Genomic DNA, 288,358 nt, shown 5'->3' on the forward strand with positions numbered 1-288,358 from the left:
AGGCGAGGGGGCCGGTAGAGGCGTCGGTGCCGGAAGCTGTTCGGGTCCAGGAGACTGCACCGAAGTGCTGGCACCCTGACGTAGCGGTACCTCTACTACAGAGGGGGACCTCTCCTCTCGACGCTGCCGCTTCCTCGGCGTCGACTCATCTCCGGCGCCGGGAGCCAGATGCATCGTGGGCGACCGATGACGGTGCTTCTTCGCCTTTTTGCGGTGCCCGTCATCGGCGCTTGGTGGAATTGAGGAGGAGGAGGTCGATCCCCCTCGGCCTCGTGGGACCAGGTCCGACAGGGTTCGGTCCCGAGGGACCTAGGTAGAGGGAGTGACCGGGGCCGATTGCCCATGCGGCCTCTCACCCCTGCTACACCCCCGCTAAGAGACGAGGGAAAAACAAAGTGCAGCGTTTTTTTTTTTTACTAAGTAGAAAAAAACGGAGAACAACAAGAAAGAAAAAGAGAAAATTCGCGGCGAAAGCGCGATCCGGTTTCCGGGGCTGACAGAGAGAGAGAGACGAACATGGCTCTCTCCAGCGCGGAAAAGAAAAGGCTGAGCGGGAACGGTCACGCACGGGCGGGAAGACGGCCGCGCATGCGCGGTGGGCGTGCCCTGCGTGCGGGACTGCCCGCAAAGTTTTGTTCCGGTTGGTGGGGGCTGCCGTGGACGTCAACCCAGTCGTGAGAACAAGCAGCCTGCTTGTCCTCGGAGAATGGTAGATACTAGATTGGAAGATAACAATTAGTATTGCATAGAGAACATGGATGACATAATAGAGATAACCAATTGAATTAAACAGGAATTTAAATAGCAGATATAAGAGAAAAACAGTTCTGATTGTAGGTAAAGTGGAGATGTGTTGTATTTGCGTTTTCTAATCTTTGTGGTATGCCTTGTTGAAGAGGTGGGTCTTCAGCGATTTCCGAAAGTTGGTTAGTTCATAAATAGTTTTTAAGTTGAGCGGCAGTGCGTTCCATAACTGTGTGCTCAGGTAAGAAAAGTTTGATGCATGCATTAATTTGTATTTTAGACCTTTACAGCTGGGGAAGTGGAGGTTCAGGAATGTGCGGGATGATCTTTTAGCGTTCCTGGGTGGCAAGTCTACCAGGTCTGACATGTAGGCTGGGGCATCTCCATGGATGATTTTGTGAACTAGAGAACATACCTTGAACGCTATGCGCTCTTTAAGTGGGAGCCAGTGTAACTTTTCTCTTAGGGGTTTAGCGCTTTCATATTTTGTTTTTCCAAATATGAGTCTGGCTGCAGTGTTCTGGGCAGTTTGAAGTTTCTTGATGATTTGCTCTTTACAGCCAGCGTAGAGTGCACTGAAGTAATCTAGGTGACTGAACACTATTGATTGTACCAGGTTGCGAAAGATGGTCCTTGGGAAGAAAGGTCTTACTCTTTTTAGTTTCCACATCGAATGGAACATCTTCTTGGTTGTGTTTTTCGCATGACTTTCGAGTGTACGATTTCGGTCCATGGTAACTCCAAGGATTTTCAGGGTTCTGAAACTGGAAGGGACAAGTTATTAGATATTCCATCGCTATTATGCTTATATCGTATTATATCTCTGTTATTTAAATTTCAGTACTGTTAAATGTATATATTTTTGATCATGTTTCATGGTAGTCCTATTATTAGGTCTCAATATGCTGCTTTCAAGTTTTCCTCTGTCATTCTGTCTATGTCTACATTTGTTCATTTTACTATTGTAATGCTGTTAAAAAAAAAACCTGTAAGTTTGATATTAAACTGCAACTACTGTACACCACCTTGGGTGAATCTCTTCATAAAGGCAGTTAATAAATCCCAATAAATAAAAAGTCCTCAGACTAATTTAATCCCTGTGAGTTAAACACCCGCCTATCTGCTTGGCATGAGGGCCACAGCATGCCTATTTGTATCCTGTTCTATAAAGAAAATGTGCATATTTTTCTTTATAGAATGCAAGTATAACAGGTTTTATACGTGCATATATTGTTAGGCATAAGCAGTTACACCAGCCATAGAATTAGTGTAAATTATCACCTTACATTACAAAAGACTATATGTAGATTTTAGTATTCTATAATATATGTGCATAAATATGCCTTCCACCCAAACTCTGCCCATCTGCAAACTATCAGCCATCACCTTAGATGCAATTTTATAGAATGGTGCATAGGTGGGTTGGTTCTCATGCCTAAACTAAACTAAAACTAAACTAAAAAGTACTTCTATACCACAACTAGCCATTTCAGTTCTATGTAGTTTACACATGAGAGAAAAAAACCGCAGGCATATCTGGGAAGAATAGAAACAGATTAATCACACACACATACACACTAAAACACTATAACTATGATTCAAAGACCCAGTACAGAAAATTATACAGTATCATATTATTAGAGCTTCCTAACAGCCTTAATAAAACCACTAAAGTGGAAAAGGACTACTAAAAAAATATACCAAGAAAGATTCTAATTTAATCTATTCTAATTCACAGCTTATATACCACACCTATCCCAACAGTAGATTCCAGGCGGTTTACAATACAAGAAGTCACACAAAGTGAGGAATAACAAAATACATAAAATAAAATGAAAATGTAAAATTATCCATAACGTTTATCAAATAAAAAAGTTTCCAGCTTCCTCAGCAGACACATGTATGAATTAAACCAGGAAATCAAAAGAAAAAAAGCAGATCAAAAAAGACAAAAAAATAGAACAGGAGGGTAACAGAAGAAGTGGTTTATTACAAGTTATCCGACATGGCCACGTTTCGCCCTCAGGCTGTGTCAGGGGTAAAAAAAACTACAAAATAAAAATGCATAATGAGTAAAACATAAACATCACATTGTATATTTGATAATAAAACATATCTAAAAACACTATCACATCATATAAAATAAAAACAGATCAAATCTAAAAACATAATACAGATTAAATATGCATGCAATAAAATAATAATTTTAATACAAGACATGATATCAACAAAAAATAATAATATCAACACTAAATGTATATCAACAGAACTGCATAGGACAGATAGGTGTATGGAGTATCTTATATCCTACCTTACATATGTGCTCCATATGGAATTTAGATGCTGGTGTGTACTGTTTAAACAGCTTGACTTGCTTTAAATATGTTTTGTCAGTGCAAATTCTAAATCAGTTATTTTTTCTAAGCCAGTTGCTTGATGCTCCATGTCTGTTTGATTGAAGTTTGTGTAATCTGATCAGCTTAGTGTTGTTAGCTTTAATACTTAAAGGGGGTTTGGGATGTTGCCACAGTTATGATTGAAACAGATGATTGTATATCTACCTATTCAAGTATCAGTAAAGAGCACTGCATTACATGCCAGTTGTGCTGAGTGGGATTGCTAAATTCTTTCTAATGATAAAATCATTAGGGTTTATATATGGATATCCACCCATTCAAATAGCAGCATAAAGCACTGGATTGCCTGTGAGTTTGGCTGAGCGCCTCTGAATCAGTATTGCTACATCCATTACAAAGTTTTTTCTAATGACACAAGTATCAGGGTAAGCACGTTTGGTGCATTGCAACAGCACAATTTCAATTGATGTTTGTACATTCAAACAACAGTAATGAGTGCTGGATTGCCTGTGAGTTGTAATCAGTTTTTTTCATGGCCACTGTGGAGTTCTTTTTAATGATATCATCATCAGGATATATGTGATTGTCATAGAACAGTATGATGTTTTTAGGTACTTTCTATTGATTTCTATTGATTTGAGTTGCTATCTATTAGAACATGGAAACCCACTGATTCTTACTTTTTAACAAAGTGAATATTAATTTCAATATTTTTAGATCATTGAATGTGTATAAAAGATGGCATTTGAGGCCAAGCATTGTGAGATTTTATTTATTTTATTTTGTATTTTTTAGGTGGTTGTATGACTACTTTTAGGGGTTCACTTTGCTTTTTACCCCTACTAGGTAGGTGATATTTAGTATGTACGGTCATCCAGTTATTTTAGTGTTGTAATTCTCCACCTATCTGTCCTATGCAGTTCTGTTGATATACATTTAGTGTTGATATTATTATTTTTTGTTGATATCATGTCTTGTATTAAAATTATTTTATTGCATGCATATTTAATCTCAATGTTTTTAACTGATATTGATTTGATATTATATTTTATTGTATTATGTTTTTAGATTTGATCTGTTTTTATTTTATATGATGTGATAGTGCTTTTAGATATGTTTTATTATCAAACTAGTAAAAAAGGCCCGTTTCCGAAACCAATGAAACGGGCGCTAGCATGTGGTTTTTTTTTGTGTGTGTGTGTATGTGTCACAGAGTTATTTTGTGTGTGTGTGTGTGTGTGTGAGGGTGTGAGGGTGGGGTGTGTGTGCAGGTTGTTGATGTGTGTCTTTTTTTTTTTGTTTTGTTTTTTTGCTTGGGGGGTTGGGAGATGTGCTGTGCTATGCTGGCAAAGTGGGATGGATTGGTGTGTGGCTTTGAGGGTGTGTGTCTGTTGTATTGTGTGTGTGTGGTTTTGTCTGTCAAGGAGGTTTGTGGAGGGGGGTCTTTCTGTTGGTGAAATGTAAATGTGGTTGTAGGGGGGTCAGCCTTTGCTGAGTGGTGGATTGTTTTTTTCCGGGTTTTTTTTTGTGTTGTGCTGAGGCAGCAGTGTTGTTTTAGATGGGCGGAAGGTAGAGGAGCACGTTCTTGGTCTGTTGGTATTTTTTGGCCGTTTCAGGGCTGCTGTAGGGGAACACTGGAAGAGAAATGTGCTGTGGGAAGCAGCGCTGTCTTTTTCCGTTGGGCTGGGGTTCTGGGCATCCTGGAGGTGGGAGACGGCTTGCCTGAGGACGGGGATGGTTGTTTTAAGTTGGCGGAAGGAAGAGGAGCACGGTCTTGGGCCATCGGGTGGTGATCCAGTATGTTCGGTCCATTCAGGCCGGCTGCAGGGGAATGCTGGAACATGCGCTGCGGGAAGCTGCGCCGTCTTTTTCCGGGTGCTCGGGGAATCCCCGAGGTGGGAGACGGCTTGCCTGAGGCTGGGGATGGTTGGGCAAGGCCGCTTTGGCAAAAGGGGAAGAGGAAGGGGGTGGGGAGTTACTTGTAGCTGCGTGAAAAAACGGGTATTCTTTGTTTTGAATTATTAGTTTGCATTTCTGTTGAAGAAAAAGTGGATGCCTTTTGAATGATGGAGGTGGTGCGTCGGTGTGCGGTTGTTTCGTTAGTTTGGCAGCCAGTCTCCAGCGATTCCTAGGCAGGGAAGGAGTAGGGAAACACGCGGAGCGTGTTTCCCTACTCCTCCCCCTTCCTTGGTTGCTGTTTGCTGCTGGCTGGGTCGCGGGTAATCCTTCCAGCTGGGCCGCAGCTTGTCCTGTTCGCCCACGTCCCAGATGGTGACGGGCACGTTGTTTTCCGGCTCCTCTGACTCCATGTCAAGCGATCCCAAATATAGTCTTTGCTATGGGCTCTCTGGCACTCTTCAGTACTGGCATTAGGCATTTAAAATTTTCTCTCCCCCCCCCCCCCGATCTATTTTTGCACATACCCACAGCAGGAATATTCTTCTCTCGTTCCAGCGGTGGTTCTGTGCTCTCCGTGCTGCACAGATAATGAGCCATTCTGCTGGGGAATGCTCCTCCCTTATTATCACGTAGTTTCCTCTGATTGGTCTGTCTTACGTTGCCTAGTGTTGCCTGGGAACGGTGTTGTGATGGTCCTTTGTGTTTCAGAATGTTGAGGGTGTTTTTTTCTGATTGGTCCGTCATGCGAGGGCGGGGCAGAGACACATGGTCAGTGTTGTGGCTTCACCACCATGAATCCATGAACCCTTCAGGGAGTGACTGAGTGACTTCAGAACGTTGTCTTCAGAACGTTGAGGGTGAGTTTTATTATAGTAGATATACAATGTGATGTTTATGTTTTACTCATTATTTATTTTTATTTTGTAGTTTTTTTTACCCCTGATGCAGCCTGAGGGCGAAACGTGGCCACGTCGGGTAACTTGTAATAAACCACTTCTTCTGTTACCCTCCTGTTGTATGTTTTTGTCTTTTTTGATCTGCTTTTTTTCTTTTGATTTGCTATTTCTGTGGCAGATCTTTGCCTTTTTTTGTTTTTGTCTGAATTAAACCAGGTAAATTGTTCCACTCAGAGATAGCCTGAAAAGGAAACAGAACCAAGCTGATGCTTGAATCATATATTCTTAATAACCAGAAATTGTAATAGTAAACTATTGCGAATTCAAACTGAATTTAAAAAAGCAGTAAGAAAAAAATTAAATTATCTCAACAATACAGAAACTTCTCATGTTCCTGGTGCCTAAGTCTTGGTGCCTTCTTTATAGAATTATTGATAAGGGGGTGAATTTTTATAAAGTAGGGATTAACATTTATGAACCAATTATGCAGGTAAAAGATTAAAATGCTGGCGTATAAGCACATATGTGTGCATACATGCATGCAAATGCCAAAAAAGCTTCCCATGTGTATGCCCATCTGTCAAATACGCATATCATGCACAACGCGCATTTGATAGATGGACATACACATGGTGGAGTGTGAGCAGAGTGCTCATTACAAGTGTAAATTCAATAAAATCAATATAAAGACATAATCACTTATAGAAAAATCAAACAAAAACATTTCTGGACCAGTGACGATTTGGGAATAGAACTGTGATGGCGGAAAGTGGAGGAGTAGCCTAGTGGTTAGTGCAGTGGACTTTGATCCTGGGGAACTGAGTTAAATTCCCACTGCAGCTCCTTGTGACTCTGGGCAAGCCACTTAACCCTCCATTGCCCCTGGTACAAAATAAGTACCTGAATATATGTAAACCACTTTGAATGTAGTTGCAAAAACCTCAGAAAGGCGGTATATCAAGTCCCATTTTTTTTTTTTTTTTTTGTTACATTTGTACCCCGTGCTTTCCCACTCATGGCAGGCTCTATGCGGCGGGCAATGGAGGGTTAAGTGACTTGCCCAGAGTCACAAGGAGCAGCCTGTGCCGGGAATCGAACTCGAACTCCCACCCCACCCATTTCCCTTCCCTTCCTCCTTCAATCCCACTACTGAGGTCCTATAACTACTACTACTACTTATCATTTCTAAAACGCTACTAGACGTACACAGCACTGTACACTTGAACATGAAGAGACAGTCCCTGCTCGACAGAGCTTACAATCTAATTAGGACTGACAAACAAGAGATAAGGGAATATTGAAGTGAGGATGATAAAATAAGGGTTCTGAACAAGTGAATAAGGGTTAGGAGTTAAAAGCTACATCAAAAAGGTGGGCTTTTAGCTTAGATTTGAAGACGGCCTTAAGGGAGAGGAAGGACAACAAAACAGGGGCGTAGCCACGGGTGGGCCTGGGTGGGCCCAGGCCCACCCACTTAAGCCCAAGGCCCACCCAGGAATGGTGCACCCCGACCACCCATGATCCCTTCCCTCTACTCCCACCCCATCCCACAGATGCGTCACTTCTCTTTTTTTCCTCCTCCTGTCACGGCACGGTGCTTCCAAGCACAGTAGCGAGTCACAAACACACAGGCCGGCTCCGCCTCTGACGTTCGCTCTGCCGCGTCACGCCCTCACTGACGCAACTTCCTATTTAGGACGGGACGATGACGGGACGTGCAAAGGGAACGCCGGAGCTACAGTGGGAGCCTGTGTGAGTGAATCGCTGCTGGGTACAGAGGTGCCAGACCGGGGACTGGAGGCGGGGAAGGGAGAAAAGTGCTGGACCGGGGGGAGGGGGGGGGCACTAGAGGGAAGGGAGAAAAGTGCTGGGACGGGAGAAAAGCGTTGGATGGACTGAGAGGGGTACAAGAAATAGAAATGTTGCACATATGGGTGAGGGAGAGGTGGTGCATGGGGAAATAGGGAGAAACATTGGACATGACAGTGGAAGGGAGAGATGCTACATTGGGGGGGGGGGGGGGTGGATGAGAGAAATGTTGGACCTGGGGCCAGTGGCGTACCTAGGGTAGTTGACACCCGGGGCCGGTCATTTTTTAACACCCCCCCCCCCCCCCCCCCCCACACCAAATCCAGTACTAGGCATACCGAGAATACAAAACACTCAGGACCTATAGAGCAATTCTACCATACCATAAGCAGTAATTTGTACGAGTCACACAAGGAAAAGGGAAGCATCTTAAACACTACAGTGAGCACTAGAACATCAATTCACCTATTGTAAAACGAAAACAGACAGATTAGTACAGATCGTCGATCCTGCACAGTGAACGCCAACCGAAAGCCATGTCTTTTTCACAAACACAGATATACCACAATCCACTATAGAATAAGTAATCATAAACTTTCTATTTAGACAAAAATTAAACTGAACCCCCGATTCCAGACTCTGCATACAATGCAACACCACAGAAACAGAAAATGTCCCCTAGTACTGTGCAAAATATAAAGACAGCAGATGTAAATTTGAAAAAACTAACAAATACCAATCACCACTTTACAAATTAACAAATAGAAATAAAACAAATACAGAAAATAAAATAATACCATTTTACTGGACTAATACATTTAGCTTCCAGAGGCCAAAATCTCCTTCCTCAGGTCAGTACAGTATAGTGCTGTTACAGTATCTTATCCTGACCTGAGGAAGGGGGTTTTGTTCTCTGAAAGTTAAGTCAAAATGTATTAAAATTAGTCCAATAAAAAGATTACCTTATTTACATGTTCTATTTATAAACAACACAGCTACAATACTATATCCTAAAGCAAAATAATAAAAATATATATTTACAGTTTGTTGTCTCTGGTTTCTGCTTTCCTCATCTTCTTTTCACTGTCTTCCTTCCATCCAGGATCTGTCTTTGCTCTCTCTCTCTGCCATCCAGTGTCTGCCCTCTCTCTCTCTGCCCCTTCCATCCACTGTCTGCCCTCTCTCTCCCTTCCATCCACCATTTGCCCCAGTCTGCCCTCTTTCTCTCTCCCCCTTCCACCCACTATCTGACCTTTCTCTCTGCCCCTTCAATCCGTCTGCCCTCCCTCACGCTCCCCACTTCCATCCAGGGTCTGTTGTCCCCTCTCTCTCTGCCCCCCTTTTCAGCCCCCAGTTTCACCTGCCCCTAGTTCCAGCCCCAGCCCACATCTCCCACCTGCCCCCCTTTTCAGCCCCACTATCCCACCAGTCCCCAGCCCTTTTCTCCCACCAGTCCTGAGCTTCAGCCCCCAGCCACTTCTCCCTGTCCCCTTTTCAGCCCCTAGTTTCAACCCCAGCCCTTTTCTCTCACCAGTCCTGAGCTTCAGCCCCAGCCAGTTCTCCCTGTCCCCTTTAAAGCCCCCAGTTTCAGCCCCTGCCCCGTTTCAGCCCACAGTTCCAGCACTAGCCCCCTTATCCCAAATACCCTCCTTTTCAGCCCCCAGTTCCAGCCCCCTGCATCCACCACATGCTTTGCATCCCCCCTTTTCAGCCCCAGACCCATTCTCCCACCTGCCCCAGGCATGGACCCATTCTCCCTCCTGCCCCCTTGTCAGACCCCAGTTCCAGCTTCAGACCCCTTCTCCCCTCTGAGCACCCCCACCCCTCCCCAATCCATTTCTCCCCTGTGAGCACCCCTCTCAGCTCCCCCACCCCTCCCCAATTCCCTTCTCCCCTCTGAGAACCCCTCTGAGCTCCCCCACTCCTCCCCAGTTCCCTTCTCCCCTCTGAGAACCCCCACCCCTCCCCAGTTCCCTTCTCCCTCTGCGAACCCCTCTGAGCTCCCCCTACCCCTCCCCAATTCCCTTCTCCCCTCTGAGAACCCCTCTGAGCTCCCCCCACCCCTCCCAATCCCCTTCTCCCCTCTGGAGCTCCCCCACCTCCTTTCTCCCATCTGAGCCCCCCCCCCCTCTCTGTGGAGAGCGACACAGCCCTCTTCTCCTGCCACCCCCCTGCGTTTTTTTTTAAATCCATGCAGCGATGCAGGCAGCGCCTCGTGTCTGCCCTGCTGTGCTGTGTGCTGTGAAAAAAGAAAATTGCTTCGCTGGCGTCGGGCCTTCTCTCGCTATGTCCCGCCCTTGAGGAAATAGGAAGTTACCTCAAAAGTGGGCGGGACATAGCGAGAGAAGGCCCGACGCCGAGTGAAGTGGTTTTCTTTTTTCACAGCACACAGCAGCGCACACATGAGGGGCTGCCTGCGTTGCTCGCTGGATTAAAAAAAACGCAGGGTGGTGGCAGGAGACGACGGAGCACCCCCCCACCCGCCGACACCCGGGGCGGACCGCCCCCCCCTTGGTACGCCACTGCCTGGGGCACAAAGGGGGAGGGGAGAGAGAGAAATGGTGGACAGTGGGAGCGAGGCAGAAATGTTGGACATGGCAGAGGAAGGGCATAAATACTGCATGGGAGGGAGGGAGGGAGGGGAAGAGAGAAGTTGGCTCTGGGGTACAAGGGAGGGGGATAGAGAGATGTAGGACATGGGATTGGATGAGAGGCAGGAAGAGATGCACAGGTGGAGAGGGGGAGAGAAGAAGATGGATCCAGGAACAGATGAAAATGATGGAGAGATGCCAGACAATGGGATTGAGGGAAGAGAGAAGGAGCTTTGCTGGACCATGGGGAACAGGACAGGAGGGAAGAGAGAACGGACAGGATATATCAGGCTACAAAGGTGGGGATGGAAGAAAGAGAGAGTGAGGCAGCGGGCAAAGAAAGTGTTAACTCTTGAGAAATGATATTAAAAGCTTGAAGTTAGAATTCTAACTTTTTACTTTGCAACTAAAGTGAAGGTATGCCAGATGGTTCATATTATTTCAATGTCTAGCTTGGCCGAGCTAAGGTTAGGAAAGGTCAGTGAGAAATGAAACTCTGTCCCTTGTGAATTGCCAATGCTAGCTGGCACAGCTGTAAACTATTATGAATGAATAAAGGAATGAGCCAGACATATGATTAATTGTAGTTTAAAATGCTTAGATAGAAAATACTATTTAAAGAGAGAGGCAATAGATTAGTATTTACAAGTTTTTGATATTTAGAATATGTCTTATAAGAAATACTGATTCTGTGTAGTTAAATGTAGAATACCTTTTTAAATTCTGTATTACTCTTTGTCTGCTGTTTAAGAGGTCAAGCAAGGACTGCATTGAGGAGATCAACATGTGGTTTGACTTAGCCATAGTTCTGGCTGGTTCAATGTATAAGCTGATAGGTGAAGAGGTCAGAACTAGTCAGCTCTCTTCTCCTTGATTAATTATAGCTAAGTGTAGGACTGGCCTCCTGGAAGTAATAACCTGATATGTATGCTATTAAGTAAGATTGGCTTTTGACCCCTTTAATGAATGCCAGAGTTTAGTTAGCAGTTAGTACTAGGAATATGAGAAATCAATCATAATAACATGTAAGAGACTGGAGACCAAATGTCTGGCTTAAGGGGCCCCAGGTCAGAGGTCAGTTTAGGATGTCTGGAACCTATGTAACTGATATTTCAAAAGTAATGATTGGTTGAGGCAAGGTAGCCAATCAATTTCTTAACCAATTGGGAGTAAAGGGGGCTAGGCTAGGAGGAGGGCTTAGGACCCTATTTAAGTAGGAGCAGAAGCAGTTTACGTCAGAAGGAGCTCAGAAGAAAGAGAAGGACAGAAGGAACAGACAGAAGAAGGAGAAGACAGCATAAGAAGAGAAGCAGCTGAGACAAAGACACAGAGAGCTGAGAGAAAGAGAAGAGAGCTAGAACTGATGTCTTGCTTTGTTTGCTGGCAAATAAAGAAGATTTTTCTCTCATACTGGTGTGTGCTGTCTGACTCCTGAAGCATCACAAATTCATGCCTCCATTCCTGCAACAATTCTTGGTGGCAGCGGTGGGATGAATCCTGCATTAATCCCAGCACCCAACTGACTGGAGAACATTCGCCGGGTATGTATTCTGTATTTTGTATTGTAATTCTAGCTAGAAAATTGTAAATCAGCCCCTCAAACAAATTGAGGAAGGAGAGCCTGATCAACTCTCAGCGAAGGCCCTAGTACCTTCTAATCTAGAGGAGATTAGAAGCGAAAACGCTTGAGCTTATCTGTATCTGAGAAATCTGAAATTGTTGGGTGGGATTTTCTGTACTGAATGAATGTGTGATGCCTGAATGTTAATGAGTGCGGACTTCTTATAGCTGCATTTCCAATTAACGCGAGTTCAATTGGTCAGCAACGGAAGGAAGCGATTGTTGTCTGTCTACCTAGTGTCTCGAGAGTGCAGACCCCTTACTGCATTCTCAAAAATTCCCCCCCTCTTTGTGTGTTGTAACTGTAAGCATTATGGGTGGGACATCATCTAGACAAATTGCTACCCCCCTAGATTGTATGCTTAAAAACTTTAAAAAAGGCTTTTTAATTAATGACTATGGACAGACTTTAAGCTCAAGTACTTTAAGAACCTTGTGTGAAGTTGAGTGGCCATCTATGGGAGTGGGGTGGCCCCCTAGTGGCAGCTTAGATATTGAAGTAATCCGGAAGGTCTACAGCATAGTTGTAGGAGAACCAGAATATTCTGAACAACTCCCTTATATAGATTCCTGGGACAGCCTTGTGACTGACCCTCCCTCCTGGTTGAAAACTTATATGGGATCCCCAGTAAAATTCATGTTAGGCCGTGTTCAAAGAAAGATTAGAAAATCTAAACTAGAAGAGGGAAAGAGCCCTAGGAAGCTTACCACCCAATCGGTGGCTTCCGCCCCTACCCTGTCTGAGAAACCCATACTCTCTGATGACCCCTCAGATCTTGAGCCACCACCTTATGGCCCATTGTTGGGGTTCCGTGCTACCCCCAGAGATCCACGCCGCCCAGCTCAAGCCTCTCCAGTACAGGCTTCTCCGGATAGTTCCTCTTCTGTGCGAACCCCACCACATCCTAGGTTGGACTTTTCACCTGGCCTCTACCCTTCTGTGCCAAATCCTCTCCTGTTAACCTCTGAAGACCCGTTTTGGGTTCCACTCCCTGACTCCTCAACTCCTGACAGCCCAGCCTCTCCCTCTAATACCCCTACCCACTCATCAGGGGCCCGGCATCCCTTTCAATGGACTGACTCACCTGTGACCACCTCTCAGTCTATGAGTACCCCTCCCCATCCCTCAGGGGTTCAACATACCTCCACTGAATGGGTTAGACCTGCTGCAATCACCTTTGAGCATGATAGGAGGGTAGCTCCTAGCTCTACCTCAGGTTCCATTCCCACCTCCTCGAGAGTTCTGCCACTTCGTCAGGTAACTACCACTCGACCGGATCCTAATAATCAGGGTCAGGTTATACAGGCACAGGCCTATCAGTATGTACCCTTCACAACCACCGATCTCCTGAATTGGAAGACGCATTACCCCTCTTATACTGAAAAGCCTCAGGCAGTGGTGGACCTAGTGGCTAGCATTATGGCCACCCATAACTCAACCTGGACTGATTGTCAACAACTTCTCCTGACCCTCTTCACAACTGAGGAGAGGCGGAAGATTTTGCAAAATGCTGAGGCCATCACGCGAGAGCGTGTCCCCGGGGGGACACAGGACCCAGAGGGATGGGTTAGAGCTCGGTTTCCTCGCGCAGCTCCAGATTGGGATCCAAATGATGGGCAGCACTATGAACTGTTGTCTGGCTATTGCCGGGACTTGCTGGAAGGTATGAGGAAAGGCATAAAGAGGCCCATTAATCTGGCAAAGGTCTCTGAAATTCTCCAAGGGGCAACTGAATCCCCTGGGGCCTTTTTAGAGCGACTAATTGAAGCCTACAGAACATACACCCCATTTGACCCTGAAGCCCAAGAAAATCAGAGAATGGTGAATAGTGCATTGGTGGCCCAGAGTATGCCAGATATCCGGAAGAAGTTGCAGCGTCAGGAGGGATTCGCAGGGATGAATACCACCCAGCTAATTGAGATCGCAACCAAGGTTTTCATTAATAGAGATCAGGAGGTGCGCCGAGAGGCTGACCGGAAGATGCAGAAGAAGGCCGACCTTTTAGCGGCAGCCATTACTAATTCCACCCTTAACCGAGGTCGACCTCTAGCTAATGGGAAGCCAAAGTGGGACCCCGGACCACCAGTCAGGCCCCGAGATTCCTTCAATCAATCCCGGCCAAGGGGGGAGAATCCCAGACCAAGATTGGAGAGGGACCAGTGTGCCTATTGTAAGGAAAGAGGGCACTGGAAAGATGAATGCCCCCAGAAGCGCCAGGGACTGAGAAGGGGACCAGGAGATCGAGGAAGCCGAGGCCGAGTTCGAGAGGGAAGATATGAGCCTCCTGAATCTGACATCATCGGGATAGCCGAGATGGTAGAATGGGACGAATAGGACAGACCGGGTTCCTACAAACTGGGCTCCCAGGAACCTATGGTCAAGCTAACTATAGGGAGCCGCTCAATTCCATTTATGATTGATACAGGAGCTGAACATTCTGTTGTGACGGAGCGATTAGCGCCTGTGTCTGGAAAAACTGTCCGAGTGGTGGGAGCCACGGGGGTGCAGAACCGGAGGCCTTTCCTGACAACCCGTAGATGCCAATTAGGCTCACACATAGTCACTCATGAATTCCTGTATATGCCAGACTGTCCAATCCCTTTGTTAGGCCGAGACCTGCTGTCCAAGCTTAGGGCCCAAATTTCCTTTGACTCTGATGGCCAGACTTCAGTCTCCTTTCGGCCCCCGATATCCAGCCCTAAGGGTATATTGAGTTTCTGCTGCCCTCTTGAAGAAGAATGGCGGCTGCATCAGTCACATAGCCAAGTTGACCTACCCCTGGCAGACAGCTTTCAGGTCAGTGGGGTATGGGCAGAAGATAATCCCCCAGGGTTGGCCCGAAATATTCCTCCTGTACATGTAGATTTACTTCCAAGTGCCCGGCCAATCCATCTTCGTCAATACCCAATTCCCAGAAAGGCTCTGGAAGGGATTCAAGCACATTTGAATCGTCTGTTATCCCATGGAATTATTCGTCCTTGCCAGTCTCCATGGAATACGCCACTATTGCCAGTTCAGAAGCCAGGGACTGAGGACTACCGGCCAGTCCAAGACTTACGAGTGGTTAACAAATCCACTATTTCATTACACCCTGTAGTGCCTAATCCATATGTCCTGTTAGGATTGATACCTTCTGGAGCTACCCATTTCACAACACTAGACCTAAAAGATGCCTTCTTTTGTATTCGGGTGGCCCCAGCCAGTCAGTTGCTTTTTGCCTTTCAATGGGAAAACCCAGTAACAGGAAGTAAGCTTCAGTATACATGGACCCGCCTGCCACAGGGGTTCAAGAATTCCCCCACCATTTTTGGGACAGCCCTAGGGCAAGACCTTAAGACTTTTAAATCTGAGCCTTCCAGGCGAGTTTTACTCCAGTATGTAGATGACCTCCTGATTGCAGCAGTGACCCAGGAAGAGTGTTTTGAGGCTACTAGAGAATTGCTGGAGCTACTCTTGGATGCAGGCTATAAGGTCTCACGCTCAAAGGCCCAACTTTGTCAGTCAGAAGTGAAGTATCTGGGCTTTTGCATTTCCCAGGGAAGTCGGAGACTGGATGCTAGTAGGAAGCAAGCGGTAGCTGCAATTCCCCAACCCAAGTCCAGAAGAGAAGTTAGGGAATTCCTGGGAGCAGCTGGATTCTGCAGAATTTGGATTCCAAATTTTGCATTGATGGCGAAACCCCTTTACCAAGCCACAAAGGGGGGTGAAAAGGAACCATTTGAATGGGGACCTACTGCTCAACAATCCTTCATTGCCATAAAGAAAGCCCTACTCCAAGCCCCTGCGTTAGGCCTTCCTGATGTGGAGAAACCTTTCTCATTGTATGTCCACGAGCGACAGGGGGTTGCTCTGGGTGTGCTGACCCAGATGATGGGATCCTGGCAGAGGCCTGTTGCATACCTGTCTAAACAGCTGGATGGAGTGGCTAAAGGATGGCCAGCCTGTATGAGGGCCATTGCAGCAACAGCCTTACTGGTCCAGGAAGCTGATAAGTTGACCTTGGGGCAAGAACTGGTTGTTAAAGTCCCCCATGCAGTTCTCACCCTCATGGAGTATAAGGGCAACCACTGGTTTACAAATAACCGCATGGTTAAGTACCAAGCCAGCTTGTATGAGAATCCACGGATACACCTGGAAACAGTGGCTACATTCAATCCTGCTACTCTTTTGCCAGCATCTGAGGGACCACCAGATCATGACTGTATCCAAACTATGGATGAAGTGTACTCCAGTCGACCAGATCTTAAAGATGTTCCGTGGAGGGACCCAGATGTAATTTATTTCACAGATGGAAGCAGTTATGTGGAGAACTCCAAGCGACTGGCAGGCTATGCTGTGGTGACAGAGGACAAGGTGATAGAAGCGAGAGCCCTGCCCCAAGGAACTTCAGCCCAGAAAGCAGAACTTGTGGCCCTCATACGAGCTCTGGAGTTAGCAGCAGGACTGGTAACCAACATTTATACTGATTCCAAATATGCCTTCACAACTCTACATGCTCATGGAGCTTTGTATAAGGAAAAGGGACTCATAAATGCTGCAGGCCAACCTGTTAAGTATGGACCTGAAATACTTCAGCTGCTAGAGGCTGTGTGGGCCCCTAAGAAGGTAGCTGTTATTCACTGCAGGGGACACCAAAGAATAGATACTCCAGTGGCCCGAGGGAACCGCCATGCTGATCGGGTGGCCAAGGAAGCTGCTCGAGGACCCCCAGCAAGTACTGTGACCCCCCTGTTCCAAATCCGACTGCAAGAATGGACACCTATATATACCCAAGTGGAAGAGAAATGGGCTCAAGAAGAAGGTGCAGTAAGGAGACCTGATGGCTGGTTACATCTCCCTGATACCAGAGTTCTGGTGCCACGCCACCTAGCTTGGCCTGTAGTGTCTCAAGCTCATGACCTATCACACTTAGGGAAAACAGCACTAGCCCGCCTACTCAATCGAGTAGTGGTGCTGGAAGGATTGGATAGTCTGGTTGCCACTGCCTCTGCCCGATGTACTCTCTGTGCCCAGAATAATGCTCGTCAGGGACCCCGTATTCCACCAGGAGTTCAGTCTAGAGGACTAACACCCTTTGAGTCCCTAGTTATAGACTTCACAGAAATGCCCAGGAGTGGTAGGTTCCGATACCTCTTAGTCATGGTCTGTACCTTTTCTGGGTGGGTGGAAGCATATCCTACAGTCACTGAGAAAGCCACAGAAGTAGCTCGAGCCCTCCTTAGGGATGTCATCCCCAGGTATGGACTGCCCCTTGCCATAGGTTCAGATAATGGTCCCGCCTTTGTTGAAGCTACACTTCAGGCCCTGTCCCGCGCATTGCGCATTACCTGGAAATTGCATTGTGCCTATCGTCCCCAGAGTTCAGGGCAGGTTGAGCGGGCAAACAGAACCTTGAAAAATAGCCTAGCAAAGATTTGTCAGGAAACCCAATTGAAATGGCCACAGGCATTGCCACTAGCCCTCTTCCGCCTCCGATGCACTCCAACTAAAGGAACAGCCCTTTCTCCCTTTGAAATTGTGTATGGGAAGCCCCCAGCCATTTTACAGGGAATTAAGGGAGACATAGGGATTATAGGGTCTGCCCAGGTGCAGGAGCAGGTAGCCCTCCTGGGTAAGATAATTTCTGAGCTTCAGTCTTATGTGAGAGAAATAAACCCTGTCCCCTTCCAGGCTCAGGTACATTCCTTCCTGCCAGGGGATAGAGTTTGGGTGAAAGACTGGAAGCTCCAGCCTTTGGGGCCCCGATGGAAAGGACCTTTTACTGTTTTGCTTTCTACTCCTACAGCTGTGAAGGTCGCAGGGATAACTCCATGGGTCCATTGGTCTCGAATTAAGTCTGCTGACCAGACTGAGCCCAGCACGGATCAGACGGAGCCTAGACAGTGGAGAGCAGAAAGAGATCCAGCGGAGCCATTGAAGTTGCGCTTGACCCGAACCAAAGAATCTACTAGCTGAAAAGAAGGGTCAACTGCATACTGCAGGAGCGGCTGAACTTCGGCTTCACACTGAGACTCTTTCTTGCTCTGATTCTGGCTTTCTTGGAATTTGAAAGCTTGATCCTTATCAGTTGAGGGTCTATCCCAACTGGTATAAGAACTCAAAGACTGAGAACACTATATGAGAGTAATCTGTGATTAGCACAGACTGTTGAAATATTATTGCTTAATTAGTTTGCTGTATTTGTTTTAGATTAGGAAGAAAGAAAATGTTAGTAGTTTGGATGCTTTTGTTGTTTTCTACTCCTTGCCTCCTTGTTCCTAATACCCCAACTCGCTCCAACCTTTGGTTACACTCTGTCCAGGAACTAATTAGCCAGGCAAAGATTACTTCCCCTTGTATTGTGTGTTCCCGATTTTCTCCTTATACCACAGATGTCCCAGCTGTACCTGTCCCTGTGCAACTCCCAGCTCTTATACCTCCCTATTTTTCGAGTTCAGGCCCTTGGAGCCAGGATTATACTTGGTGGTCCTTTTATAATGCTAATTCCCCCTCTGAATCTTCTCTAAGGCCAGTTTTTACGTCTCCCTATCCAGCCTCTGGAGTGTTTTGTTTAACAAGAAGCATCTCAACTGTTCTTCCCATTCCTTGTAATTATACTAATGTTCTTCCAGAAAAAGGAGAATCTGTGTGGGTAGTTTCTCCAGGTACTCCTATGTGCCCTGCTACCATACCTGTAGATTATGACCCAGGTGATTATCTGGCTCCTAAGCGTACCACTGAGAAGACTATAGTGTCCAAGCTTATTTTCTACTTTCATAAGTCCCCGGGGTATGAAGAGTTACTAACAAATGAGCAGCCTGTCACAATTGGGGATTGGCGCCTATGGTGTGCAAAGTCTCCATTTCGTCTTCGTTCCCCCTGGGATAGGGGCTCGCATTATGGGCACCCTAAGTACCCTGTCCAGCCTGAGCCAACATTTATTGGGAACTTTCCTCACCCTCTTCTTGGTCATTACTGGCTCTGTGATAATGTCCTCCACATGATTCTTCCCGCCACATATGATTTTTGTGTATTGGTAACCTTGAATTATTTTCCTAAAGTTATTCCTCTTAAGCCACCATCCCCGCACCGCTCTAAGCGAGAGGCTTTGTCCTTACCCTCCTCCGTTGCCACAGAGGATGAGGCGATTGAATTAGCCCTCCAGTATATTAATTCTACTTATCCTCTGACTAAAAAGAGACTTGTAGCCCTTTCTGCCACGGCCTGGATTCCAATTGGAGGCCCGGTAGCGGGTATTACTGAACTAGGTATGGCTACCCGGAGACTTCAGTCCCTACTCCATGTTTTAGTTCATGAGCTGAACGTGGTAGTCAATGCATTGCAGGATCAAATTAATGAATTAAGTATAGTTTCTCGGTATAATCGTATGGGCCTTGACTATCTCTTTGCAGCTCAGGGTGGCCTCTGCACAGTGCTAAATTCTTCAGAGTGCTGTACTATTGTCATAAATAGGACGCATGTAGTTAGGCATGCTATGGATAAAGTCCTACAGTTGGCCAGCCTTAATGTGGAGGATTACCGAGGAGGATTAGATCTTACCTCCTGGTGGTGGTCATTGACCTCCTGGATACGTCCTTTGTTCATTTCCCTAATAGTCTTAGTTTTAGCAGGGTTTTTGTTTTGTTTCCTGGCCTCATGTGCTTCGGCAGTATGCCGTCGAACCTTAACAAGTAGGGTAATGGTGATTCACAAGTCTATTCCTAATTAGGATCACTATAATCTCCAGAGTTTGAGTTGTGAGACTTATCTCTGCATAAGCTGATTTTAGTCTCAAAGGGGGGAATGAGGCAGCGGGCAAAGAAAGTGTTAACTCTGAGAAATGATATTAAAAGCTTGAAGTTAGAATTCTAACTTTTTACTTTGCAACTAAAGTGAAGGTATGCCAGATGGTTCATATTATTTCAATGTCTAGCTTGGCCGAGCTAAGGTTAGGAAAGGTCAGTGAGAAATGAAACTCTGTCCCTTGTGAATTGCCAATGCTAGCTGGCACAGCTGTAAACTATTATGAATGAATAAAGGAATGAGCCAGACATATGATTAATTGTAGTTTAAAATGCTTAGATAGAAAATACTATTTAAAGAGAGAGGCAATAGATTAGTATTTACAAGTTTTTGATATTTAGAATATGTCTTATAAGAAATACTGATTCTGTGTAGTTAAATGTAGAATACCTTTTTAAATTCTGTATTACTCTTTGTCTGCTGTTTAAGAGGTCAAGCAAGGACTGCATTGAGGAGATCAACATGTGGTTTGACTTAGCCATAGTTCTGGCTGGTTCAATGTATAAGCTGATAGGTGAAGAGGTCAGAACTAGTCAGCTCTCTTCTCCTTGATTAATTATAGCTAAGTGTAGGACTGGCCTCCTGGAAGTAATAACCTGATATGTATGCTATTAAGTAAGATTGGCTTTTGACCCCTTTAATGAATGCCAGAGTTTAGTTAGCAGTTAGTACTAGGAATATGAGAAATCAATCATAATAACATGTAAGAGACTGGAGACCAAATGTCTGGCTTAAGGGGCCCCAGGTCAGAGGTCAGTTTAGGATGTCTGGAACCTATGTAACTGATATTTCAAAAGTAATGATTGGTTGAGGCAAGGTAGCCAATCAATTTCTTAACCAATTGGGAGTAAAGGGGGCTAGGCTAGGAGGAGGGCTTAGGACCCTATTTAAGTAGGAGCAGAAGCAGTTTACGTCAGAAGGAGCTCAGAAGAAAGAGAAGGACAGAAGGAACAGACAGAAGAAGGAGAAGACAGCATAAGAAGAGAAGCAGCTGAGACAAAGACACAGAGAGCTGAGAGAAAGAGAAGAGAGCTAGAACTGATGTCTTGCTTTGTTTGCTGGCAAATAAAGAAGATTTTTCTCTCATACTGGTGTGTGCTGTCTGACTCCTGAAGCATCACAAATTCATGCCTCCATTCCTGCAACAAGAGCAGATGCTGGGCTAGAAAGGTGGAGGCAGGAAGGTGCTGGGAATGGTGGAACCATGGGGGAGAGGAGAAGGGTGGCAAGAAAATGGATGAAAGGATAGTGATTACAGAGGGTAGAAATATGGTCATGGAGAATAGATTAAAGATGGAAGGGAATGGAAGCCTGGGGAAGGAGTGAGATGGGGAATGAGAGAGCTAGTGGGTGAAAGAAGAAGATAGAAATCTGATAGGTAGCTGAAAAGTAAAAAGGAGGAGAAGGATGAGGAAGAGGGTGAAATTTGAGTTGACAGAGGCGGAAAAGAAAAAAAAAATGAGAGGACAGAACTAAAAAGCAATGATCATTATATCAGAGGTAGGTGTAGTGAGGAAATAGACAGCAGCGAGAAGACAAATGTACAGCAGCCGCTTGAAGCAGAATTAGTAGATGACAGACAGGAAATTGGAACTAACATAATGGAAAAATAAAATATCCAGACAACAAAAGGTAGAAAAAAAGCATTTTATTTTGAATGTTTTAAATGGACTATATTAGCTTTCGGAAATGTGCATAGCAATTGTCTTTGCATTGTGTTCAGTAGAAAGGAAATGCATTTCTGTTGTTATTTCTCCAGTGTTGTTGTATATGTTAAGTTTAACTTCTTGGGGTTCTCAATTCAATTTTTGTGTAAATACTTTAATTTCTAATTTATGATCCCTTGGTCTGTATTTGGTGAAGGTCTTTCGGTGTGATTAGTATTGGCAGGTGGGGAAATTGGAGGGGAGGCAGGGAGGAGAGGGGATCAGACAAAGTGCCCTCCTTTATTTTCTGGCCTGGGCCATAGCATGTCTAACACTGGCCCTGACCCTTGCTTTATAACTGGTGGGGAACCCCAAGCATCCCCAGCTGAGAACCTTCTCCAAAGGCAGCCAGAATTCCCTTCTACCAAACTCTCCAGTCAGTGAGCATCCTTGAGCCACCGACTACTAAGCTCGCATGTGGTGCTGGCATTAGTGGCTTAGGGTCATTGCTGCTGCCTGCCAAGCTTGGTAAAAGGGAGTTCTGGCTGCCTTCAGAGAACGTCTTCAGGTAACAGAGCTTGAGGATCCTCATTAGCTAAAGTATTTATATTTTGAGGTGGAGGTATGGCGGGGCAGAGATAATTTTTTGCCCACCCACTTTAGGCTCAGGCCCGCCCAAAATTGGCTGTCTGGCTACGCCACTGCAACAAAATACTGAGAGCTTCAAGAAGTGGCTCAAAGCTTGGGGTTACCAAGAAAGTTTTAGGTACATAGGAGGATGGGCAATAAATGGAAAAACAAAAGACTATATTGTAAGGATCAGCTGCATCTCTCTGTGGCAGGAAAAAAGAATCATTGGTGAGAGACTCACACAATATGTATCTAGGCATTTAAATTAGAAGCAGGGGGTGGCAGTTGGAAGCAGGTCAATTTATGTAGTCACCCCCCAGCAAAAGACAAGCTGCAACAGTAGTAAAGAAAACAATGAAAACAATGATCTTAGCAATTCACTTCTTAGCAATACCACAGTAGGTGAGTCTAAATAAAAAACAACACAGAAGATAAGACTGCCACTGAAATGTAGCTGGAAAGCGATGACCACAAATGCTTGCAGTCTAAGCAACAAAGTTCATGATCTGCAAGCCCTGATGATAGAGGCAGATTTAGACGTTGTCGCTATCACAGAATCATGGTTCAATGACTCCTATGAATGGGACGCAAACACATTGCAAGGCCACAGCTTGAAGTCTCGGCAGCCATTTTAAAGAAGTGATGCGGCAGCAAGAGAGTCAGCAGCAGTGGATGGGAAAGACTGGGGATCTTTCCTGCCATGAAGAAGCCACTAGACCACTAGGGTGGCTTGAGATGTGCTGGGAGGGCACACAGGGCTGGAGGGGAGGTCTGGGATCATATGTGGGTGGGTGAGAGGGAACCATAAAAAAAACAAGGTTATGTGTTTCCCCTTCCTTGTGCAGCCAGATCCCCCTGTGCACTCAAAATAAAGCAAGCAAACTTATGAGCTGCTGAATCCACATTGTTGTTCTTTATTGTTGGAGGAATTTTTTATTTAATCTCACTTATATTTTCAAACATGCCGGCTTGTGCATAGGGAGGAACACAGAAGAAGTATGATACTTGCTTCGTTGCTGATCTAACACAGAATTTAAATATCATGCTGGGAAACGGATTCTTCCCTGGGACCATTTTGAAAAATTCACACCTTCAACTCAATTTCAGCATACAATGAGCACTCCGTTCCTGATGAAGCCATGGTCTTAGGTGAAACGGTGATCTCCGTAGAACGGACAATGAAGAGTGCTTGAACTCAATCCAAGCTAAGTGCTTTTTTCGTTTTTCATGCTGAATTGATTCAGGCCATAAGTTGAGCCTGTCATTTAAATCTATTGCTGCCAGTGAATATATTTTCTTGTTTGAGGCTTTTTAAAAAAATTTTGCCCGAGGTTTACAGAGTTTTTCGCCTAGTGATAGAAACGCTGCGTGAGTTATAATTTGAGCAACATATAACCACGCACAAAACCGGTGGTATTTTACCAGCGGTTTCTGAGGGCTTTTCTCTGTTATACCAATTCAACACAAACGATTTTACGTTGGACCCATGGAAACATATTACTCACCCCAATTCCAAAAGATGGTACTGATCTAACTAACTATCGCCCAATTGCATCAATACCACTATTTGTAAAGTTAATGGAGAGCATGGTGAAGAAACAGCTCACTGAGTATCTGGATAGGTTCTCCATATTCCACGAATCGCAGTCGGGATTTCGTACCCTTCACAGCACTGAAACTGTGCTCGTCACACTTCTATCAAACTTCAAGCAAGAAATAGCATTAGGGAAAAGCATTCTTCTACTACAATTTGACTTGTCAAGTGCTTTTGACATGATGGACCACACCATCCTGTTAAGACTCCTCGACTACTTCGGTGTTTGCAGACATGTTCTAGCATGGCTGACAGGTTTTTTAACCACCAGGACCTACCAAGTAAAGTCCAACTCACGGTTATGCCCTCCATGGCACCCAGTCTGTGGTGTGCCTCAAGGCTCGCCGCTTTCCCCTACTCTTTTCAACGTAATGATGATTCCCCTGGCCGCAGCCTTTTCAAAGCTTGTTCTTCACCCATTTATCTATGCAGATGACGTCACTATTTACATCCCTTTTCGGACAAACTTCACCCAAAATAGCTAATGAAATCAGCCATGGGATAAACACCATGCTCACTTGGGCTACCTCCTTCAAATTAAAGCTTAATACACAAAAAACTCATTGCCTTATTCTTACCTCTCCCTTTAACAAATTCAGACCCACTACCTTAAATGTGCCAGGCCTTACCTTGCCCATCTCTGAGAGTCTGCGAATACTAGGAGTCATTGTGGACCGGAACTTAACACTGTTGGATCATACCGCCTCTACCACCAAGAAAATATTCTTCTCTCTCTGGAAGCTAAAACAATTAAAGCCTTATTTCCCAAGAGGAGTATTTTGCAATTTAGTCAGATTGCTAGTCTTAAGCCAACTCGATTACTGCAATGGCATATATGCAGGGTGCACAGGCCTGCTTCTCAAAAAACTACAAACTGCCCAAAACACAGCAGGTCGACTTATCTATGGAGCATCAAAGTTCACCAGTTCCAGACCACTTCATGAGAAGCTACACTGGCTTCCTGTACAGGAGCGAATAACTTTTAAAATTTGTACCCTAGTCCATAAGATCCTCTATGGAGCAGCTCCAGCATATATGGATGCCCTTGTCAACTTACCACCAAGGAATTCGCTTAGAACTGCTCGTTCTTACTTAAACCTCCATTACCCTGTGTGTTCTGGTCTCAAGTGTAAAACCACATATGCTTCCACCTTTTCCTATATCAGTACTCATTTGTGGAATGCACTACCTACATCTGTAAAAATGGTTCCAGATCATCTGACTTTCAGGAAGTCTCTCAAGACCTACTTATTTGGGCAAGCTTACTCTAAAGATCCCGTCTTGCCTCTATGATTTCTGGCCTCCGACCCCTCTATAGATCTTGTGGACTTACCTACTTTCTCCTATCCCTGTACCTTTCTGCCCCACGTATCCCTTTCCATTTATTGTACTTGCCTGTTTGTTACTGAACTGTTGTAAGCCACATTGAGCCTGCCAGCGGTGGGAAATTGTGGGGTATAAATGATATAAATAAAATACATTATGTCGCCATGACGATCATCAATAACAGAATAAGTAGTTCGGCATATTATTACAATTAAGGTGCGAAGAATATCAGGAAAAATTAGGGTAAATAAGTAAATAATACATAACATATACAGTGGTGGAAATAAGTATTTGATCCCTTGCTGATTTTGTAAGTTTGCCCACTGACAAAGACATGAGCAGCCCATAATTGAAGGGTAGGTTATTGGTAACAGTGAGAGATAGCACATCACAAATTAAATCCGGAAAATCACATTGTGGAAAGTATATGAATTTATTTGCATTCTGCAGAGGGAAATAAGTATTTAATCCCTCTGGCAAACAAGACCTAATACTTGGTGGCAAAACCCTTGTTGGCAAGCACAGCGGTCAGACGTGTTCTGTAGTTGATGATGAGGTTTGCACACATGTCAGGAGGAATTTTGGTCCACTCCTCTTTGCAGATCATCTCTAAATCATTAAGAGTTCTGGGCTGTCGCTTGGCAACTCGCAGCTTCAGCTCCCTCCATAAGTTTTCAATGGGATTAAGGTCTGGTGACTGGCTAGGCCACTCCATGACCCTAATGTGCTTCTTCCTGAGCCACTCCTTTGTTGCCTTGGCTGTATGTTTTGGGTCATTGTCGTGCTGGAACCCAGCCACGACCCATTTTTAAGGCCCTGGCGGAGGGAAGGAGGTTGTCACTCAGAATTGTACGGTACATGGCCCCATCCATTCTCCCATTGATGCGGTGAAGTAGTCCTGTGCCCTTAGCAGAGAAACACCCCCAAAACATAACATTTCCACCTCCATGCTTGACAGTGGGGACGGTGTTCTTTGGGTCATAGGCAGCATTTCTCTTCCTCCAAACACGGCGAGTTGAGTTCATGCCAAAGAGCTCAATTTTTGTCTCATCTGACCACAGCACCTTCTCCCAATCACTCTCGGCATCATCCAGGTGTTCACTGGCAAACTTCAGACGGGCCGTCACATGTGCCTTCCGGAGCAGGGGGACCTTGCGGGCACTGCAGGATTGCAATCCGTTATGTCGTAATGTGTTACCAATGGTTTTCGTGGTGACAGTGGTCCCAGCTGCCTTGAGATCATTGACAAGTTCCCCCCTTGTAGTTGTAGGCTGATTTCTAACCTTCCTCATGATCAAGGATACCCCACGAAGTGAGATTTTGCGTGGAGCCCCAGATCTTTGTCGATTGACAGTCATTTTGTACTTCTTCCATTTTCTTACTATGGCACCAACAGTTGTCTCCTTACTGATGGTTTTGTAGCCCATTCCAGCCTTGTGCAGGTGTATGATCTTGTCCCTGACATCCTTAGACAGCTCCTTGCTCTTGGCCATTTTGTAGAGGTTAGAGTCTGACTGATTCACTGAGTCTGTGGACAGGTGTCTTTCATACAGGTGACCATTGCCGACAGCTGTCTGTCATGCAGGTAACGAGTTGATTTGGAGCATCTACCTGGTCTGTAGGGGCCAGATCTCTTACTGGTTGGTGGGGGATCAAATACTTATTTCCCTCTGCAGAATGCAAATAAATTCATATACTTTCCACAATGTGATTTTCCGGATTTAATTTGTGATGTGCTATCTCTCACTGTTACCAATAACCTACCCTTCAATTATGGGCTGCTCATGTCTTTGTCAGTGGGCAAACTTACAAAATCAGCAAGGGATCAAATACTTATTTCCACCACTGTAAGTGAGAACAGGATAAGATATGATGCTCAATATTGTAATGTGATTAAGGTAATCAAATTAAAAGATGTCACATCTATGGCCGTGACCCTTCTCCGAGACTCACCGTTTTTCCGGCGGTCAGCTTCTGAGCTGGCTCCTGTCTGTTCTTCCTGTGTTAGTTCTGTCTCTGTGTGCTGGCTGCATTGGATTGTCTGTGTGCTGTTTCCAGTTCCAGACTTCAGCCCAGTCCAGTCCGGATCTTCCGGCCTGCCAGACTTGCTTGTTTTGTTTGTACCTGCTCAGCACCCTTAGTTGCCTGGTGATTGCAGCAGCTGAGCCTCAGCTGCTGCTGGGCTTATTAGCCATTTTGAAACTCTCTGCTTGGCCTTTGCATCGTCTAAGGTCCCTGGTATGTTGGTGCGCTGTGCACTTCTGCCTAGACTAGTTTCTTGTTTTAGTTTCTTGCCTGATTCTGCTGTCTGCCCAGACCCAGCTTGTTTCCTGGTTTTCTCTACTGCCTGCCCTGACTTGGCTTGCTTTCTGGTTTTCTCTTGTGTCTGCTGCCTGTCCCTGACCCGGCTTGTACCTTGGGTTATTCTCCTGTTCTGTGTCTAGTTCTTGGTTGTCTGTTTGTGTCTTGTTGTCAGTGTCTTGTTCCCTGTTTTAGTGGCTGCTTGCAGCTTTCAGTCCTGCCCGTGAGCTTTCCCTTCCTTTCCGTGCTGCCCCTGTATGTTCCTTTCCCCTCTGACCCTCAGTCCTGGTTCAGCCTAGTCCAGTCCTGCCTTGCCCAGTAAGTCCTGCCGGCCACTCGTAGTCAGGAGCTCAACTCCTGGTGAAAGGTGGCCAAGTGCAGGTGAAGTTTAAGTGTGCCTGCTCTGCTTTCCTTCTTGTTTGCCTCTGCTGCTACTCCAGTCCGGGGGTCCAGTCCTGTTCTGCCTAGTCGCCGGTGTGGGGTGGTTTTGCCTGCCACTGCCGCTCCTCGGCAGTGGCCCAAGGGCTCACAATCCGAGTTCCTGCGTTTTTGGGAAAACGTGACAGAATGCAAAGGCCAGGAGCTCGGCAAAATCATCCTTCCAGCTGGGCCTCCAGCCTAGAACTTCTGCTCCTGTTTCCTATGTGAAGTTCGGTTCTGGCGGTATAATTGTTCTTGATCTTTTTATGACACTAGAGGAATATCGTAGAAAACTCGTCTGACCCACTCTTGAAGAAGCGGCCTGAAGCTTCAGCGGAGAGGAAGCGTATCCGGCAGCTTGGGCTCACTGAAACCCCATTGATCCTAGGACCCCGCTCTGGGAATACCGCCGCCTACTTGTCTCCAACCCAGCCCTGCGGGATACTTGGGAAGCTGCTGTTGAAAGAAAGCGTGCTATGAATTCCGAGGTCTGTGCTTATCAGCAGTCCATCCTGAGGGGTGCTCTCAGCCGAAATGCTCCGGAGTCCAAGCCGAGTTCCAGTTCCAGCCAAGCTCGGAGGCCTGTCCGAGCCGCGCTTCTAACCGAGCCTCCTATCCCAGTTCAAGTGGCGCTTCCACTCATGCCTCGCAGTCCAGTCCGAGTGACGCTGCTAACCGAGCCTCCGATTCCAGTTCGGGTGGCACTTTGAACCGAGCCTCCGATGCCAGTCCAAGTGACGCTTCCAGTCAAGCCTCTGAGGAGTCCAGTTCGTGTGGCGCTTCTAACTGAGCCTTTGATTCCTGTTCAAGTGGCACTTGTAGCCAAGCCTTTGCCGAGTTTGAGTTCCAGCCAAGATGATGCTGAGTCCACTCCAAGTTTGAGTTCCAGCCAAGCTGCTGAGTCCAAGTCAAGTTTTAGTTCCAGCCAAGTTGCTCAGTCCCAGTCGAGTTCAAGTTCCAGTCCAGCTAACCATGGTCCTGTGTTGAAGCTCCTCCGTAGGTTTCACCATTGTTACCCATGGAAACCTAAAAGCTCCCATGGGGACACGGGAGCCTTGAGGGGGAGGTACTGTCACGTCTGTGGCTGTGACCCCTCTCCGACTCACCGTTTTTCTGGCGGTCAGCTTCTGAGCTGGCTCCTGTCTGTTCTTCCTGTGTTAGTTCTGTCTCTGTGTGCTGGCTGCATTGGATTGTCTGTGTGCTATTTCCCGTTCCAGACTTCAGCCCAGTCCAGTCCGGATCTTCTGGCCTGCCAGACTTGCTTGTTTTGTTTGTACCTGCTCAGCACCCTGCTGGGCTTATTAGCCATTTTGAAACTCTCTGCTTGGCCTTTGCATCGTTTAAGGTCCCTGGTATGTTGGTGCGCTGTGCACTTCTGCCTAGACTAGTTTCTTGTTTTAGGTTCTTGCCTGATTCTGCTGTCTGCCCTGACCCAGCTTGTTTCCTGGTTTTCTCTGCTGCCTGCCCTGACTTGGCTTGTTTTCTGGTTTTCTCTTGTGCCTGCTGCCTGTCCCTGACCTGGCCTGTACCTTGGGTTATTCTCCTGTTCTGTGTCTAGTTCTTGTGTCTTGTTGTCAGTGTCTTGTTCCCTGTTTTAGTGGCTGCTTGCAGCTTTCAGTTCTGCCCGTGAGCTTTCCCTTCCTTGCCCTGCTGCCCCTGTATGTTCCTTTCCCTTCTGACCCTCAGTCCTGGTTCAGCCTAATGGGTATCCAGTCCTGCCTTGCCCAGTAAGTCCTGCCGGCCACTCGCAGTCAGGAGCTCAACTCCTGGTGAAAGGTGGCCAAGTGCAGGTGAAGTTTAAGTGTGCCTGCTCTGCTTTCCTGCTTGTTTGCCTCTGCTGCTACTCCAGTCTGGGGTCCAGTCCTGTTCTGCCTAGTCACCGGTGTGGGGTGGTTTTGCCTGCCCCTGCCGTTCCTCGGCAGTGGCCCAAGGGCTCACAATCCAAGTTCCTGCATTTTTGGAAAATGTGACAAAAGAGATCAACATTAGTTGATTCTGGTGTAGTTTAAGAGTCAAGTCATTATGGAGGATTCTTTTTGTAGGTCTCTTTGAACAGGTTCATCTTCAGTAGCTTCCGGAAGGTTGTCAAGTCATGCGTTGTTTTTATGGTATTCGGTAGATCATTCCATAGTTGCGTGCATAGGAGAAGCTAGATGCTTGTATTGATTTGTATTTAAGTCCTTTACAATTGGGGTAGTGGAGGTTTAAGAAAGTACGTGAAGAACTTTTTGTATTTCTTGCTGGTAAGTCTATTAGATCAGACATGTATGATGGGGCCTTTCCATGAATGATTTTATGCGCCAAGGTGCAAATTTTGAATGCAATTCGATCTTTCAATGGGAGCCAATGTAATTTTTCTCTAAGGGGTTATATTTTCAAATAAAAGCTACATTGAATACAAGTTTTCTTGGGATAATATGTGATATAAATGTAAAAAAAGATCCCTTATTTATGATTTTATTTTTGCTATTGTTTTCAATAGCGCTTACTATTGGTTTGGGTGAACTTGTGTGGTGGCAATCTTAACCTACTGGCTTCAGCCCATATAACGGGCTAGATAGGCTCACCCTGTCTCCTGTTTTATCTAACCTCCTTGGTAAAAAGTATGGAGGGAGTGTCGGTGGGTGCAAGGAAAAGGGAAAAACGATTGGTAGATGAGACATACATGGAGGAGTGGGGAAGGGAAAAGGGGATATAGAGCACATGGCAGTATATACTGATACTGACAATCAGAAAATCTTACTGATGTTTCTAGTATTTGGAATTCCAAATGTACAACGCATACTCAGTGAAGAAATGAACTCTAAATGAGTCCTTTCAGATTTGTTCTTTTATTTTAAACAAATGTATACATATGGTTTCAAGTAGTCAAGTTATTACAATTCAGTAAATGAGCATTTAAATACATTTTATTTGAGGCATGATTCATTTGACATTCAGTTCATGAAAACAAACCTAACCATTACAGGACTGAAAGTAACTTCAAGAACAAAGGAAAAAGAGGACACGATCATTGCATAATCAGATGGTAACACACAACTACCACCAAATAATTAAGAGGCGTATTTTCAAAGCACTTAGACTTACAAAGTAACATGGAGGGGGATAATCGAACGGGGGCGCCCATCTCTAAGGATGGCCCTGTAAAGGGACGGGGCAACCCGTATTATCGAAACAAGATGGACGTACATCTTTCATTTCGATAATACGGTCGGGGACGCCCAAATCATGAAATTTAGGTCGACTTTAGAGATGGTCGTCCCCGGTTTTCGGTGATAATGGAAAGCGAGGACACCCATCTCAGAAACAACCAAATCCAAGCCATTTGGTCGTGGGAGGAGCCAGCATTCGTAGTGCACTGGTCCCACTAAATGAATGGAAAAACCCCTTCCCTTACTGATCTGGAAAGGAACGGGCATGCATGAAGGAAATTGCATGCAAATGAGCTGCTCGCTGTTAGCTCATTTGCACATGATTTCCTTCCTAAGGAGGGGAAGTGACGGCAGTTGAGGATGTCCTTCCCTGCAAGAGCAGTTGAGGATGTCCAAAATGTGGATGTTGTGAGAAGGATGTCCATGCCTTTGCTATGCCTCTGACACCCTCTTTATTTATTTGGATTTTGGATCACAAGTAGCAGCAGTGGGATTTCAACTGGCCCAAATCATGAAATTTAGGTCGACTTTAGAGATGGTCGTCCCCGGTTTTCGGCGATAATGGAAAGCGAGGACACCCATCTCAGAAACAACCAAATCCAAGCCATTTGGTCGTGGGAGGAGCCAGCATTCGTAGTGCACTGGTCCCACTAAATGAATGGAAAAACCCCTTCCCTTACTGATCTGGAAAGGAACGGGCATGCATGAAGGAAATTGCATGCAAATGAGCTGCTCGCTGTTAGCTCATTTGCACATGATTTCCTTCCTAAGGAGGGGAAGTGATGGCAGTTGAGGATGTCCTTTCCTGCAAGAGCAGTTGAGGATGTCCAAAATGTGGATGTTGTGAGAAGGATGTCCATGCCTTTGCTATGCCTCTGACACCCTCTTTATTTATTTGTATTTTGGATCACAAGTAGCAGCAGTGGGATTTGAACTGGCCACCTCTAGATTACAAGACCAGTGCTCTAACCACTAGGCCACTCTGCCACTCCTCCACTCTACTCCACTCCCTTGAAATTTGGTCATCCCTGTGTGGGGCAGTTGAGGACGTCCAAAATGTTTGAAAGAAGGACGTCCACACCTTCGTTATGCCTCTGCTGACACACACATACCTCCCCCCCAGGGACCTGCATACTGTCCCCCCCGCAGGGATGGCCAAATTTCAAGAGATTGGAGTAGAGTGGCGGAGTGGCCTAGTGGTTAGAGCACTGGTCGCGCAATCCAGTAGTGGCCGGTTCAAATTCCACTGCTGCTACTTGTGATCCAAAATACAAATAAATAAATAAATAAATAAAGAGGGTGTCGGGAGGCATAGCAAAGGCATGGATGTCCTTCTCACAGAAACATCCACATTTTGGATGTCCTCAACTGCCATCGCAGGGACGGAGGCATAGCGAAGGACATACTATAAAAAAAAAAGACAAAAGTTTTTGAAGTTTTTTTTCGGGGTGTGAGGTGGTTAGTGACCACTGAGGAAGTCAGGGGAGGTCATCTCCGATTCCCTCTGGTGGTCATCTGGTCAGTTCGGGCACCTTTTGATGCTTGGTCGTGAAAAAAAATGGACCAAGTAAAGTTGGCCAAATGCTCGTCAGGGACGCCCTTCTTTTTTCCATTATCGGCCAAGGACGCCCATATGTTAATCACGCCCCCATCCCACCTTCGGTACACTGCCGACATGCCCCCTTGACCTTTGGTCGTCCCCGTGATGGAAAGCAGTTGAGGACGCCCAAAATCGGCTTTCAATTATGCCAATTTGGCCGACCTTAGGAGAAAAACGCCCATCTCCCGATTTGTGTCGGAAGATGGGTGCCCTTCTCCTTTGAAAATAAGCAGGATAGTAACCTATAAAAATTTGTAAGTCTAACTGCTTTGAAAATGAGCCCCTATATACTGTATGTGCAGTATCAAGCAAAGCTGAATATACTCATGAGATGCACAGACAGAAGTGTGTAACCTGTGTTAGAAAATTAGATGTGAATTCTTCCTTCTCAGACCTAGTCAGATATATATCAAAATGCATGTTTTTGATGTGGACAGAAAGAAGGGGATTAGGCAAACTTCATTAATTTGCTAAAAACTCTCTCATGATTCACTCTCAGGTTATTCAAAGGTAGAAAGATTACTTCAGTTTTGGGGTAAAGAAAGTAATCTTACTACTTTGGTGGCATCCAGGATATGACCACTTAAAACACTTGAGGAAACAGATACTTGCCTTCCACCAAATTTAAGAATGCCTATATCTGTAGTTTGCAGGGGTTCTAAACAAAAAGAAACTATGAATCACCTTCCCCAACATGCAGCCTAAATAATACAAGAGTGACATCTGAATAATGCCAGGTTCGGTGAGCTGATTCTATAAACAATCAAGGTGTTAAAACATTACCTAGCATATCTATATAAAACAGAAAAAAGTCTCAAATATCTTCCCAGTATTGATCCATGGACTTTGACATTAGTTGGTGACTGCTGAATTACTAAATTGACTGGTGCAGCTTGCGATTGTTATATAGGCTGGTGGACAGCTACTTCAGTGGAGAAAATGGTGCAGGAATCAGGAGCACATTCTGTTGTGATTCCAGAAATTTTACACTCTCCCTCACTAAAATCAAAACACAAAAAACAAAATTACAGGCAGTAGTCCTAACCTATTTTTAAAAAAATCTAAACAAACACTGGTTATACTGGTAGGAAATTGTTGTAAGAATAGGTAAATTAAAAAATGAATTAAACAAAGCAAGTAAGAGACTGACAGGAAAACTGACCAGGGTATGGTTTTAAAATCTATAAAACTTAAGGTATGGAGTAGAAAATTCTCGGGTAACATGTCATCCAGTCAACATGTCATCCAGTCAAAGTGAAGCCCCCATGCTCCATCAGGCTGGAAAAAAGCAGAACCAGGCAGAGAGGCCAAACCCCTGACTGCTGAACTGCTCCTTGCACCACGGAAAAGAGGTGGTGGAAGTTAGGCATGGGAAGGGATGACAGTGGAAAGAGGGACTGCAAGAAAGGGAAATAAATAAAAAGGAAAACAAAACAATGAAAATAAAATAGATACATCAAAAACAAACAAAAAAAATTATTAAAATGTACCCACATATTTCTGTTCCTAATTGTGAACCACCTAGATGGGAGGTATATAGCAAGTGTACAATACACTTGGAAACTTTTGTTAAATTGTTATTTACAATAAATGTTCATAAACAAGGTGCAACAAAAGTAATTATTTCAGTTTGTATCTCACTCTCCAAGAGTGGGTTGTTGTGGTCAGGGCCGGTCTTAGCAAGTGCGGGGCCCTATGCAGACCAATTTGATGGGGCCCCACCCTAGCCCCGCCCCCTCCCTAGCTCCAGGGCCGGCCACCCCTCCCTCCAAGCTCCCAGACCGCTCCCTCCGAGCTCCAAGGCCCCCAGCTCCAGGGCTTCCCCCCCTCCCTCCCTCCCAGTCATTTTTTAACATCCCCCTCCAAAATCCAGTACTAGGTATGCCGAGAATACAAAACACTCAGGACCTATAGAGCAATTCTACCATACCATACCATAAGCAGCCATTTCTACTAAATCACACAAAGAAAAGGAAAACATCTTAAAACACTACAGTGAGCACTACAGCATCAATTCACCTATTGTAAAATGAAACCAGACAGAATAGTACAGATCGTCGTCGATCCTGCACAGTCAATGCCAAGTGAAAGCCATGTCTTTGTCATAAACACAGATACACCCTAATCCACTATATAATAAGTAGTAATATTAAAACTTTCTATTTAGACAAAAATTAAACTGAACCCCCAAGATGCCAGACTCTGCATACAATGCAACACCACAGAAACAGAAAATGTCCCCTAGTACTGTGCAAAATATAAAGACAGCAGATGTAAATTTGAAAAAAAAAACTAACAAATACCAATCACCACTTTTTCAAATTAACAAATAGAAATAAAACAAATATAGAAAATAAAATAATACCATTTTATTGGACTAATAGATTTAGCTTTCAGAGGCCAAAACATCCTTCCTCAGGTCAATATAGTATAGTACTGTTACAGTATCCTATCCTGACCTGAGGAAGGGGGTTTTGTTCTCCGAAAGTTAGACAAAATGTATTAAAAATGTATTAAAATTAGTCCAATCAAAAGATTACCTTGTTTACATGTTCTATATTATAAACATTTATTAACACATCTACAATACTACTTTATCCTAAAGCAAAAAAATAAAAATATATATTTTATTTACAGTTTGTTGTCTCAGGTTTCTCCTTTCCTCATCTTCTTTTCACTGTCTTCCTTACATCCAGCATCTGTCTTCGGTCTCTCTCTGCCATCCAGTGTCTCCCCTCTCTGCTGTCCCCTCCATCCAATGTCTGCCTTCTCTCCCTGCTCCTTCCATCCACATCTGCCCTCTATCTCTGCCCCTTCCATGATCCATCCACCATCTGCCCCTGTCTGCCCTCTTTCTCCCCCCCATCCATTCACTGTCTGCCCTTTCTATCCCTTCTGTCCACTGTCAGCCCTCTCTCTCTCTCTGCCCCTTCAATCCACCATTTGCCCTCCCTCTGTCATCCATCCAGGGTTTGCCCTCCCTCTCGCTCCCCCATCCAGGATCTGCCCCTCTCTCCGCCCCTTTTTTTCAGCCCCCAGTTCCAGCCCCACTATCCCACCAGTCCCGAGCTTCAGCCCCCCCAGCCACTTCTCCCTGTCCCCTTTTCAGCCCCCAGTCCCCAGTTTCAGCCTCCAGTCCCAGTACTAGCCCCCTTATCCCACCTACCCTCCTTTTCAGCCCCCAGTTCCAGCCCCCTTCATCCATATGCCTTGTATTAGGGCCCCCTTTTCAGAACCATTCTCCCACCTGACCCACGCATGCCCCATTTTCTCACCAGCCCCAGGCCCCATATGGCTCCTTCTCAGACCCCAGTGACAGTCCCCTTCTCACATCCAAGAACCCCAGTCCCCTCCCCACCCGTCCCCTTCAACCATCCAAGAACCCCCTTTCCGCCCCTTCTCCCATCCGTGATCCCCTCCCCAACCCCAGTCCCCTTCAACCATACAAGAACCCCCTCCCCCTCCCCTTCTCCCATCCGTGAATACCCCTCCCACCTCAGTCCCCTTATCCCATCCAAGAACCCGTCCCCTCCCCACCCATCCCCTTCTCCCATCCGTGACCTCCTCCCCAACCCCAGTCCCCTTCAACCATCCAAGAACCCCCACCCCACCCCTTCTCCCATCCGTGAATACCCCTCCCACTTCAGTCCCCTTATCCCATTCAAGAACCCCAGTCCCCTCCCCTCTTCTCCCATTCGTGACCCCCTCCCCAACCCCAGTCCCCTTCTACCATCCAATAACCCCCTCCCCACCCCCTTCAACCATCCCCCTCCCCACCTCCCCATTTGAGAACCCCCACCCTACCCTTCCCCCACCTGAGAACCCCCACCCTTTTCCCATCTGAGAACCCCCACCCTTCTCCTATCTGAGTCCCTCCCCCCCTCCCCGACCCACCTACCAGCTGAGCTCCATTCTGCCGCCCACCACCCTCACTGCCTTTAAAAAAACAATTTGGAAGCGTCGGAGAGACAGTGACAGGCAGCGCCTTGCGTCTGCCCTGCTACTAAAAATCTCTTCGATGTCGTTCGGGCCTTCCCCACATTGAGTCCCGCCCGCCCTCGCGGTAATTGGAAGTTACCTCAGAGGAGGGCGGGACTCAATGTGGGAAGGCCCAATGACGTCGAACAGATTTTAGTAGCAGGGCGGGCAGACGCGAGGCGCTGCCTGTTACTTTCGGCGCTTCCAAATTGCGTTTTTAAAGACAGGAGAGCAGCAACTCGGAGCACCCCCCCCCACCCCCACCCGCTGGCATCAGGGGGGGCGGACCGCCCCCTCCACGCCGCCGCCGTCGTGCATCGGATTCGTTGGGTGGGAGGGAGGACGGAAGGACGGACGGACTGGAGCTCGGGCAGGCGGGGCGACCTGAGGCGCGCACGGGGCCCCTCTGAGCGCGGGGCCCTATGCGGCCGCCTCGGTCGCCTCGCCTTAAGACCTGCCCTGGTTGTGGTTAACAAACAAAACACAAAGTAATACAAAACACAGTCAATAAAAGCTACCTCCTTACCCACCATTAATCAGACCCCTGTACCTATCAATAACCTATCCCAAAAATGGCAGGTTCAAAACTGACCTATTAGCAACCTCTTTTGGGTAGAATGACTGCTTTAAAATAAAAAATAAAATGGCCAGATAATTGCTCTTTTCACTACAGATGGAAAAGCCCATGTCTTCCTCATAGCCTCATCTTTAAATCCTCTTGAGCAGTACATATCAGAGCAGATAGGCAAAGATCCCCAATATAAAGTCTAGGAGTAATTATTAGTAAGGTGGCAAGGAAAAGAATCACAAGAAATAAGTGAAACACAAGTCTCCAGATTCTCCAATGCCCAACCGGCAGATCTTCAACTCCTCCATGACTAACACTCAATGCCTAGCCTAAATCAGAAGTACCACTGGCAGGCAGATTGCAGATGCTCAAAAATTTGGCGCTCTCCTGAACAGCGCAGGAGAAACAGTGCACCAGCACAACTCCCTAATGTTCAACTCAATGAGATGCAAATATAGACTTGCTCATAGCATTGAGTATTAGGGAGTTCGGCGGGAGGATAGTATCTGGCGCACACACTGAAGGAGTTGTACATTAAGCACAGCTCTTGACTGCATGCCCAGAATGCCAGATGGGAGGAAAAGAGGAGGAGGAGGAACAGGTGCTGGTTGTCCAGCTCCGGATAGCGAAGAGGTTTGTTGAGTCCAGTTGGGCATCAGGCCTCTGAACCTCAGGTAAAAAGAAAAATGCACCCACGGCAAAAACAACCCTTACAGTTAGGGAAATAAAGGTTGCCAGTCAAAACTCATACTACTCTCGCGCAAGCTTCACCAAGGGGAGCCTGTCGCTGATGAGCTCTCACGTCCCATCATGGAAACCCACCCCGGTTAGTCAGGGGAACACTAGCGTTTCTAGCATAGGTTTTTCAGCAGCAACAGTGCCCTTGATTCAAGCTGTCCTCTGAGCATTGGGGAGCAGTTCATCAGCATGCATTTGCATGCTCATTATGGTGGAAGCCGACAAGATCGTCAGCTCTCAGCATTCTGCGTTAGCAAACAGCGCTAATGGCCTCTAGCAGCCGCATTTGCTTCTGAGCATTGGGGCACAAGAAAGCGAATGATACATACCTGTAGCAGGTGTTCTCCGAGGACAGCAGGCTGATTGTTCTCACGACTGGGTTGACGTCCATGGCAGCCCCTCGAACCGGAAGAAAAAATCTTGCGGGAGGACCCGCACGCGGGGTACGCCCACCGCACATGCGCGGCCATCTTCCCGCCCGTGCGCAACCGCTCCCGCTCAGTTAAATGACAAGCAAAGAAATGAGGAAAAAACGCAACTTCAAAGGGGAGGAGGGAGGGAAGGTGAGAACAATCAGCCTGCTGTCCTCGGAGAACACCTGCTACAGGTATGTATCATTCGCTTTGTCCGAGGACAAGCAGGCTGCTTGTTCTCACGACTGGGGTATCCCTAGCTCCCAGGTTCACTCAAAACAACAAACAGGGTCAATTGGGCCTCGCAACGGTGAGGACATAACAGAAATTGACCTACGAAGAACAACTAACTGGGAGTGCAGCCTGAACAGAATAAAACCGGGCCCAGGAGGGTGGAGTTGGATTCAAACCCCAAACAGATTCTGCAGCACCAACTGCCCGAACCGACTGTCGCGTCGGGTATCTTGCTGGAGGCAGTAATGAGATGTGAATGTGTGGACTGATGACCACGTCGCAGCCTTGCAAATCTCTTCAATAGTGGCTTTCAAGTGGGCCACTGACGCTGCCATGGCTCTAACACTATGAGCTGTGACATGACCCCCAAGAGCCAGCCCAGCCTGGGCGTAAGTGAAGGAAATGCAATCTGCTAGCCAATTGGAGATGGTGCATTTCCCGACAGCGACCCCCTTCCTATTGGGGTCGAAAGAAACAAACAATTAGGCAGACTGTCTGTGGGGCTGTGTCCGCTCCAGATAGAAGGCCAATGTTCGTTTGCAGTCCAACGTTTGCAAATGACGTTCAGCAGGGCGGGTATGCAGTCTGGGAAAGAATGTTGGCAAGACAATTGACTGGTTAAGATGGAACTCCGACACCACCTTTGGCAGGAACTTAGGGTGAGTGCGGAGGACTACTCTGTTATGATGGAATTTTGTATAAGGAGCATGAGCTACCAGGGCTTGAAGCTCACTGACCCTACGAGCTGAAGTGACTGCCACCAAGAAAATGACCTTCCAGGTCAAGTACTTCAGATGGCAGGAGTTCAGAGGCTCAAAAGGAGGTATCATCAGCTGGATGAGGACGACGTTGAGATCCCATGACACTGCAGGAGGCTTGACAGGGGGCTTTGATAAAAGCAAACCTCTCATGAATCGAACGACTAAACGCTGTCCAGAGATGGCTTTACTCTCTACACGATGATGGTAAGCACTAATTGCACTAAGGTGATTCCTTACTGAGTTGGTCTTGAGACCCGACTCTGATAAGTGTAGAAGGTATTCAAGAAGGGTCTGTGCAGTACAAGAGCGAGGTTCTAGGGCCTTGCTCTCACATCAAACGGTAAACCTCCTCCACTTGAAAAAGTAACTCTTCTTAGTGGAATCCTTCCTAGAAGCAAGCAAGACATGGGAGACACCTTCAGACAGACCCAAGGCAGCAAAATCTACGCCCTCAACATCCAGGCCATGAGAGCCAGAGACTGAAGGTTGGGGTGCAGAAGCGCTCTGTCGTTCTGTGGAATGAGGGTTGGAAAACACTCCAATCTCCACGGTTCTTCAGAAGACAACTCCAGAAAAAGAGGGAACCAGATCTGACGGGGCCAAAAGGGCACGATCAGAATCATGGTGCCACGGTCTTGCTTGAGCTTCAGTAAGGTCTTCCCCACCAAAGGTATGGGAGGATACGCATACAGGAGGCCCTTCCCCCAATGGAGGAGAAAGGCATCCGACGCTAGTCTGCCGTGTGCCTGAAGTCTGGAACAGAACTGAGGCAGCTTGTCATTGGTCTGGGAGGCGAAAAGGTCCACCGAGGGAGTGCCCCACTCTCGGAAGAGCTTGCGTACCACTCTGGAATGGAGCGACCACTCGTGCGGTTGCATGAGTCTGCTCAATCTGTCGGCCAGACTGTTGTTTACGCCTGCCAGGTACGTGGCTTGGAGAAGCATGCCGTGCTGGCATGCCCAGCGCCACATCCTGACGGCCTCCTGACACAGGGGGCGAGATCCAGTGCCCCCCTGCTTGTTGATGTAGTACATTGCAACCTGATTGTCTGTCCGAATTTGGAAGGGCAGCTGATCTTTGAAAGCCTTCAGCGCGTTCCAGACCGCTCGGAGCTCCAGGAGATTGATCTGAAGACCTGCTTCCTGGTGGGACCATACCCCTTGGGTGTGGAGCCCATCGACATGAGTTCCCCACCCTAGGAGAGATGCATCTGTCGTCAGCACTTTTTGCGGCTGAGGAATTTGGAACGGGCATCCCAAGGTCAAATTGGTCCGAATCGTCCACCAGCGCAGCAAATTGCGACAACTGATGGGCAGGCGGATAGCATCCTCTAGATTCCCGGTGGCCTGGCACTACTGGGAAGCTAGGGTCCATTGAACAGATCTCATGTGAAGATGAGCCATGGGAGTCACATGGACTGTAGAGGCCACATGGCCCAGGAGTCTCAACATCTGCCGAGCTGTGATCTGCTGGGATGTTCTGGCCTGGGAGGCGAGGGTCAGAAGGTTCTGAGCCCTCGCCTCGGGAAGGTAGGCATGAGCCGTCTGTGAATTCAGCAGAGCTCCTATGAATTCTAGAGATTGGACTGGCTGGAGATGGGACTCCGGGTAATTTATTACAAACCCCAGCAGCTCCAGGAGTTGAATAATGCACTGCATGGACCAAAGAGCTCCCGCTTCTGAGGTGCTCTTCACCAGCCAATTGTCGAGATACGTGAACACGTGCACCCCCAGCTTGCGAAGGTACGCCGCAACCACTACGAGGCACTTCGTGAAGACTCGTGGCGCAGAGGCGAGCCCAAAGGGCAGCACACAGTACTGGAAGTGACGTGTCCCCAGACAGAATCGCAGATACTGTCTGTGAGCTGGCAGTATCGGGATGTGGGTATAAGCATCCTTTAAATCCAGGGAACATAGCCAATTGTCTTTCTGAATCATGGGGAGAAGGGTGCCCAAGGAAAGCATCCTGAACTTTTCTCGCACCAGATATTTGTTCAGGCCTCTCAGGTCTAGGATGGGGCGCATCCCCCCTGTTTTTTTTTCCACAAGGAAGTACCTGGAATAGAATCCCTGCCCTTCCTGCCTGGGTGGCATGGGCTCGACTGTATTGGCGCTGAGAAGGGCGGAGAGTTCCTCTGCAAGTACCTGCCTGTGGTGGGAGTTGAAGGATTGAACCCCTGGAGGGCAATTTGGTGGGGTGGAGGTCAAATTCAGGGTGTATCGGAGGGGGAAGTGACGTCACGCAACGCAATGGAGGTCTAGAAGCGGAGCTCCTGAACACCAGCCGGGAAAAACGAAATATACAGCGATAATCTGAACCCCCGAGCAATCTGAAAAAGCGCATTAGAATGGCGATAAGCTAGTGCCCAAGGAGATGTCGAGTGCTAAAGCGAAAACGCCAGATTTAAACACGTTTGCCTAGCGCCAGCGGGACTCGGCGCCCACAATGCAGGCCGCAGGCCCAGGCACGAGCGAGGACGACACCACGCGATCACGGTCCCTGCCTCTAAGGAACGAACGAGAGGAAGAGGGAAATAGCGATATCCCCCCAGATAAGTGGGAACAACTGAAAACCTGGTTCCAAGACATCAATCAGAGATGAAAGAGATGCGCAAGGAATTTGCGCAACTCGGCGCGGAGCTTCGAGGAGAAATTACCGAGTTGGGAAATAGAGTCGCCGAGACTGAAGCAGGACTGGAGGAACACGCAGACTCCCTAAATAGCATTGAAAACAGCATGCTGGAACAGCAATCGGACATACATTTTCTCACTGACAAAGTAGAAGATTTGGAGAACAGGAGTCGAAGGTCTAATATCAGAATACGGGGACTACCGGAACTTCCAGAGCATAACAATTGCGAACAGGTGGTAAAGGCCCTGGCGGCTCAGATCTTAACCACATCGGATCGAACAGTGTCACCCAACGATATAGAAATAGAGCGAGCGCACCGGATGCTGGGGCCACGCCTGACCAATGTGCCTAAGGACATCATAGCATGTTTCTCTGATTTCAAAATAAAGAAAGACCTGATGCATAAAGCAAGGATGAATGGTCCGATTATATGGAACACTTACCCGCTAGACCTGTTCCAAGACATATCAACTACAACCCTAAAACGTAGAAGAGCGCTAATACCACTCAAGTATAAATGGCAGCACCCCTTTGCCCTGATGTTCTACAAAGCAGGCAAACAATGCAGAATAACTTCAATGGAAGAGGCGCGAGAACATATGGAGCAAGGAACATCGACAGAAGCAACACGCCCAAACAACCCACCAAACACTCCAAAGGCCAACAAAACGAAATGGCAATGGGTTTCACAGGGGCGAGGGCGCCTAAGAAGACAGCAATCAGGGCACGCAGGGGCTGACCCCCGCTGATGAATTATAAAAGAGGGAGTTCACATAATGATGTGAGCGCCAACATTTGACTCGGCTGCCATATTCTAGGACAGAGGGACAGACGAAAACAACTGGCTGGTAATGTTCATGGGTTATACATCACTTCCCTGCCAGACATGCCACATGTGGTGAGAGGGGCATGTCTAACATGGTTATTGGGGAGGAGGGGAGGGGGAAGGGCAGTAGGGGAAAGAGAAGGGAATATCAGAGGTGTCAATGCATGCAGAGACATAATTGATCATGGCCGTTAAAGAACTGAACTGTGTCACACTGAATGTAAGAGGGCTTAATTCACCCATAAAGCGAAAACTTATGTTTAAAGATATGCTACGCTTAAATGCTGACGTGATTTGCATACAAGAAACTCATTTGAAAAAATGTCATGAGAAACTAGTTTGCCATGGACGATACCCCATCATAAAATTTTCCTCTTGCATAGAAACACCTAAGAAGAGGGGGGTATTGATTGCGCTTTCGGCATCATGTCCCTGGCAAGTCATAAAAACCATAAGTGATAAAGAAGGTAGATTTGTGTTGATGGTGGTCTCTCTCTGTAACTGTCAATACACCATTCTAAACATATATGCTCCTAATCAGGGACAGGGGCCATTCTGGGAAAGGATAGAGCAGCTACTGCAACAACATCAACAGGGGCACTTACTCGTGGGGGGTGACTTCAATCCACCCATAGACAACTCGACAGGCTCAGCGGTATATGCAAAAGCAGACAGGAAACTGCTGAAAATGTTCATAGCCCGATGGGGACTGATAGCTATCTGGAGGGAAAAACATGGAACTGAGAAAGACTACACGTACTATTCCACCAAATTTAAGTCATACTCCAGAATAGATGGATGGTTGGGAGATGTCAATATAGCGAATAAGACGCAGGAAGCACATATAGAACCACGTACATGGGCCGACCATTCCCCAGTAGTGTTGGTAATTAAAGTGGGGCCCATATTTATAGGCCCGAGATACTGGCGTCTGGATGAAGCCCTATATTCTAGAGATAGAAAAATATATCACCGAATATCTTAAGTTTAATGATGTAGGGGGGATCCGGGCAGCAAGCCTATGGGAAGGTCTCAAAGTAGTGGTTAGAGGACAGCTAATAGCACTACGCACCCATGTACAAAAAACTCGCACAGAACGGGAAACTAATATCAGAAAAGAACTCAAAAGGCTATAACAAAGCCATAAAGAACGTCCATCAGATACTAAGGCGGCAGAGCAGACACACCAATTGAGATTACAACTAAATGAGCTTCAATTAGAAAGTCTAGCCGCACAACTGCAACAGGCCCAGCAAGAACATTTTGAATTTGGGGACAAGGCAGGTAGACTATTGGCCAATAAACTCAAAAAACAAGCCCAACGAAACCTTGTAGGGGGGATACAGAACACAGCTGGAGAATATGTCACACAGATAGAACAAATACAGAACGCCTTCTTAGATTACTATACGTCACTATATGAGAAAGAACCAACATTAGAGCCAGTAAGAATAGAACAATACCTACAAGATAGCAGCATTACACAACTGAGAGAGGGGGAGAGAGAGACCCTGTCAGCCCCTATAACAACTGAAGAAATCAATTAGGCAATAAGGGATAGCGCACATGGTAAAGCCCCGGGGCCTGATGGGTACTCTATACGGTTCTACAAACTATTTGCGAAAAACCTAGCGCCAATCCTACTGAGGTTATTCAATGAACTAGGAGAGGCTCAAGAGCTCCCGCAGTCGTGGAGACTGGCAACAATCACTCTACTCTTAAAACCAGGAAAAGACCCCAAACAATGCAGTTCCTACCGCCAGATATCTCTACTTAATGTAGATTACAAACTTTTCACAAAAATACTGGCCCATAGACTACAAAAGCAGATACCCTACTTAGTACATGAAGACCAAGCAGGTTTCATAACAGGGCGACAAACGTTTGACAACATTCAAACTCTTATCCATGCTATCCAACATGCGCGGGATGACCAAATACCAGCACTGCTGCTTTCCATCGATGCAGAAAAAGCATTTGACCGAGTCAACTGGTCATTCCTGTTTGCAGTATTGCGGCAGGTGGGGATATCGGGATGATATATGTTATGGCTACAGCTAATATACAAAAGCCCACTAGCGACGTTAAAAATCAATGGGTCATATACAAATACATTTCCACTAGGGCGGGGAACTCGACAGGGGTGTGCCCTCTCCCCGCTCCTCTTTGCCCTATCTCTTGAGCCTCTAGCATGCATACTGAGGAGCGATGAGGAAGTACAGGGAATAGTGAGGGGACGAAAAGAACAAAAACGAATGCTATTCGCAGATGACATACTGCTAACCCTTACACAGCCCGCTATATCGGTGCAAAAGGTGATAGACCACATGACGTATTATGGGGTGATGTCAGGATTCAAACTCAATCTAACCAAGTCTGTTCTGCTAAATATTACCGTGCCTGATACAGAGTTACCAAGCCTACGGGCAGCGTTCCCTTTATATGGGCACAAAAATCCATCAAATACTTGGGAATACAGATAACCCCTGAGGTGGAAGGACTCTTTCAGGCTAACTTTCCCCAAAAGATAGATGAACTCTTTCAAGATCTGGATAGGCCTTAACACGTCATGGAAAGGTCGCATACATGCCATTAAGATGCCATTAAGATGCTGCTGCTCACCAAGCTACTATACTTGTTCCTGGCCTTACCTATCCCAATTCCTAGCTCTTTCTTCGCATGAATACATAAAAAGATGTTTCGATATATATGGAGGAGACGCCCACCACGAGTGCGAAGGGGCATGATGTACCAGACAATTGAGCGGGGAGGTATGGGAATGCCCAATTTCTACCTTTATTACCAAGCAGCACAATTAAGAAACTTGGCAGAGTGGGGCCCCCGGGGCAATGAAGAAATGGATACATTGGGAGAGAGCATGGGTAGGCAGATATGCACTAGAAGACATTTTATGGATACCAGGAAGGGAGCTGACACACATACTACAGAGATTACCTGTAGCCCTAAAGCACCCACTCCAGACATGGCTGCAAATTAGAAGGCGCATGTTTCCAGAAAGGACACATTACCGACAAACGGCAATAAGATGGGCGGAGGGCTTCCCATTAGGGAGATCAGAAAAGGTATTTGACCATTGGGCTAAAGCAGGCTTACTTACGCTAGGCCAAGTCTGGGCGGAGGGGGCTATGATCAGCTTCTCCGAACTCCAAGAAGAATATGGGCTAACAGAGAGAGACCTTGTATATTACTGTTGTTTGTGCAGCTTCATTAGAAGGCGCGCACAAGATGAATTAGATCTAGAAGAAACAACCCTAGAATTGGCAATGTGGAGGGGAGGGGGCAGAGGGTGCATATCCCGGATAAATCTAGCACTGTTAGGAAGGACGGATCCACAGGTGACCTACCATACGAAATGGGAGAAGGTGGCACAAACCACATATCCTAGATCAACATGGATGGGTAACTATAAATATCTATTTAAAGCCTCCCCAGCGCAATCGATAAACGAAAATGGGTTCAAAATATTTTACTGGTGGTATTATACCCCAGACAGGCTACAAAGGATATATCCGGGATCCTCGGGGCAATGCTGGAGAGAGTGTGGCCATAGGGGCACATTCTACCATATATGGTGGGAGTGTGAGAAGGTGAAAATATTCTGGGATGGGGTGGTGGAGCTGGTAAATACTGTGTTGCGACAACCATACCCAAAAGGAGCAGAGCACTGCCTACTCCACTTCAGACCTCGGACAATACCCAGTGGACAGCACAGACTGGCTACCCAATACTTAGCAGCAGCTAAAATAGCGTTGGCACGAGCCTGGAAACAAGCAAAAGCACCAGCACTACACACAGTGACTCAAAAAGTAGACTTTTTATATCAGATGTCGAAACTGACGGCCAAGCGGAAAGGCTCCATAACGACCTTTACAAAAATATGGTCATTGTATGAACAATATAAAGAACAAGAGTCAATACCTCTGCACTGAGGGGGGGGAGGGAGGGAGGATGGGACTAGGGTTCAAAGGGAAGAAGCATTTAACAGGCATATGTAACTGGTTTGATAAGTATGTACAATGTTATACTTTCAATAAAACATATAAAAAAAAAATTCAGGGTGTATCCGCACCGCACTATTTGGAGAACCCACTGGTCGGAGGTTATGAGAGGCCACCTTTGGTGAAAAACTGTCAACCTCCCCCCCAACCGGCAGGCCGTCCGGAACGGCTACTTTTATGGCGGCTATATTCCCATGGATCCAGTCAAAAGCCCGTCCCCTGCTTTTGCTGTGGAGCTGCAGGGGCCTGCTTAGTCACACACTGTTGATGGGAACGAGCGCGCTGGGACTGTCCTTGTGCCTGAGGAGGCCTTTGGGCCGGCTGGTTGTACCTACGCTTGCTGTAAGCGTAGGGTGCAGCCTGCTGAGCCCAGGAAAAATGTCCACCTGTGGAGGTGGATGCTGAAGGCGCCCGGTGGGAGAGTTTGTCGAGAGCGGTTTCTCGCTGGTGCAGTTGGTCCACCAACTGTTCGACCTTCCGCCAGCCGTTGTTGAGTCTGGTTATCCAGGTCAGAGGCACGCAGCCATGAGAGCCTGCGCATCACTATACCCTGGGCTGCGGCTCTGGATGCCACATCACAGGTGTCATAAATACCCCTGGACAGGAACTTTCTGCACGCCTTCAGCTGCCTGACCACGTCCTGAAAAGGCGTGGACTGCTCCGGCGGGAGCTTGTCAACCAGGTCCGCCAGTTGCCGCACATTGTTCCGCATGTGGATGCTCGAATAGAGCTGGTATGACTGGATTCTGGTCACGAGCATGGAAGAATGATAGGCCTTCCTCCCAAATGAGTCCAGAGTGCAAGACTCCCGCCCCAGGGGCGCCGAGGCGGTATCCCTCAAACTCTTGGCTCTCTTGAGAGCAGAGTCCACGACCGCTGAGTCATGTGGCAGCTGAGTCCACATCAACTCCGGATCTGTGTGGACTCTATACTGGGACTCTGCTTTCTTGAGGATGGTGGGGTTAGACAGGGGCTTCAACCAGTTCCGAAGCCGTGTCTCCTTCAGGACATTGTGCAACGGTACCGTGGAAGACTCTCTAGGTGGTGATGGATAGTCGAGGACTTCGAGCATCTCAGCCCTCGGCTCATCCACGGTGACCACTGGGAAGGGAATGCTAATAGACATGTCCCAGACAAAGGAGGCAAAGGAGAGGCTCTCTGGAGGCGAGAGCTTCCTCTCCGGTGAAGGTGTGGGGTCGGAGGGAAGACCCGCAGACTCCTCAGAGGAGAAATATCTGGGATCTTCCTCCTCCCCCCACGAGGCCTCCTCTTCGGTGTCGGACATGAGCTCTCTGAGCTCAGACCGCAATCGGGCCCATCTCGATCCCGAGGAACCGCGTCCTCGATGATGGTGCTGAGAGGTGGACTCCTGTGCCAGCGGGGACAAAGCTCCCTCCATCGACGGGGATTCCACCTGAGTGGAGATCAAGACCGGTGCTGTCGACGGGCTGGCGCAAGTTCCGAAAAGACGGTCCCAAAGAACTTGCCTCGCCACCTGCGTCCGCTTTTTCAAGCCGAGACACAAGGTGCACGCCTTGGAATTATGCTCCGGAACCGAGGCACTGGAGACACCAAGCTTGAGGATCGGTCTGCGAGATCTGCCGGCCGCACCAACCACAGTTCTTGAAGCCACTCAGGACCTTCGAGGACATCGACGGCGAAGTCAAAACCGTTGATGGTGGCGGAAAAAGAACAACACGACAACAAAAGAAAGAAATCAGACGCGCCGAAGTGAAAGAAAAGGAAAAACACTCGACGACAAGGAGATTTTTTTTTAAATGAAAAAAGAAAAGGGGGCGCGCGAACGCGCGTAGAAGTAAAAGAAACCGCGGACTAGGCCACAAAACGGTTTTCCGGGGCTGACACGGACAGGAACGAAACTGCGTCTCTCTGCAGCGAGGAAAAATAGAAAACTGAGCGGGAGCGGTCGTGCACAGGCGGGAAGACGGCCGCGCATGCGCGGTGGGCGTACCCTGTATGCGGGACCTCCCGGAAGATTTTTTCTTCCGGTTCGAGGGGCTGCCGTGGACGTCAACCCAGTTGTGAGAACAAGCAGCCTCCTTGTCCTCGGAGAATACTTTTTGAACTTACTATACTGTCAGCAGCTGAGTAGATGGACCCAATCTTTCCGCTGAAATGCTCTGAGGCAGAAATATCCAGCCTTCATCCTGGAGCGATGGCCAAACTCATTAGGGCTTGAATGAACCCCTCTATTACATGATGAGCTAATAACCTTGGAAAAATATGTTTTTCTTTTTCTTTTTTGCACCTCTCATCTACATACAAGTGAGGAAAGCAGACACAGCATGGCTCATGGAATTCTTCCCAACTCTTCTGCATGTACTGTAAATACATATATGAGTAGGTTGGGGCAGGGAGGGGTTGGTAGGTGGGTGTGATATTTATGTGTATCTGTGCATGTGTGTGTACATACTTGCATGTGAGGAGTGTGTACCTTTTGGTGTGTATCAATATAAGTGTGTTTTGCTTTCTGTGTTTCTGTGATCAGGAGATGAGAAAAGAAGCTAGTGCAATTCCTTAACCACAATGTTATACTGAGCCAGTGTATGTAAACTACAGCTGTTTGATCTGCTTCTCCCATAGAAATTTATTGTTTCATTCTTTGGTGAGAATTAATTAATTTTCCCACCAAATAAACTTAATTTGTACAGCACAGAAACTATCTCCAGATCACCTCTTCCCTTTCTGTGACTACAGTTGTCCCCCATCCCTCTGTCCTAACTGCCTGAATCCTATATTTCCTATCGCTGCTACTGGTTACAATGGAAGCAGGCTGGGCAGGTTCATTCACACGGGAGGTGGGGTGGGGGCAGTAGCTGCAAATAACAGATTTTAAACAAAAAATTGGCAAATTACCCACCCCCTACCTTCTAGACAGTAATGCAAAATTCTGTTGACTTCTGAAAAAAGAGATGACTGGCAATGCTTACTTCCTGAGTTCTAAGCATATCTTACAGGGCCCCTACACGTAGGAACAAAGTATGTGCTTGAAGTCTCGGCAGCCATTCTGAAGAAGCGGTGGCAGCAGGCAGGAAAGAGTGTGGTTCTTTTCTGCCCTGAAGAGGCCACTAGACCACCAGGGCACATTATGGTATGTTCAGGGAGGGCACCCTGAAGCTTGGGGGGAGAAGGTGAGCCCGCCCATCTGCCAGCCAACCTGGACAAACGGGCTGGCTGGAAAAAAACACCTGGACCCCCGACAGTCCCCTAAAAGGGAGGACATGTCCGGGGAAATCTGGACTTATGTTAACCCTAAAGGGGAAGAGTGACATTTGCAGGGGGTAGTTTTGAGGGTTAGAGACAGTTTGTGGGGTGTTATGTCAATTGAAGGTAGGGTATTTTTTGGTTTGGGGCAGCTGTGAGGGGAATAGTTTTTATGGTGGGGCAGTTTACAGGATGATGGGACAGTTTAGGCACTTTTTTTTGGTGTGGGTCTATTGTAGGAAGTAGTGTTAAGGGCTAGGGGTGGTTTACTTTTTGGATATGAGTCTGTGTTTGGAGATAGAGAAGTTTGCAGTCTGGTGGGCCAGTTACAGGGGGACAGATTTTGGAGATGGGACAGTTTGCACGATAGTGTGGCACATAAAGGGGTAGTTTTGGGGCTGTGAGGATAGATTCAGGGTTTGGAAGAGTAGGGAATTCCGCCTTTCAACCTGCCTTTACAGCTACATTTCACTCTAAGTTTCAATGCTAATGAAGCTGCAACTCCTTTTCCCACAGAAATGTATAGAGCAGTGGTCTTGTTTAATTTTTAACTCAGGGCCAATTTGAATCTAAATGAGCTGAAGGAGAGCCACCAAATATTTTCCTATATTGGGCTGTGACACTGCTGACCAGTATGTGCTAATGACATCCATCACTTGTAGACCATCTTAAAACTTTTCATTAGTGGTATCCTCAAGAAGGTCTGCCATTTCCAAATGCATTTTCTTGTCCTTCAAGCATGTGGCTCTTCCTATCACCCACTTCCTCCTTTCTGTCCTGCATTTGGATAGAGAGGCAGAGAGTAGCAGAAAAAAAACCCCAGAATGAAGATGGGGCAGCCCAAGATGTCTCCAGGGGCTGCCACTGGTCCCCAGGCCTTACTATGAAGAACACTGGCTTAGGGTCCTATTTCTTTCTTTTTTTTTTTTTGGATGGGGTGGGGGGCTCATTTCTCTTGAATCCTTGGTCTGATTTGGTCCATTTCCAAACAAAGGGTATCTTTTTACTGTCTTTTCCAGCATGCCAAGTTTCATCCCATTCCATTAATTATTCTCTGCTATGGAAGCTGCAACTTCTTCCCCACTTTCTCCTATCATTCTCTTCCCCAGTCATCTGATACTGCTTTCCCTCTCACCTTTCATTTTTCTCCTCCCTCACTGTTACTATAAGGGCAAGCAATTTCCTCTGCTGGCTCAGTCTCAGGTTGTTTATCCATGTTGCATTTGTAGCCTCCTGCCATGCTATCATTCACATTACAAGTGCAGCCCAATCTACAAGTCCTGGCCATGCAACTGTCATCACTGGCTAACACAGTCTCTGTGCTCTTAAACCAATGCCCATGGCTCGGATGCAACTGAACTATGGCACGCATGTGTGGACTGCGTCATCTCCATTTTTCTACTATTATGCTCAGTTCTCTTCTGCCCTGCCAGTCCTACTGCTGCCCAAATATGACATTCCCACCACAAATACAGTTCTGCATTTATAGGGTCTCACAATGATCAATGTACCAATCTCAGTGGAATGTTGCTTCTACAATTAAATCTAAGATTTGAAAACTAGGGCAAAGCACTACAGCCTGGGAAATGCAGCAAGAACCAACTTTCTTGAACGGGCAACCCAATGATATAACACTACTCTTAGGGCTGATATGTAATCAGGTGAATTATTTGTTCTACCTTTAACCAGATAGTTGAAAAAGAAAGCTATCCAGTTAAATCAACCTGTTTGAATAAAATAGTTATAAGCACATAAGCACCGCCATACTGGGAAAAGACCAAGGGTCCATCAAGCCCAGCATCCTGTCTCTGACAGCGGCCAATCCAGGCTTCAAGAACTCGGCAACCCCCCCCCCCCCCCCAAAAAAAAAAAAAAAAAAAAAAATTTAATAATGTTCAATGGACTTTTCCTTCAGGAATCTGTCCAAACCCCCCTTAAACTCCGTAAGGCCAGCTGCTGTCACTACATTCTCCGGCAATGAGTTCCAGAGTCCAACTACATGCTGTGTAAAGAAACATTTCTCCTATTTGTTTTAAATCTACCACATTCTAGCTTCATCTTGTGTCCCCTGGTTCTATTATTGTTTGAAAGCGTAAACAAATGCTTCACATCTGTCCGCTCTACTTCGCTCATTATCTTGTAGACTTCTATCATATCACCCCTCAGCCACCTTTTTCTCCAAGCTGAAGAGCCCTAACCTTCTCAGCCTTTCCTCACAGGGAAGTCGTTCCATCCCTTTTATCATTTTCATCGCCCTTCTCTGCACCTTCTCTAATTCCTTTATATCTTTTTTGAGATGCGGCAACCAGAATTGGACACAATATTCAAGGTGCGGTCGCACCATGGAATGATACAACGGCATTATAATCCTTGTGTTTGTTTTCCATCCCTTTCCTAATAATACTCAACATTCTGTGCACTTTCTTAGCTGCCACAGCACACTGAGCAGAAGTTTTCAACGTCTTATCAACGATAACTCCCAGATCCCTTTCTAGGTCTGTGACTCCTAACGCGGAACTTTGCCTGACATAGCTGTAATTCGGGTTCCTCTTACCCACATGCATCACTTTGCACTTGCCAACATTGAACTTCATCTGCCACTTGGACGCTCAATCCCCCAGTCTCGCGAGGTCCTCCTGTAATCTTTCACACTCCTCCTAAGACTTGACAACCCTGAATAACTTTGTGTCATCTGCGAATTTAATTACCTCACTAGTTACTCCCATCTCTAGGTCATTTATAAATATGTTAAAAAGCAGCGGTCCCAGCACAGACTCCTGAGGGACCTCACTAACTACCCTTCTCCATTGAGAATACTGACCATTCCATCCTACTCTCTGCTTCCTATGTTTCAACCAGCTCTTAAATCCATAGTAATACCCTACCTCCGATCCCATGACTCTCCAGTTTCCTCTGGAGTCTTTCATGAGGCACTTTGTCAAACGCCTTCTGAAAATCCAGATACACAATATCCACCAGCTCCCCATTGTCCATATGTTTGTTCACTCCCTCAAAATGCTGTAGATTGGTGAGACAAGACTTCCCTTCACTAAATCCGTGCTGACTGGATCTTATATCTTGGGTTTGTTGTGTTGGCAGTCAGCTGAATAGTGTTGAATAATGGCTGTATCACCTAATGTTTGTGACATCCCTATCATGTCTTCATGCCCTCTCGCTTTTTAAACTGGTTAAATTTTGTCTGGACAAAATTAAATCAGTCGTGGGGTGGGGTGGGGTGGGGGGGACAGATGGCATTAGGTGGTTAACCAGTTACATACTTTTGAATAAATCCCTTTAGGGTCCTTTAACTGATCTTTGGTAAGCACTAGCATGTGCTTACCACTGCTTAAAAGGGTTTACCACGGTACACACTGAGGGGTCCCACGGTAACCTTGCAATGTGTGTGCAATAAATAAATAAGGGGATAAACAGTCAGCCAGTGGCAGTAAGCATTTTTGCTAACTGCTGCTGGTTATTCCCGGATATTACTACTACTACTACTCAACATTTCTAAAGCGCTACCAGACTTACGCAGCGCTGTACAGTCAAACATGAAAATAGACAGTCCCTGCTCAAAAGAGCTTACAATCTAAAGGACATAACAACAGAGACAATCAAATTAGGACAGCATAGTACAGGGTATGATACATACCTGTAGCAGTTGTTCTCCGAGGACAGCAGGCTGATTGTTCTCACGACTGGGTGACGTCCGCGGCAGCCCCCACCAACCGGAAATAAGCTTCGCGGGACGGTCGACACGCAGGGCACGCCCACCGCGCATGCGCGGCCGTCTTCCCGCCCGTGCGCGACCGCTCCCGCCAGTTGAATGACTAGCAAAAAATATGAAATACACAACTCCAAAGGGGAGGAGGGAGGGAAGGTGAGAACAATCAGCCTGCTGTCCTCGGAGAACAACTGCTACAGGTATGTATCATACCCTTTCTCCGAGGACAAGCAGGCTGCTTGTTCTCACGACTGGGGTATCCCTAGCTCTCAGGCTCACTCAAAACAAGAACCCAGGTCAATTGAACCTCGCAACGGCGAGGAAACAACAGAAATTGACCTACGAAGAACAACTAACTGAGAGTGCAGCCTGACCAGAATAAATTCGGGTCCTGGAGGGTGGAGTTGGATTTACACCCCAAACAGATTCTGCAGCACCGACTGCCCGAACCGGCTGTCGCGTCGGGTATCCTGCTGGAGGCAGTAATGTGATGTGAATGTGTGGACAGATGACCACGTCGCAGCCTTGCAAATCTCTTCAATAGTGGCTGACTTCAAGTGGGCCACTGACGCTGCCATGGCTCTAACACTATGAGCCGTGACATGACCCTCAAGAGTCAGCCCAGCCTGGGCGTAAGTGAAGGAAATGCAATCTGCTAGCCAATTGGAGATGGTGCGTTTCCCGACAGCGACCCCTAGCCTGTTAGGGTCGAAAGAAACAAACAATTGGGCGGACTGTCTGTGGGGCTGTGTCCGCTCCAAGTAGAAGGCCAATGCTCTCTTGCAGTCCAATGTGTGCAACTGACGTTCAGCAGGGCGGGTATGCGGCCTGGGGAAGAATGTTGGCAAGACAATTGACTGGTTAAGATGGAACTCCGACACCACCTTCGGCAGGAACTTTGGGTGGGTGCGGAGCACTACTCTGTTGTGATGAAATTTGGTATATGGAGCATGAGCTACTAGGGCTTGAAGCTCACTGACCCTACGAGCTGAAGTAACTGCCACCAAGAAAATGACCTTCCAGGTCAAGTACTTCAGATGGCAGGTATTCAGTGGCTCAAAAGGAGGTTTCATCAGCTGGGTGAGGACGACGTTGAGATCCCATGACACAACAGGAGGCTTGATAGGGGGCTTTGACAAAAGCAAGCCTCTCATGAATCGAACGACTAAAGGCTCTCCAGAGATGGCTTTTCCTTCCACACGATAATGGTAAGCACTAATCGCACTAAGGTGATTCCTTACTGAGTTGGTCTTGAGGCCAGACTCTGATAAGTGCAGAAGGTATTCAAGCAGGTTCTGTGCAGGGCAAGAACGAGGTTCTAGGGCCATGCTCTCACACCACACGACAAACCTCCTCCACTTGAAAAAGTAACTCTTTTTAGTGGAATCCTTCCTAGAGGCAAGCAAGACCCGGGAGACACCCTCAGACAGACCCAACGCAGTGAAGTCTACGCCCTCAACATCCAGGCCGTGAGAGCCAGAGACTGGAGGTTGGGGTGCAGCAACGCTCCGTCGTTCTGCGAAATGAGAGTCGGAAAACACTCCAATCTCCACGGTTCTTCGGAGGACAACTCCAGAAGAAGAGGGAACCAGATCTGGCGGGGCCAAAAGGGCGCGATCAGAATCATGGTGCCGCGGTCTTGCTTGAGCTTCAGTAAGGTCTTCCCCACCAAAGGTATGGGAGGATAAGCATACAGGAGGCCGGTCCCCCAATGGAGGAGAAAGGCATCCGACGCTAGCCTGCCGTGTGCCTGAAGTCTGGAACAGAACAGAGGCAGCTTGTGGTTGGTCTGAGAGGCGAAAAGGTCCACCGAGGGGGTGCCCCACGCTCGGAAGATCTTGCGTACCACTCTGGCATGGAGCGACCACTCGTGCGGTTGCATGACTCTGCTCAGTCTGTCGGCCAGACTGTTGTTTACGCCTGCCAGGTACGTGGCTTGGAGGAGCATGCCGAACCGACACGCCCAACGCCACATCCCGACGGCCTCCTGGCACAGGGGGCGAGATCCGGTGCCCCCCTGCTTGTTGACGTAATACATTGCAACCTGATTGTCTGTCCGAATTTGGATAATTTGACAGGACAGCCGATCTCTGAAAGCCTTCAGTGCGTTCCAGATCGCTCGGAGCTCCAGGAGGTTGATCTGTAGATCCTTTTCCTGGAGGGACCACAGACCCTGAGTGTGGAGCCCATCGACATGGGCTCCCCACCCCAGGCGAGATGCATCCGTCGTCAGCACTTTCGTGGGCTGCGGAATTTGGAATGGACGTCCCAGGGTCAAATTGGTCCGGATGGTCCACCAGAGCAGTGAAGTGCGGCAACTGGTGGAGAGGCGGATGACATCTTCTAGATTCCCGGTGGCTTGAAACCACTGGGAAGCTAGGGTCCATTGAGCAGATCTCATGTGAAGACGAGCCATGGGAGTCACATGAACTGTGGAGGCCATATGACCCAGAAGTCTCAACATCTGCCGAGCTGTGACCTGCTGAGACGCTCTGGTCTGCGAAGCCAGGGCCAAGAGATTGGTAGCCCTCGCTTCGGGAAGGTAGGCCTGAGCCGTCTGGGTATTCAGCAGCGCTCCTATGAATTCCAGAGACTGAGTAGGCTGGAGATGGGACTTTGGGTAATTTATCACAAACCCCAGCAGCTCCAGAAGTTGAATAGTGCACTGCATGGACCGGAGGGCTCCTGCCTCCGAGGTGCTCTTGACCAGCCAATCGTCGAGATATGGGAACACGTGCACTCCCAGCTTGCGTAGATACGCCGCCACCACCACGAGGCACTTTGTAAACACTCGTGGGGCAGAGGCGAGCCCAAAGGGCAGCACACAATACTGAAAGTGCCGTGCGCCCAGGCGGAATCTGAGATACTGTCTGTGAGCTGGCAGTATCGGGATGTGAGTGTATGCGTCCTTTAAATCCAGGGAACATAGCCAATCGTTTTTCTGAATCATTGGCAGAAGGGTGCCCAAGGAAAGCATCCTGAACTTTTCTTTGACCAGGAATTTGTTCAGGTCTCTCAGGTCTAGGATGGGACGCATCCCCCCTGTTTTCTTTTCCACAAGGAAGTACCTGGAATAGAATCCCTGCCCTTCCTGCCCGGGTGGTACGGGCTCGACCGCATTGGCGCTGAGAAGGGCGGAGAGTTCCTCTGCAAGTACCTGCTTGTGAAGGGAGCTGAAAGACTGAGCTCCCGAAGGACAAATTGGAGGCAGGGAGGCCAAATTCAGGGCGTATCCGCACCGCACTATTTGGAGAACCCACTGGTCGGAGGTTATGAGAGGCCACCTTTGGTGAAAAAATTTTAACCTCCCTCCGACCGGCAGATCGTCCGGTACGGACACTTGTAGGGCGGCTATGTTCCCGTGGATCCAGTCAAAAGCCCGTCCCCGGCTTTTGCTGTGGAGGCGCAGGGGGCTGCTTAGGCGCACGCTGTTGACGAGAACGAGCGCGCTGGGGCTGTCCCTGTGCCTGGCGAGGCCTTCGGGCCGGCTGGTTGTACCTACGCTTTGCAAAAGAATAGGGTGCAGCCTGCCGTGCCCGGGAAAAAACGCCCACCCGTGGGGGCGGGTGCTGAAGGCGCCCGGTGGGAGAGCTTGTCGAGAGCGGTTTCCCGCTGATGCAGTTGGTCCACCATCTGCTCGACCTTCTCACCGAAAATGTTATCCCCCCGGCAAGGGACGTCAGCCAGTCTCTGCTGGGTGCGGTTGTCCAGGTCAGAGGCACGCAGCCATGAGAGCCTGCGCATCACTATACCTTGGGCCGCAGCACGAGATGCCACGTCACAGGTGTCAAAAATCCCCCTGGACAGGAACTTTCTGCACGCCTTCAGCTGCCTGACCACCTCCTGATAAGGCCTGGACTGCTCCGGCGGGAGCTTATCGACCAGGTCCGCCAGCTGTTGCACATTGGTCCGCATGTGGATGCTCATATAGAGCAGGTAAGATTGGATGCGGGTCACGAGCATGGAGGATTGGTAGGCCTTCCTCCCAAATGAGTCCAGAGTGCGAGACTCCCGCCCCGGGGGCGCCGAGGCGGTATCCCTCGAACTCCGTGCCCTCTTGAGAGCAGAATCCACGACCGCTGAGTCATGGGGCAACTGGGGCCGCATGAGCTCTGGGTCAGAGTGGATCCTGTACTGGGACTCTGCTTTCTTGGGAATGGTGGGATTAGTTAGTGGTCGCACCCAGTTCCGGAGCAGCGTCTCCTTCAGGACATTGTGCAGCGGTACCGTGGAGGACTCTCTAGGTGGTGATGGATAGTCGAGGACCTCGAGCATCTCGGCCCTCGGCTCTTCCACAGAGACCACGGGAAAGGGAATGCTTATAGACATATCCCGCACAAAGGAGGCAAAGGAGAGACTCTCAGGAGGTGAGAGCTTCCTCTCCGGTGACGGCGTGGGGTCCGAGGGAAGGCCCGTAGACTCCTCTGAGGAGAAATATCTCGGGTCCTCCTCTTCCCCCCACGAGTCCTCATCCTCGGTATCGGACATTAGCTCATGTAGCTGCGTCCGGTACCGGGCCCGGCTCGACGTCGAGGCACCGAGGTCTCGGTGTCGTCGAGCGGTGGACTCCCGCGCCGGCGGGGACGGAGCTCCCTCCATCGACGTCGACGGGGACTCCACCTGCGTGGCTGTCGAGACCGGCACCGCAAGCGGCGGCGGTGTCGACTGCCCCGGCGCCGGGCTAGAGCTCGCCGGCGCCACAGTCATCGGCGCCGAGGGCGCAAGCACCCCCGGCGCCGGCACAGCCTGGCGCATCAGCCCTTCCAGGATCCCCGGAAGGATGGCTCTGAGGCACTCGTCCAGGCCCGCTGCCGGGAAAGGCGGTGGGGCCGGTAAGGGTGTCGGTGCCGGAAGCTGCTGGGGGCCAGGAGACGGCACCGAGGTGCCGGAACCCCGACGCGTCGGTACCTCCACCACCGACGGAGATCTCTCCTCTCTGCGATGACGCTTCGGCGTCGACTCCTCTTCAGGGTGCACCGAGGGCTCCCGGTGACGGCGCTTCTTGTCTTTTTTCCGGTGCACGTCACCGGTGCCGGAGGGCATGGAGGAGGAGGAGGTCGATCCCCCTCGGTCTCGGGGTACCGGGTCCGACAGGGTTCGGTCCCGTGGCTCACGAGTTGAGGGAGTGACCGGGGCCGACTGCCCACGCGGTCTCTCTACCCCACTCTCGCCGGCGGACCGGCGGGCCGACGGGACCTGTTCTCCTGGGGTCGCTGCCATCGGTGCCGATGTCTCGGGCATCGATACCGGTACCGAAGAACCGGTCTTCGATACCGATGCCGTCGAGGTCGACGTCGAGGGGCCGGCGCAAGTTCCAAAAAGACGGTCCCGCAGAACTTGCCTCGCAACCTGAGTCCGTTTCCGGAGACCGAGACACAAAACGCACGACTTGAGATTGTGCTCCGGCCCGAGGCACTGGAGGCACCAAGCGTGGGTGTCGGTCTGCGAGATCGGCCGGCCGCAGCGACCACACTTTTTAAATCCACTCGGGACCTTCGAGGACATCGACGGAAAAAATCGCGTCGGCGAAGTCAAAGTCGGCAATGGTGGCTAAAATCACACCACGAAAACTGAAACCGACCGAGCGGCCACTAGGCCGCAACGAGGCGTCCCCGCTAGAAAGCGAGGGAAAAGAAGGAGCGCGTGCTCCACACGCGCAAAATTCTTTTTTTTTTTTTTTTTTTTTTTAATAAAAGAGAAAGAAGAAGAAGAAGAGGCCGAACAGGCCAAAAGCGACGATCCGCGTAAACGCGGTCGAAAAAATCCGGCGGCTGAAACGAGAGAGAGGGGAAAACACAACTCTCTCAGTCGCGGAAAAAAAGTAACTGGCGGGAGCGGTCGCGCACGGGCGGGAAGACGGCCGCGCATGCGCGGTGGGCGTGCCCTGCGTGTCGACCGTCCCGCGAAGCTTATTTCCGGTTGGTGGGGGCTGCCGCGGACGTCACCCAGTCGTGAGAACAAGCAGCCTGCTTGTCCTCGGAGAAATATGATTACACAATAGTTCATAGGGACAGACTAATAGATCTAAACAGCTAAAGACAATTAAGGTATGCAAATGCATAATACAGACAGATTGGTAGTGGTAATGAATAGAGGAGTAATGGTTAGGTTAAGTGCCAAAGGCAGAGTCAAAAAGATGGGCTTTGAGCAAGGATTTGAAGATGGGTAGGGATGGGGCCTGACGTATCAGTTCAGGAAGTCTATTCCAGGCAAAGGGTGAAGCGAGGCAGACAGGGCGGAGTCTGGAGTTAGCAGAGGTGGAGAAGGGAGCAGAAAGGAGGGATTTGTCCAATGAGCGGAGGTTCCGGGTAGGAATGTAGGGGGAGATGAGGGTGGAGAGGGTAAGGAGGGGCAGCAGAGTGAGAGCATTTCTAGGTTAGTAGGAGAAGCTTGAATTGTATGTGGTAACGGATCGGAAGCCAGTGAAGTGACTTCAGGAGAGGGCTGATGTGAACATATCAGCTCTGGCGGAAAATAAGACGTACCGCGGAATTCTGAACAGATTGAAGGGGGGATAGATGGCTAAGTGGGAGGCCAGTGAGGAGCAGGTTGCAGTAATCTAGGCGAGAGGTAATAAGAGTGTGGATGAGGGTGCATGTGGTGTGCTCAGAGAGGAAAGGTCGAATTTTGTTGATGTTAAAGAGAACGAAGCAACAGGTATTGGCCGTCTGCTGGATATGAGCGGAGAAGGAGAGGGAGGAATAAAATATGACTCCTAGGTTGCGAGCAGATGAGAAAGGGAGGATGAGGGTGCCATCTACTGAAATAGAGAATGGAGGGAGAGGCGAGGTGGGTTTGGGGGGAAGACAATAAGCTCAGTTTTGGCCATGTTCAGTTTCAGGTGGCGGTGTGACATCCAGGCAGCTATGTCGGTCAAGCAGGCTGAAACTTTGGCTTGGGTTTCAGCAGTAATGTCAGATGTGGAGAGGTAGAGCTGGGTGTCGTCAGCATAAAGATGGTATTGGAAACCGTGAGATGAGATCAGAGAACCCAGGGAAGAAGTGTAAATGGAAAAAAGAAGAGGTCCAAGGACAGATCCCTGAGGTACTCCAACTGAAAGTGGGATAGGGGTGGAGGATGATCCACCAGAATATACTCTGAAGGTACGGTGGGAGAGATAAGAGAAGAACCAGGAAAGAACAGAGCCATGAAATCCAAATGAGGACAGTGTGGCAAGAAGAAGACTATGATTGACTGTGTCAAAAGCAGCGGATAGATCTAGGAGGATAAGGATGGAGTAATGGCCTTTGGATTTGGTGAGGAACAGATCATTACAGACTTTAGTGAGCGCTGCTTCAGTCAAATGTAGAGGGCGAAAGCTGGACTGAAGCGGATCAAGGATGGCATGAGAGGAGAGAAAATCAAGGCAGCGGCTGTGAACGGCACACTCGAGAAACTCGGAGAGGTAGGGTAAGAGGGAGATGGGACGGTAGTTGGATTGACAAGAAGAGTCTAATGACGGTTTTTTGAGGAGCAGTGTGACTACAGCATGTTTGAAGGGGTCAGGGACAGTTGCGGTGGAAAAAGAGAGGTTGAGGATGTGACAGATAGAGGGGGTGATGGTGGGAGAGATGGAGTTAAGTTGGTGGGAATGGGATAAGAGGGACAGGTAGTGCATTTCGAAGAGGAAAGAAAGTGGGCGGTTTCCTCTTCAGTGATATCAGGAAAGGAAGTGAAGGAGGCATGGGTTGGGTGATTGAGGGAGTGGGTTAAGGGAAGAAGAGGAGGAGGCGACTTGGCAGAGAATCCAAGGCTGATCTTCTGGACTTTGTCATGAAAGTAATCAGCCAGTGATTGAGGAGAGAGGGGGGGGGTAGGAGCTGAGGGTACTTTGAGGAGGGAGTTCAAGGTAGCGAAGAGACGACGAGGGGTTAGAGCCAAGAGAATTAGTCAGATGGGTGTAATAGTCTTGCTTGGCGAGGAATAGGGAGGACTGGAAGGAGGTCAGCATAAATCTGAAGTGGATGAAGTCAGCATGGGTGTGAGACTTCAGCCAGAGGCGTTCAGCAGAGCGGGCACAGGACCGTAGGTATACTAGGACCGTAGGGATACTAGGGGTCAGCCAGGGTTGAGGGTTGGTACGCCTTATGGTATGGGTGGTGAAGGGTGCAAGGGTGTCCAGAGCAAAGGAAAGAGTGGCATTGTAGGAGAAGACAGCCTTGTCGCAGACTTGAAGGAGAAGATGGAAGAGAGGAGATTAGAGACGCATGAGGAAAGGGAAGGAGGGGGTGATGAAGTGTGAAGGTGATCAGATGGTGGTCGGAGAGAGGAAGAGCTGAGGCGCAGAAGCTGGAGGGTGAGCAGATAGAGGAGAGGACAAGATCAAGACAGTGACCATTCTGGTGAGTAGGGGTGGTGGAGCTCAGCTGGAGATTGAAGGAGGATGTTAGAGTGAGGAATTGAGAAGCGTAAGAGTCGGATGGGTCATTAGCATGGATGTTGAAGTCACCAAGAATGAGGGACGGAGATGAAGGTTCAAGAAAAACGGAGAGCCAGGCATCAAAGTCAGTGAGGAAAGAAGAAAGGGACTTATCGGGGGGTCGGTAAATGACTGCGACTTGGAGTGGCAGCGGGTTGAATAAGCGGATGGAATGGACTTCAAAGGATGAGAAGGAGTGAGACTGAGGTATGAGAAGGGGCTAAAATCTGCAAGAGGGTGAAAGTAGAAACCCGACGCCGCCTCAGCGGCCAACTGGGCGAGGAGTGTGGTAAAAGAGGTAGCCTCCATGGCATAGGGCAGTGACTGAGGCAGTCGTCAGGTGGGAGCCAGGTTTCAGTTAGGGTGAGGAGTTGGAGAGAACGGGAGATGAAGAGGCGGGCATTCCATAGGGCGCACGAGAAGGGGAAGGAAGAGTGGGAGAGGAGGGGAATAGAAATGAGGTTGGAGACATTCCGGAGTGGTCTGTATAGATAGGATGAGGATTGGTGTGGGGGACCCGGATTCATGTCCCCTGCAGATAACAGGAGAAGGAGTAAGAGAATACAAAGAAGGGTAGGGGAGGTAGGGCGATGAAGGCGGGATGTGCATAGGAGGAATGGAGATGGGTCAACAGCAGGAAGGAAATGTTGAAGGTTGAGGGCTAAGGAGAAGGAAGGGGAAAGGAGAGAAAGTGAGGTGATGAGGGTAAGGGGAGGGTAAAGTGTAGCAGCAGTGTAAAGTGTTTTTGGGCTAAGAAGTAGGTTGGGAAGAGACAGCATCAGGAACAGAGTGTGCACAGGGGCCATGGTCATGGTCAGCAGAATTGGAATGCTGGAACGCTGGAATGTTGGAATGGGTGAATCTGGTACGCTGGGCTACCGGGGGAAGGTGACGAATCAGGAACGCACTAAGGTTACTTGCTCTAATGGAATCATGAGTAGTAGCTGGGATAAACTATGATAAAGAATAGATTGATTCAGAAATAGATGTAATTGGATGAGGTCAGTAGTGATAATTTGGGCTGTTAGGAAGGCTATTTAAGAAATGTCACTCTAGGGGTGGGAGGGACTAAGCCCAAATCAGGAGGACAGTGTTGTCTGCAGCCTATCTCCAAAAGGGTAGATTCTCTCTAAAGCTGCTTGCTCTAAGGCTGTTAGCTTTCCCCCCAGCAGAAACACTAGCCACACCCACGAAGTTTGAAACTGTTAGTAGGGGATGGGAGGAAATAGCAATGTTTGATGGAAGAGAGAGAAATCTGATAGCAGATAAGCTATTAAATGTAATGCTGAGAACAACAGATACCAATGAGCAATTCAATAAACAGGCACAACAGATAGGCAAAGCCTAAATCAGGAGGACAGTGTTGTCTGCAGCCTATCTCCAAAAGGGTGCCTTTGGCACTGAATATCCAGTTTATGCGGCACTGACTATTCAGAACTTAACCGGCCATGGGTTGCTCCATAAAGACAGGACTGTGTTTTATGCAGTCCCACTTATGTTGTTAACCTGGTCAGTTACGTGCTGAATATTGGAACTTCATTGGCCAAGTGCCAACTCTGCCCCTGGAACGCTGCCCCAAATAGCCAGCTTTCACTTAGGCACTAACTGCTAATTTTCAGCGGCAATAACTGGTTAAGTGCTGCTGAAAGTTAGCAACAGCCCAAAACAAGCAATTTAATCAGTCAGCAGCCATTTTTGGCTGTTTAAATAGCTTTTATAGACCAGTTAATTTTTTTGTACAGTGAAAAAAATTTATGTGCACTTAACCTGCCAAAACGGAAGCAATAGATGGACCCTGTCTATTGCTTTCATTGTGGCAAGTTAAGTGCATAAGAATTTTTTCACAATTTAAGTTTGGTACTTTGGGCTATTGGTTGAAGAATCGTGTTATGATTATAAGCCCGGACACAGAAAAAGACCGTTCGTCTATGGTTGTGTGTGTGTGTGTGTGTGTGTGTGTGTGTGTGTGTGTGTATATATATATATATATATATATATATATTTATATTTTATTTTTTATATTTATTGCATTTGTATCCCACCTTTTCCCACCTATTTGTAGGCTCAAAGTGGCTTACAGATTGTGGTTATGACATAATCATTTCGTGTTAACAGGTACATTTCTTATAGTTTGAATGTTGGTAAGAGAAGATAAGCTTAGTCGTTTCATTATGACAATTACAATTCTTGCTGTTTAAAGATTGGGTAAGGGAGGATAGACAGGGAAGTGTTAGGTAAGTTAGAGGTGAGCTGTGGTAATTGTGTGATTTGTTGAAGTAGTTTATAGGCTATGTATTTTCCTTGTAGGCCTTTTGGAACAGATGAGTTTTCAGAGATTTGCGGAAGTTTAGTTACTTCGTTAATAGCTTTCAGGTCTGTAGGTAGATCATTCCACATCTTCTAAAAATTATAGTGTGTTTTGAATAAGCTTAAAATTTTTGCAACTTTATGGATAAAGGTTGGGAATAGTTTTGTGTGTATAGCATTAGCACATGAGCACTAATTCAGAAAATGGAAAATTGTTTATTTTCCGACTGCACTAAAAATGGCCTTAGCGCACAGGAAAGACCCGTATAAGGGCGCATTAAGGCGCAGCTTACTAAAAGGAACCCTTTGTCTTGATATTACAACAGAATACTGCAATCTTGTGACAATCCTTGAGTGAACCTCTATAGACAGAATAGCATGAAGATATAAGGGTAATGCATATAATTAGCTGTGCTAAAACTGTCTGCTAACTTACCAGCTGCTACCACTCTGGCATCCTCGTGGGCCAGGTGTCTTCCAGTAGCACGACTGTCTGAATTTTCATTCCACCACAGCACATAAACTATAATGAAAAAACCACCCCAAACACAAAATATTAATATTCTAGCTAAACTTTCATGGCCAATGTCACAGGCATGCTTTACTTATTTTTTCCCCCCAAAATGATATACCATGGGGTCAGTTTAGTGCCTTATTGTTTAGTGCGAGTCAAAAGAATATCCAATAGTTATGAGAGCTTTGTCAAAGGCACTATCAAAATACTGTTACTATATTATAAAGTGTCTAATATGCATTTACATGGACCATCATAACAGAGAGAGAGAGAGCTTATGTCGTTCATAAGAGAGATCACAGTCTCTGAAATCTAATCATCAGTTTGTTTTCTCATCCTTGAAAAAATGAAGATACATACCTGTAGCAGGTATTCTCCGAGGACAGCAGGCTGATTGTTCTCACGACTGGGTCGGCGTCCACGGCGGCCCGAAGAATGGAAATCTTCCCTAGCAACAAAAGTTTGCTACAGCCTTCGAGCGCCCGGGGCGCGCGCATGCGCAGCCATCTTCCCGCCTGTTGCGCGAGAGCCCTGATCAGTTCCATAACAAAGCAATAAGAAGGAGAAAGACAACTCCAAAGGGGAGGTGGGCGGGTATGTGAGAACAATCAGACTGCTGTCCTTGGAGAATACCTGCTACAGGTATGTATCTTCATTTTCTCCGAGGACAAGCAGACTGCTTGTTCTCACGACTGGGGTATCCCTAGCCCCCAGGCTCACTCAAAACAACAAAGAAAGGTCAATTGGGCCTCGCAACGGCGAGGACAGCACAAGGATTGACCTACGAACTAGAACATCTAACTGAGAGTGCAGCCTGGAACAGAATAAAAATGGGCCTAGGGGGATGGAGTTGGATTCTAAACCCCGAACAGATTCTGCAGCACCAACTTCCCGTAAGGACTATGTCATAACAAAACTCTGTAAGCCACATTGAGCCTGCAAATAGGTGGGAAAATGTGGGATACAAATGCAATAAATAAATAAACCGACTGTTGCGTCGGGTATCCTGCTGAAGGCAGTAGTGAGATGTGAATGTGTGGATTGAAGACTACGTCGCAGTCTTGCAAATCTCTTCTATAGTGGCTTACGTCAAGTGGGCCACTGACGCTGCAATGGCACTAACACTAGGAGCCGTGACATGACCCTCAAGAGTCAGCCCAGCTTGGGCATAAGTGAAGGAAATGCAATCTGCTAGCCAATTGGAAAAGGTGCGTTTCCCGACTGCGACTCCCCTTCTGTTGGGATCAAAAGAAACAAACATTTGGGCGGACTGTCTGAAGGGGTTTGTCCGCTCCAAGTAAAAGGCCAATGCTCTCTTGCAGTCCAAGGTGTGCAACTGACGTTCAGCAGGGCGGGTATGAGGACAGAGAAAAAATGTTGGCAAGACAATTGACTGGTTCAGATGGAACTCCGACACCACCTACAGCAAGAACTTAGGGTGAGTGTGGAGGACTACTCTGTTATGATGAAACTTGAGATAAGGAGCATGCACTACCAGGGCTTGAAGCTCACTGACCCTACGAGCTGAAGTAACAGCCACCAAGAAAATGACCTTCCAGGTCAAATACTTCAGATGGCAGGAATTCAGTGGCTCAAACGGAGGCTTCATCAGCTGGGTGAGAACGACGTTGAGATCCCATGACACTGGTGGAGGTTTGATGGGGGGCTTTGAAAAAAGCAAACCTCTCATGAAGCGAGCAACTAAAAGCTGTGCAGAGATCGGCTTACCTTCCACACGACAATGAAAAGCACTAATTGTGCTAAGGTGAACTCTTACTGAGTTGGTCTTGAGACCAGACTCCAACAAGTGTAGAAGGTATTCAAGCACGGTCTGTGTAGGACAAGAGCGAGGATCTAGAGCCTTGCTGTCACACCAGACGGCAAACCTCCTCCATTTGAAAAAGTAACACTTCTTCGTGGAATCTTTCCTGGAAGCAAGCAAAACTTGGGAGACACCCTCAGAGAGACCCAAGGAAGCGAATTCTACGCTCTCAACATCCAGGCCGTGAGAGCCAGAGACTGGAGGTTGGGATGCAGAAGCGCCCCCTAGTTCTGAGTTATGAGGGTTGGAAAACACTCCAATCTCCACGGTTCTTCGGAGGACAACTCCAGAAGAAGAGGAAACCAAATCTGACGCGGCCAGAAAGGAGCAATCAGAATCACGGTTCCGCAGTCTTGCCTGAGTTTCAGCAAAGTCTTCCCTACTAGAGGTATGGGAGGATAAGCATACAGAAGGCCTGTTCCCCAATGTAGGAGAAAGGCATCTGACGCTAGTCTGTCGTGGGCCTGAAACCTGGAACAGAACTGAGGGACCTTGTGATTGATCTGAGTGGCAAAAAGATCCACTGAGGGGGTGCCCCACTCTCAGAAGATCTTGCACACAACGCCCATGTTGAGTGACCACTCATGAGGTTGCATTATCCTGCTCAATCTGTCGGCCAGACTGTTGTTTACGCCTGCCAGATAGGTGGCTTGAAGTAGCATGCCGTGACGGCGAGCCCAAAGCCACATTTGGATGGCTTCCCAACACAGGGGGCGAGATCTGGTGCCCCCCTGCTTGTTGATGTAATACATCGCAACCTGATTGTCTGTCTGAATTTGGATGATTTGATAGGACAGCCGATCTCTGAAAGCCTTTAGAGCATTCCAGACCGCTCGCAACTCCAGAAAATTGATCTGAAGATCTTTTTCCTGGAGGGACCAAAGTCCTTGAGTGTGAAGCCCATTGACATGGGCTCCCCACCCCAGGAGGGATGCATCCGTTGGCAGCACTTTTTGTGGCTGAGGAATGTGAAAAGGACGTCCCAAGGTCAAATTGGATCGAATTGTCCACCATAGCAGGGAATTGTGAAAATCGGTGGAGAGCTGGATTGCATCCTCTAGATCCCCAGCAGCTTGATACCACTGGGAAGCTAGGGTCCATTGAGCTGATCTCATGTGCAGACGGGCCATGGGTGTCACATGAACTGTGGAGGCCATATGGCCTAGAAGTCTCAACATCTGCCGAGCTGTGATCTGCTGAGATGCTCTGGCCAGAGAAACCAGAGACAGAAGATTGTCTGCTCTCGCCTCGGAAAGATAGGCATGAGCCGTCTATGAGTTCAGCAGAGCTCCTATAAATTCTAGTTTTTGAACCGGAAGAAGATGGGACTTTGGGTAATTTATAACAAATCCGAGCAGCTCCAGCAGTTGTATAATCATCTGCATGGACTGTAGAGCCCTTGCCTCTGAGATGTTCTTCACCAGCCAATCGTCGAGACAAGGGAAAACATGTACTCCCAGTCTGCATAGCGACGTTGCAACTACCGCCAGGCATTTTGTAAAGACCCAGGGCGTAGACGCCAGACCAAAGGGCAGCACACAATACTGGAAGTGCTGCGTTCCCAGACAGAATCAAAGATACTTCCTGTGAGCTGGAAGTATCGGGATGTGAGTATAAGCATAAGTCCAGAGAGCATAGCCAATCGTTCTCCTGAATCATGGGAAGAAGGGTGCCCAGGGAAAGCATTCTGAACTTCTCTCGGACCAGAAATTTGTTCAGGGCCTTTAGGTCTGGGATGGGATGCACCCCCGTATTTTCTTTTGTACAAGGAAGTACCTGGAATAGAATCCCAGCCCTTCTTGCCCTGGTGGAACGGGCTCGACCGCATTGGCGCTGAGAAAGGCGGAGAGTTCCTCTGCAAGTACCTGCCTGTGCTGGAAACTGAAGGACTGAGCTCCCGGTGGGCAATTTGGAGGTGTGGAGATCAAATTGAGGGAGTATCCTGACCGGACTATTTGAAGAACCCACTGATCGGAGGTTATGAGAGGCCACCTTGGGTGAAAAAATTTTAGCCTCCCTCCAACCGGCAGATCGTCCAGCACACACACTTTTATGGCAGCTATGCTCAACTGGAGCCGGTCAAAAGCCCGTCCCTTGCTTTTGCTGGGGAGCCACAGGGGCCTGCTTTGGCGCACGCTGTTGATATGAACGAGCGCACTGGGGCTGAGCCTGAGAAGGCTGTCGAGAAGGAGGATTGTACCAACGCCTATTATATGCATAGGGAGCATTCCTTCAGTCGAGGTAGAAGCAGAAGGCGCCCGGCGGGAGCGATTGTCCATAGCGGTTACCCGCTGCGTGATCTGATCGACCACCTGCTCGACTTTCTCGCCAAAAATGTTATCCCCCCGGCAAGGAGCATCCGCAATCCACTGCTGGACTCGATTGTCCAGGTCAGAGGCATGCAGCCATGAGAGTCCGCGCATCACTATACCCTGGGCAGTGGTTCTGGATACAACATCAAAAGAATTGTAAGCACCCTGGACAGGAATTTACGACACGCCTTCTGCTGCCTGACCACCTCCTGAAAAGGCCTGGCCTGCTCCGGAGGGAGCTTATCGACCAAGTCCGCCAGTTGCTTCACCTTGTTCCTCAAGTGAATGCTGGTGTAGAGCATTTTTTGAAGCAGGGAGACACACCCTGACTTGGATAGAAATCCCGATGATATCAGGTGCTAGTTCCTCCTGATGAAGGACACTTCCGAAATGTGGACTTGCATATTTAAATGCGGTCTCGCATAGAGAAACGAGAAACTGGAGAAAAGGAGAATATCAGCTGGCTTTAAGACTTTGAAAAGGTCTTTTCAATGAGGAGTGAATGTTGGTGATTAGCGTCCCTCACTAGCCTTTCTCACCCAGCGGGGTTCCTCATGGATCACAGGTTTAATTGCGTTCCAGCATAGCCATTTGGAAATACAAAGACACTTGGGCTTTGCATTTAAGGAATTGAATGGAGTAAATCAGTATAAACATTGATAGACATTTGAACTGGGACTTAAGAAGAATATCAGAAGTACATCGGAAGACATTGATTTGAAAATGTTCTGACATAAGGCAGAGAAACTGCTGTATAGTAAATGTATTGTATTGAAAAGTGAATATAGAACTTAAATGGTTAATTAATTAACAAGGGAACATGTAAAGACACTGTGAGATATGTGTGAAGGTAAAATTATGTATCATACCTGATAATTTTCTTTCCATTAATCATAGCTGATCAATCCACTGGTGGGTTGTGTCCATCTACCAGCAGGTGGAGATAGAGAACAATCCTTTTGCCTCCCTATATGTGGTCATGTGCTGCCGGAAACTCCTCAGTATGTCGATATCCAAGGTCCATCCGCAGGACTCAGCACAGAGAATTACACCCACAAAGGGACACTCTGCCCAGCTCACCACCGCCGAAACGGGGGAGGGGAATTAACCCAGCTCATCCCCACACAAGTGGGGGAGGGGAATCCGTCCAGCTCATCCCCGCGGAGCGGGGGAGGGACACCACACCCGCCGATGCGGGGGGATCTGGCTTATCCTGCAACCGCAACCGCGGGAGGAGCTGACTGACCCTAACACCGCCGAAGCGGGAGGGGTAAAAAGCTGCCTTACTGCCGCACGAAGCGGGAGGGAGCGCCGGCAGAATTTAAGTCTCAATCCAGCCCCGTAAAACGGAGGGGAGAGGAATGCAGCAGCTCACTGTAACACAAATTCGTCTCAACTCTTGAAGAATCCATTGAAAAACTTGAACACGAAGTCCTCCTGAACAGGAACTGAAGACTAAACTTGAACCTGAAATGCAACCAGAATATAAACAATACAGATATCTGGGAGGGGCTATGGATTGATCAGCTATGATTAATGGAAAGAAAATTATCAGGTATGATACATAATTTTACCTTCCATATCATCATGCTGATCAATCCATAGACTGGTGGGATGTACCGAAGCAGTACTCACCCAGGGCGGGACATAGAAATCCCTGACCGCAACACTGAAGCTCCAAACCGGGCCTCCGCCCGAGCAGCCACAGTCAAGCGGTAATGCCTGGAGAAGGTATGGGCCGATGCCCAAGTTGCCGCCTTGCAAATCTCTTCCAAGGAGACGGACCCGGCCTCTGCCAACGAGGCCGCCTGAGCTCTAGTGGAGTGAGCCTTCAGCTGGATAGGCGGCACCTTCCCCGCGGCCACATAAGCCGCTGCAATGGCTTCCTTGACCCATCTTGCCACTGTAGGCTTAGCAGCCTGCAGACCCTTACGAGGACCTGCAAACAGGACATGCAGATGATCCGACTTCCGGAAATCATTGGTCACTTCCAAGTATCTGATGATGACTCGTCTCACATCCAGATATTTGAGAGCAAAGTATTCCTCTGGGTAGTCCTCCCTACGAAAGGAAGGGAGACAGAGCTGCTGATTCACATGGAAGCGAGAAACAACCTTGGGCAGGAAGGAAGGCACTGTGCGAATAGACACTCCTGCCTCAGTGAACTGCAGAAAGGGCTCTCGACATGAGAGTGCCTGGAGCTCGGAAACTCTTCTGGCTGAAGTGATAGCCACCAAAAAGACTGCTTTCAACGTCAGGTCTTTCAGAGATGCCCTTGACAAGGGTTCAAAAGGCGGCTTCTGCAAGGCTCTTAGCACCAGGTTGAGATTCCACGCAGGCACCACTGAGTGCAGAGGAGGGCGCAGGTGATTAACTCCCTTGAGAAAGCGCACCACATCTGGCTGCGAAGCCAGGGAAGCACCCTTCAGGCGGCCCCTGAGGCAAGCCAGAGCCGCTACCTGGACTTTAAGGGAACTGAGCGACAGGCCTTTCCCCAGACCTTCTTGCAGGAACGCCAACACTGAAGAAATTGGAGCAGTGAAGGGAGAAAGTGAGCCTGCTTCACACCATGCTGCAAAGGTACGCCAAACCCTGGCGTAAGCAGTAGAAGTAGAGCGCTTCCTCGCTCTTAGCATAGTGGCGATGACCTTGTCTGAGAAGCCCTTCTTTCTCAGACGCTGCCGCTCAATAGCCAGGCCGTAAGACCAAATGGGGAGGGATCCTCCATCACCACGGGACCCTGATGCAACAGGCCCTGCTCCACTGGCAGCCGCAGAGGATCGTCCACTGAGAGCCTGATCAAGTCCGCATACCAGGGACGTCTGGGCCAGTCCGGACCCACCAGGATTATCCGGCCCGGATGCTTTGCCACCCGGTCTAGCACCCTGCCCAACATGGGCCAGGGCGGGAACACATAGAGAAGCTCCTGTGTCGGCCACTGTTGGAGAAGAGCATCTACTCCCAGGGATCGAGGGTCCCGTCCTCTGCTGAAAAAGCGCGGCACTTGGCAATTGGCCGATGACGCCATCTGATCTAGGCTCGGCTGGCCCCAGCGCTTCGTGATGTCCAAGAACGCCTGAGCAGATAGCTGCCACTCTCCGGGATCCAAGGTATGGCGACTGAGAAAGTCCGCCTTGACATTCATGACTCCGGAAATGTGGGCCGCTGACAGCTGTTCCAGGTTCGCTTCCGCCCACTGGCATAGATTCATGGCCTCCTTGGCTAGAAGGGCGCTCTTGGTACCTCCCTGGCGGTTGACATAGGCCACAGCCGTGGCATTGTCCGACAGGACCCGTACTGGTTTCAACGCCAGTACCGGGAGGAACTCCAAAAGCGCCAACCGAATGGCTCTGAGTTCCAGGAGGTTGATAGACCACTTTGCCTCTGCAGGAGACCAGAGACCCTGCGCTGTCCTTCCTAAGCAGTGGGCTCCCCAGCCCGTCAAAGAGGCGTCCGTCGTGACGACAATCCACTCCGGGGTCACAAGAGGCATCCCTGCAGACAACTTGTCTGTCTGCAGCCACCAGCTCAGCGCCTTGCGCACTGCTGGGTCCAAGGGAAGGCGCACAGCATAATCCTCCGACACCGGAGTCCAGCGCTGCAGCAGAGAGTGTTGTAGTGGTCTCATATGAGCCCTGGCCCAGGGCACTACTTCCATCGTGGCAGTCATAGAGCCCAACAGCTACACATAGTCCCAAGCCCGAAGAGGAGAGGCTACTAGGAACTGGTTCACCTGAGCCTGAAGTTTGACAATCCGATTGTCCGGCAGGAACACTCTGCCTAATTGGGTGTCGAATCGAACTCCCAGATACTCCAGGGACTGAGTCGGGCGCAGCTGGCTTTTCTCCCAGTTGATGATCCACCCCAGGGAGCTCAAAAGAGCAATCACCCGGTCCACAGCTTTGCCGCACTCTGCATAAGAGGGGGCTCGGATCAACCAGTCGTCCAGATAAGGATGGACTTGTACTCCTTCCTTTCTCAGGAAGGCCGCGATGACCACCATTACTTTGGAGAAGGTCCGCGGAGCAGTAGCCAACCCGAACGGGAGGGCTCTGAACTGGAAGTGTCGGCCCAGGACTGCAAAACGCAGAAAGCGTTGATGAGGAGGCCAGATGGGAATATGCAAGTACGCTTCCTTGACGTCCAAGGATGCCAGGAACTCCCCTGCCTTCACTGCCGCTATAACAGAGCAGAGGGTCTCCATGCGAAAGTGCCGAACTTTCAAGGCCCGATTGACCCCGTTGAGGTCGAGGATAGGCCGTACAGAACCTCCTTTCTTTGGTACCACAAAGTAAATGGAGTAACGTCCCTTGCCAAGCTGATTTTCTGGCACCGGAACGACCGCACCCAGGCGGATCAGATTGTCCAAGGTCTGCTGCACTGCCACAGCTTTGACCGGAGACTTGCAGGGAGAGAGTACAAACCCATCTCTTAAGGGTCGGCAGAACTCTAGCTTGTAGCCGTCTCTGATGACTTCCAGCACCCAAGCGTCTGAAGTTACCCTGGTCCACTCGCCCAGAAACGAGGACAGGCGTCCTCCAATTTGCACTGGGCCATGGACCAGGACCCTGTCATTGGGTACGAGACCCTGGGGGAGGACCGGAGGGCGCACCTCCGGGACGGCGGTCTCTGCGAAAGGAATGCTGCTTGGGGGAGAAGTTCCTCTTGAAGGAAGAGGGGGCAGAGGAGCCCGACTTGCCCGGGCGGTACCGACGGGCTTCCTGAAACCGTCCTCTGGAGATACCGGGGCGAGCACTGGCCCGAGCCCTGACCTCTGGTAACCTCTTGCCCTTAGACGTGCCGAGATCGGTCACAATTTTGTTCAGCTTGACCCCAAAGAGCAGCTTGCCTTTAAAAGGCAACTTAGCCAGGCGGGACTTAGAGGCGTGGTCCGCAGACCAATGTTTCAGCCAAAGCCACCGCCGCGCAGAGACTGTCTGAGCCATACCTTTAGCCGAGGCTCTCAAGACATCATACAGCAAGTCTGCCAAATAAGCCAAGCCCGATTCCAGGGCCGGCCAATCAGCCCTCAAGGAAGGATCCGAGGGGGAAGCCCGCTGCACAATCGTCAGGCACGCCCTGGCCACGTAGGAGCCACAAACTGAGGCCTGCAAACTTAAGGCAGCCGCCTCGAAGGACGACCTTAAGGCCGCCTCCAATCTTCTGTCTTGGGCGTCCTTAGGGCCGTGCCACCTTCCACCGGCAACGCCGTTTTCTTAGTCACCGCAGTGATTAAAGAATCCACGGTAGGCCAAAGAAAGGCCTCACGTTCACTTTCAGGCAAAGGATAGAGGCGGGACATAGCCCTAGCCACTTTGAGGCTCGCTTCCGGGACATCCCATTGAGCCAAAATTAAGGTGTGCATGGCATCATGCACGTGGAAGGTTCTAGGCGGGCGCTTCGTCCCCAGCATAATGGCGGAGCCAACAGGGGCTGAGGGAGAGACGTCCTCCGGAAAGGAAATCTTTAAAATGCTCATGGCCTGCATTAACAGGTTGGGCAAATCCTCTGAGCGAAAGATCCGTGCTGCAGAGGGGTCATCCGCTCCATCCGAGCGGGAATCCGTCTCCTCCAAGGAATCCCCAAAGGACCGTTGGGAGAACTCAGATACGCTGCCCTCATCTACATCAGAGGAAACAGCGTCCTCTAAGGCCTGGGAATCCACCCGAGGGCGTTTACTTCCGGGGGCCTCAACCCCTTTATCGGACAAGGGGCAGCGTTCTGCATAAGGAAGGCCTGATGCAGCAGCAGAATAAACTCGGGGGAGAAACCCCCCAGACTGTACACTTCAGCAGCCTGGGCCACAGCCCTAGACGCACCCTCAACCGGCGCTTGTAAGAGCGGGGGAGAAACATGCTGCGCATCCAAGATGGCGTCCGGCGCGACACTCCGCGAAGGAGCCGTGCGGGAAGAACGGCGCTTAACTTTAGCCGTTTTTTTGCCGTCGCCCAAATCAAGGGCGGCCATGGCATGAACGTCTCCCAGCTCAAGGGCGGCCCAAGAAGAAGCCGTCCGAGCAGAGTGGCCGGCCAAGATGGCGGAGGCGAGCAGCGGGGGATGGGCATTTATGGCGGGAAAAACCGCCGCACCGGAGGAAGACCCGGGACACTGACCGGCCTCCGAACTGACACCCAACAAGGGCGAATCAGACTTTAATACCCCCGCATCCCCGCTAGGAGCGCACACGCGGTCCGGGGAGCGATTCTTCGCGCCCTCGCCCTCCGATGCCATAGGCCACGTGGAGATCAATCGGGGAACCCCCTGCCCGCTATAAAAAAGGTAAAAATTACCTGCTTCTCGCTCCGAGCTGTAACGACCTGGTGTCCCAGTGAGTAGCTGCAATAAACGTTTAAATAAACGTCGAAATAAACGCCTTTAAGGACGTCCAAAATTTTTTTTTTTTTTAACGGAGCCAGCGGGAGGGGGGAGAAAAGGAGGGACCTGGCGCCACCAGGTTTGCACTTGCTCAAGAAGAGCCCTCAACCCCAGGCACGCAACAAAACCTAAAAATTAGGCTTGGAGGCCTAGCCAGAGCTGCTGCTGTGTGTGACCACCACCTGCTGAGATAGAGAACATACTGGGGAGTTTCCGACAGCACATGACCACATATAGGGAGGCAAAAGGATTGCTCTCTATCTCCACCTGCTGGTAGATGGACACAACCCACCAGTCTATGGATTGATCAGCATGATGATATGGAATGCAATGTGAGAATGTGAGTTTTGAGGATAGAGGTATTAGGCACAAGTAATAAAATAAAAAACAAGTTTAAGATATTAAAGGTGTAAGGAGTACTTTATATAAGTAGTTCTAGAGCGTGTACTCTGGTAATAAACTAGGAACTTCAGAAGGACTGAATTTTGGCCACGAGCATAGAGGACTGATAGGCCTTTCTCCCAAAAGAGTCCAGGGTTCTAGATTCCCTCCCTGGGGGCACTGAGGCGAAATCTCTAGAACTCTTGGCTCTCTTGAGAGCGGAATCCACAACCATGGAGTCGTGAGGTAACTGCAACTTCATCAACTCAGGTTCTCTGTGAATCCGATATTGGGACTCAGCTTTTTTGGGGCTGGTGGGATTACTTAACGGTTTCATCCAGTTCCTCAGCAATGTCTCCTTAAGGACATTATGCAAAGGGACCGTGGATGACTCCTTAGGTGGCGAAGGATAGTCAAGGACCTCGAGCATCTCAGTCCTGGGCTCATCCTCAGATACCACAGGGAAGGGAATAGCCACAGACATTTCCCGGACAAATGAAAAGAAACTCTCCGGGGGAGAAAGCTTTCTTTCTGGTGAAGGCGTAGGATCAGAGGGAAGACCACAAGACTCCTCAGAAGAGAAATATCTGGGATCCTCCTCTTCATCCCACGAGGCATCCTCATTGGTGTCGGACAAGAGTTCCTTAACTGCAGTCCGAAATTGGGCCCATCTTGACGCCGAGGAGCCACATGGCGATGTCGAGAAGTCGACTCCCGTGCCGGCGGCGATGAAGCTCCCTCCAGCGATGTCGACGGGGAGTCGACCTGGGTGGCAGCCGAGGCCGATGCCGCAAGCAGCACCGGCGTCGGAGACCTCACCACAGGTGAAGAGCCAGATGCCGCTTCCTTCGACGGTACAGAGGGCGCAAGCACCCCAAGTACCAGAGCAGACTGACGCAGCAGCCCTTCCAGAAGACCTGGAAGAATGGCTCGGATGCGCTCGTCCAGAGACGCTATCGGGAAAGGCTGTGGGGTCGATGCAGGAGTCAGTGTCAGAACCTGTGGAGGGTGAGGAGGCGATACCCGGCTGTCAAGAGACTGACACACCGACACCTCTTGAATAGAGGGTGAGCGGTCCTCCCAGCGTCGACGCTTCATGGGTGCCGAATCCTTCGATGCCCTGGATCTCCCGGTTCCATGCTTAGCAGGAGACCGATGACGATGCTTCTTAGCCTTCGCTCAATGTACATCATCGGTACTCCTCGGTACCGACGAGGAGGACGTGGAATCCACACGCCTCCTCGGGGTCGGGTCCGAAAGTGGTCGGTCCCGGTGGGCCTGCACAGCAGGAGTCTTTGAGGCAGGTGGAGACCCACTCAACGGTTCACTGCTCCCAGCGTGTGGTGGTCTCTGGACAGCCATTACCTGTGCTCCCGAAGTCGATGCCATCTCCGGTGCCACCGACCTTGGTACCGATGTTGACGTCGACGCCGAAGGACCAGGCGAAGCTCCAAACAGATGATCCCGAAGAGCTTTTCTCGACGCCTGTGTCCGCTTTTTAAGGCTAAGACACAACTTACATGCATCTGGGCGATGGTCGGGCCCAAGACACTGAAGACACCATGTGTGGGGGTCGGTACCCGAGATTGCCCAGTTGCACCGAATACACTTCTTGAAGCCACTGGGAATTCTCGATGTCATGGACGGAAAAATAGCGGCGGCGAAGTCAAAATTAGCGATTGTGCCAAAAGTAAGGGCACAAAAAATGGAAAAACACGTACGCGTGGCCTAAGAGGGCCGCCACGGAAGCGAAACGAAACTTAAAGGACAAACACTAGAAATAAAGGTTTAAAAAAAATTTTTTTTTATTTTTCCAAAAGGGAACACTGTTTAAGAAAGAAAAAAGAAAAAATAGATGAAAAATCGCCAAAAAACGAAGGCTCTTTTTGGGCCGAACGGAGAGTAACCGCAAGCAGTCACTCTCTAACCATGGAAAGAAAAGAACTGATCGGGGCTCTCGCGCAATGGGCGGGAAGATGGCCGTGCATGCGCAGTGCGTGCGCCCCGCGCGCTTGAAGGCTGTAGCAAACTTTTGTTGCTATGGAAGATTTCCGTTCCTCGGGCCGCCGTGGACGCCGACCCAGTCGTGAGAACAAGCAGCCTGCTTGTCCTCGGAGAATGAAAAATTAGATCTCATTTGCTATTTTTCTCTTCTTTAGTCCCATCAGACCAGTCCAGAATCTGTGGGTTTATTTATTTATTTACTACATTTATATCCCGCCTTTATCCAAGGCGGGTAACAATAGTCACATACATGGTCCTAGACATGCAACAATTGCTAAGTATATGATGATGAAACATAATCCATAAAATTATGTCTGAACAAGAGGGAAACACAGCAATAAAATAATTCTGTGTGACTCACCCCTTAAAGACAACATGCCAAATCAACGTGAGCAAAATGTTTTCTTTGCTAGTCAACTTTTCAATTACATTACCCTTTGAACACTTCTTGCAGATATAACCACAGATGTGTGGATCGGGGCAGACTGACAGTGATCTGGGCCCCCAGGCAATAAGGGTCATGCCCCCCCCCCCCCCCCCCCACTTCCAATGTGACAGAAATTACTGGCTCTACATCTATCGTACTATTTCTTTTCTTTTATTGTAATTGCTCTAGTGCAGTGGTTCTGAACCTTTTTTCAGCTGGGACACACCAAACAGACATTGCTCGCTGATGTGATATACTGCATACATGACTTTCACAGACCTTTGGTCTGACACAGTATATAGCAATTCTTATGAATTAAATGTAAACATTTCTCCTGCTCCCCCCCCCCCCCCCCCCCCCACAACAGGCACAGATCAGATGTAGGCCATCCTAATGGCATCATACAAAAAATATTCTGATTCTTGCGTCATCTGCGCAATGGCAACATAAATCTCTCCACTACCAAGAACATTGTGAAATAATACAAAACCAGGAAAAAAAGCCCCTAGAATACATGTACAAACATGTCATAGAACAGCAGCACTAATCCAATGATTCAAACAGCAAGAATCCTACTTATGAATAGGCAGCACTACAAATCTTACAATGGGCCTCAGAACACCAATATATCTCCTACTACTAGTAAAACAGAACAAGTGGGATTGCTACAGATCTCTACACAGAACCTACACGCCCACAGAATACAGTACCTGTGTCACACACAAAACAAAGACAGACCACCTCCAAATACAGAATAGGGGATCATAAATTAGAAATAGAGATATAAAGATAAAAATTGAACTGGGAACCCCAAGAAGTCAAACTAAGCATGTACTATAAAACTCAGAGAAATAAAAACAGAAATGCAATGATGTACATTTCCCAAACTAACATAATCTAGTTAATAAATTCAAAACACTTTTTTCTACCTTTGTTGTCTGGACATTTTATTTTTCCATTGTGATGGTCCTAGCTTTTCTTTTCTTCTTTTCTGTCTTTTGCTAACTCTTTTTTTCTAGGACTGCTATCCATTTGTCATTTTTCTTCTCTCCTCCTGTCTCGTTCCTTTCCCTTATTACCTCTGTCGCTAACATATTGATCTTTCCTATTAGCTCTTTTCTTCCTTTCTTTTTTTTATGCATGTCAACTCAAATTTCACCCGCTTCTCATCCTATAGTCCTCCTCCATCTTTTTACTTTTCAATTGCCTATTAACTTTTCATCTCCTCCTCTCACACCCTAGCTTTCCCAATTCCTGTCTCACTCCTTCCCTGGCCTACTAATACCTTCTATCTTTCCTCTACTTCCCATTACTGCAATTTTATCCTTTGTACGTACTATCCTCCTTGCAATCATCTCCTTGACAACCTCTGCGTGACCTCTTCCACATTGTTCCCCATTCCTAGTTTCTCCTTCCCTCTCTCCATCCACTCTTTTAGACCAGTATCTCCTTCCTCCCTCTACCCCAACCCTTGTAGCCTGACATCTGCCTGTTTCTTTCTTCCACCCTCTAGCATCTCCCTGCACCATCTCTCTCATCCAGAGGCGTCACTAGGTTTTGATGTCTGGGGGAGCACACTTTTGTAAAATAGGCGCCAGACATGGGCATAGTTTGACTGTTTCATTTGGGGGGGGGGGGGGGGCAAAGGGTGTGGCTTGGACATTTGCATATTATTTGCATATGTACATCTCATACATATTCATTATGGCTATTTAAAAAAAACAACAACAAACACACACGCGCAGCAGACTAAAATGTTGAATATGAAGCCAACATATCAAAAATAATAGGGCCAGACACTTTATGAAATAACACAAAACCCTACAAAAAGACACTCAAAACTTATACAGAAAACTTAACACACAAGAGCCCTAACCCACCTATGAAAAGACACTGGACCCTAGAGCACCAATATACCTGCTACTGGAAAATGGATCAAGCTGGACTCTTACACATTCTTACACAAAACACTACATGCTAGCAGAATCCGTCACCTCAGTCACATATGCAGAACACGGACGGACCCTCATGTGAAACAAAATAGGGAACCACAAAAAACATGCCCACCAAAACTGAAATATAGATCTCTTCAAGAAAGTCAGACTCTGTACGCAGTGTAAATACTGGTAAAAGAGAAACAGAAATGTATTTTCTCCTGTACTCTTCAAAATACAATACAAAAAAAATGTACATTTTACAAAGCAGGCACATCTTAGTCCTTAAAAAGCATTAAATAAAAATAATGTTTTGTTTTCTACCTTTGTTGTCTGAGCATTCTATTTTTCTAGTTGGGCTGGTCCCAGTCTCTTTTCCACTTTCCACGTGTCAGTCTTCTCTTAAATTTTTTTCCAGGTTGGCTTTTCCATTTCTTTGCTCTTCTCATATCTTCTTCCTGTCCTTCTCTGCATCTGTCTGACACTGATCTTTCATTTTATGTTTTTTTCCCCCACTTTTCTCTCACTCTTTAGTCCATCTACCTACTGGCTTAGACCATTTCCCTCTCATTCCCTTTCCAGCACTCTATCTCTCCCTTACCTAGTCTCCTAAATTCCTCTCCCACCTTTCACCCACTTCATTAGTCCCCAATTCCCATCCTCTGTACTTACACTCTGCATCTCATCACCCTATCGGTCCCAGCTCCATCCATGTCTCTCCTTCCTTCTCTTGCCTCCAAGGGCACTCCTGTCTGTTACCCTATACCCCATGCCTAACAGCTTCTCTTTCACCATCTTTTTAACCCTTTTCTACCCTAACTCAACTCCCTTCAGAGACTCATTCCCTTCTCCTATACCCCTCACTAGTACCCCAATCCCTTTTCAATGCCTCTTATTCGCTCTCCAGTCTTCCAGGTTATTTATTTATTTATTTTGTGCATTTTTACCCCACATTTTCCCACATAAGCAGGCGCAATGTGGCTTACATTAAGTCAAAAGGATACAATGCAACACAGAGATGGCACAGAAACAGAATGTGACAGGAGGGGAAGGAACACGGAATGACACGGGTAAATGACAGATGTGAAGAGCCAACATGTGAGAGAGGTTAAACAATGGAGGAGCCAGGGAATAAGCCTTGGCAAATAGAAGGTTTTTAAGGACTTCTTGAACTGTTGATGGTCGATGAGCTCCTTAAGCTGTCGTGGCAGAACATTCCAGGATTGTGGACTGATGTAAAGGAAGGAGGAAGCATAAAGAGTCTTGTATTTTACGTGCCTGCAGGTGGGGTAATGAAGATTGAGGTAGGTCCTTGCAGATCTCAGGTCATTTCTAGATGGCAGATCGATTAGGTTAAGCATGTATTCATGGGCTTCACCATGTAATACGGTCTTTGACAGGCAACCAGTGTAACTGAAAACGGAGTGGCTGAGCAGGAACAAAGCGAGATTTCCCCAGGATAAGTCTTGCAGCTGTGTTTTGAGCCGTCTGAAGCCTTTTCAGAATATAGTCCCGGCAACCGGCATAGATCCCATTGCAATAGTCTATATGGGATAGGACCAGCCAGTGAACAAGGGTACGGAAAAGATCCCATGGTAGCAAATGCCTGATACGCTTCAGCCTCCACATTGCATAGAACATTCTATTTGTGATGATATGCACTTGATTGTCTAGGCGTAAATGGTTATCCAACACAACTCCAAGGATTCTCAGGCTATCTGAGACTGAAAGTTTGCAATCCTTAATGGTGAGTGTGTTGTGAACAACTTTAGGGTACTGGGACAAAAGGATGAGACGTTGTGTCTTGTCTGTATTAAGCTTATACAGAAACGCCTTTGCCCAGGAATCCATGATGAAAAAACTGGCATCTATTTTATCAGAGATTTCGGCTAGCGTTGACTGGAACACTATTCACATTATTTCTCAACCTTTCCCCACATCATCCCCTTTTCTTGCCCTTCTTCTCTATTTTCACATCCTGCTTCTTCCCCTCTCCCACCCCCAGGTCCCATCCATCTCCTGCTCCTTCCCTCTGCCCAGCGTTTCCCAGTCCCATCCATCTTCTGCTCCTTCCCTTTGCTCACCACCCCTCCCAGTCCCATCCATCTCCTGCTCCTTCCCTCTACCCCAACCTCTCCCAGTCCCATCCATATTCTGCTCCTTCCCTCTGCTCACTACCCCTCCCAGTCCAATCCATCTCTTGCTCCTTCCCTCTGCCCCAACCTCTCCCAGTCCCATCCATCTTCTGCTCCTTCCTTCTGGCCAGATCCGGTATCTCCTCATTCCTCCCCTTGCCTCCCCCAACAAATGTCTGGTATCTTCTCCTTGTTTCCCTTGCCTCCTCCTATCCCATTAAGTCCGACATCAAGAAGGTTGAAGAAAACAGAAGATGGGATGATGACATCAAAAAGTTGAAGCCAATTAAGTTTGTCTATGTTTCCCTCTTACCCGCGCAGCCATCAATCTAGTACATTCAAAACAAAGCAAGCAAACCTATGAGTTGCTACATCCTTTTTGTCTTTATTGTTGGTAGCATTTTTATTTAATCTCACTTATTTTCAAACATGTTGGCTTCTGCAGCATACAGGAGGAAGTATTGGTTTCATTGATTAGAGTACTAATTTGTTCTACATTTTAAATCAGAGTCATTTGGAGGGGCTGGCTATAGGGACTCCCCCTGTATTCATGCAGAGATGTTAGTAAAGAGCCACCAAGTGACCAAAACAGACATCAGATGCAGATGTGATTCCATGTGCCCAATGAAAGGAAAGTTTAATTCTACTCCCATTTAATTTCAATATATTCCATCTTTATAACACCAGGCTTCCCAAATGTAGATTAGAGAAACAGAAGAACAGTTAAGATCAAGAAACAGATGAACAGTTAAAATCAAGAAATAGGACATTCTCACTGAAATTTCTCTGTGTTGAACAGCGTAGAAAAATGAGCACAAAATAAAGAGATTATAACTGCTGTTTCTACCAGCTATAATAATTTTTAAGCTGCTTTAGTGATGTTCAATTTTTACTTTATGATATTTAAATCTAGATATGGGAAGCTTTCAAATAAATTAAAAAGCTGTCAAATAAGTAAAAAAGAAAACAAAATCTTTTGTCCTCCACCTTTGAAGGCACTGCCTAATGCTTATCCAACTCGAACAGCTTTAGACTTTTTACAGATGGACCATGCATTTATTTTTAATAATCTTTTGCTATTGCTTTAAGCACACACACAGCACGGAATGGTCCCTGGACCCTTCTTACCTTACCCCTACAGCCAAGCTAGCAGTCAAAGAAGGAGAAAGAAGAACAACTCACATCCATCACAGCCTTACATAGCCAAGGCCAAGTGCCGCCGCAGAATAGCTGGTGCCCTGCACCGACCACATAAGGGTGATGCGGACCTTTCACTGAGGAGGACCCTGGCTTGTGCCCTGCACGCCCCCACATTGCTGCCTGCCTGCACTGCTTGAAGCCAGGAGAAGGAAGAGAAGAACTTCGTCGAGAGAGATCATCTCAGCTGAACCGCAGCGCCCTTGTGGTAACACTGATTAAGTTACTATCACAACGGCCGCTGCGGCTCCAGCTGAGCAGCTCTCTGGACGACATTCTCCTTCTCCTGGCTTCTGCAAGCAGCACAGTGTGGGGACAGGAGACGGGGAGTGTGTGGACACCGGGCGGCTCACAGCAGCAGTCTGTCCTTCACTTTTGGTGCACTGGAAGGCAGGCGACGCGACGATGATCATCTCCACTCCTCTTCTGGCACTGGCACCGCGTGCGGGAAGTAGGCAGCACCACATGCATGCGGGAAAGTGGCAGCGCATGCATATAGGTGGCACTGCCACGGCGCCACCACATGCAAGAGGGAAGGTGGGGCGCATGCATGAGCTTAGGTGCCATTGTTTTGAGAAATTGATTTGGGGGAGGCCCACCTAGCTACACCACTGCTCTTATCTCTCCCTCCCTTCCTGCCCCTGTGGGCCACATCTCTTCCTCCCTCTTCCCTCCCTGCCTTATGGGCCAACATCTTTTCTTCCCTTCATCCCCAGCTCTATCATTTCTCGCTTTCTTCCCTTCCTCTCCCCTCAGGTTCAACATTTCTTCTCCCCTTCCATGCATGTCTACCCCCTTCCCCCCTCGGGTCCTTCCCATCACTTCTCTTTCTTTCCTGCCTCCTCAATCCATTTTTTCTCTCTTTATTCTCCCTCCCCATCATTTTTCTTCCCTTCATGCCATCCCCACTCACCAGGATCCATCATTTCTCTTTTTCCTCTCCCGCCCCCCCAGGGTTAATCGCATCTCTCATTCTTCTCTCCGCCCTTAAATAAAGTAGGTACAATAAGGACACTTTTGAACACAGCAGGGAAGGACTCCTTCATTGTCTACAAGCTGCCTCCCCTAGTATTTCTGTTACTGACAGCATTATGCACACTGTATACACTCCAGGGACTTAGGTACCAAAAAAAAAATCAAAATGTTGCTCGCCAACATAATTCAACATATTAAACAGAATAGTATTTTCAGTATTATGGAAATACATGCAGGTACTTTAATATTTCCAGCTAGCCCTAGCTCTCTAGTCTGGCATCTTCCTGCTGGCCAGGTGAACAGTGAAGCTCAACAAAACTGTAATAGAAAGCCTGAGGTTACTGGCAACCATAAAATGATTTAACTATCAATGTTTTTGGTAGGTTACCAAACAGCCACCAAGCTTTAGCTCTGTAAGCCTTTAGTTTACTGTTGAGTTACCCAACCCTAGGTACAGCTAACACAGATATTTATTATAATAACTAGTAAAAAATGCCCGTTTCAAAAGGGAAGGCAATGGGCGCTAGCAAGGCCATCCCCCACCCTCCCTCGCTGTTCCAGACTCTGCCGTCCCTCCGTTTTCACGCCCCCTTCCGCGACCCAGTCGACCCCCCTTCTCAGCGAAAACCGTCCCCCTACTCCTCCCCATGCTTTGGTATCAGCTGTCACTGACGACAGTGCATGCCTGCCTAGCAGACCACCTCCAAGGGAGGCACGGTCCCAGGCACATTCGAACGTTGGAGGTGAGAATTATTATATAGGATACTTATGTAATCTAATGGTTAGAGCGCCAGGCTGAGAACCATGGAAGCCAGGATTCAAATTCCACTATTGCTCCTTGAGATCTTGGACAAGTCACTTAACCCTTAACCCAGGTACAAAACTTAGATTGTCTTTACCTGCATTTACTAACCCCCCCCCCCTAATATTCAGCTGTTGGCAGAAGCAGGTTTTTTTGTAATGCTTACCGTTGTTAGCTAGATTAGCACTATAAATTCAATGCTGGGCCATGTTATAGGCACCGACACTTAACATCCAGTGCTAATTTTATGTGGCGCTCCTCCGGGGGTTATGTGGGTCCCAGCTGATATTCAGCTAGGGACAGCATAAGACAGTTATGCAGGCCCCAGCTGAATACTGACCAGAACCTGCATAACTTTTCTGTAGCTAGAAAGATCCCCCAATCCCCTCCTGGAATCGGAAGCAAAGCCCCTCCCCCTCCCTCTGGAATGAGCCCCCCCCAAGGTCTAGGTAAGCCCCACCGGGCCTACCTCTATTCTCTTGGTGGTTCTAGTGGGGTTGTTGGGGACAGGAAAGAAGTGCCCTTGCCCTGCACCTTGCAGCTGCCTGTGTGAAATGGCTGCCGTGATCTCTTGTGGCAACTTGTGGTACTACACGAAGTACCGCAAGCTGCCATGAGCCATTTTACACAGGCAGCCGCAACAGGCAAGAGCACTTCACTTCTGCTCCCAACGACCCCACTAGGACCACCAAGAAGACAGAGGCAGGTCCAGAGATGGGCCTACCTAAATCTTGGGGGTGGGGGTTTGTTACAGGGGAAGGGGCTGTGCTTCCTGAGAGCTGAGGGGAAGGGGTAGGAGGGAGGGGGATCGAGAGGGTCTTTTTAGCCACAAAATATTAATGTGGGTCCCAGTCGTTATTCAGTGCCAGGGCCCACATAGCTAGATGGGTGAAGTTTACAGCTTTTGAACTGTCCTAAATTCACCTGCTTAGCTATGTGGGTGCTGGCACTGAATGTCGGCTGGGACCTGCATAACCCCCAGCACCTCCCCAATGCCGCCCTTGACCTGCCCACTCTTATATTAGGCGGTCTGTGGGGTTATTCAGTGGCACTGTCTAGTTAAGTACCGCTAAATAACCCCACTTAGGCGGTAGTAAGCGATTTAAGCGGGCAGGAAAGGCTCTACGATTCCTAGTGTGGCTTCTGCCACATGAACTATCTTACCACAAATCACATTGTATTTGTTCACAGTGGAGTCGGCTAACACCTCTCCGGTACTATGTAAGCCACACTGAGCCTGCAAATAGGTGGGAAAATTTGGGATACAAATGTAACAAATAAAATAAACAAATAAATAAATCACCTTGAATATAAACCATTTGAAAACTAAACTAGCCAGAAGAATACAGATCCATAATCCATAATGCTAACAAAAAACTAGGTCTCAGTATAGAGTAACCACAAACTAAAAATAGAAATATGTAGGCAAAATTTAGACTGAACCCCCAAGAAGCCAGACTCTCATTTAGCAAACACAATAGAAACAGTGATGCATGTCCCCCTGTAGTGTGCAAAATATAAAGATAGCAAATGTATACTTCAAAAAACTAGCAAATATATATTCCAATCACTATGTTACAAATTAACAAATACAAACAAAACAAAAAATGGAAAATAAGATACCACCATTTTATTGGACTGACTTAATACATTATTCAATTAGCTTTCAGAGGCCAAAACCTCTTTCTTTAGGTCACGACAGTAAGCTGCTGTTATGGTATCCTGTTCTGACCTGAGGAAGGAGATTAGCCAAAAATGTATTAAAATTAGTCCAATATGAAGATATTTCAATTTTCTATTTATTAACTTGGCTACCAAACTACTTTATCTTAAACTAAAAAAAAAAAATTTTCTAACTTTGTTGACTGGTCATTTACATTTTCTAATCATGTTGGTTTTTCTAATCATGTTGGTCTCAGTCTCTGGTTTCTGCTTTCCTCCATCTTCTCTTAACTCTCTTGTCCATTTGTCATTTTTCCTCCCCTCCTTTTCCATTCAGTCTTTTCAATTTATTTTTCTGCCTCTCCATCCAGATTTGATTCATTCTTACTATTCAGTCTTCAATTTCCCTGTTTTTACTGTGCCTCCCTACTTCTTCCATATCTTTCCCTCAGCTTAGCTTATTCCCAGTCACTCACTAGTGCTATCTTCTTTTTCTCTTCCCCCACTTTCCATCCAGCATCTGCCCTCGATCCTTTTTCTCCCCCCTCAGTGGAGTAGCCAGACAGCCAATTTTGGGTGGGCCTGAGCCCAAACATTTTAGCTAATGGGGAATCCCAAGCTCCATCAGCTGAAGACTTCCTCCGAAGGTGACCAGACTTCTTTTTTACCAAGCTTGGTGGGCAGCAGCAACATCCCTAAGCCACCAATGCCTGCACTCCACTTATGCTTAGTTGTCAGTGGCTCGAATGCTGTCGCTGACTGCAGAGCTTGGTAGAAGTGAATTCTGGCCTCCATTAGAGGCAGTCCTCAGCTGGAAATGCTTGGGGATACCAGTACAGCAAGGGTCAGGGACGGTGTTAGATATGCTAGGGCCCATAGGCGGTCGGTGGCCCAACTGTTTGGGGAGGCTAAAGGGGGTGGAGTTAGGGATGGGGCCAGGGGTGGAGCTTAAATCCATAATCGTCTGATAACACACAGAAAAAATAAAATAAAAATAAAAGTCACAATACTTTTATTAAATTTAGATATTAAATATGTATCATATGTCAAAGAATAAAGTGATTGCTCAAAGCATATACTAACCATAATCGCTCAACTGCAAAACACTATGCACATCTTTGTGGAAAAACACACTCAGAACTTTACTGTACCAAAAATATTACACTGGGCAGAACCTAATACACCATTAGGGGCTTATAGCCCATTTAGTTATGTTTAAACAAAAGAGATCTGCAAAAGAGATCTGCATTAAAAAAATATTTTTATTTTGACCTATAAAACCACTTGTCCCTGAAACATGCCGAAAAACAGAATAATCCAGTTGTGTATCTAAAATGCTAATTCCTACAAATGAGATGACATTAAAATGTGATTCCATGTGCCCCAGCTTTAGCCTTGTTACGATCAACAATCAAGAACAACCTGGATGCAGCAGCTCAAAAGTTTGTTTGTTTTGTTTGGGCTGAAGGCAGTGAGGATGTCATGCTGGGGAAACACATTAACCAAATTGGCTTCCTCGTTTACTTACTGGGCTACAAAGGCTCACTTCCACTCGTTTTGGGAGTCTTGCATCTTTCTCCCTGTTTCTTCTGCTGCCTGCTGTCTCCCTGGTCGTCATTTTTACTGCACTGAAGAGTTCTGCCTCGGCACCGGCAATTCAGAGACTCAGAGGCAGCCTTCTGCCAACGTCGGGGCTTCTCCTCAGGGGCGTCCAGGAGCCTCCCCAAGCCTCTTATACGGGGCGCCTATGCTAGGGCCCAAGTCAGAAAATAAAGGAGGGCCCCCCTCTCTGATTCCATCTCCTCCCTGCCTCCCAATTTCCCCACCTGCCATTACTATAACACCGACAGACTTGCCAAATACAGAACGAGGGATCACAAATTACAAAATAAAAATATTTAGACAAAAATTGAAGTGGGAACCTCAATTAGTTGCTTAGCATGTACACTGAAGAAATAAAAATACAAATGGATTTCCTTTTCTACTAAACATAATACAAACAAATTTGCCATGCACATTTCCCAAAGCTAACATATTCCATTTAAAACATTCAAAATAAAATGCTTTTTTCTACCTTTGTTGTCTGAATGTTTTATTTTTCCATTATGTTGGTTCCAGTTTCTCTTTTCTGATTTCCTGTCTGCAGTCTGCTAATTCTTCTTCAAGTGGTTGCTATTTGTATTTTCTCCTCTCTCCAGTGGCATTCCTAGTGGGGGGGTGGTAGGTGCGGTCCGCCCCGGGTGCACGTCGCTGGGGGGGGTGCCGCGCACGCCTGTCCTCCGTTGTTCCATGCTTCTTCTCTGCCCCGGAACCTGAACGGAGGACAAGCGCGCGCGGCACCCCCCACCCCCAGCAGCGTGCACCCAGGGGGGGGGGGGGGTTCCTTCGCGGGGGTGTCCTTTCGCCGGGGGGGCGGGGCGCATCGGCGATCCGCCCCGGGTGTCAGCCCCCCTAGGAACGCCACTGCCTCTCTCCTGCCTATTCCCTCATAACACCTACCTCTGACATACTGATTTGTTCCTTTTTAGCTCCTTTCTCTCTTTTTCTTTTCTGCCTGTCAACTCAAAGTTCACCCTTTTCTCACTCTTCTCCTTTTTTACTTTTCAACTATCTTTCCATCTTCTTCTCTCACCCAGTAGCTCTCCAATTCCCCATCTCACTCTTTTCTCTTTTTCTTCTTTTCTGCCTGTCAACTCAAATTTCACCCTCTTTCTCACTCTTCTCCTTGTTACTTTTCAGCTATCAAATTTCCATCTTCTTCTCTCACTCAGTAGCTCTCCAATTCCCATCTCACTCCTTCCCCAGCCTTTCATGCCTTTCCATCTTTAATCTATTCCCCATTTCTATCCTCAGTAATCATTATCCTCTCATTCATTTCTTTGTCACTCCCTCCTGGTCTCTCCCAGCATTTTCCCCTCCTTCTCCCCTCCCCACCCTCGTAGCCTGACATCTCTCTGTCCCTCCTCTCCTGTCCTCTCCCTCATGGTCCAGCATTTCTCTCACTCCCATTGTCCGGCATCTCTCTATCACTCCCTTCTGCTCCAACACCTCCCTCTTTCTTCCCTCCGTGTCATTCAGCCTATTTCAACATCTCTCTTTCTCTCCTATTGTTCACCATCTCTCTCCCCCCTCCCTTGTGCCCCGGGAACAACATCTCTCTCCCTTCCTCCCTCATGTCTAACATTTCTGCCTCTCGTCTCATATCCACCATCTCTCTCTCTCTCCCTTCCCTTGTGCCCCGGGTCTAACATTTCTCCCTTCCTCTCCTACACCATCATGTCAAACATCTCTCCCTCTCTCCTCCATCCCTATATCCAACATTTCTACCTCTCACGCCCCTCACCTCTCCCCATGCAGCATCTATCCCCCCTTCTCCACCCCTTTGTCACATCTCTCCCTTTCCCCTCCGCCCCCATGTCCAACAATTCTCATTCCTCACCTTTCTCTTCCCTGTGCATATCTCCTTCCCTCCTCCACCCCACCCAAAACTTTCCCTCTCTCATCCTCCACCCCCTACAGCATCTCTCTCCCTCCAATCTCCAAAAATTATTCTTCTTTCATTCCGCCACATGGATCATCTCTTTCCTTCCCTCCCCTCTACCTCCATGTCCAACAATTCTCCCTCTATCTTCCCTTTCGTTGTCCAGCACTTCTCTGGATCTTCCCCCATCTCCCTTAAGAAGCGTCTTTCTCTTCAACGAGTCCCTAGCAGTGGCAGCAATTCCCACATGCTGCCTGTCGCTAACCTGGAAGCCTCCCCTCTGCTGCAACTTCCTGTTTCTGCCTGGGCGGGATGCAGCAGACGAGAGACTTCCGTGTTAGTGGCAGGCAGCATGTGGGAATTGCTGCTACTGCTGGGGACCTGCTGAAGAGAGTGATGCGTGTTAAGAGAGGGAGGTGCACGAACGCAGGAGATTCCATATCCATGGAGCCCAGCCTGCTCCCCCCAATGCTGGCACTGTCAAGGGTGCAACACTGCTGGGTCAGGCCTGAGCCCAACTGGGTGGGGCCAGGCCCACCTGTGGCTATGCCCTTGACCCCCTTTCCATCCAGCATCTGCCCTCTTTATCACACCTTTGTATCCAGCATTTGCCTTCTCTCTTCCCCCTTCCATCCAGCATCTGCCCTCTCTCTCCCCTTGCATCCAGCATCTGCCCTTTCACTCCCCTTTTTCTATATAGCATTTGAGAAAGGTGGGTAAGGGCTTGCAATGAATGGGCTAATTTCACACTGCTACTAATGGAAAAGAAGACCTAAGCTATTAAAGGATTCTTTGCTGTAGTGAGGCAGTGGGCAAAGAATAATTCTAAGAAATCAAATACTATTTTAACTTTCACTCTGCAAGTGAAGGAATGCCAGATGGTTCAGATTATTTTGAAAGTCTAGCTTGCCGAGCTAAAGGTTAGAAAGGTCAGTGAGAAATGAAACTCTGTCCCTTGTGATTGATGGATTGCTAATGCAAACACATATGTATCCTATTATGAACAAGGTATATTGCAGGCAATTTAAAAGGATTAGGCTGAAATGCTGTTTAGTTAGATTCTAAATAATTCTAGATATAAATGAGTTAGATTTTAGAAGTTCTTAATATGTAGATATGGCTTATAAGGAATACTGATTCTGCTTACTTTAGAATATGCTGTATTCTGTGTAAATTAATAAGTTTTGTTTCTGTGTAGAATGTCTGTTAAATTCTGTATTACTCTTTGTCTGCTGTTTAAGAGGTCAAGCATGTGGTTTGAATTATCTGCAGTCCTGGCTGGTTTGATGTATGGAGCTAATAGGTGAAAAGAGGTCAGGACTAGTCAGCTCTCTTCTCCTTGATTAATTATAGGTAAAATGTAGGAATGGTCCTGGAAGTAATAACAAGCTATGCCATTAAGTAAGACTGGCCCTTGACCCCTTTAATGAATGCCAGAGTTTAGTTAGTAGTTAGTATGAACCAGACTAGGAATATGAGAATAATAAATGTCAGATTGGCCCCTTCGCCCCTCAATGAACCTAAGTTAATCATAATAAAATGTAAGAGACTGGAGCCCAAATGTCTGGTGTGAGGAGCCCCAGGTCACAGGTCAGTTTGAGAAATATTAAACCTATGTAACTGATATTTGTATAGAGCTGATTGGTTGAGGCAAGGTAATCAATCTATTCCTTAACCAATTGGAGAGTAAGGGGGGCTAGGCTAGGCTAGGCTAGATAGAACTGTATTTAAGTAAGAGCAGAAGCAGCTTACGTCAGAAGGAACAGACAAAAGAAAGACAGAAGAAGGAGAAGACAGCATAAGGAGAGAAGCAGCTGAGACAGAAGCCACAAAGACACAGAGAGCTGAGAAAGAGAAGAAGAGACTTAATGCTGATGTTCTACTTTGTTTGCTGGCAAATAAAGAAGATTTCTCTCTCATTCTGGTGTGCTGTTTGACTCCTGAAGTACCACAAATTCATGCATCCATTCCTGCAACAGTAGAAAGGTTATGATGGTAACAAAGGATGTAGCAAGGGAGAGGAACCACCTCTGTGTGGTATGGCTGTACACTAGGTCCATGGGTACATAGCTTCTGACCTGAAGCCAGAACACGGACCTCCTATTCCTAAATTCTGGCTTCTGAAGGGAAACTCACCAGATCTAAACTGCAAAGGAAAACAAGTTTCATACTGTTAAGAACTGAAACCTGGGAGAATTTCTCTTTCTGGGAAGTTGAAGTAACTGATACATTCTGAGACAGAAGAGAATATGAAATGAAGCAGATGTAGTCTAGTTGAACTGCAGAAAACTACCAGGCCAGTATGAGCTACAACCTGTTGTTACTCAGAGAACATTGGTAAACCAGCATAGAGCATACATGCACCTAACTCCACATCTGACTTACTTATGCCACCAAGATGGCTGTCATTTCCAAGAAAAGAAATTAACTGTTTTAACAATCTGAAAGGATGAATAGCTATGAGAGACAGAGAGATAGCGAGAGAGACTCCAGCTTGTGGTTCCAAATATGCAAGAGAAAAATACTTGGCATTCTACAAAGGGGTTGACATCCTAGATAGCAGTATTGAAATAACAACCCTATCATTGTCAGACCATTTTCTAATTAAATTATCCCTAAGTGACTACCTGAAACAAATGGCACCTCCCGGAGTTTGGAAAGAAAAAGCTGACTACTAAGAATTTCCTAGAGGCCTTGAACTATCCACATGTGGATGAAAAGACAACCACATTGTCAGAATAGGTTGATATTTGGAATATACACTTAGCTAAGACTTTAGAGAAAATGACACCACTTAAACACTCTTATGCACCACTCACACACGCTCACCTTGGTTTTCTCTAGAACTTTGGACCCTTAGGCACAAAGGATGGAAACTGGAAAGGAGATGGCATACATTTTGCCTGGATAAGGACAGGCTAGACAGTAGGAAACACATGACAAAGTACTGCCAAGCCTTAACAGCAGCCAAAAAATTATATTTCTATCGATGTATTGAACAGACTATCAATTCAACCAAACATCTGTCCAGCATAGTAAACAGCCTACTGCAACCCCAACAACAGAACCAGCTTGCCCAATCAAAACTGAACTGCAATAATTTTGCTGCATATGTTGCCAACCAAACTAAGGCCAAGATGCACTAAAAAATCGTTAAAGCCCTTCCCTTGCCAATTCCCTTAGCGAATCGGTAAGGAACAGGCATGCATCAAGAAACAGGAATGCAAATGAGCTGCTCGTTGTAGCTCACTTGCATTCTCTATTCCATCATTAAACAGTCGGCCAGTCGAGCTCTGCGCATGCCAAGGACGTCCTTCACTATATATAAAAAAAGACGAGCTGTGCCTATGGACGTCCTTTGCCTCCCCACTGCATTGAAATGACAGCTTCCTGCAGCCCCGGCCTCCCCGCCATCCTCCGCACCCTGGCCCCCGCTGCCCCCCCGAGGTCGTCGCCTCCGCCGCTCCCCCCTCCCCCTGCAACCGGGCCGGGCCCTCACAGTGCCTCTCACCTCCGTGTGAAGGCGCTGCAGCAAGCAACAGCTGATCGCTTCCGTTCGGACTTCCCTCCTTTCCTCCCTGGCCTGCCCTCGAAGTTACTTACGTCAGATGAGGGCGGGCCAGGGAGAAAAGGAGGGAAGTCCGAAGGGAGGCGATCAGCTGTTGCCTGCTGCAGCGCCTTCACACGGAGGTGAAAGGCGCTGTGAGGGCCTGGCCCGGTGGCAGACGGAGAGGGGCAGGTGGGGGGGAGCAGCGGCGGCGACAACCTCAGGGGGGGCGGTGGGGCCATGGGGGTGTGGAGGATGGGGGGGAGGCTTGGGCTGCGGGAATCTGTCATTTCAATGAAGGGGGGAAGGGGGAGCGGCGGCGTCGACCTCGGGGGATGCATCGGCGGAAGGGGAAAAAAAAGCCAAGTGCACGTCAGGGATGTCCTTGAAGGACGTCCATGATAGGCACTTTAGAAGGATGTCCCTGACGAGCACTTGGGACATGCAGCTTGTTCTTTTTTTTTTTTTTTACATGGATGTTAGGCGCTTTCCCACTGGTCTCCATGGGTCCATTCATAGCAGCCCCAGCCTAACGAGAGGTGCAGACCTCACGTTAGGTTTTCCACGGTAAGGGGAATTGGTAAACACTAGTGCATCTCATTATAATAGCCTTGCAACGGTAGTGCAGCTCCTTTGGATCATTTGCATTCTGTTTTCGTTAGCTGCTACCGTGATCGGAAAATGGCCTTTAGTGCATTTCAGGGTTTACTACTTGCTCGTTAATGGCTCGTTAAGTTTAGTGCATCTGGCCCTAAGTCACCACCAGGATTTACAGGCAGTCCCACCCAGTCACTAATCAGCTAACCAGACGTGCACAAACTTGCCCCCTCAGGACACAGACATATGGGACCTCTTTTAACCCAATAACAGGGGATGACCTTGACAAAATCCTAACAGACCTACAACCAACGTCCTGCTTCCTCGACCCCTGCCCATCACAGATAATGCAGCAGGCAAGCAGGGGCCTCATAGAAGGCACCACACAAAAATGAACTCTTCTCTTTCTAATGGGCAACTACCAACAGCATTAAAAAGAGCAGGGTACATGCTTTGCTAAAGGAGGACAACCTTGACCAGGACAAACTTGAAAGTTACCGGCTAGTAGCTAATATCCCATTTCTAGGAAAACTTATAGAACAAACAGGATAGAAGAGAGAAACTGGCCAGATCCATGTCAATTTGGATTCAGACCTGGTTATGGAACAGAAATGGTCTTTGTATCCCTACTAGATGACCTTCACAGAAAGCAAGACAGATGATTTGCTTTGGTGTTGGCACTGCTACATTTCTCAGCAGCTTTTCACACACTGGATCACAATCAGGCTCATTTTCAAAGCACTTAGCCTCCCAAAGTTCCATAGAAACCTATGGAACTTAGCCTCCCAAAGTGCTTTGAAAATATGCCTCAATGTCATGCAAGCACAACTGGCAGAAACAGACATCACTGAACAGTAATTGCTTGGTTCAGATCTATCATATCAGAAAGGCAACAGTTCATACGGTAGCATCTCTTTGCCACTATAAGCTCTGAACTGTGGGTACCACAAGGATTGATACAGTCACCTATTCAATATTTACTTCAAGCCACTAGCCAAGCTGATTTGGTCAATGGACACTCAGTTCTACATCTATGCGGATGATGTGCAGCTACTCATACCCATTGAACCTGATTTACCCACAGCACTGAATAAACTGACTAAACTGTCTATCATCAGTACAAGAATGGGCTAAAAATAAGTAACTTTGCCTGAACCCAAGTAAAACAGAGCTTCTATGGATCACTAACACAAGTGGGCACACACTTGACATTAAAATCTCTTTTGGGAAATTGAACCCCTGGAATCACAAGTCAGGAACCTTGGAATACAGTTAAACACTTACTCTAATCCTCCAAATACAAGCAACCTTCAAGAGCTGCTTCTATTATTTCCGAAAACTACACTACCTTTTTCCTTACATTGAGAAGGAAAGTCTTGTCTCAGTTGATAACTGTAATGCATTCTACACTGATCCAGCTACAAAGGGTCTGTACCAGTTCCAACTGATTCAGATTGCTGCAGCAATGCAGCAAAACTAATGGAAGGTGGTAAGCGATGTGCCCACATCACACCATTTTTGCAAAAACTCCACTGGCTACCAATGTAATACAGGGCTAAATTTAAAACTCCATGTTTGATCTTCAAGGTTCTTAAAGGAAATGGCCCAGAGTACTTGAAGAACAGGATCTCCCTCTACACACTTCCAATGTAACTAAGGAGTATCCCTAACCACACCCTTTCCAAAGGACATCATGTGTTACCCGCTAGTGAGTCTTCTCTGGAGTAGCCCCAACATGCTGGAAAACACTCCCTGAAAGGCATTGCTTAACACAAGCCTCTCTACTTCAGGAAGGAGGTAAAAGCTCTGCTCTTCAACCAGGCCTTTAATGGAAGAAGTAACTAACCTACTAGTCACACTCAGATACATACACAAGGAGTGACACCAGCTGACCAACCTACTGCAGGACATATTTATCCACTCCTACCCTAGCTAAGATAATACTCAAGCACCTTTCTGACATCATATGCAACTTTCGTTAAATTAGTCCCTTTATTTTCTAACTCCTGTTACTCTATCTTATCTATCTTATCTACTAGTAAAAAAGGCCTGTTTCTGACACAAATGTAACGGGCACTAGCAAGGTTTTCCTCGGAGTGTGTATGTTTGAGAGTGTGTGTGTGAGAGTGACTCTGTGAGAGAGTGAATGTGTGTGTGTGTGAGAGTGACTCTGTGAGAGAGTGAATGTGTAAGTGTGTGTGTGTGACAGAGTGAGACTGGGTGCGAGTGTGTCTGTGAGAGAGAGAGTGTGTGTGTGAGAATGAGAGTGTGTGCCAGGGCCCCCCTCCCTCCCAGTTCCAGGGTCCCCCCTCCCTCCCTCTCTTCGAGTGCTAGGGTCATCCCCTCTCTCCGAGTTTCAGGGTTGTCGTCCCCTCCCTCCCTCCCTCCGAGTTTCTGGGTCCCCCCCTCCCTCTGAGTTTCAGGGTCCCTCCTCCCTCCCTCCAAGGTTCAGGGTCTCCCTCCCTCCGAGGTTCAGGGTCCCTCCCTCCGCGTTTCAGGGTCCTCCCCTCCCTCTTCCCCATCCCAATTCAGCATTTCCCTTCTGTCACCCTACTCCCACCATGTCTACTACCCTTCTCTCCCTGAGCAAGCATATTTCCTTTCTTTCCATCCTTCCTTGATCCAGTATCTCCTGTCTTCCCTATCCTCTCTACTTCTCTATCCAGCATCTTCCCCTTGACCAGTGGTGCAGCAAGGGCGGGGCAGTGGAGGCGGTCCGCCCCGGGTGCATGCCACTGGGGGGGTGTCAGCTCCGCTGGTTCCCTGCTCCCTCTGCCCCAGAACAGGTTACTTCCTGTTCAGGGGCAGAGGGAGCAGGGAACCAGCGAAACCGACACCCTCCCCAGTGGCGTGCACACGGCAGGCAAGAATGCACTCGGGGGGGGGGGGGGGGGGGGGGCTGGGGTGATGCGCCGAGGGGGGGGGGTTGATGCACCGAGGGGAGGCTTAGGTGATGCACCGAGGGGGGAGGGATTTGATGCGCCGAGGGGTGGTGTCAAGCTGCACCCCCCCACGTGTTTTGGGAGGTCGGCTGTTGAGCGCATCAGTGGCGTCAGGCAGGCTCGAGCCTTTTTTTTGTTTGTGGTGCTGTCAAGCTGTATGGGAGTTTGGGGGGGGGGGGGGGTTGGATCAGCTGTGAGGCATGTTTTTTTTTTACCCTGGGTTCTGATGTGGACATCACAATGCGTTTGCTGACATCAGCCTGTGCTACGGAGCCCAGCAGACCAACTCCAAAGAAGTCACGAACACAGGCAGCAAGACCAATAGAATGTTGGAGGTGAGAATTATATAGGACTAGTAAAAAAGGCCCGTTTCTGTGAGAAATGAAACGGGCGCTAGCAAGGTTTTCCTCGGAGTGTGTATGTTTGAGAGAGTGTGTGTGAGAGTGAGTGCGTGAGAGAGAGTGAATGTGTGTGGCTGCGAGTGTGTCAGAGAGTGTGTGTGTGAGATTGAGAGTGTGTGCGAGTGCGTATGTGAGCCACAGTGAGTGTGAGAGAGTGTTTCACACAGATACAGTGTATGTGTGAGAGTGTGTGTGAAACAGAGTGTGAGAGAGTATGTGTGCGATACACAGACTCTCTGTGAGATCGAGAGTGTATGAGATTGAGAGAGTGTGGAGGGCTGTACAGTTTGTGTATGATGTGGGGCGGGGAGAGGGTAGAGGCATCTGCGCTTGACAGTGTTTGGGAGGGGGGAAGACAATTGCATTTGTTCCCTTTCTTTTGCCCCGTTTTGGAAGTTGGGGGGGAGGAGGGGTTTGCCTTGTTTTTTTTTGGATTGTTTGATTTGCATGACTAATCTGCATACCCATTCTTGGAGGGGGGAAGCATAGTGTTGTCCTGCATCAGTGTATGTGTTTGTTTTGGTGGGGGGGGGGGCTGTGGGTGTGTGTGTGTGAGTGAGATAGTTAGATGTTGAATGTCCTTGTTACAGTTTGTGTATGAAGGGGGGTGGGATTGTGTGTGTGTGTGTGAAAGAGAGATGCTGTCTCTCTATGGCAGAGTGTGTGTATGTTGTTGTGTGGGTTGGGAGGTGGAGTTTGGTTGTGTTTGTGGGTTTGAATGAGAGATGCTGGTTTTCCAGGGTAGAGCTTGTGTATGTATTTTTTTTTTTTTGGGGGGGGGGGGGGGGAGTGTGTGGGTGTAAGTGAGAGACACCGTGACAGAGTTTGTGTCTGCTGTTGTGGGGGTGGTTGGGGGTAGTGTGTGTGTGATTCACCCCACCTCGTCAGAGAAATATCTGATGTCCTCCTCCTCCCACGAGGCCTCACCATCGGTATCAGACACAAGTTCACGAACCTGCGTCTGAAACCGTGCCCGACTCGACTCCGTGGAAACACGGCCATGGTAGGAGCGTCGAGAGGTGGACTCCCTCGCCAGCACCGGCGAAGCTCCCTCCGCCGACGTCGTCGGGGAGTCTGCCTGGGAGGCAGCCGTAGCCGGTACTGCAAGCGGTACCGATACCGGAGACCTCACCTCGGGCAAAGGGCCAGCCGTCGCCTCACCAGATGGTACCGGTGGCGCAAGCACCCCCGGTACCGGAGGAGAAGGGCGCAACAGCTCTCCCAGAATCTCTGGAAGAACGGCCCGGAGACTCTTGTGCAGAGCGGCTGTGGAGAAAGGCTGAGAAGCCGATGCAGGCGTCGAGGTCAGTCTGTTCCGGGCGTGGAGGCGGTTCCGGGCTGTCCAAGGGGGAGCGCATCGACACCTCCTGAATAGAGGGTGAGCGGTCCTCCCAGTGCCGATGCCTACTGGGTGCCGACTCCCTCGGCGACCCAGAGCTCTCAGTACCGAGACAGGAAGGAGACCGGTGTTGATGCTTCTTCGACTTCTTCAAGCGAAGCATGTCACCGGAGCTTCCCGGTACCGACGAGGAGGACGTAGAATCCAACCGTCGCTTCAGGCTCACCGCCACCAGCAGGGGAATGGACAGCCCTCACCTGCATTCCAGACGAAGCACCACCGTCCGACGACATCAGCAATAGCGGAGGTCCCGGTACCACCGACGTCGACGCAGCCTTCCGATGTCTCGGTACCGACGATGCAGGAGGTAGAAGCCTCGATGCAGTCGATGCCGATGCAGAGGTCGAAGACTTCGATGCTGTCGACGTCGATGCACTCGACGAGTCCCGTGCTGTTGTCGTCGAAGAGCCCGAGAACAACACGTTCCACTGGGCCAATCTCGCTACCTGAGTCCTCTTTTTCAAAAGAGCACAAAGACTACAGGCCTGCGGGCGGTGCCCAGCCCCCAGACACTGAAGACACGAAGCGTGCCTATCAGTGAGCGAGATTACCCGGGCGCACTGGGTGCACTTCTTGAAGCCGCTGGAAGATTTCGATGACATGGGCGGAAAAATCACGCCGGCGAAATCAAAATTCGCGATGATGACGAAAGGCACCAAAAGGAAGGGAGAAAAAAACCCGTACCGAGGCCAAATAGGACGGTCCCGAAAGCGAAAGGAGACTTACGCGGGGAAAAAGCTGGAAACAAGGGAAAGGGGTAAAGACCTGAACGGTCTCTTTTTTTTTTTTTTTAAGCGAAAATCGCAAAGATGCGCGAGATCAACTTGAGGGGCACGAAACGGCGAAAAACACGACCGTCCCGAGCGCGGACAAAAGAAGACTGACAAACACGAGCCGGTTCGGGTGGGAAGACGGTCGCGCATAGCTTCCTAATCCAAAACCTACCTGAGCCCTCATGCTATGCTGAAGTGTCCTGGATCCCCTCCTGACGCAGGAGCCCATGAACAATCCGCTCTAGGGGGGTTAGGTTAGCAGTGTCATCCTCTGGCAGGTTGGCACCAGCCTTGTGCCTGATGTCGCGTTTGAGCTGCCACTACTTCCGCTTGCAGTCTTCAACATCACGGTTGCAGTGGAAGACTGCGTTGAGGTGGTCCCTTACTGCCTCCCATCCATTCTCTCCCCTTAGTAGAAGCAGCCAGCTTCTGGCCTCTGGGAGCAAACAGATTAGTGTGGCGTCTGGCTATTTCTTGCACCTTAAATTCAATCTCAGCCTCTGAGCAATTGCCCTTGCGAGTAGGTGCCTGCTTAGGTGCCATTCTGAAAATTGTATTAGAAGATTTGAAAATACAGAGAAGAATGTTTAAATACAGCCCCAAAAACGTCCTAGGGAGGTGCCACTAGACGTCTAATTTTGATTATGAGAGGCAATTATAAACGTCTGCAGCTGTGCTGCAGATCTAGACGTTTTCACTTCCATTATGGGTGCTTCTTTAAAACGTCTTTCGCTGTGCTCACGCTTTAGACGTTTTTCTTTAGATTATGGGATGGCATTTCTAAAAATCTTATGTTCAGTTATTGATGTGGACACTTGTGTACACTGTACAGTAAATCTCTTTTTTCACATTATGCTACATATGTGTACACATTTGGGGAATCCTTGAGGAATAATTGGTGTGTGGGCTGTCTACCTTTCTTTTGAAAACGTTTGAGACTAGGTATTAGCTGTTAGCTTATCATATACTCTGATTTTCCAAATCTAACTGACTCTCCATTCTCTCCCCTCCAGGATCAGCCACCTGCACCTAGGAATCTTTCAGCCAGATGGCCTCTGCCTCTTTCACATCTTTTGCAGGAAAGCACAAACCTCTCAGCCACCCCTTCCCTTTCTGCTATGTAGGCGCTAACCAAGCACTTATTGTATCTTGCAGAACAGCTGGTCAGCAGGACTGGAAGGGACAGCAGTGGACTCTAATACAGTGGACTATGATAGTGATAATTGTTTCTACCCTATGTACAGATGTCTTGTCTCAATTGGACACACTCAGTTATGGCTGCCTGTGGAGGGGGGGGGGGGGGGGGGGAGGGAAGAGGCCATGAGAATGGATGTGTGCATCCTCTTCTCTCATTGTCAAGGGCTCCCCATTCTGTGCCTTCTCAGGAATAAAATCTCGTTCACTGGTATCCACATCTGGTGCTTATTCTCCCGCTTTGCACCTCATGTGTCTCCCCAGTAGGTTCCATCTCTATTTATGTGGTGAACCCCAGTCCCCTTTTATTAAGTGCCCACTCATTCTCAGGGTTCTGTGGGGAAGCATATATGTACTGAATGTCTTTTCCACATTACTGAACACACTCATACAATCCTCCATAGTTAGGGAAATGCAAAACTTTTCTATTCAATCCTGCAAACCATTTTCTATGTGGCCACAGGTGTGTGCCTACCACAGGCTTAGGCCCATAAGTCATGGTGAGGGGGAGGGCTTCTAGTTACTGGTCCTTTTCTAAATCCTCTGCAGATGGCTACAGCCTGATGCCTACATAATTCCCCTAGCCTGTGCCCTTCAGTACCTGATTGATTGTATTGCAATTGTGATGAACTAAACATGTATCTAATGCTTTCATGAACTCCTGACTACTGTCAGTATCTCCCATAGTTGTACACTGTTTTCCCTTTCCTCCTCACCAATTTATACCATTGCTTATACCTTCTCAATGTGAAAATACAGTGGTGGAAATAAGTATTTGATCCCTTGCTGATTTTGTAAGTTTGCCCACTGACAAAGACATGAGCAGCCCATAATTGAAGGGTAGGTTATTGGTAACAGTGAGAGATAGCACATCACAAATTAAATCCGGAAAATCACATTGTGGAAAGTATATGAATTTATTTGCATTCTGCAGAGGGAAATAAGTATTTGATCCCCCACCAACCAGTAAGAGATCTGGCCCCTACAGACCAGGTAGATGCTCCAAATCAACTCGTTACCTGCATGACAGACAGCTGTCGGCAATGGTCACCTGTATGAAAGACACCTGTCCACAGACTCAGTGAATCAGTCAGACTCTAACCTCTACAAAATGGCCAAGAGCAAGGAGCTGTCTAAGGATGTCAGGGACAAGATCATACACCTGCACAAGGCTGGAATGGGCTACAAAACCATCAGTAAGACGCTGGGCGAGAAGGAGACAACTGTTGGTGCCATAGTAAGAAAATGGAAGAAGTACAAAATGACTGTCAATCGACAAAGATCTGGGGCTCCACGCAAAATCTCACCTCGTGGGGTATCCTTGATCATGAGGAAGGTTAGAAATCAGCCTACAACTACAAGGGGGGAACTTGTCAATGATCTCAAGGCAGCTGGGACCACTGTCACCACGAAAACCATTGGTAACACATTACGACATAACGGATTGCAATCCTGCAGTGCCCGCAAGGTCCCCCTGCTCCGGAAGGCACATGTGACGGCCCGTCTGAAGTTTGCCAGTGAACACCTGGATGATGCCGAGAGTGATTGGGAGAAGGTGCTGTGGTCAGATGAGACAAAAATTGAGCTCTTTGGCATGAACTCAACTCGCCGTGTTTGGAGGAAGAGAAATGCTGCCTATGACCCAAAGAACACCGTCCCCACTGTCAAGCATGGAGGTGGAAATGTTATGTTTTGGGGGTGTTTCTCTGCTAAGGGCACAGGACTACTTCACCGCATCAATGGGAGAATGGATGGGGCCATGTACCGTACAATTCTGAGTGACAACCTCCTTCCCTCCGCCAGGGCCTTAAAAATGGGTCGTGGCTGGGTCTTCCAGCACGACAATGACCCAAAACATACAGCCAAGGCAACAAAGGAGTGGCTCAGGAAGAAGCACATTAGGGTCATGGAGTGGCCTAGCCAGTCACCAGACCTTAATCCCATTGAAAACTTATGGAGGGAGCTGAAGCTGCGAGTTGCCAAGCGACAGCCCAGAACTCTTAATGATTTAGAGATGATCTGCAAAGAGGAGTGGACCAAAATTCCTCCTGACATGTGTGCAAACCTCATCATCAACTACAGAAGACGTCTGACCGCTGTGCTTGCCAACAAGGGTTTCGCCACCAAGTATTAGGTCTTGTTTGCCAGAGGGATTAAATACTTATTTCCCTCTGCAGAATGCAAATAAATTCATATACTTTCCACAATGTGATTTTCCGGATTTAATTTGTGATGTGCTATCTCTCACTGTTACCAATAACCTACCCTTCAATTATGGGCTGCTCATGTCTTTGTCAGTGGGCAAACTTACAAAATCAGCAAGGGATCAAATACTTATTTCCACCACTGTATGACCCAGCAGTTTATAGAACCTTCCTGGCCCTCAGCCATTTTGGTAGTGGGTAAGGTAGCCTGCTGATCAGAGAGCAAACAATAGTCTAGGCATTGCCTATGCTTACCTGCAGATTTGTACTTGGCTGATTGCCAGTGCAAGACCACGTACCTATTGTTTAGGCAGCTCTGTGCTTTATGTCCAAAGGGTGTGGGGCTGTATGGTAAGGGGGGGGGGGGGGGGTAATGGGGCAGTTCTGTTGATGCAGGTTCAAAGGAACACATTGTAATAAAAGTGAATTTTAAAGATTGTTTTTCAACTCTGTCTTGACCGACCAGTGCACTCGGGGTCTGTATTGTTGATTAGAAGTAATTCTGTTTAAAAATGATTGTTTAACTTTGATTGTGTGAAAATAAGTTGGAATGCAGAAGATAAGACACAGCTCTAATTAATTTGGCATGTGAAGAGGATGGTGCTTGTTTTCGGAGTTCAGCCTGGCCACCTGGACTTGGAAAACATGTGACCACGTTCCCACAGTATGGCTTGTTTACCTAAACAGAAAAGCATTCTGTAATTTTCCTTAGCTCTGAATATTTTATATTTATTTAGATTTTGCTCACACCTTTTTCAGTAGTAGCTCAAGGTGAGTTACATTCAGGTACACTGGATATTTCTCTGTCCCAGGAGGGCTCACAATCTAAGTTTGTACCTGAGGCAATGAAGGGTTAAGTGACTTGCCCAAGATCACAAGGAGCAGCAGTGGGATTTAAACTGGCCACCTCTGGCTTGCAAGACTGGTGCTCTAACCACTAGGCCATTCCTTCAAGCCTTATAAAAAGGGGAGTTTCTTCAGTGAAATTGGGAGCTCATCTGTGAGTAACGTACGAACTGCACAGAAAACCTTGTTCCTGGTCAAAAAGCTCCTGGCTCTCGCTGTGAACCGGGCCCCCCCAGCTGATGTTAAGAGCCTGGATGATGTAAGGACCAGTGATGTTGTATGTATAGTGTATTATTGCTTCATTTCCTGGTCTAAGATTGCTCATTGCTTAGATGTAGAGACCAGTGATGTAATGATTGTTTATATAGCTAATCATTGTATATATCTTAATCATTGTAGATTTTATTGTATATATCTTAATCATTGTAGATTTTGGCACCTCTAATAAAGGTCTCATTTACCTAATACGAATCCAAAAGAATCCACAGTAATTATTGAGTAGTCTGTGTCAGTGATACAGGCTGTAAATCCATAGCAGTTGTTTATAAACACAGTATACATGTGGCCACACTTATGGCATTATATACCTAAGTTTCTGTGTCATGGTAAACCTGTTATGCAACCCAGATTGCAGCCTCCTGTCACATCAGCCCCAGCATTTGATAATACCATATATGTAGTGCACAAAATAGAGAGGCAGACCCTGGTATGCAAAAATTGTAAACATTGTATTATATTTTAAACAATAAGCTATTTACAACAAAAGTTAATTGCCCTCACTGGGGGTTGTCTCTTCTCTCCATGGCCCTCTGCTGCAGCTCTACAAGCAGCAGCAGGAGCTGCCTCTGTGCCCCCAACTGCTGCTCTACGGAGTGCCGCAGTGCAGCCACCTCCTGCAGCAACTTGTTTTGTGTAGCAATTAGTTGCTGCAGGAGGTGCAGTACTGCTGCAATGTTGTCCACTGGTGGTGGTGGTAGTGGGGGGTGATGGTGGTGTGTCTCCCCCTCCTCTTTCTCCCCCTCAAGAGGAGGCATATCCTCCCAGGGGTCCTGCATATTGGGCACCTCCCATTGTCCAGGTTCCACCACCACAGCCTGCTCCCCTGCCACCGCCTCCTCCGCCAGGGTCTGCTGCTGCTGCTGCTCCCTTGGCACCACCTCCTCCTCTTCCAGGGTCTGTTGCTCTGCAGCCTCCTCCTCCCTAGCTGCTGCTGCTGCCGCTACCACCTCCTCTTCCACCAGGGCCTGCTGCTGCTCCTGCTGCCCTGTGTGTGTAAAAGATTTGTCCTTGAGATCAGCACATCCAACATGACTTGTATAGAGCAGAAGCTGAGTGGCATGAGGCAGGGATGGGGAAAGGTGTGGTCAGTGGTGAGCCCTGGGGTATACGCCTGGGGAGATGACATGACAGGGAACCCTGGAAGCTGGTCTGACAAGCAGTACACAGGATGTGTTAGCAGGGCCCAGTTATCCCTCAGCAGCATGTTTGGATTTGAGTTGTGACTATGGTTGGATTCTCAGTATAGCTGTTTGTGGTGATGAGTTTGGTTTTTTTTTGGAAGGGGAACTATTTATTTTAATTACTTTAAATTTATGCTATCACATCCACTAATAGCAGGACCTCAGGCAGGAATACCATGAAACATTATCCTCCCCAGAAAGAGGGATACAGAAATGAGGCACCCTGATCCCCTAAAATTGGGGATATGGATTTGTGAAGGGGTAATGCCAGAAATGGTGAACTTAGGTGGTAACAGTTTGATGTCTCCTGCCGTAGCAGTTGCAATCTAACCCATTCCTTTCCATGTCATCTAATAGGTGGTTAGTTGGAATTTGCAGCCACACTCTAGGGAGGGTAGCTGCAACCTCAGGCCTTGATCGGGACAGAGGTGTTATGACTTCTTTTTAGCTTATTAGCCACACTGAATGTGAAATTGTACAGGAAAATGTCATAATTACATAAATACATAAACAAATAAATATGAGTGCACTGTTTGTAATATTTACCTCGAGCCATGAGGCTCCATCACACACGCTGGCTCATGTCTTGGTTTTCCTTCCAGATGCGCTGGAACCAGCGCCTCAGGGATTCAAGCTCCCTTCTTATGCCAAAACACCTGCAAGATACAAGTTTGTACACCAGGATTCAGGGGATGGGCTTTCTTGCCTTCAAAGAAAAAAATTCCTTTGGAAGCCAAATTGGATAGACAGATAACACTGATTTTATTTATTTATTACATTTGTATCCCACATTTTCCCACCTATTTGCAGGCTCAATGTGGCTTACATAGTATCGGAGAGGCGTTTGCAGACTCCGGTGAACAAATACAAAGTGATGTTGTGGTAAGATAAAGTTCATGTAGCACTGCCATATTAGAGAATCATACAATGGAAGAGTTGAGTTATGTCCATTATGTACTTTAGTTTTGTTGTGTTGCAGGCAATTTAAGTTGAATCGGTAGGGTATGCCTTTTGAAACAGGTTAGTCTTTAGTGATTTCTGGGAGTTTAGGTGGTCGTACGTCGTTTTCAAGGCTTTTGGTAATGCATTCCACAGTTGCGTGCTTATGTAGGAGAAACTGGATGCGTAGGTTGATTTGTATTTAAGACCTTTTGCAGCTTGGGTAGTGCAGATTTAGAAATGTTCGTGTTGATTCGTATTTAAGACCTTTTGCAGCTTGGGTAGTGCAGATTTAGAAATGTTCGTGTTGATTCGGATATGTTTCTGGTTGGTAAGTCAATCAAGTATGTCATGTATCCCAGGGCTTCACCGTAGATGATTTTGTGAACCAGGGTGCAGAGTTTGAAAGCAATTCGTTCTTTGATTGGGAGCCAGTGTAGCTTCTCGCGGAGGGGTTTTGCGCTTTCAAATCGCGTTTTTCCAAATATAAGCCTAGCTGCCGTATTTTGAGCGGTCTGAAGTTTCTTTAAGGTTTGTTTTTTGCATCCCGTATAAATTCCATTGCAGTAGTCTGCGTTGCTTAGTACCACTGATTGTATCAGGGTGCAAAATGTTTCCCTCGGGAAGAATTGTTTTAAGCGTTTGAGTTTCTACATTGAGTGAAACATTTTCTTTGTTGTAGATGCCACTTGGCTCTCTAGTGTTAGGTTACGGTAGATTGTTACGCCGAGGATTTTCAGGCTTTCTGAGATAGGAAGGGTGTAGTCTGGTGTGTCGATTCTTGCGGGGTTGTCTACGCTGTGTTGGGATGAGAGGATGAGACAACGTGTTTTTTCTTTATTAAGTTTTAGTTGAAATGCATTTGCCCACGAGTCCATGATGTTCAAGCTGAGACTGATCTAGTTAGTGATTTCTGTCTGTTTGGTTTTGTATGGGATGTATATTATGACATTGTCTGCGTATATGAAAGGGTTAAGGCCTTAGTTGGATAAGGTCTTGGCTAATGGGGCCATCATTAGGTTGAAGAGGATCGGTGATAGCGGTGATCCTTGTGGTACTCCACAGTCTGCTTTCCACGGTGATATGCTGGAGTTTGATTTTATTTGATATGTTCTTGTGGTTAGGAAGCCCTTGGGCCAGCTAAGTATGTTTCCACCAATTCCGAATTTATCTAGTAGTCTTATTAGTATATTATGGTTTGCCATGTCGAATGCTCTAGACATGTCGAATTGGAGGAGAAGGATGTTTTTACCTATTGCTATTTCCTGTTTGAATTTGGCTAGGAGAGTAGTACTGTTTCAGTGCTGTGGAGGGGGCGGGAACCTGACTGTGATTCGTATAATATTGATAATTTGTTTGTATAGTCTGTAAGTTGTTTGGTTACCATGCTTTCTATCAGTTTGACTACCAGCGGGATCAATGCTACTGGACGGTAGTTAGTGATTTCATTTGTTTTATTCTTGGTATCTTTTGGTATCGGGGTGAGTAGGATATTGCCGTTTTCCTTGGGGAAGAGACCGTGTTGAAGCATGTAATTTAGGTGGGATGTGAGGTCTGCTATGAAGCAGTCAGGGGCGGATTTCATTAGGTAGCTGGGACAGGTATCTAGTTTGCAGTGAGTGTTGGAGAACCTGTTAATCGCCTGAGTAACTGTTTCGACGATAACAAGGGCGAAGTTTAACCAAGTCCGGTCAGCCAGGTATTCTCCAGTGGTTGGGTCCAACTCGTTAAGGAAGGTTTCGCTGTCGGTGTTGTCCTGAGGTAGTGTGCTGCTTAGTTTTACAATTTTTTCATTGAAATACTTAGCAAGTTTATCTGCAGATGGGATGCCTGTGTTCATTGTAGTGACCAAGTTGGTGTTTAGGAGTTTGTTCACGAGTTGGTATAATTTCTTTGTGTCTTTGTAATCTGTCCCTATTTTAGTTTTGTAGTATGATCTTTTTGTCTGTCTTATTGCGTATTTATATTTTCTTTGTATTTGTTTCCATGTGTCGAGTGTGTGTATATCTTTTGTTTTTCTCCAAGCTCGTTCGAGTTTCCTGGTATGCGTTTTTAGCTTTTTCAGTTCATCATTGAACCATGGTATCGAGTTGTGCTTGCTTGGGGTTCTTGTTCGTAAGAGTGCAATTTCATCTAGTATGCTTTTGCATCTTTTATCCCATTCTGTGAGGCAGTATATGGAGTCTGTTTGTGCTATCCATTCGTTATTGTATATCAGTTGCCAGAATGTATTCGTGTCTACTTGACGTCTTGTGCTGTAGGATGTGTGTTCTTGTGTTCATTGTAGACCTTTCTTCCGCCAGTGTAGGGACAAATTTAGTTTGTAGTGGTCGGTCCAGTGTGTTTCTGTCCATTTGATGTCTGTTATTAGTAAGTTCTGGTTAGTTGAAAGTTTGTGTGAGATGAGATCGAGTGTATGTCCTTTGATGTGGGTTGCTTGCATTTGTGATCCCATAAACGAAGGAATTCCTTGCATTCTCGAGCTTTGATGGAGTTTGGGTCTTCCAATTGAAGTCTGATGTCTCCTAATACTAGTATATTGGAGTTCGTTACACATGTGTTTGAAATGAAGTCCATGAAGTTAGTTTGGGCTTCGTTCCAGTTACCTGGAGGTCTGTAAAACAGGACACAATTCAAATGATCACATAGGGCTTTGTTGTGGATTCTGATTGAGGCAATTTCAAGTTGAGGTGTTACGGAGTCGGCAGTGGTTTCAGTGGTAAAATGGGATTGGTAGATTAGTGATATGCCTCCGCCTCTTTTGTCTTTTCTGGTCCAGTGTATGATTTTGTATCCTGGAGGGCATAGGTCTAGGATTATAGGGTCCTTTTGGTCATGGATCCAGGTTTCATTAATGAAGAGTAGGTCACGGTCTTCAGACATAATCTAGTCTGTTAGTATTGCTGTTTTATTTACAGCGGATCTGGGGTTGATGTAGCCCACTTGTATTGTTTGGAATGGGTGTTCTGTGTTAGATGCTGTGTGGACTTTTCTTAGTTGCCGTTTCTTTGTTAAGGTGAGTTTGTTTGGGCCCTTCATACCCTTCTGTTGTGATTGACCACATGTTAGTGTTCTTTGGTCTGTGCCAGAGCTGGTGGTTGGGAGGCGGGGATAGGGCTGGCCAGACTTATACGGTCTGTGCACTGAAGAGGACAGTACAAATAAAAAAGTAGCACATATGAATTTATCTTCTTGGGCAGACTGGATGGACCGTGCAGGTCTTTTTCTGCCGTCATCTACTATGTTTACTATGTTTTGTTTAAGTTGTCAGATTGATGAGGTGTGGTGTATCTAGTCTGTCTTTGATGATTGTGTAGTATGGGTATGATGTTACTTTCTGCAAGTGGGGTGGTTAGTGCTAGGTGGATCAGTGTTAAGGAGTAGATTATTAGAAGTAACATAGTAGGTGATGGCAGAAAAAGACCTGCACGGTCCATCCAGTCTGCCCAACAAGATAAACTCATATGTGCCTTGGTGCTTTGTAGCTTTTACTACATGAGACGTGGGGTAAGGAATAATATATTGTAGAGGAATATATTCGAGTTATTCCCCAAGTTTTCCACGTCATCACTGTGACCCCTGACGCAGGTGCTAGTCACCGAAACACGGCCCGTGTCGGGTCTTTTTGTCAAGGCTCATTCATTAAAGAACTGTGTTCCATTTTTAAAGGCCCGTGGTGCTGTTTTTTTTGTTTGATTTATTTCTGCCATTTTCAGGGCACAGACCATAGAAGTCTGCCCAACCACTAGCCCCGCCTCCCACCACCGGCTCTGCAACCCAATCTCGGCTAAGCTTCTGAGGATCCATTCCTTCTGAACAGGATTCCTTTATGTTTATCCCACACATTTTTGAATTCCGTTACCATTTTCATCTCCACCACCACTCTCTCCGTGAAAAAATACTTTCTGACATTTTTCTTGAGTCTGCCCCCCTTCAATCTCATTTCATGTCCTCTAGTTCTACCACCTTCCCATCTACGGAAAAGGTTCATTTGCGGATTAATACCTTTCAAATATTTGAACGTCTGTATCATATCACCCCTGTTTCTCCTTTCCTCTAGGGTATACATGTTCAGGTCAGCAAGTCTCTCCTCATACGTGTTGTAACGCATAGCTTTTCTTTGCACCGCTTCAATTCTCTTTACATCCTTAGCAAGATACGGCCTCCAAAACTGAACACAATACTCCAGGTGGGGCCTCACCAACGACTTATACAAGGCATTAAAACGTCTTTTCTTCTGCTGGTCACACCTCTCTCTATACAGCCTAGCAACCTTCTATCTACGGCCACCGCCTTGTCACACTGTTTCGTCGCCTTCAGATCCTCAGATACTATCACCCCAAGATCCCTCTCCCCGTCTGTACATATCAGACTCTCACTGCCTAACACATACGTCTCCCGTGGATTTCTACACCCTAAGTGCATCACTTTGCATTTCTTCGCATTGAATTTTAATTGCCAAACCTTAGACCATTCTTCTAGCTTCTGCAGATCCTTTTTCATGTTTTCCACTCCCTCCTGGGTGTCCACTCTGTTATAAATCTTAGTATCATCCACAAAAAGGCAAATTTTACCTTCTAACCCTTCAGCATTGTCACTCACAAATATATTGAACAGAATCGGCCCCAGCACCGATTCCTGAGGCACTCCACTACTCACCTTTCCCTTATCCGAGCGAATTCCATTAATCACCACCCTCTGGTGTCTGTCTGTAAACCAGTTCCTAATCCAGTTCACCACGTCGGGTCCTATTTTCAGCCTGTCAAGTTTATTCAAGAGCCTCCTGTGGGAAACCGTGTCAAAAGCTTTGCTGAAATCTAAGTAGATTACGTCTATAGCATGTCCATGATTCAATTCTTCGGTCACCCAGTCAAAGAATTCAAATGAGATTCGTATGGCACGATTTACCTTTGGTAAAACCATGTTGTCTCTGATCTTGCAACTTATTGGCTTCCAGGAAATTCACTATCCTTTCCTTTAGCATTGCTTCCATTACTTTTCCAATAACCGATGTGAGGCTTACCGGCCTGTAGTTTTCAGCTTCTTCCCTATCACCACTTTTGTGAAGAGGGACCATTTTGGTTTTTATTCCCTGTGGCTACTAATAAGACCGTGTTCTGGAGGTTGGGTGTGTGAGAGGGCTTTGTTTTTTTGTATGAAATCTGGAGTTCTGGTCTTGTGTGATAGTTTGGTTTGCTTTTCAGAAGTTGAGATTAGTGCTGGGCTCGGTTTCAGTGAGCAAGGGGTTGGGAGGGGGAAGGGTAAACTCTGAGTCTGGGTCCTCCTGTAATCTGTCTCCTAGCAGCTAATTGTTTCCCACCCACCTTACCCAGGGACACTTCAGGCTCCTATTTCTGGCTGTGGCTGGAGACAGGTGGGGAACTCAGAGCACTTTCAAGGTAGATTAACAGGGAGGTGTCAGATGTGCAACTGGCTGTCTTGGATTGCTGACGAGTTGGCCCAGAGAGGGGAGGTTGATCTTGGTCAAGGAATGGTGCTTGAAAGACAATGGTAAGGTACTTAATTTAATTGCTCTTTGGAATGTGGTAAGCGAGGAGGCTAGTGCTTGAACATTGGTTTAGGCTTCCATGGGGTCTTTTACATTTCTCAGGTTTCTTCTCTATACACTTCGGCAGTCTCGGATAATGCTTCTTTAGCTAAAAGCTCGTTTGTGTGCAGGCCGATTAATGTCCAGGCTGATTCAGCCAAAGTTACAAGATTAGTTTTTCTTTCTAGTTTGATCAACTTACACAAATCTGCTCTCCACACAAGCCCCTAAGGTTCCTATGGTTCATAAAAATCTATTAAATCCTCCGGGACGTCCCATAGTGTCGCTATGCGGCACTATATTAGAGCCATTATCTAAATTTTTAGATTATTTTTTGCAACCTTATGTGAGTACAGCCAGGTCCTATATCCGTGACACTGCCCATTTTTTGAGACATTTGTCTGAGATAGAGGGGGTCCCTGAGGAGGCTTTATTAGTTACGTTGGATATTGAATCTTTGTATTCGAATACCCCTCAGGACCTCGCTCTGGATATTATAGAAAGAACTTTGAGAGATCGTTTAACGACTGAACGCATTCCTTCGACTTTTTTTGTTGGCCTTGGCAAAATTGATATTAAAGCATAATTATTCTGCATTTGAGTCCACTTTTTTCTTACAAATCATGGGGGTGGCTATGGGAGCTGCAGCAGCCCCTAGTATTGTTAACTTATATGTCAGCACGTTTGAAGAGATTCACTTATATAAATCTGTGTGGTTTAATAACATCAAATATTGGGGTAGATTTATAGATATCTTTTTTGTATGGCTCTCTACAGAAGAACATCTGAGTGATTTCTTAGTGTGGCTTAATAGCAGAGATGTTCACTTGAAATTCACTATGAATAAAAGTAGTCAACAAGCTATATTTCTTGATACACAAGTATATAAAAATGAGGGTAGATTGTATTTGCAGCCACATTGAGCCTGCAAATAGGTGGGATAATGTGGGGTACAAATGCAATAAATAATAATACTACGGTCTACCATAAGCCCACGGACAGAAATACTTTATTATTGTTTAACAGCCACCACCCCCACAGATTAAAGTGGTCTCTACCTATAGGTCAATTTTTGAGACTTCGGAGAATATGTTCTACAGATGTAGCATTTAAACACCAGGCAGCTCTGTTAACTCAAAAATTACGTGATCGTGGATATCCAGAGAAATGCATTCGTCAGGCCTTTAAACGAGCTTGGTTTGCCCAGAGATCTTTACTTTTGATGGAAAAACCAAAAGAGTCCATGGATAGGATGGTATGTGTCCTTGGGTTCTCTGAGTTAGCTCCTCAGGTAGCTCAAATCATTAACAAACATTGGCAAGTACTTACGTTTCATTCTATTTTCTCTGAACAACCGTGCATCGCGTATACTCGGGGCCAGAACCTTAGGGACCGTCTAGTGCACACATCATGGACTATTGAGAGCCATTTTATAGAGGAAGGTTTGCATCAACCCTGTGGCTCTTGTCAGTTTTGTAGTCAGACTGTGAGCATCACACAATGGACTCCATATGGTACTTCTCAGATATTTAGGTTGAGACATAAAACCACATGTAATACACCATTTGTTATTTATATCATTGAATGTCCCTGTCATTTATATTATGTAGGGCGCACTACAAGACACATGAAGGTGAGGCTTATCTATATAAATAAAATCCCCCTCAGACATTCTGAATCCCCCTCAGACGTTCTGAAGCTCACCTCTCTCCAACTGTGGCTCCTGACCTAGGCTATTCGGACTCCCGCACTCAGCCACACCCATCTGCGCCCTAGGCCACGCCCTATCTGGACATAAAAAGCACTCTCAACGTTCCATTGACCACTGACGTCAATGAAGCCAGTTCGTTTGTTCGAAGCTCTGTAGCAGCAGATGTGGGCCCCGCCCTCGCGTCAAACGTAATGACGTTGAGGGCGGAGCACGGAGCACATTCAAGGAGCCAATCAGTAGCCGAAAGCAGGAGAGAGGGCGGAACGACGAAGAGGAGGCGGGAGAGAGGGCGGAATGTGGAAGAGGAGGCGGCCCGGCAGCGCTTCGACCTCACAAAAAGCTACCAGCCATGGAGGCGGAATAAGGGAAGGAAGAAATAACTGCACTCAGCGCCAAGGAGTAGCGGGCACGCCAAAAAAAACCCAACAAACCGGATGGACCCCGTCCCACTCACCCACCCTCTTCCACGATGGACACTTGCAGCTGCACGCTCGCCGTTCCGCCGCCCTCCCTCTCCTCTCCAAGTCCAGGTTCACATTCTCGCACAGGACGAAGAGGGAGGGCGGCAACACGGCGAGCAAATGGCTGCGGCGAGTGTCCAATGTGGAGGAGGTGGGTGAGGGCTCGGGGTCGAGGACCACTGGCGACTCGGAAGCGGTGGGGGGGAGGAAACAGCACTGGCTACGACTCCAGCGCAGCCGTCATCCCATTCACTGAAAACAAAAGAAGCAAACCTATGACATGCTTCAGGACGTTTAATACACAGGAGTGGAAGTGACCCAAGCAAGTGTACGGTAAGCAAGGAAGCCCATTGGTTAATCTCTGTTTCAACTCCCCCACGCAGCCGTCATTGCTATACACTCACAAACAAGCAAACCTAGGAGCTGCTGCTTCACATTGTCGTTTTTAAATTGAGGACAAAAGGAGAGGGGACACAGACAGACCCTGCAACAGGGAGGGGGGACCCTGCAACTGGGAAAAAGGGACGGGGGAACCCCCCTGGAACTGGGAGGGAGGGGGGAATCCCCCCTGCAACTGGGAGACAGACCGGGGGGGGGGGGGGGGGAGACCCTGGCACATACTCTCATTCTCACACACACACTCGCACCCAGTCTCACTCTCCCTCTGTCACACACACACACACGTGCGCACATTCACTCTCTCTCACACACTCACTCTCTCAAACATACACACTCCGAGGAAAACTTTGCTAGCGCCCATTTCATTTCTGTACGAAACGGGCCTTTTTTACTAGTAGAACATAAAAGCAGATTAGCCACAAAGACTATGACAGCCCCTATAGTAACGCATTGTGAACAATTTAAACATACTTCTGCAGATCTTCGTTGGTTTATAATAGATCATGTACCTCTGTCATCGAGGGGAATGGACCACAATGTAAAGTTGGCTCGTTTAGAGCAGCGCTGGATATTTACATTAAACACTGTGAATCCTAGAGGACTTAATGAAAGTGTGGAATGGAACACCATAATTTAGAGGCAGATGCACTAAAGCTAAATGAGCCTTTAATGACTCTCCAACGAGGAAAATTTGATCCGTTGCATGCATCAAAGGGCTTTTACCGAGGAAGCCAGCAGCTAACGAAAACGGAATGGAGATGAGCAATTAGTGTGAAAACCCCATTGAAACGACATGCACTAACCTTTTCCGATTGCCTTTACGCAGGAAAAAGGCAGGAAAACTAACGAGAGGTCTGGACCACTCGTTAGGTCGCTCTGTGGCAGGAAAAATCATTAAGAGAAAAAATAAACAAACTTTGAGCCAATCCCAGCGCATTAGCAGAGCTAAAAGCGCTGTGATTGGTCCAAAGGACGTCAGAAAAACAAAATAAATAAAAATAAAAAAGGATCGGGAGGGGGCAAGGGCGCTCATCAGGAGCGTCCTGTACGGACGGCCTTGCCCCCCCCCCGCGCTCGCCACTTTCCGCCGCTCCCCCCACCCCGAAAAGCAAAATTCGAGCAGCCCCTGCCCCCCTCCCTTCCTCACTACTCTGTCACCTCAGCTCCGCCTCCCGACATCCTCCGTCCTGTGCCCCGCCCCCTTTTGGGGTCGTCGCCGCCATTCCCCTCCTCCATCGGGCCCCCCTCCCTCTTACCGGGCCCGTGCAGCGCCTCTCTCCTCTGTCCGAAGGCGCTGCACGGGCAAGAAGAAAGCTGATGGCTGCCTTCGCCCAGCTTCGATGGCGCGTCTTTCTCCTGCTGGGCCCGCCCCTGTCTGACGTCAGGACCTACGTAGGTTACTGACGTCAGACAGGGGCGGGCCCAGCAGGAGAAAGACGCGCCATCGAAGCTGGGCGAAGGCAGCCATCAGCTTTCTTCTTGCCCGTGCAGCGCCTTCGGACAGAGGAGAGAGGCGCTGCACGGGCCCGGTAAGAGGGAGGGGGGCCCGATGGAAGAGGGGAATGGCGGCGACGACCCCAAAAGGGGGCGGGGCACAGGACGGAGGATGTCGGGAGGCGGAGCTGAGGTGACAGAGTAGTGAGGAAGGGAGGGGGACCGGGGCAGCTAGCATTTTGCTTTTTCGGGGTGTGGGGAGCGGCGGAAAGTGGCGAGCGCGGGGGGGGGGGGGGGGGGCAAGGCCGTCCGTACAGGATGCTCCTGATGAGCGCCCTTGCCCCCTCCCGACCCTTTTTTTTTATTTTTATTTTGATTTGGGAGCCATGTGCTTGTGATTTGACTGTGTTTTGACTGTTTGTGGCATGCGCAGAGCAGCTAACATAACGCTTGGCTGCTCTGCGCATGATTTGGGGGCTGATTAACGATGTGTATTGTGATTCTTTGGTACATTGTACGTTTCAATACCGATCTCAGCATGTGTGACTTTTTTTTTTGGTGCATTTTTCGTTATTTTAAAATCGTTAGGGACTTTAACGATTTAGATTTTTTTACGTTTGGTTGCTGCATCTGCCTCTTAGTCTTTTTCCCCCTTCAGTGGTTTCTTGTTGAGAATAGCTTTCTGGATCGTTGAGTACCTGGCCCCTGTGAGTATCAAAAAGTTGGTTGTGCCTCTGACGTCAGTAGAAGGATTCTTCCGGCCAACGTGTGCTTGCTGATGCCTTTAAAAGCCACACAATAAGTTTGGGAAGGAAGTCTCGTTTCAATTTGAGCTAGAGGAAGGAGTTCTTTTGTTTTTCATGCCTTAACCCTCGCAAGCAATTGAAACCTGCAGAGTCGGGCGGTTTCAGGGGAAGGCAGTGTGGAATAAAGAGGAATAAAGTGGAAGAATTCCCACGAGACTGGATAAGTACTCAGCTTTTCACCTTGCACATTTGTTTTAAAAGACTGAAAGTTTGTAGCACAGTGGTGTCGGGAAGCAACAACACAGAAAAAAAGAAAAAAGTCTTCCGAACTCACTGTAGGGATACCCGATGAAAAAAACGCTATACCATTTCAGAGCAGTATACTTGACTGCATGAGAAGTGGCAAAATCATCTGAGGGTTCCCTTGCTACTCATGGGTGTGCATTGTATTATAAATATCGGATGAGTGGACTAGTGCATTGGTGTTAGCTGAGACTTTAGTTTAATAATTGGTGGCTAAGGTCCTGGTTTATTTTGTTCAGTTTTGGATGTTACCAGAGACACGATACCTTTGTATTGCTCCACACAAGCCCAACATCTCAGGTTTCAGCGGTGAACGTGCAGAAGGCTCCCCCAGAGGCACGCTGAGGCGTTCCCAGCTCTTTCAGCAATTATTTAGTCTCTACCTTGGATTTTGATGTCAGGTCTTTCAAGCCTCGTCAATTGTGGAGTCCCATCATCCTGAGATATAATAGACTATTTACTTACAGTCTGGTGACCAGAAGCGCTGCCCAGGACACACAGTCCTGAAAGCTGTGTCAGTGGTTGGAGGTATAAGCCAGAGGAGCGGTCCCCCCGGTGTCTGTCTCCAGGAGGTCTACCCTGCGCTGCTCCTGCTCTCTTTGGCGCCGTTACTGCTTCTTCTCCTCACAGCCTCGGGCGGGCGTCCAGCCGGTGCCTCTCTTGGTGTTGTTCAGTGGAAGCTGGTCCAGCTCTCAGTAGCGACCCGCCCGGCAGGGTAGTGCTGCGGCTCTGGGAAGGGAGGAAGCCGTGGTCGGCACTCGGCGGCAGCGACCCTCCCGGCAAGGATGCTCGTGGAAGGACCTTGGTTCGATAACGTTCTCCTCTCCACTCTTGAGGTGAGGCTGTCGGTCTGGACTAGATAGCAGCTGACCGTTAGTCCCCTGTCCTCTGTGCCCATGTGGGACTGAACATTCCCAGCCGATTTCTGGCCAATATCCAGCCCGTGTCATAGGAGCTAGTTGCTCCCATGACCTCTAAGCAGCGGCCATCTTGTGTGCGGGGGGGGGGGGGGGGGTGGAACATTACATAGGCACAGGTGATATGGTAGTTGAGGTGGACATGGGGCGGAGAGTGCCCTTTCTGTTCTGCATGTGCAGTATTGCAGGGATGTGGAAATGGTTTTCCTTTCTAGGATACTGATTATATTTATGGATGTGGATGTGCACATATCCCATTACTCTTGAATGAGAGGCTTCAGTCAGTACTTGCATTGGTGAGGGAGCTCTTATATGTGGTGCAACAGGAGGGGGACCTGATAGCCCATGTCCAATGCTGGGGGGGGGGGGGGGGGGGGGGAGGCTGCCATTCCTGCACCTTGCAAGGATGTCTCTTATTAAGGTCCTTATGGAGACATTTCTTGGTGGCAGGTGGTGGTGCCATTTAAATAGGCACCGTTTCTGCCTTATGCAGAGCTGCACCAGGTGAAGTGTCTCAGCAAGACTAAAGTTCGGCTCTCTCCTGATTGCCATTTTGCTCTCAGAATAAATGTTCTGAAATGTGCAGTGCCTTATATGGACGTTCAGCACGTGCATGAACGTACTTACACGTGCGGTGCCTTATGAGGTTCTGCACATAGAGAGGATGTTTCTAGCGTGACCATTTGTATGATGGACGTTGTGTCTAAAAAACATCTTTTCTGATTGTCAGACGTTTCCATTTTATACGTTCTTCACCAGTATTATGGAACATAATATCTTTCCATTATGCTTGCCTGATTTTGGACGTTTTCACTAAAACCTCCAAAATCGCACTTAGATGTTGTATCGAAAATGCCCCTCCACATCTGTCTGTTATGATAGTCTATGAAAATGCACATTAAGACTGCTTATAACAAAATGAGATAATTTGATAGTATTATTATTGTCTAGGAGACTGGTCTTCATATCTCCTAGGTTTTGAGTCACCTAGGGGTGCCAGTACCCCAGAGAGAGTATGTTCAAGCACTGTTAAAAAGTTCAGGGGTCCTTTTAATAAGACGCTGCAAAAAGTGGCCTGTGGTAGTGTGGCCGGGTGTTTTTGGTGCGCACCAGGCCAATTTTTACCACGTCTGGGAAAAAGGGCTTTTTTTCAATGGGCTGGGAAAATTGTCTGCAGTAAAACTGAAACCAACGCACACCTATTTACGGCCTGAGCCCTTAACGCCACCCACTGATCTAGCGGTAAGGGCTCACATGCTAAATACACAGTGACCAGTCAGTGCATGCCAACTTCTGATTAATGCCATAAACGCCGCGCGTGGTAGGAAATTTAAAAAATCATTTGTCCCGGTTGTATAGGTGTGCTCCAAATATGAAATTACTACCAGAAGGGTGCGCTAGCCTGGTGGTACTCTTGTTTTGGCACACCCTGCACACATGTACAGCCTACCACACCTTTGTAAAAGGGCCCCTAATTGCTATTAGAGTACTTTCTATTAGCTTATGAAAGCACTAATGGCAAGGAAAGGTCTCTCAGCTACTCATGATCAGAGAAAAAAAAGTGTTATCAGTGTGTCTGTTTTTCCTGCAGGATAAATTCACTCTCAGAACTTTTTGCTTATATTGGGCATCTAATTCACCCAAAAGTTCTCCATATTACATGAATCACAATCAGGTTTTCGACCTGCACACAGCATAGAAACAGTACTTGCTCACCCTGATATCCAGGTTCAAACAGGAAATTTCAATTGGCAACAAAATACTTCTTCTGCAGTTCGACTTATCAAGTGCATTTGTTATGGTAGACCATAATATTCTCACAAAATTATTGGACAAACAAGGGATCGGCGGAAACATCATTAAGTGGATAAAAAGTTTTATCACCACCAGATCATATCAGGTCAAATCAACCTCATCAATATCGCCTACATGGTCATCAAAATGCGGAGTCCCCCAAGGCTCACCTCTATCCCCGATCCTCTTCAACCTTATGATGATTCCTCTGGCTAAATCCCTATCCAAATCCAGCCTCAACCCCTTCATCTACGTTGATGACGTCACAATATTCATCCCTTTCCAATCCAACCTTACAGAAATCTTGGAGAAAATAATCACTGCCATGAACATCCTAGCATCCTGGGCCAACGCCTTCAAGATGAAAATGAACAAAGAAAAAACTCAATGTCTAATCCTTTCATCACAATATGCCACTCTGCTCCCAACCACTCTGATCACCCCCGACGTGACAATCTAAAAATCCTAGGAGTAACATTAGACAACCACCTAACTTTAGAAACTCATGCAAAAGCCACGACGACGAAGATGTTCAACATGATGTGGGTACTGAAAAGAGTAAAACCATTCCTCCCACAGAAAACTTTCCGCAATCTAGTACAATGCACAGTACTCACCCATGTCGACTACTGCAACAGCATCTTCATCGGTTGCAAAGCCCAAATCATAAAAAAACTCCAAACCACCCAAAACACAGCAGCCAGACTCATTTTTGGCAAATCACGATTCGAAAGTGCAACACCACTACATGAAAAACCACTGGCTCCCTATCAAGGAACGCATAAACTTCAAAGCCCACACAATGATCCACAAGATCCTTCATGGCGAAACTCCAAGCTACATGACCGAATTGATTGATCTACCAGCCAGGAACGGGTCCAAATCTTCTCGAACATATCTCAATCTCCATCTGCCCAATTGCAAAGGCCTCAAATACAAAACCTACTACGCATCCAACTTCTCCGTTATAGGCAGCAAACTCTGGAACGCAATACCTCGACACATCCAAACAACCAATGAACATCTACCCTTTCGAAAGCTGCTGAAAACTTACCTCTTCAAACAAGCATACCCAAACAACCCAACTTAATTCTTGAACCTAATCCACACCACTAACACTACCCATACTCCAATCCTCTCCCCCACATCTCTTCCTATTGCCCTACTCTCTACAACTGGGTTATCTTCGTGATACTTTGTACCATACTTTGTATTATCTCTGTGATACTTTGTACCATACCTTGTAAGCCGCACTGAACCTGCTATCTAGCGGGAAAGAGCGGGGTATAAATGCTAAAAATAATAATAATAATAATAAATAGAACTTTTTTGTCTATATGAGTGATTATCTGTGAATGACAAAAGATGGAAGGCTTTTTGAACCTATAATAGAAAGAAAAAAAAATCAAGCTTATACTGGAGTTATATTTTGAAGCTCTTTTTTCTTTCAGTTTTTTAGTTTTGAAAAGGAGTTTTGATGGTACATATGCTAGTGAGGTTTCTTTGGATAATGTGTTTTTTTTTTTTTTTGACTGACCACTATCATAAATATAAAATCTGTACAACCTAAAACTGGAAAATCTTATCTATAGAGAGATTTCGCAGAGGTTATCAGTATTCACACTTAGAGGGGCATAATCAAACGGGGTGCCCAAGTTTTCCTGAGGACATCCTCACAGGATGTCCCAGCGAAGGGGCGAGGAAACCCGTATTATCGAAACAAGATGGGCGGCCATCTTTCATTTCGATAATGTGGTCGGGGACGCCCAAATCTCAACATTTAGGTCAACCTTAGAGATGGTCGTCCCCGGTTTTCGGCGATAATGGAAACCGAGGACGCCCATCTTAGAAACGACCAAATGAAAGCCCTTTGGTCATGAAAGGAGCCAGCATTCGTAGTGCACTGGTCCCCCTGACATGCCAAGACACCAACTGGGCACCCTAGGGGGCACTGCAGTGGACTTCAGAAATTGCTCCCAGGTGCATAGCTCCCTTATCTTGTGTGCTGAGCCCCCCCCCAAAACCCACTCCCCACAACTGTACACCACTACCATAGGCCTTACGGGTGAAGGGGGCACCTACATGTGGGTACAGTGGGTTTGTGGTGGGTTTTGAAGGGCTCACATTTACCACCACAAGTGTAACAGGTAGGGGAGGGGATAGGCCTGGGTCCGCCTGCCTGAAGTGCACTGCACCCACTAAAACCGCTCCAGGGACCTGCATACTGCTGTCAGGGAGCTGGGTAAGACACTTGAGGCTGGCAAAACATATTTTTAAAGTTTTTTTTTTGGGTGGGAGGGGGTTAGTGACCACTGGGGGAGTAAGAGGAGGTCATCCCCGATTCCTTCCGAAGGTCATCTGGTCAGTTCGGGCACCTTTTTGAGGCTTGGTCGCAAGAAAAAAATGGACCAAGTTGGCCAAATGCTCATTAGGGACGTCCTTCTTTTTTCCATTATCGGCCGAGGACGCCCATGTGTTAAGCACGCCCCAGTCCCGCCTTCACTATGCTTCCGACACCCCCCCCCCCCCGTGAACTTTGGTCATCCCCGCGATGGAAAGCAGTTGAGGACGCCCAAAATCGGCTTTCGATTATGCCGATTTGGGTGATCCTGGGAGAAGGACACCCATCTTGCGATTTGTGTCAAAACATGGGCGCCCTTCTCTTTCGAAAATAAACCTGTTAATATTACTTATCTAGCTCTTACCAGAGAGCCATTTGATAAGACATTGGCTTCCTATTAAAGTGTGAATATTGTGTGGTTTTAAAAGTCATACAACCAATCTTAAACATGTTTCTGCTCCTTTATACATGTTCCATTTAATTTTATTTCCTACACAGATTAGACATTTGAGATTGTATGATTAAATCTACTTGCATTCAGATGTAAAAACCGGTTTACTTCTCTTTCCTATGAAGCAGCAAATTTTTGGAATAAGCTTCCATCTGTATGTGTTCAGAGGAACTATCTTATATTTCACCATTTACTAAAAAACAACCTTTTGATAAATTTCTTGTTTTTAAGAACTATATACCAGGAATGTATTTATGATGCTATGGTAATTTATTTCTAGATAGTGTAGTTTTATAATTTATGTAAATACTATCAATTTTATGTAATCTGCTTTGAACTTTGACTGGATTTAGCAGAATATAAGATTAGATAATGCATTGCCTCCTTCATGTCTGTATTTTCTTTCATAAACAGCTCCTTTCTCTGCTTAAAACCATGATGCACTTCTTCCCAAGCTACAGCAAATGTTGATTCATGGCAATTGCCATTATTACTATTCCTAGCACAACCAAACATGCAAAGTAAATATAAAGGGGACCCTAGATATAGAAGGGATTATGCAAGTACCCAATCATTTCCACCAAAGTGAATATTACCTCTGTTAAGCACTCCATATTCTGTGTGGAAGACTCCAATCAGCTTACTATACACAGCATGGGTGTGAACACTGGTGGCTGTTTTGAAGGCTTGACCCCAAAACGCAGGTCCACCTGGTTTCATCTGAAAAGTGACCAGTTCATAAACTCCTAGAAAAATGTATACAAAGGCCATTGTTGAAAGAAACTATCAGTGAACTGTTTTCTTTAACTTGCCTAGGACATTGTCTTACTTCTACACAAGGGTTTTTGCCACAGAATACTGATACACTAATATTAGGGCTGCACATTTAACATGATTAAAGCATAAAATTAATGCTTGTGCAGGCTCCCATCCTATCTCCCTCTCTTTCTCTGATCCTCCACGCTTGCTGTCCTTACCAGCAGAGATTCAACCAGGCTGTCTGTGACTGGCCCTGGGGTCCTTCTCTACGATGCAAATTCCTGTTGCTATGTGGGTGAGCAGCTACAGAGAGAAGGCCCTTAAGCCAACTGGAGGCAGCTTAGTTTAATTGTTGCCACTGCTGATGAAGATTGCAAGTTTGGAGGTATGGGGTGGAAGAGGGAGGTAGAGAGACATACCAGACCTTGGAGGGAGGAAGGCAGGGGAGAGATGCTGGACCCCAAGGAGGGGAAGAGAGAAGGGAGGAAATGCTGCATATAAATGGAGGGAAGGGAAGAGAGAAGGAAGATGCTGCTGCACATGGATGTAGGGAGAGAGAAAATAAATAGCAAATGGCCAGGAGAGAATTTATATCTGCTGTCTTTATCTTTTGTACTGTACAGGAGGGGTGGGTTATGCAATTAATCTTGCAATAATAAATTGTAATCATGATTATGTGATTAAGGGGGTCTTTTACTAAAGCTTAGCTCGAGTTATCTGCAGCAGGGCCCATTTTATTCCTATGGGCCCTGCTGCAGATAACTCAAGCTAAGCTTAGTAAAAGACCCCCTAAATTTTTAAATTGATGTGCAGTCACAATTAATATGGCTATTTTCTGATTTTTCTGCTTGCAGTAAAAATTTTCTAAAAAAAATAAAAAAAAAAAAAAGGGGGGACAATAAAATTCCTGCCCTGTCCTTTCTGATGCTCATATATTCCTAATGAAATTCTGTTCAGTGGAGGAATAAGCACTGTTGCTTATCCTATATAATAATTTGCACCTCCAACGTTCCATCGGTGTCTGGCTGCCTGGGTTCATAACATCTCATGACATCAGCCAGCCTCCAGCGTTCCATTCCCCCTCACTGCCCCGCCCTCGCATCAAAATGTAATGATGTCAGAGGGTGGGAGGGAAGGGAACGCTGGAGGTGAGCTGACGTCATGAGATGCTACGAACCCAGGCAGCCAGACAGTGATGGAACGTTGGAGGTGCAAATTATTATATAGGATAAGCTACTGTGCTTATTCCTCCACTGAACAGAATTTCATTTGGAATAGATAGGAAGGGAAGCCAGCCAGGCCAGCCAGAAAACGATGAGGTACAAAGGAAGAGAGAATCGCAGCACATCGAGTGGAGGGCAGGGCAGTGCAGAGCAGAATCGATGGACATGGATGGGATGGGAGGCGAGGACAGGAGAGAAGAGAATCGCGGGACACGGATGGGAGGGCAGGGAAGAGGAGAATTGCTGGACATGGAGGGGAGGGGAGGGGAGGGAAGGAAAGAATCACTGGACATGGAGGGGAGGGGAGAGCAGGGGAGAGACAAAAATTCGCTTACAAGAGAGCCTTCCTAGGGCCCGTTTCATTGTTGAGGAAATGGGCTGGGTTCCACTAGTTTGTAATAAGGGTTCGCCACAGACAGAAGGGAAAAGCAGCCACGGTGCATTGTGATGTCATCTGATGGATCCAGAGTACCAGAGTTCTCCTTTTGCCATTCTCAAGAGGTCTCCTCCATCTGCCCAATCTATCTTTGCTACTTCTTGTTTCTACTATTAAGTTGCTACATTATCATTGGGGAAGGAGGAAGGAAAAGGGTGGCATTCCCCTGTTGTATGCAGAGAATCCTTGCTACAGGTAAGCAACACCGCTTTCTCTGAGGACAAGCAGGGGAAATGCAGGCACATTACAGGGTGAATCCCAAGCTGAGGGTCACTGTCAGGCTTATTTTCGAAAGAGAAGGATGCCCATCTTTCGACAGAAATCGGGAGATGGGTGTCCTTCTCCCAGGGTGGCCCAAATCGGCATAATCGAAAGCTGATTTTGGGCGTCCCCAACTGCTTTCCGTCTTGGGGACGACCAAAGTTCCCGGGGGGGTGTCGGAAGCGTAGCGAAGGCGGGTCTTGGGCGTGCTTAACACATGTGCGTCCTCGACCCATAATTGAAAAAAAGGGCGTCCCTGACAAGCACTTGGACGACTTTACTTGGTCCTTTTTTTCTTACAACCAAGCCACGAAAAGGTGCCCGAACTGACCAGATGACCACCGGAGAGAATCAGGGATGACCTCCCCTTACTCCCCCAGTGGTCACTATACCACCCTCAAAAACATTTTTTTAAATATTTTTTGCCAGCCTCAGATATCATGACAGCAGTATGCAAGTCCTTGGAGCAGTTTTAGTGGGTGCAGTGCACTTCAGGCAGGCGGACCCAGGCCCATCCCCCCGCCCCCTACCTGTTACACTTGTGGTGGTAAATGTGATCCCTTCAAAACCCACCACAAACCCACTGTACCCACATCTAGGTGCCCCCCTTCACCCGTAAGGGCTATGGTAGTGGTGTACAGTGGTGGGTAGTGGGTTTTGGGGGACTCAGCACACAAGGTATGGGAGCGAAGTTCCTGGGAGCAATTTCTGAAGTCCACTGCAGTGCCCCCTAGGGTGCCCGGTTGGTGTCCTGGCATGTCAGGGGGACCAGTGCACTATGAATTCTGGCTCCTCCCATGATCAAAGGGCTTGCATTTGGTCATTTCTGAGATGGGCGTCCTTAGTTTCCATTATCGCCGAAAATCAGAAACGACCAAGTCTAAAGACAACCATCTTTAGCGATGACCTAAATTTCAAGATTTGGGCGTCCCCCAACCGTATAATCGAAACAAAAGATCAACGCCCATCTTGTTTCAATAATACGTATTTCCCCGCCCCTTCGCCGGGACATCCTGTGAGGACGTCCTCAGGAAAACTTGGGCACCCCTTTTGATTATGCCCCTCCACGTGGAACAGTCTTAAGAGGGCCACCTGGGAACAACACTGGATGGCTGGAGAAGAAACCATCTAGTAGCAGGACTAATGAGCAAAAGAGGAGATTTGAACTTACACAGAAATATGTAGCCAGATAAAGACCATATGGCCTATCCAATCTACCGCGACAAAGAGAGTCCAAATCTCCCGTAAAAAACACCAAAAAAGACAACAAAAACGGAAGATGTACAGAAAGACCAAACTAAAATCACAAATGTAAAAAAGCCAATATCATTTATTAAGACCCTACACTGTCCGTGTTTCGGCCAAAGAGGCCTTCTTCAGGGGTCTATAAATTGGCATATATAGTTATTCTTCCAGAAGTTCACTCAAATCAAGACAGATCAGTGCAACGCAGTACAAAACACTTAAAAACAAGCAAGAACCAGGAGAACGTAGTAAATTATTAGTGTTGAAGGCCTTTAACATCATTGCTAATGCTGCTGCTGCTGTTGCTGCTACGGGAACAGGAAGCCTCGTTGAAAGACGACGTGACAGGAGCAGAGGGGGAGAGCAATACGGTACCGCACTAGTCCGAGGGGGGGGGAAGCGATGCCAGACAGACCGATCAAAGGGAAAGGGGGGTGGAGAGAGGAGGATGTGAGATGCACATCTAAGGAGAAGAGGGAGGAAGGAAAGCAATGGCAGGGCATGGGAATGGGAAAAGGGGGGTGGAGAAAGGAGTAAGAGTGATGGAAGCAAGAAGGGGAGGGAAGAGAAAGGTGGGATGCATGAGGGAGAGGAGAGATGCATGAGGACGCTGGAGGAGAGAGAGAGAAAGTGAAAAAGTGCAGGGGAGAGCCAGAGAGAGATGGGGAGAGAAAGAGGGGACATGGAAGAGAGCAGGGGAGAGCCAGAGAGAGATGGGGAGAGAAAAGGGGACATGGAAGAGAGCAGGGGAAAGCCAGGGCCATGGAAAAGAGCAGGGGAAAGCCAGATAGAGATGGGGAGAGAAAGAGGAGCCATGGAAAAGAGCAGGGGAGAGCCAGAGAGAAGATGCTGGATGGAAGAGGGGTACAGAGAGAGAGAGATTAGTGGAAAGATGGGGGGAGAAAGAGGGGTCATCGGCAGGAGAGAGAAGCTGCTGGGGAGAAACTGGGGGAGACCCTAGCTGTCAGACGGAGAAATGCTGAATGAAAGGAGGGAGAAAGAGGGAAAAGCTGGAAGGAGGGGGCAGAAAGAGGGAAGACAATGGACGTAAGGGTAGGGAGGGAAAGAGGAAAGACACTGGAAGGATGGGGATAGAGAGGACATGCTGAATGGAAAAGGGTCAAGAGAGAGAACTGTTTAGAAGGAAGGAGATATAAAGGGAGACAATAGACGGAAGGATTGGGAGAGGGTAATGGGTAGAAGGATGGAGAGAGAAAGAGGGATGACACTGGATGGAAGGGTAGGAGAGAAAGAGGGAAGGTGCTGGACATGGATGGATGGATGGAGGGGAGGGAAGAGAGGAGAAATCTGAACATGGATGGAGTGGAGGGCAGGGAACAGAGGAGAAATGTTGGACAAGGATGGAGGATAGGAAAGACAAAGGAAGTACATGCACATGGATGGAGGGGAGAAATGCTGGATATGGATGGAGGGGAAATTGCTGAATTTAAGGGCTGGATCGGAACACTTTGAAGGCAGATGCTGAAACTGGAGAAAGGATAGGGACAGGGCTACAGATGGTAGACAGGACGCATAAAGACACACAAGGACGCATAAGGACACAGGAGGATGGTGGACATGGTGAGAGAAAAAATATCAAATGGAAAGAAGACACTGGGACCAAAGTGAATAGAAAAACTAAATGATCAGACAACAAAGGTAAAAAAAAGTATTTTATTCAGAATTTATTAACTGGAATATGTCAGCTTTTGGAAATGTTCATCTGTGATATTTTGCATGTAAGTTTTAATTTTTCTAGTATTGCCTATGTTTGCCCATCATATGTGCATATGAAGAATTTTAATTTTAAGTCGTAGCTGTTCCTTTTATTCTTTTTGATCTCTGTTTTATTAATATTTAATATAATTTTAGATGATGTATTATTTTAAATTTATATATGTACGTTTATATAGACGATATAATTGTTGTGTGTGTATATACATGTATGTGTATATATATATATATATATATATATATATATATATATATATATATATATATATGTTATCTACATGTGTAATATTATAACAGACAATATTTATATATTTTATCTTTTCATAGCCCCTGAAGCAGCCCAGTTGGGCGAAACACGGCCTGTGTCGGGCTGTTTGTATTTACATGAGTATTGCTATACTGTTTAAATAAATTACATCTTATTTTCACACGATCTGCTCTTTTTTGTTTTCCATCTTGGAGTTTGCAGACCGTCTGCCTTTGTGCTTTCTTGGACCTTTGCTGCATGCTGAGTCTGACTTCTTGAGGTAACTTTCCAGTTTTGCCTTCATATCTGTTGTGTCGTGTGTTTTTCATGTGTAATCAAGGTGCAGTATTCTACTAGTGTGTAGTATTTACAACCCTTTTTGGGGTTTTTTTGTTTCACTAGGTTTTAGAGCCCGGTGTAATTACAGTGCTGCCTTTCCACACATAAGGTTGTAGCTCGTCCTGTCCTTGGAATTAGTGCTGTTATGGTTTGCTAAGGTTAAGAGTGTGTTTTTGCACAAGTTTGTGTATAGTGTTTTGCAGTGGAGAGATTGTGTATTGGCCTTACTGAGGTGGCACCAAAACATCAGAAAGGGTTTTAGAGCCTAAATCACGACACACTACCTCTTGAAGGATCTACATATAGTCGTTAATAAAAGGAGCTCATTGTGAACACTATCCACCTTAAAAGGGTGTTTTGTGGCTCTACATGAGAATTGTCTGCACTTTGATCTGTTAATTGGCAAAGGCAAGCACAAAATAAACTAAAGACAGCGAGATACTTTGGGCCAGATTCTATAAATGACACTCCAAATTAGGCACCGGAAAAAAATCAGCACTGTTCTGTAAAGGGCATGTGCACTTAATAAAATAATGCTTAAGTGTGGATCTCATACCTAACTATGGGCGCCAGAATTACACCTGCTGGTATCTGGTGTAAATGCTGGTGCTCAATTTAGGCACACTGACCCAGTATTCTATAACCATGCATGAAAAGTTTTGAACACCCCTTAACATACCCATGTTTTTTCCATGGCAATGCCCCCTTTCGAGATACATGCTATGGGAGTTTGGCACACTGCCTTATAAAATAACTTGCAGCCAGATGTGTGTGCAAATCCCAACTGGTGCCAGGTAATGTCAACAATTGATTGTTAGCACCCAGTCATTGCTGTTAATTGGCTTGTTAATCAATGAAGTTGCACACATATCACAGGATTGTGCTTAAATTTTGGCGTGTAAATTTGGGCAACTTATAAAATCTGGGGGTTTATAAACACTGGGATATGAGGAAAAGTCAAAGAAGAGCACTTAATATTGATAATAGTGGCTGAGTAATATGAAGCAAAGAAACTGTCAGAAGTGAGGTTGGACTGTAATGAGGGTACAGGCATCCTTCAGTTCCAGAGATGCAAGCCAAATGATGTAGGGTGAAACAGTATTGTGGTTTGGATTTTTATATCGAATATCTCTATCTTTAGGAAAAGAATGAGGATTATGGAGGTCAAGCATGAGCCTCAGGACCCCCCCCCTCCCTTCTTCCTGGGGATGAGAAATAAATCCCATCCCTGTTGGGATAGAGGGTCTTTGATTGCTCAGCTGTGCAAAAGCAAATCAAGCACTGCAGCCTGTACAGCATTTCCTGGAATAAGATCTTTGGTCTTGGATCTTGAGTCAGGTGGGATTGGATGAAATTCATTTTGTAGACATTGTTTTATGAGTTTTAGAACTCACCATTCTGTGGCGAGGGTGTGACAGGCCTCTCTGAAATGCTGATGCCTTTCTTCCATTAGTAGTCAGTCAAAAAATGAGTTTGGGTTTGATGGGGGTACAGAAAGTTTCACACTGCTGCTTGCATTCATGAGGCCTTTGTCGCCAAGTATACGGCTGAGCAGGTTAGTGCTGGGAAGCTCTAAGGGGGTAAGATAGATAGGACATATGAGGGAAGGGCAAGTCTTCTTTTAGAGGGGATGTTTGGCCCTGTGGTACTGAAAAAGGGGGTCTGGCAGCTGAAAAGATAGCTCTTGCAAGACAGAACAATACTATTTGATATAGGAGACCACAGCTTTTACATTTTGGTCAAAAAAGTTGCCCCCAAAGCAGGGCGCATCCATGAGGAAGTCATGCAGGTCTCTGGATGACCAGATGCTCTGAGTCAGGCAGTTTTACTATGACTATGGCTATGTGGGATACTGTGCCATTCCTGTAAGCTGATGTGCAATTGGAGGAGTTGATCTTGCAGATCCTAGTGATGGGTTTGGAGGGCTGTCTCTTGAAGAAGGGAATGGTGATAATGACCCCTCAGTTACGGATCTTGCACTATCTACTGGCTAACCATGGCCCGTGGTACACCTTTTTCCCCAATGATGTCCTGAATCTTCTGGTGCCCTGATGGGGTATGAGCTTCTGATAAGGGGACTTTGGACATTTTTAGTGCTGCCTCTGAGACTACTGACTGATGAAGAAGTTGAGACTGGTTGTACCCTGGGGCCGAACAGACTTTATTTCAAGGCGTCTGGAGATCACCTGCATCGACAGGAGTTTTCCAGATGTATATTTATTTGTACATACACTTGATATACCACAAAATTGATCCTAGACAGGCGACTAAGCGGTTTACAATACCAAAATAAAAATCCTTAACAATGCTGAGGAAGGGACAGAGGAGGGAAGGAAATGGGAAGAAAGGCACGGGAATACGGGACAGGGAATGTGAGACAGAAGGGGAAATGTGGCACAGGTAAAGAGGGGAGAACAGGTCAAAGGAAGCAAAGCGATTAAGACAGAGTCGAAAGTACCAGAAAAAACTGAGAACTTTAGAAGTTGGAGGTCCTGCAAAATTTGATGAACCAGATGTGCAAGAATCTTAGTACTGTAGATGGATTGAAAGTATCGTTTGTTATCCTGCATCTGCTAGGAGTCAAGGGTGAGGGTTTTGGAGATCTTTTGTAGGAATTTGGGTAGGAATGATCTTCACGTTTCTTGGGTATGGGATCCTCTGATGGTTAAACAGTGTATGGAGAGCAGAAGATGGTGTAATCTCCTGCAGTCTCTCAGTGATAGAATTCAATGGTGCTGTGCACCAAATGGAGTTAATTCAGGACTCAAAGTGATGAAGCATCATAGGATGTGGTGACCAATCCTTGAGAATAATGAGGGCTGAGATGAGTAGAATCAATTTTGGCCTTCTGGTTGTGGTTTGAAGTAGGGGGTTCTCTCCTGAGGAAATCTTTGAAGGATTAGGAGCAGCGAGCCCTGCATGTTGATATGCGACTAATCTGGTGTTGGAGCTATGAATTCTGGGGATAACAAAGGCTTATTGGTGATGGCCTTGGCCACATATTTGGAAATAGGAAGAGGAAGAATGGAGAGCATTCAAACAACTTCATTTAGATGAAGACATGTCTCTGCACTGTGGGGATCTGGAGAGGGTCCGCTGATCTCAGTTTATGCTTTGTAGCTTTTCCTTTGGAGGGTTTGTTTGTGTGATCACACTGATTTCCCTGAGATCTGCCTTCTGGGCAGCCTTGGGGAAATGTGAGACTTTGTGGGGTTAGTAATTTTTTTTATTTATTCAAAAGAAATTGCAGACTGTGCTATCGTACTAGGTTTCTTTATTATTTACTACCCTGCCCTATGAAGGCCGTCAATGGCAGTTTACAAACTGAAAAAAGGAAGAGAGAGAAAGGGAAGACAAAAATTCAAGGATGATGACATGACATAAAAAGGAAAAGGGGGGGGGGGGGGGGGGGAATTACAATGCTGATAGTAAAGAGGATGGGGTAAAACAGAAGAAGTGCGTTGTGGTAACAGACTGCCTGAACTGGGCACTCTGGAAGAGTCAACGAAAAGCTTCTCCAAAGAGATGAGTTTTAAATTCCGCTTTAAAATTTGATAACATAGGTTATAATGATCTTGGGAGGGTATTCCAAACAGAAAATAGAATCTCTAGTGTTTTCATGAAAGAGAACACGATGGCAGAATACATAATAACAAATGACAAGCATATCTTCAAACACAAGGAACAAAAAGCATAAAATAAAATATAAATGCAGCAGGTAAATACGGTAAATCAGAAATCGAACAGCAGTCACTAAATACCAGCAAAAGCTTGCGTGAACATATATGCCTTCAAACACTTCCTAAGTTGCAGAATAGAGCAAGTCTTGTGCAATGCTTCCGGTAATGCATTCCATAAACCTAGTCCTTCTATACAAAAAATAGAGGATTGACAGATATCTAATTTGACTTGTCAAACCAATGGAACTTCAAGTGAAGGGAAATTTTGCCTCACCAATCTATTACATTTCTTTGAACAAACATGTGGATAAAGGTGAGCCAGTCGATATTGTGTATCTGGAGAGGAAATTGGAGAGTCATGGGATAGGAGGTAGTGTTCTACTGTGGATTAAAAACTGGTTAAAAGATAGAAAACAGAGAGTAAGGTTAAATGGTCAGTATTCTCAATGAAGAAGGGTAGATAGTGGGGTTCCCCAGGTGTCTGTGCTGGGACCGCTGCTTTTTAACAAATTTATAAATGACATAACATAAGAGTAGCCATACTGGGTCAGACCAATGGTCCATCTGGCCCAGTATCCTGTTTTCCAAACAGTGGCCAAGCCAAGTCACAAGTACCTGGCAGAAACCCAAATTGTGGCAACATTTCATACTATAAATCGCAGGGCAAGCAGTTGCTTCCCATGTCTGTCTCAAAACCAGACTATGGACTTTTCCATAGTCTGGTATTGAAGGGGTGCAGACTCAGGAAAGATGTCAGGAAGTATTTCTACTCCCTGCACTTAGGGAGTAGAAACCCACGAGAGACTTATGTGTTAGGCGGGGAGAGTCTGATAGGTACTGAGGGGCAGAGGGATCTTGGGGTGATAGTATCCGAGGATCTGAAGGCGACGAAACAGTGTGATAAGGCGGTGGCCGTAGCGAGAAGGTTGCTAGGCTGTATAGAGAGAGGTGTGATCAGCAGAAGAAAGGAAGTGTTGATGCCCCTGTACAAGTCGTTGGTGAGGCCCCACCTGGAGTATTGTGTTCAGTTTTGGAGGCCGTACCTTGCGAAGGATGTTAAAAAAATGGAAGCGGTGCAAAGAAAGGCTACGAGAATGGTATGGCATTTGCGTTCCAAGACCTGAACATGTATACCCTGGAGGAAAGGAGGAACAGGGGTGATATGATACAGATGTTCAAATATTTGAAAGGTATTAATCCGCAAACAAATCTTTTCCAGAGATGGGTAGGCGGTAGAACGAGAGGACATGAAATGAGATTGAAGGGGGCCAGACTCAGGAAAGATGTCAGGAAGTATTTTTTCACGGAGAGGGTGGTGGATGCTTGGAATGCCCTCCCACGGGAGGTGGTGGAGATGAAAACGGTAACGGAATTCAAACATGCGTGGGATATACATAAAGGAATCCTGTGCAGAAGGAATGGATCCTCACAAGCTTAGCCGAAATTGGGTGGCGGAGCAGGTGGGGGGAAGAGGGGAGGATAGTGGAGGGCAGACTTATACGGTCTGTGCCAGAGCCAGTGATGGGAGGCAGAACTGGTGGTTGGGAGGCGGGGAATCCTGCTGGGCAGACTTATACGGTCTGTGCCCTGAAAAAGACAGGTACAAATCAAGGTAAGGTATACACATATGAATTTATCTTGTTGGGCAGACTGGATGGACCATGCAGGTCTTTTTCTGCCGTCATCTACTATGTTACTTTTCCTCTAGGAATTTGCCCAAACCTGTTTTAAACCCAGATACACTAATCACTGTTACCACATTTTCCGGCAAAGAGTTCCACAGCTTAACTATTCGTTGAGTGAAAAAATATTTCCTCCTGTTTTAAAAGTATTTCCATGTAAATTCCTTGAGCGTCACCTGGTCTTTGTACTTTTGAAACGAGTAATAAATTGATTTACTTCTACTCGTTCTACACCACTCAGGATTTTGTCGACCTCATAAGTACATAAGTAATGCCACACTGGGAAAAGACCAAGGGTCCATCGAGCCCAGCATCCTGTCCATGACAGCGTCCAATCCAGGCCAAGGGCACCTGGCAAGCTTCCCAAACGTACAAACATTCTATACATGTTATTCCTGGAATTGTGGACTTTTCCCAAGTCCATTTAGTAGTGGTTTATGGACTTGTCCTTTAGGAAACCGTCTAACCCCTTTTTAAACTCTGCCAAGCTAACCGCCTTCACCACGTTCTCCGGCAACGAATTCCAGAGTTTAATCATGCGTTGGGTGAAGAAAAATTTTCTCCTATTTGTTTTAAATTTACTACACTGTCCTAGTATTTTTGGAAAGCGTGAACAGACGCTTCACATCCACCTGTTCCACTCCACTCACCTCATTATTTTATATACCTCTATCATGTCTCCCCTCAGCCGTCTCTTCTCCAAGATGAAAAGCCCTAGCCTCCTTAGTCTTTCTTCATAGGGAAGTTGTCCCATCCCCGCTATCATTTTAGTCGCCTTTTCCAATTCCATTATATCTTTCTTGAGATGTGGCGACCAGAATTGAACACAATACTCAAGGTGCGGTCGCACCATGGAGCGATATAACGGCATTATAACATCCTCACACCTGTTTTAGATACCTTTCCTAATAATACCCAACATTCTATTCGCTTTCCTAGCCGCAGCAGCACACTGAGCAGAAGGTTTCAGTGTATTATCGACGACGACACACAGATCCCTTTCTTGGTCCGTAACTCCTAACGTGGAACCTTGCATGACGTAGCTATAATTCGGGTTCTTTTTTCCCACATGCATCACCTTGCACTTGCTCACATTAAACGACATCTGCTATTTAGCCGCCCAGTGTCCCAGTCTCATAAGGTCCTTCTGTAATTTTTCACAATCCTGTCACGAGTTAACGACTTTGAATAACTTTGTATCATCAGCAAATTTAATTACCTCGCTAGTTACTCCAATCTCTAAATCATTTATAAATATATTAAAAAGCAGCGGTCCTAGCACAGACCCTTGAGGAACCCCACTAACTACACTTCTCCATTGTGAATACTGCCCATTTAACCCCACTCTCTGTTTCCTATCCTTCAACCAGTTTTTAATCCACAATAGGACATTTCCTCCTATCCCATGACCCTCCAATTTCCTCTGTAGCCTTTCATGAGGTACCTTGTCAAACGCCTTTTGAAAATCCAGATACACAATATCAGCCTGCTCCCCTTTGTCCACGTTTGTTTACTCCTTCAAAGAATTGAAGTAAATTGGTCAGGCAAGATTTCCCCACACAAAAGCCATGCTGGCTTGGTCTCAGTAATCCATGTCCTTGGATGTGCTCTGTAGTTTTGTTTTTGATAATGGCCTCTACCATTTTCCTTGGCACCGACGTCAGACTCACCGGTCTATAATTTCCCGGATCTCCCCTGGAACCTTTTTTAAAAATCGGCATTACATTGGCCACCCTCCAATCTTCTGGTACCACGCTCAATTTTAAGGATAAATTCACTAACAGTAGCTCCGCAAGCTCATTTTTCAGTTCTAGGATGTATATCATCCGGTCCAGGAGATTTGCTAAACTGCCCCATTACGTCCTCCATGTTTACCGTGAAGTCAGTAAGTTTCTCCGACTCGTCCGCTTGAGATACCATTTCCGACACCGGTATCCCACCCAAATCTTCCTCGGTGAAGACCGAAGCAAAGAATTCATTCAATCTCTCCGCTACGTCTTTATCTTCCTTGATTGCCCCTTTTACCCCTCGGTCATCCAGCGGCCCAACCAATTCTTTGCCGGCTTCCTGCTTTTAATATACCGAAAAAAATTTTGCTATGTTTTTTTTGCCTCTAATGCTATCTTTTTTTCGTAATCCCTCTTGGCCTTCTTTATCTGCGCCTTGCATTTGCTTTGACACTCCTTATGCTGCTTCTTGTTATTTTCAGACGGTTCCTTCTTCCATTTTCTGAAGGCATTTCTTTTAGCCCTAATAGCTTCCTTCATCTCACTTTTCAACCACGCCGGCTGTCTTTTAGACTTCCGTCTTTCTTTTCTAATTCGCGGAATATGTTTGGCCTGGGCCTCCAGGATGGTATTTTTGAACAGCGTCCATGTCTGCTGTACAGTTTTTACCTTCTCAGTTGCCCCCCTAAGTTTTTTTTAACCGTTCTTCTCATTTTATCATAGTCTCCTTTTTTAAAAGTTAAACGCTAACATATTATGTATAGTTACTTCAAGGTTGATATCAAAACTGATCATATTATGATCACTGTTATCAAGCGGCCCCAGTACCATAACGTCCCTCACCAGATCATGCACTCTACTAAGGACCAAGTCTAGAATTTTTTCTTCTCTCGTCGGCTCCTGCACCAGCTGCTCCATAAAGCTATCCTTGATTTCATCAAGGAACTGTACCTGTCTAGCGTGTCCCGATGTTACATTTACCCAGTCTATATTTGGATAATTGAAGTCACCCATTATTATCACATTGCCCATTTTGTTTGCGTCTCTGATTTCTTTTATCATTTCTGCGTCTACCTGCTCAACCTGGAGAGGTGGACCGTAGTACACTCCTATCACCGTCCTTTTCCCTTTTATACATGGAATTTCAATCCACAATGATTCAATCATATCTCTCCTCATCCGTCTCTTTTCCAAGCTGAAGAGCCCTAACCTCTTTAAGCTTTTCCTCATATGAGAGGAGTTTCATGTAGAGATGGGAGTAAGTAGTGAGGTAATTCAATTTGCTAACAACACAAAACATAGTAACATAGTAGATGACAGCAGAGAAAGACCTGTATGGTCCATCTAGTCTGCCCAACAAGATAAACTCATATGTGCTACTTTATATGTATACTTGACCTTGATTTGTATCTGCCATTTTCAGGGCACAGACCATAGAAGTCTGCCCAGCACTAGCCCCGCCTCCCAACCACCGGTGATGCCACCCAATCTCTGCTAAGCTTTTGAGGATCCATTCCTTCTGAACAGGATTCCTTTATATTTATCCCATGCATGTTTGAATTCTGTTACCGTTTTCATCTCCACCACCTCCCGCAGGAGGGCATTCTAAGTATCTACCACTCTCTCTGTAAAAAATACTTCCTGACATTTTTCTTGAGTCTGCCCCCTTCAATCTCATTTCATGTTCTCTAGTTCTACCGCCTTCCCATCTCCGGAAAATGTTTGTTTGCGGATTAATACCTTTCAAATATTTGAATGTCTGTACCAGTTTCTCCTTTCCTCCAGCGTATACATGTTCAGGTCAGCAAGTCTCTCCTCATACATCTTGTAATGCAAATCCCATACCATTTTTGTAGCTTTTCTTTGCACTGCTTCAATTGTTTTTACATCCTTAGCAAGATACAGCCTCCATAACTGAACACAATACTCCAGGTGGGGACTCACCAACGACTTGTACAGCAGCATCAACACCTCCTTTCTTCTGCTGGTCACACCTCTCTCTATATAGCCTAGCAACCTTCTGGCCACAGCCACCGCCTTCTCACACTGTTTCGTCGCCTTCAGATCCTCAGATACTATCACCCCAAGATCCCTCTCCATGTCTGAGCCTCAGGTGTAAAGAGAGCCTCGGCTGTTGATCCGACGTCGGGTCCCAGACAGGTCACCCCTCCCACGTCTCTGCGGGTTAGGGCTTCCACCTTGCCATCGTTTTCAGCCGGTTGCGGCGGTGGGAAGAGCGTCGGAGGGGACAACGATGTGTCCTGTCCCAAGAGCTCGGCTTCTCCTTGAGCCGCTAGCTGAGCGGGAGCTCCGACCGCCAATAAAGTGGATCTCATGAGAAAGCTCTCCAAGGTCTGCTGGGTAGGTGTTAATGTCAGAGCCGGCTGGGTCCCGGTTCGAACGGATCCCTTTCGCTTCGTGTGGGGCATTTCCAATTTGGTAAGCAAGAAATTTCGTTAAAGAAAAACGAAGAGAAAAGGATAAACCCAGCGGTCTCTGGAGAGTCAGTCACGGAACGCTGTTAGTGCCGCAATCTTGCTCTGCCCCTCTCTTCTCTATATCATCTTTTAAGTTGATCTATATTGCTTCTTCCTTTCCCCAGGCCCCTGTCATTTCAGTTGCTGCAATATCATTTCTCACATACAGAGCTACTCTTCCATCTTTATGACCATTTCTACCTTCCTAAATAGATTATAGTCTGGTATGTTTGCATCCCCATTCATGGGAATCATTGAGCCATGTCTCCATGATTGCAACAACGTCTAAATCTGCCTCTAACATCAGGGCTTGCAGGTAATGAACTTTATTGCTTAGACTGTGAGCATTTCTGGTCATCGCTTTCCATCTACATTTCAGTGGCATTTTTACCTTCCAGTTTTTTTGTTTAGTCTCACTTCCTGCTGTGGTGATAAGAAGTGATTTCCTAAGATTGTTGTTTTCATTGCTTTCTTTTCTACTGTCACATCTTGTCTTTAGCTTTAGCTGGGAATGACCACTTGAAGTAACCTGCCTCCATATGCCACCCCTGCCTTCTAGTTTAAATGCCTAGAAATACATTGTCTAAATTTCTCCCCAAGGATTTTTTTTCCTGCTACAGTGAGATGCAGCCCATCGTTTAAAATATAGTCTTTTGTTTTTCCATGTATTGCCCCATCCTCCTATGTACCTAATCCTACTGGTGACACCAGGCTTTGAGCCAACTATTGACATTTTCAGTACTTCGCAATCTTTTCTCTCCTTTCTAAAGGTAGGTAGTACTTCAGAAAAGCTACTGTTTGTACAAAGGTTTTTAACCCCTCCCCCAGCTCCTGAAAAGCTCTCTGCACAGTAAGGTGGTATTACTGGACAAGTCATTTGCTCCCAGGTGGATAACAACATCAGTGTTTGACTCCTTAGTTTATACTCCGATTACAGAGATTATTTGCTTGGTACTCCTGGAAGGCATTTCACTTTACAGGGCCCTTGAACTGTGTTTCAAAGTTAATGCCTCTGCTAATGGCCTAGTAGAAACATTTTCCTGGTATGAGTTTCAATATTAGTTGCTTTGGGGGTGTCTTCTCTTTGGCACCTTAATATCTTTTTGTTCCACCTTCATTGTTTTTTGTTCCGCCTCAGTTCTATTTTCAGGGACATCACAGTGCTGTAATGGAGCAAAAGAATTCTGTAGAGGCAACACTTGTGAGAGCGGATGCTTCTGTGCCACATAACTAGTCTGCCTGAGCCTACTGTGAACCATCTATTCTTAGGTAGTTTTATCCTTTGAGGCAGTGGTGAGAAGTTGGTATGATTCTGTGCAGTCATAGAAGCTGCTTTAAGTGCATCCAATTCCTGCTTTAGTTTACTGAGCTCCTGACTAGCAAGCAGAAGACAGATAGGACAAGCGTTAAGTCTCCAGATGATTTGCCATGAAACTAAAGCATCACAATTATTACAGAGAATAAAAGTCATCCTGATTGGTTGAAATGGGTATGAACAATTATACTATGATAGAGTTAACAGTCTGCAAGATTGTGTATGTCTGAGGAGTAAAGTTAATGAGTTTTGGCTGGGGTGGGTGGGACTATAAGTCCCAGTGAGTCAGCCAAGTACTGTATCAAAAAAAGTTCTCTAGGTGTGACCAGAAATCATACAGTCTGATCAAACAATTTCGATTGATTCAACAATCAATTTCCACTAGAATATAACTTTCCTGTAGTAAATCTAAATATTCCCAATAATTATAGCAGTTTCATCAATGTAAAATGCAAATTTATAACCAGTTGGGAGACGTGGAGGGGCATAATCGAACGGGGCGCCCAAGTTTTCCTGAGGGCATCCTCGCAGGATGTCCCCGTGAAGGGGCGAGGAAACCCGTATTATCGAAACAAGATGGGCGGCCATCTTTCATTTCGATAATACGGTTGTGGACGCCCAAATCTCAACATTCAGGTTTACCTTAGAGATGGTTGCACCCGGTTTTCGGCGATAATGGAAACCGAGGACGCCCATCTCAGAAACGACCAAATGAAAGTCCTTTGGTCATGGGCAGGAGCCAGCCATTTCGTAGTGCATTGGTCCCCTGACATGCCAGGACACGAAACAGGCACCCTAGGGGGCACTGCAGTGGACTAGCGACGCACTAACTGAACAGAAAAAGCCCTTCCCTTACCAATCCCTTAGCGATTCGGAAAGGAATGGGAATGCATGAAGGAAATCGCATGCAAATGAGCTGCTCACAGTTAGCTCATTTGCACACGAGTTTGATTTCCTTCTTAAGGAGGGGAAGCCAGTGCACAGCAGCCAAGCATTATGCGTGGCTGCTCTGCAAAAGCCAAAGACAGCTTCATACATGCAGACAAGCTGCATGTATAATAGCCGTCTACAACCTTAAATAAATTGCCATCTACAACCTTAGAAAAATACAAGTCCAGGTGAAAACGTCCAAGTGCTCGTCAGGGACGTCTTTTTTTTTTTTTTTAGAGTACGGGTGAAGGACGTCCTTCGCTATGCCTCCGTCCCTACAATGGCAGTTGAGGACATCCTTCGCTATGCCTCCGTCCCTGTGATGGCAGTTGAGGATATCCAAAATGTGATGTTTCTGTGAGAAGGACGTCCATGCTTGAATGTTTCTGTGAGAAGGACGTCCATGCCTGCTATGCCTCCGACACCCCCTTTATTTATTTGGATTTTGGATCACAAGTAGCAGCAGTGGGATTTGAACAGGTCACCTGTGGATTGCAAGACCAGTGCTCTAACCACTAGCCCACTCCTCCACTCCACTCCTTTGAAATCTGGCCGTCCCTAGGGGGGGGGGCCAGTTCATGAAGTCCAAAATGTTTGAAAGAAGGACGTCCACGCCTTCGCTATGCCTCCGCTGACACACACATACCTCCCCCCTCTCAGGGACCTGCATACTGCTGCGATGGACCTGAGTATGACATTTCAGGCAAAAAAAGTTTTTAAAGTTTTTTTTTCAGGGAAGGAGGGGTTAGTGATCACTGGGGGAGTCAAGGGAGGTCATCCCCTATTCTCTCCAGTGGTCATCTGGTCAGTTTGGGCACCTTTTTGAGGCTTGGTCGTGAAAAAAAATGGATCAAGTAAAGTTGGCCAAATGCTCGTCAGGGACGCCCTTCTTTTTTCCATTATCGGTCGAGGACGCCCATGTGTTAGGCACACCCCAGTCCCGCCTTTGCAATGCTTCCGACATGCCCCCGTGAACTTTGGTCGTCCCCGTGACGGAAAGCAGTTGAGGATGCCCAAAATCGGTTTTCGATTATGCCGATTTGGGCAACCCTGAGAGAAGGACGCCCATCTCCCGATTTGTGTCGGAAGATGGGCGCCCTTCTCTTTCGAAAATGCCCCTTTAAGTTTTTTTTTTGCCTAGGACTGGCAGAACCTGTCCACAAAGTTAGAATGCTACAGGACAAGCAGTTAGAAAAGCCTATCCTCTCCTACTATCAGAGCTAGGCAGGAAAGGGAAGAGGTTTTTTTTGTTGTTGTTTTTGTCTTTTTGGGAGGGGGGCAGGGTTAGAAGAGAAGTGCACCACAATACAGATTCACAGGACAAATTTAGCAATAAGCAATAAATTCAAGAGAATAGATATATCAGGTAGATAAACCTATAGCCAAAAAGTTGAGAAATTAGAATTAAATAATCAGAAATCATTTAGCAGTATTTTGGTTCAGGTCCAGCACATGGAATGCTACAAAGTGGTCTGTGTCTCCCTATTTAGAGCCCAACCCACCTCCTGCTGTGCAGTGATTACCTCACAGTGAGTCAGCCATGTGCTGTATCAAAAAAGGTTCTCTAGGTGTGACCAGAAATGATACAGTCTGAACAAACAAATTCAGTTGATTCAACAATCAGCTTCCATTAGAATATAACTTTCCTTTAGTAAATCTAAATATTCCCAATAATAATAGCAGTTTCATCAATGTAAAATGTAAATTTATAACCAGTTGGAAGACAGGTTATTCAAAGTTGTTAAATCAAAAGAGGATTGTGAAAAAATATGGACCTTACAAGACTGGGAGACTGACCATTCAAATGGCAGATGACACTTAATGTGAGCTTAATGGGGCTTAAAAAAAGTTTGGATGGCTTCCTAAAGGAAAAGTCCATAGACCATTATTAAAATGGACTTGGGGAAAATCCACTGCTTATTTCTAGGCTAAGCAGCATAAAATGTATTGTACTTTTTTGAGATCTTGACCTGGATTGGCCACTGTTGGAAACAGGATGCTGGGCTTGATGGACCGTCGGTCTGTCCCAGTATGGCAATATTTATTTACTTAACAATTTGTCTCCAGATCTAACTGGCGTATGAATTTTCAAAGAAATAACCAAGATCAATGGACCATTATTATTCAGAGCTTTGTGGACCAAGGTTAAAATTTTAAGCTTGATCCTCCAAGTAATGGTTAGCCAATGCAATACCCAAAGGGTAGGAGTAATATGATCAAATCGATTAAGATTTGACAAAAGTCAAGCTGCAGTATTTTGGCAAATCTGTAAGCATGCAGCCTATAAGCAGGCAATACTAGATATCAAGCATTACAATAATCCTATAAGGGAGTAACGGATGCCTGAACCACAGTCCAAAAATTTAATGGTGACAAAAAAATCCTTCATTCTACGAATTAGCCTGAGTTTGTAAAAAACTTTTTGAATTGTATATTTTAATATTTTAACTGCTCAGTCATGGAAAGGACAGAATCGACCCAAACACCTAAGTATTTCAAACTGTTTAGAATAGAGTTGTCTGGTTTTGCAGATCAGCCAGCTTTGTATACATAACTTATTCCCATATCTATGATCTAAAACTATAGCTTGTGTCTTTTTGGCTTTTGCAGGGCCAAGTTAACAGACAGGTTTGCTTAGCGTAAAATAATAGGCCATAAACTTTAAAACCTCTGTTTGTTTCAAACAAACTCTGAATTAATACAGAGACATTTTAAGTGAAGGACAAGTATGAGTGATAAGTATTCGAGGGAGGGAGGTTATAAAGCGCAAATGATGGATAATTGGGAAAAATACTAAAGAAGCAGAATTATGTGAAGGTGACCTTAGAGGTCAGAGTTGAAGAATAACAGATAAGTAAGACAGAAAATATAAGGTATTAAGTGATTGGAGAGGAGTGGAGGAGTGGCCTAGTGGTTAGGGTGGTGGACTTTGGTCCTGGGGAACTGAGGAACTGAGTTCAATTCCCACTTCAGGCACAGGCAGCTCCTTGTGACTCTGGGCAAGTCACTTAACCCTCCATTGCCCCATGTAAGCTGCATTGAGCCTGCCACGAGTGAGAAAGCGCGGGGTACAAATGTAACAAAAATAAAATTGGACAAAATTAAGCTTCAGTATTCTGACAAGCACATTTTGTGGCAGTCAGATTTTTGTTAAGCTTCCAGGGAAAAGCGAAGTTACTTACCTGTAGCAGGTATTCTCCGAGGACAGCAGGCAGATTGTTCTCATGATTGGGTGACGTCCCACGGCAACCCCAGATCAGAAGATCTTCCTAGCAACAAAGTTTGCTAGCCCCCACATGGACATGTGCGAACCGTGCATGAGCAACCGTCTTCCCGCCCGTAACGCGAGCGTGCTGCTCAGTCCAGTAGAAAGCAAAAGACAAGGGAAGACACAACTCCAAAGGGGAGGAGGGCGGTTTGTGAGAACAATCAGCCTGCTGTCCTCGGAGAATGCCTGCTACAGGTAAGTAACTTCGCTTTCTCTGAGGACATGCAGGCTGCTTGTTCTCACGATTGGGATATTCCTAGCACCCAGGCTCACTCAAAACAACAAACAGTGGTCAATTGGGCCTCGCAACGGCGAGGACATAACTGAGACTGACCTAAATAGAACCAACTGAGAGTGCAGCCTAGAACAGAATAAAACTGGGCCTAGGAGGAGGGAGTTGGATTCTAAACCCCAAACAGATTCTGCAGCACCGACTGCCCGAACCGACTGTCATGTCGGGTATCTTGCTGTAGGCAGTAATGAGATGTGAATGTGTGGACAGAAGACCACGTCGTAGCCTTGAAAATCTCCTCAATAGTGGCTGACTTCAAGTGGGCCACTGATGCTGCCATAGCTCTAACACTATGAGCCGTGATATGACCCTTAAGAGTCAGCCCAGCTTGGGCGTAAGTGAAGGAAATGCAATCTGCTAGCCAATTGGAGATGGTGCGTTTCCAGACAGACACTCCCCTTCTGTTGGGATCAAAAGAAACAAACATTTGGGCGGATTGTCTGAATGAGCTGGTCTGCTCCAGATAGAAGGCCAATGCTCGCTTGCAGTCCCAATGTGTGCAACTGATGTTCAGCAGGGTGGGTATGAGGAGGGGGAAAGAATGTAGGCAAGACAATTGACTGGTTCAGATGGAACTCCGACACCACCTTTGGCAAGAACTTAGGGTGAGTGCGGAGGACTACTCTGTTATGATGAAATTTAGTATAAGGAGCATGAGCTACTAAAGCTTGAAGCTCACTGACTCTACGAGCTGAAGTGACTGCCACCAAAAAAATGACCTTCCAAGTCAAGTACTTCAGATGGCAGGAATTCAGTGGCTCAAAAGGAGGTTTCATCAGCTGGGTGAGAATGACATTGAGATCCCATGACACAGTAGGAGGCCTGATAGGGGGCTTTGAAAAAAGCAAACCTCTCATGAAGCGAACAACTAAAGGCTGTCCCGAGATAGGCTTACCCTCTACATGATAATGAAAGGCACTAATTGCGCTAAGGTGAACCCTTACAGAGTTGGTCTTGAGACCAGACTCAGACAAGTGCAGAAGGTATTCAAGCAGGGTCTGTGTAGGACAAGAACGAGGATCTAGGGCCTTGCTGTCACACCAGACGGCAAACCTCTTCCATTTGAAAGAATAACACCTCTTCGTGGAATCTTTTCTGGAAGCAAGCAAGACTCGGGAGACACCTTCAGAAAGACCCAAGGAGGCAAAGTCTATGCTCTCAACATCCAGGCCGTGAGAGCCAGGGACTGGAGGTTGGGATGCAGAAGCGTCCCCTCATTCTGAGTGATGAGGGTTGGAAAACACTCCAATCTCCACGGTTCTTGGAGGACAACTCCAGAAGAAGAGGGAACCAGATCTGGCGCAGCCAGAATGAGAGCGATGAGAATCATGGTTCCACGATCCTGCTTGAGTTTCAGCAAAGTCTTCCCTACCAAGGGTAGGGAGGATACGCGTACCAGAAGGGCCCTTCCCCCAATGAAGGAGAAAGGCATCCGACGCTAGTCTGCCGTGGGCCTGAAGAACTGAGGGACCTTGTGGTTGACCTGAGTGGCAAAAAAATCTACCAAGGGGGTGCCCCACGCTTGAAAGATCTTGCGTACTACTCTCGAGTTGAGAGACCACTCGTGAGGTTGCATTATCCTGCTCAACCTGTCGGTCAGACTGTTGCTTACTCCTGCCAGATACGTGGCTGGAGAACATGCCGTGCTGGCGAGCCCCAAGCCACATCCTGACGGCCTCCTGACACAGGGGGCGAGATCCAGTGCCCCCTTGCTTGTTGATGTAATACATGGCAACCTGGTTGTCTGTCTGAATTTGAATAATTTGATGAGACAGCCGATCTGTGAAAGCCTTTAGCGCGTTCCAGACTGCTCGCAACTCCAGGAGATTGATCTGAAAACCTATTTCCTGGAGGGACCAACTCCCTTGAGTGTGAAGCCCATGAGCTCCCCACCCAGGAGAGACGCATCCGTCGTCAGCACTTTTTGCGGCTGAGGAATTTGAAAGGGACGTCCCAGGGTTAAATTGGAGCGAATTGTCCACCAATGCAGGGAGGTGAGAAAACTCGTGGACAGTTGGATCACGTCCTCTAGATTTCCCGCAGCTTGAAACCACTAGGAAGCTAGGGTCCATTGAGCTGATCGCATGTGAAGACGGGCCATGGGAGTCACATGAACTGTGGAGGCCATATGGCCAAGCAATCTCAACATGTGCCGAGCTGTGATCTGCTGAGATGCTCGCACCCAGGAAACAAGGGACAGAAGACTGTCAGTCCTCGTCTCGGGAAGGTAGGCATGAGCAGTCTGGGAGTCTAGCAGAGCTCCTATAAATTCGAGTCTTTGTACCGGAAGAAGATGGGACTTCGGATAATTTATCACAAACCCTAGTAGCTGCAGGAGTTGAATAGTCAACTGCATGGACTGTAGAGCTCCTGCCTCTGAGGTGTTCTTTACCAGCCAATCGTCGGTTTGGTTTGATATGACAGCTGAAGAGGAGGGTGGCCACTCAAAACTCAAAGTCCTGGATTTCAAGCATGCTGACTTTAGTAAAATGGGGGAATACCTGAGGAAGGAGCTGATGGGATGGAAGGAAATACAAGAAGTAGAAAGACAGTGGTCCAGGCTGAAAGAAGCTATAAATAGGGCCATGAACCTTTATGTAAGGAAAGTAAATAAAAGCAAGAGAAAAAGGAAACCGATATGGTTCTCCAAGCAAGCTGAGAAAATAAAGGCTAAAGAGTTGGCATTCCAGAAATACAAAAAAACTCAAGAAAAGGAACACGAGGAGGAATACCGGATGAAACTGAAAGAAGCCAAGAGAGAGATAAGTCTGGCGAAAGCGCAAACGGAAGAACAAATGGCAAAATTTTCTTCAGGTATATTAGTGAAAGGAGAATGACTAAAAAGGGAATTGTGAGTCTAAAAGATACTGCGAACCGCTATGTGGATAATGATGAAGAAAAAGCAAATTTGCTAAATAGATACTTCTGTTTTCACAGAAGAAAATCCTGGAGAAGGACCGCGAGGACTGGAAAAAGTACAAATGAGATTGAAGTGGATAGAGCACAGTTCACAGAAGGAGTGTGTCTGAACAACTTGAAAAGCTAAAGGTGGACAAAGCCATGGGACGGATGGGATCCACTCTAGGATATTGAGGGAGCTCACAGAGGTTCTGGTGGGTCCTCTTAAAGATTTGTTTATATATCCTGCAGACGGGAGAGGTTCCGAGGGATTGGAGAACGGCGGATGTGGTCCCTCTTCACAAAAGTGGTGATAGGGAAGAAGCTGGAAACTACAGGCCGGTAAGCCTCACTTTGGTTATTGGAAAAGTAATGGAAGCGATGCTGAAGGAAAGGATAGTGAATTTCCTGGAAGCCAATAAGTTGCAAGATCCAAGACAACATGGTTTTACCAAAGGGAAATCGTACCAAATGAATCTCATTGGATTCTTTGATTGGGTGACAGGAGAATTGAATCAGGGACGAGCTATGGACGTAATCTACTTAGATTTCAGCAAAGCTTTTGACACGGTTCCCCACAGGAGGCTCTTAAATAAACTGGAAGGGCTGAAGATAGGACCCGACGTGGTGAACTGGATTAGGAACTGGTTGACAGACGCCAGAGGGTGGTGGTGGTGAATGGAATTCGCTCGGAGGGAAAGGTGAGTAGTGGAGTGCCTCAAGGATCGGTGCTGGGGCCAATTCTGTTCAATATATTTGTGAGTGACATTGCTGAAGGGTTAGAAGGTAAAGTTTGCCTATTTGCGGATGATACTAAGATCTGTAACAGAGTGGACACCCCGGAGGGAGTGGAAAACATGAAAAAGGACCTACGGAAGCTAGAAGAATGGACTAAGGTTTGGCAATTAAAATTCAATGCGAAAAAATGCAAAGTGATGCACTTAGGGAGTAGAAATCCACGGGAGACGTATGTGTTAGGCGGGGAGAGTCTGATAGGTACGGACGGGGAGAGGGATCTTGGGGTGATAGTATCTGAGGATTTGAAGGCAACAAAATAGTGTGACAAGGCGGTGGCCGTAGCTAGAAGGTTGTTAGGCTGTATAGAGAGAGGTGTGACCAGCAGAAGAAAGGGGGTGTTGATGCCCCTGTATAAGTCGTTGTGTTCAGTTTTGGAGGCCTTATCTTGTTAAGGATGTAAAAAGAATTGAAGCGGTGCAAAGAAAAGCTACGAGAATGGTATGGGATTTGCGTTACAAGACGTATGAGGAGAGACTTGCTGACCTGAACATGTATACTCTGGAGGAAAGGCGAAACAGGGGTGATATGATACAGACGTTCAAATATTTGAAAGGTATTAATCTGCAAACAAATCTTTTCCGGAGATGTGAAGGGCGGTAGAACGAGAGGACATGAAATGAGATTGAAGGGGGGCAGACTCAAGAAAAATGTCAGGAAGCATTTTTTTCACGGAGAGAGTAGTGGATGCTTGGAACGCCCTCCCGCGGGAGGTGGTGGAAACGAAACAGTAATGGAATTTATTTATTTATTGTATTTGTACCCCACATTTTCCCACCTTTTTGCAGGCTCAATGTGGCTTACAGAGTCTGGATATGAGAACGTCATTACATGTTTTATACAGACAGTTGATCATGAGCTGAGGTGAAAGAGGAATAAGATGGAAAGGTGTTGGATAAGGTCGTGTGAGAGGTGTTCTTTGGTTTAGGAATGATTTGGTTCATTGAGGGTGACTTTTGTAGGCTCTGTTGAAGAGATGTGTTTTCAGACCTTTGCGAAAGCTGGTTAGATTGGTCATGGTTTTCAGGGCCGTGGGTAGTGCGTTCCAAAACTGTGTGCTTTTGTTCTCAAAGGTAGTAGCATAGGCCTGTTTGTATTTCATTCCTTTACAGCTGGGGAAGTTCAGATTGCGGAATTTGCGGACTGATTTTATGGCATTCCTGGGTGGTAAGTCCACTAGGTTTAACATATAGAGTGAGGCATCTGTGTGAATGATTTTGTGTACAGTCGTGCAGATTTTGAATTCAATTCGTTCCCTGAGCGGGAGCCAGTGCAGTTTCTCTCTTAAGGGTTTCGCACTTTCGTATTTAGGTGTTCCAAAAATGAGTCTGGCTGCGGTGTTCTGGGCTGTTTGGAGTTTTTTGATGGTCTGTTCTTTACAGCCTGCGTACAGAGCGTTACAGTAGTCCAAGTGGCTTATCACCAATGACTGTACTAGGGTACGGCAGATGTTTCTTGGGAAAAAAGGTTTTATTCTTTTGAGTTTCCACATCGATTGGAACATTTTTTTCGTTGTATTCTTCGCGTGGGTGTCAAGAGTGAGGTTTCGATCGATGGTGACTCCAAGGATTTTCAGATTTTCTGAGATAGGAAGTGTGCAGTAGGGTGTGGTTATTGTGGGGTATATGTTTGTGTTGTATTGGGAGGTGAGAACTAAACACTGAGTTTTTTCTGCGTTGAGTTTTAACTTGAATGAGTCCGCCCAAGAATGCATGATCTGGAAGCTCTGGTTGATCTCGTAGATTATTTCATTTAAGTCACTGTTGAACGGGATATGGATCGTAACGTCATCGGCATATATGTAGGGGTTAAGTTTTTGATTGGCTAAGAGTTTGGCTAGTGGTATCATCATTAGGTTGAAGATAGTTGGTGAGAGGGGGGATCCTTCAGTAACTCCGCATTCCGGTATCCAAGGTGGTGATCTGTCCGTATTTGTTATTACTTGGTAGGATCTGGTGGTGAGGAATCCTTCGAACCATTTGAGAACTGGGCCTCCGATTCCGAAGTATTCTAGTAGGTTTAACAATATTCCATGATCCACCATGTTGAAGGCACTAGACATGTCGAATTGTAGTATGAGTATGTTTTTGCCGGTAGCGATCGTTTTTTTGAATGAGTTCATTGCCGACACTAGTACAGTTTCAGTACTATGATTTGATCGAAATCCTGATTGAGACTCATGTAGGATCGAGTGTTTGGTCACGTATTCCGTGAGTTGTTTCGTTACTATGCCTTCCATCAATTTTGTTGTGAGTGGGATAGAAGCGACTGGTCGGTAGTTGGTTAAATCCATTGTACTTTTCTTGGCGTCTTTAGGCAGTGGAGTGAGTAGGATGTTTCCATTTTCCGTGGGGAAGAGTCCGTTTATGAGTTTATAGTTTACTTGGTTTGTGAGGTCTTGTTTGAATTGTTTGGGTGCGGATCTTATTAGGCTGGTAGGGCAAATGTCAAGTTTGCATTGAGATTTGGCATATTTACTGAGCCAGTGTGAGAGTTCATTTACTGAAATCAGGTCAAAATTGGTCCATGATCGGTCTGCTGGGTATTCCCCAGGATTAGGGTCTAGGCATTCAAGGATGCTTGTGTACTCAATGGTGTTACTTGGTATCATGCGTCGGAGCTTTGTGATTTTTTCGTTGAAATAGTTCGCTAGGTTAGTTGCTGATGGGGAATCGGTGCTGTTCAAGGTGACCCGTGTGGTGTTTAGAAGACTGTTTACAAGTGTAAAGAGTTTGTGCGTGTCCTTGTAGTTTGGTCCTATTATAGTTTTGTAATGCGATCTTTTGGTTTGTCTGATTTTATATTTGTATTTTCTTTGTGCCTGTTTCCACTCTTTGAGTGTGTGTTCGTCTTTTTTTTTTTTGCTCCATGCCCTTTCTAGTCTTCTGACCTGTGTTTTTAGTTCTTTTAGTTCTTTGTTAAACCATGGGATTGAGTTGTTCCTATGTGAGGTTCTAGTTTGGAGCGGTGCTATTTTGTCTAGCACTGTTCTGCATCTGTTGTCCCATTTTTGTAGAAATTGAGGTGATTCTGTAGTTGTAGTCCATTCCTCGGTGTATATATGTTGCCAGAATGTTAGAGGGTTTATTTTGCCTCTCGTAGTGTAGGTCTTCTTTTCTTGTTTTTGTTGTTTCTCTTTTACATTACAAGGTGATTGCCTTGTAATGATCTGACCATGGTGTGACTGTCCATTTTGTATCCCTGAATATGAGGTTCGCTTCTGATGAAAATTTATGAGTTATGATGTCTAGTGTGTGTCCTTTTTGTGTGTTTATCAAGCATGCGTGGGATAAACATAAAGGAATCCTGTTCAGAAGGAATGGATCCTAAGGAGCTTAGCCAAGCTTGGGTGGCAGAGCCGGTGGCGGGAGGCGGGGATGGTGCTGGGCAGACTTATACGTTCTGTGCCAGAACCGGTGGTGGGAGGCGGGGCTGGTGGTTGGGAGGCGGGGATAGTGCTGGGCAGACTTATACGGTCTGTGCCCTGAAAAGGACAGGTACAAATCAAGGTAAGGTATACACAAAAAGTAGCACATATGAGTTTGTCTTGTTGGGCAGACTGGATGGACCATGCAGGTCTTTTTCTGCCGTCATCTACTATGTTACTATATATTACTATAAAAGAGAAATACTAATCTCTGGAGTATTTCCTTTGCCAGAAGGTCTTTCAGTCTCTTCTGTTTAGCTTCCCTTTAGAGGCAAGAGGGTTGCTATACAAAACAGTTATCAGTTTAAATCACCAAGCAGTTTGCTTATAGGGCCTGCTAAATCGGTTTGCAAAACTTTAATAACCGAGGGAGAACAGGCGTACAAAGTACAGAGTTGCACGGAGACAGAAATCTAACCTCTCCTCTTGAGGAATCTAAACTGTCTCCATCGTAAGTAATCTCCTCCATCCCAGCCCACCCAGCCCCTGCCGCCCCGTAGTCACCTTGCCCCCCCCCCCCCCCCCCCCCCCGAAGATAGAGATCGGCATGAAATATTTATTTTTATTATTTTGACTTATGAAAACCACTTGTCCCTGAAACATGCTCAAAACAGAATAATTCATTTGTATAAAAGAGATGAGGTAAAGATGTGATTCCAATGAAAGGAGAGTTTAATTTTACTTCCAATCTTTGTAGCACCAGGCTTCCCAAGGCAGACTACAACAGTTAAGATGATCCCATCAGTAAACAGGATATTCTCACTGAAATTTGGCCATGTATAGAACAGTGTAGAAAATTGAGTACAAAATACAGACTTTAGTTGTGCTGTTTTTACCAGCTACAATAGTGGTTCCCAAACTTTTTCAGTTCATGGCACCCTTCGTGTCTGAGCAAATTTTCACGGCACTCCTCTCCCCACCCCCAGCCACAGCCACACCAATCCCCCTCCCCCTATCCCCCGGCCACACAGGTCTCCATCTTTTTCTCTGCACAAATGTGACAGTGCCAGGGTGTATATAGACTTTATCTGCAGTAACATAACCAACCAAAAAGAGTCATAAAAACCAACTTTTGTAGGAAGAGATACTTGCAGTGATTCAGACCTCATTAATGCCAGCTTTGGAAGCACTGCCTTTATAAATGCTAATAAAAACTAAATAGAAAAAAAAATGACAATATGAAGAGAACCTCTTCTGAGGACAGACCTTACAAAAGTTTCAATTTCTCCAGGCAATATAATAAGTCTTGTAGCTCACATTTCTCCAGATCTATCTTTGGGGAAAGTCTACCCCCATTGCAGCAAATGCTAGGCTGGGTTTTGAAAGGCTGTCCTAGAAATAGAAGCTCTATTTAATCACGTGGCCCTCTCCCCCCACTCACCCCTTAGGACATGCAGTCAACAATCCTCTTCACCAAATCTGCTTCTTCAATAAATTCAAGGTGTCATTGCAGAGTCCATACATTTGCAGGAATGCACTAAGCCTCCTTGGCAGTCACCTCTGCGAGTCCCGGACACCTCCTGCTCCCTGTCCCCAGTGGCCGCAACAACAAAAAAAAGCCACGGCAGCCTTCAGGCATGCGCTGACGGCTCTGCCGGACCTCTGCCCCCCACTGACGTCAACTTCCAGTTCTGAGGGCAGAGGACCGGCAGAACTGACAGCATATGCTTAAATGCTGCTACAGCCCTAGCTTGCTTTTTTTTTTGTATTTGATTGTCTGCCACTGCTGTCTTCAGTAGCGGTTCGGATGGGAGGGAGGTCAGGATTTGCTGCAGCACCCCAGTGAGTGCGCTGCGGCGAACCAGGGTGCCACGGCGAACAGTTTGGGGAAACTCTGAGCTACAATAATTTTTTAAGCTATTTTAGTGATATTCAGTATTTATTTCATGATATTTATATCTACATATGGGAAGCATTCAAATAAATTAAAAAGCTGTCAAATAAGTTAAAAAAATACTTTTGTCCTCCATCTTTTAAGGCACTGCCTATCCAACTGTACAGCTTTTGACTATTTATAAATAGACCACGTATAGGCAGTCCCTTATTTCTAAGGATCTTTTGCTATTGTTTTCAATAGTATTTACTATTGTTCTGGATGAACCAGTGTGGCGGCAATCTCAACCTACTAGTTTCAACCCAATGGGCTAGATAGCCTCGTATTGTCTCCTGTTCTCCCTCTAACCTCCTTGCCCCTTACCAATTTTTTCCCTCCTCCCTGCACCCATACTCTCACCCTTTTTACAGCCCCCTCTCTCCCACCCATGTACATGACTGCATCCACCTCCCCTCCAGGCCTGGGTGCCTTCTCCACACATACCTCAAGTCAGCCCGGTGGTCTAGAGGCTTGCTTCGGGGCAGGAAAGATCTCCACTCTTTCCTGCCCGCTGCCGCTGATCCTCTTGCTGCCACCGCTTGTTTAAAATGGATGCCAAGACTTCAAGTGGTGGCCTCGCAAGACTTCCGCTAAAGTTTTGTGAGGCTGCTGCTTGACGTCTCAGCAGCCATTTTAAACAAGTGGCAGCAGTGAGAAGGAAAGAGTGGGGATCTTTCCTGCCCCAAAGCAAACCACTAGACCACCAGGGTGACTTGAGGTATGTGTGGGGAGGGAAAGCAAAGCTTGATTCGATGGTTTTGCAGGAACCCTGCAGGGCCCGGGTCTATCCCATGGATCCCCGTGGACCTCGGTCCATCCTCACGGGAACCAAATGGACCTGGAGGGGATCCCTGTGGGATTCCTACTATCCCCGTTCCCGTGCAGCTCTCTAGTACAAAGAACACTGATTCATATTCAGCCCTTTCAGTATCTCTTTAATCTGCTTTGGCATATTATTTGGAATATCTTGTCTTCCTCTCTTCAATAGTCCCTTTCCCTATGTGTCCTTCTGTCTGTCCTACCCTTATCCTTATTGGTCCTGTCTGTTTGTCCTGATTTAGATTGTAAGCTCTTTTGAGCAGGGACTGTCTTTTCTTCATGTTCAATTGTAAAGCACTGTGTACGACTGGTAGTGCTATAGAAATGATTTATAGTAGTAGTAGTAGTAATAGACAATGAAAATCAGTCCAAATAATGAACGAAGCACTTAAGTTGCACTAAGGTATAGGAAGACTCTGAAAGGACTGACAGAGTAAATGTACTTTCTTATTAAAGAATGTAGCAAATCAACATGTGAGATTATCATATGACATAGAGGGGCATATCCAATATAGTAACATAGTAACATAGTAGATGACAGCAGAAAAAGACCTGCATGGTCCATCCAGTCTGCCCATGACAAACTCATATGTGTATACCTTACCTTGAATTTGTACCTGTCCTTTTCAGGGCACAGACCATATAAGTCTGCCCAGCAGTATTTCCCGCCTCCCATCACCGGCTCTGTTACAGACCGTATAAGTCTGCCCTCCCCTATCCTCGCCTCCCAACCACCACCCCCTCTTCCCCCCAACTGCTCCGCCACCCAATTTCAGCTAAGCTTCTGAGGATCCATTCCTTCTGCACAGGATTCCTTTATGCATATCCCACGCATGTTTGAACTCCGTTACCGTTTTCATCTCCACCACCTCCCGCGGGAGGGCATTCCAAGCGTCCACCACCCTCTCTGTGAAAAAATACTTCCTGACATCTTTCCTGAGTCTGCCCCCCTTCAATCTCATTTCATGTCCTCTCGTTCTACCGCCTTCCCATCTCCGGAAAAGATTTGTTTGCGGATTAATACCTTTCAAATATTTGAACGTCTGTATCATATCACCCCTGTTCCTCCTTTCCTCCAGGGTGTACATGTTCAGGTCAGCAAGCCTCTCTTCATACGTCTTGGAACGTAAATCCCATACCATCCTCGTAGCTTTTCTTTGCACCGCTTCCATTTTTTTAACATCCTTCGCAAGATACGGCCTCCAAAACTGAACACAATACTCCAGGTGGGGCCTCACCAACGTCTTATACAGGGGCATTAAAACCTCCTTTCTTCTGTTGGTCACTCCTCTCTCTATACAGCCTAGCAATCTTCTAGCTACTGCCACCGCCTTGTCGCACTGTTTCGTCGCCTTCAGGTCCTCAGATACTATCACCCCAAGATCCCTCTCCCCGTCCGTGCCTATCAGACTCTCCCCGCCTAACATATACGTCTCCCTTGGATTTCTATTCCCTAAGTGCATCACTTTGCATTTCTTCGCATTGAATTTTAATTGCCAAACGTTAGACCATTCTTCTAGCTTCTTCAGATCTTTTTTCATGTTTTCCACACCCTCAGGGGTGTCCACTCTGTTGGAAATCTTGGTGTCATCCGCAAAAAGGCAAACTTTACCTTGTAACCCTTCGGCAATGTCACTCACAAATATATTGAACAGAATCGGCCCCAGCACCGATCCCTGAGGGACTCCACTACTCACCTTTCCTTCCTCCGAGCGAACTCCATTCACCACCACCCTCTGGCGTCTGTCCGTCAACCAGTTCCTAATCCAGTTCACCACTTCGGGTCCTATTTTCAGGCCGTCTAGTTTATTTAAGAGCCTCCTGTGGGGTACCGTGTCGAAAGCCTTGCTGAAATCTAAGTAGATGACGTCCATAGCATGTCCTTGATTTAATTCTCCCGTCACCCAGTCAAAGAATTCAATGAGATTCGTTTGGCACGATTTCCCTTTGGTGAAACCATGTTGTCTCGGATCTTGCAACTTATTGGCTTCCAGGAAATTCACTATCCTTTCCTTCAGCATGACTTCCATTACTTTTCCAATAACCGAAGTGAGGCTTACCGGCCTGTAGTTTCCAGCTTCTTCCCTATCCCCACTTTTGTGAAGAGGGACCACCTCCGCTGTTCTCCAATCCTTCGGAACCTCTCCCGTCTCCAAGGATTTATTAAACAAGTCTTTAAGAGGACCCGCCAGAACCTCTCTGAGCTCCCTCAGTATTCTGGGGTGGATCCCGTCCGGCCCCATGGCTTTGTCCACCTTTAGCTTTCCAAGTTGTTGATACACACTCTCTTCCGTGAACGGCGCTCTATCCACCTCATTTTCAGGTGTACTTTTGCCAGTCTTTCTCGGTCCTTCCCCAGGGTTTTCTTCAGTGAAAACAGAACAAAAGTATCTATTTAGCAAATTGGCTTTTTCTTCATCATTTTCTACATAGCGTTTTGTTGTATCTTTTAGTCTCACAATTCCCTTTATAGTCTTTCTCCTTTCACTAATATACCTGAAGAAGTTTTTGTCTCCCCTCCTTACATTTCTAGCCATTTGTTCTTCCGCTTGCGCCTTCGCCAGACGTACCTCTCTCTTGACTTCTTTCAGTTTCATCCGGTATTCCTCCCTGTGTTCCTCGTCTTGAGATCTTCTATATTTCTGGAACGCTAACTCTTTAATCTTTATTTTCTCAGCCACTTGCTTTGAGAACCATATCGGTTTCCTTTTTCTCCTGCTTTTATTTACTCTCCTTACATAAAGGTCTGTGGCCCTGTTTATTACTTGTTTTAGCCTGGACCACTGTCCTTCCACTTCTCGTATGTCCTCCCCGCCCATCAGCTCCTTCCTCAGGTATTCTCCCATTTTGTTAAAGTCAGCTCGCTTGAAATCGAGGACTTTGAGTTTAGAGTGGTCGCCGTCCACATGAGCCGTTACATCAAAACAAACCGTTTGATGGTCACTGTTTCCAAGGTGCGCAGCTACTCGGACATTTGACACACTATCCCCATTCGTGAGCACCAGATCCAACGTGGCTGCCTCCCTCGTGGGTTCGTTCACCATTTGTCTGAGCAGAGCACTTTGGAAAGCATCCACAATCTCTCTACTTCTTTCCGATTTTGCAGACGGAACCCTCCAATCTACATCCGGCAGATTAAAATCTCCCAACAACAGTACCTCTCTTTTCTTCCCAACTTTTGAATATCAGCGATCAGATCTTTATCTAGTTCTTCCAATTGTGTCGGGGGTACAGTGGGTTTTGGAGGTCTCAGAGGACCAGATAAGAGAGCAAAGGTGAGATGTGCACCTGGGAGCATTTTCATGACATGCACAGAAGTCTAAGTCCAACTTTGGACAAAATGTCCAAAATCCAAATAGGAAATAACATCATTTTCGAAAAAAGAAATTTTTTTTTTCAAAAATACTGTTTTGTTTTTTGGTCCATTTTCGGAAAAGTGCAAAACAGAGATTCATGCTATTGGGATGTAGGAACGGCACCCTAGAGGGAACTTCTGTGCATGTCATGAAAATGCTCCCAGGTGCACATCTCACTTTTGCTCTCTTATCTGGTCCTCTGAGACCTCCAAAACCCACTGTACACCACTTCAATTGCCCTTATGGGTGAAGAGGGCACCTATATGAGGGTACAGAAGGTTTTGGTGACTTTAGGAGGGGTCACAGTTTCCACCACAAGTGAGGCAGGTAGAGGGCAATAGGGACCTGGGTCCCGCACGGCACCGACCACTACACTACTCCAGGGACTTGCATGCTGCTCTGATAGACCTGACTTTAACATCTGAGGCTGTCATAGAGGCTGTAAGTCATATTTTACTCACATTTTTGAGGGGTGTGAGGGGGTCAATGACCACTACCACTTGGGGGTCACCCCTGATTCCCTCCAGTGGTCATCTGGTCATTTAGGGCACATTTTTGTGTCCTATTTATTCTGAAAACAGATCTAGACCAAATTGTCTTGGTTTTAGTCCTGGAAGTTTTTGTTTTGTTCCATTATGGCTGTAAAATGTCCAAGTGTTAGGCACACCCTAATGCCACCCCCCAACAAGCCCCCTTCTGATTTGGACACACTATAGATGAATTGCATAGACAGATGTCAGCAAAATAGGTTTTGAAAATACAATTTGGACATTTTGAAAAGAAAAACATCCAAATGGTGCTTTATGACACTTTGTGGATGTTTTTCACTTTCAAAAATGAACCCCTTAGCTTTACTAGAATTCATTAGTTTCTTCACTATCGAAAATAGTTCTTTATCATTAGGTGCTTGGGATATCAATTTGTCAAAATACTCTCTCTTAGCTGTCATAGGGCCCCCTTTTACTAAGCCGCACAGGTGCCTACGCGTGCCAAAATGGACATACCGCCCAACTACCACGTGGCTCTTGCGGTAATTTCATTTTTGGCGTGCGTCTGAAAAATAATTTTTATTTTCGGACGCGCGCCAAGTGGCATCTGATGCGAGTAGGTCCTTATCGTCTATCGTTTATTTATTTACTATACAAAACAGGACGGTTTACATGTTAAAAAGAAACATTAAAAACATTAAAAAACATAACATCTAGGAAATCCAGTAATCGATAGGAAAGCACAGCAAACCAATCATAATAACAAATAATAATAACAATTATACCAAACCTAAAAATTTATAATAATTCAAACTGTGACTTAGCATCTCGTTTATTTTATCTTTATCCTGCATTATTATCAAATGTATTTTGAAAAAGATATGTTTTTAGGGTTTTACGAAAATGGGTATATGTGTCCTCTAATCTTAATAATTTTGGGAGACTGTTCTAAAGTGAGGGCGATAGAATGCTGACTTTCGTGTAGATTCCCATCTAGTCCTCATTGGTGATGGAATTAATGATCTAAAAGTGCGTATCGGTGCATATGGTATAGTAATCTTAAATTTTATTCTGGCTTCAATCGGAAGCCATTGAAGTTGGTATAAAAGTGGTGTAATTCTGTCATATTTCAATGCTCGACAAATAACACGGGCTACAGTATTTTGTATCAATTGTAAACGTCTTAGATTTGCCTTTGTGGTGCCTGTATAAATGACATTACAGTAATCTAGACGTGTAATAATACAAGCATACGTTAACGTATGTAGGGACTCTTTATCTAACAAATTTTTAATAGAACGTAATCTCCATAAATGATAAAAAGATTTTCTTATTACATCTGATATTTGTTGATCAAAAGATAATGCAGAGTCAAGATTGTACCGTAGGTAATTGCTTGCCAAATAAAGTAGGTATTAATGCTGGTATTGATCCATGACCTGTTATCCAAGATGTTATCATTTTATCTGGATTTAATACTAACTGCTGTTTTTTAAGCCAACTAGCTACTTCATCAAGGCAATTTTGAATAGGTGTTAAATCAATATTATGTGGTTGCACATAATGAATAAGAAGGAAATCAGCATATGAATATGAGCTGATACCCAAGGACTGGATAAGCAACAAAAGTGGACTGACATATAAATTAAATAGTATAGGTGACAAAACTGATCCTTGTGGTACCCCAAGTGATAATGTGGGAGTTTGAAGTAGATCGATTTTGAACAACTTTAAAAGAATGATTACTGAGGAAGGATGTAAACCAAGGGACGAGCTATAGACGTAATCTACTTAGATTTCAGCAAAGCTTTTGACATGGTTCCCCACAGGAGGCTCTTGAATAAACTGGATGGGCTGAAGATAGGACCCGAAATGGTGAACTGGATTAGGAACTGGTTGACCGACAGATGTCAGAGGGTGGTGGTTAATGGAATTTGCTCGGAGGGAAAGGTGAGTAGTGGAGTGCCTCAAGGATCGGTGCTGGGGCCGATTCTGTTCAATATATTTGTGAGTGACATTGCCGAAGGGTTAGAAGGTAAAAGTTTGCCTATTTGTGGATGATACTAAGATCTGCAACAGAGTGGACACCCGGGAGGGAGTGGAAAACATGAAAAAGGATCTGAGGAAGCTAGAAGAATGGTCTAAGGTTTGGCAATTAAAATTCAATGCAAAGAAATGCAAAGTGATGCACTTAGGGAATAGAAATCCACGGGAGATGTATATATTAGGCAGTGAGAGTCTGATCAGTATGGACGGGGAGAGGGATCTTGGGGTGATAGTATCTGAGGATTTGAAGGCGACGAAACAGTGTGACAAGGCGGTAGCCGTAGCTAGAAGGTTGTTAGGCTGTATAGAGAGAGGTGTGACCAGCAGAAGAAAGGGGGTGTTGATGCCCCTGTATAAGTCATTGGTGAGGCCCCACCTGGAGTATTGTGTTCAGTTTTGGAGGCCGTATGTTGCTAAGGATGTAAAAAGAATTGAAGCGGTGCAAAGCAAAGCTACGAGAATGGTATGGGATTTGTGTTACAAGACGTATGAGGAGAGACTTGCTGACCTGAACATGTATACTCTATTTTATTTTATTTATTTATTGCATTTGTATCCCACATTTTTGCCACCTATTTGCGGGCTCAGTGTGGCTTACAATACATTGTGAGTAATCGAAATACAATTGGTCACAGTACAATTATGGGTACGTTGTGAAGAGTTATGGGAAGACAAAATCAAAGTCAAATAACATCTGGGAGTAGAACAATAGAATGTAGCAAAGGGGACCTGATAGGGCGGTAGAACAATAGCAAGAGAACATTGGGTATAACAATTTTATCTATGGTGGTGTTTTAAGTGTAATAAAAGTAAGGGGAAGAGTATTCAGAAGAGAGTGTATTAGTGCTTCTCTATTGGCGTGTATGGATTCATGTGTTTTGGTCTTTGCAGTATATCTTCTCAAAGAGGTGAGTCTTCAATAGTCTGCGGAAGTCGGTTAATTCGTAGGTCGTTTTCAGGTTGCGTGGTAGTGTATTCCAGAATTGCGTGCTCATATAAGAGAAGGTTGATGCATGCAGTACTTTGTATTTTATGCCTTTGCACTTGGGGAAGTGGAGATTGAGGAAGGTTCAGGATGATCTTTTTGCGTTTCTTGGTGGCAGGTCTATTAAGTCAGACATGTATGTAGGGGCTTCACCATGAATGATTTTATGAACTAAATGTACATACTTTAAAGGTGACACGTTCCTTGAGTGGGAGCCAGTGTAGTTTCTCATGTAAGGGTTTTGCACTTTCGTATTTTGGTTTTCCGAAGATGAGTCTGGCTGCTGTATTCTGGGCTGTTTGAAGTTTCCTCAGTATTTGTTCCTTACAGCCTGCGTATAGTGAGTTGCAGTAGTCCAGATGACTGAGTACGAGTGATTGCACTAGGCTGCGGAAGACAGATCTCGGAAAGAATGGTGTTATTCTTTTCAGTTTCTACATGGAGTAGAACATCTTTTGGTGGTGTTGTTCGCATGAGTCTCAAGTGTGAGATGGCGGTCAATAGTGACTCCAAGGATTTTTAAAGTTTCTGAGACTGGCAGATTTAGTTTGGGTGTGCTAATAGCAGTAAATTTATTCATGTTGTATTGGGAGGTAAGTATGAGGCATTGCGTTTTTTCTGCGTTCAGTTTCAATCAGAAGGCATCTGCCCAGGTGTTCATGATGTGTAGACTTTGGTTGATTTCGTTGGAGATTTCGTTAATGTCTTGTTTGAAAGGAATATATATCGTTACATCGTCGGCATATATGTATGGGTTTAGGTTGTGGTTTGATAGAAGTTTTGCCAAGGGGACCATCATAAGGTTGAAGATAGTTGGTGAGAGGGGGGAATCCCTGCGGTACTCCACACTCAGGTGTCCATGCGTCAGACGTAGTTGAATTTGATGTGACCTGATATGAGCGTGTGGTTAAGAACCCCTTGAACCAGTTTAGGACATTGCCTCCAATACCAAAATATTCAAGTATGAGTAGTAGGATTCCGTGGTCGACCATATCAAAGGCACTTGACATGTCAAATTGTAGGAGGAGTATGTTGGTGCCGGTTGCAATCATTTGTTTGAATTTGGTCATTAGGGTAATTAATACTGCTTCTGTGCTGTGATTTGATCGGAATCCTGATTGGGCATCATGTAGTATTGAGAACTTGTTGAGATAGTTTGTGAGTTGTTTGGTTACCATCCCTTCGATTATTTTGGTTATTAGTGGTATAGATGCTACTGGTCTGTAGTTAGTTATTTCATTTGCGTTTTTCTTTGTGTCTTTGGGTATTGGGGTGAGTAATATATTTCCTTTTTCCTTTGGGAAAAGTCCGTTTTGTAGCATGAAGTTCACAAGGTTCGTTAGGTCTATTATGAATTGTTGAGGAGCTGATTTCATGAGGTTGTTTGGGCAGATGTTGTATAATTATGGTACAGCCAGAGACCCCCCCACTGGAATGGTGGCGGGCCCAGTCATAGAGCTCAGGCCATTACAGACCTTGGCTGAGTCAGAAATCTGATGGCTGACATAACTGGGAGCTTACTGGAAAAGTATGGCCTAGTTTGTAGCCCGGATTGAGGCCTAAATAAGCTAAATTAGGAAAAGTTAGGTCAATAGATATGGAAACAAAATGGAGGATTTCAGCACAAGATGGAAGCCGTATCTGTTACAAAGTGGAATTTTCTCTAATGTAAGTTAGAAAAACAAGTTGAGAAATAAGCGAGTCATGCCAGGTGCAAAGAAAATAGGGAACTAGCTGTCCAAGAGGGGAGGGAGACTTTCCTGTGAGCAGGATTGTGGTCAGCCATGGTGTGAGAAAGGAAAGGTGTAGCTGGATGCAGGGTCTTGCTTAAGATTTGTGGTCAAGCGAGCTAAAGACAAAACCATGTTAGCAAGATAAAAGCTACTCATTAGCATGAGCCAATCAGTGACAACCATGACATTAGCATAGATCCAATCGGGTATATCTACTGTCATATTATCCATATCCTGAGGGCACCTATAAAAATCAGGGTATTTCCTGGCTTAAGTTAGAGAGAAGGGTTGCCACTCTCTCTCTCTCCAAGGGAAACCAATGTGTCCAGCAGAATTGACAAATTACCTAATTGCTTTCCCTTGTAAAACCTCTAATTGGTAAAAGAAATTATAAAAGATTAGGAACTAATTAACACCTGTTTGCAGCTGGATTATTATATTCCTATAACTAATTGATTGTACGTGCCTGTTGTCAATCACTGATTTGACTTGTATCTTGGCAAATAAACTCCTCATCCCAAATGATGTTCTGTGGGCTTCACTTAATGATGAAAGGCTGTAAGTATAAATGCTTTTGCTGTATCAGGCTATCTTTCGCTGCATTGTATAACTTGTAATCTAAATCCAGTTTGTCATAAGGCTGGTATCTTTTCCTTAGACCTAACAGCTCTCTTAGTGGCAATTCCTTTTAGAACTTCACAACTCCTTGATTACCCCAGTACTAGTGCTATTTAGAGATGGAGTCAGATTTAAGGTCACTCCAGCCTTCTTGGGGGTCTCTGAACCATAAAATTAAAACAATGTCTAGTTTGCATTGGGATTTGGTGAATCTTTTGAGCGTTTTAGAGATGAGGTCTTCTGGCAGTAATTCGAATTTGGTCCAGATCCTGTCTGCTGGATATATTCCGTCTTCTGGGTCTAGACAGTTTAGGAGTGTGGCGTATTCAGTAGGGCTGGTGGGTATTTAAGTCGTAGTTCTATGATTTTCTCCTTGAAGTATTTCGCGAGGTCCTCAACCCCTGGTATATATTTGCTGTTGTTTGTAACTGGTGTGGTGTCTAGCAACTTATTTACAATGTAGAAGAGTTTGTGTGTGTCTTTGTAGTTTGCTCCGATTATTGTTTTGTATTGTAGTCTTTTAGTCTGTTTTATGGTGTATTTGTATTTTCTCCGAAGTGATTTCCAGGCATTCAGTGTGTGTTCATCTTTCTTTTTGTTCCATGCGCGTTCTAGTTTTCTGACTTGTGTTTTGAGTTTTTTCAGTTCTTCGGTGAGCCATGGATTTGGTTTTATTCTGTGTGATGTTCTGGTTTGGATTGGGGCAATTGTGTCTAATGTTGTCTTACATATGTCATCCCATTCTTGGAGGAATTGAATGGTGTCTGTGTTTGTTGACCATTCGTTTTGGTAGACCTGTTGCCAGAATGTTGTGGGGTCTATTTTTCCTCTCGTGGTGTATGTTGTTCGTTCATGTTTGTTGATTGCATTTTTGTGTATTTTTCGCCAGTGGAGGGAGACATTTGCTTTGTGGTGGTCTGTCCATGGTGTGGGTGTCCATCTTGTGTCTGTAAGTAGGAGAGTTGAGTCTGGATCGAATTTGTGTGTAATGATGTCTAGTGTGTGTCCTTTCTCGTGTGTTGGTTGAGTGTTAGGTGCGTGTAGATCCCAGAGTTTTAGGAATTCTTTGCATTCTTGTGTGCCTGTTGAGGTGTCGTCTTCGAGATGTAGGTTGATGTCTCCTATTATGAGGATGTTTGAGGCCGATACACATGTGTTGGAGATGAAGTCCATGAGTTGCGTCTGGGAGTCTTTCCATTTTCCTGGTGGTCTATAGAATAGGATTGCATTGAGGTGTCCTTGTAGGTTTGGATGAGTGACTCTTGTTGAGTCGACTTCGAGTTGTGGTGAGGTGGATTCGCCAGTGGTTGTGATGGTGAACTCGGATTTGTAGATTATGGCTATTCCGCCACCTCTCTTTCCATGTCTTGCCCAGTGGGTGATTTTGTATTCTGGTGGGCATGTTTCTATGATGGCGAGGTCTGTAGGGCCATGGAACCCATGTTTCCGTGATGAATAGAAGGTCTAGATTCTCTGTGGTGATCCAGTCTAGTATGTCTACTGAGTTGCTTACTGCTGATCTAGCGTTAATGTATCCTATTCAGATTGAGCGGTATGGTTCTGTAGGGAGGTTAGATGTGTTTATTTTGATTAGTTGTCTGTTTCCTCGGTGGTTGAATTTGTCATTGTTGTTGTTTTTCTTCTCTTTCTGTTGGTGGTGTTCGTATGAGGAGATTTTCTTTTTGATTGGTTATTGTGTTTTTGTTCTGGTGAGATGTTGGTAGGTTGTAGATAGAGTTGGTGAGTTGTGGCTGGGTTGTTATTGATGTTAGGGGTGGTCCGTGCGTGGTAGATTATGGGAATGAGATAGATTAATATCAATAGCTTGTTAGTGTTCATGTTGGATTTTGTGGACGTTGTTCGTGTGAGTGTTGGGTATTGTTGGTGGAGTCAGTGGTTTATGTGGGTGGTGTTCGTGGGAGTGTTGAGCGGTGTTGGTGATGTCAGTGGTGCGTCAACTGTCTTAACAATTGGTCAGCAACAGTGATTGGATCAATAAAATATGGCAGTGCATAATGCTAGCCGTGCTTATCCTAGGTTTAGCAAACATTTAGGAGATATATAAGTTATTATGTTATGGAAGGTCTAGCAAGCAATTAGGAGTCGTTTAAATTGCAGGCACTTAGAGCTTTTAGAAATAAGGCAGCTAGGAGCAAGGCTTAGAAGCAAAGCAATATGAAAGGTTTTTTTTAGCATGTGTTTGAAGGCAGCAAAGCAAGTAAGTAAGGTGTTTACAATTATGCTAGCATTTAAATAATCATTGTAGCAGTCAAGTAGCAGCAGCATTAAGTAGCAGCAGTCAACAGTTAAGGCAGCAAAGCAAGCAAAACATTTGTGCTAGCAGAGCGATTAAAACATTTATGCTGGCATTTAAATAATCAATCAATGTGACAGTCATGTAGCTTGTGTTTGAAAGCAGCAAAGCAAGTAAAGCATTTATAATTATGCTAGCATTTAAATAATCATTGTAGCAGTCAAGTGGCAGCAGCATTAAGTAGCAGTAGTCTCGCCTTGGTCCCGTCGGTTCTCACCTCCGTTGGGTCAGGCAGCTGTTTGCTGTCGGTGCGTGCCCCGTCTCGCACCCGTCGGGGGACTCGGGCTGAGGTGTGCAGGTGGGGGCTCCTCGTCTCCTCCCTTCCGGTCGCGTGTTCGAGCACAGCGATCGGCCCCTGTTATCGGCCTTCTCTGGAGCTGCTGCTTACCTTCGCTTGGATTCTCTTGGTGTTGTTCTCGTCCGGTCTGGTCTGGCTCCTTCGATACCTCCCGATCAACTAGTGCATTTATCACCTGATGATCGATGTAGTCGTTTCCGAGCACCTCGGAGGTCCTAGTGTCCACGTTCTCGTCCGGATCTTTTACTGTCGCAATTCCTCTCTGGCGAGCCTATTGGGATCGCGTCGGCGGGTGGTTTGATGGTTCAGCGCTCCTCTCGCTAGGCCTACTCAACGGCCCGTGTTCAGTGCTGCGCTGGTCCTCCGGGGAGCACGGCGGCGGTGTGAGAGCTTTGGAGCTCGTGTCTTGGGTTCTCCTGTTACTCGATTGTGGCAGCGAGGCGGTGAGGGGCACTGGGAAACCGAGCTTCAGTAATTCTCTGACAGAGCTCCTTACACGGGCGAAACGGGGTTTCGATGATCTCTCTGGTGCACCGGAATTGGATCGTGGGAGCACAGCCTTGTGGCGGTCTCCCGTTTAGGCCGTCGGTCAATGAGTTGATCGGCTTCGATACGGCTGGATTTCAGGGAACACTATGCCTCGTGGCGGTCTCCCGTTTAGGCCGTCAGTCAATGAGGTCGATCGGCCTCGGCTCGGCTGGATTTCAGTCCGGTCAAGGATGGGTCGAGGCCTCGAGGTGAGCAGACAGCCACAATCAGCCTCGGGTTTCGTTCACCCGTGTTGGAGTTCCGTGAGGCCGTTGCAGTCCAGTATTCCACTGGTCAGCTGGCCTTTTGCTCAGGTTCCCCTGTATGCTGTACCATGGGCTTCTTGGGGTCATTGCTGCACTCTACACACAGAGCGCTGCAGGCGCTCTCTAGAGAAAAGGAGAAACAGGGGTGATATGATACAGACGTTCAAATATTTGAAAGATATTAATCCGCAAACGAACCTTTTCCGGAGATGCGAAGGCGGTAGAACGAGAGGACATGAAATGAGATTGAAGGGGGGGCAGACTCAAGAAAAATATCAGGAAGTATTTTTTCACAGGGAGAGTAGTGGATGCTTGGAATGCCCTCCCGTGGGAGGTGGTGGAAATGAAAACGGTAACGGAATTCAAATGCGTGGGATAAACATAAAGGAATCCTGTTCAGAAGGAATGGATCCTCAGGAGCTTAGCCGAGATTGGGTGGCAGAGCCGATGTTGGGAGGCGGGGGCTGGCGATTGGGAGGCAGGGATAGTGCTAAGCAGACTTATACGGTCTGTGCCAGAGCTGGTGGTGGGAGGCAGAGCTAGTGGCGGGGAGAGTGCTGGGCAGACTTATACGGTCTGTGCCCTGAAGAGGACAGGTACAAATCAAGGTATGGTATACACAAAAAGTAGCACATAAGAGTTTATCTTGTTGGGCAGACTGGATGGACCGTGCAGGTCTTTTTCTGCCGCCATCTACTATGTTACTATGTAAGTGAGAACGGTACCAGAGATACCAATTTCCTTTAAACAACTAAGTAATAGATCATGATCTATTAGATCAAATGCCGCAGAAAGATCAAGCGAAAGAATCAGTGCAATATAGCCTTGTGCCAATCTAGAGTATATTTCACTTAAAAGAGAGGTCAAAACCATCTCTGTACTGTGGCCTTTCCTAAAGCCTGATTGCCTTGGATGAAGCACATTTTTTGACTATGCATGATTGTAATTGTGCAAACACTGTTGTCTCAAATATTTTAGCCAAAAAAGGGAGACTTGAGACTGGACGATAATTGTTCGGAAGGTACAGATCTAGTGGAGATTTCTTAAGACTTGGCTTAACCAAGGCTTCTTTGAGAACTTTTGGAACTACTCCATCTTTAAGACTTTTAGTTATAATTGAATGTGAATAAATTTGTAAATCTTTACCGCTAGGACTATGGCAGGTGGTAAAGTCAGAGACCCAAAATGGACGTGCAGCAATTTTGATTTTGCTGCATGTCCTTTTTTACAGGTGCACTGAAAAATGATTCTGCGCGCGCCCAAAACCCGTGCCTTCACTACCACAAGCCACTTTTCAGCGCGCCTTTGTAAAAGGACCCCATAGTGAGTTGTGATAATCCCGCAAACAATTCCTGATTGCATGTAGATAATTACCTTTCTTTTTTGCAAAACTTGCTTAGCCAACAATACAGTAAGAAAACCTTGGTGAAATGCGAGACCTTCTTTTTACACTAATTTCTAAAGGGGCTATATAGCATCAAGACTCTATCAATGAGGTATCCCAAAAATTGACTCCATACTCAACCTCTAAAGAATCTAAAGAAGAAAACTTTGATTCCACAAAGTTCCCAGTTTATCTCTGTCAAACTGTGGGAGAACAGTCGTCCTCTTAGAAGAAGAAGAAACATTCAACCAAGTTCTAAAAAAAAAAAGATGATCTATATATATATAAAAGGCACCTCCAACATTCCAATGAAGCCTCAAGACAGAAACTTGAGGTGCCAGAGATATCCGGTTTGGCCTGCAGTCAGCGTAGCTCCACCCTCGCGTCAAAACGCGATGACGCAGAGGGTGGGACGGGCCTGCAGTCAGTGTAACTCCACCCTCGCGTCAAAACGCGATGACGTAGAGGGCGGAGTGGGGAACGCACGAGTTCCACAGATTCAGTGACAGCAGCGGGGAGTCCCACACATCAGTGACAGCAGTGGGGACAGCACTGCGAACTTTAATCACAAACTCGCAACCAAGTGACTGAGGGACGGAGGAAGGGAGAGGGGAGTGTGGTAATCGGAAGGGAGGGACGGAGGGGGGGTCTGGAACTCGGAAGGGAGAGAGGGAGGGAGGATGGTGGCCGGGAAATTACCTTGCTAGCGCCGGTTTCATTTTTTTCCGAAACGGGCATTTCTTACTAGTAAACTAATATTATGATCTGTCCATGTCACCGACAAATTTGACACAGAGAAACAAGTATCATTATTAGCAATAGAGCGGGAAATAAAACATAAATCAATGGTATGACCATGAAAATGAGTAGAACCCTTAATCACTTGTTCTCATTCTAAAGAAAACAAAAATCATTTTCAACTGAATCAGCCTTTTGCAAGTTAAAATCCCCTAAAAGACATGTTTTAGTAACATTAACCTTTTTATTAATTAAAAACTCAAAGGTGATCAGTCTTCAGCAAGACAACCTGATGGACTATAAATAAGAAATAAATCAAGATCCTTCGATTGAATCCACAAGGATTCAATAGATTCTGTAATGAAGGAATCCTTGAAAATAAAAACAAATTCTAATTTAACTAAAATTAACAATTCCCAACAAAACAGAAGAAACTTTCAATAAATTTTGAGTTTAAAAAAAAATTTTGTGTCGTCTTGTTTTGTTTTTTACTTTTTTCATCTTTTTCTATTTTTTTATTTTTCATTTTTTGGTATTGAGGTTTTTATTTTTTATGTTTATTATTATTTTTATTATTATATTTTTTTATTTATTTTTGTGTGTCATCTTCGCTGTTTTTGGCAACTAAAATTAACAAGCCACCTCCTCTACATTTTAACCTAGACTTCATAGTAAAAGCTGAATAGCCCAGTGGACAAGGTTTATTCACAATCACTGAATCTGATTCAAGTAACCAAGACTCAGTAGTGATACACAGGACATCCACCTTGCTAGAATAAATCAAATCAAGCAAGATGGAAGTCTAGTTCCTCACCCAAAGAGCATTAATCACAGAGATCTTCCACTTGCTTTTTAACTCAGTTTTATAAAAACAAGAAGTAAATTGAAGAGGAACCAAGACTCTCAGATCTGGGAACATGTGTTAAAAAAGCCAGGACACCATACCTGCCCTGCCCTAAAACCACTGGGATTAAGGCCATTCTTCTAACAAAACAAAACAACAAAGAAAAAAAGCTAAAATAAATTCTAAAAAACACGCCTAAGACTGCCTGAAGTAGCACATAAAAGAGAGTGTCGGGTTTGTGAGGAAGGTAGTCTGCAGACTCAAAGAGGAAGCTATGTACTCTGCCGTATCTCATCTTTTGGGGATGTTGGTGTGGCTCCCTATGCAGCTGCTGGTATGGGGATTGCATTTGTGCAGGAAGCAAGAAGCCATGGCTATAATGAAAAACACTAATGAAAACAAATTCTCCGAGGACAAGCAGGCTGACATCTTCTCACACATGGGTTGACGATCCGCGTCGGCCCAGGAATCGGCATAATACAGCAAAAAAAAAAAAAAAGAAAGTGTGCCAGAGCCTTCTGCCGCGCATGCAGTGTGCACCGTGCAGGCGCAGACTGATTTCTAACCCGTCGCACAACCGCGCTCCTCAGGTTTTTTTTTTCTTCCATGTGAGGAGCAGCAGCTTTTGTCCGAGGCTCCTCTTCGTGGACGGGAAAGAGCCTTCGCTTTCTACCTTTGGGTTTCATTGTTTTTGGTTGTTTTCACTTTGTTTAAAAAAAAAAAAGAAAGAGAGTTTTCCCTTTATTTTCTTAGATTTTTTTTCCCCTTTTGAAGTTTCTTTTATTTTTCATAGCGGCCGCACAGTCGGTTTTCTCCTTTTTTGTGTCTCTTTTTATAGGCACAATCGAGCCATTTGATTTTGCCAGTGCAGTCTTCCCTTCCATGTCATTGAAGACTCCCAGAGGTTTCAAACATTGTAGTTGGTGCAACCAGATCATCTCAGGTACAGATATTCATTCTTGGTGCATTCAGTGCCTTGGGCCCGACCTAGCCCAGCTCGTTGTGCCCTGTGTCTTCATATGAAGAAAAAGACTCAACTTGCTCGAAAAGCCCAACGTGAGAAACTTTTAGGGGCTTGGTCCGTTCCTTTGACATCGGCATCAGTATTGAGGTTGGCAGCATCAACGTCGACATTGAGGGACACATCAACAGAGGTACGCATGTCTGCTGAGAGGCCAGGGCACGCTAGGACCAGTGAGATGAGTGGGTCACCACATATCTCGAGGCCTCCTGCTGTGCAGGCCCCCTGGGACCGTCCATCGTCGGACCCGACGTCGTCCTCGTCAGCACCCTTGGTGAAGTGCATCGAGTGAAGGCGAAGAAGCACCGTCACCATTCCCCCTCGAAACACGGTGCCGGGAGCTCCGGGGCATCAAAGGATTCGGCACCCAAGAAGCATCTCACCGGGAGGACTGCTCCCCCTCCATACAGGTGGTGCCGATGCGTCGGCCTCTTAGCCATAGAAGCCAACTTTTCAAAATGATTGGGGGTGCTGAAATTTTTTTTATTTTTTTTTTACAGGTGGTGCGTTCTCCCCTCCCCCCTTCCGCATCCACCTCCCTCCCCCTCCCTTTCCCCCTCCCTCTGAGTTCCAGTCCCTCCCTCCCAGTTCCAGGGCCCCCCCTCCTCCCTCCAAACTCCCTCCGCCCTTGCAGAAATAGGAAATGAGGGTGGGACCAGAGCTGAGAGAGAGAGAAGGGAAGGCTGAAGCGCCGAGCCTGCACGTTTTCCACTGCGGCTGCCGCCGTAACCCCGACGAGGTAAGATGACTTTTAAAATTCAGAGGGAGGGGGCCTGGAACTCGAAGGAAGGGACTTTGAAAATTCTGGGCTGGCGAAAGGAACTTCCGGTGGGTGAAATATTGGGGGTGCTCGAGCACCCACAGCACCCACGGAGTCGGCACCTATGCTCTTAGCAGTCCGGTTCCTGCTCCTGAGACTCAACCGATACTGCCACCGACTGCTCCACCAGCCCCCCAGCCTTCTCCAATGGCGGCTCTTGACGAGCGCATCCGGGCTTTACTTCCAGAGCTTCCGGAAGGACTGCTGCACCAGTCTGCCTCAGCGTCGGGGGTGCTTGCACCTGCCGTGCCACCTTCTGCAGCTGCATCTGGCCCTTCACCTGGGGTGAGGTCTCGGTGCCGCCTGCAGCTCCGGTGTTGGCTGCCACCCAGGTCGACTCCCCAACGTCGTCGGTGGAGGATGCTTCACCACAGTCCATGTGGGCATCGGCCCCTCGACATCACCATCAAGGACATCGGTCCTCAGCGTCGAGACAGACTCAGTCTCGGAGGTCCCTGAGGGAAGTGCTTTCTGATACTGAGGAGAAGCACTCATGGGAATCAGAGGAAGATCCCAGGTACTTTTCCTCCGATGAGCCTTTTGGGATTACCTCTGAACCTTCCCCTCCACCTGAAAGGAGACTGTCTCCTCCTGAGAGCCTCTCCTTTTCATTGTTTGTACGGGAAATGGCTGAGGCCATTCCATTTCCTAAAGAAGTGGAGGATGAGCACAGGGCTGAGATGCTCGAGGTCCTGGACTACATCTCTCCACCAAAGGAGGCAGTAACGGCTCCTTTGCATTAGGTAAATGTCCTTATGTGAAACTGGTCATTCCCTCTGTCTGGTCCCGTGATCTCAAAAAAGACTGATTCCCAGTATCGGATTCACGGTGAACCTGGGTTGATGAGGTCTCAGTTACCCCACAACTCCATGGTGGTGCACTCCGCCCTCAAGAGAGACTATGCCTCGGCGCCCCCGGGCAGAGAAGCTAGGACCTTGGATTCTTTTGGGAGGAAGACGTATCAGGCCGCTATGCTCGCCGCCCGTATCCATTCTTCCCAGCTCTTCACGAGCATTCACTTGCGGAACTCGGTGAGGCAGCTGTCTACCTTGGTTGATGCCCTCCCTCTGGAGCAGGCCAAGCCTTTTCGCCAGGTGGTCAGGCAACAGAAGGTGTGTCATAAATTCCTGGCCAGGGGTGCTTACGACACTTTTGATGTGGCATTCAGAATCTCTGGCTCAAGGTATAGCAATGCGTAGACTCTCATAGCTGCATGTCTCTGACCTAGACCATTCGGTCCAGCAGAGGATGAGGGATGTACCTTGCCGGGGGAATAACCTTTTCGGAGAGAAGGTGGAAGACCTGGTCGACCAGATCAAGAAGTACACAGAGGTGGGAGGTGGGACTGGTGGTTGGGAGGCGGGGATAGTGCTGGGCAGACTTATACAGTCTGTGCCAGAGCCGGTGGTGGGAGGCAGGGCAGACTTATACGGTCTGTGCCCTGAAGAGGACAGGTACAAATCAAGGAATACACAAAAAGTAGCACATATGAGTTTATCTTGTTGGGCAGACTGGATGGACCGTGCAGGTCTTTTTCTGCCGTCATCTACTATGTTACTATGTTAGAGATGCTATGGCTTCTCTCCCGTCGGCATCTTCTGCTACATCCTACTCAGCTAGGAGTTTTTTTTTGTTTTTTTGTTTTTTTTGGGGGGGGGGGGGGGGGGTCGTGGAGTGCTCCCTATTCCTATGCTGGGCGTAGGTACACTCTGACGTCCCGACAGCCTTCTCAGGCTCAGCTCCAGAATGCTCGTTCTCATCAACAGCATGCGCCTAAGGCCCCTGCTGCTCCCCAGCAAAAGCAAGGGATGGGCTTTTGACTGGCTCCAGCAAAGCATAGCCACAGTAAAAGTATCCGTACTGGGCGACTTGCCAGTTGGAGGGAGGTTAATGTTTTTCACCAAAGGTGCCCTCTTGTAACCTCCGACCGATGGGTTCTTCAAATAGTCTGTTTTTTCTCTTTCAAAAATGAGCCCCTTAGCTTTACTAGAATTCATTAGTTTCTTCACTATCAAAAATAGTTCTTTGGCATCATTAGGTGTCATAGTGCCCCTTTTTGTAAGCCGCGTAGGTGCCTACTCAATCTGGAATCCAGACCTCCAAATTGCCCACCAGGAGCTCATTCATACAGCTCCCAGCACAGGCAGGTACTTGCAGAGGAACTCTCTGCTCTTCTAAAGGCCCATGCGGTCAAACCTGTTCCACCAGGGGAAGAAGGGCTGGGATTCTATTCCAGGTACTTCCTTGTGCAAAAGAAAACAGGGGGGGATGCGTCCCATCCTAGACCTAAGGGCCCTGAACAAATTTCTAGTCCGAGAAAAGTCAGGATGGCTTCCCTGGGCACCCTTCTTCCCATGATTCAGGAAAATGATTGGCTATGCTCTCTGAAATTAAAGGATGCTTATACGCACATTCCGATACTCCCAGTTCACAGGAAGTATCTTCGGTTTCTGTTGGGAACGCAGCACTTTCAGTACCGCGTACTGCCCTTTGACTTGGTGTCTGCGCCCAAAGTGTTTACAAAGTGCCTAGCAGTAGTCACAGCATCGCTACACAGGCTGGGAGTGCATGTGTTCCCTTATCTCAACGACTAGCTGGTGAAGAGCACCTCGGAGGACGGTGCTTGGGAGTCCATGCGGATGAATATTCAGGTGCTAGAACTACTAGGGTTCGTAATAAATTACACCAAGTCCCATCTCATTCCTGTTCAGAAATTGGAGTTCACTGGAGAACTGCTGGACACGCAGACAGCTCAGGCTTATCCCCCCCGAGACACGGGCAGACAACCTTCTGTCCCTAGTGTCCACAGTTCAAGCGTCTCAGCAAGTCACAGCTTGGCAGATGTTGAGACTCTTGGGGCATAGTTTGTGTAACACCCATGGCACGTCTACATATGAGATCTGCTCAATAGACCCTAGATTCCCAGTGGTATCAACTCTTGGGGCATAGTTCGTGTAACACCCTTGGCACGTCTACATATGAGTTCTGCTCAATGGACCCTAGATTCCCAGTGGTATCAAGCTGTGGGAAATCTAGAAGATGTCATCTTACTGTCCATGGACTTTCGCAACTCTCTTCAGTGGTGGACAATCCGGCCCAATTTGACCATAGGACGCTCATTCCAAATTCCTCAGCCGTAGAAAGTGCATCCCTCCTGGGGTGGGGAGCTCATGTAGATGGGCTTCACACTCAGGGACCCTGGTTCTTCCAGGAAACAGGTCTTCAGATCAACCTCCTGGAACTCCTAGCAATCGGGAACGCTCTGAAGGCTTTCAGAGATCAGCTGTCCAACCAAATTATCTTGATTCAAACAGACAATCAGGTTGCGATGTATTACACCAACAAGCAGAGAGGCACTGGATCTCGTCCTCTGTGTCAGGAAGCTGTCCAGATGTGGCTTTGGGCGTGCCGTCATGGCATGCTAAATTATAAACAAAATTGAACTTAGCCTGCAAATCAAGAACTCATGGGCGGATGCATTCCAACTAAAACTCAACGCAGAAAAGACACACTGCCTCATCCTCTCATCACAATACAATACGAACAAACCCACCATTATAAACACCCCAGACTACACTCTTCCTATATCAGACAACCTGAAAATCCTTGGAGTCACCATTGACCGAAACCTTACACTAGAAAACCAAGTGAAAAAGTACAACAAAGAAAATGTTCTACTCAATGTGGAAACTTAAGTGAGAGATATTCCGCAGCCTGGTACAATCAATGGTGTTGTCACCTAGACTACTGCAATGCAATTTACGCCAGATGCAAAGAACAAATTATTAAGACACTCTAAACTGCCCAAAACACTGCAGCCAGACTCATATTCGGAAAAACGAGATATGAAAGTGCCAAACCCCTATGTGAAAAACTACAATGGCTCCCAATCAAAGAAAGAAATGCGTTCAAAATTTGCACCCTGGCTCACAAAATCATTCACGGCGAGGCCCCGAGCTACATGGCAGGCCTTATAGACTTACCAACCAGAAACACAAAAAAGTCAGAACGCACATACCTAAATCTCCACTACCCAAGCTGCAAAGGTCTAAAATATAAATCAACATATGCATCCAGCTTCTCCTACATAAGTACACAACTTTGGAATGCACTACCAAACGTTATGAAAGCAATACATGACCTAACAATCTTTCGGAAATCACTAAAAACCAACTTGTTCAAAAAGGCTTACCACAACGACCCAACTTAAACACCCGAACCCTGCAACACAACGAAACTTATACCAGAACTGGGCAATACTTAATTCTTCCTCCTAGACTATCTAATTCATTCTATTACTCATGAACTTTAACGCAATCACCACTCTGTATTTATCTACCGGAAATGGCGATCACCATCACGGTACAATGTAAGCCACATTGAGCCTGCAAATAGGTGGGAAAATGTGGGATACAAATGCAACAAACAAACAAATAAATAAATACAGTTGTCAGAGACTGGTCTCAAGACCAACTCAGTAAGAGTTCACCTTAGCTGTTTGCTTCACGAGAGGTTTGCTTTTGTCAAAGCCCCCCATCAAACCTCCACCAGTGTCATGAGATCTCAACGTCGTTCTGACCCAGCTGATGAAAGCTCCTTTTGAGCCACTGAATTCCTGCATCTGAAGTACTTGACCTGGAAGGTCACTTTCTTGGTGGCTGTTACTTCAGCTCGTAGGGTCAGTGAGTTTCAGACCCTAGTAGTGGATGGACCTTATACTAAGTTTCATCACAACAGAGTAGTCCTCCGCATGCATTCTAAGTTCCTGCTGAAGGTGGTGTTGGAGTTCCATCTGAACCAGTCGATTGTCTTGCCAACATTTTTTCACCGTCCTTGTGCCCACCCTGATGAAAGCAGCTTGCACACCTTGGACTGCAAGAGAGCTCTGGCCTTTTATGTGGAGCAGACAAAGCCCTTCAGACAGTCCGTCCAGTTGTTTGCTGCTTTGAGGGAGTCGCCATCAGAAAACACACAATCTCCAATTGGCTAGAAGATTGCATTTCCTTCGGTTATGCCCAAGCTGGGCTGACTCTAGAGGGCCATGTCATGGCTCACAATGTCCGAGCCATGGCTGCGTCGGTGGCTCACTTAAAGTAAGCCTCCAATGAAGAGATTTGCAAAGCTGCAATGTGGTCTTCAGTCCACACATTCATATCTTACTACTGCCTTGAGCAGGATACCCGGACGTGATAGTCGGTTTGACCAGTCGGTGATGCAGAATCTGTTTGGGGTTTAGAATCCAACTCCACCTGCCTAGGCCCGTTTTATTCTATTCCAGGCTGCACTCTCAGCTAGCTGTATATAGTTTCAGGTTAATCTATGTTTTGTCCTCGCCGTTGCGAGACCAATTGACCAATGTTAATTGTTTTGGGTGAGCCTGGATGCTAGGGATAACCCATGTGTGAGACAATATCAGCCTGCTTGTCCTCAGAGAAAGCGAAGATACTTACCTGTAACACGTAGTCTCAGAGGACAGCAGGCTGAATATTCTCACAATCCTGCCCACCTCCCCTTGGAGTTATTTCTTTTTGCTTTACAACTTTAACTGAGGAGAGCAGTTGCGCGACGGGCGGAAAATCAGTCCGCGCATGCGTGATGCGCGCTGCACGCGTGCCAGAAGGATCTGACAAACTTTTTTTTTTTTGCTGTATTATGCCGATTCCCAGGCCGACGCGGATCATCGACTCATGTGTGAGAATATTCAGTCTGCTGTCCTTGGAGAATACCTGATACAGGTAAGAATCTTCGATTTTTCAACTGTTGCTGCTTATTGCTTTTTTCTTGTCTTTTATAATATTATTCTTCCTTTTTGCTTTGGTGGTATAATTGGAAAGGAGGCAAGCTGCAACTGATGTGGACTATGGAAAGCAGACCGAGGAGCTCATTGGATGACATCCTCATGCTGTGTGCGAGCAATTCACTTATCTGCAGAGAAAAACTGGTACTGGAAACATTTCCAAAATGTCCTCACCCAAAGGAAGTTGTTTGAATGCTCTCCATTCCTCCTTCTCCTCCCTTCCTAACACTAGTTATACAAAGATGTATTTAAAATTAAGGTAAAATTATGTATCATACCTGATAATTTTCTTTCCATTAATCATAGCTGATCAATCCATAGACTGGTGGATTGTGTCCATCTACCAGCAGGTGGAGATAGAGAGCAATCCTTTTGCCTCCCTATATGTGGTCATGTGCTGCCGGAAACTCCTCAGTATGTCGATATCCAAGCTCCATCCGCAGGACTCAGCACTTAGAGAATTACACCCACAAAGGGACACTCTGCCCAGCTCACCACCGCCGAAACAGGGGAGGGGAATTAACCCAGCTCATCCCCACACAAGTGGGGGAGGGGAATCCGTCCAGCTCATCCCCGCAGAGCGGGGGAGGGACACCACACCCGCCGATGCGGGGGGATCTGGGTTATCCTGCAACCGCAACCGCGGGAGGAGCTGACTGACCCTAACACCGCCGAAGCGGGAGGGGTACAAAGCTGCCCTACTGCCGCATGAAGCGGGAGGGAGCGCCGGCAGAATTTAAGTCTCAATCCAGCCCCGTAAAACGGAGGGGAGAGGAATGCAGCAGCTCACTGTAACACAAATTCGTCTCAACTCTTGAAGAATTCATTGAAAAACTTGAACACGAAGTCCTCCTGAACAGGAACTGAAGACTAAACTTGAACCTGAAATGCAACCAGAATATAAACAGTACAGATATCTGGGAGGGGCTATGGATTGATCAGCTATGATTAATGGAAAGAAAATTATCAGGTATGATACATAATTTTACCTTCCATATCATCATGCTGATCAATCCATAGACTGGTGGAATGTACCGAAGCAGTACTCACCCAGGGCGGGACATTGAAATCCCTGACCGCAACACTGAAGCTCCAAACCGGGCCTCCGCCCGAGCAGCCACAGTCAAGCGGTAATGCCTGGAGAAGGTATGGGCCGATGCCCAGGTTGCCGCCTTGCAAATCTCTTCCAAGGAGACGGACCCGGCCTCTGCCATCGAGGCCGCCTGAGCTCTAGTGGAGTGAGCCTTCAGCTGGATAGGCGGCACCTTCCCCGCGGCCACATAAGCCGCTGCAATGGCTTCCTTGACCCATCTTGCCACTGTAGGCTTAGCAGCCTGCAGACCCTTACGAGGACCTGCAAACAGGACAAACAGATGATCCGATTTCCGGAAATCATTGGTCACTTCCACGTATCTGATGATGACACGTCTCACATCCAGATATTTGAGAGCAGAGTATTCCTCTGGGTAGTCCTCCCTACGAAAGGAAGGGAGACAGAGCTGCTGATTCACATGGAAGCGAGAAACAACCTTGGGCAGGAAGGAAGGCACTGTGCGAATAGACACTCCTGCCTCAGTGAACTGCAAAAAGGGCTCTCGACATGAGAGTGCCTGGAGCTCGGAAACTCTTCTGGCTGAAGTGATAGCCACCAAAAAGACTGCTTTCAACGTCAGGTCTTTCAGAGATGCCCTTGACAAGGGTTCAAAAGGCGGCTTCTGCAAGGCTCTTAGCACCAGGTTGAGATTCCACGCAGGCACCACTGAGTGCAGAGGAGGGCGCAGGTGATTAACTCCCTTGAGAAAGCGCACCACATCTGGCTGCGAAGCCAGGGAAGCACCCTTCAGGCGGCCCCTGAAGCAAGCCAGAGCCGCTACCTGGACTTTAAGGGAACTGAGCGACAGGCCTTTCTCCAGACCTTCTTGCAGGAACGCCAACACTGAAGAAATTGGAGCAGTGAAGGGAGAAAGTGAGCCTGCTTCACACCACGCTGCAAAGATACGCCAAACCCTGGCGTAAGCAGTAGAAGTAGAGCGCTTCCTCGCTCTCAGCATAGTGGCGATGACCTTGTCTGAGAAGCCCTTCTTTCTCAGACGCTGCCGCTCAATAGCCAGGCCGTAAGCCCAAAGGGGGAGGGATCCTCCATCACCACGGGACCCTGACGTAACAGGCCCTGCTCCACTGGCAGCCGCAGAGGATCGTCCACTGAGAGCCTGATCAAGTCCGCATACCACGGACGTCTGGGCCAGTCCGGACCCACCAGGATTATCCGGCCCGGATGCTTTGCCACCCGGTCTAGCACCCTGCCCAACATGGGCCAGGGCGGGAACACATAGAGAAGCTCTTGTGTCGGCCACTGTTGGAGAAGAGCATCTACTCCCAGGGATCGAGGGTCCCGTCCTCTGCTGAAAAAGCGCGGCACTTGGCAATTGGCCGATGACGCCATCAGATCTAGGCTCGGCTGGCCCCAGCGCTTCGCGATGTCCAAGAACGCCTGAGCAGATAGCTGCCACTCTCCGGGATCCAAGGTATGGCGACTGAGAAAGTCCGCCTTGACATTCATGACTCCAGCAATGTGGGCCGCTGACAGCTGTTCCAGGTTCACTTCCGCCCACCGGCATAGATTCATGGCCTCCTTGGCTAGAGGGGCGCTCTTGGTACCTCCCTGGCGGTTGACATAGGCCACAGCCGTGGCATTGTCCGACAGGACCCGTACTGGCTTCAACGCCAGTACCGGGATGAACTCCAAAAGCGCCAACCGAATGGCTCTGAGTTCCAGGAGGTTGATAGACCACTTTGCCTCTGCAGGAGACCAGAGCCCCTGCGCTGTCCTTCCCAAGCAGTGGGCTCCCCAGCCCGACAAAGAGGCGTCCGTCGTGACGACAATCCACTCCGGGGTCACCAGAGGCATTCCTGCAGACAACTTGTCTGTCTGCATCCACCAGCTCAGCGCCTTGCGCACTGCTGGGTCCAAGGGAAGGCGCACAGCCTAATCCTCCGACATCGGAGTCCAGCGCTGCCGCAGAGAGTGTTGTAGTGGTCTCATATGAGCCCTGGCCCAGGGCACTACTTCCATCGTGGCCGTCATAGAGCCCAACAGCTGCACATAGTCCCAAGCCCGAAGAGGAGAGGCTACTAGGAACTGGTCCACCTGAGCCTGAAGCTTGACAATCCGATTGTCTGGCAGGAACACTCTGCCCACTTGGGTGTCGAATCGAACTCCCAGATACTCCAGGGACTGAGTCGGGCGCAGCTGGCTCTTCTCCCAGTTGATGATCCACCCCAGGGAGCTCAAAAGAGCAACCACCCGGTCCACAGCTTTGCCGCACTCTGCATAAGAGGGGGCTCGGATCAACCAGTCGTCCAGATAAGGATGGACTTGTACTCCTTCCTTCCGCAGGAAGGCTGCGATGACCACCATTACTTTGGAGAAGGTCCGCGGAGCAGTAGCCAACCCGAAAGGGAGGGCTCTGAACTGGAAGTGTCGGCCCAGGACTGCAAAACGCAGAAAGCGTTGATGAGGAGGCCAGATGGAATATGCAGGTACGCTTCCTTGATGTCCAAGGAAGCCAAGAACTCTCCTGCCTTCACTGCCGCTATAACAGAGCGGAGAGTCTCCATGCGAAAGTGCCGCACTTTCAAGGCCCGATTGACCCCTTTGAGGTCGAGGATAGGCCGGACAGAACCTCCTTTCTTTGGTACCACAAAGTAAATGGAGTAACGTCCCTTGCCAAGCTGATTTTCTGGCACCGGAACGACCGCACCCAGGCGTATCAGGTTGTCCAAGGTCTGCTGCACTGCCACAGCTTGACCGGAGACTTGCAGGGAGAGAGTACAAACCCGTCTCTTAAGGGTCGGCAGAACTCTAGCTTGTAGCCGTCTCTGATGACTTCCAGCACCCAAGCGTCTGAAGTTACTTTGGTCAACTCGCCCAGAAACGAGGACAGGCGTCCTCCAATCTGCACTGGGCCATGGACCAGGACCCCGTCATTGGGTACGAGACCCTGGGGGAGGACCGGAGGGCGTACCTCCGGGACGGCGGTCTCTGCGAAAGGAATGCTGCTTGGGGGAGAAGTTCCTTTTGAAGGAAGAGGGGCGAGCACTGGCCCGAGCCCTGACCTCTGGTAACCTCTTGCCCTTAGACGTGCCGAAATCGGTCACGATTTTGTCCAGCTCGACCCCAAAGAGCAGCTTGCCTTTAAAAGGCAACTTAGCCAGGCGGGACTTAGAGGCGTGGTCCGCAGACCAATGTTTCAGCCAAAGCCAGCGCCGCGCAGAGACTGTCTGAGCCATACCTTTAGCCGAGGCTCTCAAGACATCATACAGTAAGTCTGCCAAATAAGCCAAGCCCGATTCCAGGGCCGGCCAGTCAGCCCTCAAGGAAGGATCCGAGGGGGAAGCCCGCTGCACAATCGTCAGGCACGCCCTGGCCACATAGGAGCCGCAAACTGAGGCCTGCAAACTTAAGGCAGCCGCCTCGAAGGACGACCTTAAAGCCGCTTCCAATCTCCTGTCTTGGGCGTCCTTTAGGGCCGTGCCACCTTCCACCGGCAACGCCGTTTTGTTAGTCACCGCAGTGATTAAAGAATCCACGGTAGGCCAAATAAAGGCCTCACGTTCACGTTCAGGCAAAGGATAGAGGCGGCACATAGCCCTAGCCACTTTGAGGCTCGCTTCTGGGACATCCCATTGAGCCGAAATTAAGGTGTGCATGGCATCATGCATGTGGAAGGTTCTAGGCGGGCGCTTCGTCCCCAGCATAATGGCAGAGCCAACAGGGGCTGAGGGAGAGACGTCCTCTGGCGAGGAAATCTTCAAAATGCTCATGGCCTGCAGTAACAGGTTGGGCAAATCCTCTGAGCGAAAGATCCGCGCTGCAGAGGGGTCATCCGCTCCATCCGAGCGGGAATCCGTCTCCTCCAAGGAATCCCCAAAGGACCGTTGGGAGAACTCAGATACGCTGCCCTCATCTACATCAGAGGAAACAGCGTCCTCTAAGGCCTGGGAATCCACCCGAGGGCGTTTACTTCCGGGGGCCTCAACCCCGTTATCGGACAAGGGAGAAGGGGCAGCGTTCTGCATAAGGAAGGCCTGATGCAGCAGCAAAATAAACTCGGGGGAGAAACCCCCCAGACTGTGTATTTCAGCAGCCTGGGCCACAGCCCTAGACGCACCCTCAACCGGCGCTCGCAAGAGCGGGGGAGCAACATGCTGCGCATCCAAGATGGCGTCCGGCGCGACACTCCGCGAAGGATCCGCGCAGGAAGAACGGCGCTTAACTTTAGCCGTTTTTTTGCTGTCGCCCAAATCAAGGGCGGCCATGGCATGAACGTCTCCCAGCTCAAGGGCGGCCCAAGAAGAAGCCGTCCGAGCAGAGTGGCCAGCCAAGATGGCGAAGGCGAGCAGCGGGGGATGGGCGTTTATGGCGGGAAAAACCGCCGCGCCGGAGAAAGACCCGGGACACTGACCGGCCTCCAAACTGACACCCAACAAGGGCGAATCAGACTTTAAAACCCCCGCATCCCCGCTAGAAGCGCACACGCGGTCCGGGGAGCGATTCTTCGCGCCCTCACCCTCCGACGCCATAGGCCACGTGGAGATCAATCGGGGAACCCCCTGCCCGCTATAAAAAGGTAAAAATTACCTGCTTCTCGCTCCGAGCTGTAACGACCTGGTGTCCCAGTGAGTAGCTGCAATAAACGTTTAAATAAACGTCGAAATAAACGCCCTTAAGGACGTCCAAAATTTTTTTTTTTTAACGGAGCCAGCGGGAGGGGGGAGAAAAGGAGGGACCTGGCGCCACCAGGTTTGCACTTGCTCAAGAAGAGCCCTCAACCCCAGGCACTCAACAAAACCTAAAAATTAGGCTTGGAGGCCTAGCCAGAGCTGCTGCTGTGTGTGACCACCACCTGCTGAGATAGAGAACATACTGGGGAGTTTCTGGCAGCACATGACCACATATAGGGAGGCAAAAGGATTGCTCTCTATCTCCACCTGCTGGTAGATGGACACAACCCACCAGTCTATGGATTGATCAGCATGATGATATGGAAACATACATGATACAGCTGGAAGTCATACCTTCTTTTTCAGGTTTCCCCAACTGGCACCATGGAACTAGGTAAACAATTTCATTTTCCTGTTTATCCAACATAGGCAGCATTTTGGAAATATATTTTTCTTGCCATTCCTGATTTTGGGCTAATTTTGTCCGGACTTCTGTTCAGTGTTGAAAACTATCTAAATAGAGAAAACAATTAAGGAATGACAACTTGCAATGAAAGCATTAATATTTTTTAAACCCTCTATTCACTACAGTGTTATTTAAAAACGTCAAAAACAATTTTGTTAAAAAAAAGCAACAGTGGGGCAAATTTACAGTGCTTTTTAAAAGTCTTCACACACGTACATTTTTTGCATTCTGCTATCCAAAATTATAGTTTGTTTTACTAACCTAACAACATTCTCTACATTTTAAATATTTTTATAATTCTTATTTACTGTTTCAACATGAAAGAACAAACCATTAACTCTGAATGCAAAAGTCACAAATCAAACCCAAATTAGTTCCATTTCTAAAAGGGAAAATTTGGTCATGCCTGCTAATTGTTTTTCTTGAGTCCAACCAGTCCAGTTGAGTACTGATGAGTTTTGTCCTTCAACCAACAGGTGGAGACAGACTACTGAGCTGTGAGCTCTGCTCTATTAGAACCCCTGTGCAGCCTCAACAAAACAGATCACCCAAACATCATCTTCTACTACTTTAGCAGAAGACGGGATCTAGCTCATAAGTACGTAAGTATTGCCATATTAGGAAAGACCAAAGGTCCATCGAGCCCAGCATCCTGTTTCCAACAGTGGCCAATCTAGGTCACAAATACCCGGCAAGATCCCAAAAATGTACAAAACATTTTATACTGCTTATCCCAGAAATAGTACATTTTCCCCGAGTCCATTTAATAACTGTCTATGGACTCACAGCAAATAGGCTGTATTCCAAGAATCCCAGCTAGTTAACTGAAAGGTCAGGCTTCTGGACTGGTCTGATTGGACTCAAAGAAAGAAAATCAGCAGATAAGACCAAGGTTTTCCTTCTTTTCATGTACTGGACTAATGGAATGTAACAGAGCAATCCTTAAAAGGGAGATGGGGGTGGGCAAAACAAGCCAAGCCACCCCTGCTGCTGTTGTGAAGGCAGCATCCTCTATAGTTTATTAAAATTTATAGCCAGCTGTATCCAATGAATACAGCTGGTTATAACCAAGCATACATAATAAAAACCAGTATCACAGAATGTTCACGTTACTTTTGTTTATATACAACTCGCCCTACAGCAGGCCTGGGTGGGTCAGGTTAGTTACTCCTCTTGGAGCAAGGAAGGGGGGAGTAGCGATTTTATTTCACAAGAAACTAGTCCAGACCTCCGAGGTCCTCCTGCAGGATCCTCAGGGGAGGTATCTTCTGACAAAATTGTGGCTGTAAGGCCGAGAGCTCTATTTACTGTCTGTGTATGCTCCTACCCCTTATGACCCAAGGCTTTTCCCGGTGCTGCTGAGAAAACTCATTCCCTATCAGGGCAAGCCACTAATTGTTGTAGGGGATATGCATATTTTAATGGACCCTGAGGTTGATTGCACAGGAACTAGGGGTGGTGGGACATCGGGTAGGGCATGTTACAATCCTTCTCCACCTCCCTTTTGGTGGTAGACATGTGGAGATATTGCACCCTGGGAAAAGGGATTTCTCTCACTGATCATGAGCCCATGGGACGTGGGCGAGACTGGACTACATCTTAGTGTCTACTCCCCTCTTCCCGTGGGTCACTGAGGCTCAAATGGAGCAGCACGCCCCTGATTGGTTTGAGCTGGAAGCTCCAGTGCATTTCCAATCTGCCCCAAGCTGGAGATTTCCGAGTTACTTGGCCATCTCTAAATCATTGGCCAAGTAACTCGGAAATAAAGGTAATTACCCTTGCTATCTGTCTTCTCTCCTTCTTAACTAATGACTAGCAGGATGCTTAACCTCCTGAGCCTAAATTAGTTATGGGTAGGACCCTTACACATCTACTGATATTCACGGATATCAGGAGTCAGATGAAAGAGGTCATGTTAGAGGAATATATTTTAAGCCTTCTGGGAGACTCCCCTCGTCCATTTGGACACATGTGGGAGAGGGGCAATTCTTCCCGGGATAGAAAGGAAGAATAAAAACAGATGGTAGGAAAAGCCATGGGATGAGATTAATGAACCAAGGGAAGAAGTGTAGATAGAAAAGAGGAGGGGACCAAGAACAGAACCCTGAGGTACGCCGACAGGCAGAGGGATAGAAGTAGAAGAGGATCCACCAGAGTGAACACTGAAGGTGCGGAGGGAGAGGTAGGAAGAGAACCAGGAAAGGACAGAGCCCTGGAATCCAAGTGAGGACAGGGTATCGAGGAGTATGCTGTGATCGACAGTGTCAAAAGCAGTGGAAAGATCAAGAAGAATGAGGATGGAATAGAGACCTCTGGATTTCCCCAGTAATAGATCATTGGAGACTTTAGTAAGTGCAGTTTCAGTTGAGTGGAGAGGGCGAAAACCAGATTGTAGTGGGTCAAGAATAGCATGTGAGGAGAGAAAATCAAGGCAGCGGTGGTGAACAGCACGCTCAAGTAATTTGGAGAGAAAAGGGAGGAGGGAGATGGGTCGGTAATTAGAGGGACAAGTAGGGTTGAGTGAAGGCTTCTAAGGAGAGGTGTGACCACAGCATGTTTAAAGGCATTAGGGACAGTTGCAGTGGAAAGTGAGAGGTTGAGAATGTGACAGATAAAAGGAATAAGAGCAGGTGAGATGGCATTAAGAAGGTGGGTGGGAATGGGATCAGAGGAACAGGTGGTACATTTTGAGGAAGAAAGGAGAAGTGTAGTTTCCTCTATAGTAATCTTCAGGAAAAAAGGAAAAGGAATGAGGGGAAGGAGAGAGAGGGGAACAGACTAGTGGAGGGAGAGGTGGCGAGGTAGAGAATTCAAGGTTTATCTTTTGAACCTTGTTGTGAAAGAATTCAGCAAGGGTCTGAGGAGATAATGAAGGAGGAGTTGGGGGAGGGGGCACCTTGAGGAGAGAGTTCAATGTGGTGAAGAGAAGTCGAGGGTTAGAGCCAAGAGAGTTGGTCAGTTGGATATAATAATCCTGTTTGGCGTGTAAAAGAGCAGATTGGAAGGAGGTCAGCATGAAAAAGTGTAAGAAATCAGCAAGGGCCCGAGATTTCCGCCAGAGGCGTTCGGCGGAGCGGGAACAGGAACGTAGGTAGCGGATATTAGAAGTCAGCCAAGGTTGGGGTTTTGCACGCCTTATAGGGCGGGTCATCAAGGGTGCAAGAGTGTCTAAGGCAGAGGTTAGAGTATTGTTGTAAGAAGAAACAGCCTCGTTGACAGACGTGGATGGTGCCACAGTAGAGAGGTGGTTTGAAACACGGGAGGATAGAGATGAAGGGTCAATATCGTGAAGATTCCTAGATAAATTAGATAAGATAGGACGGGACTGGGAGGGAGGAGATTTAAGTGTGAAAGTTATAAGATGGTGATCAGAGAGGGGAACTAAGGGTTTACTAAGGTGTGCTGGCATTTTTAGCGCACGTTAAAAGCTAAAGTCCTGCTCAAAGCATCAAAAAAAACCCCATCAATCTCACAGCCATAAGCGAACAGGAAAAACATCTAGATTTCCTATTTGATTATAGCTACGAGACGCATGTTTTTTGCACTGATAACATCCAAAATGAATAGCCATTTTCCAAAGTGAAACGTCCAACTTTTGAACTACAAAAAAACTAGGGACATGAAAGCTTATCTGGCATCATTTTCAAAAATAAGGCCACAGAGATGTCACTGCAGAACAAAGGAGTAAGCCTAGTGGTTTGTGCAGTGCACTCTAAACCAAGGGGCACAGGTTGAAACCCACTCCACTATAACTCTTCTTTTGTAAATGTGATCATTTCAGGACTTGAAAAATACCTACTGTATCTGAACTTACGCCACTTCAATAGCCTTCAGGCTTGCAGGTGTCATTTTAGCAATAACAATCATTGTCTTCTTTTCTAGACAACATGGGAACTGCCTACGTTAAACTTTTCACTCCTTTTATATGTCTGCCTCCTCTGCTCTAATAACGATTTCTGTTGGTACTACCAGGCCCAAAATCCGCCCAACTTGAATCTATTCATCACCGTGCCTTCCTCTTTACAACCCCTTTCTTTTGTAATTCTTTTCCTCTCTCTCCGTCAGGGCTGAATCACCCATCAAAACTTTCAAGATTGCAATTAAAAGAAAAGTGCTTTCATGGAATGTATATGGTTATCTGGTTCTCTGTTGCTATTGTACTAGCTTGCCATTGAATCAATGAAATGTTCAACAAAGACTGCAATTAAAACCTGGCTATATCACCAAGCTTATAATACAACCACTTGTAGGATACACTCATGCAGTTCTCACTAATTTCCATCCCTCCTACTTCCCCAGTCCACCTCCCCTCCCCTTGTTACTGCTCCATCCCTCTCATCCTTGATTGCATGGTATGAATGTTGTGCATCTTTCTTTCTTGTACTGGAGTTCCTTTTCTTCCTTTTAGTTTTGAATTTCTATTACTTTTATGTACACTGCTCATGTCTGCAAGTTAGTTTGAGCGGTATATTAAATCCCAATAAAATATAACAATAGACAGACATCCAAGGAACTTGCAGCTACACTGGCTGCGTACAAATCAGCCTCAGAACAAGTAACACTGTTCGTACCATATTTCCAAATATGTAAAACCTTATTTAGACCACCAAGCTCCATGGTCCAGTAGCCAATTAGCTCAGAATGAGCTATGCGAAGATGAATATGTTCACTGCACAACTTCATGAACTCCTGCATCCTCTTTGGCTTAACAGTGTAAGTTCGAAACTCATAGAATTTAGCATCTTCCTGATGGGGTCCTGTGGCAAACCAAAACACCTGAAGAAGAAAAAGGCTGAAATAACAAACCAGGAACTAAACAACCAGATTAATAATAGTTACATTACATTATATTATATGACATTTTTATCCCACCCATACCTATAAAGTTCAGTGTAGCTTACAACACAAGAAGCTGGGCATTCCTAGGAGCATTACAGTGGAAAATAAAATTTCCACATAAAACAAAGCCCCAGCACTAGGTCAGATACTTCTCAAACAGAAATGTCTTCAATAACTTCCAAAATCTGATGTAATTTAACTGATGCTTAATCACTCCAGAAAGTTTACTCCACTGACCTGCCGCCTGGTATAGAAATGATTTTGAAAACAGTTTCCCTTACAAAACCCCCTAGGATTAGGAAAGTGAAATATTGGAAACTCCCTCGATTCTGGGTTTGAATTCCTAACTGAAAGATGAGTAAAAGGAACCACCTTGCTTGAAGCAGAACCATGCAGGATCAAGAAAACCAGTGAACACAGTTTAAACATAATGCGTGATCATACTGGTAACCAATGCAGTTGGAGTAGCAAAGGTGTGGCTCTTTCGAACTTGGAAACTTTGAAGATCAGGCAGGCTGTAGTGTTTAACAGAAATCAATGTGTGCTAACACCAGTGTTTGTGCAATCATTCTAAATACCTCTGGTGTGAACCAAGATCTTAACCATCTCAGTTTCCATAATACTGCAAAAAATTTAGAAACCACTGCCTGAGTTTTCTAACAAGTGGGGAAAACATGCAAATTCTTTTCACCCCTCTGTAGACTAGATGCCATATATGGTGCCAAAAAAAGTGCTAAGCGCTATTCTATAAACGAAGCTCTGAGTTGGGCGCCATTTATAGAATAGCGCCTAGCAACAGAAGCCAATTAACATCTGGTGTAAATCCCCATGTCTAAATTAGGCATGGATCAGGTGAATTCTAACAGTGCATGTAAATTCTTGGAATGCTCATGCCTTTCATATGGCTACACCCCCGTTTCAGATCCATGCATGAAAATTTACGCATGCATCTTTATAGAATATGCTTGCAAGATGCACATGTAAATTCTAATTGTTGCCAATTAGCATTAATCACTGATTATTAGCATCCAGTTGGAGCTAATTGGTTCATTATTCAATTAAATTGCTGTGGAATTTGGGCACCCATGCAATTTAGAGCACTATATATAGACTTGGGGGATGGGGGTGTGCTTGCATGCATACAACCATTTGTGTTTGAATCTCTATAACGTGTGTGTGTGTCTCTCTCTCTCTCTTTAGTTTGGGTAGTTTTGTGGCGGTACCTGTTGGGACTGTTTGTCAGGTGACAAGAATTTCAGGGTTAGTTTTGGAAAGTGGGGGCAGAGACTGGTATAGCGGTGGGGGTGGTAATTTTGGGGACTGGGGCAATTAGTTGGTGGTGGGTAAATAGCAGGGGAAGGGGATCGTACAGAACATGGAAGAGGCAGTTTGAAAGGAGGAATTCTCTAACTGCTCTATATTTCCCTGTATATCTTATATAATGCACTAGGCAATTTGTTTTATTTTTAGGGGGGAAATGGGTCATGGCTTATTTCTCTAGAACCCCCCCTGTACAATCTGGTTTGAAAGCCTTTACACTAGTTTTTCCTCCATGCCAACCTTCATTCCATTCCATTAAAAATTTTGTAGAGTTATTTTGCTTCCAGCCAAATGAACAGACATTTCTTAACCACTTCTCAGACATTTTTCAACTTCTGTTGGGCTGGAAATAATAAAATCTGTTTTGTTGGGGTACATGTATACAAGTAGAGCAGTGGTTCTCAATATTCTTTCCTTTGGAACAAACCTAAAAGGAGTGAGCTGGGGTTTATGAATAAACAAGTGAGTGGAGATGGGTATGTTTGGGGTGTGAGTTGGTCAGTAGCACCTTCCCTTTGTTCCTTTTGTTCTCCCTGTACCATTTTTTCACCCTTCTTCTACTTTTACTCCCTGTCCTTCCATTTGTTCCACTTTTCTGTTCTGTTCTTGGTCCCCTCCTCTTTTCTATCTACACTTCTTCCCTTGGTTCATTAATCTCATCCCATGGCTTTTCCTACCATCTCTATGCTGATAACTCCCAAATCTACGTCCATGTTTTATTCGACAATTTGTGAGCTGGGCGTTCTTGCTTTTCAGCGATAATGGAAAATGAAAGCGCCTGGCTCAAAAATGAATAAATCCAAGGCATTTGTTCGTGGGAGGGGCCAGGATTCGTAGTGCACTGGTCCCCCTCACATGCCAGGACACCAACCGGGCACCCTAGGGGGCACTTTTACAAAAACAAAAAAAAGGTAAAAGAGCTCCCAGGTGCATAGCACCCTTCCCTTGTGTTTTGAGCCCCCCAAATCCCCCTCAAAACCCACTGCCCACAAGTCTACACCATTACTATAGCCCTAAGGGGTGAAGGGGGCACCTACATGTGGGTACAGTGGGTTTGGGGGGGGGGGGGGTTGAACGACTAAGCATTAAGCAGCACAATTGTAACAGGTAGGGGGGGATGGGCCTGGGTCCACCTGCCTGAAGTCCACTGCACCCCCTAACAACTGCTCCAGGAACCTGCATACTGCTGCCAAGGAGGTGGGTATGACATTTGAGGGTGAAAATAAAAAGTTGTGAAACATCATTTTTTGTGGTGGGAGGGGGTTAGTGACCACTGGGGGAGTCAGGGGAGGTCATCCCCGATTCCCTCTGGTGGTAATCTGGTCATTTAGGGCACTTTTTGGGGCCTTATTCGTGAAAAAAACAGGGTCCAGGAAAAGTGCCCTAAATTCTAGCTACAAACGCATACTTTTTTTCCATTATCGGTGAAAGGCGCCCATCTCTGTTCGGGTGATAACCATGCCCCAGTCCCGCCTTCACCACGCCTCTGACACGCCCCCATCAACTTTGTACGCTTCTGCGATGGAGTGCAGTTTAAAACGTCCAAGTTCGGCTTTCGATTATACCGTGTTATTCGTTTTTGTGAGATAAACGTCCATCTCCCGATTTAGGTCGTAACTTGGGCGTTTTTCTCGTTCGATTATAAGCAGGAAGGTCATCCATGCAAGTAACTTTTAATTTATGGTGAGGTTTTTACTTTCACGAACACTTTTCACATCCTCTATACACACATATATACAGATTTTTGTTTTTTCTTTTATTATATTTTTTTACACGTCATTTCAATGATCCCTCTTTTTTCAACTTCAATATGATATAAGATTTCACCACTTATGCACTGCATCTTATTTACATATGGTTTTAATTGTATGTAATATTTTCTAATCAATTCCACATACTATTATTTTAGTGATTCTACAGTTAGTTGTCTTTTCAAATTCACATTATGATATCATTTAGATCATTATACATGCACGTAGTTTTTGAAGCAACATTTTTTTTAAATCTAAACCAGAAATGGGGTATTTAAGGATGTGTTTGCATTTGCAACAGTTTTTCCAGCCTTTGTTAGCAGGCTATTCATTGTCTATCTGGCGTCATCCAGTGAGTATTCCTCCCCCACCTTTTTTGTATAGTTTTAAATGATGGTTTTTATTTAAGATCATATTGCTGTAGAGGTTATTTTCAGTAGTATGGGAGAGTATCTGTTTGTTAGACATTAGTTAGCCCTTTTTGTACTTAAGTTGTCAATACAATGAGCTAGACGCTGTCTGCATGTATTGGAACGCTTATTTAATGCTGCTCATGGATGTCGATTTACATCTATACATTTCTAATAGAGTTTGAGCTAGCATAGGTCAGGCGATTCCAAGTGGCAATTTGTTTTGTAATAGTCAGCTGTTTCTCAGCAGGAGCCCCCTGTCCTTTACAATGGATTGTGTACATTTCAAGGGGCAATGTGATTTACCATAGTTAGCTGTTTCTCAGCAGGAGCCCCTTGTTGTTAGCAATGAATTGTGTACACATCACTCTCTGATGTTGTTTGCTCCTACTACAGGGACTAAGATCAGTACGTCTATATATTTTTTACAGCACATGATTTCTTTAGAGACATTATGGTTAAATCTCTGGATGTAGACTCATATACAGACGCTTTAGCAAGCACATGCTAGATTATTTTGAACGTTTGACGTTTGATTTGCATGTATCAAAGATGATTCACAATTGACAGTTCTGTGAACTTGTTAGAGTATCATCATATATTATATATAGTTCACACATTTGTTGTTGATATTATAATGATGATTCAATCATTTTTAAAGACCATTATTCACATTACTTATATATTATATTGCAAATTAGTCCATAATATATCAGTTTTTCTCATACATTCGCTTTCACTTCATTATTTATCATTTTTTCATTATTACTATTTTATCATTTTTCAAAAAGAATTTCATTTTTTATTTATTTTTATTTTGTATTTTTTATTATTTATAATTCTTTATCATTTTTACTCATCCGGGGATATTCTATTTTATGCTGCTCATGCTGGTTTTTTATGAAGAAGGTTCTTTATATCCTTGTTTTGACATATAATTTGATAGTAAGTATTTTACATTTATTTGTTTGGCATTTTTTTATTATTTTTATTTTTAATTTTTTTAATTATTCTGATTTTCTGAGCTGTTGTTTTACTATTTCTAAATATTTGAGATAATTATGGGTGCTCTATATATTTGTTCCTTTTTCAGCCGATCTTATTTAAGAAAGATACCGACTAGGTAGGTGTCCTCAATTTTTTGTTTTTTTCCTAATGATTTTGTTGTTTTTTAATGGTTTATTCAATTTTTATGTTTGTGCCCTTCTTTTTCTGGTATTTTGGAATATATATGTAGTACATATGTTTTTATCCTGTTGGCTTTTGATAGATTTATATATTTAATGCATATTCTTATATATTTTTATACTATATGTTCAAATATTAATTTGATGTCTAATGTTATTTTATTGTACGCATATGTATTTTTATATTATCAAAAATTTCTGATATATTAATGTCCAATGTTATTTTATGAAATTTTATAAATTTTGAATTAAAAAAGCACTTTTAGTGTTTATAATTCATGTCTATGTTTTACACGTACAGTACAATTCATGTTTTATATTTTATAAATATATTTTATGTAATTTTATGTTTTATAATTTCATATATTTCTATATAATCCATCCGGGCGACCCTCCTACCGGTCCGGAAAGGAGATAATTCCAAACCGACTGGGAGAGGGCGCGACCACAGCCGCGGCCACACTGGCCCCATGGGTCCCGTGCACGGATGAGCGACCCGGGGCCGGCACTGCCGCGGACTAGGGCGAACGCTCAGCAAGCCAGGGAAGGCTGAATCACCGCCGCAACAGCCCCACAGGAGGACGAACCGCGGCTGATCGCGTCAGGCAACCCATCTGGCCCGTGGCGCGGCGGAGGTCCAGAGGCAGCCGGTTCAGTGAGTGACCCGGGACGGACTGCCTCGTGGCCTGACCGAGCAGAGGACCCGCGACCCCATGGCCCTACCCAGCTGATCGGGTGCTCTATCGAAGCACATACCGAGGCTGGATGATCGGCGAATCGCTGGAGCCACGGAGCTCGACTGTCGCGAGCCATACCACCCGAGCAAGGAGCAGACCAAGAGGACCCGAGTCGCAGAGTGAGACCAGCGACCAGGCCACGGAGAAGGACCCCAGTGCCGGCCACAGCACCGTTGAGATCGCCCAAATGATGAAACTGTGAGAGGATCGGCTCAGCTCGATCGTCTCTCTGCACTGTCCTGGAAGAGGAGACGGTGGACGAGCACCAGCCAAAACGGGAGGAGGCCCTGGTTCGAGGGAACCACACGTGGAGGCTCACGATCATAGAGGAGCGGAGGCAGGAAGCTATGCAGGTCTGAGTAAGCCTCACCGCCCGTGGAACTGGACATAATTGCATGGCCCTGATTTAACTGCATGCTCCGTTCATGGCAGTAATTTAGCGTACACTTGGCTTTGTTTTGCTTTAAAAAAATAAGCTGCTCCTTTCTAATTGTAAAGCAAAAAGCTGCATGCACTGCCTACTGCAATGATTTATATGTAGTGGACATGCTCTGCCGCTCACAGCAATGATTTGAATGTAAATGCTAGATTTGCTTGCTCTGTTTTTTGTTTGTTTGTTTGTTTTAAATCTAAGGCAAATGAACTACCCCATTCCAACTATAAGGAATTGGGAAATAACCGCTTACAAAAACGCTCACAGCAATGACTTATATATAATTGCTTTCCTCTAACGCTCAACGCAGTGATTTAATGTAAATGCTGGATTTGCTTTGCTCTGCTTTAATTTAAGGCAAACAAGCTACTCCATCCTAGTCATAAGGTAAAGGAGAATAACTGCATGCATAGCTCACAGTAATAAGTACAGGGGTACATGGGCACTGCCACGCGGGGAGGAGGCCGGGGGTCTATCGGGCCCAGCGCTCTGTCTCCGACGGCGGCCAAGCCGGGCCCCGGGTACCTGGAAATAACCCAAAATGTAATAACGAACGGTGGTCTTTTCCTTCGGGAGTCTGTCCGGACCCCCTTTGAACTCAGCGAGGCCAACGGCCGTCTCTACCATTTGTGATTGCTCGGCCCTGCTTCCTTGAACTTCCTCGAACTTAAAGCAATTGAGCGATCACTTTAATTGATTTAATGTAGATGTTCCGCTTGTTCTGCACTGTATACTCTTTACACTCCTGTTTTAGCAATCGCCGCAGTATCTTAAATGTGGATATGAACTCCAGCAAAATACTCTTAATCATCTATTGGCTCACCCTAATCCTACACATATATATAATCTTCGATACAGAAGACAACTACCACACATCACTCACACACACAGAATGTCTGCCCAAATAAGCAACAAAGACCACGATAACCTTAAAGCCCATGGACACCAACAAAGAATATCAAAAGAAGACTCCAAACCAGCACACCAAGACAACAGACAATTGATAAAAATCACCACAAACCCGAACCCAAGAAAGAAACACCAATTAATACAAATAGGATACACTAATGCCAGATCGATAATCAGAAAAACCACATCGATAACCGACTGGATAACGGCAGATCACCTTGACCTCCTTCTCATCAACGAAACTTGGATACATGACTCTAAAGATCCAATAATCCTAGAGCTTTGTCCACCAGGGTACAAAATCACTCATTGGACGACAGAAGGAAAAAGAGGTGGAGGTATAGCTATAATCTATAAATCTCAATTCACAATTACAACTACAGCCAAATCGATCCTCCCTCAACTTGAAATAGCCTCAGTCAGAGTTACACACCCAAACTAGCATGATCAATTAAATATAATCCTATTCTACAGGCCCCCGGCCAAATGGCAAGAAGCACAGATACACTTTACGGACTTCATATCAAATACTTGTCTATCATCCCAGAATATCATCATAGCAGGAGACATTAACCTCCACCTTGAAGACACCAACTCAAATAACGTACACGAATGCAAGGAATTCCTCCAACTTTGGGAGTTCCACTGGCCTAACATGCAGCCCACCCACAAACATGGACATACATTGGACATCATAACTCACAAATTTTCATCAGACGCGAACCTCACAATCAAGGACACAAAATGGACAATCACACCATGGTCAGATCACTACAAAGCAAACACCTTGGAAAACAAAAGAGAAACAACAAAAACAGGAAAAAAGAACCTACACAACAAGAGGTAAAATAGACCCTATAAGATTTTGGCAACAAATATATACAGCCGAATAACAACCACCACAGAATCACCCCAATTCTTACAAGAATGGGATAACAGATGCAGAACAGTCCTAGACAATATAGCCCCGCTCCAAACCAGAACCTCGCATAGGATTAGCTCTAACCCATGGTTCAATGAAGAATTGAAAGAACTAAAAACACAGGTCAGAAGACTAGAAAGAGCATGGAGCAAAAAAAAAGATGAACATACACTTAAAGAATGGAAACAATTACAAAGAAAATACAAATACAGCATCAGACATACCAAAAGAACGTATTACAAAACCATAATAGGACCAGATTACAAAGACACACACAAACTCTTTTCACTCGTAAACAACCTCCTAAACACCACAAGGATAACCTCGAACAACACAGACACCCCATCGGCAACCAATCTAGCGAAGTATTTCAATGAAAAAATCACAAAGCTCCGACACATGATACCAAGTAACACCATTGAATACTCAAACATCCTTGAATGCCTAGACCCAATACCCGGGGAATACCCAGCTGATCGATCATGGACCAATTTTGACTTAATTTCAGTAGATGAACTCACACACTGGCTCAAAAAGTATGCCAAATCTCAATGCACACTCGACATCTGCCCTATCAGCCTAATAAAAGCTGCACCCAAACAATTTAAAATAGACCTCACGAACCAAATAAACTATAGACTCCTACATGGTCTCTTCCCCACGGAAAATGGAAACATACTACTCACTCCGCTGCCAAAGATGCCAAGAAAAGCACAATGGACTTAACCAACTACCGACCAGACGCCTCTATCCCACTCACTACAAAGTTGATGGAAGGCATAGTGACGAAGCAGCTCATGGATTATTTGACCAAACACTCAATTCCACACGAGTCAGTCAGGATTCCGATCAAATCATAGCACCGAAACCGTACTAGTGTCCGCAATGAACTCCTTCAAAAAAAACAATTGCAACCGGCAAGAATATACTCATATTACAATTTGACATGTCCAGTGCCTTCGACATGGTGGATCATGGAATACTATTACACATACTAGAATACTTTGGAATTGGAGACCCAGTTCTCAAATGGTTTAAAGGATTCCTCACCACTAGATCCTACCAAGTTATAACGAATGCTGCCAGATCACCGCCTTGGACACCGGAATGTTGGCCAATCAAAACCTTAACCCCTACATATATGCCGATGACGTCACAATCTACATCCCGTTTAAGAGCAACTTAAACGAAATAACCAACGAAATCAACCAGAGCTTCCAGATCATGCACTCATGGGCGGACTCATTCCAGTTAAAGCTCAACGCAGAAAAAACCCAATGCCTAGTTCTCACCTCCCAATACAACACAAACAGCTACTCCACTATAACCACACCTCACTGCACACTTCCTATCTCAGAAAACCTGAAAATTCTTGGAGTCACCATTGATCGAAACCTCACACTCGATACACACGTGAAGAACACGACGAAAAAAATGTTCCAATCGATGTGGAAACTCAAAAGAATTAAACCTTTTTTCCCAAGAAACGTCTTTCGTACCCTGGTACAGTCTCTAGTAATAAGCCATTTGGACTACTGCAACGCTCTGTACGCAGGCTGTAAAGAACAGACCATCAAAAAACTCCAAACAAGCCAAAACACGGCAGCCAGACTCATCTTTGGAAAACCAAAATATGGAAGTGCGAAGCCTCTAAGAGAGAAACTACATTGGCTTCCACTCAAGGAACGCATTGAGTTCAAGATCTGCACAACCGTGCATAAAATCATTCACGCAGACGCCCCACTCTATATGCTAAACCTAGTGGACCTATCGCCCAGAAACGCCAAAAGATCAGCCTGTAAATTCCTCAATCTGAATTTCCCCAGCTGCAAGGAGTGAAATACAAACAGGCTTATGCTATGACCTTTGGATACAAAAGCACACAGTTTTGGAATGCATTACCCAAGGCCCTGAAAACCATTAATAATCTAACCAGCTTCCGCAAAGCTCTGAAAACACACCTCTAACAAAGCTTACAAAAGTCACCCTCAATGATACAAATCATCCCCCATACCACCCAAGCACACCTAAAACACCTCTCACTCAACCTACCCAATATCTGCACATATAAATCCTCTTTACCTCAGCTTATGATCAATTGTATTTAAACCATGCACTGACTTTATCATAACCTTACTCTGTAAGCCACATTGAGCCTGCAAAAAGGTGGGATAATGTGGGCTACAAATGCAACAAATAAATAAATACATTTTATATGTTTGTTATTTATTATAGCCCCTGACGCAGCCCTATTGTTGGGCGAAACACGGCCTGTGTCGGGCATTTGTTTCACACACGATATCCTCAATAAAGTCTTTTTGGATATTATACTGATCTGCTGGTTTGTTTTCCACGTTGGATTTTGCAGATCGTTTGCCTTGTTGCTTTCTGGGACCAATATTGGAGTAATATGCTCAAATCTAGACAGGCCACAGCATTTTGTATGATTTGCAGTGATGTCATTGCTTTCAATAATCATAAAGATGTATAACAGTACTCTGGATAATCAGTCTCACATTTGACTGACTAATACCTAATGATTCTGATTTTTTTTTTTTTTTTTTAAATCGTCAATCATCTTTTACACATGATCTTTCATACTTCATGAAGAATCAATAATCACTCCCAAAGAACCAATCTTATCAACACATTTCGTCTCTGAATCATTAATAGTTTGGCATATTAGTAATAGGATAGCTAGATAGCAACATCACTTGAGTTTTCACTCTTTAAATGCCTTTGTGAATATTTTATAAACACGTGAATGTATGCTAAATCCCCCCCCCCCCCTTTATTTTTTTAACATATTTTAAGATTACCAGCACAGTCCCTTAGGTGAACTTTTATAACAGGTCGAAATTGAAGCCTTATCTTTTGATGTCACAGTGGATCTCAAGTATTAGAACTCATGCATGGCGTCTTTAATTTTGTTTTGAGACATTTCATAGAGCTGTGCAGCTCAAATTATTCTTGCTCACAGGACTGCCAATTCTTCAGGTACTGTTTTACAAAAAACTAATTATGCTCCTTAGAAGGTGGTGGAGTTTTTTCTTCTTAACTTTTTGGTTAATTTTTAATTGTTATGCAACCCTTTAGTTTGGAGAAAGCTCATGGAACATACAGACCACGGTGAATTTTGTAACTGCTCTATATGTTAGAGAATTAAGGTGACTGGCATAAACCTTTCACCTATTTGTTTTGCTGTTGCAAAAGGTTAATCATTAAGGGTTCCTTTTACAAAGCTGCAGTAAAAGTGGCCTACGGTAGTATGGGCACGTAAAATTGCTGCTCGCCGAGGCCACTTTTATTGCAGCTAGAATTTCCATCATTTTTAAATATAAATGGTTGTGTGCTAATAAAAATATTGGGGTGTAAATTTACTGCCTGAGCCCTTACCGTCACCTATTTAGTAGGCAATAACAGCTCACACGCTAACCCGGCGGTAATCGGACAGCACACAGCGATGGCCGAGTACTGCCGGGCATGCCTACTCCCCACCTCCCACTCTAGAAAATAGGAAAATATTTTCAGGTGCAGGAAACAGAAAACTACCACAGGGTGGCACGGCATAGCCACAGGGTGGTTATAGATATTATGTACGTTGTATTTGTGATCCACTAAGGATTTTAGACTATGTGTTTTCCTATGCGCTACCCGCATGGTAGCCCTACCGCCACTTTGTGAAAGGGCCCCCAAGTTATAACCACAAGCATCATATTTTCATAATATAATTTGCAATATCTATGTAGGAGCATCCATGGCATAAGAAATATAACAGACTAAGGCACTATATTGAAACTTGTTATGTCATTATGCATAAAGATTAAAGGCGTATACAACTACTGCATATGTTGTCTGTTTGCACTTATGCAGGCATTCTTGCTGAAAACGTTTTGCAATAAAATCTCTTGGTTGTCCATCTTTCCTTTGGACCACCTCTTGATGATCCTTGTAGTTTGCAGAAGATCTCTTCCTGTTGTGGTTCCTGACGATTAACAGTTGAACACTGAAACAAATTTATTCTTAAAACTCAGAACTTCTGAAGCCCTTGTTTTCCATGTACATTATAAATGTATATAAGCATGCTGAAAATTATCCCTATATATAAAATCAAATATAATACTGGAATATTACTTTCCCAGGGGTACATATTTATTACATCGCTTCAAGGTACAGAAAGGTGAAAAGAACATAAAATTGCACAAAGCAACCAACAGACAGCACAATATAGCTAACTTGGGGGCCCCTTTATTAAAGCTTAGTGCGTGCTAATGGACCTTAACACATGCTAAATGCTGCATATCCTATAATATACCTATGGGCCATGTGGCACTTAGTGCATGCTAACATCTGTTAGCACGCTAAGCTTTAGTAATATGCTATACTAAAGTACATAAGTAACGCCACACTGGGAAAAGACCAAGGGTCCATCGAGCCCAGCATCCTGTCCACAACAGCGGCCAATCCAGGCCAAGGGCACCTGGCAAGCTTCCCAAACGTACAAACATTCTATATATGTTATTCCTGGAATTGTGGATTTTTCCCATTTAGTAGTGGTTTATGGACTTGTCCTTTAGGAAACCGTCTAACCCCTTTTTAAACTCTGCCAAGCTAACCGCCTTCACCACGTTCTCCGGCAATGAATTCCAGAGTTTAATTATGCGTTGGGTGAAGAAACATTTTCTCCTATTTGTTTTAAATTTACTACATTGTAGTTTCATCGCATGCCCCCTAGTCCTAGTATTTTTGGAAAGCGCGAACAGACACTTCACATCCACCTGTTCCACTCCACTCATTATTTTATATAAAACCTTGCTTTCTCTACCTCACCACCTCTCCCTCCACTAGCCCGTTCCCCTCTCTCTCCTTCCCCTCATTCCCTTTCCTGAAGTTACTATTGAGGAAACTACACTTCTCCTTTCTTCCTCAAAATGTACCACCTGTTCCTCTGATCCCATTCCCACCCACCTTCTTAATGCCATCTCTCCTGCTCTTATTCCTTTTATCTGTCACATTCTCAACCTCTCACTTTCCACTGCGACTGTCCCTGCTGCCTTTAAACATGCTGTGGTCACACCTCTCCTTAAGAAGCCTTCACTCGACCCTACTTGTCCCTCTAATTACCGACCCATCTCCCTCCTTCCTTTTCTCTCCAAATTACTTGAGCGTGCTGTTCAACGCCGCTGCCTTGATTTTCTCTCCTCACATGCTATTCTTGACCCACTACAATCTGGTTTCGCCCTCTCCACTCAACCGAAACTGCGCTTACTGAAGTCTCCAATGACCTATTACTGGCTAAATCCAGAGGTCAATATTCCATCCTCATTCTTCTTGATCTTTCCGCTGCTTTTGACACTGTCGATCACAGCATACTCCTCGATACCCTGTCCTCACTTGGATTCCAGGGCTCTGTCCTTTCCTGGTTCTCTTCCTACCTCTCCCTCCGCACCTTTAGTGTTCACTCTGGTGGATCCTCTTCTACTTCTATCCCTCTGCCTGTCGGCGTACCTCAGGGTAGTGTTCTTGGTCCCCTCCTCTTTTCTATCTACACTTCTTCCCTTGGTTCATTAATCTCATCCCATGGCTTTTCCTACCATCTCTATGCTGATGACTCCCAAATCTACCTTTCTACCCCTGATATCTCACCTTGCATCCAAACCAAAGTTTCAGCGTACTTGTCTGACATTGCTGTCTGGATGTCTCAACGCCACCTGAAATTAAATATGACCAAAACCGAGCTTCTCATTTTCCCCCCCAAACCCACCTCCCCACTCCCCGTTTTCTATTTCTGTTGATGGCTCTCTCATTCTCCCTGTCTCCTCCTCGAAACCTTGGGGTCATCTTTGACTCTTCTCTCTCCTTCTCTGCTCATATCCAGGAGATTGCCAAGACCTGTCGTTTCTTTCTTTACAACATCCGTAAAATCCGCCCCTTTCTTTCCGAGCACTCTACCAAAACCCTCATCCACACCCTTGTCACCTCTCGTTTAGACTACTGCAATCTGCTTCTTGCTGGCCTCCCACTTAGTCACCTCTCCCCTCTCCAGTCGGTTCAAAACTCTGCTGCCTGTCTCGTCTTCCGCCAGGGTCGCTTTACTCATACTACCCCTCTCCTCAAGTTGCTTCACTGGCTCCACATCCGTTTTCGCATCCTGTTCAAACTTCTTCTACTAACCTATAAATATACTCACTCTGCTGCTCCCCAGTATCTCTCCACACTCGTCCTTCCCTACACCCCTTCCCGTGCACTCCGCTCCATGGATAAATCCTTCTTATCTGTTCCCTTCTCCACTACTGCCAACTCCAGACTTCGCGCCTTCTGTCTCGCTGCACCCTACGCCTGGAATAAACTTCCTGAGCCCCTACGTCTTGCCCCATCCTTGGCCACCTTTAAATCTAGACTGAAAGCCCACCTCTTTAACATTGCTTTTGACTCGTAACCACTTGTAACCACTCGCCTCCACCTACCCTCCTCTCTTCCTTCCCGTTCACATTAATTGATTTGATTTGCTTACGTTATTTATTTTTTGTCTATTAGATTGTAAGCTCTTTGAGCAGGGACTGTCTTTCTTCTATGTTTGTGCAGCGCTGCATATGCCTTGTAGCGCTATAGAAATGCTAAATAGTAGTAGTAGTAGTAGTAGTAATATACCTCTATCATATCTCCCCCCTCAGCCGTCTCTTTACCAAGATGAAAAGCCTTAGCCTCCTTTGTCTTTCTTCATAGGGAAGTCGTCCCATCCCCACTATCATTTTAGTCGCCCTTCGCTGCACCTTTTCCAATTCCATTATATCCTTCTTGAGATGCGGCGACCAGAATTGGACACAATACTCAAGGTGCGGTTGCACCATGGAGCGATACAACGGCATTATAACATCCTCACACCTGTTTTCCATACCTTTCCTAATAATATCCAACATTCTATTCGCTTTCCTAGCTGCAGCAGCACACTGAGCAGAAGGTTTCAGTGTAGTATCGACGACAACACCCAGATTCCTTTCTTGGTCCGTAACTCCTAACGTGGAACCTTGCATGACGTAGCTATAATTCAGGTTCTTTTTTCCCACATGCATCACCTTGCACTTGCTCACATTAAACGTCATCTGCCATTTAGCCGCCCAGTCTTCCAGTCTCGTAAGGTCCTTCTGTAATCTTTCACAATCCTGTCGCGACTTTGAATAACTTTGTGTCATCAGCAAATTTAATTACCTCGCTAGTTACTCCCATCTCTAAATCATTTATAAATATATTAAAAAGCAGCAGTCCTAGCACAGACCCCTGAGGAACCCCACTAACTACCCTTCTCCATTGTGAATACTGCCCATTTAACCCCACTCTCTGTTTCTGATCCTTCAACCAGTTTTTAATCCACAATAGGACATTTCCTCCTATCCCATGACCCTCCAATTTCCTCTGTAGCCTTTCATGAGGTACCTTGTCAAACGCCTTTTGAAAATCACATCTTACTTAAATCTAAGATCAACTTATTAAAGCTGCCCTATACTTGTTGTGAGAAAGCAATGCAGATAACTTGGCAAATAATGCATATCTGTAGTTTCCCCCAATGTATTTATTTACCTTACTGAGGGGAAGGGGGGTAGAAGAAAACAAGAAAACATGAAAAGGACAAGTGTGAGGAAAGTAATAAGCTGCATTTTATGAAATCAGCTTGCAACTCTCTTATATTTCGCAGTCTCCTGGACAGCATTGTCTAAGGATGTGCCTATGTCCTATGTTTTTTTAGGGGTGGGCACAGATTATTTTAATCGCACGTTTAAAAAGGTATCAGTTTGACAGTAAAAAATAAAGGCACTTTTTTATCAAGCCATGCTAGCGGCTGATGTTGCAGTAATGCCAATAAAGCCCATTCACTTTGAATGGGCTGTGTCAGCAATGCAGCGCGGCTTGATAGAAGAGGAAGAAAGTTTCAAACAAAATGTAATACTAAACTGACAAAAAAAAGGCAGCACAAAGTGATTTTTTCAGACATTGTTGTAACCCATTCCAGTTTTTTTCATTTTTGTATAATATGTTTTTTGCTCTTTTCTTTTATTCATTTTTTGAGCCTCCCCAGCCTTCACCCAATTTCTCTCACCTCCCTCTTCTGGCGTTTACCTCTAAAGCAGGCATGATTGGTTTTCTTGGGGGGGCCACCTGTGGGCTGGGTGGTTTGTATGGCACAATTCTTAGCTTCCAGCTCTCGCTGATCGAGTTGGGCTTCCTGGCTGTGTTGCTGCCTCCTCCCTGCTGCAGCGGGTCCTAAGCCCTGGGCTCTGCGTCCCGCATGGCTCCTCCACCTAAGTAATGCTCAGCAGACTGAGCGTGAAGTCCAGCAAGATGCCAATCACAACTGGCCCCACCAGGCACCAAGTGACAACAGTATGGAAGGGCACACGGCTGTCGCAGGGCTCTGCATCCCCCCCCCCCCCCCCCAAGTTTACCTTTACAGCTGAGCTCCAGACCTTTTCTTCTTCCTTGCTGCCTCAAAGTCTTTGTCTTCCTCTAACAGTCTGCCGGGCGATCCACACACTGCAGATACTTGAGCCACGCCATGCAGGAAGTCTCACAATTTCAAGTACCACGAGACTTCCCAACTTCCTGCACGGTGCAGCTCAAGTATCTCCAGAGCCCGGCTGTGCAGGGGAAGACAAAGACTGAGGCAGTGAAGAAGGAGAAAAGTCCAGAGCTCAGCTGTAAAGGTAAGCGCTGAGCAGAGCCCCGAGCCCTGCTGTAAAGGTAAACTTGGGTGGGGGAGGAAGGTAAAATTATGTATCATACCTGATAATTTTCTTTCCATTAATCAAAGCAGATCAATCCATAGCCTGGTGGGTTGTGTCCATCTACCAGCAGGTGGAGATAGAGAGCAATCTTTTGCCTCTCTATATGTGGTCATGTACTATCAGGAAATCCTCAGTATAGTCAATATCAAAGCTCCATCTGCAGGAATCACCAAACATAGAGAATTACACCCACAAAGGGACACTCCGCCGCCCAACCACCGCCGAAGCGCGGGGGAACTGGCATGTCCTGCTACCGCAACCGCGGGAGGAGGTGGCTTAACCCATCACCGCCAAAGCGAGAGGGAAACAAAGCTACCCTACTACTGCACAAAGCGGGAGGGAGCACTGGCATAATTTAGTTATGAATCCAACCACCGTCGAAACGGGGGGAAAGAAGCAGCAGCTCACTGTAACACAAAGTCGTCCCAACTCCAGGGAAATCCAAGTGAAAGAACTTGAACTCGAAGTCCTCCTGAACAGGAACTGAAGTCTAAACTTGAACCTGAAATATAACTGAACTAGAACAAACAGTACAGATATCTGGGAAGGACTATGGATTGATCTGCTATGATTAATGGAAAGAAAATTATCAGGTATGATACATAATTTTACCTTCCATATCATCAAGTAGATCAATCCATAGACTGGTGGGATGTACCCAAGCAGTACTCACCCAGGGCGGGACATGGAAATCCCAGAACGCAACACTGAAGCTCCAAACTGGGCCTCGGCCCGTGCTGCCACGTCCAAGCGATAATGCTGTGAGAAGGTATGAGCCGACACCCAAGTCGCCGATCTGCAAATCTCCTCCAAGGAAACGGACCTGGACTCTGCCATCGAAGCCACCTGTGCTCTAGTAGAATGAGCCTTCAGCTGGATAGGCGGCACCTTCCCTGCGGCCACATAAGCCGCCAAAATCGTTTCCTTGACCCAACGTGCCACGATAGGTTTAGATGCCTGCAGACCCCTACGGGGGCCCGCGAACAGCACGAACAGGTGATCCGACTTCCGGAAATCGTTGGTCACTTCCAAGTATCTGATGATAACTCGTCTAACATCCAGGCATCTGAGAGCACGATACTCCTCTGGATAATCCTCCCTACGGAAAGAGGGTAGACAAAGCTGCTGATTCACATGGAAGCGAGAAACAATCTTGGGCAGGAAGGAAGGAAGGCACTGGGCGAATAGACACTCCTGCCTCAGTTAACCGCTGGAACGGCTCACTACACGAGAGCTCCTGGAGCTCGGAAACTCTCCTGGCTGAAGCAATTGCCACCAAAAAGACCGCTTTCAACGTCAGGTCCTTCAGAGACAGCCGCGATAATGGCTCAAAGGCCGGCTTCTGCAAGGCCCGCAGCACCAGATTGAGATTCCACATAGGCATTATTGAGTGTAGAGGAGGGCGTAGGTGATTAACCCCTTTGAGAAAACGCACCACATCTGGCTGAGAAGCCAGGGAAGCACCCTTCAGGCGACTCCTGAAGCAAGCTAGAGCCACTACCTGGACCATAAGAGAGCTGAGCTACAGGCCTTTCTCCAGACCTTCTTGCAGGAACGCCAACACTGAAGCAATTGGCGCCGTGAAGGGCGACAGGGACCCTGCCTCGCACCATGATAGCACCAGATTGAGATTCCACATAGGCATTATTGAGTGTAGAGGAGGGCGTAGGTGATTAACCCCTTTGAGAAAACGTACCACATCTGGCTGAGAAGCCAGGGAAGCACCCTTCAGGCGACTCCTGAAGCAAGCTAGAGCCACTACCTGGACCATAAGAGAGCTGAGCTACAGGCCTTTCTCCAGACCTTCTTGCAGGAACGCCAACACTGAAGCAATTGGCGCCGTGAAGGGCGACAGGGACCCTGCTTCGCACCATGATACAAAGATACACCATACCCTGGCGTAAGTAGTAGAAGTAGAGCGCTTCCGTGCTCTCAGCATAGTGGCGATGACCTTGTCCGAGAAGCCCTTCTTTTTCAGCCGCTTCCGCTCAAGAGCCAGGCCGTAAGACCAAAGGGGGAGGGATCCTCCATCACCACGGGACCCTGATGTAAGAGGCCCCGCTCCGCTGGAAGCCGCAGAGGACTGTCTACGGAAAGCCGGATCAGGTCCGCATACCAAGGGCGTCTGGGCCAGTCTGGACCCACCAGGACCACCCGGCCGAGAATTCTGCGTAGCATAGGCTAAGGCGGGAACACGTAGAGAAGCTCCTGTACCGGCCACTGCTGGAGAAGAGCATCGACCCCCAGAGATCGAGGGTCCCGTCCTCTGCTGAAGAACCGTGGCACTTGGCAATTGGCCGAGGTCGCCATCAGATCCAAGGTCGGCATGCCCCAGCGCTTTGTGATCTCCAAGAACACCCGAGCAGACAGTTGCCACTCTCTGGGATCCAAGGTATGGCGACTGAGAAAGTCCACCTCGACATTCAGGACTCCCGCAATGAGAGCCGTCGACAGCTGGTCCAGATTCGCCTCTGCCCACTGGCATAACTTCATGGCCTCCCTGGCTAGGGGGCGCTCCTGGTACCTCTCTGGCGATTGACATAGGCCACGGCCGTGGCACTGTCTGGCAGGATTCGAACTGGCATCAGTATCAGTACCTGAAGAAACGCTTGAAGCGCCAACCGAATGGCCCGGTTCCAAGAGGTTGATGGACCACTTCGCCTCCGCAGGCGACCATATCCCCTGCGCTGTCCTTCCCAGGCAGTGGGCTCCCCAGCCCGTCAAGCAGGCGTCCATCGTAACGACAATCCACTCCGGGGACGTGAGAGGCATACCGGCTGACAACTTGTCTGACATCAGCCACCAACTTAGCGCCCTTCTCACCGCCGGAGAGCAGCGCCGCAGAAGAGAGTGCTGTAATGGCCTCATATGGGCCCTGGCCCAGGGCACTACCACCATCGTGGCCGTCATGGAGCCCAACAGTTGCACATAATCCCAAGCCCGAGGAGCTGAGGAGGCTAGGAACCGGCCCCACCTGGGCCTGAAGCTTGAGGCTCCGGTTGTCCGGCAGGAACACTCTGCCCACTTGGGTGTCGAACCGAACACCCAGATACTCCAGGGACTGAGTCGGGCGCAGCTGACTTTTCTCCCGGTTGATGATCCATCCCAGGGAGCTCAGAAGAGCAATGACCCTGTCCGTCGCTCTCCCACACTCCGCAAAGGAGGGAGCTCGAATCAGCCAGTCGTCCAGGTAGGGATGGACTTGCACTCCTTCCTTGCGGAGATAAGCCGCAATGACCACCATCACTTTGGAGAAGGTCTGCCAACCCGAACGGGAGGGCTCTGAACTGGAAGTGCCGGCCCAGCACTGCAAAGCGCAGGAAGCGCTGATGAGGCGGCCAGATGGGAATGTGCAGATAAGCTTCCTTGATGTCCAAGGATGCCAGGAATTCCCCTTCTTGTACTGCAGCAATCACGGAGCGGAGAGTCTCCATACGGAAATGCCATATTCGCAAGGCCCGACTGACTCCCTTGAGGTCGAGAATAGGCCGAGAAGAGCTTCCTTTCTTTGGCCCCACAAAGTAAATGGAGTAACGTCCTGTGCCACACCGCCCCAAGGTGGAGCAAGTTGTCCAGTCTGCTGAACTGCTACCACTTTGAGGGGAGACTTGCAGGGAGAGTTCACGAACCCGTCTCTCAGGGGCCGGCAGAACTCCAACTTGTAGCCGTCTCTGATGACTTCTAGAACCCAAGCGTCTGAAGTTACCCTGGTCCACTCGACCAGAAAAGAGGACAGCCTTCCTCCTATCTGCTCTGGGCCATGGACCAGGGCCCCGTCATTGGGTACGAGACCCTGGGGGAGGACCGGAGGAAGAACCTCCTGAGTGCCGGTCTCTGCGAAAGGAATGCTGCTTCGGGGAGAACCTCTGCTTGAAGGAGGAGGAGCACGACTTGTCTGGGCGATACCGACGGGCTTCTTGAAAACGGCCCTTAGAAGAACCAGGGCGAGCACTGATGGCCCTTGCCTTGACCTCTGGCAACCTCTTGCCTTTAGAACTGCCGAGATCCGTCACGATCTTGTCCAGGTCATCCCCGAAGAGCAGCTTGCCCTTAAAAGGCAACTTGGCTAAGTAGGATTTGGAAGCATGGTCAGCTGACCAATGCTTAAGCCATAGCCATCGACAGGCAGAGACTGACTGAGACATACCTTTAGCCGAGGCTCTCAAAACATCATACAGCAAGTCTGCCAAGTAAGCCAAGCCCGACTCCAGGACCGGCCAATCCGCCCTCAAGGAAGGATCCAAGGGGGAGGCCCGCTGCACCACCGTCAGGCATGCCCTGGCCACATAGGAGCCGCAAACCGAGGCCTGCAAACTCAAGGCGGCGCTTCAAAGGCTAACTTTAAGGCCACTTCCAATTTCCTGTCCTGAGAATCCTTAAGGGCAGAGCCAACTTCCACCGGCAAAGCCGTCTTTTTTGTCACAGCAGTGATTAGAGAGAGTCCACTGCCGGCCAGCGCAAGGCCTCCTGTTCACCCTCTGGCAGAGGGTACAGACGAGTCATGGCCCTGGCTACCTTGAGGCTCGCCTCAGGAGAATCCCATTGAGCCGAAATTAGAGTTTTCATGGCTTCATGGATATGGAAGGTCCTGGAAGGGCGCTTGGTTCCCAACATAATAGCGGAACCCGCAGAGGCTGAAGGAGGGACTTCCTCCAGAGAGGAAATACTCAAGATGCTCATAGCCTGAACTAACAGGTTAGGCAATTCCTCTGAGCGAAAAAGCCGCGCTGCAGAGGGGTCATCTCCCCCATCAGGGCGAGGATCAGCCTCCTCCAAAGAATCCCCAAGGGACCTTTGGGAGAACTCAGAAACGCTGCCCTCATCTACATCAGAGGAGACAGAGTCCCCCCAAGACCTGAAGATCCACCCGAGGGCGCTTGATCAGGGAAGCCTATTCCCCCATATCTGACAGGGGAGCAGGAGCAGCGTTTTGCAGTTGAAAGGCCTGATGCAGCAACAAAATAAACTCGGGAGAGAAACCCCTCTGTTTGTGCACCTCTGCAACCTGGGCCACAGCCCTAGAGGAACTCTCAACCTTCACTCCATAGAGCGGGGGAGAGGCGCACTGCGCATCCAAAATGGCGTCTGGCGTGTCACTCCGTGAAGGAGCCACGAGGGAAGCATGGCGCTTAAACTTCGCCATCTTCTTACCGCCGCCCAACTCAAAGGCGGCCATACCAGAGGCCATCCGAGCTGCATGGGCGGCCGATGTTGGAAGGGTGGACATCGGGGGATGGGCGCCTAAGGCGGGAAAGGCCGCCGACGCCCCAGCGGAGGAAAAACCGGCTAAATCAGCGAAGTGGAGAGGAGTGGCCTAGTGGTTAGGGTGGTGGACTTTGGTCCTGGGGAACTGAGGAACTGAATTCGATTCCCACTTCAGGCACAGGCAGCTCCTTGTGACTCTGGGCAAGTCACTTAACCCTCCTATATATACTATGTAAGCCGCATTGAGCCTGCCATGAGTGGGAAAGCGCGGGGTACAAATGTAACAAAAAAAAAAAGTCCGGAAGGGCGCCCAAAAAGGGCTTCTCTGCCTCCGATCCCCGCGCCTCCCCACTAGCTGCGCGATCGCGGTCCGGGGAGCGCTTTTTCGCGCCCTTACCATCCGACGCCATGATCCACGAGGGAAATGTTCGGGGAACCCCCTGCCCACTAGGAAAAGGTAAAATTACCTGCTTCTTGCTCCGAGCTGCAACAAATTGGTGTCCCGGTGAGCAGCTGCAAGTAAAATCTTTTCTGCTTCAAGATTGTTATGTTTTTTTTTTAACGGAGCCAGCAGGAGGGGGGAGAAAAGGAGGGACCTGGCACCACCAGGTTTGCACTTGCTCACGAAGAGCCCTCGACCCCAGGTACTCAACAAAGCCTAAGTAAATAGGCGTGGAGACCAAGCCAGCGCTGCTGCGTGTGACCACACACCTGCTAGATAGAGAGAATACTGAGGATTTCCTGGTAGCACATGACCACATCTCCACCTGCTGGTAGATGGACACAACCCACCAGTCTATGGATTGATCTGCTTGATGATATGGAAGATCTGTGTTAAAAATTGGGTGACATTAAAATGAACTAGGTGTGTTAAAAAATTAACGTGTTAATTGTTATAAATGCGTTTTAATTGCCCACTCCTAGCTTTTTTCTATGTTGCTATACCAATCACATTCAAGTGGCAGATGTAGTAACTGTTCCTCAGAAAACATAGGCGGGGGGGGGGGAGGAAGACCAAGAATTCAAGATACAATGGGAGTAAGGGACTTTTGTGTAACAAATGATTAGTATTCCTATCCGAGTTAAAAGGAAAAAAGTAGGGTTGCCATTTTTTTGCACCAGAAAAACCTAACACCTGCCTCACAGACCTCACCTCATCTTACCCCTCCTACAACCATCTGCCAGCAGAGTTGCCAAGTCAAGAGGAAATCAACACAGCTACACATGTTTTCTAAGCTCCACCTGACCTTAAACCAAACTCACTTGAATGTGCTTGCGAGTTATTAATCCACCACAGCTAAAATGGTGTTCAACAAAAGTTCCTTCAAATCAGGCCAGGCTGCAATGTTACTGATGCCTTTTAACTGGGTCTGCAGGTATTGATCAAGGGAATCTGTCTGAAACACTTGATTTCTTTATAGCACAGAATGCTTTATCATCATCGTTGTCATCTGCATTAGTAGTAGTGCTAATTCATCACGCGCATCTTCATCTTTGTTATCACGGTCATGCTGCTCAATTACAGAGAAGGGTTTCACAAAGTTTAAATCATTGTCTGTTGTTGTCCTATTTTTTGAATGATGGCAAACTGTTTTAACATCTAAAAGAACTGATGCAAGAATGCCAAATGTCTTAAGGCCAGACAAGCAGACTGTCAATCCAGTGGACTGTCATGCCAATGTAAAATTTTCCATGGGATGTCCAGCAGTCTGTTGAGGTAGAGACATATATGTCTGTTCACCAAGAATTGCAACCATCTTCAGCTTCATCTCCACTTCACAGTGACCAAACTCATCATTGTAATGTTTGGCTGGAGACTTAGTAACCAGTTCAACAAACATAGGCAACTCGACAGTTCTGATAGGCTATATTCCCTGAACACCAAAATTTAACATGAGATAATCCACTGTTTTTGTGACAAGGTTTACAATAGCAAAATTCTGTTCAAGGTTTTGTTGTTTCATTTGGTTTAATGAGGAATCACTTAGGTCTCACTGCCACGTTTACTTTTTGCAGCAAGCATCAGAAGTAATAAAGTAAAAAGTAGTAAAAATTGGTAAAATTATTACTTTGGTAAAAGTAATCATTTTTCCTGTACTTCTTTACAAGTAACAAAAAACTTTTACTTAAGTACAATAACTTGTTACATTTACTTAGTTACTATACAACACTGGTTTCCACACAACTACCTGGCAATATACCAAGAGAGAAAAACAGACGTAATGCTGCACTAAAAGCAATGGATTCTCCCAAGTATATCTTAATAATGACATATGAACTTTTCTTTTAGGAAATCATCCAAACCATTTTTTTAAACCCTGCTACACTAACTGCATTTACCACATTATATGGCAGTGAATTCCAGAATTTAATTACAGGCTGAGTGAAGACCTGATTTGTTCCAAATGTATTACTACTACTACTACTACTACTTAACATTTCTAGAGCGCTACTAGGGTTACGCAGCGCTGTACAATTTAACAAAGAGAGACAGTCCCTGCTCAAAGAGCTTACAATCTAATAGACAAGTGAACGGTCGGTCCGATAGGGGCAGTCTGGATTCACTGAACGGTAAGGGTTAGGTGCCGAATGCAGCATTGAAGAGGTGGGCTTTAAGCAAAGACTTGAAGACGGGCAGGGAGGGGGCTTGGCGTAAGGGTTCAGGAAGGTTGTTCCAAGCATAGGGTGAGGCGAGGCAGAATGAGCGGAGCCTGGAGTTGGCGGTGGTGGAGAAGGGTACTGAGAGGAGGGATTTATCCTGTGAACGGAGGTTACGGGCGGGAACGTAAGGGGAGATGAGGGTAGAGAGGTAGTGAGGGGCAGCAGACTGAGTGCATTTGTAGGTAAGAAGGAGAAGCTTGAATTGAATGCGGTATCTGATCGGAAGCCAGTGAAGTGACCTGAGGAGAGGGGTGATATGAGTATATCGGTTCTGGCGGAATATGAGACGTGCAGCAGAGTTCTGAACAGACTGAAGGGGGGATAGATGGCTAAGTGGGAGGCCGGTGAGGAGTAAGTTGCAGTAGTCCAGGCGAGAGGTAATGAGAGCGTGGACGAGAGTTCGGGTGGTGTGTTCAGAGAGGAAAGGGCGAATTTTGCTGATGTTAAAGAGGAAGAAGCGACAGGTCTTGGCTATCTGCTGGATATGCGCAGAGAAGGAGAGAGAGGAGTCAAAGATGACTCCGAGGTTGCGGGCAGATGAGACGGGGAGGATGAGGGTGTTATCAACTGAGATATTACTTAGTAGCTTCATTCTGTGCCCATAGTCCATGCATTTTTTGAAAGTGTAAACAAGTAATTCACATATACCATTTCCACTCAATATTTTAAATTTCTTTTATATATCTTCTCTGCCATATCTTCTCCAAGCTGTACAGCCTCTTTAACTTCTCCTCAGAAAGAAGTCATTCTATCCCCTTCATCATTTTTGTCATGCTTCACTGTACCTTTTGATTCCACTATATCTATTTTGAGATATTGTGACCAAAATTGCACCATGGAGTAATGCATTATAATATTCTCAGTTTTATTCTCCATTCCTTTTGTAATAATTTCAAACATTCTATTTGCTTTCTTAGCTGCCACTGCACGCTGAGCAGAGGGTTATCGTCAACAATGATAAACAGATCCTTCTTCTGGGTGGCAACTCCTAATGTGGAGCCCTGCATCATGTAACTATGGTTTGGGGGTCCTCTTTCCTACATGTATCAATTTGCACTTGCTCACATTAAAGGTAATCTGCCAGTCTTGTAAGGTGTGCTTGCAATTTTTCACAATCCTCCTGTGATTAAACCACTTTTGAATAACACTGTGTCATCAGCAAATTTATTTCTTTTTATTTATTTATGCATCCTTGTTTTCTACTGCTATCCAAAAACAGGTTTTGCTTCAAAGTGGCTTACAATTTACATTCTGGTTGGAAATTACAATAATGGTTTACAATTAGGAAGCAGAAAGGACATCGATAGCTTATTTATTTAGTTAGAGAATTTTTTGAAGAGGTAGGTTTTCAGTTGTTTTCTAACTGAAGACAGTTATTTAGGGGCCCTTTTACAAAGGTGCACTAAAAAGTGGCCTGAAGTAGTGTGATCGCATGTACTGGAAGCACGCTGGACCATTTCTCCAGCACATCTGGAAAAAATGGGGGGGGGGGGGGGGGAAGGGGTTGGCCAGGAAATGGATGTGCGGCAAAATGAAAAACCAGCGCCCATCTATTTATGGCCTGAGCCCTTAATGCCACCCACTGACTTTGCGGTAAGGGCTCACATATTACCCGCGCGGTAACAGTCTAGCATGTGCCAACTGCTGATTACCATCGGGAACAACCCCGTGGTAGAAAATTTTTTTCTTCCGTTTTCAGTGAGCGCCAAACTCAGAATTACTGCCAGGCGCACACAGTAGCCAGGCGGTAATGCAGATTTGACGAGCACTGCACGCACATAGGCCCCTACGTGCCTTTGTAAAACGGTCCCTTAGTTATTTTGAGTTATTTCTATCTCTTCAAAAAATTCTCCAGAATTTTTTTTAGAGGTAGGTTTTCATTTTTTTTCTGAACTGAAGATAGTAGTGATGCTTCTTGTGACCTTCGGTATTGAGTTTCACCACTTGGAACCCAGGTAACCAAATCTAGCCATGTAGACAATCATTCCGTATAATAGTACAATCGATGATACTATCACAAATAGACTTCTGCAGTGCAGTATACGTACAGTGCAAGGAAAGCACAGAAAAACTGCTGCAAACTGTCCAAGACACGGCAGCAAGGCTAACATTCAAGAAGTTGAAATATGAAAGAGCTACTCCACTGCTCAAAATACTACACTGGTTGCCAATCAAGACAAGACTAATCTTCTAAGCTAGCACCCTCATTTACAAGATACTACTTGATATGTCTCCTGAATATATGCTAGATATGATCGAATAATCCCCCAAGAAATGCAAGCCCAGAAACCAGAGGATACCTACTTTTTCCTTATCCAACTGCAGAAACGTAACTTACAAAACCATCTAACATAGTAGATGACGGCAGAAAAAGACCTGCATGGTCCATCCAGTCTGCCCAAGACAAACTCATAAGTGTATACCTTACCTTGAATTTGTACCTGTCCTTTTCAGGGCACAGACCATATAAGTCTGCCCAGCAGTATTTCCCGCCTCCCAACCACCAGTCCCGCCTCCCATCACCGGCTCTGGTACAGACCGTATAAGTCTGCCCTCCTCTATCCTCGCCTCCCAACCACCACCCCCTCTTCCCCCCACCTGCTCCGCCACCCAATTTCAGCTAAGCTTCTGAGGATCCATTCCTTCTGCTCAGGATTCCTCTATGCATATCCCACGCATGTTTGAACTCCGTTACCATTTTCATCTCCACCACCTCCCGCGGGAGGGCATTCCAAGCGTCTACCACCCTCTCCGTGAAAAAATACTTCCTGACATCTTTCCTGAGTCTGCCCCCCTTCAATCTCATTTCATGTCCTCTCGTTCTACCGCCTTCCCATCTCCGGAAAAGATTCGTTTGCGGATTAATATCTTTCAAATATTTTAACGTCTGTATCATATCACCTCTGTTCCTCCTTTCCTCCAGGGTGTACATGTTCAGGTCAGCAAGCCTCTCTTCATACCCAAGAAGTATGAAGAGAGGCTTGCTGACCTGAACATGTACACCCTGGAGGAAAGGAGGAACAGGGGTGATATGATACAGATGTTAAAATATTTGAAAGGTATTAATCTGCAAACGAATCTTTTCCGGAGATGGGAAGGCGGTAGAACGAGAGGACATGAAATGAGATTGAAGGGGGGCAGACTCAGGAAAGATGTCAGGAAGTATTTTTTCACGGAGAGGGTGGTAGACGCTTGGAATGCCCTCCCGCGGGAGGTGGTGGAGATGAAAACGGTAACTGAGTTCAAACATGCGTGGGATATGCATAGAGGAATCCTGTGCAGAAGGAATGGATCCTCAGAAGCTTAGCTGAAATTGGGTGGCGGAGCAGGTGGGGGGAAGAGGGGATGGTGGTTGGGAGGCGAGGATAGGGGAGGGCAGACTTATACGGTCTGTACCAGAGCCGGTGATGGGAGGCGGGACTGGTGGTTGGGAGGCGGGAAATACTGCTGGGCAGACTTATATGGTCTGTGCCCTGAAAAGGACAGGTACAAATTCAAGGTAAGGTATACACATATGAGTTTGTCTTGGGCAGACTGGATGGACCATGCAGGTCTTTTTCTGCCGTCATCTACTATGTTACTATGTTAGATGGTTTTGTAAGTTACGTTTCTGCAGTTGGATAAGGAAAAAGTAGGTAGCCTCTGGTTTCTGGGCTTGCATTTCTCGGGGGATTATTCGATCATATCTAGCATATATTCAGGAGACATATCAAATAGTATCTTGTAAATGAGGGTGCTAGCTTAGAAGATTAGTCTTGTCTTGATTGGCAACCAGTGTAGTATTTTGAGCAGTGGAGTAGCTCTTTCATATTTCAACTTCTTGAATATTAGCCTTGCTGCCGTGTCTTGGACAGTTTGCAGCAATTTTACTGTGCTTTCCTTGCACTGTACATATACTGCACTGCAGAAGTCTATTTGTGATAGTATCATCGATTGTACTATTATACGGAATGATTGTCTAGGAAAATAGTCTTTGATCTTTCTCAATTTCCATAGTGTTCCGAAACATTTTGATGTTACTGCTAATATCTTTTTTTTATTATTATTATTTATAATTTCAAAAACTTTACAATACAAGACAACTTTGCTTCAGAAAATCAGACAGAAAGCAGTAATGGAATTACATCATCCCATAAATACTTTAAGAAGATACATTAATGCCTTTTTTATATCACAAAATGAAAAGGGGGGCATTATTATGAATATTGGGGAAAATATAAATTGAACTAAATAGTAAGGAACAGACTTCGCACGCATTTTCTTCCTTAAATTCTTATAACTTACACCATTAGCTAGAACGTAGAAATTTATAACTTCCTTGAATCAATAAATATTCTTAACTGTTCTGGCTGAAAAAATATATATTTTAAACCTTCATATTTCACAACACATTTACTTGGATAATTCAAAAAGAAAGAAGCACCCAATTCCTGGGTCTCTTTTCTCATGCTCAAAAAGGTCTTCCTAATGTCTTGTGTTTGTTTCGTAACACCCTGAAATATACGAATTGTTTTACCACAGAAAAAATAATTCATTCGACGAAAATACAATCTTTTTATAGCTTCAACATCCTGCTGAAAAACAAATTGAACCATTAAAGTCATTCTTTCTGATTGATCTGATATAGTAGCTTCCAACAGTTCAGATACATTTAATGTTGTTTTCTCCACTTCACTTATAGGTTTACCAGTTGAAGATACACCTTCCAAGGAGATTTTTTTTTTTTTTATTATTTATAATTTTTACATTATTCATCAAGCTTTACATCTTGAACAGAAAAGGTACTTCATCAAAGAAACAGAAAAAAACAAATACATCCTTAATTCACAATTAAGAGTTAACAGATAAGTACACTCGAGTCCTTAGTTTTGTGATCCAAGAATTACACATGTGGAAAATAAAGAAGAATATAATATTAAAAATTATTAAACCTGACTAAACAAAGAGTTCCTATTTCAATCATAGCTCTATATTCCCTAAAGATCTCAAACTCTTCTGGTAACAAGAAATTCTGTGAGTTGTGAGGATTCATAGAAAACATACTTCACTGACTGGTAACAGACTACGCACTTACAAGGGTAACGTAGGTAAAAGGTAGCTCCCAACTGAAGGACACCTGGTTTTAAAAGCAAAAATTGTCTACGTCTTCTTTGTGTTTCCTTAGAAACATCAGGAAATATACGTATTTTTAAACCCATAAATTCTTTATCTTTATTTTTGAAGAATTGTCTCATAATCCACGCTTTATCTGGAGGAAAGGCAACTGTTACCAATAATGTTGCTGGAGACACAAATTCAACAGTTGGAGCCTCTAATGCTGCGGAAACATCTAATGGTTGATCTGAAGTATTTCCAGGCATTTTAGTTGGTAAATAATATGCTTGAATTAAAGGAGGAAGAGAGTATATTTTTTCAACAGTTCTCTAGGCGCAGTCATAATTGCCCTAGGGAAATTTAAAAATCTCAAATTATTAGCCCTTTGGGAATTCTCCAGAGACTCAATCTTCCGTCTCATATTAATACAGTCTTTAATTAAAGTTGTTTGTGTCTCTTGTATTTTTTCTGTAAGTTCCAGTTGATTTTTTTCCTTTTTTAATATAGCCTTCCTTTCTATTTCCGCGGCAACAACTGTTTCTTCTAATTTCTTTACTCGAGATTCTAATACTTGAACTTGAGGACATACAACTTTTTCTAGATTAACTATCAGAAGCCATAAATTGTCCAGGGTCACTTCTGGTGGTTTAACTTCTAAAAACGCTAAAGTGTTTAAAGTCTGCTGCCCTTCAGCTGAAGTACTTACAGGTTGCATTCCTGTTAATCTCAGAGGGGATCCCGCAAGCAAAGATATAGACTCCTGGGCTAAAGAAGGGATAAAGTTCCCTTCCACACTCTTATCCTCCGGCAAGATTATTGTGTTCTCCCGTTGCTCCGCTGCTAAAACACATCCGGCTTGCAGAGGAGACGACGCTGCCGCCGGGGGAGAGACGCCCAGGGGTTGCGGGGGGCGAGCACGCTGGTCGGGACTAAGAAAGATGTCATGCACTAGCGGCGTCTCGGAACTTCCACCTATTCCAGGCGTCACAAGCGTGCCATTCTCCGACCGCTGTTGAACTCCGGATCTCCGCAAAAAGGTATCTAAAGTACCCGAAACCTGAGTAGTAGATCGGCTTGGGGAACAGCGGCAGCCGATTTCCCTCTGCGTTTCGGCATAACGAAGAAAGAGAGCAAGAAAACTCAAAGCTTGTCGAGGAGCGCGGAGATCAGCGTCGGGTTCATTCCGCCATCTTGGATCCTCCAAGGAGATTTTGTTTCGTATATAATAAATTTTATTTACTGGAGGCAAAGTTTCTGAGGTATATTGCAAAATTTCAATTAAATATTTTTTAAAGGCATCTAATGGTTATACTCCTATCTCTCTTGGAAAGTTCAATATCCTTAAATTTAATCTTTGATTGCAATTTTCAATTTGATCAATCTTTCTTGTTATTATAATTTTGTCTTATCATTTCTGAAGTTAAGTCCTGTAACTTTTTCACATCTTGATTGAGCTTTGTAGTTTGAGTAGTAAATTCCTTCTTAATACCAGTCAGAGATTCAGAAAAAGTATTCATTGTACTTACTAGTGAAGAAAGTTCTTTCGTAGGTTTTTCCACATTCACAGCCAATTGTTGGCGAACAGTCCATATGTTCTCCAACGACACCGACCCAGGAGCTGGTTTTAAATGCTTCCAATCAATGCTTGGGCCTATTGGCCTTTGCAGCCCGTCTGGCACTGCTATTCCAGCACCTTCGATTAGGGGCTCAACAACGACAACCTCTTCCGGTCTCGAGGGAACCTCTCTGGATCTGGCGTCCTTCTGGGTGGGGCGGTGGGTCTATCGCCGGAGGAGAAAGCGTAACATCAAGGCCCAAGTCCCCCAGAGTTTCCCCACTCTGGAGGACAGCGGGAACACTCTCGGCGTTTTGGAGAGAAATTTGCGAGGTAAACCGCTCAATTGACAGCTGATGCGGGGATGAGGTCCGGGGTGTCGAAGCTTCACCCCGGACCGTACCTTTCCTTTTGGTGTGCGGCATAGGTAGGAAGAATTATTTTTTTACAGCTCGTCGATTTCGGAGCGGTCAGAGCTCGCTCAACTGCGTGCCGCCATCTTGGAACGCCCCCGTTACTGCTAATATCTGACTGTCCAGTGATAGATGTTTATCAAGAATAATTCCCAGTATTTTAGGTTGTGTTTTTTGACACTGTCAATCACAACTTACTTCTCGCCACACTGTCCTCATTTGGGTTCCTGGTTCTCCTCTTATCTCTCCCACTGTACCTTCAGAGTTCATTCTCATGGTTCTTCCTCCACCCCCATCCCGCTCTCTGTTGGAGTTCCTCAGGGATCTGTCCTTGGACCCCTTCTTTTCTCAATCTACACCTCTTCCATGGGCTCCCTAATCTCATCTCATGGTTTCCAATATCATCTTTATGCTGATGACACCCAGCTTTATCTCTCCACACCAGACATCACTGCAGAAACCCAGGCCAAAGTATCGGCCTGCTTATCCAACACTGCTGCCTGGATGTCCAACCACCACTTGAAACTGAACATGGCCAAGACTGAGCTTGTCTTCCCTCCCAAACCCACTTCTCCTTTTCCTCCACTCTCTATCTCAGTTGATAACACCCTCATCGTCCCCGTCTCATCTGCCCGCAACCTCGGAGTCATCTTCGACTCCTCCCTCTCCTTCTCTGCGCATATCCAGCAGATAGCCAAGACCTGTCACTTCTTCCTCTATAACATTAGCAAAATTCGCCCTTTCCTCTCTGAGCACACCACCCGAACTCTCATCCACTCTCTCATCACCTCTCGCCTTGACTACTGCAACCTACTCCTCACTGGCCTCCCACTTTGCCATCTATCCCCCCTTCAGTCCGTTCAGAACTCTGCTGCACGTCTTATCTTCCACCTGGACCGATATACTCATATCACCCCTCTCCTCAAATCACTTCACTGGCTTCCGATCAGGTATCGCATACAGTTAAGCTTCTCCTATTAACCTACAAATGCACTCGTTCTACAGCCCCTCCCTACCTCTCTACCCTCATCTCCCCTTACGTTCCCACCCGTAGCCTCCGCTGTCAAGACAAATCCCTCCTTTCAGTACCCTTCTCCACCACTGCCAACTCCAGGCTCCGCCCTTTCTGCCTCGCCCCACCCCATGCCTGGAATAATCTCCCTGAGCCCATACGCCAGGCCCCCTCACTGCCCATCTTCAAACCCTTGTTCAAAGCCCACCTCTTCAATGTCGCCTTCGGCACCTAACCACCATACCTCTATTCAGGAAATCTAGACTGCCCCAACTTGACATTTCGCCCATTAGATTGTAAGCTCCTTGGAGCAGGGACCGTCCTTTTTGTAAAACTGTACAGCACTGCGTAACCCTAGTAGCACTCTAGAAATGTTAAGTAGTAGTAGTAGTGTTTTGATTTGGCATGTTTGATGGTTGGTTGTGAAATTTTGGTGAGTTGTGGCGTTACGTGGGCTTGATAGAACCAGGACGTTGGCTTTGTCTGTTTAGTTTGAATGTTGATGCCCAGTTTTTCATAAGGTCCAGACCTGTTTTGACTTTGTCCAGTATTTCTGTTATACCTTACTAGTTATTCCCATCTCTAGATCACTTATAAATATGTTTAAAGCAGCAGTCCCAGCACAGACCCCTGGGAAACCCTTCTCAATTGAGAATATTGCCCATTTAACCCAACTCTCTGTTTTCTATCTTTTAACCAGTTCTTAATCCATAATAGAACACTGCCTCCTATCCCATGACTTTCTAATTTCCTCAGGAATCGTTCATGAGATACTTTGTCAAATGCTTTGAGAAAATCCAGATACACAATATCAACTAGCTCACCATTATCCAGTTTATTCACCCCTTCAAAGAAAATTAGCAGAATGGTGTGCAAGATTTCCTTTTACTAAATTTGTGTTGGCTTTGTCTCATTAATCCATGCCTATGTATATTTTCAGTAATTTTGTTTTTAATAGTCACTACCATTTTGCCAGCACCAACATCAGGCTTACCGGTCTATAATTTCCTGGGTCATCTCTGGAACCCTTTTTAAAAATTGTTGTTACATTGGCCATCTTCTGGTACCATGAATGATTTTAAAAATAAATGATATTACTAAAAATAGCTCCGCAAGTTCATTTTTAATTCTATCAGTACTCTGGAATGTATGATGTATAATATCTGGTCCAGGTGATTTGCTAGTTTGTTTATCATATTGCTCCATTACATCTTCCAGGTTTTCAAAGATTTCAGTTCCTCTAACTCATTACCACTGAATACCATTTCTGGCACTGGTATGTCCCCTACATCTTCCTCAGTGAAGACTAAAGCAAAGAATTCTATTTAGTTTCTCTGCTATGGCCTTGTCTTCCCCAAGTGTCCCTTACTCCTTGGTCATCTAACAGTCCGACTGACTCTTTTACCAGCTTCTTGCTTATAACATACTGAAAAAAGTGTTTATTGTATGTTTTTGCCTCCATTGCAATCTTGTTTTCATAGTCTCTCTTTTGCCTTCCTTATCAGCGCTTTGCATTCAACCTGCCACTCCTTATGCTGTTTCCCATTATCTTCAGTTGGACCCATCTTCTTTTCTCTGAATGTTCTTTTGGCTTCTAATAGCTTCCTTCACTTCTTAAACCATGACCTGCCATGCAAAACCTCACCTCACGCCTTCTACAACCATCTGCCAGCAGAGTTGCCAAGTCAAGAGGAAAAAAAACACAGCCACACATAAGTTCTCCAAGCTGCACCTGACCTTAAACAAAACTACAGGTGAGTAACTTTGCTTTTCAAAGGACAAGCAGGCCAACAACCCTCACATCTGGGTATCCCTAGCTACAAAGCTCATGAAAAAAAAATAGGACAATAGGGACTTGAAACGTCAAGGCCTTGTAGTCAATCAACCTTAACTATAAACATGTGAAGGTGCAGCCTGGGAACAGAATAAATCTGGGTCTAGGAGGATGGAGTTGGATTCTAGACAGCAAAAAAATTCTGTAGAACTGTCTGACCAAATTGGCTGTCGAGTATCCTGTTAAAGGTGGTAGTGAGATGTGGACCAAGGCCACGTCGCAGCCTTACAAATTGCTGACCTAAGTGGGCTACTAACTTAGCCATGGCTGTAACCCTCTAGAGTCAGCCCAGCCTGGGCATAAGTGGAGGAGATGCAATCTATAAGCTGACTGGAAATAGTGGGGGCAATATTCAGACCACGGGAAGTAGCTGGGCTGCCTCCCACAGTCAGCGCTGAGCCTGGATATTCAATGGTGGCCCATTTCCAGTGATCGGAATTGAACATCTGGTTTAATTTTTGGTCACTTTGAACTTATCCGAACAAGCTGATATCAGCCAGCAAGAGTTTGGAGACACCCTCAGGCAGATTCAAGGAATGAAATTCTATGCTCTCAACATCCAGGCCATGAGGGCCAGGGACTGAAGGTTGGGATGAAGAGACCCCTTGTTCTGCGTTATGAGTGTCGGAAAACACTCCCAAGTTCCACGGCTCCTCGGAGGACAACGGCATTAGAAGAACTAGACCTGTCTTGGCCAGAATAGAGCGATTAAGATTATTCCCTGATCTTGCCTGAGTTTCAGCAAAGTCTTCTTTATGAGAAGTATAAGAAGATAACAATACAGAAGTCCCCCTCCCCCCCAATGAAGACGAAAAGCATCTGACGCTAGTCTGCTGTTTGATCTGAGCTTAGAGCAGAACAGAGGGCAAAAGGATCCACTCTCGGAAGATCTTTTGGGCAATGTCCATATTGAGAAACCACTCATGAGGTTGCATTACACTGCTCAGTCTGTCTCCCGAGCTGTTGTCCTTGCCAGCCAGGTACGTTGCTCATAGTACCATCCCAAGAAGGAAAGCCCACTGCTACATCCATACTGTCTCCTGACACAAAGGAAAGATCCCATACCCTCCTGCTTGTTCACAAAATACACTGCAACCTGTGGGTATGGATGAGAACAATTTGGTTCTGTAGCCAATCTCTGAAAGCCTTTAGAGAATTCCAAACAGCCCTTAGCTCCAGGAGGTTGATTTGGAGATCTATCTCCTGAGCAGACCACACTCTTTAGGTGTAAAGTCCATCCACATGAACCCCCCAACCCGTTGTAAACACATTTCGAGGAGGTGTGTATATTCATTCTTCTGCTTGGTCTGCAAGCACTCAGATCAAATGTCATGAGCATAAGTTTCGTTTCTCCCTACTGCTTGTACATTGAGCGCATAAGTTTTATTTCCCAGTAAACAGCACATGTTGTTATGCACTGCTAGAAAATCACATGACAAGGAGAAACACATGAGGAACTGAAGCTATGCGGCCCATATATGGCAGAAAAAAAATTGATATAACCTTGATAATGAGTGATACTGAGGACCCTCCAAAGAAGGAGATGTTACTCCACAAATATCTGTTTAGGGAAAAGAGAAGCCAGGTGTTTTATGCAACTTTTTTGCTGTTGCTGCATGACGGGATCACATGTTTATAAGGAAATGGCCAAAGAGCACAAAGTGTGCACATGTATTATGACAGGATGGTAAAATAAAGAAATAACCTTTCTTTGTATAATAAGTAGCAGAATATTACATTATATGTATAATGAACAGGAAATATTATTTTATGAATAAGTTAGAATGGGAGAAATCACATGATTTAGAAGCAATGAAACAGTGTGGAGGAGTGGCCTAGTGGTTAGGGTGGTGGACTTTGGTCCTAGGGAACTGAGGAACTGAGTTCGATTCCCATTTCAGGCACAGGCAGCTCCTTGTGACTCTGGGCAAGTCACTTAACCCTCCATTGCCCCATGTAAGCCGCATTGAGCCTGCCATGAGTGGGAAAGCGCGGGGTACAAATGTAATAAAAATAAGTATACAAGTGCAGAATGAGAAAGCCTAGCTAAACAGATTTTGCAATTTCAGTCTGAGCATCTTGCTTACTTTACTGGGTGACCAAAACTGCTCCAGAGGAAACAATCACTTTTGCACTGACTTAGAGAAAAAACAAAGATTTTGCTAGCTGCGTCTAAGTCTGATTGTCTCTCTTATTCCAGCCAAAGAGATTTTTCTCTAAGGCTGAAGTGTTTTTCCCCTCCCAAAGGACAAGGGATGGGAATTACAGGTGGCATATGGAAAGTGAGCTCCACAGTCAAATTGGTCTGCATTGTCCACCAGAGGAGGGACTGAACAAGCTCTGGAGGAACTTAGATGACATCCACTGGGTTCCTTGTAGTGCGAGACCACTAAGAAGCCAGAGTCAATTGGGCATCTCTCAAATAGAGGCAAGCCATGGGAGTCACATGCACCATGGAGGCCACATGGCCTAACAATCTCAACATCTGCTGAACTGTGATCCGCTTGCTGCTTCGGACCCGTGAGGCGAGTGCTATCAAAGTGTCTGCTCTCAAATGCCTGAACTTGAAAGTATTCCAAACACTGAGCTGTGAAAAGGTGAGACTTACGGTAGTTTATGATGAACTCAAGGAGCACCATCACCCAAACAGTCCTCCCCGGTGAATCTTGTGCTTCTTCATTTGACGTGCTCTTCACCAACCAACACAAATTCCCAGTCTACTGCTAAATATTTGGTGAAGACCATGGGAGCTGACACAAGACCAAAAAGCAGAAAATGATACTGTTTCCCTACTCTGAATCTGAGATACTTTACAGCCACAAGAAGTATTAAAATGCAGCATCCTTCAAGTTCAGAGAATGTGGCCAATATTGTTCATGATTGCCCATGGAAATCATCCTGAACTTTTCTTTGACCAGAACATGGGCTCCAAGTTTGGTCCAATAAAGACTAACTCAAAATAACCTGTCCCTTAGCTGGGCAATAGTATTACCATATTGAAAATACAACCATACCATGCTTTTGTGGTTGTGTTCTACTAATAAGTTAAAAGATTAACTGGATTTCTTGAATGGATTATATAAAACTAGTAGAAAAGGCCCGTTTCTGTTTTAAAGGAAACGCGCGCTAGCAAGGTTTTATATGAATGTTTTTTTTTGTAACCTAACAGTTGTTATAAAAGTGTTATAATCCGAAGGAATATCTGTGTGTCCTTGTTTTTTTTATCTTTTTTCTTTCCCTAAATTTGTAATTCTGCCAACATGTTTGTCTTTGTGCTTGTGCATGAACTCATGTGTTGTGGTGCTGTTTTTTTTTTTTTTGCATGTTCAAATTGTTGGATGCATTCCTGTGTGTGTAACTTCATTCTTGAAATGAGCACCATTAAGTTTTTGCTGGTAGTGTGTGTGTGTTTTTCCATTGTTTACCTGTGTGAATTCGCCTCCCCTCCTTCGGCAGTGAGACACAGAGAGTGCAAGACTGGTTGTGTGTGAGAGAGAGCATGTGTGTATGTGTGTCTGACACAGAGATAGTGTGTCACAGAGTATGTGTGTGTGTCTCTCTCCATATCCTCCTCCTTGCAGCATGCCCTTGCAGGAGCACAGGGGTAAGCACTGTCTCAGAGTGTATGTGTTTTTGTGTGTGTGTTTTCTAGTGTGTGTGTGACAGTGACAGAGAGTGAAAGACTGTCTGTGTGAGAGAGAGAGAGAGAGCGAGTGTCTGTGTGTTTGGTGCAGTTTTTCCTCCCCCCTCCTGCCGTTTTTTAGCTGCATTTAATACCCTGTAGAAGGGCTGGTTCCCTTTGAAGTATTGTTTTTCCATTGTAGACCTGTGAATTTGGCCCTATTTCCCCTCCCCTCCTTCTTTTCGTCGTCCGTACATAGCACACTTACTCAGAGTAGTTTCGTTTTCATTTCTGTGCTGCCTGTCAGTTGCCTCTGTCAGTAGGAGTTCCCTGTTTTATTACTGTTGTTTCTGCAGGGAGTTCTGTGAGCGCGTTAGTGTCGGGATGCCCGCTGGCTCGCAATCTTTGTGGTTTTGTGAGGGTGGGCGGCACTTTAGTGACGGTGCTTCGGGAGGCCAGCAGTGTTGTTGGGTCGGCCGGTGGCTTGCAGGCTACGTGTTTTTGTTAGGGCGGGCGGCACTTTCTGTACAGGGCTTCTGTAGTCCAGCAGTGTTGTCAGCTGAGCTGTCAGTTTCGAGAGTGCGGTTCGCGATGTTGGCAGTGTTCCCAGCTGATCAGTTTTGTACTGTCGATTACTGAGCGCGGCACGTTTGGGAGGGCTGCAGGCACTGTGGAGCCTTTGCGCGTGGCAGCCAGTCTCGAGCCTCTTTTTTTTTTTGTTTGTTTATTCGCGCGTGGGCCATGGCACTTGTTCTTTTTAGCAGCCGTTGACGTCAGGTTATCTACACAGCCTACCGGTCCACCTTTCAATGGGGCACGGTCCCAGGCGCGGGGGGGGGGGGGGGCGGGGGACAGCTGATTCCGAGGCAGTAGGAGGAGTAGCTGCGCGTGTTTCCCTACTCCTCCCCTTGCCTTGGAATCAGCTGTGTTGACGTCAGTGACGTCCATGCGTGTCTGCCTCACAGACCACTTGCAGCCAGGGAGCCACGGTCCCAAGCACAGAACGTTGGAGGTGAGAATTATTATATAGGATGTGGATGCATGTCTAGGGACAAAACAAAATACACTTACTTATTCAATATCACAATTTTCATGTACAGCCACAAAACAACCTTTTAGGGTGGATAGTATTCACAAAGAGCTCCTTTGATTATTGACCAGATAGAGATAAGAGTTTTCAGGTTTGGCACAGTATAAGTCTCATCACAAGAACAAACTATAAGAAAACCAATGGACTGCATTAGGGGCTTATAGCCCATTTAGTTATGTTTAAATAAGAGATCTACGTGAAACAAAATATTTATTTTTATTTTGACTTATAAAACCTCTTGCCCCTGAAGTATGTTCAAAACAGAATAATCCATTTGTGTACCTAAAATATAAACTTCTACAAAACAGATGAAGATATGATTCCATGTGCCCCAATGAAAGGAGAGTTTAATTTTACAACCATTTAATTTCAATGTGTTCCATCTTTATAACACCAGGCTTCCTGAGGCAGATTACAACAGTTAAGAGGAACCCATCAGGAAACAGGATAGCTTCACTGAAATTTGACCATCTGTATTGTATAGAATGTAGATAACTGTCACAAATTGGCTGCAGTGAAAAACAGGTTCAAGCTTTCTAGCAAACTAGACCTATAATTCAGCAAATACAAGAAATGTGACAGTCTGATTAAGCTAATGAAGCTTGGCAGAGTTACAAAGTTGGCAAGGATTGTGTAACATACAGCTGGACATAGGCATTTTGAGAAACTTTGATAAGAGATAACTGGGCAAAAATAAGGCCAGGTGTAGAAAAGTTGAATTTAGAGGGAGGCTGAGCAAAGCTTGGAGATAAGCAAACTCACTAAAGTTGAAACTTGGTCATAATTGGATATGTGCCAATTATGATGAAATTGCACGTGGCCAAATGTATAGGCTAATAGAAAATAATGGTAGAAGGAAAGTATAAATACTGGAAATTTGTTAAATCAATCGGAGAATACACTAAACTGTGAAGGCACCTGTTGTGTGTCAGAGCGCTGCTCTCCCAATATGAGAAATGAAATGACTGATATATGCACTTTGATGATCTTGTGTTAATCCTGCTTTTGGTGAGTAATTAATAAACTGCTTTGAGAGCTAACCTCTCATATTCAACTAATCCCAGTGTCTTTCTGATTATTGACGAGGTCTCATAATTAATTATTATATTCAAAAACAGTGTAGAAAAATGAGCACAGAATACAAAGACCCCTTCTACAGAGCGGTGGTATGTGGTAAGCCCAACACGGGCTTACTGCTCGCTCTTCCAAGACTACTGCCAGCCCATCGCGGCTACTGGAAGTAGTCCCGCCCTAAGCGCACACTATTTCGTGTGGGGGGGGGGGGAAGAAACCCCCTGAAAATGGCTTGCGCAGCGGTAATCAAGCATTGCCGCATGCTGCTTGGTTTCCGCCAGGTTAGCACGGGTGTCCTTATTGCCACCTCAATGGGTGGTGGTAAGGGCTCCCCGCCGCATGGCCATGCGGTAAGTTATCTCAACATGTGGCCATTATTTTCGGCTTTTACTGGCTACAGAAAAAAATGGCCTCGGCGCATGGGATAAACGGCCTCAGCCACTAGCACTGGGTCCTTTTTCCCGCAGCTTGGTAAAAGAACCCCAGATTTTATAGCTGCTGTTTCTACCAGCTACAATAATTTTTCAAACTGTTTTAGGGACATTCAATTTTTATTACTGGATATTTATATCTAGATATGGGTAGCTTTCAAATAAATTAAAAAGCTAAGTAAAAAAATAAATAAATAAATCTTTTGTCCTCCACCTTTTAAGGCACTGCCTACCCAATTGGAACAGCTTTAGACTTTTTACAGATCAGCTAGCATTTATTTTTAATAATCATTTCCTATTGCTTCGGGTGAACTAAAGCTCCGCTTACTCGTTTCCGCCTGTATAATGGATAGGAACACCCCCGTCTCCAGTTCATTCAACCTCCTTGGGAAGAACATTGTCGTGAGGATGAAGATGGAAAAAGTGGAGCGGATGGAATAATGGGGTGGGCGGGACCATAGCCCCCACAAATATTGGGCTGAAGTCACACAGGCTCAGTGTTGCCAGGTGGGCGGTTTTCCGCGACCCGCCGCGGGAAATTTTTGCCCGCGGCGGGTTGCGGTTTTTTGGGCTGGTTTTTGTGCTTCGGGCGGTTTTTTTAGGTGGCTTTTTCGGCCGCGGTGGGCGGGGTTAGTGACGTGGGAGGCGGGGTTAGAGACGTGGGAGGCGGGGTTAGAGACGTGGGAGGCGGGGTTAGAGACGTGGGAGGCGGGGTTAGTGACGGGAAAGGCAGGGCCGATGACGGCGGGGGCGGGGGTGATGACGCGGGGGCGGGGGTGTCAGGGGCGGGGTTTGAGTTTGGGCGGGTTTTGGGCTGGATTTTGGGCTCCTTTAGGCTGGAAAAATATTTTCCACCTGGCAACCCTGCACAGGCTCTTTAATGAGAGAATCTGGGGCAACAGGGGCGGAATAGAGAGGTTTGTTGTTGTTTGGCCCTACAACCAAAATGTGTTCTGCTGCCCCTAGTTGGGGTGTACTTGTGTGTGTGAGAAAGGGGGGGAGGAGTATATTTGCACACAGACCTGCAGCGCCATTTCTTTGAGCAGCCTAGTACTTTGTACCACTGCTGCCTAGGGCTGTGGCTGTCTCAACACAAGGGCCAGCACAAAAAAGTTTTTCCAATGCCAGCTTTCAACCTTTGATGTCAACTGCCCTAACATACCTACATCCTTTTCACTACGCGTGGCATGCGAGCCACCAAAGGAGGGGGGGGGGGTCATACTCCCGTTTCTATTTGAGAACCTTCACGGTAGCCACTAGAGAGGCCCGTGCTAATGACTTACCTGAGTTCGCGCTGCGAGCGCAACTGCAGCCGTAGCCGCGGCGCGTACAGTTCGCTTTCCATGCAGGAGAGTCCTGATACACAGCATGGCGTGAAAGCTTATTCTATGGGGCAGAAAAAAATCTTAAACAATATAAAATAAGGTTAAAACTGACGGCGATAAACAGAGAGCTACCGTTGGCTTACCCACTATGCTTTGCTTCTAGGTCCCGTCTTCAGAAAAACTGTGTGTACAAGTAGAAGGACCAAAAGTGTGCGCCAAACCTAAATATTAAATATCATTATTTATTACGGCCGGCGTTAAGTGATGATCGTGAAAATTTTACAACAAATTTTGCTTTCTGTCTTCGTTGTGTTCTAACTCAATAACTTAAGGTTTAATTAACCTCCTTGTCCTAACCTTAAAGCAACTTAGGAAGGCATAAATAGGAAGAAAGAGTGGCGCAGCCGCAGAGCAGACCCGTACTCAACCTATGGGAAGGAGTTATGCTGCACTCTGCAATCTTCTGCATAATAATAACCCGAGAGTAGGCAGCAGGGTCAGGGACGGAGAGCGGAGGTAGAGGGAGTACGAGGATAATATGTAAGTGGTGGTGATCGTAATCACTGCTTCGCTGCGATTTAGGTTTTGCCTGTTAAGTGGCATGGTGCAAGTGTATAGAAACTGCACTTTGAAGGGAAAAGGTGGGCTGATGCATTACATTGTGGGTTAGAGAAAAGGATTAAGATTGCAGTAAAAGGTATAGGAAAAAGGGAAGCGTGATCCAACCCAGTGTATTAGAACGATGCCAAGGGTGAACAATCCCAAAGAGTGAGATTAAAGGTCAACGAGTGAGATTTTTCAAATTGTGCGTCCAGAGTATAATTATAGAAATATTTAGTGTATTGCTTTAACAAATGAATCAAAGCATCACAAAATGATATATCCTTTCAGAAAAGCCAATAACAGTGGGAAGCAATAGGGGTAAATAGTAGTGGAAGAGTGGCCCTAGTGGTTAGTGCACTGGGCTGCCCATGTGACTCTGGGCAAGTCACTTAACCCTCCATTGCCCGCCGCATAGAGCCTGCCATGCAGGGGCGTATCTGCGTGGGGCCACAGGGGCAGATTTCGCCCTGGACCCCCCTACCGCCGTTAACTCTCCCCCGCCTACCGCCGTCACCTACCCCGAGGTCCGCTCCTGCCGGCTTTTTAAACTATTACTTCAGCTGGCGGGGGACCCCAACCCCGCCAGCCCAGCCGAGGTCTTCTTTAACTTCTTCATCCTCGTGCTGTTAAAACTGCATGATGCATCCTTCCAGTTGGACGGAGTTTGACGTCGCAGCACGTTGTACAGACGTCAATACTCCCGTCAACTCCTCCCATCAATACTCACCAGAAACTATTACAAAATTAATCAAATTCATTTTAACTCACAACTACTTCCGCTTTAACAATGATATCTATCTACAAATAATGGGCACTGCGATGGGCACCAGGCAGCACCCCAATATGCCAAACTTTTTATGGCTGAGCTGGAAGAGACATTTCTGAATACACACCAGACCAAACCTCTAAAATACTACCGGTACATCGATGACATTTTTATGATTTGGACGGAGGGTGAAGAAACTCAGAAACAATTTTATTCTGCCTTCAATACATACCATCCTACAATCAGATTCAAAATTGACTACTCCCCAGAAAAAGTCAATTTTTTGGACACCACAGTCTCAATCAGTGATGGCTGTATACAAACATCTATATACAAGAAACCCACAGACAGATGCAGCTACCTCCACAACTCCAGCTTCCATCCTTCACATACAAAAAGATCCATCATTTACAGCCAAGCCACAAGATACCACCGTATCTGCTCTGACCCAGGGGACAGAGACAGACACCTTAAAAGCCTGACTGCATCCTTCAAACAGAAAGGCTACAACCCCAAAATAATCTCCAAGAATATTGCCTCCTCCCTCAAAACACCCAGGGACAATCTGCTACAGTACAAGGAGAAAAAATCCACAGACAGAATCCCGCTTGTAGTGACATACAATCCAGAGCTGGAAAAACTGAGGAAAATCATAAGAGATCTACAACCTATACTCCAGGAGGATGAATTACTGAAAGAGATATTCCCATCCTCACCAGTACTGGCCTTCCGACAGCCACCCAACTTAAAACACAAGCTAATCAGAAGTAAACTTCCATCACAGACTGAAAAGGAACAGAAGGGCACACTTCCCTGTAATTTATCCAGTTGCAAACTATGCCAAAATATTTCACAGGACCCCAAAGTTATCCACAAAGGAAAGATATTCAACATAAAGGGATCTTTCACTTGCTCATCTTCCAATGTGGTATATATCATTCAGTGTAAAAAATGTAACGAAGGATGCTATATTGGAGAAACAGGCCAGATGCTTAAGACAAGATTCAATTTACATAGACATCACATGAACAATGCTGGTGCCAGTAGGGCTCCCACACCTTTTGGTCAACATTTTACAGGACCAGGACACTGTACCAGTGACTTCACAGTGAGAATCCTGAAAGGTAACTTTAAAACCATACAAGAACGTAAGACCTTTGAAGTCAGAATGATTGAATATTTTAACACCCAACAGAAGGGACTTAACAAGGATCTGGGGTTCCTAGCCCATTATAAACCATAAAGCTGTATGTCTCTGTTGATCACCCCACCCCTCACCTATCCACACCCATCCTGTTAGAATATCAATGATATGCTTTGATGTCCCCATGCATACCTCCTACCCACCCCCATCCTCCCATCCTGTCAGACTGTCATAGTAATGCTTGAATGTTTTCACTTATATACACTGTCAGCTAGCACATTTGCTTATTTCCAATCTGACGAAGGAGGGCAACCTTCGAAAGCTAATCAAGAAATGTATTAAGTTATGTCCAATAAAAAAGGTATAATCTTATTTTCTTTTCCATGTTTTATTTTGTTTGATTTCTATTGATAACCTCCTCCCAGTTAAAACTTAGGGCCCTATTTAAGGTGTGCTAGCATTTTTAGCACACGCTAACACTAGAGACACCCATAGGGATATAGGGGTGTCTCTAGCATTAGCGTGCCCTAATTTTTAGCATTAGCGCACACTAATTTTTAGTGCACGCTAAAAATGCTAGTGCACCTACAGCATGGCTTAGTAATACCTGAATGTAACTCACCTTTGAGCTGCAACTGAAAAAAAATTGTTTGTTAATTTTAAGAAAAAAATGGTCACATGACGCTATGCAGGAGGGTAGTCGCAAGTGAACGACTCTCCGGCCCCGATCCTAGCCCCTCGAGTGCCTAACTAAACTTTGGACCCCGCAATAGCAAGAATCGCAACCGGAATGGAGGCGGTGCCTACTGAGCGAGGTCTTAATAACTAAAATGCGGACGATGGCGACAAAATCGACCCAAAAAGAGAAGCTCCGCAGCAAACCACCGGAATCCAAAATGGCGGCCCCCAAGAGTCCCACAGGCGCATCAGTTTCGTCGGCATGGGTGGCCGAAATAACTTCAGAAATGGCGGCAGTGCTGGAAGAGATGCTGGAGTGGCGTCTAACACCCATTGGCACTAAATTGGAGCAGTTACAAACCCGTATGGAAGACCTACTACTACTTGACATTTCTAAAGCGCTACTAGGGTTACGCAGCGCTGTACAATTTAACATAGAAGGACAGTCCCTGCTCAAGGAGCTTACAATCTAAAGGACAAATGTACAGTCAGTCAAATAGGGGCAGTCAAATTGGGGCAGTCTAGATTTCCTGAAAGGTATAAAGGTTAGGTGCCGAAAGCAACATTGAAGAAGTGGGCTTTGAGCAAAGATTTGAAGATGGGTAGGGAGGGGTCTTGGCGTAAGGGCTCAGGAAGTTTATTCCAAGCATAGGGTGAGGCGAGGCAGAATGAGCGGAGCCTGGAGTTGGCGGTGGTGGAGAAGGGTACTGAGAGGAGGGATTTGTCCTGTGAGCGGAGGTTATGGGCGGGAACGTAAGGGGAAATGAGGGTAGAGAGGTAATGAGGGGCTGCAGACAGTGCATTTGTAGTCACGAGCTGACTCATGAGTGCGTGACGTTCCAGACCCGAACGAGCGAGGTAGAAGATAGAGTGACGGAGGTCAAGGATGCGCAAAAGAGCATGCAAAAGAAGCTGGCAGCAATGGAGCAAAAGGTGGAAGACCTGAAGAATCGCTCCAGAAGAAATAACCTGCGCTTAGTGGGGATCCCGGAGACAAAGACCTGACAACTACGCTGGAGAACTGGCTGGCAAAGGCCATCACATTTCCTGCCGGTATGGGGCCAGTCAGAATGGAGAGAGCACACCGGATAGGGCCCCGCAACACCAGTACTGACAGAGTTAGAGTGGTCATTCTGAGGATACTGAACTTTGCACACAAGCAGCATATTCTGCGGGTTTCACGTCTGGACAATGCCTTGACATATGAAAATAAAAGGATCTTATGTTTCCAGGACTATTCAGCGGGAGTGGCGGGAGAGAGACGAGCCTTTTCGCCGCTCTGTGCTAAACTTTTTTTGTGGAAGGTCCGTTTTGCTTTGCTATACCCTGCTGTTTTAAGAATCACTCACAAGGGATCAGTCCACTCCTTTGAGTCCGTAGAGGAGGCACAAGGATGCATAGCGCAATTGGAGGCAGAATTTGAAGCCGGCTCGGGGTGAGAGGCATGGCACGGAGAGGAGAACACAGATTTCCTGGAGCAGCGAGTGCCGGTCAGAAGCTGGCTGGACGTAAAGTAGAAGGGACTTCCTTTAAGACCTAGGAGTCTGTGAGACAGGTGTTGGGGTATAGCTACAAATTACTCAAAGCCCTTCCTAAAGGGGGGGGTGGGGCGGGAGGTATGTTAAGGTTCTAAATACCAGGTTTGGTTGGAATGAAGATGAAGGTATTATTTTGTACTACAGTTTGAAGTTTTGGAGGGGAATTTGGGGGTTTAAGCCTGAGTTAATGAGGGGAGAGGATGGGGTGGTGTTAAGACGTGACAGTTCCCGTTCTGGGAACGACTATCCAAGAGGTACAGGGGATGGGGGAGAGGGGGGGATGGGAAGGGGGCGTTGGGGGGAGGTTGGGTATAGAATGGCCAAGGGATGCTGCTCATTATAAAGTTGTACCAAAAGGGAAGGCGTATTAGGGGCAGACTTGAACACTTTACTCGGGAGAGCAGAGGCTGGGCTGCTTCCTGGGTACTTTTAGAAGGTGAGGAACCAGGGACTATATTAAATATCAAAACATACACACATGGTTAAATTGGTAACATGGAATGTGGGAGGGATCACCTCCAATAAAAAGGTCCAAAATACTACAACAGCTGCAGAGACATAGAATCGATGTAGCACTGTTGCAAGAGAAAATCCGCTGGCAAGCGGAGAACTCAAATTTTATAATTGTAATATAAAGTCAAACATTTTTATAATTGTAATATAAAGAAACTTCAAATGCATTATCTTCATAATTTGCATCATCTATTAATAATTTGTTAAAAATTCATTATTCCTTTGCATTATAAAGATTCTTGTTTTATTTGACGAAAATTATAGTTCAACACTTTTTATTAATTTTCCAGTTTAAAAATTACATACATTCATAATTGTTTATTTTCCAGTTATATAGCAACGTATGTGCTCCTCGTTCTTTATCATATATATAAATGTATGTGTTTTGTCTTCCAGAACACCATGTACATTTACACAGTCCACATATGCATGTGTTTCACAATTTTTCTGTTTTCAGAATTGTCATGCACATTTCTTCACATACATAGCTTTATTGTACACACATATATACTACTTTATATGTGTATATATATATATTTTATACATTTTTTGCAATTTTATTGTTTCTTCATTGTATATAAATGTATATTTTTATAGACTCCTGATGCAGGCCTGACGGCCGAAACACGACGTTGTGTCTAGTCTTCGAAACCCTTAATAAACTTTCATTTTAAGAACATCCTCCAGTTTCTGATATCCTTGGTCGCTCTCCCACTTTCTGTTCTCTGCACTGTTGCAAGAAACACATCTCAATAAAGAAGAGCATGCTAAGTTACGAACATGGTGGGTGCAAGACTGTATAGCAGCAGATGCGCAAGGGAAAAGAGGGGGAGTCGCGGTGTTAGTGCGGAAGGGAGTGGCGGCAGCAGTCAGACCCTTACTGCGGGACCCTGGAGGGAGATATGTCTTAGTAGAGCTGGAGCTGGCGGGCCAAAAGATTGTGATCTGCAATGTGTACGCTCCAAACCAATATGATAAAGCTTTTATAACTCGGTGATAGGCCACCTGCTGGTATATTCTAGAGCACAAATAATAGTAGGTGGTGACTTCAACACGGTATGGCAGCCAACACTAGACAGCTCACAAGGGCAAAGGAGGGACACAGGAGCGTCTAATCGGGGGCTGAAAAGACTGAGACAGGTCTTAGACTTGATGGACCCCTGGAGGACACTTCACCCCCACGGAGAGGGATTATACACACCACTCCCGAGCGCACGCAACACAAGCCAGAATAGACTATCTCCTCATCACAAAGGACCTATTTGGGAAGGTTAATGCAGTAAATATAGGACCTAACACGATTTCAGATCATGCTTGGGTATATGTGGAATGGGAGCTACCCCAAAAGAACTCTCACCAAAATTTCTGGCAATTCCCCCTGGAGCTGTTTAAGGATCCGCTGTTTGGAGACAAGCTTCGGGGGCATTGGGAGGAATATGGGACTTTAAATAAGGACCATGAGGAGGACCCCTTTCTGTTTTGGATGCTGCGAAAGCGGTACTCCGCGGCGAAATCATCAGCTATGCACATTATGTACCTGTGGCTCGTAATAGAGAAATACTCAGATTGAGTTCACTGGTATGCAGGGCGCGCCAACTTTATGGGAAAACTTATACAGCTGAACACTGTAATCGGTTATTAGAACTACAAGTAACTCTTAATGACCTGCTACATCAGCGTGCGGTGAAATCACAAATATACTACAAATATAATATACCGATTTGGGAACAAGTCGGGACGATTGTTGGCACGTCTGGCCAGGCCCAGAGATAATAAGGGAAGGGTGCTACAAATGAGAGATAATCAAGGGAGGGTGGTGAGAAAGGATGAGGAAATAGGAGAGGTATTTGCTAGATTCTATGAACAATTATTTGCAGAACCACCAGATCAGGGACTACCCAGTTCACTTTATTTAGACACTTTAAATTTGCCAGCATTATCTCAGTGAGATAAGGACAAACTGAATCAACCTATTCAGGAAGAGTAGGTGGCTTTGGTAATAATGAGAGGAAAGTTGTTAAAGGCACCAGACCCCGATGGGTTGTGAATGAAATTTTATAAACTCCTGAAAGAGAAAATCATTCCCACCCTCACAACATATTTCAATAAGATGGTACCTTTTTTATTGCAGCACAAAAGAGGAGTGGGAAATGGACCAATGACTCCAGGAGAATGGGAGATAAATTTAAAGAACCACTTTATTAAATGACTCGACACAGACAACTGTGTTTCGGCCAGAAGGCCTGCCTCAGGAGTCTAAAAACAATAGATATTTAAAAACATCAATTAAAATAAACAACAACAGATATAATCAAAAAATATAATCGAAAAATAATGTAATAAAAAGAAAAAACATGATATCATATAAATATAAATAATACAGAGTGATAAAACAATATGAATCTGTATAATCTAATCAAGAGATATAAAATGTAGTAAAAGGTACATATATATACACATATAATATAGTATGACAAATAAAAAGCAGAACATGCTTTCATATTATATTTCATTAGTGTGCACACATATAAATCTATGATTAAGACAAATAAAGTCAGGAATATATGTGTACATAAATATACATACATACACACACATATACATGCATACACACATATATATACATATTATATGTATATGTATCTTTAAATCAAACTGAAAGATCAAAAAATAAAAAGTTAAAGAAATAGAAGATTAAAGAAATATATATATATGTATACTGAGGGTATTTAATTATTAAAATTTTTTTTATACATATATGTATATATGGCCATGTTCAAAGCACATTTAAAGAGAGGGTATAAGATCAGTAATTGCAGAGAGTATGGAATGCAGTGAGCATATAGGAAAATGATGAGATCAGGTGTTTCTATGAAAAAAGGTGTTTCTATGAGAAAAATATATATAAAGACCGACCTTGGTGATCCTTGTATTCTCAAGTGAAAACTTGAGGTCGAATAGTCTATACAGAAAAAAGGAAAGAAAGGAGAAAACGACATTACTCCAACTCAGGTTACAGCAGAAAATATATCGTACTTTAAAGATGTGTCCACGGGATCTTCCGTTATGAAACGGAAAATATAGAGCAGAAAAGTATGTATGATGTTGAGACCAAAAAGGGGTCCACAGGACTTTACATCGTAAATCAGGAAATATAGGGGAGAGAAGAGAGAGAAAAATATGCACAGTGTTAATCGGGTACTGTAGGGCAGTAAAGTATACACAGTGTTTGCACTACACTGTGTTGGTGATTTAAATAAAAAAGGTATGCGCAGTAATGCAACTGAGTAATGTTTGTACCTTCTCACGGCGTTCACGGTACAAACGGAACAGCCAAATAAGACCGCAAAATCAATGACTATAACCAACTTCAAGCTAAAAAGTGAGCACAATCAAAGTATGCGAAAATTTTTTTTATATATATAGGCACTGCCATATGACACTCTAAATGTCTTACGTAGGCGAACGAAAGAAAAAGAAAAAAGAAAAAAAGATAGAAAAGGAAAAATATTTGCAGTTACTCATATCGCCCTGAGTATCTTCCATGAGCGAACAAAAGGAAAAAATATATATATTTACCTTGAGAAAGACCTTTGTAATATTCTGTTGGCGCAGCGTCTCGATATACTTGTAATGACTATGGGAAAAACCATATACTTTAAATGCTGTGTTTGGCGCCAAAAAAACGGGGGAAGGAAGACGTATTACGTAAGCGCGTTACGGGTGAGTCATGATCATGTAAGTGCGCTATTGGATGAGTCATGATCATGTGATATTCGATGTAATAGATTGACAGAGAAGGTACTCAATCAGGGTGTCCAAAAAGCAGAGGATTAGTATAAGGGTAATCCAATAGTGAGTGTAAGTAGGGAAAGGACGTGAAAATGACGTGTCGAATAAACGAACGTTGTCATAAGGAAAGGGAGTGTCATTATTGACGAACGATGTATCTTATCATAGAAGAACGCTGTAAATGTTAAATGACACATTGGATAAACAAGATTTGAAAGTAAAGCAAAGATTAAAGCTATGTTAATTAAAAGAGCAAAGTGCTCTGAATTTGTAAGGGTAAAAAATATTTTGAGGGAAGTATAGATTAGAATGGTTGAAGAGCGAAATTTCTATGTGTTTGAGAAAAAGGAGGTTTGATCAATGAAAAAAGAAAAAAAGAAATACTAATGTGAATGTTGCAGTGTAAGTGTATATGCATACGAGCATATGCAATAAAAATAAATCTACTGATATTAAAAGGGTCAATTAATTAGGGTACATATACATATTTATCCCCACATCTTCATACATAAAGACATGGATTAATATATCTGTAATAGAAAAAATTTTTTATAATAAAATAATAATAATAATCTAGACAAAATATATATATATATATGTGCGGAATGGGTTTACAAAAACATTATGTCATCAACGTATATACGTACAAAAGTGCAAAATAATGCAAATACATATCTGTATATATATACACATGCATGCACAGAAACATGCACGTACATACATATAAGATTAAAACAGTGCATCAGTATAAAATATTTAGTAGTCTATTTTGATCTTAAGGGATATTTAAATGAAAGAGACATAAAAAATAATACATAAAGAATAATAACTTCTCTATTGATGGGATGTTTTTATGTACATCATACCTGAATATTATAGAGGTGAGAGAATTATTATAAAATTTTATAAATAGACAGAGAGATCCAATTCACTATTAAGTCCTTCAGGCGCGAGGGTTTTTAATTCAAAAATCAATTTTTGTTCCTCTCTCAGAAGTTGAACATCTATATTTCCACCTCTCTTATTGATTTGTAAAGTTCTAAAAACCAGGAACTTAAGATCAGAAATATCATGGTTGGCAGTAAGCCAATGGGAGACCAAAGGAGCACTCTCAATTTTTCTATTGATACAACTGCGGTGTTCTATCAGTCTTGTTTTTATTGCTCTAACGGTCTTTCCAATATATAGCTTGAGGCACGGGCATTGTATAATATAAATAACGCATGCAGTATTGCAATCTGAAGTATGACGTAGATGGAAGGTCTGAAGGGTTGTGGGATGCAAAAAAACAGACGTGTCCATAGAGTGTTTGCATACACTACATTTACCACAGGGTCAGGTGGGAGCTAGTGTTCATCCACTTAGGTGGATCACTCCTTCACCTTTTTTATTGGACATAACTTAATACATTTCTTGATTAGCTTTCAAAGGTTGCCCTTCTTCGTCAGATCGGAAATAAGCAAATGTGCTAGCTGACAGTGTATATAAGTGAAAACATTCAAGCATTACTATGACAGTCTGACAGGGTGGGAGGATGGGGTGGGTCGGAGGTATGCATGGGGACATCAAAGCATATCATTGATATTCTAACAGGATGGGTGTGGATAGGTGAGGGGTGGGGTGATCAACAGAGACATACAGCTTTATGGTTTATAATGGGCTAGGAACCCCAGATCCTTGTTAAGTCCTTTCTGTTGGGTGTTAAAATATTCAATCATTCTGACTTCAAAGGTCTTACGTTCTTGTATGGTTTTAAAGTTACCTTTCAGGATTCTCACTGTGAAGTCACTGGTACAGTGTCCTGGTCCTGTAAAATGTTGACCAACAGGTGTGGGAGCCCTACTGGCACCAGCATTGTTCATGTGATGTCTATGTAAATTGAATCTTGTCTTAAGCATCTGGCCTGTTTCTCCAATATAGCATCCTTCGTTACATTTTTTACACTGAATGATATATACCACATTGGAAGATGAGCAAGTGAAAGGTCCCTTTATGTTGAATATCTTTCCTTTGTGGATAACTTTGGGGTCCTGTGAAATATTTTGGCATAGTTTGCAACTGGATAAATTACAGGGAAGTGTGCCCTTCTGTTCCTTTTCAGTCTGTGATGGAAGTTTACTTCTGATTAGCTTGTGTTTTAAGTTGGGTGGCTGTCGGAAGGCCAGTACTGGTGGGGATGGGAATATCTCTTTCAGTAATTCATCCTCCTGGAGTATAGGTTGTAGATCTCTTATGATTTTCCTCAGTTTTTCCAGCTCTGGATTGTATGTCACTACAAGCGGGATTCTGTCTGTGGATTTTTTCTCCTTGTACTGTAGCAGATTCTCCCTGGGTGTCCAATAAAAAAGGTATCATCTTATTTTCTTTTCCATGTTTTATTTTGTTTGATTTCTATTGATAACCTTAAGAGTGGACTAACACGGCTACCACACTTCTCTAAATAAGATGGTAGAAACGGAGAGCCTACCGGGGGGCCTCTCCACGGCACAAATTATAGTCATTCCCAAACTGGGTAGAGATCCCGTGATACCGGAGTCTTATTGACCGATTTCACTGCTGAATGTGGAAATGAAGTTATTAGCAAAAATAATGGCTAACCGTATGGCGAAGGTACTACCCAAATTAATACATGAGGCACAAGGGAGGGTAACTTCTAAGAATTTACGAAAGATCCTGGGTGCGTTAGAGATGAGGAAAAGACGAAACACCCCAGCGCTGCTTCTCAGCTTCGACGCAGAAAAAGAATTCGATAGGGTCCACTGGGATTTCCTCTTTGCCACACTGGAAAGATATGGGTTTGTCGGGCGCTTTATGTCAGCAGTGAAAGCTCTGTATTATGAGCCACAGGCAAAAGTTCGGATCAATGGGCTGGAAACAGGGGCCTTCCCGATCCGACGGGGTACAAGACAAGGATGCCCGCTGTCTCCATTATTATTTGTGTTAACATTAGACCCACTGATCCGGACCATAACTGAATGCCCACTGGTCAAGGGAGTGCAAATAGGGAAATTTAGCTTTAAGACAGCAGCATTTGCCGACGACCTCTTAGTAATGATTACAGATCCGAGAGAGTCCTTTTCAAATTTAACGGACATATTGGGGGAGTATGGGGACTACACTGGGTTTAAACTGAATCTATCAAAATCAGAGGCGATGGCCTCATCGCAGGAGGTGGCACAGCTGTGGGGCCAGGAGTTCCCTTTGAGTTGGGCTGAGGACTCCTTCAAATACTTAGGGATAAGACTCGCCATGGATCCCAAGCAGTTATATGATCTCAATATCAATAGGCTGATAGCGGATACGAAGAAACAACTAGGAAATTGGCCGGGGTTACCACTTTCACTGAGAGGGAGAATCAATCTGATTCGTATGATCATTTTTCCCAGATGGTTATACGTAATGCAAATACTGCCGATTCGTATAACTCAGAAAGCTTTGAAGAGGATAAATAGAACCCTTAGCCGCTTTTGCTGAGCAATGAAAAAACCTAAACTTCAGATGGCCTTTCTGGTGGGGGGATGGCAGTCTGGAGGACTGGGATTGCCGGACCTCCTCCGATATAACTACGCATGTCTGTTGCGCCATACAGGAGACTGGGTCAGTCAAACAAGTGATTACACACCGATGGAGCTAGAGCAAGAATACTTTTCCCCTTACGACCCCCTTACATTGCTACATCAGGAGCGGGGACAGCTGCCGTCGCACCTTAAACGGTGTGTGCTACTGCAGCCTTTACGGGAGACCTGGAAGATGTTGGCTAAACAACTGGGGGGGAGGGCTGCAGTATCAGGGTTCTTATCGATAAGAGGTAATTTGAGCTTTGACCCTGGGCAGGATAACTTAACATTTCTCAGATGGGAGAGTCAAGGAATCTCGAGGGTAGAGCATTTACTGGAGGGGGAGGGTAAGCTTGTGGAATTTGAAACGTTGCAAAACAGGGTGGGTACAAATTGGGGAGATAGATTTGCATACGCTCAGATCAAACATTACGTTTTAAGTCTCAGCCAGCCAGCTCTCCACTTGAAATTGGAGGAGAAAGTGAGGGGATTTTTTTTCAAGAGCTAGAGGTTTCAGGACAAGGCACTGACAAAAGGTTCGGCCCCTAGGAACTTTCAGAATATAAAGCAGAATTGGGAAAAAGAGGCGGGAGATCAGCTACGGGATTGGGATGTGGGGGCTACCTTAAAAGGTATCCCATCCCTCACGGTGGATGAGCGGCTACGGGAATGTGGATACCGAGGAATCATGAGAGCATACATGACCGGGCAACAACTAGCACATTTGGACACTAGACATACTGGTAGATATGTTAAGTGCAAACATGCACCCCATACTTTATACCATGCATTTTGGGGGTGTGCTAAGATTAAAGGCTTCTGGGGCCGAATACGGCGATATATGGATATAACTATAGGGGGTGCAACAGGGGGCACTTGGGATCACTATATCTTAGACACGCAAACCGCTTTTTGAACACAAGAGAAAGGAACCAGGGTCTGGTGTCGCAAACTTTGCTTAGTGGCTAGGAAAACTATATTACAAACCTGGGTGACCCGCCAGCCTACTGGCACTGGAGGAACCAAGTGCACTTACTGGCATCTTGGGAGGCCAGGGATGCGCGGGGATCCCTAAAGAGGAAAAATAATTTTTTACAAACTTGGAATAAATACATATACAGTCTTAGCCCGAGGTGCCGCAGCTTGCTCCTGAACCTACTATGACAGGGTAGGGGATGACGCGGGAGCTCCGGTAACCATCCTGAGTAAAGTACTACTGAAGCTCCATGAGAGGCAACAAAAAAGGGGAGGGGGGGAATGGTTGATGAAAGATACTTATCCTTCTATTGTTAGGCGGCCTGGTATATCTTTCCATTAGTAAATGTGTGATGGCGAATATATTTGCCTGCACTGGTTACCAATAAATAGGAACAATAGAGCATATGTGGGGAGGAGGGGAGGGAGGATAGGGGGGGAACACGGGGGGGGGGGGGAGAAAATGGTTAAAATAAGTTGATGACGGACACTATCAGTTAAATATGTTATGAATGTTATGCTGTTGGCATTCTGTTCCTGCCAGATGCTGTATGTTTTTCAGATGCTTTTGTCATCAATAAAAATGTTGAAACATAAATTTAAGAAAAAAAATGTAATCTTTTGGTCTGAAAATCTGTATGCTGAAGGTGCTGTTTGTGTTCTTCTGACACACACTGTTCAACCATTATATAATTCCTTATGTCTTAATACTTCAGAATTGGTAGTTTATGTAGCCCTTATCTGGGCAAAGCATGGCTTTTTGTCAGATTTTTAGTTTTATGCCTGATAGCGATATGATATAACAACCTGTTGAGTTTATCAATTGTTTGGTTTTCTGTGATCTGTTTGGTATTTGCTGCTGTTGTGAATGCCTGCTAGAGACTGAATGAAACCAGGATCTTTGGTTTCTGTGACTGAAATCGAAGGGCTTATTTTCAAAACCTTCTTAAGTCCAATGCAACTAATATGGACACAGTGTGTTTTGTAACCCAGGGCAAGTCATTTGCCCCAGGTGCAGAAAGAAATTGTGGACCTAGTAGGGACAGAGGAAGTACCTACAAAGAATATGCAAACTGGCTTTAGTTGTACCACAGAAAGGCAGTATACCATGACCCTTTAATCCTTTTTGAAATCCCCCCCCCCCCCACCCCCGAAACACTCACTAATTCCACTGATTCTCTCCCAAGACTCTGTGCAGACAGAGTTCAGCTAGCTTCCACCACAACCCTTGCAGCTCAGCCCCTCCTTCCTCTGATAAAAACCTTCCCATTGGCTAGATCTTACCACAGCCTCTGTACTGGAAGGCGCCAGGAGGGAGCATGGAGGGCTGTATCCCATGCATTTAGCCATTCTTCTGGCTTTCTGACAGATAGTTTACAACTTTTTAGAATCCTGAAAAATTCCAGACAGTTGGTAATCCTAGCACATCTGACAAAGCCCCCCCACCCCGAAACCCTTCAGCTTGAGGCATGTCTACTTTCCCTATGCCTTAATCTGGCTCTGTGTACTGTAACACAAATAAGGGGGTCCTCTGTTCACCAAAAGGGGTTCAAGCAAAGTCCACTCAGTGTTTCAACAGGAAGCCACAGCACTCCATAAGAGGTAGAAAATTCTCCTTCCTACAGGACAGATTCTCAACGCAGGTGGACCCCAATAGGCCTATATTGCCTGTCCTGCTGCCGCCTTAGCAGGGTCCTTTTTACAGGTCTCTTGTCAAACTAGGGTGAAGAAACAAGTTCAAAACAGGTAGCATAAACACTATATAGTTCCAAAATAAGTTGGCATTAGTCTATAACAACTCAAAACCCAGATCATTAAAATCCAGAGGTTCAAATTGTCCACAAGTTATATGCAAATGAGCTTCTGAAAAACTCCATTCCTTTCTCTGGTATCCAGCTTGCTCCATGCCTTTCCAGAAAGCTCTCCTTTAATTTCAATACTAAAATAAGGAAGAAAGTCTTGTAAAACTGCTTTAATCTGACAGGTACTTTATTTCTCTCAGTCTCTGTCAGCTTGAGTAGGCTTGGTACCCCTGACAGCTCCTCCCCTTAGGATAGTTTCTCTCACATTCTAGACATTATCCCTTCGCCCCATAACTATCACAGGTAGTAGGTAAGTTTTAATCTATGAATTTGGAATTCAATCTATATCTATTCTTTACCTTTGTTGTGTGTTTGATATGCTGTCCTATCCAATTCTTATATTGTACTCCACCTTGATTTGCTTCAGTGATAAAGGTTGATTTAACAAATTTTAATGAAAGATAAACAATCCTTGTGACTTTGGTCACTGCCTTGTCTTGTTGTTTTGCAACCTTGAATTCCTCAGACTCTATTACCCTGAGGTCTCCTGATCCATGCATATCATCTCGAAACCTCTTATCACACTTTGGAAGAAAGGTGGGAGAGGGGAGATATGATAGACACATTTAACTACCTCCATTGCACAAATATACAGGAGGCAAGTCTCAATTGAAAGGAAGCTGTGGAATGAGGGGGCAGATTCAGAAGTAACCTGAGGAAAACCTTCTTCATGGAAAGGGTGGTTTATTCGTGAAACAGCTTCCTAGTGGAGGTGGTGGGGGCGAAGACTGTATCTGAATTTAAGAAAATTTCAAATAAATACATAGGATCTCTAAGGGAAAGGAAAGGATAGTATATGGCATGGATGGGCAGACTAGGTATGTCATTTAGTCTTTATCTGCCTTCATTTTTCTCTGTTTCTATGGATTAGTGCACCTCGTCTGTACTACTTCACTTTAAAATTTAGCTGCAAGCAGTAGTTTCTGCTTCTAACTTTAGTAGATCACTTCTTGTGTCTAGTCCCTTTAGGGTGTCCACTGTGTTGCAAATCTTCATGTCATGTGCAAAAAGGCAAGTGTATCTGTTACAAAACATCTAGCCACCCGCCTGGGGTTACCCTGCGGCCACTTAGAAGGGCTATCCCCAGCACAACTCAGGTCTGCCTGCACCTGCCGCTTGTGCTCTACACTAGCACTCTCCTCCCACCGACTGGGTCACAACCGCCTCTGGGCAAGTCTCCTGCTCTCAAATTATCCCCAGTGATTTCTAGGTTATTGGGGCCACACTCTCAGTGGTCCCACAGTTCCCAGAAAGCACTCAGACCCAACACACAAACCACCAGGATTTATCAGTCCAGACAAGCAGAGCAAACAAACAATTTTGTTTATTCTTATAAAAATTGAACACTGTACAAAAAATGTGCAGTTAGCAAACAATAACAAGTAACTGAAATATGGATAAATTATAACACTAACTAAACATCTATATACTATCTAAACACTACCTGGGAAGGTCAGGTCATATAACTGTTCACTGAGCCTCAGCAAACAGATCTGTCTCTCTTTCCTTCCTGGCAAGGACTGAAGGCAAAATCAGTAAACTCTAAACGAAATGAGCTCCTGGGCCAATCAGAACCCAGTCAACAAGGTTTGAAAGTATACTGCTGCTTGGTTCCTGCTTGTGTTAAAGAAAAAGAATATTCAGTTCCCTATAACAGCTTTACAGCAAAGAAACACCGCCTGCTGGCCAAATAGGAGAAATACACTTCAGAACGTAATCAATGCAGGTAAATATCCAATACATTTTACAGGCTTAAAACACACTGTTTCTTCACACCTCCCCCCTTAAGAGAGAGACCCCGGAATGCGGTCTCTACAGACCGCTGATCGTGTCTCGGTAGTCCAGTGTCAGGGCAGTTCTGACTTTTCCTTGCCCTTCTGGTGCTTATAACAGAAGCTTTTACCACTCTCAGTACATGCTAACAGTTTTAATCCTGTATGCTTCAATTTCTGAATAGTGAGGAGTATCTTCTGACAGAAGCTTTTACCACACTCAGCACATGTGAATGGTTTTACTCCTGTGTGTATTCTCTGGTGCTTTGTTAGCTGGGGTTTATGAATAAAGCTTTTTCTACATTCAGTGCATGTAAACAGTTTCTTCCCTTAATGGATTCTATGTTTCTTTGACAATAATTTCCAGCAACTGAAACTTTTTTTACACTCCATACTTGAAATTGGTCTCTCTTCTGGGTGAAATTTTGTATTTCTTGTGGAGCTTTCTTCCTGGTTGAAGCTACTGTCATAACCAAGACATGAAGACAGTCTATTATCAGTGTTTTTCTGATTCTCTGTAACATTTGCTTTATTGATACAGCTTTTCCCATATGTTATACTTGTACATATCTCAGTTTATTATTTTTCAGGTGCTGCATTAGTTCTTTCTTCATACTGAAATCTTTCTCATACTCAGAGCATGCCAAATGTGTCTCTTTTGTACATGTTTCCTGTTATTCTAGTTCCCCCTTTTGACTGAAAGTGTTTTCACTGTCTGTACATTTAAATGGTCTCTCTTCAGTGTCAGGTCCCTCTGATAATGTCTCTGCTATGAGGTCAGGTATGGGTTCATTATCCTGACACTCTTCTGGTAGGCTGCACACAGCTTGCACTATACCTATACAATTTACATAGGCCTTTAACATAGTTACATGAAAGGTGCCTTAGGACCTTGTAAGGTCCCGCCCAATTAGCTTGAAGTTTATTCTGACATACTGAGACTAAAAGAAGCACCTGCTGGCCTTCATAAAACTCTCTGTTTTGGGCCTTATGATCATACCAGGTCTTTTGCTTGGTTTAGGCTGCCTGCAAGTTATCTCTGACAAAGCCCACAAGTTCTTCTAATCTCTGCCGCATATTAACTATATATTACAGGGTTGTCAGATGTATTAACTTTCCCCTCCCAATGTTCTCTTATTAGGTCAAGGGGCTCTCTCACCATCCGGCCATAAAGCAACTCAAATGGGGAGAGCCCTGTAGACTCCTGAGGTACTTCTCTGTATGCAGACAGTAGGTAGTGTATATTCTTTCCTCTTTTTAGGCCTGTTACTAAGGGCTAGGCCTAAGGCCTGTACTGTTTGGTTCTCACAAGTTAGCCTACTAACTCAGCATCTTGTGTAACAATCATTGCCTTCTCAGGAGCTGAGAACCGATACTTCATAACATTTGTTTGCAGCTGAGTATGTTTTTCATATAAGGTGGATGTAACCTTGATAGTTGCTAAGGGACTGAGGACACAGTGAAGCCTACCAGTATGTTGCATTTGTGGAGAGAGACGGAGAGAGGACACAAGTGTATTGTTCTGACTGTGCACGCAGAACAGATAACTGACTAGCCAATAGGTACCGATTTTGCACGTGAACTCCCATCAGGAGAGACTGATAGAATTCAGGAACAATCCATATATGGTATAAGGCAACCTAATGGTGCTAGTTTATGGGAAAATCACATGATTTATGAGAAATGGAATTTGCAACAGTATATATGTGATGTCCGGGAGGTGTTAGCTGAGCAGTCCTTGTCTTTCAGGATGCGCATTTGCTGACTGACAACCTGCTTCAGGGAGAGAACTATTGTTTGTATTTTTTTGGCTCTGTGATAATAAAGGTAATTACTGACTGCGCCTAACGGAGTCTAAGTTCTCTTTCTTATTTTTCCAGCTGTTGGGGCTGTAGTGCTTTCTCTCCCAGTGGGGGCTAAGGGACAGAAAAACACATTTTGGCGCTCTCCGAACAGGGACCTGATTGCCCTGTAATAGCCCTCTAAACTAATCAAAGAAAAAAATATGAAACAAAAAAAATGAAAAAAATCAGAAAAAAAAAAGAAGGAAAAAAAAACCAGGAAAAGAAAAAAAAAAAAAGGAGAAAGAAGTCTGAGCTATTTCCACAGCTGGACTGTGGAGATTGTGATTACTCCGGAGTTTGATATGAAGTGATGTGAAGAACCTGCAAGCTGTATTTGAATCTTACTGCAAAGGGCTAGGTGGTGGCTGCGGTCTCTAGCATAAGTGCAGGTGAGCTGGGTGTGGACGCGTCGGTTGCACAAGGGGTGCAGGTCTGGAATTTTGTTTTAAGACGTCTGTAAGTATTATATATTTTTTTATTTTCATGGGGGATGTTAATTGTTAATTATCAACTGCTTTCACTGACAACAGGAGCTAGATTGTATATTTTAATTTGTGCGCACCACTAGTTCCTTGTTACTACTACTACTACTATTTAGCATTTCTATAGCGCTACAAGGCGTACACAGCGCTGCACAAACATAGAAGAAAGACAGTCCCTGCTCAAAGAGCTTACAATCTAATACTGGTGTGGTATGCAATCCTGTATGATGCACTACTGCCTCAATAAATGTTGCAGAAACCTTTTGTGAATGATTTATTAACATTGGAGCAGGATAACAACTCAGTATCTATAGTTTGCTTAAGTATTGTTCTTCCCTTGTACTTTGTAAAATGCCATAAATTGTATAAAGTCTAAGGAGGAATATATATATATATATATTTTTTTTTCTCCTGCCCTGCTTCTCTTGTAGTTTTGTTTGTGAGATGGTTAAGAGTTTTGTCACAGCAGGTATTTCTTTAAAGTGCTGGAGTGTTTGTACAGACGCGAGACTTTCTCTGGGTTTCTTGTGACGTCATTTTAGTAAGAGAGAGAGAAATTTTTTAGTTGCAGTCTGTGTTACTTGAAAACATTAAGAGGCATATTTTCAAAGCACTTAGCCTTCCAAAGTTCCATAGGTTTCTATGGAACTTTGGAAGGCTAAGTGCTTTGAAAATATGCCTCTAACTGTACTTTTTTTTTCCCTAAATTTCTGGCACAGCTTGCTTGGTTTAAAGCTGCTCTGTCTACAGATTTCTCATTGTAGCCCCGTTAGTTTCTGTTCCTTAGGATAACTGTTTTGTGTCCTTAAACTTTTGGTTAAACACAGCTGGGGTTTTTTTTTTCTTTCTTTCTCTCTTCCTCGATTTCTGGCAGAGGTTGTACTGTTCTTTAAAGCACCAGTTTATTTTATTTTTTTTTCTTCCCTTTCTGTTGTTTCATAACTTTGATGTGTGTGCGTGCAGACTGGCCAGTTTGTGTGGGCGTGTGTGCATAACTTTTTTTTTCAGGAAGAATTCCGCTGCTTGTAACTTTATTGTACACAGACCAACTGGGTTTCCTGCCTTTTTGCTCCTTTATTTTAGCTGTGCAGATTTGTCCGACCATTATAATTAATGGTCGGACAAATCTTCCTGTTTATTTTACTCAAGTCTTACGGCAGTCCCTATTGCATTTTACCTTTCAGCTGCGTTGTGATTCAAGGGCCCTGATTTACAAGAGCAGATGAATCTTTAAAATGCACAGCCATATGGTAATCCTGAATGCACTACCTTTTTAATTTCTAAATTATAGGCTCTTTTTTGCCTGATATTTTATAGCTTAATTTCATTAGATTGCCTTCAAATCTTATCATTGAATTCTTTGTGGTATGTTTCTTCGCTAGCTAACAGGCTCATGCCAGCATTGTTTTTCCTGGTTTTCAAAGCTAAACACCACACTGCTGTTCCCAAGGTCTGCCTTTAAAAAAAAAAAACCTTTACAGTTTATGACTGTTGTACTCCTTGTATGCCTGAGTTTATGATTATCTTAAAAGTCATGTGTTGTCTCACATAACCCTTATGGTTGGCAATAAAGAAATTACTTTCCTGTGTAATGTATTTGATGATGCAATATTAATTCCTTTATCCTCTGATACTATTACAGCAAAGAATGCAGGTGCTGCTATACTACAAGAACCATTGTAAAATCATGCCCACTATTGCATTTCTATAGCATAATCTAAATTATAACCTCTTAATTCCTTGACTTTCAATTGTTCATCTGTCTTTATGTGGGGTTTTTTTTTCCTTGCAGGAGAACCGATAAATGTTTAGGTGCTCTCTGTTTCACTTACACTGCTATTTGGCAGCACATATACTAAAATTGGAACCCTAATTTTTGTAATATAGTCTTATTTCTGTATACTAAAATTTGACTGTAAGGCATATATCAAAACAAAACCAGGAATTGTTGTTAAGCTTTTTTCATATACCTTACAGTACAGTATTTCATACTTTTACAGTGCATTTCTAGGCAACTGTCTATTGCTCTTATTTGTTTAACTTGCCCGCACGAGTTATTGTTTTAAAACTTTTTCCCCTTCCTTAATGAGCAAAACAAAAGGGAATAATAGTCACATCAGTATTCGATTTTCAAATGTGCAAATTAATGACATGTGTCTGTCTAATGATTTTTAAGCAGCAGCTTGTTGGTAACATATCTCATTACCCAGTTAAGCAATTGTGCACACATTATGTGAATTGTTACTTGGGGCCTAGACAGAGGCCCTCATTGTTTAATTGATTTTTTGTTTGCAGTTTTTTCCCAGGTTCGTAAAATTGTCCTTTCACCTTCATTGACAGGACATTACATCATTCGAACCTTGACTATGTGACCACTGCTCGTACTAGTCTTCACTGAAATTATGTCCTGATGTTTTTTTTATCTTTCCCCAGTTTATGCTTTCTTTTAGGGAGCATATGTAGCCATGTTCTTCTGATAATTGCCTTGTTTTCATTAATTCTTTTCAATCCTCCATGGTATGCGGCGCACATGTAATACCAGCTGTAAAATCATTCATTTATTTCTATAGTCTGGATCCAATTCCAAATGGCTCATCTTATTGTACCACATATTATACTCATACATTAAAGCCTGATTCTTTGTATGGGACAGCATTCTTAAAGCTGAAACAGTTTCGGATACCTATTTTGAAAATGTATTGGGATGACAAATGGTTTTTTCTCCGAGGACAAGCAGGCTGCTTGTTCTCACGACTGGGTTGACGTCCACGGCAGCCCCCACCAACCGGAACAAAACTTCGCGGGCGGTCCCGCATGCAGGGCACGCCCACCACGCATGCGCAGCCATCTTCCCGCCTGTGCGTGACCGTTCCCGCTCAGTCTTTTCTTTTCCGTGCTGGAGAGAGCCGTGTTCATCTCTCTCTGTCAGCCCCGGAAACCGGATCGCGCCTTAGCCGCGAGTTTTTTATTCTTAGTTTGTTTCTTCGTTTTCTTTTATTCTGTTTAAAAAAAACAAAACAAAACTTTGTTTCCCCCCCTCGTAAACGTTTAGCGTGGGGCGCCTCGTTGCGGCCTTGTGGCTGCGCGGTCGATTTCTTTTCGGGTGTGCCTTTTACCGCCACCATCGACGACTTTGACTTCGCTGACGTGATTTTTCCGTCGATGTCCTCGAAGGTCCCGAGTGGATTTAAGAAGTGTGATCGGTGCGGCCGGCATATCTCGCAGACCAACACTCACGCTTGGTGCCTCCAGTGCCTCGGGCCGGAGCACAATACCAAGACGTGCACCTTGTGTCTCGGTTTACGGAAACGGACACAGGTGGTGAGGCAAGTTCTGCGGGACCGTCTTCTTGGAACTTGCGCCGGCCCCTCGACGTCGACTTCGACGGCATCGGTGTCGCCGGCCGGATCTTTGGTACCGGTACCGATGTCCATGAAATCGGCACCGACGGCACCGACCCCAGGAGCACAGGTTTCGTTGGCCCGCCGGTCCTCCGGAGATGGCAGGGGTGAGCGGCCGCGCGGGCAATCGGCCCCGGTCACTCCCTCTACCCAGGGCCATCGGGATCGAAACCTGTCGGACCCGATCCCTCGAGGCTGAGGGGGATCTACCTCCTCCTCTTTGGTACCGCCGAGCGCCGATGACGGGCACCGGAAGAAGGCTAAAAAGCACCGTCATCGGTCGCCTACGGCGCATGTGGCTACCAGCTCCGGCTCCAGAGATGACTCGACGCCGAGGAAACGGCAGCGCCGGGAGGAGCGGTCCCCCTCGGTGGTAGAGGTATCGCTACGTCAGGGCATGGGCACTTCGGTGCCGTCTCCTGGACCCGAGCAGATTCTGGCACCGGCACCTCCACCGGCCCCCTCGCCTTTCCCGACAGCGGGCCTTGCCTCCGAGCCATCCTTCCGGGGATCCTGAAAGGGCTGATGTGCCAGACTGTTGATGGAGGCGCCAGTGTGCTCTAGCCCGGTGCCGAGGCCTTTGACGCCGACACCGCTTGTGGCGCCGGTCTCGACCGCCACGCAGGTGGAGTCCCCGTCGACGTCGATGGAGGGAGCTTCATCCCCGCCGGCACGGGAGTCCACCGCTCGACGACGCCACCGAGGACTCGGTGCCTCGAAGTCGAGCCGGGCCCGGTTTAGGTCTGAGCTACAGGAGCTCATGTCCGACACCGAGGAAGAGGCCTCGTGGGGGAAGGAGGAGGACCCCAGATATTTCTCCTCAGAGGAGTCTGTGGGCCTTCCCTCCGACCCCACTCCTTCACCGGAGAGGAAGCTCTCGCCACCTGAGAGCCTCTCCTTTGCCTCCTTTGTCAGGGATATGTCTATCTGCATTCCCTTTCCCGTAGTCTCTGTGGATGGGCCGAGATGCTCGAGGTCCTCGACTATCCATCACCACCTAGAGAGTCCTCCACGGTACTGTTGCACAATGTCCTCAAAGAGACACTGCTTCGGAACTGGTTGAGACCTTTATCTAATCCCACCATCCCCAAGAAAGCGGAGTCCCAATACAGGATCCACTCGGACCCAGAGTTAATGCGGCCCCAATTGCCTCATGACTCGGCGGTCGTGGACTCTGCTCTCAAGAGGGCACAGAGTTCGAGGGATACTGCTTCGGCGCCCCCGTTTGGACTCGCACTCTGGACTCGTTTGGGAGGAAGGCCTACCAATCTTCAATGCTCGTGACCCGCATCCAATCCTACCAGCTCTACACGAGCATACACATGCGGAATAATGTGAAGCAACTGGCGGACCTGGTCGACAAGCTCCCCCCGGAGCAGTCCAGGCCTTTTCAGGAGGTGGTCAGGCAGCTGAAGGCGTGCAGAAAGTTCCTGTCCAGGGGTATTTATGACACCTGTGATGTGGCATCTCGAGCTGCGGCCCAAGGTATAGTGATGCGCAGACTCTCATGGCTGCGTGCCTCTGACCTGGACAACCGCACCCAGCAGCAGCTGGCTGATGTCCCTTGCCGGGGGGATAATATTTTCAGCGAGAAGGTCGAGCAGTTGGTGGACCAACTACATCAGCGGGAAACTGCCCTTGACAAGCTCTCCCACCGGGCGCCTTCAGCATCCACCTCTGCAAGTGGATGTTTTTTCCGGGCCCGGCAGGCTGTGCCCTACGCCTTCAACAAGCGTAGGTACACCCAGCCGGCCCAAAGGCCTCATCAGGCACAGGGACAGTCCCAGCGCGCTCGTTCCCATCAACAGCGTGCGCCTAAGCAGCCCCCTGCGCCTCCACAGCAAAAACTGGGGACGGGTTTTTGACTGGATCCATGGGAACATAGCCGCCATCAAAGTGTCTGTACCGGACGATCTGCCAGTCGGGGGGAGGTTGAAACTTTTTCACCAAAGGTGGCCTCTAATAACCTCCGACCAGTGGGTTCTCCAAATAATGCGGTGCGGATACGCCCTGAATTTGGCCTCCACTCCACCAAATTGTCCTCCGGGAGCCCAATCCTTCAGCTCCCATCACAAGCAGGTACTTGCAGAGGAACTCTCCGCCCTTCTCAGCGCCAATGCGGTCGAGCCCGTGCCACCCGGGCAGGAAGGGCAGGGATTCTATTCCAGGTACTTCCTTGTGGAAAAGAAAACAGGGGGGATGCGCCCCATCCTAGACCTGAGAGGCCTGAACAAATACCTGGTCAAAGAAAAGTTCAGGATGCTTTCCTTGGGCACCCTTCTACCCATGATTCAGAAAGACAATTGGCTATGTTCCCTGGATTTAAAGGATGCATACATTCACGTCCCGATACTGCCAGCTCACAGACAGTATCTCAGATTCCGTTTGGGAACACGGCACTTTCAGTACTGTGTGCTGCCCTTTGGGCTCGCCTCTGCGCCACGAGTGTTCACAAAGTGCCTCGTGGTGGTGGCAGCGTACTTGCGCAAGCTGGGAGTGTTCCCGTATCTCAACGATTGGCTGGTCAAGAACACCTCAGAGGCAGGAGCCCTTCGGTCCATGCAGTGCACTATCCACCTTCTGGAGCTGCTGGGGTTTGTGCTAAATTACCCAAAGTCCCATCTCCAGCCAGTCCAATCTCTGGAATTCATAGGAGTGCTGCTGAATTCTCAGACGGCTCAGGCCTTTCTTCCCGAGGCAAGGGCGCAGAACCTTCTGTCCCTTGCTTCCCAGACCAGAGCGTCTCAGCAGGTCACGGCTCGGCACATGTTGAGACTCCTCGGTCACATGGCCTCCACAGTTCATGTGACTCCCATGAGACCTGCTCAATGGACCCTAGCTTCCCAGTGGTGTCAAGCCACCGGGAATCTAGAAGATGTCATCCGTCTCTACATCAGTTGCCGCAATTCACTGCACTGGTGGACCATTCGGACCAATTTGACCCTGGGACGTCCATTCCAAATTCCACAGCCCACGAAAGTGCTGACGACGGATGCATCTCGCCTGGGGTGGGGAGCTCATGTCGATGGGCTTCACACCCAGGGACTGTGGTCCCTCCAGGAACAGGATCTTCAGATCAACCTCCTGGAGCTCCGAGCAGTCTGGAACGCACTGAAGGCCTTCAGAGATCGGCTGTCCTGTCAAATTATCCAAATTCGGACAGACAATCAGGTTGCAATGTATTACATCAACAAGCAGGGGGGCACCGGATCTCGCCCCCTGTGTCAGGAAGCCGTCGGGATGTGGCGTTGGGCCTGCCAGTTCAGCATGCTTCTCCAAGCCACATACCTGGCAGGCGTAAACAACAGTCTGGCCAACAGACTGAGCAGAGTCATGCAACCGCACGAGTGGTCGCTCCATTCCAGAGTGGTACGCAAGATCTTCCGAGAGTGGGGCACTCCCTCGGTGGACCTTTTCGCCTCTCAGACCAACCACAAGCTGCCTCTGTTCTGTTCCAGACTACAGGCACACAGCAGACTAGCGTCGGATGCCTTGCTCCTCCATTGGGGGACCGGCCTCCTGTATGCTTATCCTCCCATACCTTTGGTGGGGAAGACCTTACTGAAGCTCAAGCAAGTCCACGGCACCATGATTCTGATAGCGCCTTTTTGGCCCCGTCAGATCTGGTTCCCTCTATTTCTGGAGTTGTCCTCCAAAGAACCGTGGAGTGTTTTCCGACTCTCATTTCGCAGAACGACGGAGCGCTTCTGCACCCCAACCTTCAGTCTCTGGCTCTCACGGCCTGGATGTTGAGGGCGTAGACTTTGCTTCGTTGGGTCTATCGGAGGGTGTCTCCCGCGTCTTGCTTGCCTCTAGGAAGGATTCCACTAAAAAGAGTTACTTTTTCAAGTGGAGGAGGTTTGTCATTTGGTGTGAGAGCAAGGCCCTAGAACCTCATTCTTGTCCTACACAGAACCTGCTTGAATACCTTCTGCACTTATCAGAGTCTGGCTTCAAGACCAACTCAGTAAGGAATCACCTTAGTGCGATTAGTGCTTACCATCATCGTGTAGAGGGTAAAGCCATCTCTGGAGAGCCTTTAGTCGTCCGATTTATGAGAGGCTTGCTCTTGTCAAGGCCCCCTGTCAAGCCTCCTGCAGTGTCATGGGATCTCAACGTAGTCCTCACCCAGCTGATGAAACCTCCTTTTGAGCCACTGAATTCCTGCCATCTGAAGTACTTGACCTGGAAGGTCAATTTCTTGGTGGCAGTTACTTCAGCTCGTAGAGTCAGTGAGCTGCAAGCCCTGGTAGCTCATGCTCCTTATACCAAATTTCATCATAATAGGGTAGTACTCCGCACTCACCCCAAGTTTCTGCCAAAGGTGGTGTCGGAGTTCCATCTTAACCAGTCAATTGTCTTGCCAATATTCTTTCCCAGACCGCATACCCGCCCTACTGAATGTCAGTTGCACACATTGGACTGCAAGCGAGCTTTGGCCTTCTATCTGGAGCGGACACAGCCCCACAGACAGTCCGCCCAATTGTTTATTTCCTTCGACCCCAATAGGAAAGGGGTCGCTGTCGGGAAACGCACCATCTCCAATTGGCTAGCAGATTGCATTTCCTTCACTTACGCCCAGGCTGGGCTGACTCTTGAGGGTCATGTCACGGCTCATAGTGTCAGAGCCATGGCAGCGTCGGTGGCCCACTTGAAGTCAGCCACTATTGAAGAGATTTGCAAAGCTGCGACGTGGTCATCTGTCCACACATTCACATCTCATTACTGCCTCCAGCAGGATACCCAACGTGACAGTCGGTTTGGGCAGTCGGTGCTGCAGAATCTGTTTGGGGTTTAAATCCAACTCCACCCTCCAGGACCCGAATTTATTCTGGTCAGGCTGCACTCTCAGTTAGTTGTTCTTCGTAGGTCAATTTCTGTTATACCCTCGCCGTTGCGAGGTTCAATTGACCTGGTTTCTTGTTTTGAGTGAGCCTGAGAGCTAGGGACACCCCAGTCGTGAGAACAAGCAGCCTGCTTGTCCTCGGAGAAAGTGAATGATACATACCTGTAGCAGGTGTTCTCCGAGGACAGCAGGCTGATTGTTCTCACCTACCCTCCCTCCTCCCCTTTGGAGTTGCGTTTTACTCATTAATTTGCTTGTCATTCAACTGAACGGGAACGGTTGCACACGGGCGGGAAGACGACCGCGTATGCGCGGTGGGCATGCCCTGCGTGCGGGACCGCCCGCAAAGTTTTGTTCCGGTTGGTGGAGGCTGCCGTGGACGTCAACCCAGTCGTGAGAACAATCAGCCTGCTGTCCTCGGAGAACACCTGCTACAGGTGCAGCCCTGTCTAAATTGATACCATAGATCACGGTGGCGCCGCCCACAGTACACCTGACCGAGTTTACATGTTGCTAAATCATATTTCTGATGGCATGCTAATTTTTGTAATGCCGTTTTCTTATTTCCAGCTGGTTTCATTCCTCCTACTAAGATTGTACGCAACTACCTTTAACTTTCTTATATTGATTTCAAAACTTAACATTCACTGTTGGATTTTGATTTACAAGGATACATTTAAGATACATTTTACATTCACTGGGAGATTTACTGTAAAGTTCCTGCCTGGTTTTTCTGTTCTGTCCACATACTAAATGCTTTTAAACTTTGTGCTGCAGTTCCTGTTTTACTTAAAGTGTTTAGTTTCTTAATATTTGTATCACTCTACCTTACGTAGCTCAGATTCAAGAGAAACTGCTTCACAGGCCCAGTAAATCTAGATGAATGTTTAGATCAAGAAGAAGTTAACATATTTTGTGTACCCTGCAACCTGAAATGTTTTGTACTGCCCCAGAACGAGGACAGCACCTAGTTTGCCCCAATTGGTTTAAATTCTCTTTACATTTTGTTACAATACATATCTGTCTACTGCAATATTAAATGTGTTTAATTCTCATGATAGTGTTATGCCTATGTATGTTCTGTATCCTAGGTCGCTGAGGAACATTGGACCTAAACGAGCTTTTACATCATGATGTTGTTTAGTTTTTTATGTACCTTGCCTGAAATTAATTTGTGCTGCTGTTATTTGCCTTCTATTTCACTGCATAATAGATAACTTGTTACCATTATTTGCACACTTTCCCGCTTTGTTTTGTATTATTTGAATTTGAAAACTTTTTCTCCTACTTGTGACTGGACAGAATTACTTTCCTCCCCTGAGACATCGCTAGAGGAATTAAAGATTGATACTTTTTAAAATTTGCAATTCCTATATGATCATGTATTACGATTGTGAGTGGCCCATTTATAAAGGGATTTTATTTATTTTTTTAAATCAAGAACATATTGTGAATCACAACAAGTAGTTTAAGCCACCCGATACTCATGTCAAAAATGGCATATTGGGGAAACTAAACATAAGATTAAATATCGAATTGCTCAACATTTAAGCAATCTTAGAATTGAGCACTTTGAGACCACCCTTGGTAGACAAACCACTGGATCATGGCTAACCATCAAGATGAAGAGCTTAGGTTTATAGTGATATTGCAGATCAATACTCCCAGGGGAGGCAATGTTAAAAAACTTTTAGTAGCTAAAGAGTACTGTTTTACTACTTATTTTAGCCACCAGAGGGAGCTACCATAATAATGATTTACAGTTATGTTTTGCATTGCAGGAAGTTTAATTGCGATATCGATGGATGAAAAATTCCCATTCCTTTTTGGGTAATTCTGTGCAAGCTTATAGGGATGTTCCACTTATTAATGAATGAAACATTGTCAAAGTTGTTTGCTGCCAGTTGAATGCATTGTTGGAAAGTCACATGGCACAATATCTGGAAAGAACACTGCAAGTTGATTAGATGGTCAGAGCACGTGAATGACGGTGTAGACGTATGTTATACTGTTTATACAGGGAAATGTATATGGTATACTCTTTTGTATTTTTCATTCCAAATTAACTTCAATTACATTTGCATAATGTATCAAACCTGAGAATATTTTCGTGCTCATGCCATTTTCTGCTTATGCCATTTTGTTTAAGAACTGGCCACACATTACGTAGATTGTTTCACTTGTTAGGAACTCTGACCTTTATGACCTCATGGCTCTGCTCTGTTTATCTTGTATTACTGTCTTTCTTCAAAGCCCCCTTATTTACTCTGAGTTGGCATCCTTTTGAAGCATGCTACGAGTCTAGTCTGAAAACAGTGACAGCTACAGTGACACCTACAGCTGTATTACTGGAAGGAGAATTTTTGGACTCATTTGTGTGATTAAAGACCTGCTCCATTTACTGGATGAACTGTTGAACTCTACCTCAGTGATTACACTATTGCTCTGATTGCAGGATTTTTGCTTTTATGTCATTTCTGTTCCATTTTTAGTTATAATGCTTTCTGTCTGCTTACTAGCTGTACACTCATATGTTTCCACATGTTTTTGCTTCTATTTTTCTGTATATGCCCTCTTATTATTCACCTACTGGCTGCTGTCTTCCTTCTGGGCAGATTAGCCATTTGTGAGTCTGCAGCCCATAATAGATACACTAACTGTCCCATTACATGACAGTCTTTTACAGATAGATAAAGAAGTACCGTTCCTGGATCAGGCACTCCACAAGAGGGATGGTAACAAGAATATTCACAGCATACCAGTTTTCCCAATACTTCTCTGTCTAATGTCATTCCAGATCAGTTTACACACATAACTTGGAAGCAAATTGAGGCCTTGTTAGCCGCGGCTGTAAAGCTGCAAAATCATACTTCCTGATTCAGATATCTGAAGTCTGCTACAAAACTTGACTCAGCCATACTTCATACTGTATGATTGGGGAGTTATGGTTCTAGATTTTTCATGTATTTCATTTTCTGTCATTATTCTCACTACCTTGCTAACAACAGTTTTGTTGATAAAAAGAGAATTTACATTTTGTTTTACTTCACTATTTGTGAAAGAATTGCTATAATATTTTAATCCTCTCATGTCTGTTTTGAGTTAGGATCCTGGTCAAGATGATCACACTGCCTGGAGTCCTTACCTCAGGTTGTCTATATTCTGTGAACCTTTACTTAACAGTTGGACCACAGGCCTAGGGGCTCTTATTTTAGAAACTATTGACCTCTATGGGACTGTCCTACTTAAACTTGACCTAGACCTAATACGGGAGAATTAGTATACTTTTGGCTGGTCTCATATCAGATACTAGATAGAGATTCACGCCCTTGGTTGTTTTTTAGGCAAATGGGGAGATTGTTTTGAGCTGTTTGAAATTGTTCCTACAAACCCACTGGGGGGCCATCCCTTTACCACCTCCATCCTAACTGTTTTTCATTTTCTGTTGTTGGTCACTGGTGTTCACAGATCCTGAACCTATTGAGCTTGGCTAGGTCCAAGCAGGAGACTGGGTCCTTATCAAGGTCATCAAGAGGGAAAAATTGGGTAACCAGAGTAGACCACCTTTTTGCAAGGGTAAGCCTGGCTGCACAGGGGAGGTGCTTCAATAGGAACCCTCGTCTTAAACCGGTGAAGCAAACGACAACCCAAGTGAGAAATTAGGGTTCAAATGAAAGCCTTAACATCTGATCCAAATGACCCACCAGACAGTAATAATTCTCAAGTCCACTACAATCGGATGCTGGAGAACTTCACTCAAGTTTGATGCTGAGTACCTGCTGCTTAAGTACTACACAAACTTTACTCTGCTCCTGTGTAATCTGGACACTTTTGCATTTGGACTCCTACCTCAACATCTGCTTTATTTGAAGGACATTCTTCCTATAACCATCTATCTGATCTTTGCCCTTCACCAACTCTTTTGTCTGGAACTTGAGACGGACTTTGCATTGTGGATTTTATATTTTGGACTTTTGCCATACTGAACTATTTCCCATAATGATGAATTTGTTTTTTATTCTTACAACTGTTTTTCCTCTTTACATTCATACCAGTCCTCATATGTCATGTCTGTAGCTTCTGTTGAATAGCTTCTAAAGCTATGCTGTCTGCTGCTATTCTGCTTAACTCTTCTTGTATTGCGGTTAACTGTCCTGAATTCTTTATTAGTGTTATTCATTGTCCCCTATCCCTTTCTCCTGTCTTTGCAGCTTTTCTTCTTATTTTGGCCCGTTTATGTATTTCTTTTCTGGTACATGTCAACACTTAGGTCAAGTATTATCGTCTGCGACAGTTCTTCCTTTTAATTTTACTTGTGCTGTTTTTCCTTTTATGTATATTTTCTGGCACTATTCCACTCCCTTATACCCAGGTATTCCTGGGAATGCTTCTGGTATCTGTACACCTGTGTGCTTGATTTTCTATTCCTGCTGAATTTTATTTTCTAGCACTTCCCTTGATGTAGTTTCTTTCTTCACTCCTGGTTTGCAGGTTGCTACTCCTGCTGAGTGGCTTCAAGAAATTTTGATATTATATGTTTCAATTTATTAATTTACTGTATATCTGCTCATCCTGTTGTTTTTTCTGTTGAAGATTGTTTTTCAGGTTTCTTGTGTAAGACATAAGCCATCATACTTTTAATTGTTCTTGGCCTAATTTTACTCATGATACCATGCCATTGCTTTATGTTTCCCTTTACACATATCATTCTCTCCTGGACCCCATTTTTGTCCTTAAATTCTATTTTTATTTTAATCATTAGTTTTTTTTAGCATAATCATCCCTTGTGACCTTTTCTCTCTGCAACACTGGCTCTGAAGAACCCAGTCCTATTTACCACCTCTGTGTATGCTCCGAGTGTGTGAAAGGGTTCATGCTCTTCGCTATTTTCAGCCTTTCAAGAGGGAAATGTATATTCTTTCCTCTTTTTAGGCCTGTTAGTAAGGGCTAGGCCTAAGGCCTGTACTGTTTGGTTCTCACAAGTTAGCCTACTAACTCAGAATCTTGTGTAACAATCATTGCCTTCTCAGGAGCTGAGAACTGATACTTCATAACATTTGTTTGTAGCTGAGTATGTTTTTCATATAAGGTGGATGCAACCTTGATAGTTGCTAAGGGACTGAGGACACAGTGAAGCCTACCAGTATGTTGCATTTGTGGAGAGAGACAGAGAGAGGACACAAGGGTATTGTTCTGACTGTGCACACAGAACAGATAACTGACTAGCCAATAGGTACCGATTTTGCACGTGAACTCCCATCAGGAGAGACTGATAGAATACAGGAACAATCCATATATGGTATAAGGCAACCTAATGGTGCTAGTTTATGGGAAAATCACATGATTTATGAGAAATGGAATTTGCAACAGTATATATGTGATGTCCGGGAGGTGTTAGCTGAGCAGTCCTTGTCTTTCAGGATGCGCATTTGCTGACTGACAACCTGCTTCAGGGAGAGAACTATTGTTTGTATTTTTTTGGCTCTGTGATAATAAAGGTAATTACTGACTGCGCCTAACGGAGTCTAAGTTCTCTTTCTTATTTTTCCAGCTGTTAGGGCTGTAGTGCTTTCTCTCCCAGTGGGGGCTAAGGGACAGAAAAACACAGTAGGGTAAGTATTTTTTCCCAGTCATGGTCTCCTGTTTCCACAAAAGTGCTTTAATGTTCCATTAAATCTCTCCACTAAGGGACTTCCGGTCATGCGGTGAGCGAGGCGGCAGTGGCAGCTAGAAACTCTGGGGCCCCCCGCTTCAAAACGAGTATTTAAACTGACTAAAATTGTGCGTAATGCACCCCTCGAAAAGGCACAGCGCCCAACAGACTGCATGGACAAATTTGTTCAAAAATCCCCGACAGAGATGGCACAAAAAACAGGTGCGAAGACAAGGGGGAAAACGGGGAGCAGAAAAACAAAGATGGTGGACGGACCCTTGATGGCACCCCCATCGTTCATAGCGACACAATTAGACCAGTTAACAGTGGCCATAGTCCGAGCACTTGACCCGCGCTGGGACGCGCTTTCAAAAAAATCTGGAGACTATACAGGTCGGGCTGAATGGGCTGGAGATGAAAGTGGGAGACCTTGAAACGAGGGTCGTAGCACTGGAAGATGATACCCGTATGCAAGGCCCTGATATTGCCCAACTGCAGAAACAGCTGGAAGAGCAAACAGCCAGGCTGGAGGACCTCGAGAATCGGTCTCGGCGCAATAACGTGAGACTGGTCGGGATACCTGAAAGAATACAGGAACGGAACTTGCCAGACTGGCTGGAGACCTGGTTATCCAAAGAGCTGGTGCTGACAGATTCGGTGGGCCCATTAACCATCGAGAGGGCCCATAGAGTGGGGCGCAGGCTCGAGAACTCACAACGCCCGTGGGTGGTCATGGCGAAGGTTTTGAACTTCTGACATAAAGTAGAAATTCTACAAGGTTATCACCTGCGGAGAGACAACCTGAATTTCGAGGGACACAAGATAATGATTTTTCAGGACTATTCACAGAAAGTCCAGGAGCAAAGACGAGCATTTCACCCTCTATGCTCGGAACTAGCGCAGAAGCAAATAAAGTTCGCATTAATGTACCCAGCACATCTTAAAATACAGCACCCCAGGGCATGGCATCACTTCCAGTCAGCAGACTCAGCGCAAGCATTTGTCACCAACCAAAAACTGCTACATACGTCATAACAGAACCAGTCAGAGGGTACGAATACTGGGTATGGTATGAAAGTAGTACACTAAGCACAACAAGTTGTTATACGTTTCTGGAGTGTTGTGGGGCGGGGAGGCCCTACGCAGAATAAGGAGGTTTAAACCTGCAAGCTTGCTTGCGGAGTAGTGGGGTGATGCAGAGGGAGGGGGAGTTATGGGGGGAAGGGGTTGGGGGAGGAAGAAAGATGGATGGGAAGAAGTGTCTGAACGGGAGGACCATGGAGAGGAGGTGGGGCTGGTGGAGAGTATACTTCTTGGTAAAGGGTACCACGCTAAGAGTGAAAGACTGAGGCTGCAAGGGGGTGTAAGCAGAATTACTGAGCACAAGAATATTAATGGAGTTAAAAGAATGCACCAAGACTTGGGCGGACACCTTGGGTGGGAGAAGAGACACAATAGAGGGAGTAACACTATAGATGAGAGCAAACAAAAATATAATATGCCCGCGAGAGTAGTAACATGGAATGTGGGAGGCATAAGTTCTCCCATTAAAAGAACAAAAATTTTGACAGCCTTAAGGCGGCAGACATAAAGCTGACATTGCCTGCCTACAAGAAACTCGGCTAACGGATATAGAGCATACTAAACTACAGAGACTGTGGGTTGGTGAGAGTTATGCGGTATGCTCACAAGGAAGGAGGGGAGGAATAACCGTACTTTTCCGAAAAGGTCTAAATTATAAAGCTAAGTTGTTAGCCGAAGGGGAGCAAGGGAACTATATAATATTGCAGGTATGGCTCCAAGGAATTGAATTTTTGTTAGTAGGAGTTTATGGCAGTGGCGTAGCCAGAAGTCAATTTTTGGGTGGGCCAACAGGTTGGATGGGTGGGCACTAGACAGTGGTGTGCTGGTAAATGTTTAACAACAGGCTCTCTCCCTGGTCCACCTCTGCGCCCCCCCCCCTCCCCGTCCACCTGTGCACCTCCCCTCAAAATTGCAGAGCTGGCTATAGCCAGGGAGAGAGCCTGGGGCGTGGGGGAGGCAATGCATTACTCTCTCCAGGAAAAAAAACATTAAATGATCCCAGGTTCCAATCTAATTCATGTTTAATGTGGGATAAAATGCCATAAATAAGTAAATAAATATAAACTTTTAATGTGGAGCACCTGATTCTCAAAGTGGACGTGTTCCAATCATTATAATGAAAATAAAATTATTTTTTTCTACCTTTGCTGTCTGGTGACTTTGTTTTTCTGATCATACTGGCCCAGTATCTGATTCTGCTGCTATCTGTCCTCTTTACTCCGTTTCCAGGGCTTCCTTTCCATTTATTTCTTTACTTTCCGCCTTTCTTCATTTCTTGCTCTGGGTCCTCCGTAGACTTGACTGTCCAGTGGATCCAGCTTCTGCCTATTTTCTTCATCCATGTGCAATTTTCTCCTCTCTTCCTTTTCCCTCATCTCATCTCCTTCCTCACTCTTTCTTTCCCTCCATCCATGTCCAGCATTTCTTCTCTCTCCCTTCCCTCTCCTCCATCCATATCCAGCAGCCTCCTCTCTCCTGCCCTTCCCTTCATCCATCCATGTCCAGCAACCCTCCTCTGCCCCCTGCCCTCCCCTCCATCCACCCATGTCCAGCAACTCTCCTCTCCCCTCCATCCATCCATACCCAGCAATTCTCTTCTCTCCCCTGCCCCTATCCATCCATCCCCAGCAATTCTGTTCTTGCCCCTGTCCCCTCCATCCATCCATTCCCAGCAATTCTCCTCTCTCCCCTGCCCCCCACCTCCATCCATCCATCCCCAGCAATTCTCCTCTCTCCTGCCCCCACCTCCATCCATCCATCATCCCCAGCAATTCTCCTCTCTCCCCTGACCCCCCACCTCCATCCATCCATCATCCCCAGCAATTCTCCTCTCTCCCCTGACCCCCCACCTCCATCCATCCATCATCCCCAGCAATTCTCCTCTCTCCCCTGCCCCCACCTCCATCCATCCATCCCCAGCAATTCTCCTCTCTCCCCTGACCCCCACCTCCATCCATCCATCCCGTGACTCTCCTCTCTCCCCTCCCCTCCCGCTCCCATCCATGTGTCCAGCGATTCTCCTTCACCCCCATGCATCCTTCCCTCCCATTCCACCTGCCCGCCCTCTCTCAGACGGCAGCGCTTCCCAGACGCTGCCTACCGCCGCCACGATCTACCTCCTCCCTCTGTCTCACTCTCAACAGCAGCGGTAACGATTCAAACACGCTACCTCCTGCTTCTAACCCGGAAGCGTCTCCTCTGCAGAGGAGACGCTACAGGGTTAGAGGCAGGAGGCAGCGTGTTTGAATCGCGACGCTACCGCTGCTGTTGAGACAGAGGGAGGAGGTAGATCGTGGCGGCAGTAGGCAGCATCTGGGAAGCGCTGCCGCCAGAGAGAAGGAGGCAGATGCAGGATCAGCGCTCCCTGCTCCCTCCGCTCCACTGCTGGGTGGGCCTGAACCCAAACTGGGTGGGCCTAGGCCCATCCAGGCCCACCCGTGGCTACGCCCCTGGTTTATGGCCAAACACATATGATCCACGGTTTTATAAAATGATAGCAAGTCACTGTGCCCGATACCGGACTCAGCTGCTGATTATTCTAGGGGATCTCAACATGGTAGCAGACCCAGAAATGGATTGCACTAACCCCACCTCGCAACATTATTCAGGGCAGAGAACATAAGAATTTCAGACATTCTCACAAACACTCGATCTAATAGACGTGTGGAGAACACTACACCCCGGGGAGAAAGACTACACCCATAGGTCCAGGGCACACGGAACCTTCGCCAGGTTAGATTATATTCTAATAGACTGATCTATACTCCCGTGGGTGCAGGTCCTGAAGAAATTTCAGATCACGCTTTAGTATGGGTGGATTTAACAATGCCGGCAGACGACAGAGGAGGGAGGGGATGGAGATTCCCGGCCTTACTGGAAACAGACCCTCATTTAAAAAAATACTTATCTGATAAGTGGGAAGACTATGCGACCAATAATAAAGAGCACATACGCACACAGCCAGCACTGTTTTGGGCTGCATCAAAGGCAGTGCTGCGGGGAGACATAATAGCGTACAATAGTTTAAAAAAGAAGAGAAGAGCACTAGGTATACTGCGCTTAGAAGAACAGATGAAGAGGGCCAAGTGAGAGCACATACAATTCCCCACGCAGACTACACTAGAGAAGTTGAAATCGGCCCAAATAGCGCTGAATACACTTTTGCGTGAACAAGGAACAAAATCGGCATTATACTATAAATATAAGCTGCAAAGATTTGGCAACTGCCCAGGGAGACTTTTAGCAAGAATTATAAAAAACTGGGGAGGCCCTCGGACGGTTGCAGCAATCAAAGATAGCCGTGGGAAAATTACCACAGATCGAAAAGAAATAGGGAAACTGTTCACCAGCTATTTCAAAGAACTATATTCGGTAGAACAAGGGCCATTGGGTAAACAGCTTCCCAAATACCTGGAACATGCAGGTTTAACCCCTCTCCCACAAGCAGGCTTAGACCTGCTCAATAGCCCCATAACACTACTAGAGTTGCAAGCCGCAGTAAAATTTCTAAAGCGACATTCAGCGCCAGGGCCAGACAGGTTCACCGGGGAGTACTACAAAATGATACCCCCGGATGCATTGGCATCTCTGTTAGACTTTTATGAAACATTAGTTAAGACTGGCATATTTCCCCAATATATGAACACTGCACACATCACATTTATACCCAAACCAGGTAAACCGGCCGAAGTCAGCAGTGGTAGCCTGGATGCTGAAAAGGCATTCGACCAGGTGCGCTGGGACTTCTTATTCAAAACCTTAGAAAGTATGGGAATAAAAGGGTGGTTTGTGAAAGCGGTGGAAGCATTATACTGCAGCCCAGGGGCAAGGGTGATCATTAATGGCCAGAGTGAAGAGGAGTTTATCATTGGGAGGGGCAAAAGACAGGGATGTCCACTTTCACCCCTCTTATTCGTGCTTGCTCTGGAGCCGTTGCTCAGAACAGTGATGAGAACAAAAGAGATAGGGGGAGTCAGAGTGGCGAGCCAGGAAGTAAAAGTTTTGGCATATGCTGACGATCTACTACTGACTCTGACCAACCCAGGTCACTCTATGGAAGCCTTATTAGAAGGTATATGTCAGTACGGTCAGCTATCAGGGTTTAAATTAAATACTGATAAATCTTATATACTCGCGTTAGGACAGAAACCCAAAAAACTACGGGACAGAAATGCCCTTTACAGAGAGCGACAGATGAACAAGTATCTAGGGGTGCACATTCCTTCAGATCTTCCAAAGCTATATGATTGAAACATACATCGGTTGATCAGAGGGACTGAGCGAAGGCTGCAGGCTTGGACCCCCTTGCCACTCTCGCTAGAAGGTAGAATAGCACTGCATAATATGATGATCATCCTCAGATGGTTATATGTGCTTCAGACGATACCAATATATTTAAAAAAGGCAGACGAGAGACAGCTGAATTCCATGTTACAATGTTTCTTATGGCAAGAAAAGAGGGCACGCCTCCCAGTGGGGACCCTACAGATCCCGGTGGAGTATGGGGGACTGGGGCTTCTTAGTATACGTTATTTAAACGTGGCCAGTGGGATGAGGCACATCGATGACTGGTTTAGTTCAACTCAGGAATACTCTAACACCAAGTTGGAATTGCAACTCACCCAAGGGATACACTTTAGCAATTATCCGCACGGTACAGGGGCCCGTATTCCAGAAATACTAAAAGCCACGTATATTATGCAAACTGCCAGGGCATCCTGGAACTGGATAATGTAGCATTTGTCCCGGGGCAGCTGTACTCAGTCTTTCACAGATGGGAGAAAAAAGGGATAAAATACTTACTACAAATAATCACAGAAGAAGGGTGCATAAAGCCTTTCATAGATTTGCAGGAGGAATTCGCCTTGTCAGGGTCAGAGACATTCCACTATGCACAGCTAAAACTATTACGTGACTTCATTGTTGTGGGAGTCCCTGGCCGAGGATGTGCAAGAAGAGTTGTCATCAGCATTCTCACTGGAGTCCCAACAAAAGTGGCTCCCCATAGTCAACAGGTCATTTTGACAGAATGGCTGACCTACAAATACCCAACAGTGGCACAGTGGCGAATACAAATGATCCGTTTGCTCCGAATGGAACGGATAGAAATTGCGGATATGGACTCCAGAGCGGGGGAGGAACTACAAATGGTGTGGTCCCCCTTTTGGAACACTTTAACACCATCAGCTAGGAGCTACTTGTTAAACCTGTAACCAGTGGCGTACCAAGGGGGGGGCGGTGGGGGTGGTCCGCCCCGGGTGCCAGTGGGTGGGGGGTGCTCTGCTCACGCCGCCTCCCGTGGCCGTTCCCGTGGCGCCGCACATTTAAAAAACCGGCGAAGCAGCGTCGCAGGCAGCGCCTCGTGCCCTGCTTGTAAAAAAAAAAAAAAAAAAAATCAAATCTCCTTCCTCCTTCTCCTCCTCGTCTTGACATCTTGACGTCGACTCGGGCCTTCCAATCAATTTGATTGGAAGGCCCGAGTCGACGTCAAGACGAGGAGAAGGAAGGAGATTTGATTTTTTTTTACAAGCAGGGCACGAGGCGCTGCCTGCGATGCTGCTTCGCCGGTTTTAACGGGACTGAGATGGGGAAGGAGAGGGGCGAAAGGGACTGGGGTGGGGATCTCAGAGGGGAGAAGGGGACTGGGGTGGGGATCTCAGAGGGGAGAAGGGAAGGGGAGGGGAGAAGGGGACTGGGATGGGGGTGTTCAGAGGAGAGAAGGGGACTGGGGTGGGGGTCTCAGACAGGGGAGGGGAGAAGGGGACTGTGGTGGGGGTCTCAGGAGAAGGGGAGGGGAGAAGGGGACTGGGGTGGGGGTGTTCAGAGGGGAGAAGGGGGCTGAAAAAAGGGGCAGAGAGAGAGAGGGGACAGATCCTAGATGGAAGGGAGAGCGAGAGGGAGGGCAGACCCTGGATGGATGGGAGAGGGAGGGCAAATGGTGGATTGAAGGGGCAGAGAGAAAGGGCAGGCAGTGGATGGAAGGGACAGCAGAGAGGGCAGACACTGGATGGCAGAGAGAGAGAGAGAGAGAGAGAGTGAAGACAGATGCTGGATGGAAGGAAGACGGTGAAAAGACGATGAGGAAAGCAGAAACCAGAGACAACAAACTGTAAATAAAATATATATTTTTTTGCTTTAGGATAAAGTATTGTAGATGTGTTAAATGTTTATAATAGAACATGTAAATAAGGTAATCTTTTTATTGGACTAATTCTAATACATTTTGACTAACTTTCGGAGAACAAAACCCCCTTCCTCAGGTCAGGATAGGATACTGTAACAGCACTATACTGTACTGACCCAAGGACGGAGGTTTTGGCCTCTGAAAGCTAAATGTATTAGTCCAATAAAATGGTATTATTTTACTTTCTATATTTGTTTTATTTCTATTTGTTAATTTGTAAAGTGGTGATTGGTACTTGTTAGGTTTTTTTTCAAATTTACATCTGCTGTCTTTATATTTTGCACAGTACTAGGGGACAGTTTCTGTTTCTGTGGTGTTGCATTGTATGCAGAGTCTGGCATTGGGGGTTCAGTTTAATTTTTGTCTAAATAGAAAGTTTATGATTACTTATTCTATAGTGGATTAGGGTGTATCTGTGTTTGTGAAAAAGACATGGCTTTCAGTTGGCATTGACTGTGCAGGATCTACGATCTGTACTATTCTGTCTGGTTTCGTTTTACAATAGGTGAATTGATGTTCTAGTGCTCACTGTAGTGTTTAAGATGCTTTCCTTTTCCTTGTGTGACTCGTAGAAATGACTGCTTATGGTATGGTAGAATTGCTCTATAGGTCCTGAGTGTTTTGTATTCTCGGCATGCCTAGTACTGGATTTGGGGGGGGGGGGGGGGGTGTTAAAAAATGACCGGCCCCGGGTGTCAACTACCCTAGGTACGCCACTGCCTGTAACGACACATAAATAATTATGCATAGATGAGGGGAGGTTTAGGGGGGAGGTAGTTAGGAAGGGAGAGGGAGGTCGGGTGGTAGCTTGGGAAGGGAGAGGGGGGAGAAAATGGGAAATGCTATGTACTGTTGTAATAAATTTCAAGTTCAGTTAGGCAGAAGTACGATGTTAGGATGATTCTGCTGCCAAAAATATTATAAGTTCTGGTTAAACGTTGTACTGCCAATAAAAATTATTGAAACATAAAAAAATTTCTCCACCAACCCATTAGTTTCAGGGTCATATGGTGTGGTACATACAGATTTCACTCCACAGTGTGCCCACAGATTCTGGTTCAACTGCTCAGCAGGGGCAGCAAAAATTGGAATCCAATAAGTAGCAGAGAGGGCATCAAGTCTAATTTTTGTCAAGGGAAAAGTAGAATTAATATATTCCAAAGATTTTTGAATAGCTTCATGTTCAGGGGTGACAGCAGAAGGGACAGAGAGGGAACGTTTAGAATGAGTGGGGAAGTTAAAAGAAGTATTAAGGCAGGGCCGGTCAAACCCGGTAAGCAGGCTATGCATTGCAGGAGGGCGTTTGCCTTCAAGGGCGCCTGCTGAGGCTTTTGTTTATCTAATCTCCTGCTCATCTCAGTCTGGCTCCAAAGCAGGAGCTGTCAGCTCTCTGTCCAGTCCCCTCCCCCCTCCCAAGCAGAGAAATATCCTCCTGTTGTGTTTGTCAGAGGACCTCACTGCTCCAAACACATTGAGATTGAGAGTGAAACCAGGAGCTGGAATCCAGCCCAGAGAGGGCTCAGAGACAGCACAGAACAGCCTGGACCCTTGTTTTGTCAGAGACTGCTGTTTAGTGCTGCACCTGACCCACCCTTTTCCACCCCCACCCCAACACAGCAACTCACAGGACAGGAGGGCTAGATGGCTGCTTTCAATTCCTAACCATCACCTATCTCTCATTCCCACTTCAGTAACTCCTGTTAGTCTGTCCAACTCAGATTGTAGAATATGTTAGTTTATGCTGATTGAGTCTGTCCTAGCTAGATCTTAAGCTGTGCTCGATGGGAAGGCTATTGTGCTGCATGCAGAGTCTAACTTCTTAGGATTTCAGGTTAATTTTTGAAGAATTTGAAGAGGGGCTATCTCTGTTCTACATGTGTGACTGCAAGGCCAAGTGTCTGAATAGGGATCTGTTTGCTAGATTCTGAAATTTTGATAACACATTGTTTTTCAGAGTTGGCAAGACTGTCTGTTCTCCTAATTCCTGGTCTGTGTGCTAAGTTATTTTTCTTCTATACTGGTGTAATATTTTCAATGATGCCATGGCTGGTAAAAGGGGTGTGTCTACTGTGGGGGCGGAGCCATAGTGATCACGCCTCTGGATGGGTAGGGGCGCCGACTAATAGACTGCAGGAGGGCGCTAGAAACCCTAGGACCGGCCCTGACAGCGTTCAACCAGACCATTAGAAGTAGGCCTGTAAACGAAAACAGTTCTGTGATGAAACATCAAAGAAGAAGAAAGAAAGTTAAGTAAAGCATTACGGAAGTGAGTACCATTGTCAGTAACAATACGTTGTGGAAAACCAAAACGTGGGATAATATGGTCCACAAGAGCATAGGCCATAGTGCAGGCATCTTCATGAGAACAAGGCAGAGCCTCGAGCCACTGAGAAAAAGGATCAACAAAAACGAGGAGATAACATTTTCCATTGCAAAGAGTAATCATATCAGTAAAATCACAGTGCCATTCAAGGAAAGGTCTGGTGGTTTTGGAATATGTTCAGGAGAAATCTTAAGAGGTTTAGAAGGCAAATTCTTAATGCAGACAGAACATTGAGCAACAACCTGAGAGCAAGTAGAGGTAATGAGAGTGGACCAAAGAATGTGACGTAGGTCATTTTGCATAGAAGAGGAGGAACAATGGAAGGGATAGTGTAAATCATGAATTAGAAGTTGGAGATGAGAGGAGGGGCAACAAGGTAGGCCTGAGGGATGCATCTTGAATTTTAGTACAAACCAAATTAATCCAGTTTTCAATCTAAGTTAGTGGAGCAGGATTCTGAGAATCACGGACAGATTCTTGAGAGGTATTAGGGGAAACAGAAACATCAATAGGCAAAGTAGAACGGGTTGCGACAGGGAGTTGGGAGATAGGAGGGGAAGTAGAAGAGGCTTCTGTTGCAAGAAAATCAGCTAAGGAATTTCCCTCTTGTACCCAAGTGCGAACATGCTGATGGGCACGGACCCAACATATAGCAGTAGAGAGGTCACGGGAGTGACGGTCAGCTAAAGTAGAAAGAATAAGATCCCATGTATGATGGTGAGCAATGGGTTCACCAGCAGCAGAAACAAAACCACGGCAATTCCATTTACGAATGTGAGAAGATAAAGAGGAGAAAACATAATGTGAATCAATAAAAATAGTAACAGGCTCGGAAAGGATCTGGGAGAGAACAAAAGCAACAACCGCAAGTTCAGCAAGCTGAGCAGAAGACTCAGGTGGCAGTAAGAACTGGTGGGTGGAGGTGATTTGTCCCTCTGGTGAATATGAGATAGCTGCAAATGCAGAAATTCCAGAAGTGGAAGAACCATCAGTAAACCAATAGGAGCCAGTAGAAAGGGGAGTAAAGTAAAGTGTAAGAGCATCGGGCAGAGGCAACGGAGTGACCTCACAAACATGGGACAAGGGTGGTGAAGAAAGGAATTGAGATTGGAGGGCAGACAAGAAAGAAGGAACATCAGAGGTAAGACGGGTTAAAGTTACAGCAGAGAGGAGGAAGTGACGTCATCAGATCGCATGGACGCTTGAGAGTGAAGCTCCCGCGATCTCACGGAGAAAACGAGCGATAAACCGGAGTCCACAGGGGCTGGAAAGTCAAAAAACAGCTAGGGGAGTACCCAAAAAGCAGAGCAATAGCACCATATGAGCGCAGCTCGAAAATCGGCGGACCTCTCGCGATTTGCTTTCTCCGGTGGTGCGGTAGCGGCTAAAAACAAAATGGCGGAGGTTCGGAAACCGAGAGACTCGGTAAATGGAGAAAAATCCAAACTTTCAGAGCAACCGGTGGAACAGCCGAAAGATAAGATATCTGATGAGGGAGAGTCTCCAAATATACAAACCTGGCTGCAAGATATTAGCGCGGACCTGAAAGCCCTACGGGCCGAAGTGGCGACGCTGGGAACTGACTTACGAGGAGAGATACGGGAGTTGGGCTCGCGTCTAGAGGATACAGAGTCCCAGGTAGAAGTCCATAGCGAAACGCTGGGAGCACTGGATCACCAGATTTCGGAGATGCAGGGTGAGCAACAACAACTACTGGACAAACTTGAGGACTTAGAAAATAGGGGCCGCCGCAGCAATCTGAGATTTCGCGGTATCCCGGAAACCCCTACTTATCAAAATTGTGAACAAGTAATCCAAAAAGTAGTTTGTGAATTGTTATTGGCAAGCGGAGAAGTTATGGAACCGGAATCGGTGCATTTAGACCGAGTGCACAGGGCGCTAGGTACTGGGCGCAATAATACACCTAAGGACATTATTGCTTGTTTTTCCAACTACAAGTTAAAGGAAAAGGTGTTGAATACGGCGCGCCAGACTCAGGAATTTAAGTGGGACTCATATGCCGTTGAAATATATCAAGACTTGGCAGCAGCTACTCTCAGACGCAGAGGAGAACTAAAGCCCTTCACCAGACACCTGAGAGACCTTAAAATACAATACAGATGGAAACATCCGTTTGCACTAGTCTTTTACAAAGATGGGAAACAACACCAAATAAGATCAATTTCTGAGGCTCGAGTGATTTGCCCAGAGGCTGTGGAGCCAGAAGCCCGGACAGAGGCAGACCCGAACAGAAAGATCAACCAACGCTCTCTCCCACCAAAATGGCAGAGAGTAGGAAAAGGCCATAAAAGGCTACAACGTCAACGATCTACTACACAGATTACATGAACTAACTAAAATTCAGGTGGTGAGACTGTTACTTTTATCACAAATAGTGTTAATGTTGGTTTCAGATACTGCACATGTTAAGCAACTCTCCAGCCTTGGACGCAAGGTAGTTTGAGATATGTGTTACTTAAGGGATACGTGGGAAGCAGAAACGCGGTTCCTTCCTCACACTTAAACACTTACTGGTATATTCAGGGGTGTTCTGTAAGAAATTGGGGTTGATGTGGGAGGGGGGAGGGGTGTATATGTGGGAGAAGGGGATGGGAGGGAAGGGAATTGGTATGAAGCAAGATGACCATAAGCAGAGGGATGATGTCCAGTGTGTAGGCAGGGGCTTAAAATGGCACCTAAAATATTAAGCACTAATGGGAGACATTAAGTGTATGCTACTCAATGTACGAGGGCTAAATGTGCCTAGGAAGCGGCAATTGCTGTTTCGAGAGATGCAGAGGCTCAAAATAGATATAGGTCTGGTACAGGAGACTCATCTTAAAGCCCGATATGAATATCTGTGCAAACATAAGCAATATCCTTCTATATTCTTTGCTTCTAGTATTGACAACACGAAAAGTAAAGGAGTGCTGATAGCATTCCACGGGTCTAAACCCTGGGAGGTCAAGAAGGTGGTTAAGGATAAAGGGGGGAGGTATTTGTTAATTGTTTTTGCACTGGCAGGCAGAGTATATACTTTGATAAATGTATATGGTCCCAACACAAACCAAGGAGATTTCTTTGCAGAGCTAGATAAGGTACTCACGAGAAATATCGAAGGGTCCCTACTGATAGGAAGGGATTTTAATCTTACCCTCAATCCAACATTAGACAATACCTCTACTGACACAAACTATGCCAGACAAGATAGGCGGAAATTCCATGACTTTATAACACGCTGGCAATTAATAGACTACTGGAGACGCGAGAACCCTACACAGCGTGCTTACACTCACTTTTCAGCAGTACACCACTCCTCCTCCAGAATTGATATGTGGCTAGGTGATACCTCAATGTTGAATATAGTGGGGGACCATCTTATTTATCCATGCACTTGGTCGGATCATTCCACAGTGCTTTTACAGCTTAAGGGACAGGGACATGTCAGACGGCAACATAATTGGCGCTTAGATGACGCCTTGCTGACTGACCCCAATATTGTTAACCAATTGGAGCAACACATTAAAGATTATATTTTTTTCAACGACAACGGGGAGGTGTCCCCCACTACTGTCTGGGAAGGTTTTAAAGCAGTGGTGCGAGGTCACCTGATAGCCCTGCGGTCTCAGGCATGGAAGACACGCTGTGCCAAGGAGACCGAGCTACGCCAGCAGTTAGTACAGACGGAGACGCTTATGCAACAGGAGACTGTTCAGAACCCCTCGAGCATTAGGCTGCGGGTGACAGACCTCCGCAACCAATTGCACGAATTAGAATTAGCAGATGTGGCAGAAAAACTACTAAGAGCGCGTCAATCGCACTTTGAATTTGGCAATAAGCCTAGCAGGCTCTTGGCCCACAAACTAAAACAACAGGTTAGCAGGAACCTGATAGGGGGTATACGAGACGCGGGGGGAACTGTGCATTCTGACCCTGAATTTCTTGAAGTGGCGTTCAGGGAATATTACATGGAGCTATATAGATCAGAATCTGAAGGTGGGATGGAAGAGGTTACAAATTTTCTGGCAGGCATTGAGCTACCTAGGCTCCCTGAGGTCCTAGACAACACCCTAGGGGCCCCTATTATGTTAGAAGAGGTGGAGCAGACGATTAAAGGTTTATCCCCTAATAAGGCCCCGGGTCCTGACGGATATACGAACAAATTCTATAAAATGTTTGGGAAATTAATAGCCCCCCTTTTAGTCAAGGTTTTCAATTCGATAGATGAGACTACGGGTCTGCCACCGACATGGAATTTGGCGACGATCACGGTCCTGCCTAAACCGGGCAAGGATCCTCAGCTATGCAGCTCATACAGGCCTATTTCACTATTAGGAGTAGACTATAAGATATTTTCAAAAATTATGGCCACTAGACTGCAGAAATATCTCCCACTGCTCATACATGAAGACCAGGCAGGGTTTGTGCAAAATCGCCAGACCTTTGATAATATAAGGCGTACTTTGCAAGTGTTACAAGGGGCACAAATAACTAAAACCCCGCTATGTATATTATCCCTAGACGCAGAAAAAGCTTTTGATCGGGTCAGCTGGCCATTTCTCTTTGCGATTCTGGAGAAGGCTGGTATAGGAGGGCGATTTGCAGAGTGGCTGCAAATAATATATAAGACCCCAACAGCAGCGGTACGGATAAACGGGACTTTAACTCGCCCCTTTTCTCTTTATAGAGGTACTAGACAAGGATGTGCGCTATCCCCCTTGCTGTTTGCTCTGGTGATGGAGCCGCTGGCAGCCAGGATTAGAGCAAACTTGAACATACAGGGCCTAAAGGGAGGGGGGATTGAAACCAAAATACTCCTGTTTGCAGATGACATCCTATTAATCCTTAAGGATCCCCTGACAGCTTTTCCAATTATTGGGGAAGAAATCTTAGCCTATGGGGCAGTATCAGGATTTAAAATTAACTTCAATAAATCAGAGGCACTCGATATACATTTACCCAGTGCGCAGTTAGAGTTGCTGAAGGCACAGTTCCCATATAAATGGGCTCGTAAATACATTAGATACCTAGGGGTTAATATACCTCGTCAATTAGAAGATATTTTTGACACCAATTTTCCTCATAAAATGCGAGAGATCTTTCAGGAACTGGAGAGGTGGGAGGGCTTGACCCTGTCATGGGCGGGCAGGGTTAATGCCATTAAGATGATAGTTCTCCCAAAGCTGTTATACTTGTTTATGGCCCTACCTATTGCCATACCAGATACCTTTTTCAGGGGTTTACAGGGTAGAGTGTTCTCGTTTATCTGGAGGAGGAGGCCACCACGGGTTAGACGAGAGGTGATGTACCAATTTAGAGACAGAGGAGGGATGGGGGTTCCTTCCTTCTATACATACTATATAGCTGCACACCTGCGAATTTTGGCTATCTGGCTGAGGGATGCAGGAAAAATTTGGACATGTATAGAACAGAGCTGGCTGGAACCCTATCCGCTCAGAGCAGTACCATGGTTGCCAAAGCACACACTCAGAGAGCTTACCAAAAGGAGTCCCCCAATTCTCCAGTGGCCATTACAAACTTGGTGTAAGATACGGGAGCAATTTTTCCCAGAGCGGAAATACTTTAAACACTCATTTCTTAGATTTGCCCCCCAGTTTGGACCAGGAGTAGTGGATTTGGCATATAGAGACTGGGAGGACATGGGTCTTTGCGAATTGGGGCAGATGTGTGAGGAAGGTCAGGTTCCTTCCTTCCAAGACCTATGTCAGGAGCATGAGCTTTCCCCTCTGCAAGCTTTTCAGTATTACCAGGCACGAGACTTTATACGTCGCAGAGCCTTGGAGGAGCTTAATCTAACAGAAACACAACTGGAGAAGGGATTGATGGGTGGTGGAGGAAGGGGGGGTATTTCCAGAATATACAAAGCGTTGTTGGCCCGCACCCACCCGGTAGAATTCTACACACAAAGATGGGAGCGAGCAATGGAGAACACATATGAGCCACTACAATGGGTTAGAGCGTTTAGGTCCCTGCTTAGAGTGTCAATATCCAGTGCAATGGTAGAAAACGGACACAAGATATTATATAGTTGGTATTATACGCCCAGCCGCTTGTTCAAGATATACCACTCGGGATCAGCTCTTTGTTGGCGGGACTGTGGTGAGGTAGGGGATATGCAGCACATATGGTGGTCTTGCGTACATGCCCGCCGATACTGGGAAAAAATTGTGGACTTTGTGCATTTGGTAACTGCTACAAAATACCAGCTGAAAATAGACTATTGTCTCCTACATTTTCGCCCGCCAGAGGCCAAAAAACATATCCACCAATTTGCTACACAGGTGTTTGTCGCTGGCAAGCTGGTGCTGGCGGCATCATGGAAGCGACCTCGGCTACCAGAATTACCGGCCGTGTTGGAAAAACTGAAACACATCCAACTGATGTCGAAGCTCACTGCACTACGCAATGGACACATAATACAACATCAGAGAATATGGGACTTATATAATACCTGGTCATCTGCTAACGCAAGCCAATAAAGACACATAATACTTAGCTCAAGAGGGGAAGGGGGAGGGGAGGGTGGGAGAGTCAGGGGACCTGGGACATGGTTAATACTTATTGTTAATAATTATAGCAGTTAAGCTTTCAGAAGAGTTATTCAGTTACAAGTACCTGTTGATGACATTTGTTTGATGGTATTGACTCTGTATGGCAATGAAAAATGACTAAATAAAAATAAAGCTGAAAAAAAAAGTTACAGCAGAGCGAAGAAGAAGACCAACATAAGAACCTAAACGTGGAGGCGAAAACGTAAGAGAAGGATTTTTTCAAAAGTGAAGCAACGGAGTGGTCAACATGCAAAACAACTGGACAGCTGCAGCAGCGACAATGCCCTGTTCACAGGGGCTGAAAGAAGCTTCAACAGGGGTATAAGTACCAGAGAGAAAGGCAATGGGTAAAAGATGAGGTTCTTGAGAGACAACAGCAGACCAGCCAGAAGAAGAAGTGTAAACCCAGGCTGTGCGACATCTAGCAGAGCTAAAGGAGAGGATAGAGAAACACCATTAACAAGATCCATAAGAACTTGTTGATCCTCAGAGGATAGAGAGAGAGACTTTTTTCCAGACGGATTCCCTCTAAGATGTTGGCGTAAAGTATGTGAGCGCAAAGAGAAATTAGGAATCCAGAAATGACAAAAGTTCAGTGACAGTGGAGGGAACGGGGAAGGAAGACAAGTGGTCATGTACCTCAGGGGGCAAACCTTTGATAGCATCGCCGATAGCAGTACCCAGAAAGGTGACTTGACGCTGGGCAATCTGAGCTTTCTTTGCATTGACTTTATACCCTTTTTCTGCAAGAAATTTAAGAAGTTTAGCAGTAGCATCACGGCAAGCAATTTCGGTAGGGGCACACAACAAAAGATCATCCACATACTGTAGTACCTTAACAGAAGGGGGCAGTGTAGGACACAACTGAGTCAGATCAGTGGCGAGACATCGAGAAAACACAGTCGGACTATCAATAAACCCTTGGGGAAGGCGAGTCCATTGATAAGATTGGCCCTCATGGCAAAATGCTGTTAAGGGGCGACTAGATGAATGGAGTGGGATGGAAAAAAAGGCATTCGAGAGATCTAGGACTGAAAAAAACCCCAGACAAGGTAGTACGCTGTAAAAGTGTTACAGGGTTCTCAACACAGGAATATAGAGGTTGAACCCAGTCATTAAGGGCATGAAGATCATGAACAATGCGCCACATACCATTCAGCTTAGGCACGGGGTAGAGTGGGGTATTATAGGAGGAAGTACTTGGTTCAATGATACCATGATGCAGAAGGGAATCAATCTCGTCCTGTAAACCAGCTCTAGCTGCTTTGGACAAATTATATTGGGGTACACATGGTCCTGTACATCCAGCTTTTAATTCAATTTTGTGAGGAGAGACATGGGAGAGATGACCGTAAGTCTGATCATCTGTAGCCCAGACATCAATAGGAACCAAAGGGAAAGTCTGCTGTAAATCAGCATCGACCAGAAAGGATAATTCAGGATGATCATCTGTAAAGGAGGGACGAAAGGAAAGGGAGACCTGAAAAACAGAAAGGAGGTCTCGTCCCAGTAAACTAACAGGGCAAGACAGAGAATAGAGCAGCGACGCTGTAGTCGTGTGTCCATGAAATGACATGGTGACAGGATGGGTGAGGGGTACAGTTTTATTGACACCCTCATAGCCCTGATTAGAAAGTGTGAAGGAAGAGTTACCAAAGGGAGCAATGAATTAATGACAGAGCGGGTAGCTCCGGTATCTAACAAAAAGGAAACATAAGTTCCATTGACTTTTATTTTAACCATAGGTTCAGAGATACCTACAGATATATGGACATTAGCAACTAGTCATTGCGGCGGCTGGGTGAAACGTTGGTGAAATTCCTGAACTCTTTTGGAAGGATCCCACTGTGGGAAAGAGCGAGGTGTAGTGAGTCGTCGGTCAGAAGGGGGAGCTGGAAACAAAAAGGGAAAAAAAGAAAAAATGTGATCCTCTGTTTATTTTTTCCTTTATTTCACACATCTGAATAATGAAGTCTCACTGTTCACTGCCTTCTGACTAACTTTCTTTTGATTAACAGCTGTATTTTCTTCTGCTACTTGTCTATAATACTTGTCTGTAGCACTGAACAGTTTTCTTTAAACTTTTAAAGATAAGCAATGCCGCTGACAAGATAAAACTCATTATTTCTCACTTTTGATTTTTAATAAATTCCCACCGTTTACTGCTTTCTGTTCAACTCTCTTTTGATTTATATCTGTATTTTCTGCTACCAGAGAACTTTAAAGGAAATTCTTTCCCTTCCATTTGCTCTCCCGACGTTACTGTGTGTGTAAAGATTTATGAACTGTCTTTCTGTTAGCAAGCGCAGATTCGTCTGCCTACAAATTAACTATTTTCTGTTTCCCAGCTGCTAATTCATAGGACAGAGGAATATTTAAAATGCACTGTAATTTTTCATGTCCATATTCTAGATTCATTCTTGCTTGATCTATATATTATACAGATCAATCAAGGATGCAGGCTTATTTACTTCATTACGATTTGAACTTTTTTTTTTTGCTCACAGCTCACTCTACTACCCCCCCTTTTTTGCTACTCCCCCATCCACCCCCCTCCTTCCTATCCCTCCTCAGCCCCCCTCTCTTCTCTTCTCCCTCAGACCCCCTCCCTTCTCTTCCCCCTCAGCCCTCCCTTTCTCTACCCCTCAGCCCTCCCTTTCTCTCCCTCCACAGCCCTCCCTTTCTCTCTCTCCACAGCCCCCCCTCTTCCCCCTCAGCCCTCCCTTTCTCTCCCTCCACAGCCCCCCTCTTCCCCCTCAGCCCTCCCTTTCTTTCCCTCCACAGCCCCCCTCTTCCCCCTCAGCCCTCCCTTTCTCTACCCCTCAGCCCTCCCTTTCTCTCCCCCCTCCACCCCTCCCTCCTCTCCCCCTCCACCTCACAGCCCTCCCTTTCTCTCTATCCACAGCCCCCCATCTTTCCCCTCAGCCCTCCCTTTCTCTCCCTCCACAGCCCTCCCTTTCTCTACCCCTCAGCCCTCCCTTTCTCTCCCTCCACAGCCCCCCTCTTCCCCCTCAGCCCTCCCTTTCTCTCCCTCCATAGCCCCCCTCTTCCCCCTCAGCCCTCCCTTCCTCTCCCGCACAGCCCCCCTCTTCCCCCTCAGCCCTCCCTTTCTCTCCCTCCACAGCCCCCCTTCTTCCCCCTCAGCCCTCCCTTCCTCTCCCCGCACAGCCCCTCCTTCCTCTATGCCTCCTACCCCCTTCCTCCACCCCTCATTCCACTCCCACACCCCCTCCTCTTCGCTACCCCTTTCCTCAACTCCCCCGCTCCCTCCTCCTCCCCTCCCCCCCTGTCATACCCCTCCCCCTGATGTCCCCCCCTACCCCCTTCACAAGATTTTTTTTCTCTCTGTTTTATAGTCTTCAGTTACACAAGCAGAACCTATGCAATGGAAATGAACAGGCTGCTTTCTCAATCCTGCTCATTTACTCAGTCCATACTCTCTTTTCTACTGCACTCATTCCATATGACCAAGTTGATGGGTTCAAAGCCTGCCATTCAACTTTATTTATTTATTTATTTTTATTTTTTTCTGACTTTGCAAATTGTTTTTTCTCCTTCTTTTTAGCCACCATGGGGGCTACCATGATACAAATTTCCAGTATAGTTTTGATTAAGTTGCGGAGGAAGGTAAATGGATGTGCGAATCCCATTCATTTTTGGGATAATTATAAAGGTTATAAGGAAATGATATTTTCAAATATGACAGGTTTCAGAAATGTTTGCATGGTAAAATAGTCTAGCTGTTCATGTATCATTGGATGTGCTTTCTATAAGTGCATATACGTTCGCATGACAGACCCTTAAGAAAGATTTTCACAAGTAGAGTGGATGCAGAGCAAAGTCGTAGAAGGTCCAGAGGAATTTTGAAAAGTTTGAATGTGGTAATGTATCTGCTATCCTCTGTGCTCTATTTATGTGTGGCCTTCTATTCTACCTAAAGCTTTTTGAGTTATAATGCTTTTTGTCTGTCTACACAATAACAACAAACAGTGTTATGCCCATATAATATCTATATCTTGTTTCTATTTCTCTGTATATGCTCTCAAACAGATCACATTTATTTACACAGAACAATAGTTGAAGTCTCTACACAAACTGTTTATTTCTTTTTCATAAAAATAAGTACCCTTTCCTGGATTAGGTATTTCACAAGAATGGGTATCCCTTAGACTTTACCCAATACTGAATTTCCCTAATTCTCTCAATTTTTCTGTTCATAATGCTTTTCTGTTTCTCAGGCAGTATATAAGAATTACTGGCAACATATTTGAATACCACATGAGCAAGCTTCTCTATCTAATGTCATTCCAGATCAGTGTATCATCTGCTGTATACCTACTGGTCACTTGTGCAAGGGCCAGGCCTATACTGATTTTATAGATATGCAGATACCTGTGAAAGATAAAAGGTACCTGCTTGTCTGAGTAGATGCTTTCAAAAAAATTTTTTTTAACAAAATAATAATAATAAATAGAAGCTTATCCTTGCATCAAAGAGATTATTCCTATATTTGGCAATCCCTGCAAAATTACTACAGACCATGGTTTTCATTTTTGATGAGTTCCTAAAGTCTTTTTATTCCTGTACCAAGTATTTCACATCATACTATTTGTATTTACAAACCTACTAGCAATGGCCTAGTTGAGCACTATACTGCACTTCTGAAAAAACTAAATTGATACAACTTATGGTAAATTAAATTAAAAATTGGCATGATGCTCTACCACTGGCCTTGTTAGCTCTTCAAGCCACCCCATCAGTTTTTTTTTAAACTGTCTCCTTTTTAGTTCTGTAGAGGCCACAATATCTGCCTTCTTAAAGCTAATCCTAATAACCACCTGCCTGACCAATATTCTGTATATTACGATTTGTTACCCAATATCATTACTTTTTCTGTCTTCGATTTTCACAGGAAATCTCAGTCAGAAGAGGGGAGGGTAATGATAGCCCTTCCCCTGCCACCGGTTATCCAAAAGCTCTCAAAGTTGGAGATTTGGTTCACCGGAAGTACTACATCCCTATTTAGATAGGACCCTTCTAAATTAGTCACGTTACAAGACCACAGTTCCTGGGTCTACCTAAAAGATATCCTCATCTACAAGGCTCCTGATTCAGTCCCTTTCAAGCCATCACCACCAGCTCAGCAGTTACCACTGGTTCTGCAGCCTCCGCCACCACTTCAAGTTGATGGACTAAAAGAACATTTTCCAAGCATCTGACAACTACAGACATTACCACCTTACCTGAACGGACCATTGCCCATCAAAGAGAGCCTACTACTGCACTTGCCATCTTTCCAGTGGAACCGTGTGATGCAAGTCCAACTACCCACAAGAGGACACTGTACTCTGTACTCCAACAACTGTATTGGGACTTGTTGTACTTCTATTATTCCTAATTTTGCTTCCAGGACTAATCTACTATACATTTGAAAAGACTCACAGGTTTTTTCAGTATACATAGTAATAATCACAAAATTCCTCCCTAAGTACCCCAACAGTTGATTTACTCTGTTTTTATTGAAGCCCTATATCTAATCATGACTTGCCCTTTTTAATTCTATTTAATTTTATAACTCCTGACAATACCAATCATCATTTGTTTTGTTTTATTATTTTCTTTTGACTTTACATTCCATACTTTTTGCATTACACCTGCCTAGCTATTGAATGGCTGGTGCTCACTCTAATGAGCCTCTGAACGGTACCTGTCCCACTCACCCCCTAAATTGGGATCCTGGAATGGATGATGATCCTAACTGAGACCCTTTAACTACATTTAATATTTTCTGTTATCCTATATTTGATACATGGACTACTACATCTAATAGGTCTGTGTATGATAACTTTGAAATTTTTCAGGGATGTGGACAAATTAAAATGAACAGATTACACATCCAACAATCAGACCCTCTATCAGAGAACCTGTATATTTTTGGTATGTCACTTACAGCATTGGTCAAAGTGGGTGGCATCCTTGGTTTTTCATCCTCTATTGTCACTATCAAGAGGGGTACTTGATCAATTTAAAGCCAGAAATCATTTTTGTACTTACATTCCCAATAATATTGACACTGATAGGTTCCATTATAAAGGCATTACAAGACCTTTCTGCCTGAGTCTACAAAATTAGCTACTAAATCAGGTGTTGATACTGCTGCATTATTCCATATGTTCGAGGGTTTGTCTTAAGCCTCCTTGTTACTACTCTCAGTACAAGACAAACTACATTTCCATCATAAATTTTGTGTAGGACCACTGCTATTTATTTTACTTTTAATGCCTGTAACGCAAGTACACCTCTTTTATTAAGGAAGATATTTATTCTACTTATGCTGTTTAATTGAACTATCATACATTTCTTTTTAGTTTGTTACATTTTGCTAATTTGTATGGACAGGTTTAGATTGTTTTCCTTCCATTTTTTAACTGTTGTACCTTTCCCCCGCCTCCCAACATCAGCTTTGTAATCATGATATATTAGTTAATTGCAATCATATACACTCAACCTTATTGATTCCATTGTATGGTACCTAGACTTAATTGACTTCACATGTTTCCAAGTCTAACTCCGCCCTAGAGGGGTGGGTGTAAGATAGTTAGGCCCCTTGGTTATGATAAAAGGGGAAACCTAATGCTGCATTTCAACCAGCATATAATTATATATCCACATGCTGACTCTTGCTATAGCCTAAGTCCCACGTCATGACAGAGCACCCCTGTCACCTCAATCCTATACATTCCCCCCCACAGGACTCTAAGAGCCCTCCGGAAAGGACGGCCACACCCACTAGTAGTCATGTGTGCCAGCCCCCTCTGAGGGGCCTGGCAAGAGGGGAATGAAGAGTTATGCTAGCCCTTGCTCTCAGTAAAATACAGGCCACTGGCTCATAATAAGAGATAGGCTTCTTAAAATCAAAATCATCTCTGATACAAAAGAGAGCTAGCCTGTAAAAATCAGTGATCACCTTTGACACAGTTACATTTCACTGTGGCAAGTACTGAGATGAGGTAATTGAGAGCTGGCAAGGGTAGGTGCAATCTACTCTATAAACAATCCTGAGACTGGCACCTGCAAGACGTCATGAGCAAGAGTTGCTATGGTTATGTAGAGATAGTGCTGGGTCAGCTGAACCCCGGGTGAGAACATCCAAAGGGGGGGCTAGAGGAAGGTTTGGGAACATATGAAGTCATTCTGATCAACTGATAAGGGCTAGAAGCCCTGTTGAGACAGCTGGGGTCCATTGAAATGAATAGGGCCAAAATTGTATATAAGCAGCAGTTTGAGGAGTATTAGAGCAGACAAGAGGAGAAGAAGACCAGAGAAGGAAGACTCCAGAAGGTTAGAGAATGAGAGGACGTGCCATGATATGCTGCTCCATTATGTGAATGCTTAACTTGCCTGTACTACCATTGGTAAGATTGTAATAAACTATCTTATTATATCTACTACACACTGGGTTCCTTTCTAATTACTAGGGTCTATACTGCCTTGACCGAGTAACACTGTCATGAGCAGATACCAGGTTAGGGTAATTAAGGATCTAGAGGGGATATGAAGTTCTTTCCAGGATAGTACAGAGAGCCCATGGCTTCCGCTGCCCAAATGGGTGAGGTAGACCTAATTAATATATACAAGAGGTTGAACCCAGTCATTAAGGGCACGAAGATCATGAACAATGCGCCACATGCCATTCGGCTTAGGCACCGGGTAGAGTGGGGTATTATAGGAGGAAGTACTTGGTTCAATGATACCATGATGCAGAAGGGAATCAATCTCGTCCTGTAAACCAGCTCTAGCTGCTTCGGACAAATTATATTGGGGTACACATGGTCCTGTACATCCAGCTTTTAATTCAATTTTGTGAGGAGAGACATGGGAGAGATGACCGTAAGGCTGATCATCTGTAGCCCAGACATCAATAGGAACCGAAGGGAAAGTCTGTTCTAAATCAGCATCGACCAGAAAGGATAATTCAGGATAATCATCTGTAAAGGAGGGACGAAAGGAAAGGGAGACCTGAAAAACAGAAAGGAGGTCTCGTCCCAGTAAATTAACAGGGCAAGACAGAAAATAGAGCAGCGACGCTGTAGTCATGTGTCCATGAAATGACATGGTGACAGGATGGGTGAGGAGTACAGTTTTATTGACACCCTCATAGCCCTGATTAGAAAGTGTGAAGGAAGAGTTACCGAAGGGAGCAATGAATTAATGACAGAGCGGGTAGCTCCGGTATCTAACAAAAAGGAAACATAAGTTCCATTGACTTTTATTTTAACCATAGGTTCAGAGATACCTACAGATATATGGACATTAGCAACTAGTCATTACGGCGGCTGGGTGAAACGTTGGCGAAATTCCTGAACTCTTTTGGAAGGATCCTACTGTGGGAAAGAGCGAGATGCAGTGAGTCGTCGGTCAGAAGGGGGAGCTGTACACTCACCCTGATAATGGCCGAACTTTCCACAATTCAACATTAGCTCTTCTATTAGGGCTATTGAGAGGCTGACCTCGGGGAGGAGGTGCTGCTCTTCCGCGTATAATTGATCTGACTCTACCAGAATAATAAACAGTAGGGACCTGTAGAATAGGGGCAGTGTCTTTGGACAGCTGCATAGCATAAAATCTTTGCTGAGTCTTAAGCATGTCTTCTTGATGCTTTTTGCACTCTTTT

At 45.9% G+C, this 288,358-nt stretch overlaps 1 protein-coding gene across 1 annotated transcript; it reads right to left on the reverse strand.

Annotated features, from left to right (window-relative positions):
- Nucleotides 1-32,577: 32,577 nt before the first annotated feature.
- NIPSNAP3A (nipsnap homolog 3A) lies at nucleotides 32,578-230,508 on the reverse strand. The gene is given in 8 exon segments (XM_030194330.1): nucleotides 32,578-33,367; nucleotides 64,648-64,734; nucleotides 123,236-123,385; nucleotides 183,381-183,539; nucleotides 188,064-188,268; nucleotides 230,055-230,157; nucleotides 230,240-230,317; nucleotides 230,454-230,508. Coding segments are annotated over 6 exon segments (765 nt in total). The 5' UTR covers nucleotides 230,142-230,157; nucleotides 230,240-230,317; nucleotides 230,454-230,508; the 3' UTR covers nucleotides 32,578-33,290.
- Between the last annotated feature and the right edge of the window lie 57,850 nt (nucleotides 230,509-288,358).

This window comes from Microcaecilia unicolor, chromosome 2 (assembly GCF_901765095.1).
Source record: "Microcaecilia unicolor chromosome 2, aMicUni1.1, whole genome shotgun sequence".
In the NCBI taxonomy this organism is placed as follows: domain Eukaryota; kingdom Metazoa; phylum Chordata; class Amphibia; order Gymnophiona; family Siphonopidae; genus Microcaecilia; species Microcaecilia unicolor.